The sequence below is a fragment of the Hypanus sabinus genome, chromosome 2, assembly GCF_030144855.1.
Source record: "Hypanus sabinus isolate sHypSab1 chromosome 2, sHypSab1.hap1, whole genome shotgun sequence".
NCBI classification, from domain to species: Eukaryota; Metazoa; Chordata; class Chondrichthyes; order Myliobatiformes; family Dasyatidae; genus Hypanus; species Hypanus sabinus.
This window is the reverse complement of record NC_082707.1, coordinates 56,607,749-56,896,106: the sequence shown is the minus strand read 5'-3', so window position 1 is coordinate 56,896,106 and position 288,358 is coordinate 56,607,749. Positions and strand designations below refer to the sequence as shown.

Genomic DNA, 288,358 nt, shown 5'->3' with positions numbered 1-288,358 from the left:
TGGAAGGGACAAGAGAAGGGCAAATATGAAAAGCCCATAGTAACAGTAACAGCTTTATTGCACAAGCACCCCAGAAAAGCCATCGCCAAACAAGCTCTGAATCGTAGGTAGTGTAAGTCCTCCTGTGCCTGCAGAACATCAAGTTGACTGAAGCACCTGATGAGTTTGGGACTCGTAATAAAGACTCACAAACTGCTAACCTATAATGAGGCAGCAACTGGTGCTGCAGAACTAGCACTCATTCCCCAGTCATTCGGAACATTCTAGGGAATAGCACTACAGAGTCCAGGGTGGAAGAACCTTTTACAACAACAGAGAAACAGATATTTTTCAACAAACAGCCCATACCCGACTTAATGATGACAATGTGCTTTTTTTGGCAAAAGGTTGAAAAATTAAGGGAGGCTCACCATCTGACTCTTAATGATATACACATCCTTTTAAAGACTAAAATACCCATCCAGGTCTGGTCCACATTGCCCAACCACATCCGTCCACTTCCCTTAAAGAGAACCAGATACCTGGAGGACAAACTGGGGGACTTTGCTGAGGCAGTCTAGGATGTGACTGGGGAATTGGCCCAAGATGACTTCAATTAAGTAAGAGCCAAAAGAGAAAGTAGAGGATTATGCCCAGGCACATAGTGGCCTAAATGGGACCATGGCATCTTCCTACAACTTCTGAAAGATGGCATGGGCCCACATCTGACCTAAATAATAAAATGGGGCTACCCATTGGCCAGACATTTCATCAACTGGGTAACGAGAGCAGAAGCAGAGAGGGGAAAAACAGGAGAAAGTGCTGCCATAGTGACGAGATAGACAAGGCTGTGTCAAATTCTTCAAGTACAGAGGAAGAGGACAAATAGCTCAGGACTGTAAGATGAGGGAAAAGGCCAAGTTAAGTGCCATTGCAGTGGTGGGGGTGTGGAGCAATGGAGGTAGAGGCGGATACAATAGGGTCTTTTAAGAGACTTAGACAGGTGCATAGAGCTTAGAAAAATAGGGGTGTAAGTTGCAGGGAAATTCTAAGCAGTTCCAGAGCAGATTACATGGTTGGCTCACAGATTACATTGTGGGCCGAAGGGCCTGTAATGTGCTGTAGATTTCTATGGTCTAAGACTTGCCCTTGGTGGCAGAAGGGGAATGGCAATGATTTGTATTTATCAAGAGTCCTGACTTTGACAGCTGAATGGGCAGTGGAGGGAGTGTGGAGTATTATTGCAAAAACATATCCCCGGGTGCGGGTGTGGGCCATTACACAAACAAGAGTGTGGCCTTGCTGAGCTGACACCCGTGTGGATAGTCAGGGTAAGTTAGCTTTTCCCATCCAGGTTCTGCAGTACACTTGGACAAGGCTGCCTCAAGGCCTCCATAAAAGCCCTGCTATTTTCCATCAACATATGACTAAAATAATCACCCGTGCTCCCTCGGCAGATATCAGTAGCAGTATGTTGGTGATATTCTAATTGCATCTGCAGCAAAGAAAGAGCACATCTGGGAGGTTTTGAGGATGTTACAGGTTATCAAAAATGCAGGACTGAAAGAAAATCTCTCCACGGTACAGTTTGGACAGTCTGAGCCACTGAGCAATGTGGAACACAAGACTGGACAGAGTGAGAAAAGAACGTAAGGAAGCAATTCTTAAACTCCCCTGCCCATACGCAGTGAAAGTAATCTGTCAGCGTTTAAAGCCCCTAAATTACAGTTGCAGTTTAGTGGAAAATTATGCTGAGTTCACAAAGCCTCTGCAAGCTCTCATAAGAGGAGGTAAACAGGTGGAATAAATGCTGGAGCTAGATCAGGCCTTTTCACGTCTAAAGCAAACCTTAGCTGCAGCACCGACTTTGAGCTTCCAGACAAGAACATCTTTGTTGTGACAACCAGGGGGAGTTTTATACGGCTGTTATACATCAAGAGCATGGTGGCAAGTTGCATTCTGTAGCGTGTTATTCTGCAAAAAGGGACCCTGAGTCAGCAGAAATGCATCGGTGTATGGAAGCAATAGACCGTGTGACTTGGGCTGTTGGAGAGTTGGAACCTGTTACAGATAGTCCTGCACACACCTCACAGGATAGTCGTTCTCCGAGAAGCAGGGAAACTACCAGCAGTGTCTGGCAGCACGGGAGCGAAGTATGAGGTAACGTTGTTACCTGCTGACAAACACGTACAGATAATAAGTGATGGTCTGGTTAACCCAGCCAGTTTGATAGGACAGGATTGATCCCCATCTGAAGGGTCAGTCATAGGAGAAAAGCACTCTGCAGGGGGTGATGTGTTGACCATTTTGTAGATGGGTCTAGGAAGTACCATGACACTAGTCCATGAACGGGATGGGCTGTTGTGGATAAAGGAGGGAACCTAATGACAGGAAGAAAACTCCCAGGCCACAGGTAAGCACATGGCAGAACTAGAAGTGTCAACAGAGGCCCTTAAATGAGGTAAGGGATAGAGGGAGATCATTTTCTCAGACAGTAGATGCGCATTTGGAGTACATGATTACCTGGCAGCTTGGGCAAGGAGAAGATTGTGACCTCAACAGGAGAGCATATACATCAGGAAGAAATGGAGAAGGAGTTAGTTGAAGCTGATGAACTGCCCCTGGAAGATGCTGTCTTAAAGATTAAGGTGCGCAGAAGGGTAGTAACCCCTGGGCAAAGGGGAGTGCTGTACATTTGCTGATTGGGTGGCTTTTGGGTGCAATTGTGGAGGAATCTGGTCTCGTCCCAGTAGAGGAAGGAATGATGAGGGAGGCGAAGGAGGAAGATTTAAAGGCGACACAAGAGAGAAAAGCGGATTTGGGGACAGGCAGAAGCAATGCAAAAAAGATGGGACGTGGTGAGAAGGTAACCCTGTGGCAGCCCAAGTGCATCAGACACAAGTTGTTAAAAAGGTACCATGGTTGAGCTCACATAGGGCAAGATGAGGACCCAGCGAGAAAGATGCTGCTGGCGACCGGGGATGGGGAGATGTATTGGTAAATTCAGCCGTGGCCTGAGGTTCCATGGGTGCAACTTCAGAAGGACTTCAAAGGACCCTTACCCCAGTCTAGGGGGTAAATGGTACTGTTTGGTGATTATTGACCACTTCGCCAGGAGAGTGGAAGCATCGCTCTGCCAAAGCAGTAGCCGGTGTGCTAGCTGAGGGGAGATAGCCAGATGGGAACTACTGACCAGCCTCGATTCAGATCAGGACACACCTCACTGGGAACGCAAACAAGAGGGCTTGCATGTTGCTGGGGATCAAATAGAAGTGGCACATTCCATTCCAACTTCAGGGCTCTGGAGCGGTTGAGAGAATGAATCACAATCTAAAAGGGAGCCTAATGAAGGCTCTGATGGAGTCCGGGAAGAGTTGGTCTCCGATTTTACCAGCAGTGCTCATGAAATACAAGCAAGCCCTGCTCCTGGGATAGGATTTACTCCTCTTGAATTAATGACAGGAAAGGCTGTGCAACTGCCAGAAACATGATCACAGGAAAACTCGACAGCTACAATGGTAAGGACTGGATTACATTGTTCAAAGTACACTTATTATCAAAGTATGTATACAGTATTGAACCTTGAGATTCCGTTCCTTACTGAACAAAGAAATCTCAACCGAACCCAGTAAAAAAGACTGTCAAACAGCCAATGCACAAAGGGAAAAAAAATCATCCGAACAATAGAAGTTAGTGTAACACTGGCGTAGCGCTGGTCTTATCTCGTGTGACTGCGGATCACCGAGTGCGGAGTCTGTGATTGAGGGACAGAACGATGTTCAGTATTAATGTACAGCTCCCATTCCCCATCCTCTTTCTGTGCCAACCACAACCCCCACCCTGAACTAAATATTAGGGGGAGGGGAGGGAGACCAGCTTGAAGGTGACAGAAGAAGCCAAGTGGGCGGGAAAGGCCAAGGGCCGGAGATAATCACTGAGAAACTGGACACAGAAGGGGAATGTCAACAGGGGAACAAGGGGTGTGTGAATGGGAAATGCAGGGAGACCGGGATCATCAGTGACTACATTGAGATGGGGAGTAAATACAGGGAGAGGGGAGATCACACATTCTAGGGGTAGAGACAAGGGGGAGGTACAACAGAGAGGGAATTCCCAGGATTGGGGTGTTATTCACCAGAGACGGGGTACGGACAGGTTGAGTGGAATTTCCCATGTCCCTCTGAGTAAATAAACTCCCTCAGATCAGGGACTGGCTCTCTGATTGTTGTTTCAGTTCCGGAGGATGGAAGATTCCCGAAACGGGCATTCCACAATATCATTGCCCTGGCTGATTAAACGGTAGGGTTGGGCTCAGAATCAGTGGGGCTCGGTTATTTTGGGGGAGGGTCAAAAGATGACCCGGATCTCTTCAGAGGGCTTGAACATTGACACAGAACCCCATCTCCCTGAAAGGTCTCCCCACAGTCGCTCAGACCGCTCTAGGGTCCTGTATCATCATGGAGTACGGTGGAGGAGTGCCAACTTCCTGGAGTTGGGTTACAGAATTGATCCTCCCACTGACCCCATTCTGGATACAACCTGGAAGAGTTTCAATGACCCCAGACTCATTTCAGTGGTGGGGCAATCTCCAGGGAGTTGGGGGAGTCTGTAGACATCATCATTCACCAATTAGTGGCAGAAATTAATGGTTGCCATGGTAACAGCGGTTAGCGCGTGACTATTACAGCTCGTGGCGTCGGAGTTTGGAGTTCAATTCCAGAATCATCCGTAAGGAGTCTCTGTCCGTCCTCCCCATGGAATGCCTGGGTTTTCCCTGGGTTCTCCGGTTTCCTCCCACTGTCCAAAGACGTACTGGGGGGGGTTCATTGGTCATTGTAAATTGTCCTATGATGACAATCGGCTTTCTCGGGATTGTCATGGGTTGCAGAGGCAGTGTGGCTCAGAGGGTCGGAAGGCCCTACTCCGTGTCTTATTGCCAAATAGATAGATAGATAAATAAATAAATAAAACAGATTTAAGCTTTTGTTGAATGTCGGGAAACAGGAATAACCCTGGAAACAGCAGTGTGGAACGAGCTACCTGAGCAAGCGGTGGATTTCAACGTTTAAGGGAAGTTTGGATTGGTACATGGATGGGAGAGATGGACGGCTATGGTCCGGGTGCAGGTTGATGGTACAAGGCAGTTTAAATGGTTCAGCATGGACTAGATGGGCCAAAGGGACTGTTTCTGTGCTGTAGCTTTCTGTGACTCTCTGTAACTGGTCACCACACTCTTTATGAGAAAATCAGATTACATAGTACTACACTAGGTGCTAGTAGGTCATCAGAAGCTCTAGAAATTGGAAGGAAGCAGTGAATAGAAAACACACACTTCTAGAGGCAAGTTTTGTTTATTTAAGAAAAGAAACAAGATATAAAATATTTACAAGAGTGAGAACAATACAAAATTCCAAGATTCTTTTTGGGTTCCAAATCGCAGACATCAACAGAAACTAAATTCATCTTTAGTTAGAATCAGAGATATTCATTAGAATAAGCTTTGTTACTCCAATTTCTCTAATTAAATCTAGTGTTATTCCCTATTGAAAGGTTTACAGACTAACCTTTCCTTTTTATTTATTCCTATTAGTTAGAAAACTAATTGAATTCCTGTTCTTAAGTATTATGGTTAACTTCAGTTTCAGTTCAAGTCAGTATGTCTACAAATTCAAAATTTGTATATCTATACAGCTTAATGACAATTCTTCAACTTCACAACTTTTAAACAAAGTAAATCTCATTCAGCAACTTATCAAAGTCTTTGCAAAAATAAACAGCTCTTTCAGAAAACCAAATTCAGATCCTTGAAATGAAAATAAACTTGTACATCCAACTGTGTTAAATCCTCTACACGATTAAACATTTTGTTCCTGCACTGGTTCTTTGATCTTGGATGGCTTGCTATCTTGTTTCTTGTTTCATTGGATTGAATAGTTGAGTATCCACTGAAAGTCGATTCACAAACTTATACAAATAAAAACCTGACCTGTATACACTCTGTAATTTTTTATACACATTCTATTTTCTATTTCAAAATAACTCAATTTCACATTGTCATTTCCAAACATTTCTCCGTTACTACACTACTGAACGTATTTCACACACATATTGACACACTTGGGACAGTAAAAGTTTTAACTCACCAAATCCCTTGAACAAAACTAATTCCCAGTTACTCAGTGGAAATCTTGGACACTTGTCTCAGCCAATATTGTCTCATTACAGCTGCGTCATGTTATAGCTGTAGCTTCAATAAATTTTTTATTGCTATCGTCTCTCCTCCTGGGGTTTCACCCTGAGCATTTCAAGTAGGGTAAAGATACTTGCTACTAATTCCACTCTTAACAGCTTATATCTTTAGTTTCTAATAACTTGTTGCATTTCTCTCACTATCCTGCGCTGCATCAGTCACACCTTGTTCTCTTTTCCATTAAATTTTGGTAAACCTCATTTTCAACCCTCCACAGGTGGAGCTTTCTAACGTTATATCTTTGGGTTTAATTAACCCGGGTTATATAAGCAAATAGCTTCAGATTAGAAGTTTTACAAAAGACGCAAAGCATCACTGCAGCTGGAGCAAGCCACAGCCTTAGTTCAGCGCAAAGCTGAGTAAACAGCACAGGGCAGCAAGCGGAACAGGCCCTCATCTCACTTCCGGACCCAATACCCTGAGCTTTTCGATCTGGCTCAGTGCTTAAATTGTCCAAATATGTTGTTCCTCACTCTCGGACTGCTCTGGGTCCTGAACTCCAACGCCACAATTCAGCCCGGCACTTAAATCAATCAGCCATTGGCACTTTACTTGCTCTCGGACCCAGACTCTGTCTCAATTCTGCTTCAACCCCATCTCCACCTTTACTTACTTCAACCATGCCTTTCCTGCATCTTCACATTCGCTCGCCTCTCTGTTCTTATTCACCGTTATTCATAAGGTATTTATTAGTTTTCATAGTTCTGTTTTTTTGCCGCCAATAAGTATTCACTGGACATCACCAGCGGCATCTGGAACCGGAAGTTGTACAGGAGTTGACCATTCATCTGTACAATCTAAAAGGGGAAGTCACTGACTGACAGGGTGTGGGGCTGGAAGCACAACAATGCCCGAGTAAAGGGGAACCTACCAGAAGTGGGAGAGAAGGTTATGATTAAAGTTGTACCAGCAAAACCGGGATTGCTACCCAGATAGGTGGGACCATTTATGATCATCCATCCTGGAGAACCTTGTCCCCCAAGGAAGGGCCAAAGTGGAAACACTGGTCCCACCTGTAAAGATGCTTTGGGTGGGAATGGTTTAACTGTGCAAACAGGAACAGTAAACAAGGAATCCAAAAACATACACGCAGAAGGATTTGGATAATTGACTGTTCTCGGGAGCAAGTAAAATGAGGGAATAATGAAGAACGACCAGTGTGGGGTGTACCAATGGTATGCAGTTCGACATGGGCATCGAGAGAACATGCGGAGCTGTGAAATGGATATTTGCAAACTGCACAGTGCTCTGAGGACATAGGGTGGGGGGTAGAATAGGGAAGCAAGAAGCAGAAATGGAGTTGGAAAGTACCCAGTTATTGGAGCCACTAAAGGATATAACTAACGAGGTTACTGATAGAGTGAACAATGACACTCGTTTCTGTGATAGAAATACAGTCTGTTCAACATGCTGCCTGGCTTTTGTCTGTAAAAACTGCAAACATTCTGCAGTTAGAAGGTCATAGAGTCCCGGACTGGATGTCAGACAACCGGCAGAAAGAAGGGGTGGGTGAAGGTTCCTCTGTGAGCCACAGTTCTCGAGATACTCTGACTAGCCATATCCAGAGAGGAGTCCACTGATGTTGCGGCAGTCCTCTTCGTTTCCCAGCACAGTGACTGTAGTGTAGAGATCTTTTTCTTTTAGCGCAGTGACTCCCCTTAGCACTGATTAATGACTGATAACTTACCCACGTGCTGTGGTTCGTTGCTGTCTCTGAAAAGTATATACAAGTGAACCTCGCCTCTGAATGTTTGTTTTTATTTATTTGATGTGTAGTTGTACAGACACAGCAGTGACAATCAAACGTACTCTCTTATGAGGGAGCGTAATACCATGAGGGACAGCTCTAGGTAACCCACCGGCCTATGCAGTGGAGCTAGACAAGTCTGGTGGGGGAGAGAGACTGATCTTTATGCAGTGTCACCAAAAGGGGAATTATTGTGCATATCTGGAGGAGGGTGCATGAGGAAGCTCGATGGAATGTGGTTTTGCTACATCTGATAACTGTTCCCTATTCCTATTGCCAGTTGATATTGAAACCTTTCTGAAGTATTGTTTGGTGAACAGCATCTACAACTTTGTAACAGCAGCAAGGGGTGGTTGCAATGCAGTCTGACGGGCCGTAATGTGGCAGTCAGTGACATCTCGACTGACTTAATGACTGCAGAGCAGGACTTGCCTAAGCCAGCTGTAGCAGGGACACTGCAGATGGAGCTCACCGCTTATGGTAGTGACACAGATACGTAGCCACAGAACTACTACCCATTCCACACTTCACTGCTGATTGGGAAAAGATAATCCAAGAGGGTAAGGAAGTCCTTAAAAAAAATGGGATGTACTGTCGAAAAGGATAATGGATCATGAGAATAGGGTCGAGGTGGCTCTGGAGAACTCCTCCTTCTGAAACAGGTTTTGGAATTGGGGTTTGAATGTACTAATCCACACCTGGACTGGACTTGTTTCTCATATTATCGTTGTTGTCCAGCTGATTGTTTTAATGACCATTACTAGTTTAGTGTGTGCACTAGGAGGGCAGGTAATGCGTTGGTGTTAGGGGATTGTCCTTTAGTAGGCAAAACAATGACACTGTTAGGACTTCCAGAGTTCAGGGTTCATTTCCGGCACCATTTTGTAAGGAGTCTCTGTATGTCCTCCCTGTGGAATAAGCGGGTTTCCCCGGGTGCTCCAGTTTCCTCCCACATTCTACTGGTTAGGTGTGACTATCCATGACATGTTCTCCTCCCTCAAAAGGTACAACAAAAGATCAGAAAAGAGCTGACATATAGACTCTACGTATATGATAGGGATAAGTAAGAGGGGCATTAAACAAGCTGAGGAAAGACAAGGATGGCAATACCATCCATCTACCATCATGTTTCTCCACAATTACAACTGTTAGCTACCTTTACATATTTTACCATGAGCAACCCAGAGCTTATTAAATTTGGCCATGAAATGGCTTCTTGTAAAGCAACTCTAATTTAAAATTGCAAATGAAATAGAACGACTCAGCTGCTAGGAAACCAAATAGAGTAATGTGCGAAGAGATGTTGGTCACTGGTACAAAAGCTGTCCGAGCAGAAAATCCCAGGCAGTGGGACAGGAAACTTGGGGAGGAGAATGGCAGTCATGTGAGCTCCAAAGAAACCAGGCCTCTTTCTTTTGGCATCACTCCATGTGAGGAGAAAGGGCAGGAAGAAGGAAACATAAAATATGGAAGTAGAAACCTCCAACATACACCTCAAAAAATCAAAGTCAGAATTAGGTCTATTATCAATGTCTTAACTTATGTGAAATTTGTTGTACAGTGCAAGAACATATTACTCTAAAATCACAAAAATAAATAATGCAAACATTAGGAATAACAATGGATTCATGGACCATTCAAAAATCTGATGGCAAAGGAGAAGATGCTGTTTCTCAATTGTTGAGTAAGGGTCTTCAGACTCTTGTACCTCCTCCCTGCTATTAACAAGGAAAGGGAATATCCGGGACGTTGAAGGTCTTTAGTGCTGGGTGCCACCTTCCTCAGTCAGCAGCTCTTGAAGATGATTTCAGTGGTGAGGAGGGTTATATCCATGATAGAACATAGAAGAGGACAGCACACAGGATAGAGCTGACTCGGAGCTGCAGAGCAGCTCCAGAGTGATCTAGGGGCAGGTCTGGGCTGCATTACTCACTGGAGGAGGGTCTTGTACAACCAAGAGGGGCAATCTCCAAACAGTAGGGATACCTGGCGAGACAGCAGCACCTCCTGTGATGAGAAACAAGACAGCATAAGGCACACATAGAAGGAAAGGAAAGTGAAACTGACACCGCTCCTCAAAGAGGGAAGAGTTAAAACTGGACGGGATGCTCTGGGAGTAGCAGTGTCAGCAAATCCTCAGGAAACTGCAGGCAGAGGCACTGCTGAACCCACAGACCATGCAGCAACTCCCACTCCCACGCTCCGGGAATGCAGCAACAACACTGGCTCTGGGAATCCAATGGCAACACCTCCAGGGCAACACCAGCTCCAGGAACATAGTGACAACACCAGTTCCGGGATTCCAATGGTAACACCAGCTCCGGGAATCAGTGACGATTCCAGCTCCAGGGTTCCAGGGACAAACCGCATCCCTGGGAATCCAGTGGCACCATCTGCTCCAGAAATCTAGGGGCAGCACCTTGGCCCCGAGAATCCAGCATCAACAGCCCTGCTCTGGAAATCCAGAGACAAGAGCCTAGCTCCGGGAAACCAGAGACAAGACCCCGGCTCTTGGATTCCAGTGGCGATAGCAACATTGCAAAGAAAAAGGCCAAGAGAAAACTTCAAACATCAATCAGAACAGCCTTCCCCAACAGCAGTGTTGTAGTATCAGTCTTTGTCAAGATTGGTTGATGTTCATCCCAAGCAGCATAACAGAGAATTCTTGGCTTTGTGCAAGGGACAAATACATCAAAGTGATGAAAGATACGGTGTAATTTGCCTGAAACTCGCAAGCGTGAATTTATCTACAACTGAGTCCTGCGATGAAGCTGGGGTCAGCTATTGCAAGAATTCCATGGGCAAGAGCCACTCTCAGGGTCTTTCTTTTGCACATAAATTGGTTGAAATATGAATTAGAACTACATAAACTCTGTCTTAAGATTGCAAGTAATATGCTAATAATAAATAACAGGTTACATAACCTGCTATGAACGTTCTGTATTACATATCTGATTCTGCTTCAAGTTTTCTGAATAAATAGTTTTGAAATAAAAATCGTACCTTCTCTGTAACTTCAAATATGCTTATTCTTTCAATTTTCCAGTTCTGACGAAGGGATCTTGACCTGAAACACAGGCTGCATTGCTCCCCATTGACGCTGACTGACCTGCTGAGTGCTTCCAGAGTTTTCTGTTATTTCAGTATCATAAGTTTATCACTTACATTTACAGGGCTTTTTAGGATAGATGTGGGGATGTTTTCCCCTGGCTGCTATCGTAAATGCCAGGGAATCAACATAAATATATCAAATGTATCAATACAAATTCTTGGCTGAGAGGAAATGTCACCCAGTAGGTTGCAAGTCAGTGGAATCCTCTGCCCAAAACAGCCGTGGAGCCTCAGTTGCTGAGTATATTCAACACAGATAAACTTTGAATGGAACACACACAAAATGCTGGAGCACCTGTAGAAAAGAGTACAGTCAACCTATTGGGCCAAGACTTCAGTCCTGAAGAAAGGTGTGGGCCCGAAGCGTCGATTGTTTACTATTTTCCATAGTTGCTGCCTGGCCTGCTGAGTTCCTCCAACATTTTGTGTCTGTGTTGTTTGGATTTCTGGTATCTGCAGATTTTCTCTTGTTTGTGATTAGATTTTGAATGGAATCAAGGATTATGGAACTGGTGGCGCTGGGAAATGTTACTGGGGAAAAATGTCAGTCACAATGTAATCGCCTGGCAAAAGTAGCAGAATAGACTTCTGGTAGGATTTCTTTCATTGTTTTGTTTTGTAGAAGAGCCTCAGAGGGCAGTATGCGTCAGTAGGACATGCTCTCTTCTCAGCAGGGAAGCAAAAAACCTGAAGAGCCATACTCCACCATTCAAAAACAGCTTCTTCCCCTCCACCATCAGATTTCTGAACCGTCCATAAACTCTATGCCATTCCTTTTTTTTGTATATTTATCTAGTAATTTCATGTTTTTGCATGAACCAACATATTTCACACCATGTAAGAGAACTTGACTCTATCTTACACATCTCTCTACAGATGGCAAAGGAATAGGAGCATGATTGTTTGGACCTGACTTAAGTGTTTCAACATTTCCTGCCTCCCTTAATGTGGGAAATTTGCCCAGTTAACTAAGTCACAACTATCCTCCTTACTTTCAATGTCCCTTCATTTCTACTCGGTTGAATTTTTAATCTCAAATCTTGATAATTACGACAACAAAGCGTTGTTGATGCTACACTTGCTATCTCTAGTTTTTGTTCAGTTGTTGAGGAGAATCAAGCGGAGGCCGGGAGCAAATTACTCCGAATTCTAGTAACACGGGATTGCACAACCTTGCCGGGAAACTGTATCTCTTCTTTGCTCAATCGCCATTGGCTACTTTTCATCAACGGAACTTCGTGCGTCACAAAGCAGCCGATCGTGCTGATGTCACGAGCAAAACAAGGTCCGGACATCGCTTCTTCCGCGAATGGAAGGAGTGAAGCGGTGGCAGGAATTCCCCTAAGTGATTTCGAAACGAAGGATGATACTTGAGAGCAGCGAAGTTTAGCATACTTCCAAAAATCTGGAACCACGATTCAAATACATATCAATGGTGGCTTTTGGGTTTTGATGGCAAGCTGGGCTATCTTTTCTGTCTCCGTGCGGCTCTCTATCGCGGCGCGCTGTAATACTCTGAGGTGGGGTGAGCTGGCCGGTGCGTGGTGCGCAGGCGCGCTGCGCCGGGACGCATGTTGTTCCATTTTATTTTTGCTGTGTGAGACAAAATGTCGGCCGCGGCGAGCGAGGGGATTTTGATCGGGGACAAGGTCTACTCGGCCGTCTTCCTCACCATCGACAATTCGCTCATTCCTGAGGAGAAGCTCTCGCCCACCCCGTCCATGCAGGATGGCCTGGACCTGGAGGTAGAGACTGACCTGCGGATCTTGGGCTGTGAGTTGATCCAGTCGGCCGGCATCTTGCTACGACTGCCCCAGGTCAGTGTTGGGCCCTAGGCGGGAGAGCGCCGGACTCTAAAGCGACCTCTCTCCCTTTCTCCCCTCACCTCGCTAATGCTCCTCTTCTCTGCTCGCAGGTAGCCATGGCGACGGCCCAGGTCCTCTTCCAGCGCTTCTTTTTCTCCAAGTCCTTCGTCAAGCACAGTTTCGAGGTAAGTCCCGCCGCGGGAGTGGCGGGCCCTGAGCCGGCGGGCGGGCGGTTTCATCGAAACTAGCCTCTCGCTCGGAGATTGCGGCGGAAATTCCTCAGCCGCCCGTAGCCCATTGGGGTCTGAATGAATGTTGCTGATCAACTCGGTATAGACCGTGTAAAAACCTGGAACGTTACGTGCCCCTCTCACAAAAAAAAATTGATCGGCCTATCCTACGATAATCAATTCGATCCTCTGAGTATTTTTTTATTTTTAGATGTTTCCTCTTGGTTCCATTTTTGGTTCTATTTTAGATAGCAAGTCTAGCCCGTTGTGAGTAATGCCTCGTGTTTTGTATTCTCTACTTTAAGGCTCCGTGTCTGCTTTCATCATTTAAAAGTTTCTTTACACTTTAGATAATGGTGTTGAACCGTATTTAAGGATTTTAAGTTACTGTTGCGTGACTTGTACTGTGGCAGTAATTAGTTTGAATAGTTGAGGATATATCCCCAGTCACTGATATTTTATACAAAGGAATATTGTTTAATTTATAATGTTATGGAATTTGGTTTTGGAGCATTAAGTACGTTTAGCTCTGTTTACGTAGAATAATCGGCTCCTTTGCAGGTTGTCAGTTGTAACGGCAAATGTAATATTGGCATGTTGACCATAAAAGCTGTGGTACAAGGTGGAGACTGTGCTGTTGGTCAGACCACATTTGGAGTTTTGTGAGCAGTTATGAGCCCCACATCTAAGGCAGGATGTGTTAGCATCAGAAAGCGTCCTGAGGCGTTTTACACGAATAATCCCAGTAGTGAAAGGGTTAAGGCATGATTATTTGATGGGTCTGGGCCTGTACTCGCTGGAGTTTAAAGGGATGCATTAAAACCTGACGAATTCTGAAAGCCCTGGTTACAATGGACACGGATAATGTTTTTAGTACAGGGAGAGTTGAGGACCAAAGGCTACAACCGTCAGAATATAAGGCTTATCCCTTTAGAACAGAGATGAGGAAATTCATTAACTAGAGGATGAATCTAGAATTTGTTCTGCAAGTGGCTGTGGATACATTTAAAGTGTAGGATACGTTCTTTAATACTAAAGGTGACGACACTTGTGGGTAGAAAGTGTGAGAATGGGTTGAAAAGGAATAAAATCAGCCATGGTCAAATGGTGAAGACTATTTGCAGAATGACCTAATTCTGCTTCCTGTCTCTTATGGTCTTTGTATGGCAACAGTTGGTGTAAGTAGCACCAAAGTAGATCACACAGTACTCAATGTGATTATTTTTCAGATTGTCGCAATGGCTTGTATCAATCTTGCATCAAAAATAGAAGAAGCACCCCGTCGTGTAAGAGATGTGATAAATGTTTTCCACCATTTGCGTCAGCTAAGAGGCAAAAGGTAAGCCAGTTTCTTCAACTCCATTATTCAGTAACCTGCAATGATTTCTTGACACACCCTAACTTTCAAACTGTTCTATCACTTGCACATGATCTCAGTTGGCTCCATGGGAGTTCAATGATGTAATGAGCTTAATGGGCCCATTTGGTTCAAAATTCATTCCCCAGCCTGATTTGGTACTACAGCTCTTAAACTTGGTTAAAGTAACCCAATATGTTTGGGGGGGGGGGGGGGAATTGAACAAGAGCAATCTGTCATTATCAAGCAACCCATGCTGGAATATGCTAAGGCGTTAGCTCATGAGGTTGAGACTAAATAGTTTGTAAATGGTCACCGTCTAAGTATGCATGTGAGGAACTTTGTATAGTAGAGGTAGTCTGAAGTATTCTAGGGTGAGTTACTTTTAAAACCATGTTTTTGAGTTAGAAATTAGCATTTTAGTTTGAGGGTGAATTTAGATTGAGAATAAAATATTAAACTTGCTGTAAACTAAGATTAATGTCTAGGATATCATTAATCATTGCTTTTTAAATGTAGAATTTTAAGATGGAAGTAATTTAATGACACTTTTAGTTTATTTCATAGCCACATTGCTAATTTTTTTTTACTGTTACTATCAATTTTTGTTTTGAATTGATGAGGGATAGATGTGCTTCAGGTACCATGCAGGAGAGCTATTGTTAGAGGGAGACTGGATTTCCTTCTGTTGGTGCACTCCAGTTGTATAAATAAATCTTACTCAGTCTAAAATACAGGCTTGCAAATCTTCCTTTTTAACTAAAGATTTGTCATAGTAAGCACATCAAGCAGTTTCTTGGAAGTGAAACAAAAACATTTAAAAAATTTGTGTAATTTACATTGCTATAGATAAAATTCTGCAGTTTTGTAAGAGTTAAGTAGTTACAAGCTGCTTTTTCAAAGAGAAGTGCTAATAAAATTCAGGTGCTCACTTGAGTGTGCATCAATCATGTTGCAACTTGTGATGCTGTTTCTCATCTTGGAAGAAGCCAGTCTGGAAGTATTAACATGAAGCAGTATAATTGAAATGAACACAGTAAATGATAGCTGGGTCTGCTCTAAACTCAAGAGTACAATATTGCAATACATGAATTTCTAAAGTTTCACTTGCTGCATGAGAAATTGATGTTGCATTTTTTGTCTATCTACAGCTGCTTGTTTTATGTATAATTCATTTTTCGAAGTATGAGTCACGGGACAGTTGATAACTTACATGGTGTGGGAGGGTTTTCCAGTCACTTAATCTGCATTAGAATTAACACCTGTTGTATGTGGGGTTGTGCTGAAAGATTAATTTGTTGCAATGTTGCCAATATGCAGTTAAATTGAAATAAAAGATTATGCAACTGGAGCACAAAGCCATTGATTGACACATTATGCTAGAAGTATGTCATCGTGTAAAATTGCTCTTGGGACGCTTACTGTCATCGTTTTTACTATTGTGCATTAAGTTAAAATGCAATATTGACTTGTATTCTTTTTTCCCTTGCAACCAACCTAACAGCGACCAACTACATTTACCAAAGACTGGGTGATGTGGAATGGTACGTAAAGATGAAGCTGTCGACATGGCAACAGTGAAAATAAGAAGTGCCGTATGATCCCGATGGAGAACCAGTGCTCTTTGAACGGGTCACTGGAATCGGGGGCTTTGGAAGGTTGGGCACAGAACTACTAAAACCTAGAAACTCCTGTACTTCATTCTTAGCTTTTTGTCTTTGCTGTCCAGATGGTAACCATCACATTTTTGCTTTGGTTTTAGTTAACTACTCAGAGAGGGAAGCTAGCAACATTTTAACATTCAAACTATAAAGATTGAACTTTAAAAGTTATAGTTAGGATCTAAAATGTGTTGAAGCTGGTTTAAAATGCATTTCAGCTAGTATTTTAGTTAAAAATCTTTTGTTTAATATCCTTAAGGATGCATTTCAAAATAATTTGCCTTTAAAATTTAACAGGTAGAGGTTTAAATAGATTTTAGAAATATGGAAGCAGGTTTCCAATGTCCTGACTGACAGGAATTCACTTAGATTGGTGTATATGTATATTTATTTAACATTCTAGATAAAGCCTGATTTGAAGTTTTAAGTACAAAATTAACTCAGTTATTGGACCTCATTAAGTCAAGTGGCAAATGGCATGTTGGCAGGCATCTTGCTATGACCTGGAACACCATGCTGTTCTAGTTGCTTTTCAGAAAAATAATTTGTATTATCGTTGAAATTAGTCAAAGGGTATTCATTTGTCTATTTCCTGGGATAAGATGGTCCTGTAATAGCGGCTAGATAGTTATGTTTGTGTTCTGGGGGGCGGGGTGTAACTTGAATGAAACACAAAGTCCTTAGTGGGTTAGATGGTGTAGTTATTTTTTCTAGTCTAATGACTTACGAACAAGGGACGCAGCTAGGGGAAAAAAGGCAGCTGGTTGTTCAATGTAATTGTGGAAATGCGGGTCCTGTGGAACGATAGAGAAGGGGAATTGAACCTAGCATAAAAACGTATTAAATCATGGTGCAGGTTTGAGGGGTAACTCTTACTTGCTGTTTTTGCTTCAGGAAGAAGCAAGTACTGTCTATAAAGTGACTTGTGGAGAGATATAATAGAGTCCTGTATAAGGTGCTGGCTTTTGGGTGAGAGACTTAAACTGCCAGTCTTAAACTGCCAGTTGTTCCAGATATTGTGCTGCTGGAAAAGCAGACATTTCTAATTGGATTGACATCTTTATCAGCTACCTAATGTTTCCATCCCAGTACTTGTTTTGTTAGTTCCTGTCCAAGTATATCCTACACTAATTAACACAATCAGATCATTGTTCATTTGTATGTCTGGAGTATTTTGGTTTCTTTATGGTGTAAGTGTTGATTATAGGTTGTATTGTTTATTATAGATTGTTTCTGATGTTAGGGAAGTCCAGAACAAGGGGTCACAGTTTAAGGATAAAGGGGAAGCCTTTTAGGACCGAGATGAGGAAAAACTTCTTCACACAGAGAGTGGTGAATCTGTGGAATTCTCTGCCACAGGAAACAGTTGAGGCCGGTTCATTAGCTATATTTAAGAGGAAGTTAGGTATGGCCCTTGTGGCTAAAGGGATCAGGGGGTATGGAGAGAAAGCAGGTACAGGGTTCTGAGTTGGATGATCAGCCATGATCATACTAAATGGCCGTGCAGGCTCGAAGGGCTGAATGGCCTACTCCTGCACCTATTTTCTATGTTTCTATTTGTGCTATAGCTGCAGCCTTGTAGCAAATGGTTTTTCTCTGTCAACTGTACAGTTGTCCCTCACCAACATGAGGCAGGGTGGCCATTGAATTACTATTGGAATGAAATGGTGCTCTGCTTCATATTTTTAGATCATTTTAGTTCCTGTTTGTGCTGGATGAGTCTGTTACAATCGCTTTCCCTGGCAAACACATTATTAGTTATACGTGGAATGTTTGAATTATATGTGATATATTTTGTGTCCAGCTTTAAATACCTAATTGATTTGTTTGTCATTTTTTTTAGATAAAATAATGGAATTTAGCTGACCTAATATTGGAATGCTTGTTCCTTTGGTTGAAATTTCTTAGTATGTAAACCCTAAATGTGCTCATATGCCAGTAGGGAAATTAATGTTTTTCATGCTATTATTACTAAGTTCAGCCTGATGAGTTTGTAGCATTTAACACGCAAACGGCTGTAACTTTGAGCATTTTTTGAGTGGCGGGGGAATAATTCGAGAAGCCAAAGCCAATGTGGGTAGGTATAGAGTAAGAAAACTCTTGGCAACCATTGAGATTGAAGCCAAGTTTGATCCATTTAATAGACTAGCTATCAGGCCATGGCAGAATAAGTAAAGATGTCACACAGTGGGTTTTGGGTCATTAAAATCTTTGGACTAGTGTTTTTCTTGAGTTTAATAGGGTAAAGTTTACTGCAAGTTATTTGGAAACTATCCTTTTACACCACCGGTGTGTGTATAATAGAAAGTTGAGCATTAATGGAACTTGGTCTTTTGTTGCATCAAGGGATACCCGGTGGTTAAGTACGAAGGTGAGAAATAATTGGATTTGGGCGCTGGTGGTATTTACTATTTTCAGATCATAGCTGTTACTGCGCTGTTCTAAGTGTTCGGCAAACAGTAATTGAGATTGCAGTAGTGATTGTTGCTTGCAGTTTGAGCTCCAAAGATGCAGCTGCCAGGAAAGTGACATCATAAGATAAGTCATTGCTAATATGGGGAGTGTTCTGTCAAATGAAATGCACTTGCAAACCATTTTTTGTGGTAAAATTGAAACATTTTAGTGTCATTTCTGTAACTTACAAACTGTTGAATTAATGGATGTTCATTTTTAATCTTTTTTTAAATCCATAAACTGCATGCTTGCGATGCTTATGGCACTTTATTCACTTTAATTGTCTTCTCCTTTCCTGCCATCCATGGAAACATCAACTTTCGCGGGTGGGTGATTCTCTGGTTTCTAGATTATCCAAGTGCCTTTAAACCAGGAAAATGTGTTAGTAGATTTGTTGGTCTCAGTGACATTTTATAATCCATCTGCAGTTTTTAGAGGTGCATTAATCAGGAGTTATTTACATAGGCTAGTACGTTGTGATATCTACTGATACTACATGGCATTCAGATGGAATTCTGTTAGCTGCAACAAAACTATAGGTCAACTATAATTTTGTGAAAGGTGTCAGTCTCAGTAAAATGTTGGGGTGAATAATTCATTTGATTATTTGAAATGAGGGGAGCCATTTAGAAATGGCAATCTAATCTTTCACAAGAGAATTGATAGATGAGGGTGAAAAATCTACTTGAAAAAAGTTGAGTGTCTTCTAACCTGAATTTTCAGTGTTAAATTACTGACATTTTAAAAGTTTTCTAAAGGTACAGGCATTTATGAGAATTGAGGCTGCCATTTGTACTTTAATTTGAAAAGTATTCTTTATAAATTTCAAATATTTTGCTGATAAACATTGGAAAGTAAATTAGTCCACTTCTGAAATTGGACAGAAATAGTCAAAATGAAATCAGTAAATGTGAAAACAATTCAGATTGATTTTCCTAAGTTTGTAACTTTTATAAATTAGTGTCTAATTGTTTAGAATTGAATACCGTTATAATCCATTCATCGCTCTAGTTATCAGGTGAGTGCACTTTAATATTAGATAATAAATTTGTAAACAATATGGGAAGTGATTTTTGCAGCTACCTATGCTTGAAACTTCATATCTAATGGTAGAATGAGATGTTGCTGGAAAGGATTAAAGATATTTCAGAGATGCAGGAAGTTACTTCGATGCTATATGTAAGTGTGTAGATTGGCCTATCAAAACTTTTTTTCTTACTGTTAAGTTTCCCAAGTACTCTTGTGCATGAACTCTTGATTCTCAACTCCTTGTGTATGTGGATTTTAAATATATTTATGCAATCGTAATGGCTCAAAACAATTTTAGGGAAACCCTTGTTTAAAGGGAAAGCCTAATTTTTTTCTTGTGCTGTCTGATGGTGTTGCTGTTGGTTTCTGTATAGCAATCATTAGCTGTTCAAGTCAAAATAAATTCAGTGACCTTTGTACTATTGAATTGAGAAAGCTGTTACTCTCTGTTCAGTTTATTACATAGTTAAGGCATTCCTGTGTTAACAGTGCATGTATTTCAAAGTTGGAATCCTAAAAAGTGCTCTAAATGTTGTTTTCTAATATACTGTGCATTAGTGAACATTCATCATTGAAAGCCACACCTGGTACAGGGGAACATTGAAGTTACTACGTAATGAAAGAAGGAAAAATGCTGCAAGATAACTTAAAATTCATCTACAGTGTGTTTTTTTAAAAAAACCATGGATTCTTGGAGAATGCAAGAAAGATATGGGGTAGATAGTATTGGAACAGAGACTTGATTTATAAAGGGTTGAGATGCTGAGTTCTGAACTTGTCTCAAATGTGGGAAAATCGGCAGATACTGAAAATCCAAAGCAACACCCATAAAATGCTGGAAGAACTCAGCAGGCCAGGCAGCATCTGTGAAAAAGAGTAAACAGTCGCTATTTCACCTAAGACCCTTCATCTGGACCTTCTGCCTGGCTTGCTGAGTTCCTCCAGCATTTTGTGTGTTGCTCTGAATGTCTTGTAGCTTAATCTGAGCTGTTGCTAGGTTTGTCATCGCTGGAAAAAAAATGCTGAAAGATGGCGGCTTATAATAGAAGGTTGTATCTATATGTACATTTGGGTATGGAGGACAATTGTATCTTTATTTTGTGTAAGATTTTTCTTAGAAGTCTTTTTGGCTCTGCTTGGAAATGAGAGGAATGTAATGTCTGCTTTTAAATTTAAGTAATCCAAAGCAATGATGTGGGAATGTAAACTATGTGTGTCATCACAGATTTGTTTGTACTTCATTGTGACTTGTCGTGCCGTGGAAAGGAAATGGAGGATCAGGATCTTTTTATAGGCCTTGTTAGTCTCGCATTAAAAATAAGGAAGGAGGGCAATTCTTAACCTGTTTTTTTTTGTAAGTTAGTTAAACTACATAGTTTTAAAGTAGTAATTACACAGATGGCTAACAGCTTTTATTTATGGTCTAACTTTCTTTCACCTTAGTTTGTTTTCCTTCTCATCCCTTGTAACTGTTCATTATCAGCTTTAACTTTGGTATGAATTTCAGTTTGAAATGGACAGCATAGACCAAGGCTTGGGTGCAGTTACAGGAGTTTCATCCAAAGGTTGGTTGGAAGGGGAAGCAAGTCCCTTTTAGAGAGTAGAAGCCAATTTCAAATATTTGCCTTTTTAGATTTGCAAATAGTTTTGATTTTGTTTTAAACCAGGAGTCCAACACCACTGATACTTGATCAGAACTACATTAACACCAAAAATCAAGTGATCAAAGCAGAAAGGCGTATCCTGAAGGAATTGGGATTTTGTGTTCATGTAAAGCATCCACACAAGGCAAGTTCTTTGATCATTGAGTTGTAATTGGATAATTAGTTATACAAATGTAGATTGTTTTAAAACCTGTTCTTGTCCCAACAGATAATTTTTATGTATCTTCAAGTCCTTGAGTGTGAACGGAATCAAACTCTTGTCCAGACAGCTTGGTAAGTTGCTTCATTAGTTTCAAGTAGCCATGAAAACAGTATCAAAACTAATTTCACTTTTATGGCTTAAATTTTAAGCTTAAAAATGAGATGACAATATTTAGTTATACCATTAACAGGACTAGGACTGTTGATTCAGATATTCTGCATCACAGCAAGACATTCCAAGTATCTTTTTGCTGTAATTCATTCATGGTATTGCATACTGTTTTCATGGCACGTTTGTTTACTCTGGTAAAGGAGAACTCAATTAACTTTGTTCTTTTTTTTCTACTCTTTTTAATTAAAGGGTAGTCCATGATGGTAAGTCATAGAACTCAAAGAACTCTGCCCTCTGAACTCAGCTTCTCATCTACATGGCCTTAAGGAGGGCCTTTGATTGGCTGCCCCTTCGGCCAATCCAGTGCAAGCTCTCGTCCGAGACAGCTATTCACTGCAGTGGTCACATCTGGCAACATCATCTAGTTCTGGTGGGGGTTTGAAGGATTTGTATTGACTTCTGAAAATGGATGTTCAACATGCACACATTCAGTAATATTTTGTCTCATATTTCTAGTTGACTAAGTTTTAGGATGTGTTTTTTTTAAACCATGTGGAAGGAAAGCATCAAAATTGCTTCAATAAACTAAATCCAGTGTTTCTACGCATATGGGAAGATTTTGCAACGTGCTTCATTAACGATTGTTTATTGTTTTAAGCCTAAAATTAAACATGGTTAGATCATCCTGCTCCGAATTCCTTGGATTTTCCCTTTTAGGGCATTATTTCAGATTTTTACTTGAGTTTATTTGGGGGGTGGGGGGGGAGGCCTCAGGATATGGAGAAACTATGTAGAAATTTAAAAACCATTCTAATGATTTGGGTCCAAAACTTTAATTCTAGGTGCACCTTGAGCCAATGTATACTTTATATTTGCAGATGTGAAGTGATTGGTTATTCTAAACCCATTAGCAGTAATGTAAACAGTTCTAAAAAAAGACCACCGGGTGTAGATTAAGTGCACATAGACGTTTGAACTGAATTTTCCCAATGCTAAATCAAATGAATCACTTTGTTGTCACTACCTTTCATGTTTACTAAGTGTGGGAATATTTGGTTAGGACCTGTACTATTCCATGTATGGTTGAATTCAAATGCTCAGATACTAAAATAAGGCCCAAAGTCCCTGTCTGTCTGTTGTGTAAAATACTACAGATGGTGATACTGAAAATCAAAGTTGTCAGTATTTCATTAATCTAATATTCATTATTAAAGCAGTGATAGAAGTCTGTACTTCATCAAACAGGTTATCATGAGTCAGCAGAGTTCATGTTTGTTTACCCTGGGCTGCGCAGATTGTTTGAAATGTCTTTGACTTGCTTTTTGATTAGATTTATCAATCCTTATTCATCCTAGCATAACATTTAAAAAATTTTTTGCTGTCAATACTTAATATGAAAACCCAATCATAAGTTGGGTCAATGTAATCACATTTTAGTTGATGTGTTCAGGAAAAACTTACTTTCTTGTCTTTTAAAGCATTTTAAGCCATTGTCAAAGATGTCTAAATGGAGTAACCTGTTATGTGACTATTTTTGTGAGCAAGTAGTTGTTTTTACTTTAGAATCCTTTCTGACTTCATACAGCATGGAAAAATTGCTTCCACAAGCTTTATATTTAGCTGAACGTGTTTTGGTGTTCTTCCTTTGTGACAAATTGAGACTTTTTAGTTAAAATGGTTAAAGTTGGTGTCTTTAGGAAGACATTTCAGAATGGATTGAATGTATATAATAATATTTTAGAAATATACTGGTAACTGACGACGTTGGAAGAGTTGTTATTTATAACCATAGAGGGCTGAAACAGACCTTTTGGAAGTATATTGCCTTAATCACATTCTTGAGCAGCTCATTACATTCTCTGGATAAAGACGTTGCCCCTCGCGTTCCTGCTAAATCTCTTTCCCAGCCCCCTTAAACTTAAGCCTTCTAATTCTTGATTCCCCAGCCTTGGGGTGAATGCACAGTTCTTCCCCTCATATATTCTTCATAATTTTGTACACTTAATAAGATCACCCCTCCTTCATTCTAATGTTGGTGGGATGGAAGACACAAGACTCGCTCATCGTTATTCTTGTTCTAGCAACATTTTTTTTGTAAATCCCTTCTACATTCTTACAGTTTAATGGCATATTTCCTATAGCAGAGTGACCAAAACTTGAGCCAAGATTCCAAGTATGGCCTCTGCAACATGTGAGCTATCTGCCCTGACTGAAGACCATTATTTTAACAGCCATTTCTCCATCTTGTCCGTGATGCCACTTCCTGGGAACCACTTATTCCTCCTCAACTACAGCACTCCCAGGGACCTACTTTTCACTGAAAACTCAAGAGTTTCCCAGCCTTTTATATGCCATGGGCCCCTACCATTTAACCGAGGGGGTCTGTGGACCCCAGGCTCGGAACCCTGCTCTGAATCCTGATAACTATCTTCATTGTCAATCTGTTTTAGTATCATCTGCAAACATATGACTTTACTGAGCATATACATTCACATCCAAATTGTTGAGTTGATAAATTGTAATGGGCTTCGCCCCAATTCCTAGGAACACCACTGGTCTTGGTCCACCCGTCCAACACAGTCATCCACCATCACCTTCTGTTTTCAGCCATTGGCTCAATTCTTCCAGTGTCTTGCACTCTTGGGTGAAATCTTTTAGTGGAGCTGACATGATCAATACTATCAGTTTTTTTTTCAGCCTTGGAGTTCTTCCAATCTAACAAACAGTTCTTGTGTAAAGTAACACAGATTGTTAATTCTTCTCATCATTTGTGTTCATGTGTAGTACAATTCCATGGACATTGGGTATGGTACTTTGGCCTAGCAACCACACTTTTACTTTTTATATACGAGCCCCTTGTGAATATATGGTCAGTCATATCCCATGTATGTTTATAGACATTTTATTGCTCTGCGGTTAGGTGTTGAGTGGTGGTGGTAGACATTTTCTTTAAAATGGAGAGGGTGGCTACAAGACTTTACTATACTGTCATTAGTGTACTAGAATTAAGTACTGACCATGATAATTCTGAGTTCTGTCATGTCATGCATTTCCCATTGAGGAAATTGCCCTTGGTATGGTTCTGTGATTTCATAAAAAATGAAATTCACCTTGGCTGTTAAATAGGATGCATTTTGTGCATGTGAACCATTGATGGTATGTGCAAATTTTAGCTAGATTTGTATGCAAGAGTACAGGTAGATGAATCTAAAATGGTTTGTTACAGATCTTGCATTATTTGTGATTTGAGCTCTGTACAGAAGATATCAGAGGGCATAGCATTTTATAAAAAAAGAACAAAGTTACAAATGAGACTCCTGTGTACTTAAAGTCTCTTGTAAATTTTAATAACCTTTTGTCCTATTTGATTTTTCAGGAATTACATGAATGATAGCCTCCGCACGAGTGTATTTGTTCGGTTTAAGCCAGAGACAATAGCCTGTGCTTGCATCTACCTTGCAGCTAGAGCTTTGCAAGTAAGTGAAGCAAGTGGCAATGATTCCTTTGTTAACTAAGAATTTTAATCAGATAAGGGGATATGATGGTACTACTTGAGTGCATTGCTAGTCTGATTTAATGTAAATGTACTTGTTTTTACTGCTGGGTTTCAATTTATTTTTTGCCTCTGCAGATTATTTTGCCAAATCGTCCTCATTGGTTTGTGCTGTTTGGTGCAACAGAAGAGGAAATCCAAGATATTTGCATCACTACTTTGAAACTTTACACTCGAAAGAAGGTTAGTCACATAAAGTAATTCTTAATTTTTTTTAGGGTTGATGTTGATATTTTAATGTATGATAGCCATTTTGTAGTGCTCTGTGGTATCCTCATTTGCTTTGCAACATTTGAAAGTATACTTTGTTTTAACAGCCGAACTATGAGCATGTGGAGAAGGAAGTTGAAAAGAGGAAGGTTGCACTACAAGAAGCTAAATTGAAAGCTAAAGGTTTGAACCCAGATGGAACTCCTGCCCTTTCTACACTGGGGGGCTTTTCTCCAGGTTCTAAACCATGTAAGTATGTGAAATGCAGTGATGTGTTAATTCACTTTGGGGGGTTGGAATGATGCAGACAATTTCTAGAGCGTGGACATACAATCAAGGATTGACGGTTGATGTGGAGCATCTTTTTGCAACTTAAAATAGTATATTTTGAATATCTCAAATTGAAAATCTGAATTGTAAATATACCTTTCAAACTTGCAACATAACAGCTTGATGTTAAATAAAACATTGCTCAATTTTACTGCAACAACTTTGACTTGTGATATGCCTCCTAAGTGAACTATTTCTGTCAGGAAATTGTGTATTTTACCGTGCTATTTTGACAGTATGAAGTTCTTACCAAAAACTTGAGACATTCCTTTTGTAAATGTGATAGTTTCATTTTTTTTGTGTGTGTTCTTAGCTTCGCCCAGAGAAGTTAAAGCAGAAGACAAAACACCTGGAATTCAGAACCCTAAACCTATCAAGAAGGAACTAGAAGATCGCCAGTTGAACTCTAATAAAAGTCCTTACAATGGGTTAGTAATTAAACTTCTGCTTTGCTGTTTACCTCTGTAGTTTTGTACTAAAACACTGAAATATTTGATCCCACCCCTGAAAAAAACTGAATTCATCAATGCTTTCAGAGGTTCCTCAGACTAAACAGTTGTCTGAGCTACCTCTGGAGTCACTGCTCTGGATAAACCAGTGGCTGATTGGCAAGAGGCAAAGACTGGGAATAAAGGCAGCCCTTTCTGGTTGGCTGCCGGTGACTAGCACTGTTCCACAGGGTTGGGACCACTTTCTACATTATATGTCAATGACTTGGATGACAGCATCAATTCGTTGCAGGGTGTATGGATGATATGAAGATAGGTGGATGGGCAGGTAGTTTTGAAGAAGTAGAGCTACAAATGGACAAAGAAGTGTCAAATGGAATACAGTTTTGGGAAGTGCGTGCTCATGCACTTCTTTCTTTCCTTTTTAGATCTTTTTTAGTTTTAAACAAACATAAATGAAACATGAATACAAAATGTTTGAGAGTACATAATTAATAGTTTAAATAGACATTCAGATATGTAATAATAAAAATATATAACCTCTCAAACCCAGAACAATAATGAACAAAGTAAAAAGAAAAAAAAAGGAAAAACCCCAAAAAAAGAGAGAGAAAAAAACACTAACGGACATGGGCCATTGAATATTAAGTACATATTCAGTAGTGCCAATAACTCCGAACCTCCATCCAATTAATTAAGGATAATATAAGTAAGGTTTAGGAAAAGACAATTCAACTCATGTGAAAATGTTGAATAAAAGGTCTCCCAAGTTTCTTCAAATTTAACTGAAGGTTCAAAAGCCACACTTCTAATCTTTTCTAAACTCAAATAAATAGTTTGAGAAAACCTCTGAAATACAGTTGGAGGATTAATTTCTTTCAAATTCAATAATATAGATCTTCTAGCCATTAATGTAACAAATGCAATCATTCATTGAGATGAAGCAGATAAACGATTATTATCCATCATTGGTAACGTGCACTTTTGTAGAAGGAATTTTAAGGAATTTCTCAGGAGAGAAAATTTTAAAATCTGAGGTGCATACAGGATTCCTAAAGGTTAATTTGCATGTTGAGTCTGGTGAGGAATGTAAATGCGATGTTAGCATACATTTCGAGAAGACTAGAATATAAAAGCAAGGATGTAATGTTGTGGTTTTAGAAAGCACTTTGGGGCCTCACTTATGAACAGTTTTGTGCCCCTTATTTTAGAATGAATGTGCTAAAACTGGATAGGGTTCAAAGGAAGTTCATAAGTGGTTCCAGGACTGAACAGCTTGTATGAAAAGCATTTGATGGCTCTGGGCTTCTATTCACTGGAATTCAGAAGAATGGGAGGTGACTTAATTGAAATCTGTCGAATGTTGAAGGGCTGAGGTAGAGTGCATGTGGAGAGGATGGTTTCCTCTGGTGAGAGTCCAGGACTAGAGGACACAGCCTCAGAATAGAGGGGTGTCTTTTAGAATGGAAATGAGGGATTTTTTTTTGATATAGCTAGAATAGTGAACCCATGGACCTTGTTGCCGTGGATGCCAAGTCTTTATGTATATTTAAGGCAGAGGTTGATAGATTCTTGATGATCAGGGTATAAAGGGATGTGGGGAGAAGGCAAGGGGTTGGAGCTGAGAGGGAAAATTCATCAGCCATAACAAAATGATGGAGCAGACTCTGGGCCAAGTGGCTTCATTCTATTCAAATCTTATGGTCTTGTGGAGATTCGTGTGTATGCAATAGATTTTATAAAATGTAACTAATTTGCTCCAGGCTGTCCCTAGAATATCCATAAATTTGTCCAAGCAATATCAGAAATTGTCCAAGATGATATGTTGAGTAATTTCGAAACTGAAAGCCTTTTGCATCTTCAAAGAGTTCATAAATCAATGCAGCCTTCCTTAACCAATACTCACTAAAAGATGCAGTAAAATTTGTTTTGAATGATCAGACCATTGGATATTCTATCAATTCTATATCACCTTTTAAAATGTTATACAGAATACTAACTTTAAGAATGAATCTTATATGTATTTAAGGGGGAGCATGACCAACAGAGGCAAGTGAATTTAGAGAGCTTGGGAGCAAGGGCCCTGAGAAGTGGTCAGGGTGCATAACAACCATCATGGGTGTCAGTGGTGCCTTTTGAAAGATAATTTGTTTGGGCAGCTGCATCTCTTTTCACCTCATTCCTTTTTCGTTAGAGGCAGATGGAAAACCACTAGTATTTCCAAGTAGGCAGTGGAACATCAGTTTCTGTAACCTGCTGGACATGGGTCTGCTGATTATTTGGCAGCTGAGATAATTGTTCAATTGAATTTGTGTATTTTTAAAACATTGCAGAACAGAATTTAAAGATCTTGTTCTTAAATCTAAAGGTTGAGAAAAGAAAATAAACAAATTCGAACCAGTAGGAGCATCAGTCGTTCACGGTCTCGATCAAGATCCCGATCACCTCGAAGGCAGTGAGTATTCATTTGTCTGATTTAGTGAGCTTAAGAAGTTGTAAAGCAGCTAGCTGCTTGATCAAAGTTCAGCATTTTGCAGTTTATATTATCTGATAATACTGACTCAACCTCTAAAATTAAGAAAGAGGGCCCCTGAATTGTTCGGTTCTGCTTCAGACATTAGTTAACTGAATGAAAAGAGTAACTAACTTCCTTTCCTGGAGAAAATGTCTCAGCAGTTAAGGTAATATGGGGATAGCTTTCATTTTGGGTCAAGTCCTTGGTCAGAATTTGAAATAAAACAAACACGTTTTAGTTTGAAAAGTGAAAAGGTAGAATTGATAAAGGGAAAGAATAGTGCAATGCTGCAGGACATGAGGACATTCAATTAACCAATATGAACTGTGCCAACTGGAACAGCAGCAACTTGGATTGTATTTTCTGTGCATCTCCTACTGAAAGTTTGTGTAAATGTACTCTGTCATACTGAGAATGCTTGTGTCTGAAGGAACATAATAGTCTTGCATGTATTTAAATTTTCCTCCTGTTTGTGACACTTCAAAGCTGGAGTAATTTTACTGCTGTTCTTTGGTAGCTTGATTCATTTTTTTAAAAATTTATTTTCAGCTACAAAAGAAGCAGATCTGGAACATACAGTTCTCGATCGAGGAGTAGGTCCCATAGTCGCAGTCTGTCTCCCCGCCGGCGCCACAATCATGTATCACCACACATCAAGTCTAAGCCTCATCGTGAGGAAACAAAGATTTCTGTTAGACATGGTCATAAGAGGAAGAAATCACACAGTCGATCACGCACTCGCAGTAAATCCAGGGATCGCAGTGATCCTGTGAAGAAACGACGACATGACAAAGAGCATCATCGGGATAGACATGAGCGATCGCGGTCTTATGAAAGATCCCATAAGAGCAAACATCATAGTAGTAGTCATTCGGGGCACAGCAGGCATCGTCGGTAAATCAGAGTTAAATTTAAAAAATACTGCCTAAATGTACTTATGTTAAATGTGTAGTGTATTAATTTGTAAATGCTTTTTATAAGGGGTTTGTTTAAAAGGGTGTTTGGTTTATGTGGAGGGGAGAATTTGCACATTTTCAGAATATATAAATACTTTATTTGACAGTGTACAGTTAACCATGGACAAATTTATGTATGCTGAGTTCTCTATTCTACAGAATTTGAAGAGAGATTGCTGTAGAAATGTATGTTATTTTTATACAATGAAAATGGACACTGGTATATTTAAGTACAAGTTCATTTGTTAAAACTGTGGTGATTACTTTGTTAGACTTTTAGTCTGCATGTGGTCATTTTTACAGAAATAAAAAGTGAAAATATCCATGCTTTTTGTAGTAGTATTTTCAGAACTGGGAAGTCCAAAGAGACATTGCTACAAATATAGTTCAAGCTCAAACACAAATTAACTTTTAATTTTACAATCTGTAAGCTTATATAGTTCCCTTATCCTTTGTTATAATTTCGGTATCAATGCATTTTTTTCCATTTGAAACTCTTAATGGCAGAGCTTTTGCTTTTTAAAAAAAAACACTGCGCTTCTAGCAAAGCAGTGTGTTGCTCTGCAATCCCCAAAGCCCTCAGACACCGATGGCCCATAGGGTGGGATGTAGGAAGTGGTGCCCTGAAGTCCTGTGTTGTAACCACCATGCTGCATATCAGAGGGTGCTGTTTGAAACAGCAATATGATTTGAAGGATGTGTTGGCAATGCAGATTTCAAATGACAAGTACCTTTTTAAAAGCACAATGTCTAAATTTGATTTCTCGTCACTCCACATGAAACTTCCTGCTTCCATTGTATATCTCAATTACGTATAGATATAATTATACATGAAACTAGTCATGTAAAGATTTTTACTTTGCATTTTGGTTCTTGCTTACTGCAACATGTATACAGTTTGGTCCATTTATCCTGCACATACTTTGCTGAAGATTGACTGTCCTTTTCTGGATTCTTCCACTACTTTTCCCTCGGGTTGACAAAAACCGACCTTTGCATTAGCTAAGGAGAACTGGGCCTTTAAGGTGTCTGGGTATATGAAGGAAGTGATAAAAGTGAAATAGGGATGCAATTTCAAGTGAAAAATGTAGGTAATAACTTCCACATCAAAAACTATAATTGTCAGATGAAATTAATCTGGATGAACGAATGTTAAATAACTTGAACTAGTTGGGTTTGATGTCAAAATTATATTTTCTCAAACAACACGCAAAATGCTGGTGGAACATAGCAGGCCAGGCAGCATCTATAGGGAGAAGTACTGTCAACGTTTCGGGCTGAGACCCTTCATATTCGTATCATATTGCCTGCCAGGTTTCCTTAATGGTTCCAAATAGCGAGCCTGCAATTTATTAGGTATTGGAAGTGTCGGTTTTAAAAAGTGGAGTTTTTCCAAACATGCAATTGTATGTTTTGGTCTGAATCTACAAAAAAGTAATTCTAGAAGATTATTTGAAATCTGTATTGTCAAAATTTGGTGTTTTTATTTCTTGGACAGCTTGTCATTCAAGCCTTGATTAAAAGTGTATTCCAATTAATTTATGTACATTGAAGCATAGAGTGAAATGTATCCTTGTTATTAACCAACACAGTCAAAAGATGTGCTGGAGACGGTCTGCAATTGTCACTCCACATTTCTAGGTTCAACAGAACATGTTCACAGAGCAACTGAACCGTAAAATAAGTCCCTTTCTGCATGCCTCCCACTCGAGTACATGCAAACAGTCTTCTAACCCTAGGATGGGCCATCTCTCGGCCTCCAGAGAGCTTGCAGGTCTTAGGCCTCTGAATTTCTCAGTGGACCTGTACTTAAAGGGCTTCAGCCGTTGGGTCTCTACTTCCATTTGACCTTAAGGCTTTGATATATTCGGTATCGTCCCCAGGACTCCTTAATGAGGACCTCAAACTGGCTATGCCAAACTGAGTACCTAGAAGTCAACAAGCCGCTAGCTTGCTGCCTTTACAGAACTTTGATCCCAGAACTCACCAGTCCTTGTCTTAGTCCAGGCCAGCTTGATCACACGTTTATGTCGCTTGCCTTCAAGCGTGGAGTGGGAACCCAGACCCTAGCCTGACTACTAATTCCGCAACACCCTGATCCTAAACCATCATCTGACCACTAACTTTCCCCTCTGTCCCCAGAATCAGCCCTGCGAACCTAAAAGACACCTAAATCCTAGCCATGGCCTTGACGGAGACTGCAGCTCGGCGCTGTCTGGACCTGACTGGAAGTCTAAGTGGCTAATGTCCAACAAAGGGGGTCTGTGTTATCAGAAAGGCCCTTCCTTACTACGCTTGGATTCAAAAGTAAAATGTCTCTACATGGAAGTGAGTTTTCAATGTTAAACTGAAGGGAAATAGGTTATGTTACATACGTTTCACTCTATGTACACTGCAGCATGTATATCAGCTGAGTTAAAATAAATAAAACCCCTGGCTTTGAAAACACCACATTATCTCACCAGATGGCAGTCTGCTCCTTTATTTGGTAAGTGATTAAAAATCATTCCTCGTTTATTGGGAAATAATAAACTGGACAAAATTTATGAAACTGCCAATAAGATCAAATCATAGTACTCTGAAAAAGAATATAAACTCATTGTTTAGTATCTAGTTAATGTAGTATGCTGTTGTGATTAGCTAGCGGTACAAATGGCCATCCCAATTTGTCCCCATTGAGTGACAGAGGCATCCTTACATATAACAAAGTTACTTCCTGACTCAGCTGTATAGACCTGCTGCACTGGCAGGCTGAAGTTTATTAAGAGTACTAGTGGAAACCAAAGATAATGGACAAAATTTTGACTCATCTCTGTTCTGACATCAGCACCTATTGTAACTGCGTGCTCAGATGTGAGGATCAGGGGTCCGTTTTGTCTGCTGTGATGTTACAAATTCCTCCATGCAATCTGCAAATGCAATTACAGAAATCCTTGCAAGTCTGAAACCGTAGAAGTATTTTAAAGTATTTGATTGCCGAGGTTTGTGTGCTTTGGTATTAACAGGTGGTTGTGTTGTTTCCAGCCAACTGCATCATATTATCATGCATGCAGTTACAGTTCAATATAACAAAAGAGCCCTGGTGGTCTGAAAGGAAGCATATGAGCCAATGCCGTTCTGAGTTGGAAGAGAGCATAGGAACAGGGCCCCTGGTGAGCTGAAAGAGAACACAGGAACTGGGGCCCTAGTGAGTTGGAAGGGAGCATAGCAACTGTAATCTGGCGAGCCAAAAATGCTAAATCATCGGGATTTCAATATAGGACTTTAATATAACAGACAACAGATTATTGGAATTTTGCTGAACTTATCTCATTCAGTATCAATGTTTCCTTCAGGTAGCAACCTCCAACATCTGTGGATATTTAAAGAGCAAACACGAGGAAATCTGCAGATGCTGGAAATTCAAACAACACACACAAAATGCTGGTGGAACACAGCAGGCCAGGCAGCATCTACATAGCATTCTACCACCATTTTGTGTGTCTGTGGATATTTATTTTGGTTTAATATTAAATGTGCTTCAATCTACATTTTTGTTTATGAGTCTTTTTTATAATACTGGCCACTCTGAAATTTAAGTCTTGTGTAGATTACTCCATGCATGAACTATTTCTCTTATCTTTTGGATTTCATTGTATGTTGTGCATAACTCTGGAGTTGATATAGGATGGGAGGCGTGCTTTTGGATCCCTACAACCACTACTTAAAAACTGATCAGATCAGGAACAGACCGGCTGAATCAGTCTCTTTTCTTTCTTGTTTCCCACCTGTGAAGACATGCCTGTTCTTCAATTGTCCCTTCATTTGACTTGAGCAACACCACAAACTTGTCACGTACCTACACATTCTACATTATGTAACACTTCAGTGGTAGTTATATAGTTTCTAAATTAATGTCATACAATTATTGCACATAAATTAATGTTTTCATGCCTGATATTCAAATAAAGCATGAATGCAGAATCAAAAATGCTTGTTTTAAAATAACCTTTGAAGGTTTTAATACAGGAAAGGGACTAATGCAGTAAGAATTTAAATCTGTGAATTAATTCTCAACAGTAATTCATTTGCAAATTGCAGTTCAACTGAATCAGTTGTTATAAATAGTTAATATGAGGAAGTGAAACCAGTAACCATTAATTTATTGATCAGTGTATGAACACTCCAATAAAAATGCAACAGCAAAGTCCAGAGAACAAAAAAATTGAAATGTCGTTAGGTGAATAATTATCATTTCACCTGTATATGCAGTCAAGAAACAAATCAAAAACATTGATTTGCTTAACCATTTTTGAAGAATAATAATCTACCCATGAATGCAGCATGTTGAAAGACGAATATGGTAAACATGGGAAATACCTGGCTCATTGTAAATGGAAATCACCAACGTAACAGCCCTCAGGTTGTTAGGGAGTATTCTGGAAGTATGTGAATAATAATAATTCAAACAAGAGCTGGGCTTCTGTTTTTTTTGCAAACGTAAGTAAGTTCAGGCAATTTTTTTATGTAAATTGCAGGCAGTAAATTGAAGTTAAAAGCCCAAGCTGCTCCACATCTGTTGGGGTGGCACCTACTGAGGTCAGACAATGCCAGCTTGAGAATCAGGATGACCTGAGCCAGCCCAGACCCTGATTACCACTAAACCCTTCACCCCTGGGGAGAAGTCGAGCATTTTGTCTGAGCTACCCCCACTTAGTCACTTGTGGAAATTCAGAATTTTGGCACAGGCTCGAGGAAATGATTGAAATTCACCAGTTGCATGCAAAAGTTATACTCATATTAGTAAAGCAAAATGCCTGAGGGATACTGTATGTGAGATAGTGTGATCCAGGGAGTGTGGGATGGTACATGGGCAACTACCGGGAACTTCAGTAATGAAGATAATACTTGAAGGGAGAAATGAGGCAACAGCTGGGGGGAGGTGAGAGTAACTGGGGAACAATAATGTCAGTGGTTCAGAAAGCTGATTAGTCTGCCATGGACTATGCAGAATATAAATATCATGCTTATGAGGAGTATTCAGGCTTAAACAATCCAGGGAGGGAGGATCCCGTCTTCCTGAAAATGTTGAAGAAAGGCTCGAGCTTCGCCCATCAGGAAGTTTTAGATTTGGAAATTCCAGTGGGATCAACCTACCCCGACAATATCATGGGCCAGAGGAGGGGCAAGAGAAGTCATAGAGTGGCTGTAGTGGTGTGGCTGCCATGAAGGCACTGGGGACTTGCTTTGTGTGTCAGCAGCCAGAGCACTTAGCAAGGGGTGCCAGAACATACATAGAAAAGTGAAGGAGATGATTTGTTACAGCTGTGGTCTCTCAGGTCATAATTAGAGGCAGTGTTCTCAAAATGAGGGAGGAGTGAGAGCCGATCACCGAAACAGGCAGAGTCCACAATGGCACCCAGTAACAATGAATCAGGTTTTCTGCCTGATTTGACAGATTATAGAGTCAGTGAGGTCTGCTTCCAGGTCAGGCAAATGGCTGGCACGAGCCCCAGTTGCCAATGGTGGTCACATACGGATATACACACAAGGGAGCGGTGTTACGAATGTGCCACAACTCTGAGGGGCCGAAGGGTACAAAGTAGCCCCCTCCTTTTTGAGAATCGCAAGATCACTATTAATTCGGGTCTGGGACCCAGGAAATGAGAGAGAGACACACAGAATCGTCAAGGTTTGGAATGTGTCCTGGGCCTCCGAAAGACAAAGCCACGGATAACGGCCGTTGTCTCTTGGAGATGGAATTGTGTATTGAGTCTTGTAATATTCATCGAAGCCCTCAGGAGATGATCAGAATGGGCTAGTTGAGGGATTGCATCATCCCAACCTGATTGACATCTGAGACCCCGTGAGTAAGGATAAAAGAGGGTCTGGGGAACAACCCCTTCAGACGCACCAGGAGAAACGCTAGAAATCCCGTGACAGCGTTTAATAGCGATGGCCGGTGGAGACTCATGTGTGTGTCCATCCTTGCCTGGATGACGTGTTTTCCACGGAACGGCTTAGCTAAAGGACCGACTACAAAAACGGAACTCTCGAAGGATCGACATCATAAAAAGGAAAAGCTGGCAAGTTCTAAAAGTCTCTCTCTTGACTCCAACCAAAGACTGCAGCCCAAATGAACTGAGTGACTTTTATATTTCCATCGGACAATACATTATCCCCTAGACAACGATAGAGCTATTTCTTATTGATTATTGTTATACCCGCACTTTTAGAGTTAGTATTGATGATGTATATTATCTGTATGTTTGCATTGATATTATTTTTGTGTATTTTTACCAATAAATACTGTTAAAAATAGTACCATCAGACTTCAACGGACCTCTCTATCTTTGCTGGTAAGTGACCCAGTTACGGGGTTCGTAACAGCGGCAATGTGACATGTTAATGGACGCATGGTCATCTGTGTTGATAACTGATCTATCCTTGCCAACGACTGGAGGAGTGATGTACGTACAGGGGGTGAAGCCGTAAGGGCAAAGAGAAGTCAGCCTCAGATACTTGAGCTTGAGGGTGTGCAGCATCCTGTAGATGTCTAAGCACTAAGGGCACTGTCCTGGGACTGACAGGCAGGTGCTATGATAGACTCAGGAACGGGAGAGGTAACATGGACAAGACATGGACAGCAAACATATATGATGCCCAAAGCAGACAACATGGCCACAGAGAGGCAGCAGCCCCAAGCATGAAAAGACAATGTGTGGGAGTCATGTCAGGATGTCCCATGGGTAGGGGCCCAACACAGACAAGAACTGTTAGAAGCAATGCAGCAGCCTGCTGAGGTAGCAGCAATTAAAGTAAAGACACACCAGAAAGGGAGAAGAGCGTGCAAACCAGGGGGCAAACAGAGAAAAGGAATGCGACTTGAGAGAAATTGAACGTGCACAGGAAGAAACTACTAGAGCAAATTTAGTACGATGATATGGGAGCATGAAGGATCATAAAACCAGGTTAACATGATGAGGGACAGTGCAAAATAACAACATATTCCTGATCGGAGAGAGGGAGAGAAGATAGTCCTGGTGACCAAGTTATGGTAAGGGAGCTGTCTGAAAAGGCAAGGTTCACTCCCAGGTGGATAAGACCAAAGGTTGGGCTTTGAACAATGAACAGCTGGTTTGGGTACAGACCCAGTGAGGCAGCCAATGAAATCACAATGAAAATGAAGCCAATGACTCAGGTTAAATTGTATGACTCCTTATCACCCTCAGACAGAACAGGTTATCAAGTCTACCCATTCACAGTGTCATTACAGAGAGTCTATGTGATGGAAGTAGGCCCGCGGAAGACAGGGAATGGAAACAAATGCAGAAGACAGAGAGAGAGCATGTTGGCAAACCATGAATAAAGTGTAAAGAAGAACGGTAACTATACTTTGTAGTAAAGGCTGTTCCTTGGAGGTAGATGATTAGTTGTATACATCAGAATAGAAAAATACTGGGGAAAGTAGATGAGAACGGATCTGAGTTAAGACTAAGATGTCAAGTTCCACAACCTCGATGAGAAGGCAGAAGAAATCGCACACAGAGTAGGAAGGCAGCCAACCCAGCAGAATCTGGAGTGAACTGGGCCCCTTTCAGTGGGTGGATCAGCTAACGAAAGGACATTTGGGGCAAAGTCCTTGCAGCTATTCGAATAATGATCACCTGAAACCCTCACATAGATTTATTAAGCAGATTGGTTATCGAGATCATTCTGATAACGGCCTATTATGGCATGGAATGTGGACTGTTTGTGAGCCTGCCCACAATGTAACTATCTACAGCCACTGCTGATAGATTTAGCTATCAGAAATTGAAGGGGCAAAAAGGATGTGATCAAATCTCTGGAAAATTTTATTGCCATTTCTGTATAGTCTTCTAGATAGCCAATGAGGGGTGTTAGATAATGTAGTTATGGGTGCACATAGATTGATAATTGGGGAAGGGATCCGAACTGAAAGGTATTATTGTTACCTCACGTAATCAGTTCCTCCTTAAAGTTTGGCCTTTCTGGGACTGATTTACATCCAGGGACCAAGAGGTGGGTATGTTTAAGAGTATTCTGGAGTTATGTGAATATAGCAGATATTAATTCAAACAAGAACCAGGCTTCAGTTCTTGTTGTAAATGTAAGTAAGTTCTGGAAGCTTGCAGTTTGCCTTCAGTTTTTATTGTAAATTGCAAACAGTAAATTGAAATTAAAAACACAGGCTGCTCCACAGATGAAGAGATTGCATATGTAAGAGCCAAGACTTAAAACATTGGGTTTATTTTCACTGGCTTGCATCGAACCAGGCAACATGGCTGTTATCTGCACCACTGTGACCGAATTCAAGCTGGAAAACCAAACAGGTAGTCACTTAGCAATCAAATATGGTCACAGGTATAGGCAGTCAATAGTTTTTGTGTACTTATAATACTTGTATACTCAGAGACAGCCCTGGCAACATTAATTATGCTCCCACTTGAAAACTATTTAAGTAAATTACTTTGTGATAAAGGTGTTTGAACGTTCAGAGATGTCTATCACTGTAGATTCAAAGGAAGCATTGTCAACCCAAAATATTGAAGCAAACGATGTCAGTGTAACTATTGAAATTGTTTTGTATCAGCTACTTTTAGCTTTGCTCTTAAGGGTATAAAAATATGATGAACCTTCGGGTTTGTGAGCCTCATTACCAAGAGCGACTCGAGAATGCTGCCTGCTTATTGCGATGAATAAAGACTTCTCTATCACCAGCTTCAGTGTCTCTCTGGTGATATCGTTCAGTCACAACACGGGTTATGGAAATTCAACCATTTACCCGAAAGTTTGAGATACTCAAGAAATTTATCTTAAAAATATTAATGAAATATATGATATATTTTAAACTCTTATATCTTGATGCATGTGCAGATGAGACAGCTTTGTGTTACAGAACATAGCGATACAGGCAGCTCTTCAGGAATGCAGCAGCCACCACACCCCATAGCACCTGTAATGCAAGATGTTTGGAGTTACATGTCAAATACTCCTTCCGATTAATTTAAATAACCTAGTACATTTGTGCCACATATAACCTATTATAGTTAAACTGAAAAATCTGAGAAGCTTTGCATTGGATTTGCATGTCATCAGATTTTACTATAACTCCATGACTTCACAGCAACAAGTTATATTAGCAGTAGGGGTGGGATCAATGGTTGTTGATTCTCAGGTTATTCGATTAAAATTTAAGGATATTTTTGAAACTGAGCTTTGTATTTTGCAAACTTTCATGCAAATGTTTTATGTGGGCTAGGTCCCATTGATTTTCATTATTTGTCATGCAAGCAAATTTGCATTTTGAATTCCATGGTATACAACGTGTAACACCACTTCCTTAAGTTTCACATATGGAATTGTTAAATTATGTCTTGGTCTTTATGCTGGTGTATAATAAAAAAGCTTCTTGTTTCTTTACCCACTGGTTAATAAAAATACCTCAATCTAGTTTAGAACAGTATAATCAGTTTGATGGAAAATGACCCGGATGAGGACATGGAGGGATGGGGTAGAAAATTTGCTGATGACAGAAAGGTTAGGGGTGTTGTGGATAGTGTGGAGGATTGTCAGAGGTTACAACGGGACATTGATAGGATGCAAAACTGGGCTGAGAAGTGACAGATGGAGTTCAACCCAGAAAAGTGTGAGGTGGTTCATTTTGGTAGGTCAAATATGATGGCAGAATATAGCATTAATGGTAAGACTCTTGGCAGTGTGGAGGATCAGAGCGATCTCGGGGTCTGAGTCTATAGGACATTCAAAGCTGCTATGCAGGTTGACTCTGTGGTTAAGAAGGTATACGATGCATTGAGTTTAAGAGCCGTAATGTTGCAGCTATATAGGACCCTGGTCGGACCCCATTTGGGAGTACTGTGCTCGACTCTGGTTGCCTCACTACAGGAATGATATAGAAACGATAGAAATGGTGCAGAAGAGATTTACAAGGATGTTGCCTGGAATGGGGAGCATGCCTCATGAGAATAGTTTGAGTGAATGTGGCCTTTTCTCCTTGGAGTGATGGAGGATGAGAGGTGACCTGATAGAGGTGTACAAGATAATGAGAGGCATTGATCGTGCGGATAGTCAGAGGCTTTTCCCCAGGGCTGAAATGGCTGACACGAGACGGTATAGTTTTAAGGTGCTTGGAAGTAGGTACATTGGAGATGCTAGGGGTAAGTTTTTTATGCAGAGAGTGGCGAGTGTGTGGAATGGGCTGCTGGCGACGGTAGTGGAGGCAGAAATGATAGGGTCTTTTAAGATTCTCCTGGATGGCTACATGGAGCTTGGAAGAATAGAGGGCTATGGGTAAAGCCTAGGTAGTTCTAAGGTAGGGACATGTTCAGCACAGTTTTGTGGGACAAAGGGCCTGTATTTTGCTGAATGTTTTCTATGTTTCTATGAGAAGTGCAGTTCAATGTTTTACATCAACTTCCAAACCTTTTATATTGCAATTACTGACTTCCATGGTGCTGACAGAGTTTATATTAATGTATACATTCCACAATACTTTGTTCATTGCCTATCTGCTCAAGTTTGTTACCTGTAAAGTCAAACCGAGTGCTCTGGTTTCCTCCCACAGTCCAAGGATGTTACCAGTGTTACGTATCCCGTAACTGGATCACTTACCAGCAAAGATAGAGAGGTCAGTTGAAGTCTGATGGCACTATTTTCAAATGTTTTTATTTATAAAAGGGCACAAAAGTAAGGTTAATACAAACATTCAGATAATATACATCGTCAATACTCAATCTAAAGCGCGGGTATAGTAATAATCATCATTAAGAAATAAGCTCTACTGTTGTCTAGGGGATAATATATTGTCTGTTGGAAATATATAAGTCACTCAGAAGTCTGCAGGCTTCAGCCTTTTGGGAATCGCTGGCTGTCATGTATTGGAGAGAGAGAGAGATTGGTGAGAAAAGGAAAACTTGCCCGGGTCTTTATGAAGCAAATCCGTTGAATCAGGGGAGCGGGCTCCCCCCGATGTTAGTTAAAAGCGGTTTTCCGTGATTCCAGCCACAGACTCCAGGCCTAGAATCTAACGCACGTGGCTTCCTTCAAAATGGCTTCCCGCTACGACGGGATCGCTATCGTGTCTTCTTGGTGCGTTTGAAGGGGTTGTCCCCCCCCCAGACCCTCCTTTATACTTCCTCACGGGGTCGCAGGTGTCAATCAGGTTGGGATGATGCAAACTCTCTCTCAACCAGCCCACTTTGCCCGAGGGCTTTACACGTGGTCTCCATGAGACAATGGTCAATGTCGCCTTGTTTTGCATCCCGGTGGAACACGGTATTCAGCACGTCTCTCTCCCACTTCCTGGGTCTACTGACCCCCCCCCTCAACTAGTGCTCTCGCGATTTTCACAAAGGAGGGGGCTGCGGACATAACACCTCCCCTCTTAAAGGTTTTTACCAGCGGTAAAAGAAAAACGGATTCGTACAGAGTCGTAGAGGATTTTTGAATCTAACACAATACACAAGCTTTTCTTTTCACAGAGTACTACCGTTATACATTCAAGTCAGTATCTAAACAGTTAACGATTACAGTGTCCCTTTCTTTAATATCTTAACATCGCGTACCGTACTAAAGTCTTGTAGCATCAGACTTCAATTTAATAACCACCTATTTTTTTTCTTCCGCAACAAAACTAAGGAGGTGTGATCTTAGCTTAGGTGCATCTACAAAAGTTTATGCGAATACTAATCATTTCGGTCATTTAACTTAACTGGCAGGTCTCCAAAGGGGCTGTCTTTATTATTCACAGGCTTTGGCGCAAACCCGTACAACCTGCTTTGCTGTTTAAAATGGCATCCCCATTAACCGTCGCCTCTTTTCCGGTGAGTTCCCCCCCGTGGGGAACTTGAGTAATTTGGCGTGGTGAACTCCCGCCCACCTCGTTCATCGGGGTTATTTTATCAACACCATGCCCCAAACTTAGACCATTTCCACCCAATTCTTTAATTTTACCCAGGTGGCTAGCCCTTTTGTTAGGACCCTTCAGGCTATTGTTTTTTAATTCAAACTCTTCCTTCAAGTAGCATGTCGAATTCGGCCTCTTCACACCCCATCCTGGCATAACAATAGAGTGGGCCCCCCCCCCCCCCCCGCTCTCTCCCGGCTCACTCAGTGAGCGATCTGCCAGGTTTAAAATTTCTTCATTCGACTTGGGAACTACAGACTTTCCGTTTCCTTCGATAATCCTCATCCCCCCATTCTTAAATTCTGCATTAGCTTTGAACCCACCTTCGAGTACAAACACCAGGGAAATCACACTTCCCATGGTTAACCCTTTTTCCACTGAACCAAGTCCTTCTGACCCACAAGGACGGCCGCCCCGTTCCACTGAATCAAATACCTCAGACTTCTTCTGAGCTCCGTCAACAGGTTCAGCACCACGTGCCTCCCCATCTTGGACACATTCAAACGGGACATTGGCCTCTTCCAGGCTTTCAATACCCGTACACTTTTTAAATCCTAAGTTCCCCCATTTCTCCCAGGTACTCTCTGGGCAACTCCCTTCTGGAGTAAACTCAACTCAGCGGGCTGAAACAACCTCATCTGCCAACCCAGCAGAATTCTTCGAGGTAAGGGCACCCTTTTCGTCTAGGACTGCCCTCATTTCATTATCGGGAACACCTTTAGAAGTTTCAACTTCCTCAAACAGTTCTGCCAACCTAGACAGATCATCTATGTCAACCCTGGACCTGTTAACTGCTCTATCGGTTCCGCATCTTTATTTTCTGCCTCTAGGACCTTTCTCCTCGCTAAAGGCAGATCTACCTCCACTCCCTTCTCCTGTTTCACTTTACTACTCTTTGTTTTACCACCCTCTAAACCCTCGTGGTACAGGGTCGGTAGAAATGTCTCGGCCAAATCAAAACTGGCCCGATTTAAACTGCTCTCATTCTCAGCTGCCTTTCTCGACAGGCTGCGAGTGACTGCGCATGCGGGATAGATCTGGGACTCTAGGGGCGGGGCCACCGCGGTCGCCGGGTCGGCATCATGGCTGCCCAAACCTTACCTCCTGCTAAATCGTTACCGAGAAGAATGTCTGCATCAGTTCTCGGGAACTCGGATGGCACCCCTATTTCAACGGGTCCAGACACCAGCTCACAATCCATAATGACCTCATGTAAAGCCACCATTTCTATTCTTTTGCTGATCCCCTCTACCTTTACCATGCCCGTTTTTCGACCAAATTCTAGTACCTTACTGCTGATCAATGACAGCTCAGCCCCCGTGTCTCTCCAGATTCGTACGGGAACTGGTGTGTCTCCCTCCCTCACAGACACGGTTCCGTGTGACAGACAAGTCTCAGAGCCTTCTCGTACTCTGTCTACCCTGGGCTCTCTGGTCGATTTACTGATTACCACGGCACACCCGATAGGGACTGCGGCTTTCCCTTTTCCCATCCCTTTCCTCGGAGCAAAGCATCGAGATGCAAAATGCCCTCCCTTTCCACAATTAAAACAGGTCAAGCCCGGAAACCTCTGGCTGTCTTGCCTTCCCCCCTCAACCTTACCGCTAGCTCCTGGCGGGACCTCTGCCTCACTCGTCGGACTTTCTCAATCATTCCCACGGTCTCTCTGGGAACTTTTATTCAAGGAAAACTTTGTCTTGAGGGTTAGGGCATATTCATCTGCGAACCTAGCAAATTCTGAAATGGACTTATCCGGCTTCTCATTCAAATACATCCAGATGTCCTCCGAAACACAACTTTTAAATTCCTCAGTCAACAGTAACTCCCTGAGACGCCCGTAATCCTCGTCCAATTTTTCCGCGGTGCACCAACGGTCCAACAGCACACCCTTCTCATAGGCAAACTCAGTATACGTCTGATTCCACCCTTTTCGTAAATTTCTGAACTTTTGTCTATATGCTTCAGCTACTAGCTCGTAACCCCGGAGAATGGCCGCCTTGACTTGGTCATATTTCTCTCCCCCTTCCCCCTCCGTGGACAACGCCGTATATGCCCGCTGGGCCTTCCCTCTTAACACACTTTGCAACAGCGCCACCCACTGACCTCTGGGCCACTTCTGATTCACTGCCACCTTTTCAAAAAGCAAGAAGTAACTATCAACATCCGTCTCCTCGAACAGGGGTACTAGCCTCAACGCCCGACTGACATCATACCGCTCCTCTCAGTCTGACCCCTGACTTCGTTGCTCTAGCCTCAACTTCTCCATCTCCAAGTCATGCTTCCTCTGCTTCTCCTTCTTGGCCCTCTCCTTCTCCCTCTCAGCTGCTTCCAGCACTTTTAACTTGATTTCATGTTCCCACCTTAATTTTTCCAACTCGAACTGAGCTGCCCCACTAGCTGGTACCTTTTCAGGGATATTTTCCAAATCCTCAGCTTCAAACACATTCTTCCCAATGTAAAACTGAGTTATGGCCCTTCGCACCTCCCGCTTTTTCATGGACGACCTCACTTCTGCGAGGTTCAACCCCTTCACCAAATTTAACAAGTCCGATTTGGTGGCCACCGCTAGCGCCCCCACAGTCGGGTTTTTCATAAATGCACCCACGTCCATCTTTGCTGGTTTCCCGTCTGTCTACCTGTGTAACCAGATTCAAGTTTGGACTTACAAGCCCGATTCACTGGCCTCCCAATTTGGTGTCAAATCCCGAGACGAGAAACCCCAAGTTGTTACGTATCCCATAACTGGATCACTTACCAGCAAAGATAGAGAGGTCCGTTGAAGTCTGATGGCACTATTTTCAAAAGTTTTTATTTATAAAGGGGCACAAAAGTAAGGTTAATACAAACATTCAGATAGTATACGTCGTCAATACTCAATCTAAAGCGCGGGTATAGTAATAATCATCATTAAGAAATGAGCTCTACTGTTGTCTAGGGGATAATATATTGTCCGTTGGAAATATAAAAGTCACTCAGAAGTCTGCAGGCTTCAGCCTTTTGGGAATCGCTGGGTGTCACGTATTGGAGAGAGAGAGAGATTGGTGAGAAAAGGAAAACTTGCCTGGGTCTTTATGAAGCAAATCTGTTGAATCAGGGGAGCGGGCTCCCACCAATGTTAGTTAAAAGCAGTTTTCCGTGATTCCAGCCACAAACTCCAGGCCTGGAATCTAACGCACGTGGCTTCCTTCAAAATGGCTTCCCGCTACGACGGGATCGCTATCGTGTCTTCTTGGTGTGTCTGAAGGGGTTGTCCCCCCCAGACCCTCCTTTATACTTCCTCACGGGGTCGCAGGTGTCAATCAGGTTGGGATGATGCAAACTCTCTCTCAACCAGCCCACTTTGCCCGAGGGCTTTACACGTGGTCTCCATGAGACAATGGTCAATGTCGCCTTGTTTTGCATCCCGGTGGAACGCGGTATTCGGCACGTCTCTCTCTCTCTCCCACTTCCTGGGTCTACTGACCCCCCCCCCCCCCCCCAACTAGTGCTCTTGCGATTCTCACAAAGGAGGGGGCTGCAGACATAACACCGGTTATACGGTTATAATGAATTATCTCATGACTAGGTTAGGGTTAAATCAGGGGTTGTCAGGGGTTGCTGAGCAGTATGGCTCAAAGGGCAGGCAGGGCCAATTCTGCAATGTATCTCTAAATGAAAAACATTATTAAAGCATTCTTGTTATTGTCCTTTCCACAAGCTCTCCTAATAATATTCTACAACGGCTTATTGGAGGTGCTTTCAATGACAGTCAAAAGCATCACAGGTAAATGTAAACCCTGGCATGAAAGTGTTTGACATTCTGTTTGCAATACACCACACTGGTAAGAAATCGATGTGATTGTAATTTGAGGAATTTAAATTATTTTCACATCTGCATCATTCAAATGCAATGGATTCCAGTTAATTGGGACACAGTACATTTTGGTCCAATTAAGAGGCTGTTTCATGAAAATAGTTAAAAGGTATAAAAAAGACAGTACCTTTTATCTGAGTAACAATATATGTATTTAAATGAAATACAGAACAAATTAGAACACTAACAGTCTCTCTACAATATTATAAAACTGTTTATTATTTCCTAATAGTTATCGACAGAGGAATTCATTGCCGTGTTCTTCTGATTGACTGTAACTGAACAAAATCAGTGCAGACACCTAGTGCAGATCATGAAATGTCAACATACAATGCTTTCGATAATTTCATACTCCAAATCTTCATTTTCTTTGTAACATTCAAGATAATTATCAATACATCAATTTTATGTAGTTCCTAACTTGTCGAAGTAGTGAAATTGCTTCATTTTCACATCTGCCCATTTCTGATATCTCCAAACTTGAATGCTTGAATTTGCAGTGAGCAAAATAGTTGTGAATTGTCTTACTGCTTACTACTCGCCAATCATCAGTCACAAAAAAATCACTGCTTTTTGGACAAAAACACATGCAACTGACTCTATTTTAAAAATGTTCACTCTAAACACAATGTTTAGAGCATGCAACAGGCACGCAAATGCACGTGGCTGACTCTGGTTAGAAACTTCTCAGCAACAGTCTCCTGCCTCAACTAAATGGGATGATGTCCCAAATAAACAAAGGGAATCCAGGCCATTTTCTCCATTTAGCTTTCGTTCTTTAAAAGTTGTCCCACATAAACGGCTACCCCCATTAACCGATGGGCCATTTAAATGGAATCCATTGTATTTGCCCTCAGAATGTCCTTTCAGAACATCTGACATATAATGGGTACTTTAGAATAAATGCCTACTTTTAGTAACCTTTGTGCAAATTATGCACTAATTGCAATATAAAAGTAACAATTTTTATGTCATTTGATATATTTCCAATAATTCATTGGTTGCATTTTATTACACTGGGTACTGGACAGTCTGTGATCTAAGTTTTTAAGATACTTTGGGGATGGTTATAGGCACATACTGTAGGTATTGGGTTCAAAGTGTACTTGGTTTCTTAGAAGAAATCTTGCAGATGCTGGAAATTAGGTGCAACACACACAAAATGCTGGAGGAATTCAGTAGGTCAGGCAGCATCTAAGGATGTAACTGAAGAGTCAATGTTTCAGGCTGAGGCCCTTTGCCTGGACTGAAAAGGAAGGGGGGAAATGCCACAATAAGAAGGTGGGGGAGGGAAAGGAGTACAAGCTGCAAGGTGATAGGTGAAACCAGATCAGTGGAAAAGAGGAGATGAAGTAAGAAGCTGGGAGGAGATAAGTGAAAAATGGAAAGGGCTGAAGAGGGAATCTGAAAGGAGAGGAGAGCGGATCATGGGAGAAAGGGAAGGAGGAGGAGCACCAGGGGCAGCTGAGGAGAAGATGTTGGAATATTCTAGCACCTTCCCCCTTCCCTTCCAGTCTCAATGCATCAACTATTTATTCACTTCCATAAATGTTGCCTTACCTGCCGAGTTCCTCCAGGCATTGTTATAAGTGAAGGAAGCTTTGGAGTTTTGAGCTTTTCTCCACTTTCCTTTCCTCAAAGCCATTTTGAATTAAGCTAGGGAAGTTCACGAAGGAGTCATTACAATACACACTGTGATATACCAGGCCAGGTTGCTGAACTACCTTTATTATTCCCAAAGCCAGATGTCAGGAGAATCGCAGCTTTGTAGGTGACTCCAGCTTGAACATCACCATTAGCTTGTACATATTGAAGCTATGGCCAAGAAAGCTCACCAATGTCTCTACTTCCTCTGGAGGCTAAAGAAATTTGGCATATCTCCGTCGACGATTACTAATTTTTATCGATGCACCATGGAAAGCATCCTATTTGGATGCATTATGACCTAGTATGACAACGGTTCTGCATGTGACTGCAAGAAACTGCAGAGAGTTATGGACACAGTTCAGCACATCACAGGAACCAACCTCCCTTCTATGGACTTTGACTATACTTCTACAGAGCCAACCTAATAGAAGTCAATTATTAGAAGGTACAAAAGCAGGAGGTTGAAAAATAATGAGCAGAAGATGTAACCTTTGTGAGGATCTTCAGCAAGATGATGGAAGAGTAAATACTGACGTTGAGGAGGTGTTTTGGTTGCAGGAAGAACAATGACCCTCATTCCTCATTTTGCTGTTCTCCAGAAGCAGTCTGGATAGATCCATTCAAGAATAACAGCTAATCCTCCACTGCCTGGCTGAATCCTTGTTACACCTTTTCCAGTGGGATCACAGGATAGCATGGATGTCAAAATTAAGACCACTGATTAAAAGGAAGTACACTCCTAGGTTCCAATAATGTTCTTGTACCTCATTTAATCTACATTTAAGAAGAAAATTAGGAGGGCAAAAAGGAGCCATGAGATATCTCTAGTAGATAATATAAAGAAAAATCCTAAAATATTCTCCAAGTGTGCTAAGAGTGAAAGGGCAGCTATGAAGAGTGTAGGCGCTCTTCAGGGTCACTGTGGTAGCCAATACGAGGAGCCACCAGAAACAGCCAAATTCTTAAATGAACACTTCTTGTCTGCATTTACCATGAAAGGATGTGAAAGCTAATGAATTATGGAAAGCAAACAGCATATCAACATTAAGCTAGAGGAGTTGCTGGTAGCCCTGAAAAACTAAAGGTAGATAAATCGCCAGTGCCTGATGAGATATATGCTGGGATATGTTGGAAAACAGAAGAGGTTGTTGGGGCTGTGCCTGAGAATTTCATAACATCATTAGCTTGGAGACTGGAGAATAGCTAACACTGCATGCTTATTTGACAGGGTTTATTTCTATTTAGAAAGGGATAATTGATTAGGAATAGTCAACTTAGCTTTACGCAATGGGGATCACACCTCATAAACTTGATGGAGTTTTTTTTGAAGAGTTGAGCAAGATTGTTGACAAGAGCAGGGTGGTAGATGTTGTCTACATGGACCTTAGCAAGGCATTTGACAAGGTTCTATATGGTAAACTGATGTAGAAAATTAGATCACATATGATACAGTGTGGGCTAGGCAACTGAATGCAAAATTGGCTTAGTTGTCAGGGGCAGAGGGATGTGGGGTGGAGAAAGTTGTTTTTCAGATTGCAGCTTGTGATCAGTGCCACAGAAACTTGTACTGTGTCTCCTGTTGTTTGTCAAATATATTAATGATTTGGAAGAAAATACTGTATAAGGAGTAAAGGGGAATTGATCTGTAAATTTACAGGTATAGTGGAAAGTGAAGAAGGTTATCTGGGGTTACAACAGGATCTTAACCAATTAGGAAAGTAGACAAGGGAATGGCATTTTAACACAGACAAGTGCAATGTGATGAATTTTGAGAAATTAAACTAGGGCAGGAAATACCCTGGGGAGTGTTGTTGAACAGAAAAATCTAGGGACACAAGAATAGATTTCACTCAAAGTGCAACTCAGTGGGACAGGATGGTGAAGAAGGCATATGGCATCCGTAACTCAGTTGGTTTGCCATTTAGTATAAGAGTTGGGATGTCAACTTACAGTTGTATTAAATGTTGATTAGGTTGCACTTAGAGAATTGTGTGCTGTTCTGGTCGCCACATTACAGGAAAGGTTGCTTAAGTTCGGGAAGTACATGAAGAAAAGGCACATTACAATGTTGCTTCTTCTGGAGAGCTTGAACTATAAGGAGAAGGTGAATAGGGCAAAGAAAGCCGAGAGTTCACATGATAGGGGTATATCAAATTATGAGAGGTATTGATAAGTTAGATATCCAGTCTGTTACCCATAGAAGGGGGTATCCAAAACCAGATTACAGAGGTTTCAGGTGAGATGGTAGAAGTTTAAGGGGGATCTGGAAGATAATGTTTTCAAATAAAGAGTAGCTGATATCTGGAATGAGCTGTTGGAGAAGGCAAAAATCATAGCAATATTTCAGAAGCATGTGGACAGAGGTATTAATGAGGAGGGCAGAGAGGGATATGGAATTAATGCAGGCAAGTGGGATTAGTATTCGTAAGCATGATAATCAGTGTGAACCGAAGGGCCTGTTTCAGTTTTGTACAACTCTATGTATGAGCCATAGTATTAAACAGCCAAATGGCCAACGATTCCAGACACAGGCTGGGGTGGTGAGGAGAATTAGATTCAAAGTTCAAAGTACATTTATTATCAAATAATTTATAAGTTATACACCCCGAGATTTGTCTGCTCACAGGCAGCTACTGAGTAAGAAATCCGAAGAACACAATAAAAAAAAATGAAAGACCAAAACTACCACGCAGAGAAAGAAAAAAAGCAATTAAGCAAACAATAGGAGCAAGTGAGAGCATTCCGAACCAGACTGAGTCCTTAGGCCTGTTCCCCGGAGCAGCCAGTGTAGGCCCAAGCCTCGGTTTCAGTGGCATAGCAGCCGGAGCAGGTCACCGTGGAGAGATGAATGAACAGCTCTGGAGAGTGACCGGAATCAGCCCAGCTCAAGCCTCCGGTCTATCTGGACCAGCATTTAAATTGTCCCTGTCTTTATCACAGCAAAGCATCATTAGTATCTTGTTTGGCACTCACAAACCAAGAAACTAGAAGCAGGAGTAGTGGCCATAATTTTTGAAAGTGGTGGACTTCTTGCATTTCCATCCAACAACTTAGATAGGTTCAGTTGATTTATCACAAGCAGGACATTAAATGTAAGATCCAGCTGGCTGTGAATGGTTCAAGTAGTGAACTCACCCAGTAAATTACCTGAGTAGTATACAATCCATTAATGATATTAACAGCATTGAGTATTACACCTTTAAAGATATGGTTGGTTAGCATGCAGTCACAAAAGGGTTAATAAATCTTGCTCCTGTTCAAAAACAAACCTTTTAATCCTTCAGGTTGAACTGACATTCTTTTTCTGTAAACAATCTCAACAGGCAGTAAAACAAGTCAGGACTAAGAGGAAACCATAGGGGACTGACTACTGAATTTATGCAAATAAAGAGCAGCATGTGGGTGATTGTCATATGACGATACACGTGTTGTACTCGCTGTGATATTAGTCTGTCTTTTGAACTATTTGCAAAGTTGCAGCAGTGAATTTTCTACCTGACCTTATGCAAACAGTAATCCATTATTTTAGTGTTGACCTTGGTGTTAAAGCAAACGGGTACTGAGAAATGCAGACCATTTTTCACCTAATTTGCATTAACAGAGTAAAATGCCTACCATTTGCTCCTCATTTCTGCACTCCAGATTTTGGTTTGTTTTTGTGAGCATACGTCCTCCTTCTGTTTTAAAATATTTTTAAATAAGAACTTGGAAAACATCCCTTATGTTTTGAACACACTAGCCTTGAAAATGCCTGGAAAGGATAGTGATTTAGAGGTCATTAGCACATCAACGGGTGTTTTGGTTGAGGGATTTCCACTCCCAAATTCTTCAATGCAAAAGGCCCAAGATGTTGAAAAGACCTTAAATCTGCACAGTTTGTATGCAGAATGCCGCTCCTTTTGGGTAGGGGAGGGGAGAGTCTGTGCCTTAAAGGTCAGATTGGGTAATTTATGGGGGGCATTGGTGGTTTCTAGGATTTATATAGTTCCTTTTACAAACTTTTAGTGACATTTTAAACACTAATTCCAGTAAGATGATGGCACATTTGGATACAGCAGTCTCTTGCGGGCCAACCAAAGATGTTTTTTTCTTTGTTAAATATGCTTTTTTATTATTGCAAGACTATAGGGGACCCAAAGAACTTTGGGTATAGTAGCTCACTGATCAGAGTAGCTGGCTGTGGTGTTGATGGAGCTGGCTGGCATATCAGAGGAGGAGTCAGGCAGCACATTGGTGGGGAGCACGATTGTGTTTGGAGGAGTTGCCTGCTACTCAGAGTCATCAGAGTTGATGTGTGAAGGTGGTGTGCAGTGTAACTGTGGGTGATTGTTTTGGACAGTTCTCTTGCGATTACAAAACTCTGCTGGACATTGTGTGGTGAACTATGTGCCTGTTGGGACACGCCCCTGCTGACTGCTCCTGTGGCTCCTCCCACAGGCCCCTGTATAAAGGAGACCTGCGGCCTGAAGATCGGCCTCATTCTCCAGGACCTTGTATGATAGACACTCACTCCTGGTTCCTTCTTCCAGTCAATAAAAGCCGATATCTCGCCTACGTCTCAGTGTGAGTTATTGATGGTGCATCAATTTTATTGACTGGAAGTTTTAAAACATGGAACCCGTTTTGCGTCCGGACCGGTTGGATTTGGACCCTCAAGACCCTGACGCAGCTCTCGCTTTTGAACACTGGCTTGCATGCTTCCAATCGTACTTGGCGGAGCTTCGTGCGACTGAACCCGCCGTTATGCACAGAATCCTACTCTCGAGGGTCTCCTCCAAAGTTTACTCCTTTATCCGGGACCTGCCGACCTACGAAGGGGCACTGGACGCCCTCAAACGACAGTACCTGCGGCCGGTGAACACCGTCTACGCAAGACATCGTTTAGCTACCCGGCAACAGCGGCCTGGCGAATCGTGCGCTGAGTTTCTCCGAGCACTACAGACACTCGTCCGAGCTTGTGACTGCAAGACGCTCACGGCAGAACAGCATGCGGAGCTGCTGGTGCGAGACGCTTTTGTGACGGGACTGAGGTCAGTGTACATGCGCCAGCGGCTGCTGGAGAACTCGGATCTTACCTTAAGCTCGGCGATAGAGAAGGCCAACGCTCTAGAAGCTGCGCGGCATAACGCCGACGCTGTCCAGTCGCGCGATTCCCCGCCGGTTTCGTGGACGCCTCAGACCCCGCCACCGCCGGCTCCCGGGAGCGAATTCGCCAACGCCGCCGCCAGTCGCCATTCCACGAGCTCCCCGACCCAGACCAAGAAACTCGTGCTTTGTTATTTCTGTGGCCAAAAGAAACATCCTCGACGACGCTGTCCAGCGCGAGAAGCGACCTGCTCCAGCTGCGGAAAGCGGGGCCACTTCGCCAAGGTCTGTAAGTCTCAACCTCGGGCGGAGTGCAGCGCTGCGGGTGAAACGTGGGGGCCGCCATCTTGCATGCCGGGATGTGGGCGGCCATCTTTGTCGACGTCAGCACGCCCCGCCCCCGATCCTCGGATGCTGACCGGGTACCCCGGATGTGAGCGGCCATCTTTGTCGACGTCAGCACGCCCCGCCCCCGACCCTCCGATGCTGACCGGGTACCCCGACGGCGATCCAACTCTGGCCACTGTGACTCTCGACCAAAGCGCCCCACACCAGCTTGCAAGGTCCATGATGGACATCCAGGTGCAGGGGCATTGGACTGGATGCCTGTTTGACACGGGCAGCACTGGGAGTTTTATTCACCCGGACACAGTGCAACGCTGCGGACTTGCAACGCGGCCGGTCAGTCGGAGGTTCCATTTGGCCTCTGGGTCGCAGTCCGCAGACATCCGGGCGGGTTGTGTAGCGACTTTGGTGGTGCAAGGCACAGTATATCGGGACTTTGAACTGCTGGTCATGCCTAATCTGTGTGCACCTGTGCTATTGGGGCTGGACTTCCAGAGCCATCTCGAAAGTGTGACTATGGTATACGACGGGCCCCTCCCACCACTCACTGTCAAGAATCCTCAGTTTTGTGGGACTTCTTCACATACCCCGCTACTGACCACACACACACACGGACACACACATCCCATCCAGAACCAGGCCAACAGCTGCGCTACCGACACTTGCAGCCTCTCCACTCTCAAGATCCCTCCCCCACCGCTGTTCGCCAACCTGACCCCCGACTGTAAACCTGTGGCAACCAAAAGCAGGAGGTACAGCGCGGGGGACCGGGCCTTCATTCGGTCGGAGGTGCAGCGGCTGCTCAGGGAGGGGATCATTGAGCCGAGCACAAGCCCTTGGAGGGCCCAGGTGGTTGTTGTTCGGACTGGGCAGAAAAATAGGATGGTGGTGGACTATAGTCAAACCATCAATAGGTTTACGCAGCTTGACGCATACCCCCTACCCCGCATCGCGGATATGGTCAACCAGATTGCTCAGTATAAGGTGTACTCGACAATAGATCTGAAATCCGCTTATCACCAGCTCCCCATCTGCCCAGCGGACCGCCCCTACACCGCCTTCGAGGCGGGCGGCCGGCTCTATCACTTCCTGCGCGTCCCTTTCGGTGTCACGAATGGTGTCTCTGTCTTCCAGAGGGAAATGGACCGGATGGTGGACCAGTACCAACTGCAGGCCACATTTCCCTATCTGGATAACATCACCATCTGTGGTCATGACAGGCCAGATCACGACGCCAACCTCCAACGGTTTCTCCAAGTGGCCGCAGCTCTGAACCTTACTTATAACAGGGACAAGTGTGTTTTTGGTACCACCCGCCTTGCTATACTTGGGTATGTCGTGGAAAACGGGGTTATTGGGCCTGATCCCGAACGTATGCGCCCCCTGTTAGAGCTCCCTCTTCCCACCACTCTCAAGGCCCTCAGACGGTGCCTGGGGTTTTTTTCCTATTACGCCCAATGGGTCCCCCATTACGCAGACAAGGCTCGCCCCCTGGTCAAGTCTACCTCGTTTCCCCTCTCTGCTGAGGCCTGCGCGGCCTTCAACTGCATTAAAGCGGACATTGCCAAAGCTACGATGCATGCAGTGGACGAGACCGCTCCCTTCCAAGTGGAGTGTGATGCCTCCGATTTCGCTCTGGCTGCTACCCTTAATCAGGAAGGCAGACCAGTAGCATTCTTTTCTCGCACCCTCCAAGGCTCTGAAATTCGGCACTCCGCGGTGGAGAAAGAAGCCCAGGCCATAGTGGAGGCTGTTAGGCACTGGAGGCACTATCTTGCTGGCAAAAGATTCACTGTGCTGACCGACCAGCGCTCGGTTGCGTTCCTGTTCAGCAACCAACAGCGGGGCAAGATCAAAAATGATAAGATTTTGCGGTGGAGGATAGAACTCTCCACCTACACCTATGATATCCTGTACCGGCCTGGCAGACTCAATGAGCCCCCTGATGCCCTATCCCGGGGAACATGTGCTAGCACACAGCTCGACCAGCTGTACGCCCTTCATGCTCAACTTTGCCATCCGGGGGTCACCCGATTTTACCATTTTGTGAAAGCTCGGAACCTGCCGTACTCCCTGGAGGACATCAGGACGATGACCAGGGACTGCCAAATTTGTGCCGAGTGCAAACCGCACTTCTACTGTCCTGACACGGCACAACTTGTCAAGGCCACCCGCCCTTTTGAACGCCTGAGTGTTGACTTTAAGGGCCCCCTTCCCTCCACTGACCGCAATGTCTATTTTCTCAGTGTTATTGACGAGTTCTCACGGTTCCCCTTTGCCATCCCCTGCCCCGACACCACTGCCACGTCCGTCATAAAAGCCCTGCGCCAGCTCTTCACTCTGTTCGGGTATCCCTGCTATATCCACAGTGATAGAGGGTCCTCCTTTATGAGTGAAGAGCTGCGCCAGTACTTGCTAGCTAGGGGCATTGCTACCAGTCGGACCACGAGTTATAATCCCCGGGGTAATGGCCAGGTAGAGCGGGAGAATGCCACAGTGTGGAAGGCCACACTTTTAGCCCTCAAGTCCAAAGGGTTGCCGGTCTCTCGATGGCAGGAGGTCCTCCCTGAGGCACTGCACTCTATCCGCTCTCTGTTATGTACGTCCACCAATGCCACCCCTCACGAACGCCTATTCTCTTTTCCCAGGAAGTCTGTCACTGGGACCACCCTACCAGTTTGGCTGACGTCCCCGGGGCCAGTGCTGCTCCGGAAACATGTGAGGAGCAATAAATACTCCCCGCTGGTAGAGAGGGTTCACCTTCTCCATGCGAACCCCCAGTATGCTTACGTGGTCTTACCTGATGGGCGGGAGGACACGGTCTCCATCCGCGACCTGGCACCCGCAGGTGCAGCAGACCACTACCCTGAAGGCTCTCCGGTAACTGTGAACCCTGCACCAGAGGTGACACCGTACTCACCAGGCCCTACACAGACTCCTCACGACACTTGTATACCGGGCGTTTCGTACGCATTTATACCAGGCGCCTCGCACATGCATGAGGGATCACCGGCGCCTAGTGGGCAAGAACACGCGCAACCCCCGTCCCCTGTGCAATCGCCAATGTTGCCGGCACCTATGCGGTCACAGCCGGTGCTACGTAGATCGCAGCGACAGATTCGACCGCCTGATCGGCTTGACTTGTAAGAACCTTCGCTACATGAGGACTTTTTCAAACGAAGGGGGGGTGAATGTGGTGAACTATGTGCCTGTTGGGACACGCCCCTGCTGACTGCTCCTGTGGCTCCTCCCACAGGCCCCTGTATAAAGGAGACCTGCGGCCTGAAGATCGGCCTCATTCTCCAGGACCTTGTATGATAGACACTCACTCCTGGTTCCTTCTTCCAGTCAATAAAAGCCGATATCTCGCCTACGTCTCAGTGTGAGTTATTGATGGTGCATCACATTGATAATGTACAATGCTGCAGGCCTGTTTCCCTTATTTGGTGGGGAGACAAGCAGCATGGAAGCTGCATTGTCTTGGTTGTAGCAAGGACTAGGCCTCAAGCCTTGGACTTGCCTGCTGTTGCAGTCCAGGTGAGGAGATGCCGGAAGTGGTGCGGCATGGCATCAGTGCTCGGTTGGGGGCTGGCCTCTCCCATTGGTGCTGCCCTTCAGTGTTCAGTCGGTGAAATGGCAGGCTGGGTTGCCTCTGTCTCATATTGCCAGGAGGCCGTATCATCAAATTGCAGGACATGTCACTCAAGGTCTTGGACTACACATGTTTTTTTTTGCGTGACTATGTTTTTTTTGCTCGCTATTTTGAATGTGCTGTGTATAATCTGCACCTTGGCCCCAGAGGAATACTGTTTCGTTCAGCTGTATGGTTGAATGATAATCAAACTTGATTTGAAATCTCATCTCTGAAATGTAGGAAATGTGGCAAGTAATTTGCAACAGCAACTATCCATAGAATGAAAAATAGAAGTAAAACTGTGGTTGACATGTGAAGTCAAAGACAGGACAAAAGCAAAAGAGAGGGCACATAATTTAGCATAATGTGATAAGTATTTTGCCTCAGTCTTCACTATGGAAGATACAAGCAGAATGCTAGAAATTTAGGAGTGTCGGGGGCAGAATTGAGTGTAATTGAGTGTATCGGCGGTGGTGGAGACGGAAACGAAAGTATTTTCTAAGAAACTCCTGGATAGGTACATGGAGCTTAGAAAAATAGAGGGCTATGGGTAAGCCTAGGTAGTTCTAAGGTATGGCATGTTCAGCACAGCTTTGTGGGCTGAAGGGCCTGTATTGTGCTGTAGATTTTCTAAGTTGCTATGTAATTGCTATTATTAAGGAGAACGTGCTTGGGAAGCTGAAAGGTTTGAGAGTAGATAAGTCAGCTGGACTGATGGACTACACCCCAGGGTTCTGAAAGAAGTAAATGAAGAGATTGTGGAGGCATTGGTAGTGATCTTTCAAAAATCACTAGATTCTGGAATGTTTCCAAAGGCAGGAAACTTGCAAATGTCATGCCACGCTTTAAGGAGGCAGAAAAAAAGGACACAATAGGCCAGTTATGTCCGATTTCAGTGGCTGGGGAGATGTTCTAGTCCATTATTAAAGATGAGATTTCAAAGTACTTAGGGGCATATGATAAAATAAGCCAAATACAGTATGGTTTCTTTAAAGGAAAATCTTGTTTGACAAATCGGTTGGAATTCTTTGTGGAAAGAACAGGCATGTTATTTATTTGGATTTTCAAAAGTCCTTTGACAAGGTGCCACACATGATAAGATGTATTGCAGGAAAGATAATATCATCGATAGAAGATTGGCTGACTGGCAGGAGGCAAGGAGTGGGAATATAAGGGGCCTTTACTGATTAGCTGCCTGTAAAAGAAAATGTGCTCTGGGGGAGTTGGTGTTGGGTCCACTTCCTTTCATGTTGCCTGTCAGTGATTTGGTTGATGGAATTGATGGCTTTGTGGTCAAGTTTACAAAGATACATGGAGGGGCAGGAGGTGTTGAGGAAGCAGGGAGCCTGCAGAAGGACTTTGACAGATTTGGAGAATGGGAAAAGAAATGGAAGATGAAATATAGGTAGTTCATACACTTTGGTAGAAGGAATAAAGGGATCGACTATTTTCTAAAAGGGAGAAAATTCAATAATTAGAGGTGCAAAGGGACTTAGGAGTCCTCGTGCAGGATTCCCTAAGGATAACTTGCAGGGTGAGTTGGTGATAAGGAAAGCAAATGCAATGTTAGCAGTTGTTTGAAGAGGACTAGAATATAAAAGCAAGGATGTAATATTGAGAATGTATAACATATAGTTCAGACTGCACAGAGTATTGTAAGCAGTTTTGGGCCCTTTATCTAAGAAAAGATTTGCTGGCATTGTTGAGGCTCCAGAGGAGGTTCATAAAAATTATTCTGAGAATGAAAGGGTTAACACATGAGCATTTGATGGCCTGTACTTGCTGGAGTTTAGAGAAGTGAGGGGAGAGCTCATTGGAGTCTGTTGAATATTAGAAACATAAAAAACCTACAGCTCAATACAGGCCCTTCGGCCCACAAAGTTATGCTGAACATGTCACTAATTTACAAATTACTAGGCTTGCCCTCTATTTTTCTAAGCTCCATGTATCTATCCAAAAGTCTCGTAAAGGTCCCTATCGTATCCACATCCACCACCATTGTTGGCAGCCCATTCCAAACGCTCACCACTCTCTGTGTTTTTTTAAAAAAAAACAACTTACACCTGACATCTCCTCTGTACCTACACCCCAGCACCTTAAACGTGCCCTTTTGTGGCAACCATTTCCACCCTGGGGAAAAGCCTTTGACTATCCACATGATTAATGCCTCTCATTATCTTATACACCTCTATCAGGTCACCTCTCACCTGCCGTCGCTCCAAGGAGAAAAGGCCGAGTTCACTCAACCTATTCACATAAGGCATGCTCCCCAATCCAGGCGACATCCTTGTAAATCTCCTCTGCACCCTTTCTATGGTTTTCACATACTTCCTGTAGTGAGGCGAGCAGAATCGAGCACAGTGCTCCAAGTGGGGCATGACCAGGGTCCTATATAGCCTAAATAGAGTGGTTGTGTTTCCTATAGTGGGCGAGTCTAGGATACAGCATCAGCAAAAAAGGGACATCCATTAGAACAGAGATGAGGAGGAATTTCTTTATCCAGAAAGTGGTGAATCTGTGGAATTCATTTCCACAGACAGTTGTGGAAGACAAGTCATTGGGTATATTTAAAGCAGAGGTTGATTTAAGTTTACAGGAAATCAAGAGGATGGGGTTGAGAGGGATAATAAATCAGCCATGATAGAATAGCAGGGCAGACTTGATGCCTTATTCTGATCCTATGTCTTATAGTCATATGGAAGTGACTATATAATCCATTATAGAAATGCTAATTAATGTCAACAAGGACAGGGAATAGCTCCCTTGCTCCCATTGAAATGCTGTCTCAGCACCTTTTATGTTAATTTGAGAGAGTACTTAGCATCTGTTCATGTCTGGAAATTGGCATAGATCACAAAAGTTCTACCATGCAGTTGTGCAGTGACAATTTTGACTGTGGACCCAGTATTGTGTGTCTCAACAGCAACTGTGCCTTAAGGAAGGTGTCACAGCTGAATGCCTTCCCACCTTTTCCTCTGTGGCTCTGCAGAGTGCACAAAGGAAAACCTTCCATCCAAACACAAGATTAGATCTGACTTGGTGAAGCCGAAAGAGAGCAGGAAGTAGGATCTGGAGATGTGGGCTAATGAAGCAAGCATTTGATATGGGCTGGTCAGAAACCAGGGCCTTGTGATGAGATATCCAGGATTCATCTAACCCACCCCTCAAAAAAGTGGAAGAGTGACATTTGACAATGGGGAGAAACCTGAGGTTCCTCTTGCTGAAGATGGACATTGTCTAGCAAATGTAGATTAAATTGTGTTTAATTCCTGTCTGCCCGTGTCTGGATAGCTTCTGGTACATTCAAATACATTGTCTATCAGTTTGGAAGGTGAGCTGAATATGCATCAATTATGAAATATACCCAATATAATTGAGAAGATTGCTTATGAAGTATTGGAGGAGAGCTCTTCACTTCCTTGCTTAAGTCTCATTTAGAGATGAGATTAATCGATTTCCGGGATATTGTATATAATTTATGGGCGTCAGGGAGCTGTTATCAATATGCGGGAGACTCCCGGAACTTCCGGGAGAGGTGGGATGTCTGCAGTAAGTTCGAGAGGGAGACTCCAAACGAAGAGTGATCAGCAGTGGAGCTGGCAGAAGATGATGGCTGAGAGCAGATACGATCGCACGAGGAAAAACTGCAGGGAGCATACAGAGATGGAGAAGGAAGAAAGAAAGAAAACTTTTGACAGCACAGTGATGCAGAAAGTCGAGACAACACTCAAGGAACAAAGAGGGAAATTAAGAAACCAAAGGAGGAAATACACTGACAAGGAAAATACGTAATTACCGAGTGGAAAACTGAGAGCAGAGCTTTCAGAGACAAGATGATAATGCCTGTCAACAGGCCACACACGTAGCTGGATGTAGAGAGAGTAGAGCAGTGGGTAAGCACACAGCCTTGAGGTGTGCCAGTGTTGATTGTCAGCGAGGAGGAGATGTTATTTATATTCTGCATCAATTGTGGTCTCCCATGAAAAAAGACAAGGATCCTGTTGCACAGGGAAGTAAAGAGGCCTAGGTTTTGGAGCTCGTTGATTAGAACTGTGGGTATGATTGCTTTGAACGCTGAGCTGTAGTCAATAGATGGCTGCCCGATGTAGGCATGTCCAGCCTACACTATCTAAGCTTGGCTAACCTCTCCCTGTAACTCAGTCCCCTAAGCCCTGGCAGCATCCTTGCAAATCTCCTCTGCACTCTTTCCAGCTTAAAAACAGCTTTCCTGCAGCAGGATGACCAAAGCTGAACATAATATTCCAAGTGCGACCTCGCAGTGTCTTGTTCTACTCAGTACTTGACTTAGGAAGGCCAGTGTGTCACAACCCGCCTTCACCACCTGTCTACTGGTGACTGCACTTTCAGGAAACTATGTATTCGTACATTGAGTCCCTCCATTCTGCAACACTCCCTCTGGCCCTGACATTCACTTGCAAAAGTCCTACTAGAACTTGACTTCTCCAGAACCTTACCCTTATCTAAATTAAACTCTATTTACCATTCCTCAGCTCACCTACTCAGATGATCAAGACCTCTACTTCATTGTCCAGTATTCCAACTACTTTAGGATCATCTGCAAACTTACTAACCAGGTCTTGTACTTTCCTATCCAAATTGTTGTCTAACAGTGGGTCCAGCACCAACCTTTGAGATGTATCAGTAGTCTCAGACCTCCAGTCTGAGAAATAAACTTCCAGCATTACAATCCGGTTTCCACCATCAAACTAACTATATCCAATTAGCCGGCTCTCCCTGAAATCAGCTGAATTAATTTATAGACTCAAGCATGCAAATACTTATAAACCACTTTTTTATTGAAGTAATTACATTTTAGTTTAGTGCATACGTCTAATAACTTGTAATTTAAAAGAAAAAAAGTAGAATGATTCAAGTAAATGTTTTTGCTGTGTAGAGCTTCAGTTCAATTCATATTTTTAAATATTACGGTTATAATATTTTGGTAGTGCAGAACAAAAAGTCACAACATTGTACAAAATGTTATCGTGCGAGAACATACAGTTCTCTTGGTAAATGTCAGTTTATCCCATCTCTTCAGGGTGTTATCCATTATTCTGCTTGAAAAGCAAGATGATTTTTAGAAAGAGAATCTCAAAGAAAGGAGAACAAAGTGAAGAAGCCAATTGCATGTTATAAATACAACATTCTTTAGTAATCAGCTGTAAAAGTTAAAAAGTGGTGTAGAATTACAATGAATGTCTTCATTCCCGAAGGAATCATTGCCAGAGTAAAAAATTCCTTATGGGGGATACAACGTTTTAGATAAAGAGTTCTACTTACTGTGCATTGCATGCATGGTAAACTGAATAACGCAGTTTAAAGCTAAATGTATCAACTATTTCCAGAACACTCATTGTGATGCAAGTTCTTTAGTTGTTTACTTGCTAAAATAAAAATTCAAAATTCTAAATTGAAGGCTTAAATTGGAAACAGATGTTCTCAGGGAAAAGTACGGAAGAAATGTGGCAAATATTCAGGGGATATTTGTGTAGAGTTCTGTATAGGTACGTTCCAACAAGACAGAGAAGTTATGGTAGGGTACAGGAACCATGGTGTACAAAGACTGTAATAAATTTAGTCAAGAAGAAAAGAAAAGCTTACAAAAGGTTCAGAGAGTTAGGGATTTAGAAGACAATAAGGCTAACAGGAAGGAGCTTAAAAAGGAAATTAGGAGAGCCAGAATGGGCCATGAGAAGGCCTTGGTGGGCAGGATTAAGGAAAACCCCAAGGCATTCTACAAGTATGTGAAGAGCAAGAGGATAAGATGTGAAAGAATAGGACCTATTAAGTGTGACAGAGGGAAAGTGTGTATGGAACCGGAGGAAATAGCAGAGGTGCTTAATGAATACTTTACTTCAGTATTCACTATGGAAAAGGATCTTAGTGATTGTAGTGTTGACTTGCAGCAGATTGAAAAGCTTGAGCATGTAGATATTAAGAAAGAGGATATGCTGAAGCTTTTGGAATGCATCAAGTTGAATAAGTCGCCGGAACCGAATGAGATGTACCCCAGGCTACTGTGGGAAGCGAGGCAGGAAATAGTTGAGCCTGTGGTGATGATCTTTTCATCATCAATGGGGATGGGAGAGGTACCAGAGCATTGGAGGGTTGTAGATGTTGTTCCTTTATTCAAGAAAGGGAGTAGAAATAGCCCAGGAAATTATAGACCAGTGAGTCCTACTTCAGTGGTTGGTAAGTTGATGGAGAAGATCCTGAGAGGCAGGGTTTATGAACATTTGGAGAGGCATAATATGATTAGAAGTAGTCAACATGGCTTTGTCAAGGGCAGTTTGTGCCTTATGAGCCTGATTGAATTTTTTGAGGATGTGACTAAACACATTGATGAAGTAAGAGCAATAGATGCAGTGTATATGTATTTTAGCAAGGCATTTGATAAGTTACCCCTTGCAAGGCTTATTGAGAAAGTAAGGAGGCATGGGATCCAAGGGGACTTTGCTTTGTGGATCCTGAACTGGCTTGCCCTCAGAAGGCAAAGAGTGGTTCTAGACAGGTCATATTCTGCATGGAGGTCAGTGACCAGTGGTGTGCCTCAGGGATCTGTTCTGGGACCCTTACTCTTTGTGATTTTTATAAATGACCTGGATAAGGAAGTGGAGGGATGGGTTAGTAAATATGCTGATGACTCAAAGGTTGGGTGTGTTGTGGATAGTGTGGAGGGCTGTCAGAGGTTACAGTGGGACATTGATGGATGCAAAACTGGGCTGAGAAGTGGCAGATGGAGTTCAACCCAGATAAGTGTGAGGTGGTTCATTTTGGTAGGTGAAATATGATGGCAGAATATAATATTAATGGTAAGACTCTTGGCAGTGTGGAGGATCAGAGGGATCTTGGGGTCCGAGTCCATAGGACGTTCAAAGCAGCTGTGCAGGTTGACTCTGTGGTTATGAAGGCGTATGGTGTATTGGCCTTCATCAATCGTGGAATTGAATTTAGGAGCCGAGATGTAATGTTGCAGCTATATAGGACCCTTGTCAGACCCCACTTGGAGTACTGTGCTCAGTTCTGGTCGCCTCACTACAGGAAGGATGTGGAAGCCATAGAAAGGGTGCAGAGGAGATTTAAGAGGACATTACCTGGATTGGGGAGCATTCATTGTGAGAATAGGTTGAGTAAACTTGGCCTTTTCTCCTTGGAGCGACGGAGGATGACCTGATAGAGGTGTACAAGATGATGAGAGGCATTGATCATGTGGACAGTCAGAGGCTTTTTCCCAGGGCCGAAATGGTTGCCACAAGAGGGCACAGGTTTAAGGAAGAAGATACAGAGGAGATGTCAGGGGTAAGTTTTTTACTCAGAGAGTGGTGAGTGCATAGAATGGGCTGCCTGCAATGGTGGTGGAGGCATATATGATAGGGTCTTTTAAGAGGCTTTTAGATAGGTACATGGAGTTTAGTAAAATAGAGGGCTAGTCATTTCTGAGGTAGGGACATGTTCGGCACAGCTTTGTGGGCCGAAGGGCCTCTATTGTGCTGTAGGTTTTCTATGTTTAAGTTCTTTAACATTCTTGATGGAGATGAAAAATGAAAAAAAAATGAATACATAATGTCTATTTTTACGTGTTGGCATAAGGCAGCAATAAAGTACGCTGATTACTCTAGCTGCCCCCAATTTTAATGAGCTCTGGGTTCAGCTGTTGAGCAATCTTTACTTTTATACACGTTTGCTATGCGTGCTGTTCACAGTAAAGTTTGATTATTGTATTGGATGACCGAGGGAGTAACTCCGGTAAGATTGATTTTTTTAATTTAATGCACAAGGGCATTTAAGCAATAGGAATGAGAAGGAAGATATCATTCTCACTTGGTCTGTGTGGAATAAGAACTTCTGGCAGCTGGCGTGTAAATAATTTCAAACCACTCTTCTGAAGCAATTACGTTTTGGCTCAGTGCAGATTTCTGTTGGTTGCCATTCTCTAAAATCAACTACAGTGTAAGAGGGGCTGGAAACACAGGTTGTAACCAACCTGAATAAAGGATGTGGCTGCTTTAAGGAGATGTAAAATCATGATTTGTTTGCTGCACTGGGCACGTATAGCATCCTATCTACTCTCTCTTTTATAAAACGTTACTGTATTTATACATATAAGGCAATTAATGTATGTATTTTCTACAGTGTATTGGTAATCTTTGTGATTTGTCATATCTTTGCTTAAGTTTTTATGCTTTTGAGTGTTTTTTTTTATATCAGTCATACCCCATTGGATTTGGTTGTTGTCACTAAAATATGTGGTGAAATGTGTTGTTTTGTGGCAGCAGTACAGTGCAAGACATAAATATTAGTCTAAGTTGCAAAATAAATAGTGTGTAAGTGGAATAATGAGGTTGTGTTCATGGACTATTTGGAAATCTGATGGTGGTGGGAAAAATGCTGTTCCTAAAACATCGATTGTGGGTCGCAGGCTCCCCAATGATGGTAATGAGATGATCTCGGAAGGTGAGGGTCCTTAATGATAGACACTGCTTCTTTGAGGATGTCTGTGATGGTAGGGAGGCTTATGCCCACAATGGAGCTGACTGACCTTATGCATTCTCTTTCAATTTTGTGCATTGGAGCCTTCATACCAGACGGACTATAAAGTGCTGTTCCTCCAGCCTGTGTGTGCCTCATCACAGCAGTGGAGGAGGCCATGGACTGGCAAGTCGGAATGGGAATGGGAAGTAGAATTGAAATGGGTGGCCACCGGGAGATCCTGATTCTTCTGGTGCACGGTGAAGCAGACTCCCAATCTACATCAGGTCCCACTGACACACAGGGCACACACCAGGAACAGGAGCACTGCATAGAATAGATGACCCCCAAGAGACTCAGAAGTGAAGTGTCGCCTCAGCTAGGACAGTCTGGGGCCCTGAATGGTAGTGAGGGAGGAGGTGTGGCACTTGTTCTGCTTGCAAGGATAAATACCAGCAGGGAGATCAGTGGGGAGTGCTGAGTGGACAAGGGAGTCACGTAGGGAGTCTTCCCTGTGGAAAGTAGGGGGGAAGGAAAGATGTGCTTGGTGGCGGGATCCCATTGGAGATGGCGAAAATTATGGAGAATTATGTGCTGGACGCGGAGGCTGGTGGAGTGATAGGTGAGGATGAGAGGAACCCTATCCTCGGTGTGACGGCGAGAGGATGGGGTGAGGACAGATGTGCACGAAATGGAAGAGACACAGGTGAGGGTGGCGTTCATGGTGGAAGATGGGAAGCCTCTTTCTTTGAGGGATGAGGACATCTCAGTAGTTCTGGAATGAAAAGCCTCATCCTGAGAGCAGATGAGACAGAGATGGAGGAACTGAGTGAAGGGAATTTTTACATTTTCACAAGTGACAGGGTGGGAAGAGGTATAGTCCAGGTAGCTGTGAGACTCAGTGAGTTTATAAAAGATATCAATAGATAGACTGTCTCCAAAGATAGAGACAGAGAGATCAAGAAAGGGGAGGTGTCAGAAATGGATCAGGTAATTTTGACAGCAGGGTGGAAGCTGAAGGCAAAATTGATGAAGTCAATGAGCTCAGCATGGGTGCAGGAAGCAACACCAATGCAGTCATTGATGCAGAGTAGGAAGATTTGGGGAGCATTGCCGGTGTAGGCTTGGAACGTGGACAAAAAGTGCACATGATTAAAACTTTGGTTTGAAGAAAGTGGGAGGAGCTGGAGGAGAAATTGTTGAGGGTGAGGACCAGTTCCGCCAAATGGAGGAGAGTGCTGGTGGAGGAGAACTGGTTGGGTCTGTTGTCCAGAAAGAAGCAGAGAACTTTAAGACCCTTCTGAAGGGGGATGGAAGTGTATAGGGACTTGACATGCAGAGTGAAAATGAGACGATCAGGGCCAGGGAACTTAAAGTAATTGAAAAGATCAGGAGTGTGTGAAGTGTCATGTATGTAGGTGGGAAGGGACTGAACCACAGGGAATAAAACAGTGTCAAAGTATGCAGATATAAGTTTTGTGGGCCAGATTCTACCTGGACAGGATGGTTTATGGATCTTGGGTAGGAGGTAGAAACGGGAGGTGCAGGGTAAGGGAACCATGAGGTTAGTGGCAGTGGATGGGAGATCCTCAGACAGCAGCAGTGAAAAGTTGAAGATGACCTTGAACATACCATCCAGTTGGTCAGCACATATTTTAAATGTATATCCATTAGGGCTTTGATGCCTTGCAAGGTTTCACCTTCTTGAAAGATGTGCTGGCGTTGTTCTCCTGCAGAGATCACAGGGTCACTGGATGCTGTGGGGATTGTAGTGTTATTCTCCAAATTTTATTTCACGAAGTGTGACCAATCCCACTATAAGTACAATCCAAAACAATGCGTAAAGCCACATTTAACACATGTATTTCATTATCTTATACTGTATCAACCTTTTGTAAAAATGTAGTAAATAGACCACAGCCTCCCCATATTTGTGTTGACGTTTCTTTAAAGAAACATTTTCATAAGCTAGGTAACCTGTAGGTACAGGGGGAGCTCATAAACAGAGATTCAGCACTGGTCTGCAGTGCTTCAGTTGATGACCCTTTGACCTTGTCAGAAGGTTCTGGGAATGGAGGGGTGAACATAATAATCTAAGCCGGCACTCCATGGTCGTTCAAAAGGTCTACATTTGCACTCACTAGTGAAGTGAAAAAGTTAACGTTAGGATTTGCATTCATCCAAATTAGCACCATATGTTGCCCAACAGAGCAAATAACAAATGAAAAATCAGTCTTTGTCTTCTGATTTCAAGCCCTTGCTATACCGACTACTCCCATTTTGCAGATAATCATACTGTTTCCACTTCTGTGACTCAGATTTCCTGCTGCTCTCGATGGTTGGAGGGTTATGTGCCAAGGAAATAATAATCTTAATCACGTCTCTCAAAAATATTGGCAAAATTAGTTGCAGAAAATGCAGGTACAAACGAGTCAGATGAAGCAATTAAGTGTCCAAGAATGCAGAGAAGTTGGCAAATGTACCAGGGCAGATCGTTCTCTACCCTGCAGCCATCAGGAATGCAGAGGTTCAATCACATGAAACCAGCTGAAAGAAGCAATTTTTTTCATCAACAATTGAATTCAGTCCAAATTCCATTCTGCCATTGCTCTGCCTCCTGGACAGATTCTAACCTTGTCAAATCTCATGGATTTACTGACAGATGGCCCAAATGTAGCATTCTGTGAATAAGACATGCACAGTAGTTTTATGTGCTTACTAAAAGCTGCAGCCCTTTGCTTCCATTACGAATAAACCAAATGCAGTCACTTCACACCTGACGTCACTACGTCAGGTACCATCTCTTAAACTGAACACAAGTCAGTGATGGTGTTTGAGAATTATGTAGAGCACTTTCTATTGTGAACAATATGTGTCATCTGTCACCCTTCACATCATCCTATACAGCTCCCCCCCACAGAATTCACCAAAACCAGAATTGGGAGTCTGTCTGGAGCTTGTATCAGCTGCCCTGTTCAGGTCCTATGTGCCTTGGTTGGAGTATTAGCAGGTCCCTGTGGCTCATTCAGGGGGCATGTTGATATGCACATTGTCATGTGATGCAGGGGGTATGGTGGTGGAACAATTCAGATCTTGATAGGCCAGTTTACGGCAATCAACAGAAATACATTGAGGTTTACCCTTCCTATCTACAATAAAAGTGTTTCACCCCATTCCAAGACATGGATCAACCATTGTCAGGGGGTTACGGAGGTCTTGGTGATCATCGTGGCGGACTAGCAAGGTAGAGTGTAGGTCAACCGGTACCTGGGTGCTGTACGCCGTGATGGGAGGTAGGAATAGATGTAAAATAATTGAGTTTACTGAGGAGGCTGGAATGCTGCTGTTGTGGTGTCACGAATAAAACTACCTGGCTCCTGTAGCAGCTGCCTGTACACCAGATAAGCTGCAGAGTCCTCTTTTGGAGCTGTTCTGAGCCCCAGCACGACCCATGGGAGACGATCATCTATTTGGGAGGCCCTCAGAGCTGCCTTTAAGGAACAGGGAGAACACTCACTTAGGCCATTGGACTGCGGGTGGATGCAGCATAAAGCTAAGGTTCTGGGCCATTGCAGCCCAGAAGTCTGATGTGAATCGGGGAGGGTGGTTGGAAGAAATACCAGATGGAGTGCCAAACCAAGTGACCCAGATGTTGATAAACACCTGGGCCATGTCTGCAGTCATTGTTGATGCTAGAGGTACAACCTCTGGTCATCTGATGGTACAGTCCACCGTGGTAAGGAGATGCATGGAACTGCCGGGAGGGGGTTGGGAAAGGGGGAGAGGAACAAGCAGCTTCACTGATGTTGTCAAACCATTTTTCAAAATATGCCTATTGTGACCAAATGTGATGGTTAGTTCTCATCCACTGACACATAACACAGGCTGCACTCCAGTTTCACACGTCCTTCCTAAGGCTGTACCACATAATCTTTAAAACAACCAGTTTCCACCTGGATATGAGAGGCTGTGAACAGGGTTTAAAACAGCACACCCCAGTTTGCAGACACTATTTGGTGAGGGTGACTGGTGAGATGTCGCACAGGACAGAAAAACCTGCATCCCTGAACTAAACATCAGCCAATCACGGGCCCATGACTGCTGTCCTGTAAGCCTTGACCTCTGGGTTGGTAGCTTGTTTGGCTGCCATGCTGGTATAGTCAACCCCAACATGTATGGCATTGGCGGCAGGATGCGAGAGGCAATCAGCTACAGCATTACTTTGCCCTTAGATGTGCTGTATATCAGTCATGAATTCCAAAATGCAGGCCAGGTGGCATTGCTGCCAAGGGTCTGATGCTTTGTCCGTCGCATGCACGAGGGGTTGAGGTACCAACCCCCCAGTACAAAACCAAAATGGCGGACAGCCAGATAGAGACCAAGAAGCTTGTTGTCAAATATGCTGTATTTCCTCTGGGGAAGGGGGGCAGGCATAACTCCCAGATAAAGAGGCAAGAGGCTGCCACATGCCTCCGACCAACTGTTTGTGCCCAGCACTCACAGCATGGTCTGAGAGGCCAGAAGTGATAGCTGTTGGTGCACTGGGGTCCTGTTCAAAAGAGCTTGTACAGTGTCGTCAAATGCTCTGGTCACGTCTGTTGAAATCTCAAGCGTGCAATTAAGGGCACAGTCTAGAAGGACTATACAAGGGGAGCATAAGTTCAGCAGCTTGCGGAACAAAACTGTGAAAGAAATTCTCCTTACCTAAAATCTCTTGCAATGCTTTGGTGGTGCAGGACGATGGTGATGACCTTTGACGGCAAGGATTTTGCACCTTCTGCAGAGATGTGATGGCCAAGAAAGCCAAAAGTAGACAACCTGAACTGGCATTTAGCAGGTTTAACAGTCAGCTCACGTGGCTTAACTGCTTGAAAAGTGTTCGGAAATGTGATAAGTTTTTCAGCTTTGGATGCGCTCATGACAACTGTCATCCAGATAAATGAAAAGAAAATTTAAGTCTTCTAATATGAAGTCCATTAGTCGCTGGAAAATCTGTGCTGCTTTTCTCAGCCCAAATAGCATACACAAAAACTCGAATAGGCCAAACGGGGTTATTACAGCAGTTTTGGGAACATCCTGAGTGCACAAAAGCACCTGATGGTAGTAACTTGCCAACTTCACTTTAGAAAAACTATCTTTCCAGCTAAACGTGCCCAACAGTCTTGCATATGCGAGACTGGGAGTATTGGTTTTGTTAAGACAGTGGTAATTGTTGCATGGACAGCAACCATGATCTGGTTTAGGGGCAATGTAGAAGGGGAAGTCCAGAGGCTAATGACCTGCATACAATGCCAAGCATTTCTCTATTAGCAGACTCAGCCTTCGCACTGGCCAGCTTTTCTGAATACAATCCACGCACACACAGGTATGGATCGGCGAGCCAGTTGTGGAAATGTGATGCTTGACCCCCTGCTTTGTGACTGTGGCGGAAAATGTGGGCTTGCTGAGGTTTGGGAATTCGCCCAGCAGGCAAGTAATGGTGCATGCGCTAGATAGAGTTGTCGCGGGGAACTTTCTGGGGATACAGATAACGACCCCAAGTCCTTTCCAGCGACAAGCCGACAATCCTTAAGGCACACAGTCCTTTGGCACACAGGAAATCTGCACCAAGCAGAGGTCTAGCAAACTTGGCCAAGGCAAAGACAGTGTAGTCCACTGAAGCAGAGTGTTACACATTGTGTTCCGTAAGTCTGGTTCCTGCTGCTGTTGCCAGCCTCCACTTAGGGGCTGTCACTCTCTGCCTTATAATCATGGGCGATGCTGGAAGTATCCTCACTTGAGTTGAAGGGCCTCGGCCCAAAATATCAACTGTTTATTCCTTTCCATTGATGCTGCCAGGCCTGCTGAGTTTTGTGAGTGCTGCCTCTCACCTGAGCGCCCTGACACCGGAAGCGTTACCCTGAGAGGATGTCTGGAATCACCAATAGACGACCCTGGCAGCTGGAACCCATGGTATTCACGAACCTCCAATGCCCCTGTATGCTGGCATCGTCGAAGGTGCACTTCTTGGCATTCATGCCAAAACAACATATATAGAACATATAGAATAGTACAGCGCATTACAGGCCCTTCGGCCCACAATGTTGTGCCGACCCTCAAACCCTGCCTCCCATATAACCCCTCACTATAAATTTCTCCATATACCTGTCTAGTGGTCTCTTAAACTTCACTAGTGTATCTGCCTCCACCACTGACTCGGGCAATGCATTCCACGCACCAACCACTCTGAGTGGAAAAACCTTCCTCTAATATCCCCCTTGAACTTCCCACCCCTTACCTTAAAGCCATGTCCTCTTGTACTGAGCAGTGGTGCCCTGGGGAAGAGGCGCTGGCAGTCCACTCTGTCTATTCTTCTTAATATTTTGTACACCTCTATCATGTCTCCTCTCATCCTCCTCCTCTCCAAAGAGTAAAGCCCTAGCTCCCTTAATCTCTGATCATAATGCATACTCTCTAAACCAAGCAGCATCCTGGTAAATCTCCTCTGTACCCTTTCCAATGCTTCCACATCCTTCCTACAGTGAGGCAACCAGAACTGGACACAGTACTCCAAGTCTTGCCTAACAGAATTTTATAGAGCTGCATCATTACATCAAGTCTCTTAAACTCTGTCCCTCAACTAACAAAAGCTACCACCCCATAAGCTTTCTTAACTACCCTATCTACCTGTGAGGCAACTTTCAGGTGTGAGATAAAAACACAGACCTACCCTTGTATGGGTTGGAGCCACAGATGAGAGTCTGCTAGAGACTGTGCTGACAGAGCTTATTCAGACAGGGAACGAAATGAGGAAAGATGCACCTCGGCCTGGCCGAGTGTGTACTATCAGCCATTTTAGCAAGCTCTCTATAGTTTTGCATGGGTGTATTAGTGAAGGCTATACAAACTTGATCAGATATTTGTTGCATAAAGAGTTCTTTAAAATAAAATAAAACGGGTGGTGATTGCCAAGGAGAGATAGCATATGTCCATTAACTCTGAAGGCCTTGTGCCACCCAGCACCCAGAGCAAGCAAGGAGATCAACTGTTTGGCATGTTCAGACTTAGATGGTCCAGAAGTATGTCATAGGTGAGTTTTCAGAGTGACATATTTACTATCTGCAGGTGGGTCTTCGAGTGGACTCACCACTCTGGCTGCAGTTGAACTACTTAGTGATGCGATGATGTAATTAAATTTGGTGTTGTCCGCAGTGATTTCTTGCAAACAGCCAGAGTAGTGCAAGCAATATGGCAGTGTACTGCTCCCAAAATCTGGCAGCTTCAAGGTGACTACATCGGCCGACATGTCTGGAATTGTCCAAGAACGCTGGGCTCACTGGCGTAGGATTTTGTGAATAAAATATGCAACAGTCATTTTATGCCCTTACCAAAAGCCGCAGTCCTTCACTCATTACAAATAAACCAAAAAGCAGTCACCTTGAAGTGAACACAACAACTCAATGACAGTGTTTGTGAATTATGCAGCATAGTTTCTATAATGTACAGTTTGTGTCATCTACCACCCATTACATACAACACTTCCCACACTATCTCAATCTGTACCAGACTCCACACTGCCAGAGCAGAAAGGTTTCCTTCTTCCACATATACACAGATGTATAAGAGAAAGTAATGCTTTGGAGTCGATACGATGAAACTGACAGAAAAATTACTACAGAGCATGAAAATCCGCAGACCTGATCAGGGTACTAGAGGTTAAATACGTTTGGCACTTAGTGTTTTCATAAACTTTCTATGTATTGCTGAGCAAGTATAACAAGTACCACATTCTCTGTACTGCCATGGAAATAGGGAAAAACAAACAGAAACTGTTACCCACATGTGGTTTATATTCTGATATTATTATTTCCGGGCCCATGTAATAATGCCCCACCACTATCTATGATTGTAAATAAATATTGTATCACCTTAGCAACACAGAAGCACCACAACATTGCTGAATTCTGTAACAAATACAGGTGGAAAGAGAATCTATGTTGCTTTTTTTTATTAATCATCTGATCATTCCATGGTCTAATCTGAAGTTGCTACTTTCTTTTGAGTTATTTATACATTGGCTAGTAATGAGCTGTAGAAAATTCTTATACAGAACAAAGTTTCTCTGACAAGCAAGCAATGTGGGTCTGCCTGCCTCTTGGCAATCTAAAGTGGAACTTGAATCAATAGCAAATCTGTACCATGACAACTCATAAAAATATGCCCAAGGGTGAGATCCAGAAAGGACAACAGTAGTTTATTTGGAAGGAAGAAATTTGCACATGTACAAAATACAAATTCACCTTTGCCTTTATTTCTACAACAGGACTACCCAATCACTTACTTCCGTTTGAGGAGAAGGCAGTTGGATTTCAGTAGAGCTCTGCCCTCATTGGTAGCCAGTTGGTTTAGCTCTGATACGCAATTTGTGTTGCACACGGACTCCATTAGGAATGAACTTCCACGCTTAATAACGTCACTGCACACGAATGGTACACTCACATCCCTGGTTCAAACCAGATAAATGATTGCTGCAAGGAGGTTGAGCATGCTGTCAGGCATTGTCACACACTCCGTTACACTTCCACACAGAAAGGACTGTAAAAGAAAATGGTGTGAAAAATATAGGATTCGTGTATTGCAACAAGAATAACCTAACAGTGAATTTACTGCAAGAGGATAGATATCAAATGATATTAAAATATCTTTTTGGTTTACTTTATAATTTCTAGATCAACAAAAGTGATGTTAAAGTCTATTAAATTGTAGAGAAATTCCAGACTTGAAAATGAGTAAAATGCCTGCAGATTAATGCCTTAAGTGGAAAGGCTGAATCATGTCAATGTGTTCATATTGGTGAGGAAATGGGACAACAAGGACAGTGATGGTTGATCTTTTCAGGGGTGGTTATTGCTGATCTCCTGCAGTTATTTCGTCCTCAGTGTTTGAGATTTTGAAGACGTTGGAGTGGTTTGTATTTGGTCTGGACCATGCCTTACATTCACCTCCCCCTTTGCTGACCAATGTCCAATTGAAATGGTCCCTTCTCTGCAGCAACTGACCAATGAACCCAAGCGGTGTGACTGAAGACTAACTTTAAGGAGTCTTGTGCTATCTGAAGGGCTTGACAACTACTTTGAAATGCCTCACGTTATCTGAGACGTTTCAAGTCTGTTAAATAGATTTAAACATTTTAATTGATAAATATATTTAAAGTGATGGTTGCCTGTGATATCCAACAATGACAGACCTGTGTGGGAAAATATTTAAAAGTGGAAAAACCATTGCACTGGGGCAGTTCCACTCTCTCAACCTTGAAAGTCTGGATCCAGTGTTATGAGTAGTCGTCACAAACTTGGGATCTTCCTTGGCTGCAGTGAATGACCATGACATCTTCTGTGCCCTGTCAAGGCCTTCACTCTCCACAGAGCTTTGGTCTGCCTTCCTGGCAGGGCAAGATAGGGACTGATGATCTTGTGGGTGAGATCGTCAGTCTTGGAGGCTGGGAAGTGTGGCAACTCTGAATAGGGCCAGTTGGGAATGAAACAGTGGGGTAGTGGGGAGATGGAGTCTTTTAGTGTCCCTAGGAAATGGCCACCTTGAGTGATTGGTAATCCAGAGAGGGAATGAAACTCCTGGAGCAGCTGAGGAACAATAGTTTGGGAAGTAAAAACAGAAAATGCAGGAAATAATTGTCCATTTGTCCCTCCAACTAATCACCCTCCTGGCACTTAACCCAGCAAGCAGAAGAGCTGCACCCACCCATTCACCTCCTCCCTCACCCACCTGGCTTCAACATATCACCTTCCAGCATGTGCTCCTTCCCCTCTCCACGCCCCCCACCCCCCACTTTCTAAATCTGGCTTCTTGCCCCTTCCTTTCCAATCCTGATAATAGGCCTGAAATATCAACTGATTATTAATTTCCATAGATGCTGCCTGGTCTGCTGAATTCCTCCAGTGTTTTGTATGTGTTGCTCTGGATTTCCAGCATCTGCAGGATCTCTTGTGTTTATGAAATGCAAGAAACAGTTTGTCCTGCCACATCTGTGAAGGGAGAAATATAATTAATGTTTTTGAGAGTTGGAAAAATGAGAAAACAATGTATTTTTAAGTTCCAGAGAAGGTGGATTGGGAAGCGGAGCGATCAAGTAGAATGTCTGTATTAGGGTGGAGACCAAGCAAATCCAGATAGGCAGAAGACGAGATGCTGTCCCAAGAGTTTATATTGGACTTTGTTAGGAGAGAGTAAGAAGCAGAGTCAGAGAGTTCCGAGTGGTCATGGAATGGAGAATTGAAGTGAAAGACGGGTGTAAGTTCAGGGTTATCCCTGCTAATGCAATGGAAGTGCTTGGCAAAGTGGGCCATCCAAAGTGTGTCCAGTTTCTCCAGCACTGGGAGACCATTTGTGGGTTTCATTGCATTGCAGTAAAGAAATGAAAGTAAACCATTTGCTTCCTTGGCTGTTGGCAAGGGAAGAAGAAATGGGATGGTTATCACGTCTTCTGCAGTTGCATGGGGATGTGACTGAGAGGGCCCATGGTTCATTGTAGGTATCGGAAAAGCATATCTGGGAGTCTCAGAGGGTACAGTCTCTTTGGAAGGAGAGTCCGTCGTTGAATATGACAGCAATTATCAAGTCAAGTCACTTTTTATTGTCATTTCGACCGTAACTGCTGGCACAGTACACAGTAAAAATGAGACTTTTTCAGGCTACATGAAACTACACTGAACTATGTAAAACAACACAAAAAAAGTTACACTAGACTATAGACCTATCCAGGACTACATTAAGTGCACAAAACAGTGCAGGAATTATGATAAGTAATAAACAAGACAATAGGCACAGTAGAGGGCAGTCAGTTGGTGTCAGTCCAGGCTCTGGGTATTGAGGAGTCTGATGGCTTGGGGGAAGAAACTGTTACATAGTCTGGTCATGAGAGCCCGAATGCTTCGGTGCCTTTTCTCAGATGGCAGGAGGGAGAAGAGTTTGTATGAGGGGTATGTGGGGTACTGCATAATGCTGTTTGCTTTGCAAATGCAGCGTGTAGTGTAAATTGGAGAGGACAATCCATTGAATGTGGAGGCTGGTACAGCAATACACAAGAACAAAGGAAACTGTTCTTGTTCTGGGAAGGAGGCGAAAAGCTGAAAACAACAGTGTGAAAAATGATGACGATGAGCCACTTGGGACCTGGAAATAATAAGTCCATCAGGACAGGGCTACTTACGGATCTTGGCGAGAAAGCAGAAGCTGACAGTTATGATTAGGAAGCTTTGAGGCCGAAAGATATTGAGGAAAGATCTCCTGAGGAAATGAGGTAATTGGGCAATAATGTTCAGTAGTGGGACGTGTGGGCAGTGTCGGAGGGTTGGCATTTGGTCTCTGTGCGGAAGAGGTCAGTTTACCATCCCAATATTGAGATTAGTTCTTGAGTGAGAGAGCTGCATCTTCAGAGGTAATATGTGGAGGGTGGAGAGTAAAGTGAGTTAAGGTTGGTGGAAAAATTGAGATACCAACTTTATGTTCTCACTTAGCAACGAATAGATGTAGGTTATGGGGAGAAGGCAGGTGAATGAGGTTGCGAGAGAAAATAAATCAACCTTGATCGAATGATGAAACTGACTTAATGGTCTAAGTGTGCTCCTATGTCTTACGTTGATATAGAATAGAAAGGGTAGGAGGCTAACTAGATAGTTATTTGGGATACTGATATGAAAATTACCCTTGTTCCTCCTGCCTATTGTCAATGCTGCTGCAAACAATCTCAGCAATTCTACAGTAACTGAACTAAAACTGTGACCCAGAGAATAATTGAATTTAATGTGAAAGATGGAAAAATATAGTTTCTGATTCATACTCAAATGCAAAGCTGTGTATGCAAAGAAATGCAAATATTCTTACACTCAGGTTCAGTTACTTATCTTTCTAAAGCATTGTATTCCTTCTTTAATTTGATTTTGTTCTCGCACTCTCCTTTCAGCTCCTTTCCTAGAAGTAATTTACTGTCATTTGTGCAGGGTTAGTTAAAGGTGTACTCTGTATTTCATAATCCTCCTTTCAGCATAGTTCAGTCTCCTCCCTAAACCCTACTGGGACTGCAATTTACCTTACACATTTAATCATGCACTCTCTACCTGACTTATCCAGACACTCTCACCACATCAACAGGGGAACATACACAGAATACAAGAGCTAAACTTTTCCAGGAGAAGTGGACTCATGCTTAAAATGCAGTACACAGGGTGAAGAGACAAGTAAGGCACTTTGGTTTCAGATCATTTTGCCAGAATCGTTTATTTGCATCTTCTCTCCTTTTCCAACTCTTATTCAGACATGAAGAATGCATTGTTAAATATTCCCATCTATCTCCTATCTGATCAAATATTAGTGCACACAGCATTTATGAACAGGTTCTGTTGATAAAAGAAAATATGTTCTTTTGATCAGTATTTACTTTTAGTTTGCAAGCAGTTGGCTTTATCACAAACACTCCAGGTCAAGGAATAATCAGCCTATTTTTTGCATTTGATTACAAATAGAAAGTTGTATCAATGTGTGGTTCAGCTATCAATTGCTATTGGGAGTGTAGTAGGGTTGTCAGCGTTAAAAGAAATACAGTAATGATCTTCAGCATCTGTTCTAATTTTGCTCTGCGTTCATCGTTTTCTAGGCAGTCTTTTATTTTCATAACTTTCAGGAATTCATGAGATATCTTTTGAAAATATAAGACTAATAACTTCTACAAATAAAGTTGCAGGAAACATGCTGTTAGAATTATGCCCCATGGAATTTACTTGAAAGATTTACATATGAGATATTTATTAGAATTTGTCATACAATATTATAATTGCCTTTAAAATCTAAAAGTCTTGTTGTACATAATTTCTGATGCATGTTAAGAAACCAATTGAAATATAATCACTGAGTAATGCTTACCATCTTTTGCACATTTTAATTAGGTTCACATGTCATAATATGATGATTAATATGACAAAGGCAGTTGTATAATTCCTGTCAGATATAAGTATTATGTATGAAAGCATATGGAAATATCCATTTTCTATCTTCCAGTACAGCTTCTGAAGTGATGTTACTAAAGACTGTAACAAGTGAAATTGTGAATATAGGATCTGTGCATCTAAGGTGAGAGGGGGTAATTTACAGGGGATGTGAGGCGCTGGTTGTTTACACTAAGAGTGATGGGTGCCTGGAATGCTCTGCAGTGGTAGAGGCAGAAACATTAGGGACATTAAAATAGACATTTGAAGGTAAGGAAAGTGGAAGGATATGGACGTTGTGTAGGCAGCAGAGATTAATTTAGTTGGCCGTTTGATTACTAATTTAAATAGTTTGACACAACATTGTGGCCAATGTGCCTGATCCTGTGCTGGACTGTTCTATGAAAAGTAAAAAACATGAAATGACAGTATTACAGAATGAGATGAAAATGATGTTTGGCAGTGACTGGCACATGTTTCATATTACAAAGAAAATCAACCATTCTATGAAGGATCATACCACAGTAAAAGCACTGTTCACTTCCAGTAAATCCGACAGCATCCACTGTACATGAACACACAGCTTAGAATCCACTCAGCTCCTCAGTCTGCTCCAAAATCTAATAAGACTGAATAAACTGGACCCTCAACTCTGTATCTCATCTATCCTCAGAAAACTTTCACCTTTCCCTTAAAAGTAATAAGACTCATCTTCCATCATCCCTTGAATAGAGAGTTTCAAAGATACATACATGACCTTCTAAGAGAAAATTCATGTCATCTCTGTCTTAAATGAGAGAATCAGAAAACTGGAAGGAAAAAAAAACAAAAGAACAGGAACATATAGGCCAGTTAAGCTAGCAATCAGTCATTGGGAAAATATCGACGAGGTAATAGAGAGACGTTTATAAAATCAAATATCTAATCAAGTAGAATCGGCATGGTTTATGTGAAGCAAATTATGTTTACAAGTTTACCTGAGATCTTTGAGGGTATGACAACAAATAAGGTGGATGGACAAAAGGAAATCAGTAGATGTAGTGTATTTAGACTTACAGAAAGCTTTTGTTTGTACATCCTTATAAATTACTTCCAGGTGTTCAGTATCTTGATTTATTGTAATTAATTTTCAACTAATCTGGATTGTGCTGGTGGTTTGCTCTTCCTGGTATGAAAACACTTTCCCTGTTTAATAGAAAATCACAGGAGGTTCGCATTGACGGAGAAAGTTATCGAGTTATACAGCATGGAAGAAGGCGCTTTGGCCCACCATGTCCATGCTGATCTATTTAGAAATCCAACTTGTCAAATCTGCCTGCAATTGAATCATATCCTCCCCTAAGACACTGCCTCTTCAAGTCTGTGTCTAATTTTATCTGAATCCACACCTCCTCTCGCGGTGAATTCCAGTTATCAACTACTCTCCGTGTAGGAAAAACATTCCCCAATATTCCGAGTGCAATCTAATTAGCGTTTTGTAAAGTTGGAACAGAAAGTCCCAATTTTTATATCCAAGTTCATGCTATTCATCGAAAGTCCTTATCGTTCTACTATTTACTCTGTTTATCTTGCCCCTATTTGACTTCCCAGAATGCATCACCTCACACTATCGCGAATCAATCGTATCTGTCAATGCTCAATCCAGTTTTTCATCTGACCTATGTCCCCCTGTAGTCTTAGACTGCCTCATTCTCCACATCATCACCAGGTTTTATGTCATCTGCAAACTTACCAATTGTTCCTCCTGTACTGATAAACTGGCTGGAGTGTTTACTGATATATTTAACCTCTTGCTTTGGAAGATGAACTTCAAGCAGGCTATAATTAAACCAATGCCTAAGAAGAACACTGTAACTTGCCTCAGTGACGATTATCCAGTAGCACTTGCATCCATTGTGATGAAGTGCTTTGAGAGGTTGGTGATGAAACATATCAACTCCTGCCTGAGAAGCAATTTGGATCCAGTCCAATTTGCCAGCTGGAACAATAGGTCAACATCAGATGCTGTTTCATTGGTTCTTCACTCAACCCTGGGTCATCTGGACAGTGAAGATGCATACATCAGGATGCTCTTCATTGACTCCAGATCAGCATTCATGACTATCATCCTCTGAAAATTAATCAATAAGCTTCAAGACCTAGGCCTCAATACCTCCTTGTGCAACTAGATCCTCGATTTCCTCACTCAGTTGGATTGGCAACAGCATCTCAGTTTTCAAGTTCAATGTCATCTGACTGTATGTATACACAAGCAAACGAAACAACGTTCCTCTGGACCATGGTGCACCAACATATGTCACACACATCATAGAAACCAAAACATTGCACTATAAATAAGTTAATAAAATATAATTCAAAATGCATGTACTGTAGTAAAACACAGCACAGAAAACAGCTCACTGTCCTAGTGATGAGACCTTGGCAGTAGAGGCTATTCATTATGTTACAACCTGAGGAAAGACGCTGTTACCCAGTCCTTGTCCTGATGCTCCTGTAGCAGCTTCCTGAAGGTAAAGGGTTAGAGAAATTGTGGGATGGGTGGTGGGACTCTGCAGCAATACTTTGGGCCCTTTGTTTGCAAAGCTGTCGGCACATGTCACAAATAGCGGGAGGGAGACACTGGTGATCCTCTCAGTGGTTTTTAATACCCTCTGTAGGGTACAGTATTGTGACCCGATGCCATGCAGCTTCCATACCACACACTTGATGGTGGTCCTGTAGAAAGTTGTTAAAATGGGGGCACCACTGTCCCCTCCTAAAGTGTAGATGCTACTGTGCCTTCATAACTAGTGAGGAGGTGTTGTGAGCCCAGGTTAGATTGTCCGTTATGTGCACACCAAGAAACTTTGTGCTTCTCACGCTCTGCACGATGGAGCCAGTAATGTGCAATGGAGAGAGGTCGACCTTTGCCTTCCTGAAGTGCTCCACAATCACCATCGGTGCAGGTGCACCACACGGCTGTGGGCGTAGCCCTCTACTCCACTCGCTCTACACTTACGACTGAGGCAAAACAAGGCTCTAATTCCATATGTAAGTTTTCTAAGTCATCACAGTTGTTGGCCAAATCAAAGGTGGTGATGAATCAGCTCATAGGAAGGACATCCAAAATCTGGCTGAGTGGTGTCACAACAACAAACTCTCACTCAATGTTAGCAAGACCAAGAAGGTAATTATTGACCTCAGGGGGAGGAAACAAGAGGTCCATGAGCTAGTCTCATCAGAGCTGGAGAAGGTCAGTAACTTTAAATTCCTCTGTGTTGTCATTTAAGAGGCTATGTCCAAGTTCCAGCATATAGGTGCCATTATGAAGAAAGCATGGCAGCACCTCCCCTTTCTTAGAAGTTTGTTGAAGATTTGGCATGGTATCTAAGACTTTGACAAACTTCTGTAGATGTGTGGTGGAAAATATATTGGCTGGTTGCATCACAGCCTGGTACGAAAACACCAATGCCCTTGAACGGAAAATCCTACAAAATATAGTCCATCAGGGGTAAAGCCCTCCCCACTATTGAGCATATCTACATGGAGCGCTACTGCAGGAAAGCTGCGTCCAGCTTCAAGGACACCTACCATCCAAGCCACGCTCTGTTCTCACTGCTGCCATCAGGAAAAAGGTATAGAGGCCTCAGGACCCTCACCACCATGTTCAGGAACAGTTATTATGCCTCAGCTATCAGAGGGTAACTTCACTCAGCTTCATTCAATTGTTCCCACAAACTGCGGACTCACTTTCAAGGAATCTTCATCTCACACTCTTGATATTTATTGTTTGTTTATTTATTTACTTATAATTTTTTTTCTCTTTTTGTATTTGCAGTTTGTTGTCTTTTACACATTGGTTGTCTGTTGGGTGTGGTCTTTAATTTATTCTATTGTGTTTCATGTCTTTCCTGTGAATGCCCACAAGAAAATTAATCTCAGGGTTGTATTTGGTGACGTATATGTACTTTGATAATAAATTTACTGAGAATTTTTGAACTTTGTACATTCATATCCATGTCATTACTGCACACCACAAATGGCAAGGGTCCACCGCTAAAGCCTACAGACCTCCAATCTAGAAAACCATTCTTGCATTATTACCTTCTGCCTCCTGTCACAAAAGCCTATTTTAGATCAAATTAGGCAGCTCACCTTGGATGTCATGTACCACGACCTCCTGGACTCGTCCATCATGTGTGACTTTGTCAAACGCCTTACGATGTCTACTGCCCTAACTACTCAAAACACTTGATCAAGTTAGTGAAACACAATTTAAAGTTCAGTAAACAGAAAGCAATCCAAGCTCAAACATCACAAAAGTACAATGTCCTGATCCCCAGCTGTGGACATCATAACAAAATAGTTTCTGAATTACAATAGTTATGGAAAAATTGAAGTAATTACAATGACATGTGTGCTAGCACTTATAGTAAAATGTTCTTGCAACTCAGTCCTTTACAAAGACCATGTTTGTCCTGTTCTCTTTCAGGATATCCTTTTCATTGAAATTATAAGAGGTCATACACATGGGAGATAAAATGTGCCATAGTAGAATTTCTCTGCTTATTGAGGTTCTGATCAATTTACACCAGGCATTGTGAGATTTCTCACAAATTTCTAATTTGTGGTGATTTTTGTAAGTACATTTCCTACAAAAGGGAAAAAAATCTAATTACAGGGCAATATCAACTATGGGTTTTGCACTTCTCTACATTCCCATTATATCAGGAGTATTGGATTTTCACGCATGCTCTTGCTTTGTAATGCTTGGAACAGTTCACCGTAACCAATTCTAGTAAATCTGGATTGAGTGGTATAATTGCGGAACTATATAAAATATATTGTTATTTAAGTCAGTTATATTTGAGATGACTGACACCCAAGTTTGATGATCTTCGAATGACAAAAAAACAGATGCTTTACAGCTTTCTTATAATTATTTCCTTCAATTCCTTTCTTAAATCCTGGTTCAGCATTGTAGCCAGAGGGCACTGTTCCAGCCAGTAGCTCACAGCAATTTCTGTTAACTGCATACAGGTGTCAGCTCACATTAAAATTATCCTGCTGTCATGGTGATATGTTAACCTAACAATCGGTAGGAGGTAAAGAGGTGAGTGAAAGGTAACTGATGTTTTTTATAATGACTCTATTTCAATTGGCAAGCTGAGTTACAAACCAGTTTGAGCTCACTCTGGTTTGCAGATTAAAACGTCACATCATTTTACTCAGTTGAAATGATTTTTCAGACACACAAAATAGGACCCATGTGATCCTGTTTAAAGAAGAGACCCACTTTCCTGCTGAGTTTTTAAATGCTTATCCCTCCACTAACATCACTAAAGCAAATTATCTGATCATCATCACATTGCTATATGTGGAACTTTACTGTGCAGAAGATAGCGATCGCATTTCTTACAGTTTAACTGCACTTCAAAAATACTGACGTCCTACATATTCAGTGCTATGTAAAAACAAGCTTCAAGTTGCATCAGTTAATAATGGAGATGTAAACAGTCTTTTGCTTAGTGTGTGTGAAAATTGTACAACGATTGTTTTTATACTTGAAACTCTATTGTAAACCCCAAAGGACCATTTTATTGTTGAATAATAAACCACCTTTCATTTGAAAGCTATTATCTCGTAACTTTAAACCCTGATTTCCTGATGGCTACACCTGTGGGAAGTGCAGCCAACTCCAGCTCCTGAAAGAACTCATTAAGGAGCTGGAGCTGGATGAACTCAGGATCATCTGCGAGGCAGAGCAATTGTTAGATAACACTTTAGCGCAGGCGGTTACACCAAGAGCGCAGAATTTCAGGGAGTAGATGGGTGAACACCAGAAGGAAGTCAGTGCAGGGTCTCCCTTTGGATACTGCTGAGGGGGATGACCTATCTGGGCAAGGCAGCAGCAGCCAGACCACTAGCACTGTGGTCAGCTCTGAACCTGAGAAGGAGAGGGTGAAGTCAGGCAGAGCGATAGTCATAGGGGACTCAGTAGTTATGGGGACAGATAGAAGATTCTGCGGCAGTTAAAGTGATGCCAGGATGGTGTGTCGCCTCCCAGGTGCGAGGGTCCAGGATGTCACTGAGTGGTTGCAGAATATTCTTGAAGGGGAGGGTGAGCAGCTGGAGATTGTGGTACATGTTGGTACCAATGACATGGGCAGGAGAGGGGTAGCGGTCTTGAGCAGTAAGTTTAGGGAGTTAGGAAGGAGGCTGAAGAGCAGGACCCCTAAGGTGGTAATCTCCGGATTACTCCTGGTGCCACGAGCTGGGGAAGGTCAAACGGGAAGTTAGCACAGACGAATGAGTGGCTGAGGAGATGGTGCAGAGGGCAGGATTTCAAGCTCTTGGAACAGTGGAAACGTCTGGGGAAGGGATGACCTGTACAAGTGGGATGGGGAACCAATATCCTGGTGGGAGGAAGTTTGCTAACACTACTGGGGAGGGTTTAAACTAGATTTGCAGGATGGTGGGAACTGAAGGATCAGAGGATGGGGCAGTTGGCACACAAGTAGAGACAGCTTGTAGGGGTTTGTGAGGAAGGATAAGCAGATGATAGGCAAAGATACACTCAGTCAGATGGTTTGAGATGTGCTTATTTTAATGAAAGGAGTATCATAAGGCAGATGAACTTAGAGTGTGGATCAATATGTGGAATTATGATGTTGTGGCCATTACAGAGACTTGGATGTCTTGGGGCAGAAATGGCTGCTGAGTGTGCCAGGCCTTAGGTGTTTCAAAAAGGACAGGGAGAGAGGCAAAAGAGGTGAGGGCCAGGCATAGCTAATCAGGGATAGTATCATGGCTGCAGAAAAGGAGGAGGAGGTAGCAGAAGTACTTAATAAATACTTTGCTTCAGTATTCACTGGGGAAATGAACCTTGGCAAAAGTGGGGATGACTTACAGTGGACTGAAACACTTGAGCATGTAAACATTAAGTAATAGAATGTGCAGGAGCTTTTGAAAAACATTAAGTTAGATAAATTACTGGGTCTGGGTGAGATATACCCCAGGCTACTGTGGGAAGCAAGAGAGGAGATTGTTGAGCCTCTGGCAATGATCTTTGCTTCATCAATAGGGACAGGCCAAGTAACAGAGGAATGGAGGGTTGCAAATGTTATTCCCTTGTTTGAGGAAAGGAGTAGAGATAACCCAGCAAAGTAAGTGAGTCTTACTTCAGTAGTGGGCAAGTTGTTGGAGAAGATCCTGAGATGCAGGACTTATGAGCATTTAGAAAGACAATCTGATTAGTGAGAGTCAGCATGGCTTTATCAAGGTCAGGTCATATCTTATGAGCCTGATTGAATTCTTTGAGGATGTATCAAAACACAATGATGAAGGTAAAGCAGTGGATGTAGTGTATATGGATTTCAGTAAGGCATTTGATAAGGATCCCCATGCAAGGCTCATTCAGAAAGTAAGGAGGCTTTGGATCCAAGGAGACCTTGCTTTGTGAATCAAGAACTGGCTTGCCACAGAAGACAAAAGATGGTTGTAGATGGTTCGTATTCTGCATGGAGGTTGGTGACCAGTGGTGTTCCACAGACCCCTCTAGGACCCCTCCATTTTGAGATTTTTATAGATGACCTGGATGAGGAAATAGAAGGGTGGGTTAGTAAGTTTTCCGATGACACGGATATTGGGGGTGTTGTGAATAGTCTGGAGGATTGTTACAGGTTACAGCTGGACATCAATAGGATGCAGAACTGGGCTGAGAAGTGGCAGACGGAGTTCAACCCAAATAAATGTGAAGTGGTTCATTTTGGTAGGTCAGATTTGAAGAATACAATATTAATGGTAAGACTCTTGGCAGTGTGGAGGATCTGAGAGATCTTGGAGTCTGTGTTGATAGGACACTCAAAGCTTCTGCGCAGGTTGACAGCGTTGTTAAGAATGGGTATGGTGTGTTGGCATTCATCAACTGTGGGATTGAATTCAAGAGCTGTGAGGTAATGTTACAGCTATATGAGTTTAGTTAGACCCCATTTGTACTGTGTTCAATTCTGGTCACTTCACTACAGGAAGGATGTGGATACTACAGAGAGAGTGCAGAAGAGAGATACAAGGATGTTGCCTGGATTGGAGAGTGTGCCTTATCAGAATGGGTTGAGTGAACTTGTCCTTTTCTCCTTGGAACAATGGAGAGTAAGAGGTGACCTGGTAGAGGATTATAAGATGATGAGAGGCTTTGATCATGTGGATAGCCAGAGGCTTTTTTCTCAGGGCTGTAATGGCTAACATGAGGGGGTGTAGTTTTAAGATGCTTGGAGGTAGGTACAGGGGGATGTCAGAGGTAAGTTTTTCATACAGAGAATGGTGAGTGCATGGAATACACTGCCAGCAATGGTGGTAGAGGCGGATACAATTGAGTCTTTTAAGAGACTCTTACATGAAGCTTAGAAAAATAGAGAACTATGCAACAGGGCAATTCTAGGCAGGTCCTAAAGTAAGTTACATGGTTGGCACAATATTGAGGGCCAAAAGGCCTGTAATGTATCGTATGTTCTATTTTCTATGATCAATGAACTGTATGTTGCTTTGAATTAAATGGAATTAGTTAAATATCTTTTAATACCTTGTGATCTTGAGTGTTTGCAAATTGCTAGTTAAATGTAATTTTTAAGTTTGTTATTAGTACTTTTGAAAACCTGTAAATGCCTGAAACGTTCAGAAATATTCAGAGCTTTCAGCCAGTTTGACAACCAACTACATCAGTGGTACAGTTTCCGCAGGTGACAAGCTTTGTTCAGCTATTTCATATATGGTGTTTTATGTATGGAATCTCAGCTTGACTCACAAAATGTCGTCAGTGGAGGTGGTTTGTATGACTAGGAGTAATCACATCACTCCCACCAGAGCAGGATGCTGACTTACTATTCAAAGACTACACCCCAGACCTTGTTCTCCATTGCTGCAATGGGACAGTAGTCTGTTCCCATGGGAGTGACAAACTCACTAGATATCAACCTAGTATTCCAGTTTCCAGTTTAGTCTTTGCTCACCAACACCAACACCAACTCACCAAGTGATAATGCTATAAAAACTATTGAGATAATGCCCTCGTTATCATTCAGGCAGTAAAGTTACACGTAAACAAAAGAGATCCTGTTGATGCTGTAAATCCAGAGCAACCCACACAAAATGCTAGAGGAACTCAGCAGGCAGGCAGCAGCTATGGAAATGAATGAACAATCGATGTTTTGAACCAAGATACTTCATCAGGACTGGAAAAGAAGGAGGTCAAACAGCTGTTTTTTTCTCTGGTTGTGGGTTTAGATTTTTTCTATAATAAAATTATTTCTGTTCGATTTTATGTTTAAATTTAAGTTATATGGATATGGGGTAATTAGACTTCATCTGTGATTTCAATATTTTTAATTGATACATAATATTGTATATCTTACTGTACCCTGTATGCTTTTACGTAAGAAATTAATAAAAATATTGAAAAAGAAAGAAAAGAAGTGGAAGAAACCAGAATAAGGTGGTGAGGGGAGAAGGAGGAGGACCAGCTGTAAGACGATAGGTGAAGCCGAGTAGGTGGGGGAGGAGGATGAAGCAAAAAGCTGGGAGGTGATTAAGTGTCACACTCAAATTTCTACCCTACAGATAATGTAATGAGCATCTCGGGGGAAAAGGCAAAGGGCTGGAGAAGAAGTAATCTGATAGGAGAGGAGAGTGGATCAGGAGCAAAAGGGAAGGAGGTGATTAGGCAGGTGAGGAGAAGGTGTAAGAGGCCAAATTGGGGAAATGAAGAGGGAAAGGGGAGTGGAAAAATTCTACTGAAAGTTGGAGAAATCGATGTTCATGCCGTCAGGTTGGAGGCTACCTAGACAGAATATTACAAATATTTTTTACATTTCTTTGAAGTACTCCACTGGTGGTGTGGTGAGTTCCATTCCCATCATAGCTGCAGAAGTATTTGAAGTATTAATTGATCTGGATTTTCTTTTTTTTTACAAAAAAGTACGAGGCAGAGTGTTGATACATATGAAACTATTACAGTAGATTATCATAATAAAACCCTCTGGTTTGCAAATATCCTCCCGAAGAAGACACTTCCTGCCCTTCCCTCACGTGGTCTCCAGGTGATTCTAGGTCTGCAGTAATGTGATGTGAGTCCCATCTGCCTTTCGGAGCAGATGAGCAAATTAGATTGAAAAACTACATTTAAAAAGGATAGGCCCAACAATGGGCAGACCTTCTAATGTCCACATAGGCATTAGGTTTGAACATTTCAGGGTTCTGTTGTGCCCAATTGCCTTACAAAGCCTTCCCCACAAATGGTGTCTAAACTGGGATCTCAGATTAGACAAGAGCAGCCAGGTAGTGTCACACTGATATCACTACCCTGCAGATAATGTAATAACTATCGCTAGGGATACCCAAATCCACCAACAGCACAGATACAGTTGACATAGTAGTACAGTGGTGTAACTTCAGGTAGAGTCAGTGGTGAGGAAGGCAAATACCATGTTAGCATTCATTTAAAGAGGTCTGGAATACAAGAGCAAGGATGTGATGCTGAGGCTTTATCAGGCACTGGCGAGGCCTCACCTTGAGTATTGTGAACAGTTTTGGGCCCCTCATCTTAGAAAAGATGTGCTGGCATTGGAGAGTGTCCAGAGGAGGTTCACAGGGATGATTCCAGGAATGAAAGGGTTATCATATGAAGAATGTTTGACGGCTCTGGGTCTGTACTCGTTGGAATTCAGAAGTGGGGGGGGAATCTCATTGAAATGTCTCAAATGTTGAAAGGCCTAGACAGAGTGGATGTGGAAGTGATGTACCCCATGGTGAAAGAGTCGAGGACAAGAGGATGCAGCTTCAGGATAGAGGGGTGCCCTTTCAAAATAGAGATGTGAAGAAATTTCTTTAGCCAAAGGGTGGTGAATTTGTTGCCACATGCATCTGTGGAGGCCAGGTCATTGGGTGTATTTAAGGTAGAGATTGATAAGTTCTTGATTGGACATGGCATCAAAGATTATGGGGAGAAGACCGAGAAATGAGGTAGGGGTGGAGATTTTAAAGAAAGGATCAGCCTTGATTGAATGGTGGAGCTGTGGTGAACTACATATTCCTGTCATATTCCTCCCCCCCCCCACCCCGCTGACTGCTCCTGTGGCTCCTCCCACTGACCCCGGTATAAAGGTGATTGGGGACTCCGCCCCGCTCTCAGTCTCCAGGATGCAGTGTGGTGGTCAATTGCTGCTTGTTCTTTCTTCCAGCCAATATAAGCCGATATCTCGCCTCATGTCTCAGAGAGTTATTGATGGTGCATCAGGAGCAGACATGATGGGACAGATGGCCTAATTCTGCTGCTATGTCTTATAGTAAAAACAGGGAGTTCCTCCAGCAATTCAATTTTGGATATTGAATTTCCCAGTACAGACTGTACTTTAGATGGGAGAGTTCAATATTCAAACCCAGGATTGTCTTGGCAACACTGTCACTGACCAAATAGCTCAATCCCCAAAGGATAGGGCTACCAGACTGTCCATGCAGGCAGTGAGCACACACGCACGCACACACACACACTCCTGCTTTATTTAGTCCTCATCAATCAAGATTCAAGTGCCACCTTCATACAGAACACACTGTTCATCCAATAACTGCATCAAATTTTCAAGGCCCTTCAAAACATTTCTGAAAACTGTGACTCCCACCACCAATGAAGACATAGTCAGTAGATACATGACGATACCATTATCTCTAAGAGCTCAGGATTGAAGTCCTGATAAAGGGTCTTGGCCCAAAATGTCAGCTGTAAATTCCTTTCCATTGATGCTGTCTGACCTGCTGAGTTCCTCCAGCATTTTGTGCATGTTGCCCTGGCTTAAGCTGCTCCATTGTCATGGCTGGGCTAAACCCTTAAACTTCCCTGTGAAGCAGTATTTTGAAAGTGACAATATCACCTTAAGGACAGAGGGGTTCAGGAAGATGCACGCCAAGTTTTGCACTTTCTTGAGCGTGGGCATGGATGGACAGAAAGCACAAGGCTTGTAGGTGGTGCCCAGATCCTGAGAATCCAGATGTACAACCCAGCAGTAGTAGCAAAACTGAGTTGGTCTGTTATTTTTATAAACTTGAGCAGGAATTGACCTTCATTGACAGAACATGGGAAGTATTTCTTCCCTTTACAAAAATTACAGCTTTTTAATGTGTCCTTAGTGATTTCCTTCTCTGATTTTCCCATGAATGTTTAATAGTTTATTTCCTGTTGTTAAAACTCAATATTTGAAACTTGATGCAATCCTGTATCTTCCATTCTCAGTACATTCAGAAAACAGAAAATGGTTAAACAGGAAAAGTTTAATATGAATTTTAATATCCAGATGGCAGTTTTTTAATGGTTCAATCACTTACATAAAAGGGTTAGGAAACTTAACTCAGAAATGTACTGCAGAAGTTCATAATTTGTTATCTGCATTATTCATGCCCTATCTAAATTGAAACCGCAAAAATTGTGGATTCCGTGATATTAATCCTCAGCTGGCCCAGTTCTCTGTTATATTGAGCCCCACTTATGCCTTTGTGCACACAGATGCTACATCTTTCTTTTCTGGACAAAGAGACAGACAATGGCGGCAAGGCAGTTTTCACACAGAGGGGCCGGCATGTGTGCACTCGGATCAAGGGTTAGAGATTGTCTCAGAGCAGGAAAACGGTAGCAGATTTGGGGGAATCGGAAGTGGGACTTCCTCCTTGAACACCCTGGTCTCAAACCCAGGTGTAAGAGGGGGTGAATGAGCTTTGCTTTCTGGGCCATTGGTGCTGAGTACTGGCTCACTCGTTCCTTGGTCCTTGCTAAAGAATGACGGTTTGTGTTTATGGGAGGGCAGTTGCTGATCCTCAGTAGGAGGCACAAGAGTATTATTAGCAGGAATTAAGTATTTTTAAAAAGGTATTAAAAATTGTTTAAATAGTTGAAGCTGTTTTCATCTTCCCTGAAATGAATTAAGCTTCTGAATTTTTGAAACTGCTGTAGATTAAATAAAAGTTGGTCTGGATTTTGTTTGTCCTGAATGGAGTTCTGCTGTAGTTGTTTGAAGTTTATTCTGCAGTTGACGTAAGGTCTGAAATGACCCTGATTTGCTTAACACCATCTCCTTTTAGCTGGTCATTAACACAATCCCACCTAGAGACCTTGATTTGTGTCCAGGATTGTGGACATTTCACAATCTGTTTGTTTCTGATGTCATCAAATTTCAGTACAATCTTTATTCTACACAAAGGAGGGAGGAAATATAACACAGGCATTTGGTAACTCATTTGTCGACTGCAATTAATGACATTATCAATTATTCAACACCACACAGAGTTACCACGTGAATTGAAGTTACTGGATTACTATTAATGCAAAACCTTCGGACAATTATTTTTATGTACAAAAATTTAATGTCTGGTCTTTTATTCATTTGCTGATTGCAATGCAGAATTTGTCAACCTTGCCTTCCACTTGTCAAATAACTTATTTGTTATTAAAGAACTGCACTGTAGCAATAAGCTTAGGACTTTTGTGGCATTATCTCCCAAACTTAGAACTTCTACTGTCAGGAAGAACAAGGGCAGCAGTCACATAGGAATGCCACCACCTGCAACTGCTTCCAAACTGAATATTCTCCTGACTTGGAAACATCACTGTCATCTGAACACTGGAACTCCCATTTTTAACAGCATTGTTAGATTATCTTGACAATGTGGAGTGCACTGATTTGAGAGGGCATTTTACCACCAGCAACTCTCTGCACTCATGGGTGAGCAATAAATAGTAGTCCACATTCTGCAAACAAGTTAAAGTTGCCCTGAGGATATTAAAGCCAGGGAGTAGCTTTCTTTTTGAGTGCAAGCAGCACTTATTTTTAATCAATAGCATAACGTAAGTTTTCCTTCATATTCAAACCAGTTATTAATTATTGTTTTAGATGATTATTTTAGTTTTATGCATGTTCATCCTTACCATTTTGTTTTGAAGTTATTAGGCATTCTCTCAGAATAAGTATGATAACTATATTAGTAGTATTTTGTAGAAGGGATACACTCAGAATTCCTTTGTATGTGATGTACCCATCAACTGAAGCCTGGAGCCAATCTGAATGTTAAGAAAGAGCCTAAGCTAATTCAAGCATGGAGACTTCTAATCAGAAGACAAGCTTTTGTGATCAGAGACTGGCGTAAACTAGCAAGTTTTACATAAACAAATGGCGCCAGATCATACTTCCTTTCTCTGATGATTTTTAACAAGACTGCCACCTAGTTCCTGTCAGCAGTGCCTAGAGCATCTGACATCTCGCTCTGTCACTGGCTCCCCACTAAATCCAGTAATAGTTTTTGATCAACCTGAGCCAGAAAGAAGGTGTGATCAAGGTGGTCAGGCGACATGCTCTCAGGCCTACAGTACTCATAGCTTGTTGTCCGCATTACTTTACAGGCAGCTTTGACCCAAAGTCTGTAAGATTTAAAGTACTACATAGATATAGAAGACAAATATGACCAAAATGCTAACATGGGTGGATTGCATGACACCCGCGTATCTCAGATATAACTCCGCCATTTCATGATGTCTTGTCATATGTTAGACTCCTGTTTAGCAAGGGACTGAAGGAGGTGATAAACAAGTCATCTTCTTAGGCTTGTATACTCTGTATGACATCAGCGGTAAAACAGGTCATTTAAGGAGATTCACACCATATGGACTGATTTCTTCTTACATACATGTCATTCAGAAGTGAAAAGATTTCTCTGTATATTATGAATAAATGAGATAGAGGTCAGGAATGTTCTCAGTGCTTCTCATTTCAACAGCTGCACCTCACTGGAAGTGTGACAAGCTCTGTTTACACTGCACTTGTAGCCAAGTTACAACAGCAAAACAAAAACAAGTCAGAGGAAAGTTCCACATGATGTTTTTGACACTGGAATTCAAGTTTAATCCTGAGACACTGTGTTTTGGTCCTTATGCTTTAGCTCTGTAAGTGTTTTTTTGTTGTTCTTTTAGCCAAATGTCACCCAGCAGATTTGAAAGCTTGTCTGTAAATTCTGAAAGGGCCAAGTTCCAGAGAGAGATGATTAACAGTGTTGAAAGAGTAGAGCTAGCCCAGCTTGATGCAGGTGAATAGAAATGTGTCAGTTGGATGGTCAAAATCCTTGAATGTCAAGGACACTGAGAATTATTTAAGTGACCGCAGCAGCAGTATATAGATTCATGTTTCAGATACAAAGGTGAAACTGAGGATCTAGGCTAACAGGGAAGTTTAACTTCAGGGGGTTAATTCTGAGAAATTAAAGGAGAGCTAGACTATCAATGTCACCTCACAGGTTCTTTGCATCTAATACCTAGAGTCATCAGGAACCATAAGTAAACACATATTCATTTATTTGGGACAAGTAGCTCTCTAATTTTGTTAATATGGTATCTGCTTCAGATTTAATCCTAGATATCTAATTTCTAAATCAACCAAGACTAAACTCAACTGTGAATATAAAATCTATAGCAGAGTTGCTGTGACATAACTATAAACTCACTGTCTTCATAAACTGTTGTTTAGTCTGTAAAACAAATATTCCCTTGAATTGTGCACCCCAGCTTGGAATTTTCATTCGATCAAGCTAATCTTGTCAGTGTGGTTCACCTGTGTATTCAGATAATCATAAAGGTGCAAGGTTTTTCAAGAGTAACTTATAAGTTGTGGAAATTAAGCTTCCATGACGGCTGGCACTTCTCTACATTCGAACAAATGAAATTGTGAACATAAGGGCATGAGTAGGCCTCTGAGTCTCTCAAGCCTGCTCCACCAAGTAATTAGATTACAGCTATTATGATTGTAAACTCAGCTCCATAATCCATCTACCCATTAACTTTTCACCCCGTTTGTCAAGTACAGTATCTGGTGCTCTATCTTCCTTAGTTCGCCCCCACTACCCTCTTCCCCTTCCCCACCTGGCTCCACCTGCTCATCACTGTCCACTCATCCAGTTCCACCCATCACCCACTATCTGTTTCCCCCCCCCCCTCTATTTCACATCTATATACCAGCTATCTCCCTTCTCTACACTCGACCCTGATGCAGGGTCCCAATGCAAAACATCTATTATCTATTTGAGTTCCTCCAGCAGTTTATTTTTTGCTCTAGATTCCAGCATTTGTAGTATCTAGTGTTTCCACCTATTTACCTATACCTTAAAATATTCAAAGACTCTTTTTGAGTAAAGGAGTTCCAGAGACTTGTAACCCTCCAAGAGAAAGAATTTCTTTAAGGGGTGACCCTCATTTCTAAGCAGTGACCACTACTTCCAAATACTTTAACAAGATAATGCATCCTTTCAACATCCATCTTGTCAACATCCCTCAGGTTTTAATGTTTCAATCAGTTTCCCTCTTGCGCTTCTAAATTCTGGCAGATAAAACCCGGGCTTGTCCAACCTTTCCTTACAAGATACACTGAGTTTGTCCAACCTTTCATCACAGACTAATAACACTTCTCTAAACTGCTTTCAATGCATTACCACTATTCTCTATATAAGGAGATTAAAACTGTACACTGTGCTCTAGATGTAACAAGCATAGTCTTCCTACTTCTGCATTATTTCACTTAACAATGAATAAAACAATATTTTGTAAGTTTTCCTAATATTACTTTGTCAGACACTGCTCTGTTAACAAAACTGGCCACACCCCATTTTTAGAGCCTTTCTAAAAGCCCTAAGGGCAGAATTGACACAATTGCCACTACGCATGCCAATCGTGTCAATCCTGCCAATCCTGCTTTGTTGGCATTCAAACAGGCTCCAAAAATTAAGCTGTGGTTCAAGATGCAAGAGCTCTGAAATTTCCAGGGAGAAAAAAACAGCGGTTTCCCACAAAACTGTGGACATTAACCTTTAGATCTGACAGAAAGTTTGCGATACCACTCAGCAAGTATGAAGACTTGAACTATTAAATAATTGATTGCCCCAGTCAAATCCACTGCAGTCAGCTATTGACCCTTTACATCATCTAACAGTGGAGTGTAAACCTCCTGCGGTCTGCTGATTAACCTTGGTTAGATCAACTTGACACAAGTTCAGCAAAACTACATGCTTCATTGGGTCAGATGGCTGTGAGGAAGAGGCTAGCTTCAGGTTATTTAAATTTTATTGAATTTTATTCTTCAATGTTCTATTTATTTATTAAAGTTTGAAAGAATTCAAAGCATTTTTTAACAGATTATTAATTTCTGGCAGTTTATCATTGTTCTTGAGGGCTTGTGAATCCTATATTTATGGTATGAAGGCCCTGGGTGTGACTAAGTTTGGAGTTGGCTTTTCTAGGTCCTTGCTTCTGGAGGTAATTGCACGAGTTTAGTGGACAGGTGAGCAGCAGCCACAGGATGTCGGTGCTGCTCGTGGGCACACCGAATTTGAAGTTTACGTGAAATGCAGCTCTTAAAAGATACTTTCAATTAGGACAGTACGAGTAGTTGAACACACATTTTTGTCATAAATGTTTTTTTTTAATTTACAATAAACTCATTTTCAATTTGTATTAACTAAACCACATTGGGATAGGGTCATGGGAGCACAGGAGGATGATGGTGTTCACTGTGGATGCTAATACAGGATGGAGGGATGTCAGTGGGTGGAAACTGTGACCTTGAAATTTGGGTAAAACATCAGAGGTGGGTGTGGGTTAAAATGGGCTGCAGAGAATCACACAAAGTTAGGCAGCAATTAATGTGTGTCAAATATGAAAACTGCAGACACTGGAAATCTGAAATCAAAACAAATGAATAGAATTCACTAAATACTGAGTTAGTGAAACAGCATCTATAACTGTAAAGAGAAAAGCAGTTAATCTTTCAGATTGATGATATTTATTTGTATTAGTAATAGTGACTCACAACAGACATAGCTCTGATTTGAATCCTTTATTACATTTTTAACCAATGAAATAGCAATACTTCCTAAAGTTTCAGTAAAATAAAAGAAATGCAAAGCATTTCAAACATGAATTGTTGATTCATATAATGTGCCCAAAGTTGTAACAAGCATTTACAATCAAGAGGGGAAATGAAAAACAGAAGCATAATGAGGGCCAAAATGAATTGATCTTTTGATGGTGATATGCAAGCGAACCACTGGCAAGGTCTTTTTTTAGGTCTATGTGGTCCTGAATATAGTACCTGAGCATTATTTATCTCCTTGTTGCAATGCATGAGAGCTTGTGCATTTGCCTTCCTCAGAGTCCAGGGGCAGATCATCAGAGGCACTTAAAGATATTTGAAAAAGCCTTTCACTCAAGATGTCAAAAAGTCATCAGGGTATTCTGGGTAAAATGCCTCATAAACTGCCTCCTGAAGCCAATTCACTGCTTGTGGACTAGTCCACCCTGTACAACAGCCTTGTCAGTGAGGTATTCAGCTCAATTGGGTCAATGGGTCTGCAGGAGGTTAGGTCAGTTGTTGGCTTTGCATGAGCACTGTATGTGAGCTGCTGGGTGTGACAACCACAATGTGACTCATCTTTTGCCAGTTGTACTTCCTTATGAGACGATTTATTATTCAGCTCTCTCATAATTATTATTCACATAATGAAACTGCTACAGTTAATTACCCTACAACCATTAGGCTCCTAAACCAGCATGAATAACTTCACTCACAACAAATCTGAACTGATTCCACAATCTACAGACACATTTTCAAGGACTCTGCAACTCAAGCTCCCAGTATCATTTAATTTTTTATTTGCACAATTTGTCTTCTTTTGCACATTGCTTTTCAGTCTTTGTTCATGTGTAGTTTTTAATGATTTCTATTTTTCTGTAAATGATTGCAAGAAAAGGAATCTTCAGGCAATACACTCAGTATTACCTTATTTGGCACCTAATAAAGAGGCTCATGGCTTCTGGTTCTGTAGCCCATTCACTTCAAGGTTCGATGTGTTCCACACACAGATGCTCTTCTTCACACCAATGTTGTAACAAATGCTTTTTGAGTTACCATCACCTTCCTGAACCAGTCTGGCCATTGTCCTCTGATCTCTCTCATAAAATTTAACCCTGATTTAATAATGGGACAATTGACCAATTAATTAGTGTGCCGTTAGACTGTGGGAGGAAACTGAACTGAGAGAAAAACCATACATTCCACAGAAAGGATGTACAAAAACTCCTTACTGAGGATGCCAGAATTGTTCTCTAAACTCCAACACTCTGAGCTATAATCACATTGAGCTAACTATTATACTACCATGGCACACATATGATACTTCGATAATAAAGTTACATTGATTTTGACTTAGATCGTTTGCACAAATAGTCTTAATGGTTTTTTAATCAGATATTTGTTTGGAGTGAAACAGTCTGAGTTGTTTATTAATACTTTGACAAAGATAATCCATGAAATTCAAGAGGAAAAGAGCAATGCCAAGAAAGATAATGTGGTCAGAACCCATTGCCACAGATGTTCTTTCTTTAAACAGAAACCAAAGCAAATGGGCTTCACCTTAAGGAGTAGTGGATTTTTAAGCATGGAGAACTAGACTTAGCAAAATGAAACATTTTCCTCCTGTTAAAGATATTCTCTGAAACACATGGACTTTCTGAGTACGTTGTTTCTTTATGGTCTTCTGATTATGCCAAGTTTCTAGAGTTCAGATGTCTGACATATGTTTATTGTGAAAATGTAACTGTAAAAATGCTGCATTTTAGCAGGGCAGTGAATATTATCCATTGAGTATAATTTGTCAACGGGGGCTGAAACATACTGAGCTAGAAACTAGGACTGTGATTTTCCCATATCAAGGCTCCAAATGCACACTGACTGCTCCAATGGGCTGATTATGTTCTTCACTTATTATGCCTGTCACCAGACTCCTAAAATAGTCATTCTATTCACAGCTCTGCCTCAGCATGATATTACATTGGTGGACAAAGGAAATAATTCAAGAATATTCTCAAAGCTTCTTTGAAAAAGAGCAACATCCCCAATGACATGTAATAATCTCTAACACATGTGCACTTGAAATGGAGGAGCATAATTGTTGGAAGGAATGCACAATGTCACAAAATGTCCTGGTAAACACCTCTGCAGCAGAGTTGTGCATTACCCTCAGGCCCTAAAACCACAAAGCTTCTGTGGCTCGAGCCTGAGGGCCTGCCTAAATGTGTGATCAATTATTTGCATCAGAGTTCATGAGTAGAAAATCAAGGTTACTGAAAATGTTAGTGAAGAGAATTACACATTTTTAATACTTCAGTCTATGTTTATATTTGATAAGTTGGTAACTTCAGTTGATCCTTTTCTTTAAAAAGGAAAATCTGAAATTACTTAACATTTTGATATTGTTAGCATGTACTATTGTAAAATAGTAATGGTTTCAGAATACCTAAATTTGAAATCCAATCCAACATGGGCTTAAAATAATTACAATTTGTGGTGCTTTCCCTAATAAACATGATGTGTATACTTAATGTAAGGTTACCTGATAAATACTTAGAGAACAAATTAAGTAAATGAGCAGAACTGAACTGGCGTAATCAAATTACATTTTCACTTGCATCAAGTCTGATATCTGACAGCACAGTTTGTGCTCCACCAGTTACCAAAAGGCCCTTGAATAAATGCAGCAATTAGCTTATAGATTATTCCCCAGTAAACTCTTCCATGTGTTACTTCAAACATAATAACACTGTTCATGAATTCAAATGGATTTGTTTATCAAACTGTCTGAGATTCAAACCTACTTTTTTGGAACACACCCGAATACATTCTTGAGACCCAGAAGCAGCTGAATAGCATCAGATGATTTTAACTTATTGGATGCTGAAGATTAAGAAAATAATATTTTTCTTTTGAAATCCCATAGATTTTTCAGTGTGCTTTTAACATTTCAGAACCCTGTTTGTCAATGTTATATATGGTTTCAGTGGTCTTTTTAGAATTGTCTTCAGCTGTTATATGATAGGATTTTAAAGCAAAATGGGAATTACACAGTTAACTTTACAGAATAAAATAACAAGTAAGATTTTATTTCCATTAATTTGAAGACTTTTATTTAGAAAATGTACTTTTTGTTTTTAGCTATTCAAGTATTTTAAAAATAATCATCATTACAAACAAATATTTTAAGTAATTTCATAATGCTGAACTATACGGTTTTCATGGCTACAAGTTATTATTGTGAAAGATGAATTTGTTTTGGTGTATTTACCAAGAACAAATTCAAAATTTATTGTTGCTTTTAATTTGAAGTTAAAGTAATTCTCAAATGAGAAACAAGAAAAGATGCTTGATATATCAATAAAGTTAAAGTGAATAGATATGCAAAACAAATTGAAAGGTATAAAATAGCATTGGTTGGATTACATTTTATAAATACACAAAAAATCAGTAAGGAAACAGTCTCAGGATTGATAGAAAGATAAAGCAACGTGTGTTTATAAGAGAATATGGAACAAATCTAGGATGGTTCACTGTCTATGGTAGGTCAAATAATGGAATCTTTATTCAAAGTTTAACACAAAACTTTATGGAACTCAAAATTATGAGAAAGAATATAGGCAATGCAGATTTCAAAATGAAAGGATAGATTTAACCACCTGTATAGATTTCATTGAAGCAACAATAAAGTATAATGGTACTGCAGACCTCTCGGCCTGGAAATTCTTTGATATTTGGAAAAAGGCATTCAACATGTAGTGCATGGCAAGCCAATGAAGAGTTTTATCAGTGCCTGTCACTCCAAAGTCTTATCATGCAGAAGTAAAAAAAAGGTTTCCAAGTGGACTTCATAGACAGAGTCTTGCTGTAATTTATGATGAAGAATGTTATGAAAATGTATGTCTGTGTGATTACTAAATTGGTGGGTATGGTGAAGAGCACAATAATTAAAAGTAGTCAAAGATTAAGGTTGCAGAAAAGGAATATATTTACAAATGGGGTAAATGAGCATGGCGATCTGGAACAGAAGCACCAATTATCAAAACTTAAGGTATATGTTGATAACGTTTGGAAGTGAATCCCAGTGGTTTGTTTGGATATTTTTAAAGGAGACAGAATTGGAATGTGTACAAAAATAAGGTCATAGATCTCTGTCATTTTAATTAGGGGCTCTGGTTAAATCTTTAGTTAGTTTGTAAGTACTTTGTAACCCTCACAAACAAGAGAAAATCTGCAGATACTGGAAATCTAAGCAACACACACAAAATGCTGGAGGAACTCAGCAGGCCAGGCAGCATCTGTGGAAAAGAGTAGTCAATGTTTCGGGACGAGATGTTTCAGCAGGATTGCTGAAGGGTCTCGGCCCGAAACATCGACTGTCTACTCTTTTCCACAGATCTTGCCTGGCTTGCTGAGTTCCTCCAGCATTTTGTGTGGTTTGTAACCCTCCAAGCTCAAAATGAAAGTATACAAACATTCGAGAAAGTACAAGGAAGAATTCTACATAAGTAGGTGATTGTATTTGTCAGCAAGCAGTTCTGTAATGTCAGAAACATTCTGTTCAATTGTATTAAAATTATTCATGGATTTCTATGAATATATAACAGTTTTGTATTTTTTGCAGGAAACACATAGTTTAAATTCATCTCTAGAACCTAACATGATGAGAATGAACAAAGATGGACTGTCTATTCAAGATGATTTCTTTCTCAAATACCTGCATCTTGAATTTGGAAGCAGACTATTTTCTCTTTACTGAAGCTGCAATCCTTTGTTTGATTTCACTTGCAGGTAATGTACTGCCTTTGGATGGATGGAGTATTGGAATGGCTGGTAAAGCCGAGCATCCAGCACTATGTAAGGAATTAGCTTTTGCTGGGTGCCCTTGAAGGCCATTGACTTTAGACCTACTGCTGTTGGAGGGAGATCTTTGAGTCTTACATTCCTGATTACTTGAAGAAGAGCTGATACTTCTTTGGCTGATTGAATAGTAAGAAGGTGAAGGTTCTCTACTGAGTCTTTTTAATTCCATCAACTGTTCTTTGGCTTGACTCAGAGCTTCAGTGAGCTCGTAACGCTCCTCACATTCTCTGCGCACAGTTTCTGCAAGAAAGGTATTCTGCAAATAGAAACATACAGCAGTCATGCTTTATGTACAGAAAATGCTTATAATTTTCATAGTATTGAATAAGTTGAACTAGAAATCTGTAAATTGTGAAACACAAGAAGCCAAGATTAGAGTATTATTGAACTTACCTGACAGTTAAAAGTAATTAAACAGCCAATACTATCCACATTAAATTACATTCTTAAAAACATTAGACTTGTAAAATGGAATAACTGTTACCAAAAAAAAATTATTTCATGATATCACTGATAAGATAATGCATTTTCTAAAGGAAATACGTTTTCAAAAACTGGGAGAGTGACTATTATCCCCCACTTTCTGAAATATGTTCCTATTGAGGACTATACAGTATGATGACAATATTATCTCAGAAAATGTACCTTGATTTCTATTTGGTGACTCACTTAAAGACTTAGAGAGGGAAGCTAAGCCAGCAATCAAAATATTTGGGATGTTTGTATGCTGGATCAAGTTTTTATCTCTCTTTGTACTTTACTAATCCGTAATTACTAATTCTTCCTCATCCCTTGAAGGTATTGAGCCTTCACTAGAAAACTATACTATACATCTCACTCAGAAATCATACCTCATGTAGCCATTGTTCTAGTGCAAACATTGGCACATATTTGACTGACAATGACACCGCAGCACAATACATTCAGTTCTGCCGATATGTTAACTATTAGTCAGCAAGAAAAACACTTGCATATGCTTAAAAGTTCATCACTTTGAACTATGCTACACAGCATAAGTTAAGCATCTTGCTTTGCTTCTTAAATTTGGCTCCTCTGAAATCAATAGATCCAACATTTGAAAGTAATGACATTAACTGTATCTAATGTTGCTTGAAATCATTTCCATAAACACAATATTTTAAGATACAGATTGTATGCTCACAGAACATAAAATGATATAGTACTTAGGCCCATGATGTTCTGGCAAATTAATTAAACTAGTAATTAAATGTTTAACAATACTTGTCCCTGCTGCCTGCATAATAATCATTACCCTCCATACTGGCACAATCATTCCTGTGGTAACCTTTGGTTAGATTAGAATTTTGGTAATATCACTGCCAATATCCCTCATCCTCTAGAAGATCAATCAACATTGAATATTTTGAGCAAGGCTTTGAGGAATGCTCAGTAAAAGTTGAGAGAACAGGGTATGAGAACGCAAGGCTCTGGAGCCTTCTCCTGCTGCTTATAATCAGAGATATTTCAGACATCAACAAAAATCATCATTCATCCCTGAAACTCAGAAATTCTATCCCACTTAAGATCCCAGCAATATTAGATACTAACAACTTGTAAATGGGTCTTACTTTTGCCGTTTTTAGGGATTACACTGAAATTTTGCTATTGTGCCATGCTCTTGTTTACAGTGGATAATAATATGACTACTAATATTATAAGCCTGTACTTGAAATTACAGTGATTACCAATAAAGTTTAGAAGCCTAGAATCCCAGATTCAGTTTTTGCTTGCTGTTATCAACAACTATGCAAAAAAACTACCTTCCTCTGCCCCTTTCACATTCAGACAAATTCTCAACTGGTGAGGATAGAAACTTGTGGTTTCAAACAGAAATCAATGAATATAATATCCATGTTTTTGAATAACGTCCTTTAATACATTTACAACTGACATGTAGATGCTTCCAGTAACTAGAAATCTACACACAGAGGGTTAAAAAATTTGTGTTCCTGTTCTGCGCTGCACAATTACCCTAAGAATAAGCCTGTTGAATTGTTAGGGAGCTGTCTTACAAAAATACTTTAATGTAGACTTTTGCTATGAATATATAGATCCATACCTCTTTCTCAGCCTGGTCTAGCGCCTCTTTTAGTTGCAGTATCTCTTGCTTGCTTTCTCTTATCTCTGCGGATTTCTGATGCATTTCACTCTTAAATCCCTCATTCATGAACTCTACTTTGTTCTGTTCTTGTTTTAACTGAAGCTCCAGCTGAGAGTTTATTTTAACCAGTTTACTGATTTCATCATCTTTGCAATGGTCTTTCTGTGTTATCTGGCACTGGGTTTCTTGAAGCTTTGATTTCATCCTGTTTACTTCCATCTGTAATTTACTGGTGGCAGCACTGACCAATTCAGGAACCTGATAATAAAACACTGAAAAACTTAACTCACAGAAACATAGTTAAGTTTAAGAAACATACTGTAATTTTATGAAAACAAGATTTCCCATTGTTAGGATCTTATTGCACTCAATGTTTCAATTCAATAGCTGTGTACAATTGTTTAATTATAATCTCTGAAATAGTAATAATTCAGCAGAAGTGCTTTTCAGTTAATGAGGAATAGCTACCACTTTTGGCAGGTAACACAGTCAGGATCCTTGCTAAAAAAATAAACAATGAGTAAAAATAGAAAATGGTGGAAAGGTTAGGTATTCCTTGTGTGACATGAGGAACAAAGCCAATTTTTCATGTCAAAGTCCTTTCGTTGGAACAATAAATTCTTAAGGAAAATAGGTTTAAAATAAAAGATGATTATTTTTAATGTCGGTTACAAAAACAATTAAAAAATTGGAACTCCATCAAAGAATACTGCACATGTTTTACATTAACTACACACCATTCAGAGTGAATAAGTTCAAGTCCAGTTTCCTAATACTATAACTTTTTAATGGTAGATATTGTCAAAACTTCATTTTGTTTAGCTTGGCTGACTTTTCATATGAATCATTATTTTTCAACTTTTGGAATTCAAAACACAGAGAGTGCAACATCAGAATATGGAACAAAGAGCTAAATAAAATGATGCAAACAACAAGGAATGAGGAGAATTATTTAAACAGACATACAATTAAAGATCAAACATAAGGAAATTTGCAGATGCTGGAAATTCAAACAACACACACAAAATGCTGGTGGAACACAGCAGGCCAGGCAGCATCTATAGAGAGAAGCACTGTCAACGTTTCGGGCTGAGACCCTTCGTCAGGACGTCAGACCCTTCTCCTTATAGATGCTGCCTGGCCTGCTGTGTTCCATCAGCATTTTATGTGTGTTATACAATTAAAGATGTTGTGCAGAAGTCCACTAAGGGAAATATATAAAGGAAAACCCTTAGAATGATTGAAAAGCAGACTGCATTGGCAGTCCATTGTTTTTAAATATATTTTTAAACTATTTTGACACACAATACAGATGCTGGAACGGAGCAACACACAAAAAAATGGTGGAGGAATTCAGCAAGCATATAAAGAGGGAAATGAACTGTCGATATTTTGGGCCAAGACACTTCATCAGGACTGGAAATAAAGAAGACTGAAGCCAGAACAAAAGGGTGGGGAATGAGGAGGCATGAGCTACCCAACTCCCCCTCTATACATCTTTCTCACTCACACCCCCAGCTATTCACATTCACCCTCTCACTTGGATTCACCAATCTCCTGCCAATTTGTGCTCCTCCCCTCCCTTCATCTTTTTATTTTGACTTCTGCCTTCTTTATTTCCAGTCTTGAAAAAGGATCTTGGCCTGAAGCATTGACTGTTCATTTCCCTCCACAAATACTGCCTGAACTGCTGAGTTCCTCTAGTGTTTTTGTGCGTGCTTTTAAACAATGCACAATGTTTACGATTTCAGCAATACGACCATTTCTTATTTCATTGCATTTAATATGCTTTGCTATTTATTAGCTCTTGCTATGTCATGTTTCCCTCCAGAGCAACAGTGCCTATGTAGTCCATGAGGTGTTTTAGAAATCCTGAGGATGTGACAGCTCAATATTGCCATTTTTACCCTTCCCTCTTAAATGACCAACAATATTTCATAACAAATGGTTCAGTGTTTTCACAGTTATTTTACACTGCTAAATATTTCAGACATTGTTCATTCCTTATAATTTTCTTTAATAAGTGTTGTTTTTGTTCATAGATTGATGACAAAGTTATGCTATGATGGTATAATCTGTATCAAATATGAAACAAAATATATGGACAGTGCAGGAGATACAGTACAATTCTAATGTAAAGTCTATAATGAGATTTGTGCACTTTATATTTTTGCTAAATAAAACATTGAGACAATTGCCATTTTTCACGCTATTTTCAGAATAATCCAAATGAACATGAAACTAAGGGGAAGACATTTCTTCCTTGGCCCTTTGTATCAAACAAACAAGCATGTAATAATAACTACAAAACAAAATATCAGAAGTGGGAGTACAATTCTTGGGATAACAGGATGTTAGAAGCCATTACCTTTACCTGGAGTATCTTAAATTCTTCTCTGTATTTAGTTATTAGTTCCTGATGTCTTTCTCTCTCAATATCTAATCGAAACTTTGCCTCTTCCTTCATTTGCTGTGTTAACTCTTTGAGTTCTGTGCAGTGTTTCTCATGCTGCTTGGACAGCTCTGAATCCATCTGCAGACAAAACAATACAGAATCTTTACTGTTTAGGTTTATGCCCTTACAAGTACTCTGCTGCTAACACTCTTTGTGTCAACAATTTAAAATTCAATTAACAAAAATTTCCTTATGTATTTGCTTCTGATTTACACAGAAAGATGATCGATGCATATTTTCCAATAAAAGAATTATTGTGATTAAACAACATTATCAGTTATTCTTGAATGAAACTAATAATTTATTAGTTTTGTTTGTATGAATTGGAGAAATTGTTAAATACTCAATGGAATGACTAGTGTCTAGAAACTGTTCTGTGCTGCTGAAGTTGTGTAAAAATGACACTGCGTAAGGATTCTACGTACAGTATGTTAGTTGAAGTATGCTGGATAAGGAGGATCCGAACTTTACTTTGGAGGAGTAGAATCAGCACTTCACTGAGTCAGGATAAGATGGTGAACCATCAGTAGAGGCAGGGAGGCATGTCAGATCAGTATCAGGTACTGGATAAGGAAAGGCGAAGTAGCAAACGGGCCATTGGTGATGTACTCTGAAAGACATCTTCATTGAGACTGGGAATCTGTGCTTGCACATTCAGGAGACCTGCCTCTATAAAGGAATTTGGCAGAAGTAACATCAAAATGTGCATTGGCTGGCAAAAAGACATAGCTAGTAGAAGCGCTGCCCCGTGGAACTAGAAATATGGGTTCAACTTTCATCTTGGGTGCTGTCTGTCTGGAGTTTGCAATTCTCTCTGTGACTTTGAGGGTTTCCTCTGGGTACTCTTATTTCCTCCCACATCCCAATTACATACTGTTGATAAATTAATTGGACACCGTAATTTGCCCCTAGTTTGTAGATCAGAGGTAGATAGGGAGAGTAATAGAAACGTAAAAACATAGAAAACCTACAGCATAATACAGGCCCTTCGGCCCACAAAACTGTGCCGAACATGTCCCTACCTTAGAAATAACCTAGGCTTTACCCATAGTCCTCTATTCTTCCAAGCTCGATGTAGCCATCCAGGAGTCTCTTAAAAGACCCTATCATTTCTGCTTCCACCACCACCGCCGGCAGTCTATTTCACACAGTCACCGCTCTCTGCAGAAAAAACTTACCCCTGACATCTCCTCTGTACCTACTTCCAAGCACCTTAAAACTATGCCCTCTTGTGCTAGCCATTTCAGCCCTGGAGAAAAGCCTGACTATCCAAATGATCAATGCCTCTCATTATCCTGAACACCTCTATCACGTCATCTCTCATCCTCCATTGCTCCGAGGAGAAAAGGTCGAGTTCACTCAACCTATTCTCATAAGGCATGCTCCCCAATCCAGGCAACAGCCTTGGAAATTTCCTCTGCACCCTTTCTATAGTTTCAAACATACTTCCTGTGATGAGGTGACCAGAACTGAGCACAGTACTCCACGTGAGGCCTGACCAGAGTTCTACATAGCTGTAACGTTACCTCTCGGCTCTTAAGCTCACTCCCATGGATGATGAAGGCCAATGCACCGTACGCCTTCTTAACCACAGAGTCAACCTGTGCAGTAGCTTTGAGTGTTCTATGGACTCGGACCCCAAGATCCCTCTGATCCTCCACACTGCCAAGAGTCTTACCATTAATACTATATTCTGCCATCATATTTGACCTACCAAAATGAACCACCTCACATTTATCTGGGTTGAACTCCATCTGCCACCTCAGCCCAGTTTTGCATCCTATCAATGTCCCATTGTAACCTCTGACAGCCCTCCACACTATCCACAACACCTCCAACTTTTGTGTTATCAGCAAATTTACTAACCCATCCATCCACTTCCTTATCCAGGTCATTTATAAAAATCACAAAGAGTAGGGGTCCCAGAACAGATCCCGGAGGCACACCACTGGTCACTGACCTCCATGCAGAATATGACCCGTCTACAACCACTCTTTGCCTTCTGAGGGCAAGCCAGTTCCGGATCCACAAAGCAATGTCCCCTTGGATCCCATGCCTCATTTCTTTCTCAATAAGCCTTGCATAGGGTACCGTATCAAATATCTTGCTAAAATCCTTATACACTACATCTATGGCTCTACCTTTATCAATGTGTTTAGTCACATTCTCAAAAAATTCAATCAGAATAGTAAGGCACAACCTGCCTTTGACAAAGCCATGCTGACTATTCCTAATCATATTATGCTTCTCCAAATGTTTATAAATCCTCCCTCTAAGGATCTTCTCCATCAACTTACCAACCACTGAAGCAAGACTCACTGGCCTATAATTTCCTGGGCTATCCCTACTCCCTTTCTTGAATAAGGGAACAACATCCTCAACCCTCCAATCCTCCGAAACCTCTCCTGTCCTCATTGATGATGCAAAAATCATTGCCAGAAGCTCAGCAATCTCCTCCCTCGCTTCCTACAGTAGCCTGGGGTACATCTCGTCCAGTCTCGGTGACTTATCCAACTTGATGCATTCCGAAAGCTCCAGCACATCCTCTTGCTCAAGGTTTTCAGTCCACTGCAAGTCATCCCTGCAATCACCAAGATGTTTTTCCGTAGTGAATACTGAAGCAAAGTATTCATTATGTATCTCCGCTATTTCCTTCGGTTCCATACACACTTTTCCACTGTCACACTTGATTTGGTCCTATTCTCTCATGTCTTATCCTCTTGCTCTTCACATACTTGTAGAATGCCTTGGGGGGGGGGGGATCTCCTTAATCCTGTTCGCCAAGGCCTTCTCATGGCCCCTTCTGGCTCTCCTAATTTCATTCTTAAGCTCCTTCCTGCTAGCCTTATAATCTTCTAGAATCCTATCACTACCTAGTTTTTTGAACCTTTCGTAAGCTTCTTTTCTCCTTGACCAGATTTAAACATAGAAACATAGAATAGTACAGGACAGTACAGGCCCTTTGGCCCAGAATGTTGTGCCGACCCTTAAACCCTGCCTCCCATATAACCCCCCACCTTAAGTTCCTCCATATACCTGTCTAGTAGTCTCTTAAATTTCTCTAGTGTATCTGCCTCCACCACTGACTCAGGCAGTGCATTCCATACACCAACCACTCTCTGAGTAAAACCTTCCTCTAATATCCCCTTTGAACTTCCCTCCCCTTACCTTAAAGCCATGTCCTCTTGTATTGAACAGTGGTTTTCTGGGGGAGAGGCGCTGGCTGTCCACTCTATCTATTTCTTTTAATATCTTGTACACCTCTATCATGTCTCCTCTCATCCTCCTTCCCTCCAAAGAGTAAAACCCTAGCTCCCTTAATCTCTGATCATAATGCATACTCTCTAAACCAGACAGCATCCTGGTAAATCTCCTCTGTACCCTTTCCAATGCTTTCACATCCTTCCTATAGTGAGGCGACCAGAACTGGACACAGTACTCCAAGTGTGGCCTAACCAGAGTTTTATGGAGCTGCATCATTGCCTCGTGACTCTTAAACTCTATTCCTCGACTGATGAAAGCTAACACCCCATAAGCTTTCTTAACTACCCTATTTACCTGTGATGCAACTTTCAGGGATCTGTGGACATGTAGCCCCAGATCCTTCTGCTGCTCCACACTACCAAGTATCCTGCCATTTACTTTGTACCCTGCCTTACAGTTTGTCTTTCCAAAGTGTACCACCTCACACTTCTCCAGGTTGAACTCCATCTGCCACTTCTCAGCCCACTTCTGTATCCTATCAATGTCTCTCTGCAATCTTCGACAATCCTCTACACTATCCACAACACCACCAACATTTGTGTCATCTGCAAACTTGCCAACCCACCCTTTACCCCACATCCAGGTCGTAAATAAAAATCACAAAAATTAGAGGTCCCAGAACAGATCCTTGTGGGACACCACTAGTCACAACCCTCCAATCTGATTGTACTCCCTCCACCACAACCCTCTGCTTTCTGCAGGCAAGCCAATTCTGAATCCACCTGGCCAAACTTCCCTGGATCCCATGCCTTCTGACTTTCTGAATAAGCCTACAGTGTGGAACCTTGTCAAATGCCTTACTAAAGTTATTGATGAGTTATTAACTTCACACAGAAAAACACAGAAACTTACAGATGTTACACTATTACATTTTTGACAAAGAAAAATCACCAACATTCCACAATGAATTCCACAGATTCACCATCCTCTGGCTAAAGAAAAATTCGTTCCAAATGTATGTTCTTCTATTCTGAGGTTGGACCCTCAGGTCCAAGAGTCCCCCACCATAGGAGACATTCTTTTCACATCCATTCTATCTAGGCTTTTCTAAATTTGATAGACTTTGAGATCCCTCGCTCATTTTTCTAAATTCCAGCGTGTACAGGCCCAGAGCCATTAATCCTTCCTTATAAGGTAAAGTCTTTCATTCCCAGAATCATTCACGTGAACTTCCCCTGAACCCCCTCCCATGCTAGCACATTCTTTCTTAAATAAGGGGTCCTAAACTTCTCACAATACTCTAAGTGAGATCTCACCAGTGCCTTTATGAAGTCTCAGCATTATTACATTCTTGCTTTTATATTTTAGTCTTCTTGAAAGTAATACTAACATTGTACTTGCCTTCCTCATAACCGACTCAACCTGCAAATTAACTTTTAAAGAACCCTGCATGAGGACTCTCAAGTCCTTTTACGCCTCTGATTTTAGAATTTTCTCTCTGCTTAGAAAATGCTTTTATTCCTTCTACCAAAGTGCATGACCATACACTTCGTAACACTATATTACAACTGTCACTTTGCCCACCTCCTACTCCTGCAGACTCCCTGCTTCCTCAACAATACCTGTCCCTCCACATACCTTCCCACCATCTGCAAACTTGGCCACAAAGCCATCAATTCTGCCATCCAAATCATTGATATACAACATAAAATGAAGCAGTCCCAACACTGAGCCCTGTGGAACACCACTAGTTATCCGCAGCCATCCAGAAGACTCTTTATTCCCACTCTTCTCTTCCTGCCAATGAGCCAATGCTCTATCCATTCTAGTATCTTTCTTGTAGCACATGGGATCATATCTCTTACCTTGCTGAGCAGCCTCATGAGCGGCACCTTGTCAAAGGTCTTCTGAAAATCCAACATCCACCAAATTATTTTGTCTATCCTGTTTGTTATTTCTTCAAAAAATTCCAACAGATTTGTCAAGCAAGATTTTCCCTTAAGGAAACCATGCCTACTCTCTCATGAGCCTCCAAGTACACCGAAATCACATCCTTAACAATCAACTCCAATGTCTTCCCAACCACTGAGGTCAAGCTAGCTGGTTATAATTTTCTTTCTTCTAGCCTCTCTATCTTCTTGAAGAGTGGAGTGACACTTGCAATTTTCAAGTCCTCTATTGATTCTTGAAAGATCATTACTAACACCTCCACAATCTCTTCAGCTACCTTTTTCAGAATTCTGGGGTGTAGTCCATCTGGATCAGGTGACTTAACTACCTTCAGACCTTTCAGTTTCCCAAGCACCTTCTCCCTCTTCTCCAACTGCACTCACTTCTGCCCTGACACTGTCAAACTATAGGCATGCTACTTGTGTTTTCCACAGTGACAAATGATGCAAAATTCTTATTTAGTTTGTCTGCCATTTCCTTGTCTCTCATTACTACCTCTCCAGCATCATTTTCCAGCACTCTAATATCTGATTTCACTTCTCTTTTACTCTTTATATATCTGAAAATAAAGTTTGGTATTCTATTTGATATTATTGGCTAGCTTAACTTCATATTTCATCTCTTCCCTACATAGCTTATTTAAATTGCCTTCTGTTGGTTTTAAAAAGTTTCCCAATCCTCTAATTTCCCACTAGTCTTTGCTGTATTATATATCCTCTCTTTTTCATGTTGGCTTTAATGTCCCTTGTTAGCCACTGTTTAATCATCCTCCTTTTAGAATACTACTCTTTTGGGATGCAGCTACCTTGTGCCTACTGAACTGCTCGCAGAAATTCCAGCCATTGCTGCTCTACCATCGTCCCTGCTAGTCCCCTTCCAAGAATCTTTGGCCAGGTCCTCTCTTATGCCTCTGAAAGTCCCTTTACTCCACTGTAATATTAATACATCTGACTTTAGTATTTCCCTCTCAGATTGCCCTCCCTGTAAGTTCTACCATATTACGATCACTGTCAGCTGTGGGTTCCTTTACCTTAGGCTCCCGAATCAAATCTGAAATCTGGTTCACTACACAACACCTAATCCAGAATAGCTGATCTGCTAGTGGACTCAACCACAAGCTGCTGTAAAAAGCCATCTTGTAGGCATTCTACAAATACTCTCTCTTGGAATTCAGTACTAAACTGCTTTTCTCAATTACATGTTTATCTGACTATCTTAACATTTCTTCTTTCACAGGTATTTCCTATCACCCATTGTTATTTGTAGCCCACATCATTGCCACTGTTTGGAGGCCTATATATAACCCCCATCAGGCTCTTTTTACCCTTGCAGTCTCTTAACTCTACCCACAGGCATTCTACACTTCCCGATCTTTCTAATGAGCTGATTTCATTTTTTACTAACAGAGTAACACTGCTCCCTCTGCCTTCCTGCCTGTTTTTTGATACAATGTGTATCCTTTGACGTTAAGCTCAATGCTACAGGATTAACTACTTAATTCCATATACTGTATGGAATAAAGTATATAACATCTTCAGCCCTGTATCTGCTACCCTTTCCAATTTTGTCCCCCTTTATATTGCAACTTATCCCATTGACTGCAATTTTGCCCTATCATCTGCCTGTTCTTCCTGATAATCTTACTACACTCTGCCTATGCTTGTAACCCAACAGCCCTATAACTTCAGTTCCTATCCCCCACCAAATAAATCCTCCCCAACAGCTCTAGGAAACCTGCATACAAGGATATTGGTACCCCTTGGGTTCAAGTGTCCAGGTCTTACTTCCCCACAAGAGATCCCAATGATCCAAAAATCTGAAACACTGCTCTTCGCACCAGTTTCTCACCCATGACTTCATCAGCCAAGTCATCCTATTCTTAACCTCACTGGCATGTGACACAGGCAGCAATCCAGAAATTGCTACCCTGGAAGTCCTGCTTTGCAGCTTTCTTCCTAGCTCCCTAAATTCTCTCTTCAGGACCTCCTTGCTTTTCCTACCTATGTCATTGGTGCCAATACATACCAAGACTACTGGCTGCACAACCTCCCCCCTTTATAATGTCATGGACCCGATTCAAGACGTTCCTGACCATGGCACCTGGGAGGCAACATACCATCTACATGTCTCTACTGCATCTAAAGAAACTCTTGCCTTCCGCTCTGGTTATGGAATCCCCTAATACTACAGCAGTCCTCTTCACCCCCTTCCCTTCTGAGCCACAGCGGCAGATTACGTGCCTGAGATCCGGTCACTGTGGATCCCTCCCCTCCCCCCCCAGTAGGTCCCACGCTCAACAGGATCCAAAATAGTATACCTATTAATGAGGAGAACAGCCACATCGGTACTCTGTACTTGCTTCCATTTCCCTTCCCTCTTCTGACAGTCACCAGTTATCTGTCTCCTGCAGTTTAAGAGTGACTACCTTCCTGTAGCTCCTATCTATTATCTCCTCAGTTTCTGGTATGGTATTGGAACTGCAGCTTGGTGCACCTGGTGTAGGTGTGGTTATCTGAGAGGATGAAGGTCTCCTAGGATTCCCACGTCGCACACAAAGAACACAACACCACCCCTGGAGCCATTCTCACTGCTCTAACTATGCACTTACAAATGAAAGAAGAAGAAGACGAAGAAGACGAAGACGAAGACGAAGACGAAGACGAAGACGAAGAAGAAGAAGAAGAAGAAGCAGCTCACCAGATACCTACCTCACCTAAGCCCGATGAGCCAAAGCCTATCCCCACCCTAACCCTGTTCAACTTGTACAATGGTTGCTCCAAAAAATGGCCACTCCACTTGTCCTTGCCTTATTTTTACTTGCCCTTGCTAATGAATCATGACTATGGCACCGATAAAAGTTGAAATCCCGCAAAAGCTCCGTTTTTAAATCTCTCGCTTCCAGATCTGTTTGAGGTCTCCTCTGTTGGTTTCATTGCAACTGCGCTGCCAGTTAAAATCAAAATCCCACAAAATGTCCTTTTTAATATCTCTCTCTCCTAGACCTGCATGAGCATCCTCCACTGACTCAACTGTGATTACGCCACAGATAAAAGCCGAAATCTGTGAAAGCTCTTTTTTTCAAATCTCCCTCTCCTGGACCTGTGTGAGGCCTCCTCTGTCAATGTGGCTGACTGAGCCAGCGAAAAAAATGGCCTTATGCTCTTAACCTGTAAGACATATTAAAAAAAACACTATTTTGTTTTGCTAGCTCCTCAGTTTTACCCTCAAGTAGAAACCATCGGAGATATTTCTGGATATGTTTCAAAATTTAATTAAAGGAATCACTATAAACATAATTTGATTGTTACTCTGATCTACAGTAGATACTGAAAGGCACAACAACGTATAATAAAATGACAAATAATATGTTTATTTAAATCAGTATAACCAGTTATGAAAGTAGAATCTACTTGTATAAATGGAGGGCATAATACAATACTGAGAGTGAGAAATAGAGATTTATAATTTATTAGTTTTAATATTTATAATGACATATTGTCTATGTTTTGATCTTCAACTATTTTGTTTACAATTATTGTAAATTGACAAAACACATAGGTTTATTATCTGTAAATGCAGAATATATTTATGCAAATACAACTTTCTAATCTATCCATAAGTTTGCTAAGGGAAAAGGAGCAGATCATCCTGTGACACACGATTTAACTCCTGATAATCCATAGCCCACAAGGTACTATCAGGAACAAATCAGGGCTGTGATGGAATATTCTCCATTTGCATGAGTGCAGGTCTGATGCCTGACAAGAAACTGGACTCTATCCAAAACAAAGAGACTTGCTATATCCGTATCGCATATACCTGCCTAAATATTCATTCCCTCCACCACGAGTGTTGTTCATCAACTATAAAATGCACTGTAGTTACTCACCTGGGCTAATGTGTGTCAACACCTTCCAACCAAGGATAAGGGCTTCAAACATATGGAAATATTATTACCAAATGTTAAAGCACATTTATTATCAAAGTATGTATACCATATATAACCTTGAGATCCGTCTCCTTACAGACAGCCACAAAAAAAGAAACCTAGTAGAACCCATTAAAACAGAAGACCATCAAATACAGGTAGTCCCCGAGTTACGAACGTCCAACTTACAGACAACTTGTACGTACGAACCGAGGAAGGAGAACGTCGTCGGATCGCGACGCCGTCCGCCATTTTAAGTTGCTGCCATTGACACTGTGTTGAGTGTTTAACTTTGTATTTGGCTTAAATTTTTCTTAGTAAGATTCACCCTGACCCCAGCCCTCTCTCACACCTCCCCTCCGTTCCAGTCGGCTGGTGGTGCAGTGAGATCAGCGAGTTCGATCCAGTGACAGACCACTCCCGTGCCGGGTTGATGTCGATCCAGTGACTCCTGTACCATCCGTAGCTGGCTGATGTTGAGCTCTCAACTCGACCTCATAAAAACAAAACATTGCTACTTCCGGTTTAAATACCCACGCACAATATTGTGGAGAATCAAATACCCAAACCTAGCACAGCCCTCACTTGTCCTATTTAGACTGTCTCAGTGTGGTGGTCGTTAGCACCCAGCAGACCTCGAGAGCTGGCGCAGGTCGGGACCTACCACCCACAGTGTTTCTGTTCCATTGATGGGAAGCGATCGCGATTGAAAATAAAGTGGAAATAATAAAGCGTTTGGAAAGAGGTGAAACACCATTGGTCATTGGAAAAGCGTTAAGCTACAGTCCGTCAACGACCGGAACAATTTTAAAGGATAACGGATAAAGTGAGAATAATGGAGCATGTGAAACACCCTGCTCCGATGAAAGCTACAATTATTACTAAGCAACGCAGTGGTTTAATTATTGGAATACATAGGTTTCTTAAGTGTTTTATATGCATAGAAAGGTAAAATATATACTATATACTAAGACAAACGTTTGACTAACTTACGCTAAATAATACTGGATGTACTTATTCTGACTTACGTACAAATCCGACTTAAAGACAGTCTCAGGATCGGAATTCATACGTAACCGGACTGCCTGTACCCAATGTGCAAAAAAACCACATCATGCAAACAATAAAAAGTGAGCAAATAAAAGCCAAAGCTAAAGTTCATGAAAGTGAGTTCACAGCCATGAGGCCAGTCATCACTGCAACTGGCTCAGGAACCTGTTAGTTGCAGGCCATAGCTTCAGTTAATCACAGAGACAGACAAATTGCACACCATTCCCGAATGAGAAATATATGACTGAGTACAGTTGACGTTTCAGGCTGAAATGTCCTGCCGAAGGGTTTCAGACTGAAATGACTTTTACTTTTTTCCATAGATGTGGCCTGGCCTGCTGAGTTCCTCCAACATTTTGTGTGTGTTTCTATTAGCTTATCTATTAACTGCAACCAATGGAAAATCAGGCAGGGTCACCTCTGCATACATTTTCAGTATTAAATGTACCATCCAATCCAATAGTTCAGAACAAGAAAATCTGCTCCAGTTCTTAATTGTTTACATAAATTCTTTAATCTTTGTCAGTGAAGAGTATTATATTTGTGCACCTTGTTTAGAATAGACTATAAATAATCATTAGTTTTAAACCAATTGAGATAATAAATAAAACCATCTGGGGCAGAGTGACATTTGTTATTTATTATATGAAAGAACACCTCTGTATCAGAGCTGTATTCAGACTGTATTCATTCACATCCAAAATTAAAAACAATAATCTACTGGCAAAATTATGAAGTCCACCTGATTGAATGTATTTTTTGGGCTACAGGTTCTTACAAATTTTTAACTGATGAGGTAAAAGGGAAGTATTGTTATATTTTATGTTTGACTACTTTCCTTAGTGCAGTGTAGGGTCATTATCGCCAGTGTAGCGACATGATCAGTGTGAAAAATCATCCAGGATCATCCCACTATAATTCAACTTTAGACTTATGATGCAACTCAATTGAACATGTTACACAGTCGAATATTAGCAATTTATTTTCATTTATTGTGTTATTTAATCCAATTTTCAGTAACATTGGGGTTGAGTTAGATATGGAAGTAAATGATCTCATGGTAGTGAAAGCAAGTTATTCTGGTTATTGTTATAAGACCGTAAGATATAGGAACAGAATTTGGCCATTTGGCCCATTGAGTCTGCTCCGCTATTTCATCATGGCTGATCTAATTTCCCTCTCAGCTCCAATCTCCTGCCTTCTCTGGGTATCCCTTTGTGCCCTGACTAATCAAGAGTCTATCAACCTCTGCCTTAAATATACATTTAAATATGTCCTCCATACTCCATACCGAAGCTTGTCCTTCACAGTTGCCTTTGGCAAATAATTCCACAGATTCACCACTCTCTGGCTAAAGAAATTCATCCTCAACTCCGTTCTAAAAAGGACACTCCTCTATTCTGAGGCTGTATCATCTGGTCTTAGCTTCGTCCACCATAGGAAACATTCTCTCCACATTCACTCTATCAAGGCCTTTCACCATTCGATAGGTTTCAGTGAGATCACTGCTCATTCTTCTGAATTTAAAGGTTCAAAGTTTCATTTATTATCAAAGTATGTATGCAGAATACAAGTCTGGAATTTGTCTCTTCTCCAGGCAGCCACAAAATACAGAAAACCATTTAAGTAATTGAAAGAAAGACTTCAATCCCCGCACATGAAAAGAAAAAGAAACAAAAACTCTCAAGACCCAAACACACCCAACAACCCCTCCCATAAAAACTAACAGATTACCCAAACCCCTGGCCCACCATCGGTAACAAGTAACAATGGGCAAGAACGTGACAAAAAACATAGAACTGAAAGACGCCAACATGAGTTACAGTTAGTTTCAACCATGTTCCAAGTCATAAATCTCAGAATTTCGATTACACCTCTGAGAGCATTGGGACCCAGCTATGATGGCAGCGACTCGAACCAGCGGCCCCTCCGACAGCAGCGACTCGAATCAGCGGCCCCTCCGAGGGCAGCGACTCGAACCAGCGGCCACTCCGACAGCAGCGACTCGAATCAGCGGCCCCTCTGATGGCAGCGACTCGAACCAGTGGCCCCACCGACAGCAGTGACCTAAAACAGCGGCCCCCCGATAGCAGCGATTCAAACCAGTGGCCCCTCTGATGGCAGTGACTCGAACCAGTAGCCCCTCCAATGGCAGCAACTCAAACCAGTGGTCCCTCCAATAGCAGCGACTCAAACCAGTGGTCCCTACAATAGCAGTGACTCAAACCAGTGGCCCCTCCGACAGCAGCTATTCAAACCAGTGGCCCCTCCGACAGCAGCTACTCAAACCAGTGGCCCCTCCGACAGCAGCGACTCAAACCAGTGGCCACTCCGACAACAGCAACTCAAACCAGTGGCCCCTCCGACAGCAGTGACAAACCAGTGGCCCCACCGACAGCACTGACCCAAGCCAGTGGTCCCTCCAATAGCAGCGACTCAAATCAGTGGCCCCTCTGATGGCAGCGACTCAAACCAGTGGCCCCTCCGATAGCAGCGACTCAAACCAGTGGCCCCACCGACAGCAGTGACTCAAACCAGTGGCCCCACAGACAGCTGTGACTCAAACCAGTGGCCCCACCGACAGCTGTGACTCAAACCAGTGGCCCCACCGACAGCAGTGACTTAAACCAGTGGCCCCACCGACAGCAGTGGCTCAAACCAGTGGCCCCACTGACAGCAGTGACTCAAACCAGTGGCTCCACCGACAGCTGTGAATCAAACCAGTGGCCCCACCGACAGCAGTGACTCAAACCAGTGGCCCCACCGACAGCAGTGACTCAAACCAGTGGCCCCACCGACAGCAGTGGCTCAAACCAGTGGCCCCACTGGCAGCAGTGACTCAAACCACTGGCCCCACCGACAGCTGTGACTCAAACCAGTGGCCCCTCTGATGGCAGCGACTCAAACCAGTGGCCCCTCCAATAGCAGCGACTCAAACCAGCGGCCCCTCCAATAGCAGTGACTCAAACCAGCGACCCCTCCAATAGCAGCGACTCAAACCCGTGGACCCTCCAATAGCAGCGACTCAAACCAGCGAACCCTCTGACAGCAGTGACTCAAACCAGTGGCCCCTCCAATAGCTGTGACTCAAACCAGTGGCCCCTCCAATAGCAGTGACTCAAACCAGTGGCCCCTCCAATAGCAGCGACTCAAACCAGTGGCCCCTCCAATAGCAGCGACTAAAACCAGTGGCCCCTCCGATGGCAGCGACTCAAACCAGTGGCCCCACAGACAGCTGTGACTCAACCCAGTGGCCCCTCTGACAGCAGTGACTCAAACCAGTGGCCCCTCTGACAGCAATGACTCAAACCAGTGGCCCCACCGACAGCTGTGACTCAAACCAGTGGCCCCACCGACAGCAGTGACTCAAACCAGTGGCCCTACCAACAGCAGTGACTCAAACCAGCAGCCCCTCCGACGGCAGCGAGTCGAACCAGTGGCCCCTCTGACAGCTGTGACTCAAACCAGTGGCCCCACCGACAGCAGTGGTTCAAACGTGGCCCCACTGACAGCAGTGACTCAAACCAGTGGCCCCACCAACAGCAGTGACTCAAACCAGTGGTTCCACTGATGGCAGCAACTCAAACCAGTGGCCCCTCCGATAGCAGCGACTCAAACCAGTGGCCCCACCGACAGCAGTGACTCAAACCAGTGGCCCCACCGACAGCTGTGACTCAAACCAGTGGCCCCACCGACAGCAGTGGCTCAAACCAGTGGCCCCACTGGCAGCAGTGACTCAAACCAGTGGCCCCACCGACAGCTGTGACTCAAACCAGTGGCCCTTCTGATAGCAGCGACTCAAACCAGTGGCCCCACCGACAGCAGAGACTCAAACCAGTGGCCCCACCGACAGCAGAGACTCAAACCAGTGGCCCCTCTGATGGCAGTGACTCAAACCAGTGGCCCCTCCGACAGCTGTGACTCAAACCAGTGGCCCCTCTGACAGCAGTGACTCAAACCAGCAGCCCCTCCGATGGCAGCGACTCAAACCAGTGGCCCCTCCAATAGCAGCGACTCAAACCAGCGGCCCCTCCAATAGCAGCGACTCAAACCCGTGGCCCTTCCAATAGCAGCGACTCAAACCAGCGACCCCTCCGACAGCAGTGACTCAAACCAGTGGCCCCTCCAATAGCTGTGACTCAAACCAGTGGCCCCTCCAATAGCAGTGACTCAAACCAGTGGCCCCTCCAATAGCAGCGACTCAAACCAGTGGCCCCTCCAATAGCAGCGACTCAAACCAGCGGCCCCTCAGACAGCTGTGACTCAAACCAGTGGCCCCTCCAATATCAGCGACCAAAACCAGTGGCCCCTCCAATATCAGCGACCAAAACCAGTGGCCCCTCCAATAGCTGTGACTCAAACCAGTGGCCCCTCCGATGGCAGCGACTCAAACCAGTGGCTCCTCCGATGGCAGTGACTCAAACCAGTGGCCCCTCCAATGGCAGCGACTCAAACCAGTGGCCCCACAGACAGCTGTGACTCAACCCAGTGGCCCCTCTGACAGCAGTGACTCAAACCAGTAACCCCTCTGATGGCAGTGACTCAAACCAGTGGCCCCTACGACAGCAGCGACTCAAACCAGTGGCCCCTCCAATGGCAGCGACTCAAACCAGTGGCCCCACAGACAGCTGTGACTCAACCCAGCGGCCCCTCTGACAGCAGTGACTCAAACCAGTGGCCCCTCTGACAGCAGTGACTCAAACCAGTGGCCCCTCTGACAGCAATGACTCAAACCAATGGCCCCTCCGACGGCAGCAACTCAAACCAGTGGCCCCTCCGACAGCAGTGACTCAAACCAGTGGCCCCTCCGACAGCAGCGACTCAAACCAGTGGCCCCTACGACAGCAGTGACTCAAACCAGTGGACCCTCCGATGGCAGTGACTCAAACCAGTGGCCCCTCTGACAGCAGTGACTCAAACCAGTGGCCCCTCCGACAGCAGTGACTCAAACCAGTGGCCCCACCGACAGCAGTGACTCAAACCAGTGGCCCCTCTGATGGCAGCGACTCAAACCAGTGGCCCCTCCGATGGCAGCGACTCAAACCAGTGGCTCCACCAACAGCTGTGACTCAAACCAGTGGCCCCACCGACAGCAGTGGCTCAAACCAGTGGCCCCACCGACAGCAATGACTGAAACCAGTGGCCCCTCCGACAGCAGCGACTCAAACCAGTGGCCCCTATGACAGCAGTGACTCAAACCAGTGGCCCCTCTGACAGCAGCGACTCAAACCAGTGGCCCCTACGACAGCAGTGACTCAAACCAGTGGACCCTCCGATGGCAGTGACTCAAACCAGTGGCCCCTCTGACAGCAGTGACTCAAACCAGTGGCCCCTCCGACTGCAGTGACTCAAACCAGTGGCCCCACCGACAGCAGTGACTCAAACCAGTGGCCCCTCTGATGGCAGCGACTCAAACCAGTGGCCCCTCCGATGGCAGCGACTCAAACCAGTGGCCCCACCGACAGCTGTGACTCAAACCAGTGGCCCCACCGACAGCACTGGCTCAAACCAGTGGCCCCACCGACAGCTGTGACTCAAACCAGTGGCCCCTCCGGCAGCAGCGACTCTAACCAGTGGCCTCTCCGACCGCAGCGACTCAAACCAGTGGCCCCACCGACAGCTGTGACTCAAACCAGTGGCCCCACCGACAGCTGTGACTCAAACCAGTGGCCCCACCGACAGCAGTGGCTCAAACCAGTGGCCCTACCAACAGCAGTGACTCAAACCAGTGGCCCCTCCGGCAGCAGCGACTCTAAACAGTGGCCTCTCCGACAGCAGCGACTCAAACCAGTGGCCCCTCCGACAGCAGTGACTCAAACCAGTGGCCCCACTGACAGCACTGACCCAAGCCAGTGGTCCCTCCAATAGCAGCGACTCAAATCAGTGGCCCCTCTGACGACAGCGACTCAAACCAGTGGCCCCTCCGATAGCAGCAACTGAAACCAGTGGCCCCACCGACAGCAGCGACTCAAACCAGTGGCCGCACCGACAGCTGTGACTCAAACCAGAGGCCCCACCGACAGCAGTGGTTCAAACCAGTGGCCCCACCGACAGCAGTGACTGAAACCAGTGGCCCCACCGACAGCTGTGACTCAAACCAGTGGCCCCACCGACAGCAGTGACTCAAACCAGTGGCCCTACCAACAGCAGTGACTCAAACCAGCAGCCCCTCCGACGGCAGCGAGTCGAACCAGTGGCCTCTCTGACAGCTGTGACTCAAACCAGTGGTCCCTCTGATGGCAGCAACTCAAACCAGTGGCCCCTCCGATAGCAGCGACTCAAACCAGTGGCCCCACCGACAGCAGTGACTCAAACCAGTGGCCCCACCGGCAGCAGTGACTCAAACCAGTGGCCCCACCGACAGCTGTGACTGAAACCAGTGGCCCCTCCAAGAGCAGCGACTCAAACCAGTGGCCCCTCCAATAGCAGCGACTAAAACCAGTGGCCCCTCCGATGGCAGCGACTCAAACCAGTGGCTCATCCGATGGCAGTGACTCAAACCAGTGGCCCCTCCAATGGCAGCGACTCAAACCAGTGGCCCCTCTGATAGCAGCGACTCAAACCAGTGGCCCCACCAACAGCAGAGACTCAAACCAGTGGCCCCTCTGATGGCAGTGACTCAAACCAGTGGCCCCTCCGACAGCTGTGACTCAAACCAGTGGCCCCTCTGACAGCAGTGACTCAAACCAGCAGCCCCTCCGATGGCAGCGACTCAAACCAGTGGCCCCTCCAATAGCAGCGACTCAAACCAGCGGCCCCTCCAATAGCAGTGACTCGAACCAGCGGCCCCTCCAATAGCAGTGACTCGAACCAGCGGCCCCTCTGACAGCTGTGACCAAAACCAGTGGCCCCTCCAATATCAGCGACCAAAACCAGTGGCCCCTCCAATAGCTGTGACTCAAACCAGTGGCCCCTCTGAAGGCAGCAACTCAAACCAGTGGCCCCTCTGACAGCTGTGACTCAAACCAATGGCCCCTCTGATGGCAGCGACTCAAACCAGTGGCCCCTCCGATGGTAGCGACTCAAACCAGTGGCTCCTCCGATGGCAGTGACTCAAACCAGTGGCCTCTCCAATGGCAGTGACTCAAACCAGTGGCCCCACAGACAGCTGTGACTCAACCCAGTGGCCCCACAGACAGCAGTGACTCAAACCAGTGGCCCCTCTGACAGCAATGACTCAAACCAGTGGCCCCTCTGACAGCAGTGACTCAAACCAGTGGCCCCTCTGACAGCAATGACTCAAACCAGTGGCCCCTCTGACAGTAATGACTCAAACCAACAGCCCCTCTGACGGCAGCGACTCAAACCAGTGGCCCCTCCGACAGCAGCGACTCAAACCAGTGGCCCCTCCGACAGCAGCGACTCAAACCAGTGGCCCCTACGACAGCAGTGACTCAAACCAGTGGACCTTCCGATGGCAGTGACTCAAACCAGTGGCCCCTCCGACAGCAGTGACTCAAACCAGTGGCCCCTCCGACAGCAGTAACTCAAACCAGTGGCCCCACCGACAGCAGTGACTCAAACCATTGGCCCCTCTGATGGCAGCGACTCAAACCAGCGACCCCTCTGATAGCAGTGACTCAAACCAGTGGCTCCTCCGATAGCTGTGACTCAAACCAGTGGCCCCTCCGATAGCAGTGACTCAAACCAGTGGCCCCTCCAATAGCAGCGACTCAAACCAGTGGCCCCTCCAATAGCAGTGACTCAAACCAGTGGCCCCTCCAATAGCAGCGACTCAAACCAGTGGCCCCTCCAATAGCAGTGACTCAAACCAGTGGCCCCTCCAATAGCTGTGACTCAAACCAGTGGCCCCTCTGACAGCAGTGACTCAAACCAGTGGCCACTCTGAAGGCAGTGACTCAAACCAATGGCCCCTCTGATGGCAGTGACTCAAACCAGTGGCCCCTCGAATGGCAGTGACTCAAACCAGTGGCCCCTCCAATAGCTGTGACTCAAACCAGTGGCCCCTCCAATAGCAGCAGCTCCAACCAGCAGCCCCACTGAGGGCTGCGACATTAACCAGTGGCTTCTCTAAGGAAAGCGACTCAAACAAATGGCCTCTCCAGGATAGCAATTTGAACCAGTGGCCCCTCCAAGGAAAGCAACATGAAACAGTAGCTTCTCAGAGAGCCATTCACTCTCCTCTGCATTTGTCTTCATGTTTCAATCTACCTTGATGCTTTAATTGGTGAGAAATGTAGTAGATCATGGCCTCTCATCTCATCCCTAAGCTTCTCCTCACGGTGGCACATGCTCACGTTTCTTTCCTGGAGTTTTCTTGGGGACAGCAGAGCACTAGCTCACTTGATCAAACTACAGACGGTAAATCACAGGTTCCAACAGTTTCAAAAGCAAATTAGGATAAAAAGAATAAGTAGAAGACATAGAAAAGCTAAAATGATTGACTATCTGGAAGATGGCGCCGAAGAATCGTTTGCTGGCGCCATCTTGGATTTCTAGCGAATACAAGCCCAGAGCCATCAAACGACAAATTGTTTAATCCTGGAATCATTTTCGTGAACCTCGTTTGAACCCTCTCCAGTTTCAGCACTTTCTTTCCAAAACTATTCATAATATTCCAAGTGAGAGGCCTCACCAGTACCATATAAACTTCAACATTACATCCTTGCTTTTATGATGATTGAACCACAGCTGGGTGCTAAAGCTTTGCATGATCATGTCTGCTATTTAAACAGAAAAAGGTACAGATAACTAAGTGAGTTTATAGGAAAGATTAAAGCAATGACTCAGCACAAAATACTCAGTTACAAATGCTTGGTGTAACCAACTCTTTCTTTCAGTACACACACAGTTGTGAGTGAGATTAAATAGAATATAAGAGTATTAGATTGATAGCTGGACTTTTGCAGCAACAGATTAGAGTGCTGAGGGGATTACCTTTAAGGTGAACATACAGAACAGATTATAGCTATATGTTTAATTCAATGCAGGTGTGGCTATATTTGTAAATGAGCTGGAAAGTTACCTGTTAAGTATAACCATCTCAGCTGTGATCAGTAGTTCTAAATGGAGTAACTATTGAACAAAAGATTGAGGTAAGTTTAAGAATAACTTTAGGAAATTGTGTTCTGAACCTGCCACTGTATGCTGCTGCTGGATTTCCCCAGGGGTTGTAGGGCAGAGATTCTCTAACTGCCTTGTGAACTGCCATGAGAATAAGATCAGGTGAATTCAGAGAATCAAACTTGTACAGCACAAAAACAGGTCCCTTGGCTCACCAAGTCCGTCTTAATCATGATGTCTGCCTATATTAATTCTAATTGTCCACATTCAGCCCATATCCTTCCCTTTCCTGTCCAAATGCCTTTAAAACATTGTAACTTTTATTTCCTTTGGTAGCTCACTTCATATAACCCCACACCCTTTGAGTGAAAAACCTGTCTATCAGACCATCTTTAAATCTTCTCCCTCTTATTTTAAATCTATGGCCTCTTATTTTAGATTCTTCCACCCTAGGAAAAAGCTTCGGACTAGCTACCCTATCAGAATCCCTCATAATACAATGGATCTAAATGCTCAATAATTGCAATGAGAAATACAGGCCTGCAAATTGCAAGAGACATGTTGAAGAAATTATAAAACTGTCATACTCCAATAAAAGATTTGGCAGAAGCAAAGGTCTGTCTTGGTCTTACCTTTAATCACAGCTCAGTATGTAATTTCAGGGAAGGGCTCTGTGCTATACTGCCAATAGTGTAGGCACCATCAGTATCTTGGTGGCTTATTTGAGGATTCAGAGGGCAAGAGAGATGCATCCCTCACATTTGACACAGATTAATATGATTCTGGACACAGACTCAGCCCAATAGTCCATTGTTACTTGAAATTTCATCAATTTTGTATTGAAAATCAATTTTGTATTGAAAACTTTTGATATTTCCTTACAATATTGTGTCATTGTGCCAGCTGTTAGTTATCCCAACAATCCTATTCCCACTCTCACATGCTCGTTGATATCCTTAATTCCCTCACCAGACACTTACAAAAGGAGTAATTTACCTCAACTAATTCACGTTTCAGCCACCAAATCATTGAGATGTGGGAGAAAAGCAGAGCCCCTGAAGGAAACCCATACTTACATAAGAAAATAGGGCAAACACCACACAGACAGTACCTAAGGTCAGCATCAAAATCAACACACTGAAAGTATAAGACTACCTACAGTGCCATTGTGTTGGTCCATGATACCATTGTGCCAATCCAATTTTGTTCATCTTAAACAGACTGCATAGAGAATTTATTTTTGACAGTAATCCTAAATTTTCTTCTTGAATTATAATCTGTTTAATACTGAGACTTGCTATTATTACATTTGGAAAATTGCACAAAACAAGATATCAACTAAATAGAAAATCAAATCCAACTCTTTATAACCTGGCATAATGTGGCCATTCCTCGCTGTAATGCTGGGGAATACTGACAAGTCTGAATGTTTGCAGTTAGATTCCATTAAGGAATGCAGTAATAGAATGTAGCAGTAGATTCAGGAAAAATCTGTTGGGGCATATGCATCAACAACATAAAAAGCTGCAGATGCTGGAAATATGAAATAAATCTGAAAATGCTGAAAATACTCAATTGACAGGTGGCAATTGTGGAGAGAAAAACAGCGATAATATTTCAGGTCATGACCTTTTATATACATCATAAATCAGGCACATTCTTAATATCACTCTCAAACTGATAACCACTTTCCACAATTATATGTTGGATGTTCGTGCCCAAGGAGCTGAACATCTTATGATAGAGCACTTGAAATTTCTCTTCAATATAAAATGCATAAATATTAGATAAGGTCAGAGAAAATCTTTGTTTATATATGTGAGTTAATTAAGATTTCTTGAAGAGCAGAGTTTTGCAGTTGTCACTGCAACATTTTCAGATATTTTTAATGAAATGGTTCACTGAAAATAAAGTTCAGCTTATGTAATATGTGTAAATCATCTGAGAAGGACAGCTCTAAAGACCTGAAACTGTCATTCCAGAGCACCAATGACATTAAGCCAAGGTGTAGTTAATGAAAATGTCTGCCAGCGAAAGTGAAATGTAGAGCCATAGTCATAGAACATTCCAGCACCAAAATAAGCCCTTCAGTCTCTCTAGTCTGTGTTGAACCAGTGATCTGCCTAATCCCATCGACCTGCACCCAGACCATAGCTCTCCATACCTCTCTCATCCATGTACCTATCCAAATTTCTCTTGAATGTTGAAGTCAACCCTGCATCCACCAATTGTGCTGGCAGCTTGTTCCACACTAAACATTTCACCTTTCACCCTCAACCCACGACCTCTAGTTATAGTCTCACTCAACCTCAGTGGAAAAAAACCTGCTTGCATTTACATTATCTATACTCCTCATAATTTTGTATACCTCTATCAAATCTCCCCTCACTTTTCAATGTTCCAAGGAATAAAGGCCTCACCTATTCAACCTTTCCCTATAACTCAGGCCCTCAAATCCTGACAACATTCTTGTAAATTTTCTCTGCACTCTTTCATTCTTATTGATAACTTTCCTGTAGGTAGGTGACCAAAACTTCACATAATACTCCAAATTACACCTCATGCAACTTCAATGCAACATCTTAGCTCCTGCATTCAATATTTTAATTTATGAAGGCCAATGTGCCAAAAGTTTTCTTTCCAACCTTATCTTCCTGTGATGCCATTTTCAAGGAACTATCAATCTGCACTCCCAGATCCCTCCGTTCTACCACACTCCTCAGTGCCCGACCACTCACAATGTGTGACTGACCCTTGTTGGTCCTCTCAAAGTGCAATACCTCCACTTGTTTGCATTAAATTCATCTGCCATTTTTCAGCCCATTCTTCCAGTTGGTTTAGATGCCGCTGAAACCTTTGATAGTCTTTCTCACTGTCTACTAGAATCCCAATCTTCCTACCATCTGCAAATCTGCGGATCCATTTTACCACATTATTATCTAGGTCACTGATACAGATGACAAACAACAATGGACCCAGCATCAATCCTTGTGGCACACCACTAGTCAGAGGAGCAACTATCTACAACCATTCTTTAACTTCCTCTCCAAAGCCAATGTCTAATCCATTTTACTACCTCATTGTGAATGCCAAGCACCAGAGCCTTCTTGACCAACCTTGTCAAAAGCATGGCTAAAGTCCATGTAGTCAACATCCACTGCCTTGCTTTCATCACTTTTTCTGGTAACTTTCTCAAAAAAAACTCTATAAGGTTAGTTAGAAATGACTTCCCTTGCACAAAGCTATATAAACATCCCTAATCAGTCCCTGCCTATTCAAATACCTATATACCTGGTCCCTTAGAATTCCTTCCAATAACATTTCCACTGCTGATGTCAAGCTCATCAGCCTATCATTTCTTGTCCTTTTCATAGAGCCTTTCTTAATGGAACAACTCTGACATCTCACCTGTGGCTAGGGCCCCTTCAGATTCTGCATTACCCTCCCACAGGGTCCGAGGGAACACCTTCTCAAGCCTTATAAATTTAACTTCCCTAACTAACTGAGAATCTCAACCTGAGGACCAGACCTCGCTTCCATCATTACCTTGAAATTAGTAACATTATGATCATGAGATGCAAAGTGTTCCCCTACTCAAACTTCTGTCATCTTCCCTGTCCCTAATAGGAGATCCAGTATCACAATCTCTGTATTTGGGACTCCTATGTCCTGAATAGGGAAACTTTCCTGAACACATTTGACAAACTCTTTCCCATCCAGCTGTTTACAGTATAGGAGTCTCAATCAATACGTGGAAAGTTAAAATCACCTACTATCACTACCTTCTGTTTCTTGCAACAGTTTGCAATCTCACTACAAATTTGCTCCTCTGAACACCGCAGATAGCTGGGTGGTCTATAATATAATCCTATTAATGTGGTCATTCCTTTCTCATTCCTCAGTTCTACCCATAAAGACTCATTAGACAAGCTCTCCAGTCTGTCCTGAGTATCACCAAGACATTTAAGTACATGTTCGGCACAGCATTGTGGGCCAAAGGGCCTGTATTGTGCTGTAGATTTTCTATGTTTCAATGTTTATGACATTTTCCCTCATTAGTAATACCACCAGTGCCTCTTTAATCCCTCCCGCAGTAACACATCTAAAACTACGGAACCCCAGAACACTGAGCTGCCAGTCCTACCCCTCCTGCAACCAAGTTTCACTAATGGCTACAATATCATAATTCAACATGCTGATGCATGCCCTAAGCTCATCCACCTTTACTACTGTGCTCCTTGCACTGAACATTAGTCTCATTATGCTCAGCCTTTTGATTCCTGACCTTGCATGTAGGCTTAACAATATCTTTCTCCATAACCACTCCACTTTATGTTTTGGTGTTCTGAATCCCATCCCCCCACAACTCTAGTTTAAAACTCCCACCATCCTGTACAGCACTAGAAAAAGTTCCTGCTAGGATATTAGTCCCCCTCCAGTTCAAGTGCAAACCATCCCTTCTGTACAGGTCCAACCTTCCCTGGATGAGAGTCCAATGATCCAAAAATCTGAAACCCTCCTTCCTGCACCAATCCCTTAGCCACTTGCTAAACTGTATGATCTTCCTATTTCTGGGTTCACTAGTATGTGGCACAAGTTGCAATCATGAGATCACAATCCTGGGGGTCCTGTCCTTTAACTTAGTACCCAACTCCTTGAACTCACTTTGCAGGACCCAGTCCCCCATCCTCCCATGTCACTGGTACCGTCATGGACCACAACTTCTGGCTGCTCACCCTCCCATTTAACAATGCTGTGGACTTGATCTGAGATGTCCCTGACCCCGACATCCAGGATGCAACAAGCAATCCGGGAATCTCATTCTCGTCCACAGAATCTCCTTTCTGTTCTCCTAATCAATGAATCCTCTGTCACCACAGCTTGCCTCTTCAACTTCTTCCCTTCTGGACCATAGAGCTAGACTCCAGAGACCTGACCGCTGTGGTTTTCCTCTGCTAGGTCATCCCACAAAACAGTATCCAAAGTAATATACCTGAGGGGATTGACCACTGGGGTTTTCTGCACTGGCTGCCTATCCCCTTCCCCTTCCTGATGGTCACCCTATCACCTGTGTCCAGCACCTTGGATGTCCTGTCTATCAATCCCCTCCTTCCCTCACCTCCATCTCCCAAATGATCCAGTTCCAGCTCCAACTGCTTAACAAAGTCTGTTAAGAAGCTGTAGCTGGATATAATTCTTGCAGGTATAGTTGTCAGTGACACTGGAGGTCTCCCTGCCCTCCCACATTCTGCAGGAGGAGCAATCCAGTATCCTATCTGGCATCCCTATTGCTCTAAATGTGCAGTAAGAGAGAAATAAAGAATAAATAACAGAAAGAAAATCTACCTACACCCTTTGCCTCTTTCACCAAAGCCTCAATTCTCAATTTTATTGGTCCTTGCTAAGTGCCTAATTATACGCAATCCAATGTCTCCTCAGGAACTGTGGCACCCAAAATGTGCCAAATGCCTCCACTCGCTTCCTTGAAACTCTCTCTCTCACCATGCAATTCGATGACTCCTCAGGATCGTGGCATGCAAAATGCACTGGTTGCCCCCACTCATTTCTTTTAAACTCTCACCCCTCTATCTACACAATCCAATGACTCCTCAGGATTGTGGAACGCAAAATGTGTCAAGTGCCCTTGCTCACTTCTTTTAAGCTCTGACTCCTTGGGAACGTGACACACAAAAGATGGCAGCCAGGAGGAGAATTACATCAATTCGCCAAGCTTTTTGTAAAGGTTACTATCAAAATAAGAATGGAAAAAATCTGGTGTCACGGAGCTGGTTGTTACACCCTGAATGGGACGCTTCTGATTATGCTCCCATTGCTCTCAAGTAGGGTCAGCTGGTTGTCTACACTCAGAAATAAATTAGAAATTCAGTTGAATTATAGATACAGCATCTTAGACCACATGGTATGGTAGCCTAGTGGTTACCGTAATTCACACCACTGACTCTAAGGAACTTATACAAACTCTTCATGGGTTTCCTCTGAAAACTCTAATTTCCTCCTACAGTCTTAAGATGCATTGTTTAGGATTAATAAATTATAGGCATACTGTGATGGTGCTGGAAGCACGGTGACATTTGCATGTTGTAGACACTGATAATGCATTTCATTGTTTGTTTTGATGTTTCTATGTATATACAAAGTACATTCAATAACTACATTTATTAAGTACACATGACAAATAATGCTAAATCTTTAATTTTGATTTGAGAAGGGAACCAGAAAAAACATGTCAAAATATTTATATTGTGACAATACAGATGTTGGGAAAAAATCTAGCAAAGTCCTTACTTTTTCTCTCCAGCTTTCTTCATTTCTTAATTTCTGTCTAAAGCTTTCTTGTAGTTGCTCAATCCTATTTTGATGTGAAACTATCATCTGTTCCCTGTAACAGGACAATTAGCTTGGTGTTAAAGGTCAAGACTAACTTGCTCTTAACATCAAATTCAATTTACTATTTCACAAAATAAATAATGCAACAATCATTTGTTTAGCCAAAACATACTGCTGAAAACAAATAGAAGTGTACCAAACTAAAGTTAACAAATGATTAGTGGAAAACATTGTTCAAAAGATTGTATTATTATTGTAAATTATTCTTGATGTAGATAAGAGTGAGTTGGTTATGTCTACTTGGGCCAATGGCTTATTTTAGTGCTATAAATTCTCTGTGAAAGAAATAGGTTGGAATATAGTTGATTGAGAATCTTTTCATTTGTGGGGATGGAGAACCACTTTTCACATCCTGTTTTACAGATCTTTGATGAGAAATATGATTCTCCAAAATAAGTAAATTTAATTTTTAGGAGAACTCAGATCATCTTAACATAATAAAAAAATTATTTATTCATCACTGGATATAGCTAACCAAAGGACCAGTCACGTGTAAACAAAAGTTTGGCCAAGATTTCAAACGCACATGTTTATATTGATTAGGAAAGAGTCCATATAGCAGAGTTCTTAAAACAACATTGCTATAGAAATTATGCATTATTGCCTGCTTTTCTGGGCACAAAAGCACATCAATTTCACTGTGGAAGTACAAGTACTTAAGTTGTACAGGTAAATCCCTTTGCAAAAACTGAAGTACTCCTCTAACTTCACAGGTCCTATAATACTCTTGAAGAGGGTCCATGTGGCAGAATAAATCATCCTGACAGATTACTTTTTAAGATACTTGACCAATTTCAATGTCTTAAAAACAGGACCCATTTGTGCAATTTTTCTGCAAGTAGCATAAAAAACCCATTTTACATCCTATAGATCATGCTAGTGATTTTTCTTCAAGAGACAATTAGCAATCACCAGGAAAATGACCAAGTGATTCACAACTAATAATATCAATGTTTGGCTTCGTGCGGCTTCTGGAAGAAGCCTGTGGCCTTCATTGATCATTCACAAAGAAACTAAAAACACATTACGCAGGCCTGGGAATTAGATGACAATTAAATAACCTGGAACATGGAATATTACAGCTCAAGAATCAGCCCTTCAGCCCAAAATGTGCTGAACTAATTAAGCTAACAACACCTTTTCTCTTCTGCCTGCATGTGGTCCATATTTCTACATCCATGCACATTCATGTGTCAACCTATGAATCTCTTAAATTTATTCTATCTTTATCGTACCTGCCTCCAGCAACAATGCTGACAAAACATTCCAGAAACCCACCACTTGTATAAAAATATAAACTTGCTCCACACATTTCCTTTGAACCTTTCCCATCTCAGTTTAAATGCATGCCCTCCACTATTAGATACTTCAAGCCTGGGTAGTAGGTAAGAACTGTCAATTCTACCTATCTATGCCTTTCATAATTTTATAAAATTACCTGAGGTCCTTCCTCAGCCTCTGACACTCCTGAGAAAGTAACTCCTTGTAGCATTTGCCCTCTAATCCAGGTAGCATCCTGGTAAAACTCTTTGGCACTCCATCCAAAGTCTCCACATCCTTCCCATAACACTATGACCAGAAATGAACATAATACTCCAGATATGGCCTAATCAGAGTTTTATGCAAAGCTCCAACATAATTTCCCTACTCTTGAACTCAAGACCTTGACTTATAAAAGCACACATTCCACAGGCCTTTGTTACAAACATATTGACCTGTGAAGCTACTTTCAGGGAGCTATGGACTTGAACCCAAAGATCTCTCTGTATCTCAACACTGTAAAGGGTCCTGCCAATAACAATGTATTTTGCCTTTACATTTGATCTCCTAGAGTACAACACCTCACCTTAATGTCTCAGATGTTACCATTGTATGCTGCAGTGTGCTATAGCTGAAATAGTCTTGGTAACAAACAAGAGAAAATCTGCAGACGTAGAAATCCAAGCAACACACACAAAATGCTGGAAGAACTCAGCAGGCTAGGCAGCATCTGTGTAAAAAAGTACAGTCACCTTTTCAGGCTGAGACCCTTTGGCAGAACCCTTTGGTAACTTAGCCCAAGTGGGAAGATAATGGCTTGCTGAGGTAATTTGCTGAACATAAATAGGAACTGTCCCTAAAGGTAATAAAGCAATCCAGATGTGGTGCTCCACAAGCTTAAACGAGCAAGTTATTTTTATATACCTGTGCATATTTTCAAAATGGAGAACCTAAATCTAGAAGCTTATAAAGTTATCAGTAACTGGTTGGCAAGAAATTGCAGCGTATCCTTATGAGACTGTTCTACAGTTGTGGACATTTAATGTAACTCTACAATGCAGTTATAAATGAAAACCTTGCTGGCGCTAATGAGCAACAATGTACTGTAGAACATAAATCACACTGTCTGTGTAATGGCTTGGACAATTCAAATAAATCTCCTCAATCAACTTATAACTCCCAAATGCTTAATCTTCAGTGATCTCAATTGTATTAAATACACTTGTCAATTAAAACAGATAATAAATTCATCACTGTCCTATGTCAACTTTGACTATGGTGATTATAATTTGAACTTTACTGTGTTGTATAAGTTTCTATTTGCGTTTTCTGCAACTTTTAATGTACATTGGACTGCACCGTGTAAAACAGTTCAAAAATTGGTTCAAGAACTTTGACAACCTTAAAATGAATGTAAAGTGCATATCCTGATGAAATATGTAAGAATGGAGGAGGATATGCATATACCGGTACATAGGTTTCAGTATTTGTGATGCTGCACATTGCTGATATCCTAGTTTCTTCATTTTGTTGGTCTGAAGCAGTTTTGGACTCCATTGATCCATTGGGCATTATAATTAAGAAGTCCAGCAAACTACAGACAATGCACATCTTCACTCTAAATATAGATCAATAGATTTAAGTAGCTTCTTAATATCATTGTTTGATTTACTCCAAATTAAATTTATCTTCAGATAGCTGAGAGATGCTTAATGAGGGTAATACAGTTTGGCAAAGATGGTTTAATAGATGCCCCATTAATTTAATACATTTTGGGTAGGAATGGCTCTCGGAAGCTCAAATGAAATATAGAAATCAGAGAATCTGCTTACATTCACTTGATAGTAGATCATGAAGAACTATAGCTTGCAATTAAAGGTTACATTCAAGTGGAATAATTTAAACTGAAGCAAAACCTTTCTTGTTGAAAAAGTAAAGGTACTGATCCTTTGAGAGTTGCTATATTTGAGCCTGAAGCTCATCATCCAGTAATCCAAGTTCCCCCTTGCATTAACAAGAAGCAAACACCCCCCACTGTACACAGAGCACATGCTTCTGAATATATTAATGATGTTGAAGTGGAGTTGATTGACAGCCTCAATTTCTTTGGTGTAAAGATCACCAAAAGCTTGTCCTGGTCCAATCATGTACATGCTATGGCTCAGAAAGCACTCCAGCATCTTTATTTCCTCAGGAGGCAAAGGGAATCCATCAATCCTAATCAAGTTTTATAGAAGCACCATAAAAAACATCTTATCTGGATGTATCACAACTTGGTATGACAACTGCTCTGCCAAAGACCACAAGAAATTGGAGAAAGCTGTGGAAACAGTTCAGTCCCTAAAGAAAATCAGTCTCCCCTCCACTGACTCTAGCTGCACTTCCTCTTGTTTCTAGAAAGCAGCCAACATAATCATGACTCTTCCTACCCTGGTAATTCTTACTTCACCCCCATCCTCTTCTATCAGGCAAAAGATAGAAAGACGTGAAAACACACACCATCAGATACAAGGATGTCTTCTATTCCACTGTTATACAGAATTAATCTCTTGCATGATATGAAGAACTCTTAATCTTTCAATCTAGGTACCTCATCCTGGCCCTCACACCTATTTGTCTATCTGCATTACACTTTATCGGTAACAGTAACACTTCATTTTGCATTCTGTTAGTGACTTTCTCTGTGAACTACCTCAATGTACTTACGTTTTGGAATGATCTGTATGGATAGCATACAAAACAAAGTTTTTCCATTCAGTGCATGTGACAGTAATAGACCAATTACCCAATTTTCACTCTTTGTATGAGGCATACAATTGGGGGATATAATTTTGTGTGTGATATGGAACTATCAAGCTACTATTTTGTCCTATATCTGGCTTGATACCAATAGCATGATTAGAGCCTAACCAATGTAGGACAACCCTATTTTGGCAACTAATCTCTGAATCCCAAATCATCTATTCTATGCTTCTGACCTTCATTTTTTGTTCTTTAACTTGTTATGAACAACTCACTTGTTGTTTAAACATATAGCCAAAATTCGCTCACTGATCATCCAAACTGGTCAAGTACATCAACATAAACACTTTGCAAAAGAAACATTAATAAGTTTAACTGAACATTTATAACCACAGAAGGAAATGGCTAATCAAAGGACACAAAGTTCTTTCTTTCAAGAATATTCATGTCAGAAATTAAACTATCCCTTTATTTTTTGCATGTTTATACCAAAGCATAGAACAATTAATAGAAAGATTTCTGACTAAATATCCAAACAAAGAATAAGAGTCATATGAACACTCCACACTAAAAATGTATAAAATGCTTTGCGTCACTTGATATAACAGAATGGAAGGATGTAACAAGAATTCCAAAAGATTACTCCTATGTAAATCAAGGATGTCATGACCTGGATATGTGTGTTATGGTCCTGAGAAACCACTAGAATGGAAATACATACATTTTACCAAATCAGAAACTGCTCACACTATCAAATCTTCATATTTGTAATTTTAGTTTTGGATTGAGCAGCAGGTGGAGAAACATTGCTTAATGAAAATTAGGCAGAAAGGCAATTAAAATGGAACGGTTTTGTTATAGTGGAAAAATTAGTGGGTGTTATACAAAATTGACAGAAATTTCATTCATAGCTATAAGTTAAACCGTTACTTTACTAAGGTGTTGACTAATGAGCTGACAAATATATAGGCCATATAAAGCAAGTGTTAGTCTCTGTACTATGGGATCAGAGGAAATAAGACTGCTTATCCATAGCCCCACAAGAAAAATCTCCATCTGTGCTGCCAGATGTATTTTCACCTTCTCAATTCTAAGTCCCTCAAGACCATGTCCCCACTACACTGTCTTCAAGTCTTGCAATTTTCACAAGCTGTTCACCTGCTAAATTTTTGAGTTAGATTCAGTTTTGGGTGAAATTGTTTGGGAGCTGTTTTGACATCTACATTGCCCAGATCCTACTTATATCCCTATGTTTAATGATTTTCTGGCATAATTACTAGATAAATTCTGGTATTGCACTTTGGAAGGACAAACCAAGGTAGAACATACAAGGTAAATTGTAAGACACTGAGGAGTGCAATAGAACAGAGGGATCTGGGAATACAGATACATAATTCCCTAAAAGTGGCGTCACAGTTAGATAGGGTCATAGAGAGCTTTTGGTAAATTGGCCTTTATAAATCAAAGTATTGAGTATAAGAGTTGGAATGTTATGGTGAGGTTGTATAAGACATTGGTAAGGCCAAATTTGGAGTATTGTGTACAGTTTTGGTCACCTAATTACAGGAAGGATATTAATAAGGTTGAAAGATTACAGAGAAGGTTTACAAGGATGTTGCTGGGACTTGAAAAACTGTGTTATAGAGAAAGGTTGAACAGGTTAGGACTTTATTCCCTGGAGCGCGGAAGAATGAGGGGAGATTTGATAGAGGTATATAAAATTATAATGGGTATAGATACAGCAAATGCAAGCAGGCTTTTTCCACTGAGGCGAGGGGAGAAAAAAAAAACAGAGGACATGGGTTAAGGGTGAAGGGGGAAAAGTTTAAAGGGAACATGGGGGGGGGGCTTCTTCACACAGAGAGTGATGGGAGTGTGGAATGAGCTGCCAGATTAAGTGGTAAATGCAGGGTCACTTTTAACATTTAAGAAAAACTTGGACAGGTACATGGATGAGAGGGTTATGGAGGGATATGGTCCAGGTGCAGGTCAGTGGGACAAGGCAGAAAAATGGTTCGGCACAGCCAAGAAGGGCCAAAGGGCCTTTTTCTGTGCTGTAATGTTCTATGGTTCTATACTGAAGGTACCCATCTGAATATGGGTGTGAATTTTCAAATAAGGAAGTGTAGAGGTTAGATAGTATAGAATTGAAATCAAAGAACTGACACCAATCACATTTTATATCACTACTATCTTATAAATATCAGGCGCATATTGTACTGACAATTTACTGACATGTAGCATTCCTGGAATCAGGTTGCAAAGGACAATGACAAAACTTAACCTGGTTATTTCAAAGCATAATTACTAGGTGATCACTATAGAGTCAAACAACATTAAATTCTTCTAGGAAAGGAACAGCCAACACTTCTCTTTATAAGGGTGGTTTAGGTGAGAAGCCAGGAGGATACTCAGGTAGAGAATACCTGCTTTGACAGACTAAACCAATGCCCTGTATCTGTGCTGTGCTGTGCTATCGAATCACATTTGACCAGACCCCTTCAGTTGCTGAATTAGCTATAGTTATGACAATGAAGGAATCATCTGCTTCAAACCCTTAGTTATATGGTAAGAATAAGATGACAAGGATTTCAATGAAAGTCCATCAAAGTAATTTTTACTCAGAAGGGTTGTGAAGGGTCATTAATGGAATATATCCAAAACAGAGGTCAATAATTTTTTCAATTTTTACAGTGTCTATAGAAATAAAGATAATAAAGTTAAGTACCAATGAAATAAAAGTTCAACTATGATCTTATAGATGGGCACAAGGGTTGAATGGCCAACCCCAGCTTCTCTCCAAAAGCAGGTGGTTTTAAAGTCTTTCAATAATTCTTCCCTCCTGCTACAAGTTAAATGGAATATTGTGAAGATAGGAATGAACAAAATTAAAGCAAAGGTATCAGTAGCAAAAATCAGTAGCAGTAGTCATGCCTCTTATTCCACTGCAGATTTTCACAATCCAGGAAATGGTAAACTAAGAAGTAAGCCCTTAAGAATCTTTATTTTACATTGGATAAATAAAAAAAACTATTATATCTAGATCTATGATTTTGGTATTTCAATAGTTAGAAAACTCTGAAAAATGTAGAAGTGATTTTACAGGTACTAATGTAGAAGAAATTTTGTTCTGTGGGAGTTAGAGCATGATATTTAAATATAAACTTAATGCTTTGGGAAGAGTTTAAATATATCCTTGTCTTTTCAAGTGAATCAGCTAAAGCCAAATTAAAATGGTTCCTGAACTAGAGGCTGAGAATGAACAGAATTGCAGATGTGTATGGTGCTAAATGTCATACTTTTTAGGAAGTTAATTGATCAAAGCAACTAAATATTAGTCTCACCTGGACAGCATCTTAGGGGTTGGACTGATCAATGCAGTGACCTTTGTGGTCAATGACCTTCCCAATTAAAAACACAATTATTGTTTGCTCAAAAATGGAATTTTGCCAAATTAAGTTAATCCCTATAAAGATCAGTCAGAGTTCATCAGATGCCTGGAAGGCCCTTCTCATGACTCAGCAGGCTAATTCCAACAGTGTATTCAATTCACTAATGTTGCAAAAATGTCCCCTGGTTATTGTCAACATTCTGGTCCAGATTCAATTAAATCAGTACGAGTTTGATTTCATGAACCACTCTTCAGAGGAAATAGCCATAAGGTGTTGCATTTATCAACCAGAATCCAGCTCCTGGTCATTAGTTGATTTATTTTAGATCTACAAAAGATGCCAGTTGTTAATTAAGACTAGTAGACTCTATATAGTTTTATCTGATGACTTACTAATTAGTCTAATCTAAGAAATGTTTCAATGCATAATAAATATGCTTAGATGGACAGATTTGGCTATAAATGTCTGAATAAGTTTTCTTCTTAAATTGTATGGACTTTGCTAAAGGTTTCGGAGACTTCTAATTTAGCACAAAACGACCAATCTAATATGTTTTTAATAATTTATTAATGATTATACAAGTCAACAGCATGTGGATACTGAATGCATATTAGTGTTAATTTGGTTCCTGTCATCAGCAATTAATGTTCTTAAAATAAGTTGAACTATCCCCTGCTTCTGCCTTGGAACATCTTCTGGTGAGACTTTCTTATGTGCTTTTACTGTCTCTGGATTCAAATACTTCAATGCTGTTCAAACCATCTTTCACTAGTACTTTCTGCAAAATTGACATCATGCATATAGTATTCCTACATTAACTTGTACTATGTCCCATTTGCCCTGTGCTTGAATTTATTTTATTTATTTAGAGTCACAGCATGATTACAGGCCATTCCAGCCTAATGAGCCCACACCATCCAGTTACACTCATGTGACTAATTAACCTATTAACCTGTAGGCCATGGGAATGTAGGAGGAAACCCATGTGGTCATGGAGAGAGCAAACAAACTCCTTACAGACAGTGGTGGGAATTGAACCTGGATTGCAGGCACTGTAATAGTGTTATGCTTTTGTGCCATTGCATTAGCTGGAACCTGCTTACTTTCTAAAATTCCTGTCTTTTTAAAAGTTCCTTCATAGCCTTACCAATCTCTTTTAATTTAATAGTCCTCTAACAGTCCAAATTCTTTCTACTCCTTATTTTCTAGCAACTTGTCCATCTCAAACTTTGGCAGCTCCTTCAGCTGCTCAATATCCAAACTCTGCAAATTCCTTCATAATCTTTCTATTGCCACTTTGTACTCTTTGATTTAGATTCATTTATTTATCATATATGCATTGTTTGCCTGAACAACCAACACAATTTGCAATGTCCTGAGATGTGGCAAGTGTCATCACTCATTCTGGTGCTAACATAGCGTGCCCACAACTTTCAGCAGAACAACACAGGAAATAACCAAAACACCAGAACAACAGCAAAATGAGCCCCTTTCCTCCCTGACACCCACCCACTCTCACACACAGGTAGGCTTTCAAACCCAGGACGGGCTGCCTCTGGGTCTCCAGACTCGTGGACTAGCAAACCCACATACCAACAGCTTGAGTCATCGTGTCTTGACTGCAGGACTTCCAATCGACTTTTGGGCTTCACTCTTCAGTGTTCACTGATAACAGGGCAATGAACTCTAGGCATTGAACTCAGAGTCGCTGACTTAGGGAGTCAGTGTCCCTTGTGCATTCTTCCCGCATGGATATCTGTTCCTGGGACCTCTTGCCTTAATCTGTAACTCTACCTTATCCACTTCTGCTTGCTCTCCACTTTGAAGGGGTTAATCTGAGCAGGTATGTGAAAAACTGTCCTAACACCTGAAATTCGGTAGCAATTGTTTTGTGATAATACTTCTGTGAAGTTTCTATGGAATAATAGACTAGATTGTGCTGGAATAGGTATGCATCTAGGTGAGAGTGGATACTGGGCTGCTGGAAAATGATGCTGGGGACAACGAAATGGTGGATGAACTGAATAAGTATTTTGCATGAGTCTTCACTGTGAGAAACACTAGCAATATGGTGGAAGTTCCAGGTGTTGGGGTGATGAAGTGTGTGAGGTTACCATAACTAAAGAGAAGGTTCTTGGAAAACTGAAAGGTCTGAAGGTAGGTAAATCACCTGGACCAGATGATTTACAGCTCAGGGTTCTGAAAGACGTGGCTGAAGAGATCATGGAGGCATTGGTAATGATCTTTCAAGAATCTCTAAATTCTGGAATGGTTACAGAAGAATGGAAAAATTGCAAATGGCACTCTGCTCTTCAAGAAGTGAGAGAGGACACTATAGGCCAGTTGGTCTGACCTCAGTGGTTGGGAAGATGTTGGAGTTGGATGGTGAGGTCTCAGGGTACTTGGAGGCACATGATAAAATGGTCAGCATGGTTTCCTCAAGGGAAAATGTTGCCTGACAAACCTGTTGGAATTCTTTGAAGAAATAACAAGCAGGATAGTTGAAGGAGAATTGGTTAATGGTGTGTATTTGGCTTTTCAGAAGACCTTTGACATGGTGCCACAAATGAGGCTGCTTAAGAAGCTACAAGCTTGTTACAGTAAAAATTCTAGCATGGGTGAAGCAGTGGCTAATTAGTAGGAGGCAAAGAGTTGGAATAAAGGGAGCCTTTTCTGGTTGGCTGCCGGTGCGAGTGATGTTCCATAGGGGTCTGTGTTTCAACCAATTCTTTTTACATTATGTATCAATGATTTGGATGATGGAATTGATGGCTTTGTTGCAAAATTTTTTCAGATGATATAAAAATAGGTGGAGAGGCAGGAGTTTTGAGGAAGTAGAAAGGCTACAGAAGGAATTAGACAGATTAAGAGAATGGGCAAAGAAATGGCAGATAGAATACAGTGTCAGGAAGTGTATGGTGATCCACTTTGGTAGAAGAAATGAAAGGGTTGACTATTTTCTAAATGGAGAGAAAATACAAAAAAAACTGAGGCACAAAGGGAATTGAGTCCTTATGCAGGACTCCATGAAAGTTAATTTGCAGGTTGAGTCTGTGGTGAGGAAAGCAAAAGTGATGTCAGCATTTGTTTCAAGAGCACCTGAATATAAAAGCAAGGATCTAATGTTGAGATGTTAAAAAGCACTGGTGAGGCCTCACTTGGAGTATTGTGAGCAATTTTGGGCCCCTTAGCTTAGAAACGATGTGCTGAAACTGAAGAGGATTCAAAGGAGGTTCACAAAAATGATTGCACGATTGAATAGCTTGACATATGAAGATTGTTTGATGGCTCTGGGCCTGTATTTTCTACAGTTCAGAAGAATGAGGGGTGACCTCATTGAATCCTATCAAATGATGAAAGGCCTGATAGAGTGGATGTGGAGAGGACGTTTCTTATGGTGGGAGAGTCTAAGAACAGAGGACACAGCCTCAGAATAGAGGGACGTACTTTTAGAACAGAGATGAGGAGGATTTCTTTAGCCAGAGAGCGGTGAATCTGTGGAATTCTTTGCACAGGCAGGTTTGGAGACCAAATCTTTATGCAGAGATTGATAGATTCTTAATTGGTAAGGTCGTGAAGGGTTACATAGAAACATAGAAAACCTACAGCACAATACAGGTCCTTCGGCCCACAAAGTTGTGCCAAACATGTCTCTACCTTAGAAATTACTAGGCCCTCTATTTTTCTACGGGGAGAAGGAAGGAGATGGAGGCTGAGAGAAAAATTGATCAGCCATGATGAAATGGTGGAGCAGACTTGATGAGCCAAATGGCCTCATTCTGCTCCTATATCTGATGATCTTATGGCACCTTTTGTTTGTGCTGTATGACGTCTTGTCCGTAGTTCCTAAATGACTGGTGCTCAATGACATTTAGGAAGAATTGAGAAATGTTTAAAAGTTTCTCAATTTAAAATCTTCAATGGGGATGGGAGAGGTTCTGGAGGATTGAAGGGTTGCAGATGTTGTTCGTTATTCAAGAAAGGGAGTAGAGATAGCCCAGGAAATTATAGACCAGTGAGTCTTACTTCAGTGGTTGGTAAGTTGATGGAGAAGATCATGAGAGGCAGGATTTATGAACATTTAGAGAGGCATAATATGATGAGGAATAGTCAGTATGGCTTTGTCAAAGGCAGGTCGTGCCTTACGAGCCTGAATGAATTTTTTGAGGATGTGACTAAACACATTGATGAAGGTCGAGCAGTAGATGTAGTGTATATGGATTTCAGTAAGGCATTTGATAAGGTACCCCATGCAAGGTTTATTGAGAAAGTAAGGAGGCATTGGATCCAAGGGGATCTTTGTCTTGTGGATCCAGAACTGGCTTGCTCACAGAAGGCAAAGAGTGGTTGTAGACAGGTCATATTCTACATGGAGGTCGGTGACCAGTTGTGTGCATCAGGGATCTGTTCTGGAACCACTTCTCTTCGTGATTTCTATAAATGACCTGCATGAGGAAGCGGAGGGATGGGTTAGTAAATTTGCTGATGGCACAAAGGTTGGGGATGTTGTGGATAGTGTGGAGGGCTGTCAGAGGTTACAACGGGACATTGATAGGATGCAAAACTGGGCTGAGAAGTGGCAGATGGAGTTCAACCCAGATAAGTGTGAGGTGGTTCATTTAGGTAGGTCAAATATGATGGCAGAATATAGTATTAATGGTAAGACTCTTGGCAGTGTGGAGGATCAGAGGGATCTTGGGGTCCGAATCCATAGAACACTCAAAGCTACTGCACAGGTTGACTCTGTGGTTAAGAAGGCGTACGGTGCATTGGCCTTCATCATCCATGGGAGTGAGCTTAAGAGCCGAGAGGTAACGTTACAGCTATGTAGAACTCTGGTCAGGCCTCACGTGGAGTACTGTGCTCAGTTCTGGTCACCTCATCACAGGAAGTATGTTTGAAACTATAGAAAGGGTGCAGAGGAAATTTCCAAGGATGTTGTCTGGATTGGGGAACATGCCTTATGAGAATAGGTTGAGTGAACTCGACCTTTTCTCCTCGGAGCAATGGAGGATGAGAGATGACGTGATAGAGGTGTTCAGGATAATGGGAGCATTGATCGTGTGGATAAGTCAGGCTTTTTCCCAGGGCTGAAATGGCTAGCACAAGAGGGCATAGTTTTAAGGTGCTTGGAAGTAGGTACAGAGGAGATGTCAGGGGTAAGTTTTTTCTGCAGAGAGCGGTGACTGTGTGAAATAGACTGCCGGCGGTGGTGGTGGAAGCAGAAATGATAGGGTCTTTTAAGAGACTCCTGGATGGCTACATCGAGCTTGGAAGAATAGAGGACTATGGGTAAAGCCTAGGTTATTTCTAAGGTAGGGACATGTTCGGCACTGCTTTGTGGGCCGAAGGGCCTGTATTGTGCTGTAGGTTTTCTATGTTTCTATTACTCTCCCTATCTACCTCTGATCTACAAACTAGGGGCAAACTACGGTGTCCAATTAACTTATCAACAGTGTGTAATTGGGATATGGGAGGAAATAAGAGTACCCAGAGGAAACCCTCAAAGTCACAGAGAGAATTGCAAACTCCAGACAGACAGCACCCAAGATGAAAGTTGAACCCATATTTCTGGTTCCACGGGGCAGCGCTTCTACTTAGGGAATTTCTAAGTAAGTACATGTTCGGCACAGCATTGTGGGCCAAAGGGCTTGTATTGTGCTGTAGGTTTTCTATGTTTCTATTTAAAAGTTAAAAAAGTAAAGAAATATTTAACATCACATAGAACATTACAGCAGAGTACAAGCCCTTTGGCCTATGATGTTTTGCTGATCTAAGTTTAATCTGATGTTTCTCTCCCACATTGGCCTCTATTTTTCATTCATCCATGCACCTATCTAAGAGATTCCTAAATGTCCCTCTACCAACACCCTTCAACAGTGTGTTCCATGCACTCATCACTCTCTGTAAAACACCTGCCTCTGACAATCTCCCTAACTTTCCTCCAGTCACCTTAAAATTATGCCCCCTTGTATTAGCCATTGCTGCCCTGGGGAAAATGTGCTGGCTATCCACTCTATCCATGTCTCTTATAATCTTACACTCCTTTCTCAAATTACCTCTCATCCTCCTCTCTAAAGAGAAAAGCCCTAACTCAGTTGACCTTTCCTCATAAGATATGCTCTCTAATCCAGGCAGCAGGCAGCATCCAGATAAATTTCCTCTACATCTTCTCTAAAGCTTCCACTCTTCCTACAATTAGATGAACAGAACTAAACACAATACTTCACGTGTGGGCTAAGCAAAGATTTATAGAGCTGTAATATTATCTCCTGGCTCTTGAACACAATCCCCTGAAAAATGAAGGTCAACACACCACACACTTTCTTAACCTTCCTATCAATATGCAGTAACTTTGAGGGATCTCTGGACAGAGACCGCAAGATCTGGCTGTCCCTCCACACTGCTAAGAGCCCTGCCATTAACCCTGTATTCTGCCTTCAGTTTTCCAAAGCATATCACTTCACACTTTTTTGGATTGAACTACATTTGTCACTTCTCAGCCCAGCTTTTCACCCTATTAATGTCCTGTTGTAACCTACAACAACCACTTACACTATCCACAACATTGCCAACCTTCATGTCATCTGCATACTTACTTGGCTACTCTTCCATTTTCTCATCCAAGTCATTTATAAAAATCACAAAGAGCATAGGCCCCAGAATAGATTCCTCTGGAACAGCACTGGTCACTGACCGGGCAGAATATGCTCCACCTACCACCAACCTCTGACATCTGTGGGCAAGCCACTTCATTGGAGAGCTCTGTAAGATCGATCATCTAAGCAAGGGGTGAGTATTGGATATGAACCTTTCATCTGTGGAACAGAGGGTGTCTGTCAAATAGGGCCAGACTCTGTAAAACGAGACAATCTATAGTGAGGTTGGTGTGTGAAACAGGTATTAGTCAGAATCTAAGAAATGAGTTGTCTTGTAAATAAAAGCAATTTTCTAACATCTTAATCAATGAGTGATTTATGACTATTTTAAGGTCAGCAGTCTGTACAGAATAGAGGGCCTATTTGTTCTGAGAGTGTACCATTTAGCCACTTTCTCACAGTCAGTACCTGTCTAGTAACTACAAATTTGACTCCAAACTTGCCCTATCAGAAATATCTCCTATGTCCTATCCATTACGTCCTACCTTCTGCTTCTTAAATCGAATTTAATTTAACAAATTTAATTCTGTTTCTTAAATTTGTTTGAGAGTCATTAACCTGAACTTCATTTCTGCCTCCACAGATGGCATCTGACCTGTTGGGTGCTTCCAGTATGTTCTGTTTATAGTTAATACCATGAAGCAGTCCTGACTGTAACTGCACAATGCAACAACAGTCATGCTCTATAAGGCACATGACAGGAGCTCAGCAATTCCTGTAGTAGTTCTGTGTGAAGCATAATGAGATCAGGAAATACTGCTAACACTCAGCAAGTCATGCAAATCTGTGAAGGGACAGAGTTTTAACAGGTCACATCAATGATCTAAGAACTTCAAAGCCGAAAATTGCAACTGCTACAAATCTGACATAAAAACAAAAGGCCAGACCCGCTGCCTATTTCAAATGTTATGTTTATTACAGATTCCCTGCACCTGCAGTGTTCTTGTGCTTTTGAAACGTTGGGATGTCCATGTAATTTTGAAATATTGTTCTTTTCTTTCCAGTTCAGCAATAGAAGCAGCTGCACATACCAAAAATGACTACATTAAACATTGTGCTCTATTATGTAATGCTGTAATGATGGTAGTGCAGTGCATGGTAGGACATCCATCCATATTTAGTCCATTGGTGTAATGTTCAGCCAATTGTGCTTTGTTTTTTCAGGTTTCACCAGAGTAACCACTGTTGATGTGACACCTTATCATGGGATGAAATTGATATCCACTTACTAAACAGCAGCACAAATCCAGTTTTCACAGTCAAAGCGATATCACTTCTGAGTATTATAAACCAAGAAAATGATGGTTCTAAAAACACAAAATGCTGACAGAACTCAGCAGGCCAGACAGCATCTACGGGAGGAGGCAGTGACGACGTTTCGGGCCGAAACCCTTCATCAGGAGTTTAGTAACATGGGATGGTCGAGGGGGGATAAGAAGTGGGGGGAGGGATGAAGTAGAAAGCTGGGAAGTGATAGGCTGAAGGGAAATGGGCTAGGGGAAAGGTGGAGAATTATGGGAAATAAAGGAGAAAGAAAGGTAGGGCTGGGGGGAGATTATAGTGAGGGGGGGGGGAAAGAGAGAGAAAGAGAACCAGACTAAAATTATAGATAGGGATGGGTTAAGGCAGGGGGGCAGGGGTATCAACAGAGGTCTATGAGTTGAATGTTCATGCCAGCAGGTAGGAGGCTACCTAGGCGGGAGATAAGGTATGGCTCCATCGACCTGCGTGTGGCCTCATCTTGACGGTAGAGGAGGCCATGGACAGACATATTGGAGTGGGAGTGCTCTCTGGAATTGAAGTGTGTGGCCACAGGGAGATCCCGCCACTGCTGGAGGACTGAGCACCGGTGTTCGGCGAAATGGTCTTCCAGTCTGCGGTGGGTCTTCCCAATGTATAAATGGCCACATCGAGAGCACCGGATACTGTATATCACCCCAGTTGACTCGCAGGTGAAGTGGTGCCTCACCTGAAAGGACTGTCTGGGGCCTAGGTTGGTGGTGAGGGAAGAAGTGTGGGGGCAGGTGTAGCACTTCTTCCGTTTACAGGGATAAGTGCCTGGAGGGAGGTCGGTGGGGAGGGATGGGGGGATGAATGGACAAGGGAGTTGCGAAGGGAGCGATCCCTGCGGAAATCCAAGAGTGGGGGGAGGGGAAGATGTGTCTAGTGGTGGGATTCCGTAGGAGGTGGCGGAAGTTACGGAGGATTATACGTTGGATCTGTAGGCTGGTTGGGTTCTAAGTTGGTTGATGGTTTGTTTCATGATGGTGCAAGGGAGAATCTGGTATGCCCCAAACCTCTAATTTTCAGGATACATACTTGTAGACTAAATGGCTGTTTCAAGGAGGTATCGATAGATTGCAGAGAAGAAGCTGGTATAGGTATTGCACACTAGCACTCCATCCAAGTACAGCACCCAGTTCATTGGAGTGTATTTACTTCGAAATGTGGCACCTGATGAACTTTCCCCAAATTACATGCAACAAGTCAAAGTGACACAAGTTGAAGTTGAGACTTCACCGGATGCTTCATTGGGGAATTTGCATATTGCTGCTATATTGAAATGTCCAGCATTCTTTAAGCAATCAAAACAGAAACCAAATCAACAAAGCAGATGAAGATTCAAAACAATCTTGAAAGACAGTGAGAAAGATTTGCTGTTAAGAGTGAGAAGGCACACTGCGACTGATAGCAGTGTGAAAATGGAATCATTATCAGGTGTCTCGTTAAAGACTTGGCATAGTTTATAGAAACATTTATAGTAATCATTTACAGTAAAAAAAAGTCCTGTTAATAGAAAGAAACTACCATTTAATAATAAATGCATTTAGCTGTGGTTCAGTTGTTGCACCTTTTCCTTTAGCTGAAGTGGATGGAGTTATTTGTTGTTTAAAGGTCTTTCTATCAATCGACCACATTCTAGTATAACAATGTACTAATGTGATCAGCAGTAAGTTAATACAAGAGATTCTGCAGATCACTGGTTCCCCTCCTCTTCCTTTTCACCCATGGTCCGCTCTCTTCTAACAGATTCCTTCTTCTTCAGTCCTTTACATTTCCCACCCATCTGGCTTCATCTATCACCTTTAAGCTATTGCTCTTCCCCTCCCCTTTTTATTCCGGTGTCTTCCCCCTTCTTTTCCAATCCTGAAGAAGGGTCTCAGCTCAAAACATTGACTGTTTATTCATTTTCATAGACGTTGCCTGATCTGCTGAGTTCCTCCAGCATTTTGTGTGTATTACTCAGCAGTAAGTTATGTCCTGAGCTGTAAGATATACAGTCAATATTGCAGTCCTAGGACCATTAGGTCACTCCATCAGACCCATCCTAACACAATAAGCCAATACCTATTATATTAAATGGAAATACATATTATCAATTTACCATTTACCATTTATGATTGCTTTCCTTACTGATACAGAAATGTTATATTGCTCACTCTATCCAATGGCTTTGTTACTCCTCAGAATGTTAACAGTTTTGATTATTTGTATTTTGTAAACGCTTAAATTCCATTGAATCATATTCCTAATATCTCTCTTCTTGCAGACTTGGACTAATTTATTGCCCATTTTTCACATCCTATTTGATGAACTATCATCTTGAGTTAGTCTGTGAGACATGACCATTTCGTCACAAAATTGAGCTATACAACAAGAAATTTTCAATTCTTGTCCTTTCACCTCTTTCCTTCCCACTATCCCCGGACTTGAACATTCCTTCCATGTGAAGCAGTGACTCACTTGTATTCTCCATTTTATACAGTATCCAATGCTTACAATGTGGTCTTCTTTATACTGCAGAAATCAAAAGATGAAATGACCATATTGTAGAAGACCTCCATTAAGTTTGCAGGGTGACTATCAGCTTCCAATTTCCCATCACTTTAAATTTTCCATCCCACTCTGACCGATCTTTGTCCTTGTATAGTTCTAACAATATTCAATGTAAGTTTTAAATACAGTGCCTCAGCTTCTGTCTGGCACCTTACAGACTTCTGGCCAAATGTGACAAAACATGACCCATTAACTGAAATTTTTTTCTGTTAGTCTGACCTGTTAAATATTTTCAGCATTCTTTCCTATTCTGGTTTGCAACAACCACAATATGTTGTACAACAATTTCAGCATAGTTTCCTCCTCCACTCTCCTGTTCTTATTTACCTGTTTAATTGATCTACGAGCAGATTGTTAAGTTTTATAACTCCAAAACATGAACTAATTGAAAGCAAAGACAGGAGCTCAGGAGAATAGGTCTTAGTTTTGTTTTCACTTTAAGTGAGGTGCGCATGTATGCCATTTACTTACTTTTACAGATAACCCACAATGCATTTGTTATGATCCCAGCCCCCTCCTTTGTGAGAATCGCAAGAGCACCCGTCCGGGGGGGGGAGGTCAGTAGACCCAGTAGGAGAGAGAGAGAGAGAGAGAGAGAGAAATGTGCCGAATTGCACGTCCCACCCGGGATGCAGAATAAGACGACAGCGACCATTGTCTCATGGAGACCACGTGAAAAGCCCTCGGGCAAGGTGGGCTAGTTGAGAGAGAGATTGCATCATCCCAACCTGATTGACACCTGCGACCCCGTGAGGAAGTATAAAGGAGAGTCTCAGGGGGACAGCCCCTTCAGACGCAGCAAGAAGACACGAGAGGGTGGTCCCACAGCAGAGGGAAGCCATTCTGAAGGAAGCCACGTGCGTTAGATTCCGGGATTGGAATTTGTGGCTGGAATCACAGGAAACCGCTTTTAACTAACATCGGGGAGAAGGAACCAACACTTCCCCGATTTCACAGAAGCTTCATCAAGACTCGGCAAGTTCTTTCTCTTCTCCCCAATCTCTCTCTCTCTCGGTCGCCCCACATGAAACCCAGCGATTCTCAAAAGGCTGAGGCTTGCAGACTTCTGAGTGACTTTTATATTTCCAACGGACAATCTATTAACCCCTAGACAACAGTAGAGCTCACTGCTTAATGATGATTATTACTATACCCGCACTTTAGATTGAGTATTGAAGATGTGCACTATCTGAATGTTTGTATTAACCTTACTTTTGTGTCCCTTTATAAATAAAAATGTTTGAAAATAGTGACATCAGACTTCAACGGACTTCTCTATCTTTGCTAGTAAGTTATCCAGTTACAGGATATGTAACACATTATGTAAACAAAAAATGTTTAATCAACAAATTTACAATATTACTCAAATATTAAACACACAACACTCCTTCCTGCTTAGCTATAAGCTCAATCTTGTGACTGTGAAATAATCTCAGGTTCTGGGGCCTCCTGTGTGGTTTTTAGTTGACTCTAAGATTGCAAGAGGCAGCTCTTTTTTCTTCTTTTCTCTCTGGACTTACTTAGATCCCTGCTTCTCTCCAGGTCCTGGCTTCTTTCTCACTCTTCATCCTGCTCTTGCTTCCTTGCTTGGTTGCACTCCCTTTCCCTATCCTTGGTCCTCTCATGATCTCTATTGCGGTTGTGGTCCGAATCTCACTCATGTTCATGCTCTCTTTCACGCCTTTCTCTTTCTCACTCACATTTTTCTCTATATCTTCTCCCATTTCAATGTTTTGTCTTCCTTTTTTTCTGCTTTCTTGTGACTACCTCTTGAATTTACCAATATCTCGAGAAATTAGGTCTCATTTATCCTCTTACATAGAACCATAGAACATTGCAGCACAGAAACAGGCCTTTTGACCCTTCTTGACTGTGCCAAATCATTTTTCTGCCTAGTCTCACTGACCTGCACCTGGCCCATATTCCTCCATACGCTTACGTTTCCATAGCACTTAAATCATCCTCCTCTTTTGTTTCCTTTTTCTTCTTTCTAGGATGTGCAACTTGATCCTAGGAAGGTGCATTTAGTTCACTGGAGTATAACATGTAGTGAAGAAGTACAAGACCTCGGAGAAAGACTGCTGTATCAGAGAGACATGAGAGACTACAGTGTACTCAGCTTTGTGGATATGGCACTCCATCCCAAGGGTTTCACCATCCACTACATGGACCAGGCAGTGGCATCAGGTAAAGATATAGGTGACAGTATTTACTCCTTGATTAACTTGTCATGGCCTGTGGATGTGGTGGTTCAGTCTCAATTTTACTCCCCTGACCTGGAACATCTCGAAGGCAACTGCCAACATTATTATCCACCATGAAAGTTCTCTACCATTACTGCAGTTGTATTCTATATTCTCTCCTCTCCTACCCAGCACCCCCAAACAGATGTTAGGCTGGCACTGGAGGAACTGACTGCTGTAATTAATAGGCATGAACAGCACACACTGATGCCATGCCTGATTATGGCAGAAGACTTCTCCAGGCTAGCTTAAAGAAGCATCTGCTAAACAACTACTAGCATGTCACCAGTAACAATAGAAGACCCAGTACATTTGACCACAACAGACAGGATCTTCCCATTGCCACCCACTTCAACTCTGTTTCACATTTCCATTCGGATATGTCCATACATGGCCTCCTCTACTGCCATGATGAGGCCAAACTCAGGTTGGAGGAGCAACACCTCATATACCATCTGGGTAGTCTCCAGCCCCTTGGTATGATCATCGAATTCTCCAACTTCCAGTAATTCCCTCCCTCTTCCTTCCACCATCCCACTTTCACTCTCCCTCCTCTTCCAACTGCCTATCACCTCTCTCATGATTCTGCCTTCTTCTACTACCCATAGTGCTTTCCCCTTACATTCCTTTTTCACCTCTCCTGCCTGTCCCCTCCCTGCTTCCCCTCCCCCACCCCTTGATCTTTCCTCTGATTGGTTTTCCACCCTCCCCCCACCTTCTTTATAGGGCCCCTGCCCCCTCCTCCTTCAGTCCTGACAAAGGGTCTCTGCCTGAAACGTTGACTGCTCATTTCAACAGATGCTGCCCGAACTGCTGAGTTCATCCAGCTTGTTTGTACATTTGACCACAGCTACACCATCAAGTGTGCCTTCAGCAGTCTGACCACCAGGATGTGCTTCTGCTTTCTGCATACAGATAGAGACTGAACAATTCACACTTGTGGAGAATACCACAAAGAAAAGGTGTAAGAGCGTTACATGTACTTGTGTATCTGACAATAAAATTACTTTGACTTTGAGACTGAGGGATGCAGGACTTGGAACTTCTTGAACTGGAAGCCCAGATTACTTTTTATTATTAAGTTCAATAGGAATTTAGAGACCAGTGAAGGCCTTGTTCCTCTTTTTGTCAAATTGCCAGGTGTCAATTCAGAGGAGTCTACTCCCAAACATATGTACCTTCTCTTGTTGATGTTATTTTGTCTGGCAGAGAAGATGCTTTCACTGTGGTTCCATTTGGGAAGAGTCACAATATTACCTCTGATACCAGTGAAACACGGAGTTTGACACTTGAGTCCAACTGCACCTTCAAGGTGTGGATGAGTTTAATCATGTTCAACTTCTATAAAATTAGAATAATTAATCCTAATTATAATTTTTAAAAATCACCAAGTTTCACTTACCCTTTCAGTGAATATCAGCAACCCTCTGAACTAAATATGCTATTTTATGGCTGCATAAAGTTACAGGGCCAGATGCAAAGTGTATTTCCCCCTTCAGTTCAGAAAGTCATGGAGACTGGTGGATACTAATGGTGGAGGAGGAGGTCAGATGTGTCAAATGACCTACATATCATTCTGTACCTCTACACTGCAACTTGCTGGTGTGGATGTCCACATTGCACTGACAGCAGCTGGCTGGCATTTCTCGAGTGAATTCCTGGCAAGCATTGTTGTAACCTTACCCTGTATTTTTTTAAAAATAGTATGTAAATAAATAAGGTATTTATCACACTTTGTGAAAAAGATCTAATCCCTTTCTCAAGGAGGACCAGAAATATCAAATATTTGGGATCAAGATTACAAGTGCAATCCAATTTTTTATCATTCTAAGAAGCTGCTGGCACAACTATCATAATTTTGGCAAACAAAATTGAAAAGAAAGAAAGGAACTGAAAACAACATCCTGTCCCATGTGGACTACATTAATGTTGAGTATTTCAGCTCAGTACTGAGAAACTGAGAAGAAGTTCTTTGTGTTTGAATTGAGTACTTTGTCATACTCCTGGCTACCACATCTGATCCTGATTATGTATTAGTCTGACCATTTTCTCAGGACGATGTGAGCATTGGATTTTTTTCCCTGAACATTATACAGTGAAATAAAAAAAAAGCATACAGGGGTTTTAATCAAAAGTTTCAATCACCATTAGATTCTAGATCAATAACCCTGATGCTTTATTTACTTCAAGCATTGAACTTTATGTGCACTATGCTGTTTTGATTATTTAACATTTATTTTGAGAAAGTTCTTCAAAAAATAAGATAGAAATGGGAAAATAAAAATTATTGTGATGCTGGTAGGAAAAAATGGTTCAGTTGAACTTATTTAATATAATCCAAGAAGTTACTATTGTTAGGAATTGTAGCAGTAAGTGGCTGTATAACAGATAATGAAGATGAAAACCCAGGCCTCTAGTAAGACTTGTTATTAGAATTTTCTTTTCTATGTTTGGATATGCAATGTTGACCCCCAGATTATTATAGGTTAACTATAATGATCTGGTAGTCAGCACATAGGCTAACTAATATCTTTAAAGTGGAAAGAGATTATATACTGCAAGTAAAGTAAATGAAAGATTATAAAATGTTATGAATTATAGAAAATCTATGCATTTCTCAAAGTAAATCAGAGTGTGATATTTTATCAGAAATAAGCACTCTAATCAGTATGTTCCTTTAAGGCTAGAAACTGGCATTGTTAGTATTTCTAGAGTCAGTGACAAGATCAGCTATGTCTAAATTTGCATTTTGCTTTCTCTTACTACAATTAAATAGGGTTCTGGTGAGACCCTACATAGGGTGCATAATTTTTTCCTTATATAAGAATGGATTTGTTTTCAATAGAGACAGTGCAGTGGAGGTTCACTAGTCTGATTTCTGGGTAAGCAGGACTGCAAGATGAGGAAATCTTGAACCACTTAAGTCTACTATTTGAAATAATGAGTGCAATCTAACTGAAACTTACTCAATTCTGCCAGAACAAGACAGATGGGATGCAAGGAAGATGGTCCCTCTTCCAAGGACATGATTCAGATTCTCAGAATATTGGCTAAGATTTTTAGGATCGAGATAAGGAAACATTTCTTAACATATGGGATGGTGAACCTGTGGAATTTATTGGCACAGAGATCTGTAGAGGAAATCATTGACTTTGCAGAAATATGTCCTGCTATCTCCAAGCAGAGTGTTAGGAGGACTACATGAGTTGCTAATCATACAACAATTTGGAAGTGGACAAAGAATTAAAAAGCTGTTTTTGAGAACTGAAGCAATTGCCATTGAATTTAAAGGTTTCTTGCAAAGTGGTTGCTGTTGTACTGTGATAAAACAGCTTAACGGCACTGTTGTAATTTTGTCTCAGTGTGTGAAAAATTATTGGTTTTGCATCAAGTCTCCTTCCAAGGCAGAGCAATCCTACTAGACAAGGCAGGTTTTACTGTTGTTTTCAGAATTACCAGGTTCCATAAACATTTGTATAGCTAGAAATTTACAGTTTTCACAGACAATAAGCTTCTGTAAAGTATTTTTGGCTTTAATGAGTTTGAAGAAATAGGTGTTTGCATTGCCAATGCCTACATTCCAGAGAACTAGAGCAGACCACAATCAGAATGTGGATACAATACCTTTACTACCATTTGGTGTATTGTAGGTAAGCCAGCAGCACAGAATGAGATTATGTTATTAAAGTTGGAAGTAAGTTTATTATCAAAGTACTTCTATGTCACCAGCTACAACCCTGAAATTCATTTTCTTCTAGGCATATGCAATAAAGCTACAGAAAAATAACCATAAAAGAATAAATGAATGATTGCTCTTCGGCATTCAACTGGAGTGCAGTAGAAAACTGCACAAATACAAAAAGAAAAAAATAAGAATAATAAATAAATAAGCAATAAATATAGAGAATATAAGATGAAGAGTCCTTGAAAAGGAGTCCATTGGTTATGGGAACATTTCAATGAGGCAAGTGAAGTCAAGTGAAGTTATCCCCTTTAGTTCAAGAGCCTGAAGGTTGAGGGGTAGTAAATGTTCCTGAACCTGGTAGTGTGAGTCCTGAAGCTTCTGTACCTTCTTCTGGCAGCAGCAGGAAGAGAGCATGTCCTGGGTCGTGGAGTCCCTGATGATGGATGCTGCTTTCCCACGACAATGCTTCATGTGGGTGCCCTCAATGGTGGGAGAGCTTTACCCATGATGGACTGGGCTGTATTCACTACATCTTGTAGGAGTTTCCGTTCAAAGGCATTAGTGCTTCCATACCAGGCTGTAATGCAGCCAGTGAATATACCCTCCATTACACATCTTAAAATTTTAAATGTCATGCTGATTCTCTGCAAACTCCTAAGTAAAGGAGCTGCCAAGCTTTCTTCATAATTGCATTTAGGTGCTGGGCCCACCAAACGTCCTTCAAATTAATAACACCAAGAAATTTAAAGTTGCTGACCTTCTCCTCTGATGCTCCAATGAAGACAGGTTCATGAACCTCTGGTTTCCTCCTCCTGAAGTCAATAATCAGCTCCTTGCTCTTGCTGACATTGAGTAAGAGGTTGTTGTTTTGGCACCACTGAGCCAGATTTTAAATCTCCCTCCTTTATGCTGATTCATCATCACCTTTGATTCTCCCTACAAAAGTGGTGTTATCAGCAAATTTGAATATGGCACTGGAGCTGTGCTTAAGCACACAGCTTTGTGGTGTTTCTGTGCTGATAGAGATTGTGGAGGAGATGTTGCTGCCAATCCAAACTGATTGGGGTTTGCAAGTGAGGAAATCGAGGAGCCAATTGCATAAGGAGGTATTGAGGCCAAAGTCTTGGAGCTTATTGATTAGTTTTGAGGGGATGATGGTATTGAATGCTGAGCTGCAGTTGATAAACAGCACCCTGATGTATTCATCTTTGCTATCCAGATAGAATCTATAGCTAACAGTTCAGTCACAGACCAACAATAACTTGCTACTGTGATGAGCTATAACACTAGACTAAGAGGTGTACAAATATATGTAGTGTGGATATGAAGAAGAATTTGAAGGTGATGTATTATTACCACATTATCGGAGAAAGTATGAACTAAGCTTCCAGAACAACACTGTTCTTTGGAGATCTAGAGCTGTTGTTTTATCAAAAGGAAATGAAGAGCTGCTAGAGTTTTTGTTTGTTGGCCTAGAGAAGGAAAACACTGAAAGCATATTAAAGCCTATCTATGGGGAAGATGACAATGCCTGTCATAGTGACATCAGCTTAACTGATGATTTCAAATTCAAAAAGATTGACCACCATAAATGTTCTTTTTGAGTTGCTAATGATGAACTACAGATGTATCTTCACACTTAAGGTGACAAATTCCTCATAACAAACTTATCAAGAATGTGCATATCACCTACATTCAAATAGTTTAGAGAAAGAAGATCACTTGGATTGATGGATGACAAAAGCGGGACCTGAGACAAAAGTTGCACAGTTCTTATTTCACTTTTGGAATGCACCATTGACAACTGTAGGACAGTCATCTGAAGGGTTACTGCTAGGAAGATATATCAGACTACAGCTGGATTTGGCAAAGCCAGAAATTAATGTTGCTGTGTATTTTAAAATAGACAAAGCAATAAAAAAAACACGAGATTCAGATTCAGATTTGTATGAGGAGTCTGGTCACAGAAAGAATTCTGTGATTGCACTGGACTAGTCTCATCAGTGGTTCATCTAGACAACAGTCATTTGCTTCGATCATCATGACTGATGTAGGGAGGGAGGACACACCTCCAGATGGTATCATTAACATTGTTGCCAATGAATATGGAAATTGCCAGATATACTGAATTTGTAGAGGGATGTTAGTTTTACAGATTTGTTATTAATATTATTAACGTAATATGTTATGTGTATCTCATAATCCAAATAAGGGGATTAAGACACACAAATAGCAAGGATAGCTAATTACAGAAAATCTTTTGCGTAAGATTATAAGAGATTTTTTTAAAAGATCTATATAGTTGATAGTCACTGTATTCTCTAATCAAAATATATTGTGACTTAAAATTTTTTTAAAGATCATTCTTAAATTTAACTTGCCATTAATAATCCAGAGAGGTTCTACTTTATTAGCCAATATTTCTCCAAGCACATCTTGTTTTCTTATATACTAATTATTTTTTCAAAACTACCCCTCCAACCAGGTTAAACTAGTTGAATATCAACAAGACCTTGACCATAATGTTGTGCCTACCTTTTAACTTACTCCAATCTAATACTTCCCTCCCACATAACTCTCCATTTTTCTTTCATGTTCTTGATGCATCAGCCTCTACAGCAGCTTAGCAGTTAGCATGATGCTATTACAGCCTGGGGTGTCAGAGTTCAGAGTTCAGTTCTGGCGTCATCTGTAAGGAATCTCTGAACACCCACCCTGTGGAATGTGTGGGTGTTCTCTTGGTCTTGCAGCTTCCTCCCACAGTCCAAAGACATACTATGTAGGTTATCTGGTCATTGTAAACTGTCCTGTGATTAGGTTAAGGTTAAATCAGGGTGATCAGGGGTTGCTGGCTGGTGCGGCTCTAAGGACTGGAAGGGCCTATTCCACGCTTCATCTCTAAATAAAATAAATCTACCAGTGCCCCACTCACTGCGTAACAAAACTACCTCTGACACCCTATATTTTCTTTCAATCACCATAAGATTATGCCCTCATGTATTAGCCATTGCTGCCCTGGGGAAAAGGGCACTGGCTGTCCACTGTCTATGCCTCTTAACATTTTATACCCCTCTATCATGTCACCTCTCAACCTACTTTGCTCCAAAGAGAAAAGCCCGAGTTTGCTCAACCTATCTTCATAAAACATTCTTTCTAATCTGAGCAGCATCCTGGTAAGACTTCTCTGCACCCTCTCTAAAGCTCACATCTTTCCTACAATGAGGCACCAAGAACTGAACACAATATTCCTAGTGTGGTCAAACCCAAGATCCTGTTGTTCCCTCACACTGCTAGGAGTACTGCAATTAACCTTGTACTCTGCTTTCAAGTTCAACCTTTTCTGGATCTTAGAATGCCCTATTGTAATCTATGATAATTGTCTACACTATCCACAACACCACCAGCCTTAGTGTCATCTGCAAACTTACGAATCTACCCTTGCACCTTCTCAACTAAGTGAGTTGTTTCACAGAGCAGATCCCTGTGAAACATCACTGGACACCAACCTCCAGGCAGATTATACACCATCAACTACCACCCTCTGCCTTCTGCGTGTAAGCTAATTCTGACATCTCTGCAGTCAAGTTTCCCTGGACACCATGCCTCTTGATCCTCTGAATGATCCATCCATGGGAAACCTTGTTGACCTCTTTACTAAATCCATATGCACCACGTCCACTATTTTACCTTCTTCAGTTTGTTTTGTCACTTTCTCAAAGTCAGGATCCTGAAGCATGACCTGTCTCTCACAAAGCCCAGACAACTATCCCTGATCAGACTATGTTTTTCCAAATGCTTGTAGATCCTGTCTCAAAGAGTCCTATCTGAGAGTTAGCCCAACACTGATGTAAGTCTTATTGGTCAATGATTCCTAGGATTATCCCAATTACCTTGCTTGAACAAAGGAATAACATTTACCTCACCAATATTCTGAGACTACTTCTGTGGCCACTGAGAACACAAATACATCACTAATGGTGCAGCAATCTCTTCTCTCGTTTCTCATAGTAACCTGGGGTATATCCTGCCTGGCCCTGGGGACACATCTATCCTAGTGTTTTTTTTCCAGAAATTTCAGCACATCCTCTTTCTTAACATCAACATGTTCTGTCATATTACTAATACTATGCCCAAACCTACATTTTTTAGACTGTTCTACACTAATCTCACATTCATCAAGGACCCTCTTATTGGTGAATACTGAAGCAAAGTATTCATGAAGGACCTCCCCTAGCTCCTCCAACTCCAAGCATGTTTCCTCTTTCATCGTTGATCAATCCTATCCTCACTCTAGTCATCATCTTGTTCTTTACGTACATGTAGAAAGCCTTAGAGTCTTCCTTAATCCTACTCATCAAGGTCTTCTCATGACCCTTCTAGCTCTCCTAAAGTCCCTTCTAAAGATCCTTCCTGACTACCTTATGACTCTCAAGAACCCTGTCTGATCTTTACTTCCTAAACCTTAAGTATTCTTCCTTCTGCTCTGTCAACCATGGTTCTTTCACCTTACCATCCTTTCCCTGCTTCAATAGTACCAACCTACACAGAACCCCATACAAATGCTGCCTGAACAACCTCAACACTTATGTTGTATATTTTCAAGTATATCAGTTCCCAATTTATGCTTTCAAGTTTCTTACTAAGAGCATAATTTGTCTTCTCCCAACTAAACTTTCCCATACTGTCTGCTCCTATCCCTCCGAAATGTTCAACCAATGAGAGATCTGTCACCTGACCAATTTAATTGCTTAGTACTAGGTACAGTATGGCCTCTCCTCTAGTCAGCCTGTCCACATACTGTGTCAGGAATCCTTCTTGAATACATCTAATAAATTCTGTCACATCTAAACCTTTTACACTAAAGAGGTACCAATCAACATTAGAGAAGCTTAAGTCATCCATAATAAGTCTAATTATTTTTGCATCTTTGCAAAATCTGCTTGCCAATCTGCTCCTTAGTGTCCTATTGGCAGGTCTATATAATACTCCCAATAGAGTGATTGCTACCTTCCCGTTTCTGACTTCCACCCACACACCCTCCACGAGATCGACCCCTTCTGCAGCTGTGATACTATCCCCTAATAGCAATGCCACTTTCCCACCTCTTACCTCACTCCCTGTACATTTTGAAACATCTAAACCCTGGAACATAATTCCTTCCTTTGTAACAGCCAAGTCTCTGCAATGGCCACAATGTCATAGATTCATGTATTGATACACCCTCTAAGTCCATCGTCCTTGTTCCTGATACTTAAAACATTAAACAAAACATATTCCAGTCAAACTGACTATATTTATGACCTACCCACTGCTTATCCTTCCTAGGTAATGGGTCTGATATGGTACAAGAGTGCCTTATTTGTTTTCCTCCAATCCTCTGACACCTTCCCTTTACTGAAATTTGAAACCAAACTCGAAATATTGCAAGAATTCAGCCAGTCAAACAGTATCTGTGAAATGCAAAACCACTCAACATTTTGGATCAACAATCCTTCCTCATAAGTGCTTCGACTGGCTGAGTTCATACAGCATTTCTATTTTTGTTTATAATGCCTCTGTTTTCTGAACACCTGTAACCAAGCAATACAATTGTCAAACCTGCAGTTTTTTAGCCATCTTTCATTATCACTGCTACATCATATGACCATTGGATATTCTGGTGATCAACCTGGGCTGCATACATTAACTCAACAACAACCAGATAAATGCTGAAATGGCATGTAAAATTTGCCGCGCGATACAACGGCCACACAATTACTACATCCAACAAGTTAGCATTTTATTGACTCTGTAACCCTCAAAAACACCATCATCTCCATATTGTATCATCAACATCCAAGACTGAAAACAAACTTAGTTGTGAACTTGGGTAGAGAAAACTGCCCTATGAGTATAATACTTTTGAAAGGGACGGAATAAGTAAAAAAAAAGGAACTGTTAATATTGGTAAAGGATGAATTCAAATTTACTTTTAACTCTTTTTCTAATACAGGTAGACTTGATCAAAGTCTGTAGTATACTGTTTCCAACAAAATCTTGTCCAAAACTGCAATCTGGAACCAGTTTTTTTTGCTGGACCTCAATTTCCATATTGAAAAGGCCTATTATCTGAAACTGATGAACACTTTTGCCATCTATTTTAGGAATATTTGAACAATGGTATGAAACACATTGCAAGGAAGTACAGGGGGCTGAAGATCCACACTTAACATTTTAGGAACCTGTTCTTATCTCCACTATTAGATTTCTAAATGCTCCATGAACACTACTTACACTAATTGATCAATTACTTATTGTAACTTATGGTAATTTTTTAAAGTCTTACACTGTACTGCTGCCACAAAACAACAAATATCATGACATACGTCAGTGATAATAAACCTGATTCAGATTCTGTTTGTGCTAATTACATGAAAGCCAATCCCCATGATTTTGAGGTTGCATTCCACTGTAAACATTTAGTATAAACACTTACAATTATCCCAATGTATTTGGGGAAAAAGCTTTAAAAAAAACTGTAAAGTAATACACATTCTTATTTGTCAGAAAGCTTCTAATTGGTAGTAATGCCAAGAATAAAATGCTTCTTAGTGATGTTTGTTTTATAAAAGATGAAAGCATGGTTCAAGAGTTGTTATTTGCAAGAGGACTAGAAACAGATAGGAAGGGGATGTCAATGCTTCGGTTTGTTGAGCATTTTTTCAACGAGAAAGATATCCTGTTCCCCAACATGCTTTCTTGTGCAACAGATGCAGCACCATCAATGACAGAACACAATGGTGGGGTTATTACTTCCTTGAAAAAAAACTGTACCTAACAGATTTACCATTCACTGTGTAATTCACAGCTGCATAAATCATTAAATACTGTTATCCCAGCAGCAAATAAAATCAAGTTCCATGCTTTCGATTCTCAACTATTTCAAGAGCTTTATATTGAGAATGATGAACAATTTGAATGCTTGCTGTTGCACACAAAAGTCAGATGGCTCTCAAAAGGAAAATACCTCAAACCATTTACTAGATTTATTAGAATGTTACCTGAGTTTCAGCACCCAAGTTACAGAGAAAGGTTGAGCAAGTTAGGTCTTTATTCTTTGGAGTGTAGAAGATTGAGGGGGAACTTGATAGAGGTATTTAAAATTATGAGGGGGATAGATAGAGTTGATGTGGATAGGCTTTTTCCATTGAGAGTAGGGGAGATTCAAACAAGAGGACATGAGTTGAGAGTTAAAGGGCAAAAGTTTAGGGGTAACACAAGGGGAACTTCTTTACTCAGAGAATGGTAGCTGTGTGGAACGAGCTTCCAGTAGAAGTGGCAGAGGCAGGTTCGATTTTGTCATTTAAAAAAAAATTGGATAGGTATATGGATAGGAAAGGAATGGAGGGTTATGGGCTGAGTGCAGGTAGGTGTGACTAGGTGGGAGTAAGCGTTTGGCACAGACTAGAAGGGCCGAGATGGCCTGTTTCTGTGCTGTAATTGTTATATGGTTATTCTTGTGCTCTTTGAAACTGCGATAAAATTCTTTGAAGACACGATGCTTCAGTCAGAAATCAACTCAAGAATATTAGGCATGATATTGCTTATTTGTCAGAATTATTCACAAAGTTTAATGAAATTAATCTTCAAATGAAAGAAAATTATGTAAATCTTATCAAAATCAAATCAGTCCTCTCCAAATTTCTGTCCTACTTAAGGGCAACATTGTCCGTCGTGACCTTTTCCAATTTCCAAGTTCTGAGTTGGAAGAGAAAGAAACAATACTAGATGAAGATCTTCAAGTATACTGTGCCCACCTGGCTGAGCAGCATAAACACATGTCAGAGAGTTTTTAGGATCTTGTATCAATCCAAATTTCAGATTGGATAATAAATCAATTCTTGAATTTTGTAATGAGGAATTAACAGGAAGGATGGAGGAAAAACTGATCTCACTACAAAAATAACTTGAGCTGAAGCTGAGATTCAAAAAAATCATTTCAAAGCTTCTAGGTGCACAAATAAATCTCTGAACACTATCCTGCACTGAGGAAAAGGGCCAGGATGTTCCTTATTATCTTTTCAACATCATATTTAGTGGAGCATGGTTTCAGTGCGCTCATCCAAATTCTTTCAAAGCAATGAAACAGACTGCAAATTACTGAACACAGGGTTCGGAGACACCTGAGTGTTGAGACGCTGATATCACTGCACCTAGCCCGTCCATTTGATTGAAAGGTAAAAAAGCATTGAAGTACTGAATAGTTGGTCTATTAATGTATGCTCTAAAATTGTTGATAAAACTTATTTTACTGTAACTAAAGAAATAATTTTATTTCTAGTTTTAAATACATTTGAAAATTTTTCCAATTATTCATTGCTGCTTTGAATTTGGAGTTCCTATTTTCTTTCACTGTACATCGTAAATCAAAATTCTTTATAGTTTTTATCCAATGGCTGGAAAGGGGGTGCTAGAAATATGGTCTGGAAGCAAAGGGGACAGTAACCCCCAGAAATTTGAGAATCTCTCATTTAGAGGAAATATGTACATAACACAGATTTATTAATGACAGACTGTATATTTGTAACATACAATGTAAAATATGAACAAAGTTGAAAACTTATAAAGATTTGTGTTTCAAGGAATTAAATATATAAAATATGCAAATCTAAAACATAAGATGTGCAAACATTACAATTTATCATAGACCAGACGGATGGAAAAGTGGATAGCGACTAAGATCTATAGGTATGAGGTAGGGACTTGCCAGAGTTGAAACAATTTGCTTGCATAAAAAGATGTACCTTTCCTGTGTTAATGCAGCAAGCTTCTCTTCTGCTTGACTCAGGGCAGTTTGTAGAGTCAGAAGTTCACCTAGTGATTTTGAAGTTTGGTTTTCTACTTCTATCTCCTTACGGACTTTTTCTTCCAGTTGTTCTTCCAAGCTTTTGTACTTCTGTTCAAAATGCAGCCATTTTTCCTCTTTTTCTTTAATTTCTTTGCAATACCTACAGTATGTTTTTAAAAAAATAGGCAAATCGTGTAGTAAAGCAAGTAAAATACACACATCTCTCATTAAGGGGGAGTGAGTTTGTGTTCCTAGAAGTCAAGTCATATTACAATTTTCTGTAGTGCAACGCCACATCATCTGAGCATGTGTCAAAGTTCAAAGTAAAATCTATTATCAGAGTACATACATGTCACCACATACAACCCAGAGATTCTCTTTCTGCAGGCATACTTAGCAAATATACAGAACAGTAACTAATCTGTAAATATCAGGAACTGTTAACTGTAAACAAACTGTGCAAATACAGAGATAAATAAAAAGCAAAAAAAAAAATAAGATGCATGAAATAACAAGACAAAGAGTCCTTAAAGCAAGACCATCGGTTGAGGGAACACCAGAAGTAAAATGAGTGTGATTATCTCCTTTTGTTCAAGAGCCTGATGGTGGAGGGGTAGTAACTGTTCTTGAACCTGGTAGTGCAAGTCCGGAGGTACTTGTACCTTCTACCTGATGCCAGCAGCTGCAAAAATGTTTCTACAGCAATGTATCATGTAGATGTGCTCAATGGTTGGGAGGATTTTACCCATGATGTACTGGGCTCAATCCACTACCTTTTGTAGGATTTTCAAAGGCATTGGTACTCCCATGCCAGGCTGTTATACAGCAGTCAGCACACTTTCCACCATATATCTATAGAAGTTTGCCAAGGTTTTTGATGAAATGCCAAACCTCTACAAACTCCTAAGGAAGTTCAAGTGCTGACCTGCTTTGTTTGCAATTATATTTATATGATGGGTCCAAGACAAGTCTTCTAAGATAGCGACACCCAGGAATTTAAAATTATTGACCCTTTCCACCTCTGATCCTCTGATAATTACTGCTCATGGACCTCTGGTTTCCCTTTCTTGAAGTCCACAATCAGTTCCTTCGTCCTATTGACAGTGAGTGAGAGGTAGTTGTTATTACACCACTCAGCTAAATTTTCAGTCTCCCTCCTATATGCTGATTCATCATCACCTTTGATACAGACAACAACAGTAAACTTATATATAGTGTTGGAACTGTACTCATCCACACAATTGGTGTAAAGTGAGTGGAGTAAGGGACTAAGCATACATCACTGTGGTGTTCCTGTACTGATGGAGTTTGTACAGGAGATGTATTTGCTATTCTGAACTGACTGGTGTCTGCAAGTGAGGAAATCAAGGATCCAATTGCGTAAGGAAGTATTGACATCCAGGTCTTGGAGTTTACTGACTAATTTTGAGGGAATTATGGTATTAAATGCTGAGCTGTAATTGATAAAGAGCATCCTGCTGTTTGCATTTTTGCTGTCCAGATGTCCCAGGGTTGTGGGGTTGTGTGAAGAACCAATGAGCTGACATCTGCTGCAGACCTGTTGCTTCAGTAGGCATATTGGAATGGATCCAAGTTGCCACTCAGATAAGAACTGAGTGTATATATACAGCACTTATAAAAAGCATTCACCCATGCCCCCCCACAGAAGTTTTCATGTTTTATTGTTTTACAACATTGAATCACAGTGGATTTAATTTGTCTTTTTATTTACACAAATTGACAGAATAAGACTCCTTTGTGTCAAAGTGAAAACAGATCTCTACAAAGTGAGCTTAATTAATTGTAAGTATAAAATGCAAAATAATTGATCGCATGGTATTCAATCCCTTCAAGTCAGTATATAGCTAGATGTACCTTTGGCTGCAATTACAGCCTTGAGTCACTATCAGCTTTGCAAATCTGCAATTTTTCCCCATTCTTCTTTATGTTACGAATGTGGAGCAATTCTGAGGGGCCGAAGGGTACAAAGTCGCCCCCTCCTTTTTGAGAATCGCAGGATCGCTATTATTTCAGGTCTGAGACCCAGGAAATGAGAGAGATACACAGCATGTTAGGAAATGAGAGAGAGAGAGATGCAGAATACACAACAAGGTGGAATGTCTCCTAACAAAGCAGAACGGAACTACTGATTACTGCTATTGTCTCTTGGAGAAGGAATTGTGTATTGAGTACTGTACTATTCATTGAAACCCCTCAGGGGACAACCAGAGTGGTCTGGTTGAGGGATTGCATCATCCGAACCTGATTGACATATGAGACCCCGTGAGTGAGGATAAAAGGAGGGTCTGGGGAACACCCCTTAGATGCACCAGGTGAAACGCTAGAAATCCAGTGACAGCGTTTTATAGCGAAGCCGGTGAGAGCTCGTGTGTGTCCTCCCTTGCCTGGGTGGTGGGCTCATCACGGAAGAATGGTTTAGCTAAAGGAGAGGTCACACTTGAATGGCCACAACAATGAGACACCGACAGATCAAAATCATAAAGGAAGGTTGGCAAAACACTTAGTGGTAACTGTTCCCATTCTTCTAGCTCTCTCTCTCTCTCTCCAACAATTGCAACACAGCGACAAACAAACGACGGCAGCCTGTGTGAACTGAAACGAACTTTATATTTCCATCGGACAATTCATTATCCCCTAGACAACGATAGAGCTTATTTCTTATTGATTATTATTATACCCGCACTTTTAGGTTTAGTACTGACGACATATATTATCTGTATATTTGCATTGATACTATTTTTGTGTATTTTTATTAATAAATACCGTTAAAAATACTATCACCAGACTCCAACTGACGCCTCTATCTTTGCTGGTAAGTAACCCAGTTACAGGGTTCGCAACATTTACAAAATTGTCAGATTGCATGGGGATCATGAGTGAACAGCCCTTTTCAAGTTCAGCCACAAATTCTCAATTGGATTGAGGTCTGGATTCTGATTTGGCCACTGCAGGACATTAACTTTGTTGTTTTTAAGCCATTCCTGTGTAGCTCTGGATTTATGATTGGGGTCATTGGCTTGCTGAAAAACAAATCTTCTCCCAATTTGCATTTCTCTTGCAGACTGCATCAGGTTTTCCTCCAGGATTTCCCTGTATTTTGCCACATTTGTGACTGTACCTTTCCCTTTCAAAGCGTATTAAAATGCATTCACCTCATCTGGGAGTGAAGCATCACAACCACTCATGTTAGGTTTCACTTTGTAGGAAGTAATGGCCTACAAGCCCTGCCAGAGCTGTTATGTATCTGATTCCATCTCTAACCTCAATCAGAATTATTTTCTCATTCTTAAAATAGCCGTCCATAGGTCCTACCCGGTTTTCTTGTACTGTTCTGGATCACCAGTCTTGAATGCCGCAGATATAGCTCTCAGCAGACTACTAATATCCTGCTTCATTCACAGCTTTCGCATTGGGTATGTCTGGTATGTTCATGAAGGCACACACTCATCCACCCAGGTCTTGATGAAGTCAGTGACAACGGTGGCATATTCATTCACACTCAAAGATTAATCCCCGAATGTTGTCTTGTCCACCCACTCAAAGCAGTCTCCTAAGTGCTCCTCCACCTCCCTTGACCATACCTTCTTGGTCATCAACACTGGTGCTGCAGTCTTTAATCTCTGTCTTCACACTGGGAATAGAATTATGGATCAGACTCTCCAAAGTATAGATACGGGATGATACAACAAACACTCTTTATGGTGGTCTAACAGTGGCCGTGTGTTGGCTCCCCTGGTTCCAGAGGCGATATGTTGGTGTTAGTTTTTCAGAGACTTTTTCAAGCTGGTCTGGTTGAAATCTCACACAATGAGAGGGAAGGTGTGTTGTTTCATACCTGTTGTTTATGTTGTTCAGCTCCTCTAGTGCCTGCCTGATGTTGGCCTGAGATGGAATATACAAAGTTACCAGGACAAGTTAACAGGAAAACTCCTTCAGCAGGTAAAAAAAGGATGTCCTGAGATGTTCCAGGTCAGGTGAGCCAGGGCTGGACAGAACTGCCACATTTCTGCACCACATTAAGTTAATCATAAAGCATACTCCACCTCCTCTGCCTTTAAAAGACTGAGCTGTCCTGTTTTTGAAGAGAATGGTGAAGCCATCAGGCTGCACTACTGCATCTGAAATTTCAGGTGTGAGCCATGTTTTCATTAAGTAGAGTACACAGCAGTCCTTGATGTCTCTCTGATACAGCAATCTTGCTCTCAGCTCTTCAGTTTTATTTCCTGGAGTGTATACATTCACAAGCAGGATAGGCAGGAGTGAAAATCTAAGAGCTCTATGTTTCAATTGTAGTTGTAGACCAGTGCAGTGTCCCCGCTTCCTTTTTCTTAAAGGGGAGCTGTGCTCGCAACTTGAGTCTGCCATCATTGGTTCATTGATTTTGAAAATAGATAGATTTTTCTAATGTCTTAAAGTGATACTGCTTACTGAAGTACTGATGGCTGTGGCTGTGGATTTCAGCTGTACTAGTCCGAAAAGGGATTTTATGATGATTCTCATTGGAGCTGCATGCAAAGAGCCAGTACTTAATGGTGCCAGCTCAGCATTGAACAACGCCATCCCTTCAGTACTAATCAATTTTCAAAATCTGGGCCTCTGTATGTCCTTCTACAACTGAATCCTTGATATACTCATTAGGAAACCAAAGACAGTGTGGATTGAAAATAACATCTCATCCTCAGAATCCTGATTCTAATTACTTACATTTTACTTTTTATTAATTCACATAAATTCAGCAAGAACATATTTTATTCTGCATCTCATATACCTGAGAAGTGATTTGCGAATTTTGTAAAGGCAAGTTTCTGTTATCGAATCGGCCATAATATGGGGGTCACTGTAATAAATATTACTTTCCAGGTACTTAATAAATAATACATAATTCCAGATGAAGGCCTAACATGTACCTTGATTGTTGTTCTTGACGTGCACATTCTAGTTCATTTATTTTTGACAGAAGATCTTCCACTTCAGATTTATTCCTGTGATGAGTATAAAAGAAATAACGATTAAGTTTATCTACATCAACGTTCTAAAAATTTATCTTAGAGATCGACTTCCCTTATGAAACCCTTTTTAACTAGGGGTCTCTGGAAATACAGATTGTTAGCCCCCCATTGGACTCTGTGGTGAGAAACTTACCTTTCTCAGGCTTTGTGCATCTAGGGTGTATATGACTATGCTCCCACCAAATCCATGAGGTTAGGATATTTCGCCCACTCAAACCCTGGTTTGTGTGAATGCTGTGTGATCTGCTGGCCCTGGCAAACACCCGTCGTCAAGAAATGACAGACTGTATACTGAATACTGTTATAAAGAAGTATATTTAAGAATGTTAACTTAAGCAAACAGTTAGTAAAGGAAAGAGAGAAAAAAAACCAAAAAGCACCCATTATGCTTAGACAATGACGTGTGCACGGTGGAGCACTAATCTTCCAGAAGTCATTCTTTCGAATGTACAGACTGCACCAATTCCTATGCACTGCTTTCCGGTAAATGTTCCCTGCTTGGGCTCCAGTTGATTGCATGTTTTCGCCAAATTGAATTCTATGGCCAATTCTCTTGAGCTCCTTCTCTCTCTGTCTCCAGCCGAAAAAGACCTCAACCAACCCAGTGCCAATCACAAAACCGCTCCCCCAACCTCGTCAAGAACTTTTTTCCAGTTCCATTCTCCTGACTGGATGACACACATTCCTAAGCATCCCTTAACCTTAATGGTAACCCAAACACTGCCAGCAGATCACATGACTTCTATAGAAAGACCATTACATGAAATACCCTACAGCATTAGCAGCAAAACCTTTACCAGCACATTACACTCAATTCTGGACTTCTGTGCAACCTCAACTTTTATACTTGTGTCATATTAGAGCCACATAGTAAAGAGATCCCTCCAAATCCTCCCTTTTCCCACCTATTCTTTTAAAATGCTGTTTTAAGCGTACCTCTGACCTTATATTTGGTCACTTGTCTAATATTTCATTATATGTGTTGTACAGTTTCTCGGATTATGTTCCTGTGAGGTTCTTTGGGATATTTTACAATGCTAAGACCATAAGATAAGCCGTTCAGCCCATCGAGTCAGCTCCACCATTCATCATGGCTCATCCTGGATCCCGTTCAACCCCATACACCTGTCCTCTCACCGTATCCTTTGATGTCCTGACTAATCAGGAAACTATCAACTTCAATTTTAAATATACCCATGGACTTGGCTTCCACCACAGTCTGTGGCAAAGCATTCCACAGATTCACCACACTTCGGCCAAAAAAAATACCTCCTTACTTCTGTTCTAAAAGGTTGCCCTCATTTTTGAGGCTGTGCCCTCTAGTTCTAGATACCCCACCAGAGGGAACACCCTCTCCACGTCCACCTTATCTAGTCCTTTCAACATTTGGTGGGTTTCAAAGAGATCCCCACGCACTCTTCTAAATTCCAGTGAGTACAGGCCCAAAGCTGCTTAACGCTCCTCATATGTTAACCCCTTCCTTCCCAGAATCGTCATACATCAGTGATGCTATGTAAATGCACATTGTTTTCATGTTCTACCTGCAGAAGAGCTCAGAATTAAAGTTCTTTTTGTTTAAAGTTTTAGTGTGGATAACATTAGGCAAATACAGAATACTAGCTTATTGATATTAATCATGCTTTGTTTAATAATGGGAACAGGAAGGTACTTGAATTGCTTTAAAATGGCACAAGAAAGCTAATCATAGCACAACAATTAATGCAAAAGATTAGATTAGAGTTTAGATTAGTTTTATTTGCCATATGTACATCAAAACACACAGAAATATGCATTGTTTGCATCAACGACCGACACAGACCAATGTGCTACGGGCAGCTCACAAGCGTCAACATGCTTCTGACGCTAATGTAGTATGCCCACAACGTATTAACCCTAACGTGTACCTCTTTAGCATGTGGCAGAGAGCAATCATCTAGAGGATACACACACAGTCACCAGGAGAACATAAAAATTTCTTATAGACAGCACTGGAATTGTATCTACACTAACTACTAGGCTACTGTGCTGAGCATAAAGCTGTTTTCAGAACAGAATATGTTAATAAAATGTTATGGATGTCCAACACAATCTATTTATATATGGCATCAATAAGGGTACACACAGTGAGCTGGAGTTTCTGTTCCTATTAGTTAAACTTGCAAATGCTTTAGATTTTATTTATTCAGGTTTGTTTGTTTGTTTGTTTGTTTGTTTGTTTGTTTGTTTGTTTATTTATTTATTTATTTATTTATTTATTTATCTATCTATTTATTTATTTATTTATTTATTTATTTATTTATTTATTTATTTAGGTTTATTTATTTATTTATTTTATTTAGTCATTCAGGTAATGTAAAAGTGAACAGAGCAGGATGTTTGAGGTCAGATAATTTCAAAGTAAGTAGATAAAACAAAAGAATTATTTGAATTAGAATGGGCGAATTTGATTTTAAGTTAGCCACAGAAAAAGATGTAAAAATGATCAAGAAAGATTGTATCAAGAAAGAAAATAGATAATGGCAAAGGAAAATTTAAAAAATAACACATTTCATATTTATAACTGATTGCTTTTTGAGCTAGTGAAGCTAGGTGACAATTATAAACAATTATCACATTTTCAGAAGAGTGCTTACACTAACAATTAAGAGAGAGCTTGCTTTTGTGAATTTAGTGCATAATTCATAGTATGCAGCAACTTCATAAAAATCACAGCAATTTTTCAGAGTAAATTGGTGTTTCTGCAAACCAAGGTATCACAGGGCAAGTTTATCATCACAGAAGACCAAATGTCCTGCCTGATTCACAACACACACAAAATGCTGGTAGAACACAGCAGGCTAGGCAGCATCTATAGGGAGAAGCACTGTTGACCCTTCGTCAGGACTAACCGAAAGGAAAGATAGCAAGAGATTTGAAAGTAGTGGGGGGAGGGGGAAATGCAAAATGATAGGAGAAGACCGGAGGGGGTGGGATGAAGCTAAGAGCTGGAAAGGTGATTGGCGAAAGTGATACAGAGCTGGAGAAGGGAAAGGATCATGGGATGGGAGGCCTCAGGAGAAAGAAGGGGGGGGGAGCACCAGAGGGAGATGGAGAACAGGTCCATCTCCAGGTAGTCCAGAATAATCCAGGTAGCTGTGAGAGTCTGTAGGCTTATAGTAGAAATCAGTAGATAGGCCATCTCCAGAGATGGAGACAGAAAGATCAAGAAAGGGGAGGGAAAATTTTACCTCTTACTAAGGGAGATTATAGTCAATGTCGATTAATAACTCAATTTAGATGGCCGGCAAATGGTATAAAATATTTAGGTATAAGAGTCAATAATGATATAAAGAACATATATAAATTAAATTACTTACCATTACTGAAAAAAATTCAAGAAGACCTTGATAAATGGATGGTATTACCAATAACATTAGTAGGTAGAGTAAATACCATAAAAATGAATATATTCCCTAGACTACAATACTTATTTCAATCACTACCAATACAACTACCCCAGAAGTTTTTTCAAGAGTTAAACAAATATGTGAGGAAGTTTCTTTAGAAAGGTAAGATGTCAAGAATATCGTTGGAAAAATTGACGTGGAAATTTGATCTAGGAGGGTTACAACTTCCAAATTTTAAGAATTATTATAAAGCAAATCAACTTAGATTTATTGCATCTTTTTTTGAGAAAGACCGGCATGGATTAGAATAGAACTAGATAAAATAGGAGAAAATACACCAGAAGATTTTATATATAAATGGGAATCTAAATGGATATGGGAAAAGAAAGAATCTCCTATATTTAAACATTTGATTGACTTATGGAATAAGATAAATGTTGATGATGAGACAAAGAAATCTTTATTAGCAAAGAGATCTTTAATTCAAAATAGACTTATTCCTTTTACAATGGATAATCAACTTTTATATAATTGGTTTCAAAAAGGGATTAGATATATAGGAGATTGTTTTGAAGGAGGTATATTAATGTCATTTGATCAATTAAAGAATAAATATGAAGTATCAAACAACACTCCTTTTTGTTACTTCCAACTAAGGGCTTACTTAAGAGAAAAATTAAGTCAATGTTATTGCCGAAATCTAATGAAATAGAAACTTTAATTCAAAAAGGAAAGATTAAAAAATTTATCTCTTGTATGTATAACTTGATTCAAAAACAGACAATTAAACAAAGAGTCCATAAGTCAAGACAAAAATGGGAAAGTGACTTGAATATTAAAATTGAAGAAACAAATTGGTCAAGACTATGTCTTGATAGTATGACAAATACAATAAATGTCTGGTTAAGATTAATGCAATATAATTTTTTACATCAGTTATATATTACACCACAAAAAATAAATAAATTAAACCCAAATTTATCCGATCAGTGTTTCCGATGTAACCAAGAAATCAGTACTTTTTTACATTCTACTTGGTCTTGTTCTAAAATTCAACCTTTTTGGACAAATTTAAGAGTTTTATTGGAACAAATTATTGGAACACAACTTCCACATAATCCAATATTATTTTTACTAGGCGATATTGAAGGGTTAAAACCGAAACCCAAATTGAATAAATATCAGAAAGAATTTATAAAAATTGCACTGGCAGTAGCCAAAAAGGCTATTGCAGTTACTTGGAAATCAGATACATACTTAAGTATAGATCATTGAAAGAAGGAAATTTATGGCTGTATTCCACTTGAAAAAATTACTTATAATTTAAGAGATAAATATGAAACATTTTTGAAAGTTTGGCGCCCTTATTTACAAAAGTCAGGATTAAATATATAGGTGCTCCGAAGATGAAATAATTGGTTATTTGGGGAAAGAAATAAATATATTTACTAAAGTTATTACAAACACCATGGAGCGTGTGGAGATCTTCCGATATCCAGGCACTCTCTTTTTTTTCCTTTCTTTCTTTCTTTTTTTTCCTATAGGGATGTTGGGGCGAGGGGGGAAGGGTATATATATTTTTTTCATATATTTTCTTTTATTTCTGTAATTATTTGAAAACAATAAAAAAAAGTTTAAAAAAAGAAAGGGGAGGGAGGTGTCGGAAATGGACCAGGTAAATTTGAGGGCAGGGTGAAAGTTGGAGGCAAAGTTAATGAAGTCAACGAGCTCAGCACACGTGCAAGAGGAAGCGCCAATGCAGTCGTCGATGTAGCAAAGGAAAAGAGGGGGATGGATACCGGTATAGCCTTGGAACATGGACTGTTCCACAAAGCCAACAAAAAGGCAGGCATAACTGGGACCCATATGGGACTCTCATAGCTACCTGGACTATTCCTCTTCCCACCCTGTCTCTTACAAAAAGGCTATCCCCTTCTCACAATTCCTCTGTCTCCGCCGCATCTGCTCTCAGGATGAGGCTTTTCTTTCCAGGACGAAGGAGATGTCTTCCTTTTTTAAACAAAGGGGCTTCCCTTCATCCACCATCAACTCTGCTCTCAAATGCATCTCTCCCATTTCCCGCACATCTGCCCTCACCCCATCCACCCGCCACCCCATTCGGGATAGGGTTCTCCTTGTCCTTACCTACCACCCCACCAGCCTCCAGGTCCAACATATAATTCTCCGTAACTTCCGCCACCTCCAACGGGATCCCACTACCAAACACATTTTTCCCTCCCCCCCTCTTTCTGCTTTTCGCAGGGATCGCTCCCTACGCGACTCCCTTGTCCACTCGTCCCCCCCATCCCTTCCCACCGATCTCCCTCCTGGCACTTATCCTTGTAAACAGAACAAGTGCTTCACCTGCCCTTACACTTCCTCCCTCACCGCCATTCAGGGCCCCAGACAGTCCTTCCACGTAAGGTGGCACTTCACCTGTAAGTCGGCTGGTGTGGTATACTGCGTCTGGTGCTCCCAGTGTGGCCTTTTATACATTGGTGAGACCCGACGCAGACTGGGAGACCGTTTCGCGGAACACCTACGCTCGGTCCGCCAGAAAAAGCAGGATCTCCCAGTGGCCACACATTTTAATTCCATGTCCCATTCCCATTCTGATATGTCTATCCATGGCCTCCTCTATTGTCAAAATGAATCCAAACTCAGGTTGGAGGAACAACACCTTATATACCGGCTGGGTAGCCTCCAACCTAATGGCATGAACATTGACTTCTCTAACTTCCGTTAATGCCCCTCTTCCCCTTCTTACCCCATCCCTGACATATTTAGTTGTTTGCTTGTTCTCCATCTCCCTCTGGTGCTCCCCCTCCCTCCTTTCTTTCTCCTGAGGCCTCCTGTCCCATGATCCTTTCCCTTCTCCAGCTCTGTATCACTTTCGCCAATCACCTTTCCAGCTCTTAGCTTCATCCCACCCCCTCCGGTCTTCTCCTATCATTTCGCATTTCCACCTCCCGCCACTACTTTCAAATCTCTTACTATCTTTCCTTTCGGTTAGTCCTGACGAAGGGTCTCAGCCCAAAATATCGACAGCGCTTCTCCCTATAGATGCTGCCTAGCCTGCTGTGTTCTACCAGCATTTTGTGTGTGTTGTTGTTTGAATTTCTAGCATCTACAGATTTCCTCATGTTTGCCTGATTCACAACTTTGTTTTTAGAACACAGTGGATTCAGGTTAAGTAGGTCATTGTTAAATCAAGGCAGCTGCTTATTTGGGACAACTCTTAAAGGATAAAAACTAATTGACAGAATAGCCTGGCTTTCCATTCATTTAATTGGGGCACCATGACACTTAATTGGGACATGAGACTGTTGCCAAACAGTTTCTAATTAGCGTCAGTCGTGTGTACTTGTGTGGCTGTTAGACACTACATCGTACTTAGAATGAACAGCATAAATAGCATTGGTTAGAAACATAGAAAACCTACAGCACAATACAGGCCTTTTGGGCCGCAAAATTGAGCTGAACATGTCCCTACCGTAGAAATTACTAGGCTTACCTATAGCCCTCTATTTTACTAAGCTCCATTTACCTATCTAAAAGCCTCTTAAAAGACCCTATTGTATACGCCTCCATCACCGTTGCCAGCAGCCCATTCCACTCACTCACCACTCTCCGAGTAAAAAACATACCCCTGACATCTCCTCTGTACCTACTCCCCAGCACCTAAAGCCTGTGTCCTCTTGTGGCAACCATTTCAGACCTGGGAAAAAGCTTCTGACTATCCACATGATCAATGCCTCTCATCATCTTGTACAGGTCACCTCTCATCCTCCGTTGCTCCAAGGAGAAAAGACTGAGTTCACTCAACCTGTTTTCACAAGGCATGTTCCCCAATCCAGGCAACATCCTTGCAAATCTCATCTGCACCCTTTCTATGGTTTCCACATCCTTCCTGTAGTGTGGCGACCAGAACTGAGCATAGTACTCCAAGTGGGGTCTGACCAGGGTCCTATATAGCTGCAACATTACCTCTCAGCTCCTAAATTCAATTCTATGATTGATGAAGGCCAATACACCATACGCCTTCTTAACCACAGAGTCAACCTGCGCAGCTGCTTTGAGCGTCCTACGGACTGGGACCCCAAGATCCCTCTGATCCTCCACACTGCCAAGAGTCTTACCATTGATACTATATTCTGCCATCATATTTGACCTACCAAACTGAACCACTTCACACTTAGCTTGTATGTGTATTATGTATATTATATTATACTTAGTTGTGTATGCTTGTGTTATGTTATCTGTTTGGACCAATGTATACCGATTTAAAAGGAATGAATTTTGATTATTTTGTTTTTTAGTTTGACTTTAAAAATTTTCAGCCCTTAGCAAGATGCCATGAAGAAACTTGACACTAGCCATAAAAATTATCCTACTGGACCAAATATAAGCCATCTGCCTAACACCATTAATCATCAACTGACAGAGATAATGTAAATGGAATGCTGAAATAAGGCCATAAGACCATAATTCAGCCATTTGGCCATTCAAATCTGCTTTGCCATTTCATCATGAGGACTGACACAAACACGAGGAAATCTGCAGATGCTGGAAATTCAAACAACACACACAAAATGCTGGTGGAACGCAGCAGGCCAGGCAGCATTTTGTGTGTCATCATGACTGATCCATTTTCCCTTTCAGCCCCAGTCTTCCACCAAAATCTACAACTGCATGCTTGGTACATCTGCAAGACAAATTGCAAGAAGAATATGCACTTCATGGAGGACAAGGAACTTCCCAAAACTGGAAACATAAAGGTAATGATCCAGATATTTAAGAGGACCTCAATCATTTTAACTGGACGAGATGTGCACATCAAGTGGACCAATGTTTTAAAAAAACAAGTCAGACGAGCTAGCTAAGAAGCTGGGACATGGCAGATTTTAAACAAACAGATGGTGAAAACAGTGAAAATATTGGCATCATTAAAGTCAAGAAAGCACATGGAGAGGAAGACAGTTCTGATGCCGTAAGTGCAGAAACATGGAAATCTATAAAACTCCCCAACTTGTCTCAAAAATTTTGTGTAGATGGTATCTATAATTCCAATGAAACAGGCCATTTTAAAAAATCGTGTCTTGCCGAACTGTTCCCTTGGCTACAATCGTGCAATGCTCACAAGATTCTGGAGGGACTCAGCAGGCCAGGCAGTATCTAAGGAAAAGAGTAAACAGTCAATGTTTCAGTCCCGATGAAGGGTCTTGGCCCAAAACATCAACTGTGTACTCTTTTCCATAGATGTTGCCTGGTCTGCTGAGACCTTTCAGCATTCTGCTTGGATTTCCAACATCTGCAGATTTTCTCTCTCTTGTTTGAAACAGACAACAGTATTAGGTTCAAAGAAAGCAATGGATCAATGATCTGCACTAGGTGCTCATGCTGATTTTGTTCAATTACAGTCAATCAAAAGAACACAGCAGAACATACTGGATGAATTCCTCCAGCGATAAACTTTAAGAATACAGTTTTATAGTACCATAGTAGGATTGCTAGTGCTCTAATTTTTTTGTATTTAATCTAAATACATAATTTATTACTTAGTTAAACGGTAGTTTGTCTCTTTTACACCCTTTTAACTACTTTCATGAGACTACAGCTAATTGGGGCAGCCACTTAAATGGGCCAAAATGTACTGGTCCCAATTAACTGGGATCTACAGCATTTGAAGAATTTGGCTGGAACGTATGACTAGCATCTTTAGAAACACGCACCTTAGAAACAGGCATACTAATTATACTTCTAAGGACAAGGGAAGGAAAACGATTTCCTCCTGTACCCATTTTAGTTCATAGCGTCCTGTTGAAACCCTCTTACATTGAAATGAATCACCCCAGGTTACGTATTACAGGCTATACTCATGGAGCAAGTTGCACAACTGAGGCAGCCAAAGCATAGTCGTCAAAACAAAAATCACATTCTTCCACAAAGCATTTTAAGTAACTTAACTTTAGTTTGGCTTTATACTTTTTAAATACTAAACATTCTATGCATATGCAATTTTTAAAATGGTATTTTTGTACTTTTTCTTTCTACCTACCCATATCTCTATGTGATACAATGTCAAAAAATAAACTTTAAGTTGGCATTTATCTCTGAAACTATGCAGAAGTTCCAAACCTAATTATCCTTTAGAATTGATCTCAAGTGGAGACATGTGAACTTCTGCATATGTCCCAATTACAAATTATGACTGTTCTTTTTTTGAAGTTTGGAAAGTTTAGACTTAAACTCAAACCTAGTAGTCGTATGCATTTCAGGTGAAGGCGTCTATTGGATATTTATGTTCTTTTGCTATGTTATGGGGAGGCAACATGAATTTATTTTAAAAATGTTTCTTAATTCATTTATGTTAATATCACACACTTTTTCCTGCACATTGCACATACACTATCATTTCTTTTCCTTGCTCTTCATTAAAATTATGTGCAGCTATAAGCTGAACATGGGAACATCTGATTTTTAGTCTTTAGCAGTTGAATCTTTGAATGTGCTGGCAGCAAGCATGATTTGTTTCTGCGAGCTATACACCTGGTATGAAAAAAACTCAGCAGCTGTACAATCTTTAAGGGAAGCATGCTGACACAATGTGCTGGATCTGAGTGGGCTGCAGCCAGTAATTCAAAAGAGAATCACCAGTGTTCAGCTGTTGTCATAGAGCTAGATCTTGGACTGATTCAGACCAACTTTAGGGCAGAGACTTGAGTGATAGGTTATGCCGTCTGTCACACCACTTCAGAGAGTCCAGCAACAACATCTACTCATGATGGAGTCATTCACTATTATACTAGGAAGTATTGCATTCCAATTATTCACCAATCAGATCTGGCTTTGAATCACATTTATTTCAATAGGGCTTCTCTGCCTGTTAAAGAGGAAGATACATATCTTCTTTCATTCGGAGCAAGAAGGCTGTGAGTGAACGGCTGATTTTTCAGAGCGAAGGGAGTTTTTTACTACTCGGGGTAAAAGAGAGGCGAGACTGCACAGGTGCATGACATCAGCCAGTAGAGCGCGAAAGGTTTAAAAAGACCGCCGTATCCAGCGAGCAGCATTCGGAGTGGGCAGCGGAGTGAGAGGCAGCAGAGCGGTAGGGTCTTGGCTCAACGGGCTTAGGCGATAATGGGATGAAGCGGGGTAGGAAGTATGTGTGTGAGGCCAGTTGTCTGTGCTCAGTGTTCAATGTGGGGGGGCCCTGGAGTCTCCCAGCCTCCCGGATGGCTATACCTGCACCTGGTGTGTAGAGCTGCAGCTCCTGAGGGACCAAATTAGGGAACTGAAGATGCAGCTCGATGACCTTCGTCTAGTCAGGGAGAGTGAGGAGGTGATAGAGAGGAGTTATAGGCAGGTGGTCACACTGGGGCCACGGGAGACAGACAAGTGGGTCAAAGTCAACGGGGAAAGGGGAAGAGTCAGGTTCTAGAGTGTACCCCTTGACAATAAGTACTCCTATTTGAGTACTGTTGGGGGGGGGGGACAGCCTACCTGGGGGAAGCGGCAGTGGCTGTGCCTCTGGCACAGAGTCTGGCCCTGTGGCTCAGAAGGGTAGGGAAGGGAAGAGGAAGGGAGTAGTGATAGGGGGTCAGACAGGCGATTCTGTGGACATAGTAAAGAAACTCGGATGGTAGTTTGCCTCCCAGGTGCCAGGGTCTGGGATATTACAGATGGCGTCCAAGATATCCTTCAGTGGGAGGGAGAACAGCCAGAGGTCGTGGTACATAGTGGTACCAATGACATAGGTAGGAAAAGGGAAGAGGTCCTGAAAAAAGACTACAGGGAGTTAGGAAGGAAGTTGAGAAGCAGGGCCACAAAGGTAGTAATCTCAGGATTACTGCCTGCGCCATGCGACAGTGAGTATAAGAATAGCATGAGGTGGAGGATAAATGCATGGTTGAGGGATTGGAGCAGGGGGCAGGGATTCTGAATTCTGAATCATTGCGACTTCTTTTGAGGCAGGTGTGACCTGTACAAAAAGGACGGGTTGCACTTGAATCCCAGGGGGACCAATATCCTGGCGGGGAGGTTTGCTAAGGCTACTGGGGAGAGTTTAAACTCGAATTGGGGAGTGGGAACCGAACTGAAGAGACTGGGGAAGAGGAGGTTAGCTCACAAATAGAAAACTGGTAGACAGTGTGAGAAGGAGGATAGACAGGTGATAGAGAAGGGATGTGATCAAACCAAAAGCTCGAAATGTGTCTATTTTAACGCAAGGAGTGTTGTGAACAAAGCGGATGAGCTTAGAGCGTGGATCAGTACTTGGAGATATGATGTGGTGGCCATTACAGAGACTTGGATGGCTCAGGGACAGGACTGGTTTCCTCAAGTGCCGGGTTTTAGGTGTTTCAGAAAGGACAGGGAGGGAGGCAAAAGAGGTGGGGGCATGGCACTGTTGATCAAAAATAGTGTCACGGCTACAGAAAAGGTGGATGCCATGCAGGGCTTGTCTATGGAGTCTCTGTGGGTGGAGATTAGGAACAGGAAGGGGTCAATACTTTACTGGGTGTTTTTATATGCCACCCAATAGTAACAGAGATATCGTGGAGCAGATAGGGAAACAGATCCTGGAAAGGTTAATAATAACAGAGTTGTTGTTATGGGAGATATTATTTTCCCAAATTTCGATTGGCATCTCCCTAGAGCAAGGGGTTTAGATGGGGTGGAGTTTTTTTTTAGGGGTGTTCAGGAAGGTTTCTTGACAGAATATGTAGATAAGCGTACAAGAGGAGAGGCTGTACTTGATTTGGTATTGGGAAATGAACCTGGTCAGGTGTCAGATCTCTCAGTGGGAGAGCATTTTGGAGATAATGATCATAATTCTACCTTCTTTACCATAGCATTGGAGAGAGATAGGAGCAGACAAATTAGAAACACCTTTAATTGGAGTAAGAGGAATTAAGAGGCTATCAGGCAGGAAATTGGAAGTATAAATTGGGAACAGGTGTTCTCAGGGAAAAGTATGGAAGAAATGTAGTGACGGAGGATGAGAGGTGACCTGATAGAGGTGTACAAGATGATGAGAGACATTGATTGTGTGGATAGTCAGAGGCTTTTTCCAGGGCTGAAATGGTTGCCACAAGAGGACTCAGGTTTAAGGTGCTGGGGAGTAGATACAGAGGAAATGTCAGGGGTAAGTTTTTTACTCAGAGAGTGGTGAGTGTGTGGAATGGGCTGGCGGCAACGGTGGTGGAGGCGGATATGATAGGGTCTTTTAAGAGGCTTTTAGATAGGTAGATGGAGCTTAGTAAAATAGAGGGCTATAGGTAAGCCCAGTAATTTCCAAGGTAGGGTCATGTTCAGCACAACTCTGTGGGCTGAAGGGCCTGTATTGTGCTGTAGGTTTTCTATGCTTCTATTATTTGTCCTTACTTAAGCGTTTTTACTGATTGGTAAGTGTTTTAACAGATTATGTGACCTGTATCTACCAGTCCTGCACCTTTGCATTCTACTGGTTGTAATGCCAATGGAGCTTGGCTATCTACTGCCCTTGTCTGTAAATGGTAACTGCACCCACCATTGGCACAATTTCTTCAGTTCAGAGATAAATGATGTGCAGTTACCATTTACAGACAAGGGCAGTAGATGGCCAAGCTCCATCTCAGAAACATATCTCAGCTGTATGTTTCTTTGGGATGGGGGCTGGATATCAAGCCACTTAACTGAACTCAACTCTGCACAGTAATGTACTTCTGTAGGCTAAATCAACAAGGCACATCAATGAGGTTACTCTGAATGTTTTGAAAGGAGAAGAAAGTTTAAAAAAATATATTTAGGCCCTAAATCTGTCTTGTTTTAATCACTTCCTCAAATGCAGGTCCTCCTCAGGTAAGGACAGAGTTCTGTTTCTGAGAACTGTTTGTAATCCAAACAGTTGGCAAGTTGGAAATGCAGCTGCAAGTGGAGATGGCTTACCCCATAAGAATAGAGTCTGGAAAAACATTTTAAATATCATTTTGTTGTTCTTAATAAATCTGATATTAACAAATTTAGCCTGAGCTTGCCTCAGCCAAATAGTGCTATTCTTTTGAAAGATTTTACTGAAGAGGAGGTACTATAAATGCTTTTGCTGATTTATAAAGAATACTCCTGCTGGTCCAGACGACGTGTAACAAAATAGGCATCACCATCTTAACACAATGTTTACTTCGTGGAATCAATATGGTAGAATTCTAGCTACTGTCAAGAACAGTCACTGCAGCAACCAATAAATCCAACCCAGCAGTCTTCCAAATGCTCATTCATATGAATCAATACAAGCCAAGTGTTCGTGAAATAGGAAAGACCTGTACTTCTGACTGGTTAGTTGATTATTAACTAGTTTCTTCATAGAGTAGGTTTTCGATAATGGCAAGTAGAGACAAATATTGCTGGAAATAAATAATGCAAGAGGCATTAAACTGATCAGAAAATTCCTTTCCCTACAACACACACTCTCCTCCCCATAATTCAGGCTGTGCTAAAGATTCTATTCATTCCTGAAACTCACCCAGCCAATCACCTCAGCTATTCAACAGTCAAGTGAAACAAAGAATCTTGGCACTGACTGGAAGCTATCTAATGACACAAAGGCCAAGTGGTTCCAAGTTTGATGTGAGCTCAGCAATGCAATCAGGTACGGGATTGAATGACATGAGGCAGGTGAAAGGTGGGAGGAGAAGCAATTAGCACATACCCCCACTGAGGATACCATCTTCCACCATTAGAGCAAGTTCCTTCAGCTACTTCCATAACTGTTGACCAATGGATCAGATGATCCAATCAACATATATGTAATGAATTTTGTTTTTTTTTATTATTTTAAGGTCTTTTTGAGAGTCATTGGTGATGAAAATTTAAAATTAGTTAAAACAAAGGCTTCAATAGCTTTGATGGAAACTAAAACATGATCTCCAGCGTTTTCCATGTCGAAATACGTCAGGGCATTGTGGGAATACAGTCAGAACACTTGAGGCATGCTCTTCATTGAACATCACTTTGCCTCAACGCTACAAAGCCATGCTGACTACTCCTAATCCAAGTGCTAAAATGCCTGTTTCTGTGCTGTATAATTTAATGAATCTCTATGAATAAGATCAGCATTCTGCATCCAAACTAGATCAGTGCAGGAGGTTGGGGTCCTTGGTTGGTAATTTTGCATGGCATTCCAGCTTCAGTATAATCTGGTCTATTGTTCATTTTCACTTCCTATTACAAACGATATTTTCTGCTGTTATCAGATGGGCATACTATTGCTCTAGATGACACTAACACATGCTGAAGTAGTGGACAATACTGTCTGTATACATTTTACATAGACAGTGTATTCCCTAATTTTTTTACTTTGTTATACAAAATAATGAATAAAGATCAGCTTCAGTTACCTTTTGCTAATGAATTCTTATATATCTGTGATGTAGTGCCACATTCTTAAATGAAAGCAGAATGACAGTAAGGCACTCTCTTATACTTCTAAATGGAATATGTTGGCCTCATTTCAGTGCCAGCACTGATCTCAAATGTGAGACACTCAAATTCCATTCCAAGATTGAGCATCTAAATTTAAGTTCCTAATCTGATACTTCAGCGCGGACAGATGAGTGTTGCAAGGGGGCAACTGAGGAGAACTGGGGCGACTGAGGAGAACCTAAGTACAGGACACCGGCCCGTCGACTCAGTCGGGGAAGCTGGTGTAGACCTGAACGTAGAACAGGAAACTGGAGGAATCTTGACAGGGAGACAGGATTTACCGAGACTATCTAGAAACTAGAGTGGAACTCAGAACTAACGGTTCTAATCAGACAAGGGAATGAAGTATCACATGAGAATTGACCAACAAACTGGCAACCTGGGATAGAGTCACCATCATATTTATTTCCCAGTCTCTGATGAAAACCAGGTGTAAGGTAATTGGGTAAACTAGCAGCAAATGACTGAAATTGGGGCATAATCAGGGAGAAAGAAGTGTTAAAGGGGAACGGCCAACCGAAACCATGATAGTACCCCTCCCACAATGGGAATCTCCAGGTGACCACCCCCCCCCCAGGCTTGTCTGGATGGTCCTGATGGAAATCCCGGATGAGAGAGGGGTCCAGGATGAAGAAGTGAGGGATCCAGGAACATTCTTCCAGACCATACCCCTCCCAGTCAACCAGGTACTGGATACCCCTGCCCTGACGGCAGGCATCCAATAACCACCGGACGGTGTACGCCAGATGGTCATTGATGGAGAGGTGGGTGGGTGGAGGGAGTTCAGTCAGAGGGCACAAGGGGCTGACCGAAACCGGTTTAAACTGGGAGACGTGAAATGTAGGATGGATCTGCATTGACGTAGGTAGTTTGAGCCCCACTGCCGTGGGATTGATAATGCTCTCAACCTCGAAGGGTCCCAGGAAGCGGGGGGGGGGGGTGGGGGGGTGGGGCAAGCTTCTTGGGCTCGTTCTTGAGAGGAATGTCTCTGGACGAGAGCCACACCATCTGCCCAAGTCGATACTCAGGAGCAGGGGTACGATAGCAGTCGGCAATTTTTCGGTTACAGTTGGCTGAGTGAAGCAGGGCCATGTGTGTCTTCCCAGACCTTCCAGCACCCGTGTATATGGTCCTGGACTGATGGCACCACAATCTCCTCTTCCTGGGTGGGAAACAGCAGGAGTTTGATACCCAAGAGAGCATTCAAACGGAGATTTTCTGTGCTGACCAGAGAGCTGTGGGCGTATTCTACCCATGCGAGATGGGTGTTCCAGGTAGATGGGTTGTTGGCTGTTATACAATGTAAGGCCACCTCCAACTCCCGGTTGACCCGCTCCGTCTGCCCGTTCATTTGTGGGTGAAACCCAGAAGACAGGCTAACTGAGGCACCAAGGGTTCGACAAAAGGATCTCCAAACTTGCGAAATGAATTGAGGTCCCTGGTCGGAGACAATATCCAAAGGGATTCTGTGAAGTCAGAAAATGTGGGTGTCGAGAAGGTCTGCGGTCTCCTGCATGGAAGGTAGTTTAAGGGGAGCTACAAAATGTACCGACTTGGAGAAACGATCCACCACAGAGAGTATAGCAGTGTTTCCATGTGAAGAGGGTAGACCGGTGACAAAATCTAAAGCGATGTGGGACCAGGGACGGCCAAGGAAAAGTAGGGGATGGAGTAAACCTGCAGGTGACCGATGGGAGGCTTTTCCACAGGTGCAGACGGAACATGCCAAAACATAGGAAAGGGTATCAGCGTCCATGGAGGGCCACCAGAAATGCCTCTTCAGGAGGGTCAGGGTCTGATTGATTCCGGGATGGCAGGCAAAACGAGAAGTATGTCCCCACTGTGGAACCTGTGATCGAACAGCATCAGATACAAAGAGGCAATTGGGAGGTCCCGGAGTGCCTGGGTTGGGGTTGAGTCCTTTGGGCCTCTTTGACTCTGAACTCAATCTCCCAGGTGAGGGTTGCCACTATACAGGATGGTGGAAGAATGGTCTTGGGGTTGGAAAGGTCCTCCTCGGAAATGTATTGGTGGGAGAGGGCATCGGGCTTCCTGTTCTTGGACTCCGGACGATAGGTGAGGGAAAACCTGAACCGGCCAAAAAAATGTCCATCGGAATTCACGTGTTTGGCAGTCTGGATATATTCAAGGTTCTTGTGGTCTATCCAGATGATGAACTGGTGTTCCGCCCTCTCAAACCAGTGCCTCCACTCCTTCAACGCCAGCTTGACTTCTAGTAGCTCCCGGTTCCCCACGTCGTAGTTTCGTTCAGCGGGAGAAGGCGGCACAGGGATGTACTTTCTGATTCGAGCCCGAACGTTGGGACAGTACCACTCCCACCCCGGAGTCAGAGGCGTCAACCTCCACAATGAACTGACAGGAGGGGTCCGGTTGAATCAGAATGGGGGCAGACGTGAAACACCTCTTTAGTTTGGCGAATGCTGAGTCTGCCTCGGGGTTCCTAAGGAAAGGTGTGGCAGGTGAGGTACGTCGGGTAAGGGGAGCCGCCACCTGACTGTAGTTTCTGATGAACCAGCAATAGAAGTTCACAAACCCCAGGAACTGTTGGAGTTGCTTGTGGTCTGTGGGTTTGGGCCACTCTGCCACAGCCCGGATCTTCTCGGGATCAGCTCTCACCTGTCTGCTCTCGACGATATAACCTAGGAAGCTGACCGAGGGGACGTGGAATTCGCATTTCTCTGCCTTTATGAATAATTTATTCTCCCCCAGCCTCTGCAGCACTTGACGGACATGGTGCACCTGTTGCTGGGGACTGCTGGAAAAGATCAGGATGTCGTCCAGGAAGACAAACACAAAGTGCTTAATGAAGTCTCTTAGTACATCGTTAATCAAGGCTTGAAAAACTGCGGGGGCATTGGTGAGGCCGAAAGGCATGACTAAGTAATTGAAGTGGCCTAAAGGGGCATTGAAAGCCGTCTTCCACTCGTCTCCCTCCCTTATCCGGACTAAATGGTACATGTTTTGGAGGCCCAACTTCGAGAAGGTGGTGGCTCCATGAAGTGGCTTGAACGCAGAACCTATAAGTAGCAGTGGGTACTTGTTCCTAATGGTTATATGATGGTTGATGCAGGGATGAAGAGAGCCATCCTTCTTTCCAACAAAGAAGAAACCTGCGCCCACCAGGGAGGATGAGGGTCGAATAATGCCCACCGCGTGAGATTCACTGATGCTTCCCTCTCTGGCCAGGACAAGTTATACAGCCGACTGGTGGGCAGAGGAGCCCCAGGAAGAAGGCAGATGGCACAATTGTATGGTCGGTGTGGAGGCAGTGAAAGGGCACGTTGTTTACTAAACACTTGTCCTAGGTTGTGGAACTCTGCTGGAACCCTGGACAAATCGAGAGGTTCAACGGCAGACGAGGTCATGGTTGTTCTTACAGGGGAAAGGGCCGACTGTAGACAGGTGGCATGACAAAATGGACTCTAGCTGATGATCTTCCCGGTGGACCAATCAATGCAAGGATTATGGCAGCTTAACCGGGGTACCCAAGTACTATTAGAGCTTGAGGAGAGGAAATTAGGTTCAATTGTACCTGATCCCAATGATTCCCAGAGAGGATCAAAGACAGTGGTGTTTACGGTGAGTGACACGAGCCAGAAGTCTTCCGTCCAATGCCTGGGCTTCCAGAGGGATAGACAACGGCTCTCGAGGAATTCTGGCCTGGGCAGCTATGTCTTCATCCAACAGATTCCCCTCAGCACCAGAGTCTATCAAGGCAGACAAGGACAGGGACTGTTGGTTGTAGGTTACAGTAGCTTGGATCTGCATCCAGGATTGAGGGACAGAAGGGAATGTAGTCTGACTCACCAGGGTCCCCCTCCCTACTGGTGAGCCCTCCCTTTTGGCCGAAGGGTACAGGTAGCACGAAAATGGCTCGACTGACCGCAATAGAAACAATCCCCGGCTCTGAATCTCCAGAGTTGTTCTGTAGGAGAAAGATGGCTCCATCCCAGCTGCATTGGTTCCTCTCCCAGGGTGGTTGAAACGGCCGGGCCGGGTGCTATTCTAGGAATGGGAGGAGGAGAGTGGTTAGGGCTGGGAGTAGATGATAAAGCATGCCATGGGGTGGCCAAAGGAGCAGGGCGATCGGTTCTCTACCTCTGCCATTCTCGGATTTGGTTGTCCAGTCTGGTGGCTAGGGAGATCACTGAATCCAGACTGTTAGTGTCATCCCTAGCCGCTAACTCATCCTTTGCTTTGTCGCAGAGGCCTTGACGGAATACCTCCTGGAGTGCCTCATCATTCCAACCTGAGTCGGCCGCTAGCGTCCGGAATTCCCACAGAGTATTCGGCAACACCGTGTGAGCCTTAACGGAGGGTGAGCAGACGCTTGGCGGCATCCCTACTGCGGACAGGATAGTCAAAAATCTTCCTTATCTCTGAAATGAAGGTGGGGAAGGAAGAGCAGGTCTCTGGCTGATTGTCCTAAATCACGGTGGCCCAAGCTAAGGCATTTCCTTGCAACGACCCCATAATGTAAGCTATTTTCGCTCGGTCAGTGGTGTATGTGGATGGCTGCTGCTCGAACACCAAGGAGCATTGCAGAAGAAAATCCCGGCACTTTCCCAGATCTCCGGCGTAGGGTTCTGGTTTGGGTACGTGCAGTTCTCTTGACGGACGTGTAGTCAACGCATTGGGCGTTGCCACTATAGGCTGTCTGGGTTGTTCAGACAGAGCTCCCGCGGTTGTCAGGGTAAGATGGACGAATACTCAGTCGACCTGTTCACTGACCTTCTTTATGTCTGCTTACAGGGAGCCGAGGTTCTTCATGATATCCCGAAGCAGCTGATCATGTAGGCCCAGTAGGGAGCCCTGGCTGGCAAGGGCTTGTTGCAGGGGATTTCATGCTAGGTTCATGCTGGCGAGTTTGTTCTGTTGCAAGGGGGAGACTGAGGAGAACCCAAGTGCAGGACACTGGCCCGTCGACTGATTCGGGGAGGCTGGTGTAGACCTGAACGTAGAACAGGAAACCGAAGGAGTCTTGATAAGGAGACAGGATTTACATGGACTATCTGGAAACTAGAGCGGAACTCAGAACTAACGGTTCTAATCAGACAAGGGAATGAAGTATCACATGAGAATTGACCAACAAACTGGCAACCTGGGATAGAGTCGCCATCATATTTATTTCCCAGTCTCTGATGAAAACCAGGTGTATGATAATTAGGTAAACTAGCAGCAAATAACTGAAATTGGGGCAAAATCAGGGAGAAAGAAGTGTTAAAGGGGAGCAGCCAACTGGAACTATGACAATGAGTGACTTAACCGTGCCACCATCTAGCCATTAAATTAGATATACAAAATCATTAATTCAAGAAAAGTGGAGAGGGCACTTGTTAAATATTTAATCTTCCAATAGCAAGTAGATTATCAGATCACCTCATTATCATTTATGGGGATTAAGGTGAAAATAGTTACCATTCTTTGTGAAGGCATTGCACCCATTGTAAAGCCTTTAAACAACTTTTTTCCACCCATATTCTTTCCATCATCACTTGAATGTTGAGGAAAATGACATGCAAATAAACATTGGAAAATAGTAGAATGCCTTGAGAACTCTTAATTATCCTTAAAACTCTGATTAATAGCTAAACATTGGTTTAAATTCAGTCTATTTATCCACCATCTAGTATTGATTAAATTTTCACAAATAAGCAGTAAACCGATTGAGTTTTAAGGAAGTGACTTAGAACCTGTGCTCTGGTCACAAGCCCAGCTGCATTTCCTTTCCCCTGGTGTTCCAGACCCCAACCTGGTTCTAACTTAAATCCATTCTACAGTATAGACTCTGCCTCCTTATCTGGCCAGAATCACTTCTTCTAACCTGGACCCCAACTTCATATTCGGGACTAGTAAGTGTGCCAGATACTGAAGCATGAGGATTTCTGAACAAATGGATACCAAATTATCAGAATTTATTAATAAATGGATATATAATGATACATCAATACCTTTGAATTCAGTTCATTCTTTGAAAAAGTTAATGGATAGAAGAAATCAATTATAATTATTCCTGGTCATGCCCTAAGAATTTCTTCCAGGCATCCTGTGCTGAAGCTTGAGGTTATTATAGTTGTGCCATCTCTTCTGCCATAAGTGGAATTATGGAGCTGTGCTGTAACTTCCTCAAAGTACAAATCTAATGAAGCCTTTTCCCAATTTATGAGGAAACCGCAATTTCATTTTCTGGAGAAAAATAACTTCATATTTTTCATGCTGCATTGTTGATAAAATTTTCAAAAGCATACCTTAGATTGCTACGGTTGCAGTATTGTGATATTTAGGAGATACATGGGGGTTTATAATTCCATAATCAGGAATACATGAACTTGCTGATAACAAATACTTAAATTCTAAAAGCAAACACCATAACCACAATTTTTGATAAAGCCCTCTGTTTCTGCTTCAGTTATTTGTGAAAAAGAATTAAAATGATCTGTTTGTAACAAACTTATACATCAAAAAATTAAAAGAAATTGATTTGTTTATGCTCAGGTGACAATAAGAAATTAATTCACAAAGTTCTTATTTTTGTATAATTAAAATTGTGAGATTAATATATTTTACTCACAATAACAACTCCTTGTAGTGTTCCATTTCTTCAGTAACTTTTTGGAAATTAAGCTGCTGAATAATGAATTGCTTTTCTAGAACTGTTGGAAGCAATATGTGGCAAAATTAACATTATAAGCAGCAGAATTAGGCACATTCAAGAACATGTTCATGGGTCTAACCTTTGCATTTCTATTCTGCACTATGACAGTCTATGATAACTCAATATGAATTAGATTGCAGCAGAAGATATTAATATTAAACATTGGCATAGTGAACTCTCATTGATATCAATTATGAAATATGTTTCCATTTCAATCATCAATGAAGGAAAATCACAGGCTGTTTTCTGATTCTTAATACTGCATGTATGGTAATCAATCAGTAAATTTACATCATCAAAGAATTGTTATGAAATAAACCAATGCAAAAGTAAGTTATGTGACCTAATATACTTCTGTTAACTTTTTCAAAAGAGCTTTCCAAATAGAGTGGATTTCTGTTAATTGGGACACAAGTTCCTTAATCAGGACTATTGGCCAGAAAGAATGGCAGTTAACAATTCATTGAATTTGAATGAATCAAGTGCAGTGGAAGTAGATAGACCAATTGTCTTTATTCTTGCCATGAGGTTGAAGTAATGGAAGCTGCCATTTTGTGAAGCTACTCTGTATCCTCCATTTTGTGAACTGGATTTGATCAGCTGAATCAGTGTTTTAAAGTAGGCATAAAAATGCTCCAGGTAGTCTTCTGGACTAGAGATAATTGCCAAATAAGAAGCTATTTGTGAGGCATTTTTTGGTATGAGATAGAAGAGCTAATCAACAACAAAAGGAAAGCTTGGCAAAAGGACATTAACTGCAAGGCAAAAAGGGAAGCTCATTCCAAAACTAAGGCAATAGTCCAGCATAAAGTAAGGGAAGTAAAGAATCAGTGGTGGACTGAGAGAGCCCTAGAAATACAGCAGCTTGTTGACTCCGGTGATATCAGGAATTTCTTTATTGCCACCAAGGTAGTGTATGGCCCAAACTATTGTAGCCTAAACCCCTTTCAATCCAAAATTGGACACAGGCTGCTGAAGCATAATGATCCCATCAAATCTCAATGGATGGAACATTTTCAGGCACTATTTAATTGTAACACCACTGTTGACAATGAAGTCATCAACCAGCTCCCACAACGACCCATGAAGAAGGACATGAGTAAGCCTCCTAGTATCAAAGAGGTGCAGACAGCTTGCAAGAAATTGAGTAACTACAATGTAACTGGCCTGACAGGATTCTAGCAGAAATCCTCAAGGAAGGTGGCACAGAACTTTTAAATCATATTCATGACCTGCTTGTCAAGATCTGGGACCAGGAGAAGATTCCAGCTGAACTCAGGGACACTCTGATTTCACACTCATCAAAAAGGGTGACAGAACTGACTGCAGAAACTATAGAAACATCTCCCTCCTCTGTAAAACAAAAAAAAGGTACTCACCCAAATTTTATGTGACCAGCTTTCACAAAACGTTTTTTTCCCAGTCCTGATGAAGAGTCTCTGCCTGACACATCAAAGATACTCTTTTCCATAGATGCTGCCTGGCCTGCTGAGCTCCTCTGGTGTTTTGTGTGTGTTGGAAGGAGGGGGTAAGATGGATAACAGAAAGAAAACATTTCTGATAGGGTGAGGCAAAGGTCACAGTTTATGGAGCTGTTTCACCACAAGTCAGAACAGTTGCTGAACCTGAAACCAATAGTAAATGCTGGAAATGCCCAGCACATTAAACAGTCTTTTGTGGAGAAAAATGGTATTTCAAAGCTTTACAAGTCTCTTTGCTATCTTTCTCTTTCCCTCTCTCTTTTGCTCACCATCCTCATTATTCTATAAATCAGACAGCTCCATAAACATTGAAATCAGCTTGGTAAACCTGGCTTTATCCTATCAGAAATACCCCGTTTGTGTTATCCATTCCTCATTCACCATTTCTGCAACATATCACTTTCCCAGTTCTAATAAGGATCTTTGACACACAATGTTAAGTCTATTTCTCTTTCCACTGATGATGCCTAATTTGCGGAGTGGTTTTGGACGTTTCGTTTATTCTGCTTTGAACTGCCTTTTGAAATACACTACTTGAAGTATCTTCTTAGAATCCAATAGCTGCAGCCTGTATGGTTAACTCATAAGTCATGGAAACTTGTTACTAAGACCACGTTGACCTTGACCCTAAAACCATCGCTCGGATCAAATTCTTATTTGCAAACTCAGTGTCCTCGATCCTAGTAGCAGGTCAAGTTGCCCTGGTCTGGCTTGGGCTTTCAAAAATATCTTGCATAAAACATTACTTGCTCTAAATGCCAAACAGCTGTGAATACAGAGTATCTGGGTTAGTTCCAAAACCAGAAGCAACAGTGTTGTGTTATGAGAATCCTATTATTACGAAGACCATCTTAGAAATAAATCAATTTCACAATAAAGACCAGCCAAACCGATAACCTTGGAAAATTATCTCCCTTTTTAAACAACTGCTAACACAACTATTTTTCATCAACATGGGACTTAAACTAAATTATTTTTGAAGTTTGAACCATAACAACAGCAGTTTGAGATCTATACATGGCAGAGACCAAATTTTTTTCCATCTTATTGCTATCTGAATAAATTTTGGAAATGAACTAAAAGATTATGAAAGGTAATCCTATAAATAAAATATTCATTGGCATTCCAGTGGTTACTTTATTAGGTACACTGTATACCTGCTTTTAATGCAAATATCTAATGCCAATCATGTAGCAGCAATTCAATGCAGAAAAGCACACAGACGTAATCAAGAGCTTCAGTTGTTGTTCAGACCAAAGATCTTAAAAATGTCATCTAAATGACTTTGTCCAAGGAAAGATTGTTGGCGCTAGATGAGGTTGTTTGAGTATCTGAGAAACTACTGATATCCTAGACTTCTTATGCACAACAGTCTAGAGTTTACAGGGAATGGCATGAGAAACAAAAAGCTTCCAATGATTGGCAGTTCTGTGAACAAAAATGCCTTGTTAATGAGAGAGGTTAGAGGAGAATGGCCAGACTGGTTCAAGCTGATAGGAGAGCAACAGTAATTCAAATTTCCACGCGTTACAACAGTGGTGTGCAAAGCCCCCCTGAATGCACAAAGTGGATGAGTTATATAGCAGCAGTAGACCATGAACATACACTCAATGGCCACTTTATTACGTATCTCCTGCATCTAAGAAGTGGTCACTGAGTGTAAGTGAAATGAAATGATGCTAATTTCATTTTTTTTACCAGATAATAAAAGGTATGAAACGATGATAGTTTAATTAGTTACACAGATATTTAGTAGAAATCATTGAAGTGGAACCTCCAGATATAGAAAAGTATTAGGGCTAGAAATGGGCAGTAGTAATAGTAAGAGCTCACTTGCATATGATAAAGTGATAAAAACATGGTAGGAGTAAACTATTTTTCTATCTCAAAGTCAAACCAGATTTATATGACTAAGCTTTCAAAAAACACAAATAAGGAAGAAGATGCCCACAGGAAAGTTCTTTTGAGTTTGGTGGAGTTACAGGATTATGACGTTCATTGTAGTAATTTCTAAAGTTAATTAGGGGCCTGGGTCAGTAGAAAGATGTCTTAAAGTAAGACAACACAGATGTATGTATGTAGGTATAAAGATGGGATTAACACAGTGTGCTATGTTTCCTGCAAAAATATAATGAATGGATTTTTTTCCCCAGAATAGAAGGCACCTAAAAGAATGTGGGAAAAAAAGATAAATGGCCTATAGGGAAAGATTAAAAAATCATCCCATGACAATTAGTCCCTGCAGGATTGCAAGATGAAGTAATAACTCTGTTGAACATAGGTGGGTACCAGATGGAACACGGTTAGTAATAACAGGTCTACTAACCTCTGGGAGGACATTATTACTAGTCAATACATTAACTAACAGAATAAAAAAAAGATGTGTGTTAAGGAACCACGCAATGCTGATGCTTATTAGATAATAAACACAATTTTATTATGGAGGGAGACCGTTGTCAAAGTAGTTCTGATTATGCACCTTTTTGTTTCAGATCAGTTATGAGGTAATAAATAGACCTCTGTTATACAGATGGAATCAATACATTGCATTTTCAAAATGTGCATAAATATACCACCAAGGAGAGACTGTGCCTTTGAAAAAAAATGGGCCTCCCTTCTTCAAAGTTCAGAGTTCAACGCAAATTTATTAATATGTATGTCACCATTTATAACCCTGATGCATTTTCTTGTGAGTATACTCAATATAACCATAATAGAATAATAACCATAAAATAATCAATTGAAGACTGCACCAACTTGGGCATTCAAATAGCGTGCAAAAGACAAGCTATTCAAATAAAAAAAAAGAAAGAAGAATAATTATAAATAAATAAGCAATGACTATCGAGAACATGAGATGAAGAAAGTGAGTCTATAGGTTTTGGGAACATTTCAATGATGGGGTAAGTGAAGTAGAGTGGTTATTCCCCTTCATTCAAAAGTTTGATGGTTGAGAGTTAATAACTATTCCTGAACCTGGTGGCATGAATCTTGAGGCACCTGTACCCTCTTTCTAATGGCAACAGTGAAAAAGAACCATACACTGGGTGGTTGGGCGTTCCTGATGATGGAAGCTGCTTTTTTGCGACAACGCTTTGTGTAGAAGTGGCTCAGTGGTGGAGAGGGCTTTATTTGTAATGGACTAGGCCTGGTGTATCCACTACTTCTTGCAGTATTTTCCATTCAAGGGTATTGCTGTTTCCATGCCAGGCTGTGATGCAGCCAGTCAACATAATCTCTATGACACATCTAAAGAAGCTTGTCAAAGTTTTAGATGTCATGCCAAATGTTTGCAAACTCCTAACAGAGTAGATGCGCTACCATACTTTCTCCATAATTGCACTTATGTGCTGGGCACAGGACAGAGTCTCCGAAATAATAACACTGAGAAATTTAAAGTTGCTGACCTTTTCCACCTCTGGTCCTCAGATGGGGACTGGCTCATGGACCTCTGGCTTCCTCTTCCTGAAGCTAATAATCAGCTCCTTTGTCTTGCTGACATTGAGTAAAATGTTGTTGTTATGGCACCACTCAGCCAGGTTTTCAAGCTCTCTCCTAAATGCTGATTTGTCACCACCTTTGATTTGGCCTACGACAGTGGTGTCATCAGCAAACTTGAATATGGCATTGGAGTTGTGCTTAGTCACACAGTCAAAAGTGGAAAGCGAGTAGAGCAGGGGGCTAAGTACACAGCTTTGTGGTGCCCCTGTGCTGATGGAGATTGTGAAGGAAATGCTTTTGCCAATCCAAACTGACTGACTTCTGCAAGTGAAGAAATCCAGGATCCAATTACACAAGAAGGTATTGAGGCCAAAATCTTGAAGTGTATTTATTAGTTTTGAGGGGTTGATACTATTAAATGCTGAGCTGTAGTTGATAAAGAGCATCCTGATGTGCAGCCCAGATGTTCCAGGGTTGTGTGAAGAGCCAATGAGATGGCATCTGCTTTGGAGCTGTTGCTCCGGTAGGCAAATTGGAGCAGATCCAATTTGCTTCTCAGGCGGGAGCTGATATATTTCATCACCAACTTCTTAAAACACTTCATCACTGTGGATGTAAGTGCTATTGGACAATAGCCTTTGAGGCCGATTACCACATTCTTCTTTGGCACCAGTATAATTGAAGCCCACTGGAAGCAGCTGGGTACCTCAGACTGCCAAAGCGAGAACGTCTCAGTGAACATTCCAGGCAGTTGATCAGTGCAGATCTTTAATACTTGGCCAGGTACCCCCTCCCCCCCACCGGGCTGGATGCTTTTCCTGGGTTTACCCTCCTGAATGCTGCACGTATGTTGGCCTCCGAGACTGGAATCACAAGATCATCCAAGGTTGTTGGAGTTTCTGATGGTTCTTCCATGTTTTGACAGTCAAAGTGAGCATAGAAGGCATTGAGCTCATCTGGAAGCAAAGCCCTATTGTCATCTATATCACTTGATTTTACTTCATAAGAGGTGATAGTATTCAAGCCCTGCCACAACTGTCTAGCATTTTTCATTTATTTAAGTTTAGTACAGAATTGCCACTTCTTTCGTGAGATGGCTTTCCAAAGATCATACCTGGACCTCTGGTAACTTTCTTGGTCACGAGACCTGAACGCTTCTGATCTGGCCCTCAGCAGATTGTGGATCTCATAGTTCATCCAAAGTTTCGGGTTGTGGAAGACAGAATGAATTTGTGGTGACACACTCATCTACAACTGTTTTAATAAAGTCTGTAACAACTATTGTGTATTCATTCAGATCCATAGATGAATCCTTGAACACGGCCCAGTCCACTGACTCAAAGCAAACCTGTAGCCGTTCCTCTGCCTCCTGTGACTACCTTGTTTTATCCTAATCTCTGGAGTTTTGCTCTTTAGCCTCTGCCCATATGCAGGTAGGAGAAGAGCAGCTGAGTGATTAGATTTACTGAAGTGTGGTTTGGGAATGGAACTGTAGGCATTCCTTATCATAGTATAACAGAGTGGTCTGGTGTGCTGGGACCTCTACTGCCACAGGTTATATGCTGATGGCAACTGGGCCGGGTTTTCTTCAAACAAGCCCAATTGAAGTCCCCGACTACGATTAGAAATGCGTTAGGATGGACTGTTTTTTGCATCATGCAGTATCTCAAGTCCTTTATTATAGTCGACTGCTGGTCAGATGTAAACTCCTGTATAGGTATGTATATGGGTGAGATGTGTGGGTTTGAAAATTGGTATAGCAAGGATATGGTTAAACAAGTAGGAATTTGTGGGTCTGTCCTGTTTTGAAGGTCTACCCACGTGTTGGGCAAATTGACCTTTGATACTAGATAAGGGAAGGACAATATATGTCTCTGGTCTACCAGATAATATGCTGGAGAGCAAGCTAAAAGTGCTGATTTGTGTAAAAGTAATTAATCACCTTGTCTCTAAAGAATGTTTTTTATGTTGTTTGGTTGTAGACTTGATAGGATGTGTACAATGTACTGTGTATGTTAATCAAAATGGCTTCTTTATTTTGTTAAGAGTAGGAATGCTTCTTTGTTATGATAAGTGCTTTCTCTCACAGTTGTTTAGTTTTAGACTTACTGATATCGGGATTGCATTAATTTGTTAACCAATGGGGGAACGTTATTTTGTCCTGTGGGGCTGGGAGCTGGGGGGGTTTTTGCGGTCTTTTGAGGGAGTCGGGAAGAGGACGCCCAGGAAGGTGGATGTGTGCGGCAATGCTCGGTTGACCACCAGGGTGGTCCCAGGTGCAAGGACGTGGAGGTCGGTGGAAAGTGACAAGGGTTCGAGTGGTTCGATGGATGAGCTCCAACGATGTGCACTACACTGACTGAACTCTGATAAGTTTTGGCGCCTTTTTATTTTCTTTTCTTTTCCATCATATATACTGTATTGGAAGTAATCTTTTAGTTCTAGTAAAATCTTTAAAGTATATTCTATAACGGTATCTGGTGTGGGTTTGATATTGTGTGTGCGACGCTGCATTAACTTGTTTTCTGCAGCACCTGCATACACGGGAGGTGGGGTTGGAGAGTGGCTGGAGTTCTTCCCCTAGACATATACCAAGTCTGTTGGGCAGGTGTTACAGATGTATTGTCCCTGGGGAAGCAAAGGCCAATTGTTGAAGGTCACCCGATCGAGAGGTTACGGTTGTGTAAACGTTGGATTGGATCCTTCGCCCCTTCCAGCTGGACTGGGAGGTGGCGATAGAGCTATAAAGGTGGGAAAGTTCTTTCTTGGGCAGACCACTCACCTGGGTCCCACCTTCGGGCCGAGCAGCTGAACCAGCACCAAGGACCTCCACCTTAGCCAGTCCACGGTCGATCACCTGCTTCAGGGACCATGCAGATGTTGCCAAGTATACTCAGCAGTGTAGACTACTATGGGTTGCTTAAGTTAGCCCTACCTATGAGTGGTGTAGGTAGTGTACAATATAAAGCATTTCTTGCAACTATTTTCTTCTCTGTATTAACAATAAAGTGAGTCTTGGAGGAACTACAGAGTCTGGGTCCATTTGTTCAAGTGAAACCAAATAGCGGCAGCATCTACTTGTTACGGTCATACTTATTGGGTATCAGTTTTGTGGAATAACTCTGGTCAGAGTTACAGAGGAGATCTCCCTAGGTAAATAGAATAAACAGACTTTGACCATTAGGTGTTCAAGGTTGGGGGAGCACTAGTTCAACAAAACCACCACATCACAGCACTACCAAGAGTTTATTGCAAGACACACACCTCCACCTTTTGCCTTTTCTGAATCAGCAGTCAAGTCTATCCTGTGAATCAAGAAGCATTTGGGTTTGATCACCATATCTAGTGTGCTGGGATTGAGCCATGTCTCATTTGTTACGAAATTCCCGTAACTGGATCACTTACCAGCAAAGATACAGAGGTCTGTTGAAGTCTGATGGTACTATTTTTAAATGTCTTTATTTATAAAGGGGCACAAAAATAAGATTAATACAGACATTCAGATAACACACGTCGTCAAAACTCAATCTGAAAACGCGGGTATAATAATAATCATCAATTAAGCAATAGCTCTATCATTTGTCTAGGGGATATTGTATTGTCCGATGGGAAGATAAAAGTCACTGTCCTTTCAAGCTGTAGCTCTTTGGGTTTAAGAGAGAGACGGTTTGAAACTTGCCCGGGTCTTTTATGAGGCCAATCCGTTGAGTCGGGGGAGTTGGTTCCCCGTTGTTAGTTCCAAGTCGTTTTCCGTGGTACCAGCCACCAGCCCCCAGGCAAGGGAACCAAACGCATGTGGCTTCCTTCAAATGGCTTCCCGCTATTAAGGGATCTCTAGCGTTTCTTCTGGTGCGTCTGAGGGGCTGTGCCTACAGCCCCTCTTTTATCTTAACTCGCAGGGTAGTATATGTCAATCAGGTTGGGGTGATGCAATCTCTCTCTCAACCAGCCCACTTTGCCCGAGGGCTTGCACGTAGCATAGTCCCCAATCCACAAACGTTGTCTCCAGGAGACAATGGCCATGTCTCTCTCTCATTTCCTGGGTCCTCTGACCCAACCCAATAATGCTCTTGCGATTCTCAAAAGGAGGGGGCTACCCTGCACCCTTTGGCCCCTCAGAGCTGTTGTACATTCATAACACATTCAAATATAGAACACAAAAATCTCTCATTTCCCTCTGATACAGCAATCTTGCCCTCCGGTGACTACACATTTGCTGCTAACAAAATGCTGGATAGAAGGGTTCTCATTCATCTGTGTTTCAGCCTGGCTTGGAGACCCCACCACCCCCCAACTTTTCTTCCAGCCATGGTGATGAACCTTCACCCACTTAAAGGTGCCATACCTGCTTGCTTAAGAGTTAAGTTCGCCAAGTCCTTCATAAGATTGTGAAATCTGTAGATCATGAAGTTGAGTAAAAGTACATTGCTTACAAGGAAATTACTTGCAGCAGATTGCAGTGAGAGTAATTCAAAAATGGTATATTTAGAAGTATTGCACTTAGTTTGCAGAATGTCATCATGATTCATCAGCGTCATCCTCAAAGAAGCAACAGGTATCAGAATATTTCTCCATTTGACCAGTATATGGATTTTTATGGGCGATTTATTTGTTGCATAACACCACTGTGGCAAAATCATTCCATTATTTCTCACCCAGTTGCAGGCACCATAAATCCAAATTGGATTCTTCGTATACTTAATTTCACCAAATATTTAACAGTCACTAGAACCTTGACCATATCTGCATGCTTGTATGCATGGAATTACTGCGACATGATTGGCTGATCAGATATTTGCATTAACGAGCACAAGTGCAAGTGTATCTAATAAAGTGGCCACTGAGTGTATAACTAAGTTCATATACATCAGCTGAATTTTTACTTACCAAGTGCTTGTTCCTGTAAATCATGACATCTGATTTCAAGTTCAGTCTTCTTCTGTGCTAAATCATCAATTTGCTGGCTTTGTAATGCAACTGTATTTGTTGAAACATGTAGCTCTTTTACTTGATTCTGAAGGATATCCACCTCTTCATTAGATCTCTTAAGGCTTTCTTGCAATTGAAAAATTTCTGAAAATAAAGGAAAGAACTGTAATTTCATTATCATAGTCCTTTGCAGTTTGTTCATCTTCAATCCTGCTCAAATGCAAATTCTGTTTTTATCACTTTCTTATTCAAATTCAAAGAATGATTCATGAAAAGTACTCTGATTCATGCAGGAGTGATCACCTGGAAAATTGTGCAGTGCACCAGCCTTTCCAGTTGAGAAAGAAGTCACTAGAATATCTGCCTTCTATGGTAGGAAACACAAGTCATTATTTGTCATGGTTTCATAATGCTTTTAAATAAGCAGTATATTTAATATGCCGCATTGTCTAACTCCCTACATGAATCATGTACATTAACAAGCATTAACCTACATTAACAAGTATTCTCTGATGTGGCAGTCATCTTGTAAAATGGGATATGAACACAGAATAAACATGAAACAGCAATGGCAATAATTTAAATTGATGTTATTTTTCTCACTGCTAATGTCACAATAGTAAGCTATGACTACTAAAATCAGTTAAGGGAAACAGCACAACCTCTTTAAAATGTGTAGACGTCTTCTGCATTATTACAGCACAACTCCTCTCTTCACATTCTACAAATCCCAATCTCTTGCTTCCTTTCTCCTACGTGGTCTCTCAGTTCAGCTTCCTACCACTGGTTTTCCTGCCCTGCAAATATTCTGCTAATTTGTCTAAATACCAAAGAGGAAATAGAAAGAATAAAACCATAATTAGGTCCTGATGTTAAATTTGGAAGAGAATCCATGCTTCTTCACAAAATTCCTATAATTCTAGAATATTGAGACCATTGTAGAAACATAGAAAGCCTACAGCACATTACAGGCCCTGCGGCCCACAAAGCTGTGCCAAACGTGTCCTTACTTAGAATTATCTAGGGTTATGTATAGCCCTCTATTTTTCTAAGCTCTATGTACCTATCCAGGAATCTCTTAAAAGACCCTATTCTATCTGCCTCCGCCACCATTGCCGGCAGCCCATTCCATGCACTCACGACTCTCTGTGTAAAAAATTTACCCCCGACAGCTCCTCTGTACCTACTTCCAAGCACACTAAAACTGTGTCCTCTCATGTTAGCCATTTCTGCCCTGGGAAAAAGCCTCTGACTATCCACACGATCAATGCCTCTCATCATCATATATACCTCTATCAGGTTGTACTCGTTCTTGTGTTGTTTTAGTGGACAGCACCTGTATACATCAAGTTATTAGCCTGAAAGTTAACTTTGTTTCTCCCTCTACAAATGTTGTTTGATCTGCTTATTGTTTTCTGTTTTTATTTAATTTTTGAGATACGGCACAGCTTTGTGGGCCAAAGGCCCTGTATTGTGCTGTAGGTTTCCTATGTTTCTATACCAAGTGTTTTAGTTTCAGTGTGTGGGTTATCACCTGAATCAAAATCATGTTATTAAGTGCGATGTATTGAGCAGTTTTATTGTTGCAACAAATTAAAAATTCCTTTTCTCAGTTTATCCCATTCAGATTGCTCTCGTGAAGCCAAGCAACTACTTACTGGTGGAAAACAAAACAAGGAATACAACTAAGTACTTTATTAATACCATTTTTATGGTAAAATTAATGGTAAACGATCATTGCAATTACAGAGAGGTGGACAGAGGCAAGGCTGAGTTGAGGGTCAAAGTCAAGGCATATTTGAGTCAAGTGGAGGCAAGGCAAAATTAGATTGAGTAAAGACCAGGAAAAGTTGAGGCCCATCCACCTAAACCGAGAACCAGGAAAGATCTGTGGTTTGATTGATTTAAATACCAGCCCAATTTGGAAAGGTTGGGCATAGGCCAAAACATGACAGTGGGATCCAGGCCCACAGCAAATCAAAGTGATAGGGCCTGGGTCCTAAAGCAAGGTACAACCCAACATTCGTTTGATCTACATGCCGGTCCAGATTGAAAAGGCAAGGTGTCGGGACCAGAGGCGAGGATTGGGCCAGTTCTGCTTGCTGCTCTGTGGCATTTACTCAGCTCTGCCCTGAACTGAAGCTGTGGCCTGCTTCGGGCTTCATGCCTGTGAACTCAATTTGTTTTTAATGCTATTTGTTTACTCTTATTGTTTACACAATGTTTCTTTTCTCTGGACCTTGGGTGTTTACAATGTCTAGACAAACTTTTGCATGATGAACATTCCATTTGAACTAATGAACACAGCAAGACGAGCTGCTGTCCTGCCTATTCCATCTCCCATGTGTTGTATCTCTGTAAGCATCATACTTCAGTGCAGCACCTACACATACTTCTTTCTGGCATACAGTACTTTGGGTGTGCTCACATGCTGGCACACATGCATCAGTGGAAGTGGGCAAAAAATCTCAGTATGAACACAGTGTGTCGACAGCCTGATTCTGTGCTGCATGAATCTACAATGTTTTTAAGTAAAGAACCAAGTAACCAACAAATACATTCGTAATTCAAAGCTTGTAGCGATGTACTACATACAGAGCTAGAGACGACACGCAGTCGGTAAGCCATTTGGAGACTAGTTTATTCAAAGTTGGCGGCGCTGGCATTTAATCCCTAGCGCCCGCCCTCTCCGGGCGGAAATGGCGTCAGAGGTGCATTACCAAAGTCTCTCCCCGCATGCTGGCTATTTGTGAGCCGGTTCACCTGCACAGAAAGTGGGTTGCCATATAACCCTTCCCCAGAACCGGCAATACACCCCAAAATGTCCACAGTCTGGATCAGCCTCTGTTTGGGAGGTCTGCCTCTGCGCCGCAGTGCCTGAACCTCGACCGGCTGCACCAAGTCCACATGGGCTGGTTTGAGTTGGTCCACCATGAAAATCTCCTCTTTCCCCCCAATGTCCAGAACGTACATGGATCCATTGTTGTTGATCACCTTGAACGGCCCCTCGTATGGCCACTGTAGCGGTGCGGTGCCCGGTGTCCGCCCCTTCGTACAAACACGAACTTACAGTTCTGTAGGTCTTTGGGTGCAGGGGTCGGGGTCCGTCCGTGCTGTGAAGTCAGTACGGGGGCCAGGTTGCCGAGTCTTTCGCATAGACTGTCCAGAACAGCTGCGGGTTCTTCCTCTTGCCCTCTTGGGGCTGGTATGAATTCACCTGGGATGGCCAGGGGTGCGTCGTACACCAACTCAGCCGATGAGACGTGCAGATCCTCTTTGGGCGCTGTGCGAATTCCAAGCAGGACCCAGGGAAGCTCGTCCACCCAGTTAGGTCCTCTCAGGCGGGCCATGAGAGCCGACTTCAAGTGACGGCAGAAACGCTCCACTAGTCCGTTCGACTGTGGGTGGTAGGCAGTAGTGTGGTGTAGCTACGTTCCCAACAGGCTGGCCACAGCTGACCAAAGGCTGGAGGTGAACTTGGTGCCTCTGTCGGAGGTAATGTGGGCCGGTACCCCGAAATGTGCCACCTAGGTTGCAATCAGTGCTCAGGTGCAGGAATCGGCAGATTCGGCAGGACCGCCTCTGGCCAACTCGTGAACCGGTCTACCATAGTTAGGAGGTACCGCGCTCCTTGGGACACTGGTAGGGGGGCCACAATATCCACATGAATGTGGTCAAACCGCCAGTGGGTGGATTCAAACTACTGCAGTGGGGCTTTAGTGTGCCGCTGCACCGTGGCTGTTTGGCACTTTCTGGCCCATTCACTGACCTGCTTGCGAAGTCCGTGCCACACAAACTTGCTGGAGACCAGCCGGACGGTTGTCCTGATAGATGGGAGCGCCAAACCATGTATGGAGTCGAAAACTCGCTGCCTCCAGACTGCCGGGACGATGGGGCAAGGTTGGCCAGTAGCCATGTCACACAAGAGGGTCCTATCACCTGGGTCTACAAGGAAGTCCTGCAGCTGCAAACTCGAGGCTGCAGTCCTGTAGCTGAGCATCTCATCGTCTGCCTGCTGTGCCTCCGCCAGTGCTGCATAGCCCACCCCCAGAGACAGGGCCTGGACAGCTGGTCTGGAGAGTGCATCCGCCACGATGTTTTTTCCCGAGACATGCTGGATGTCCGTCGTGTACTCGGAGATGTAGGACAGATGTCGCTGCTGGCGAGCCAACCAGGGATCGGACACCTTTGTGGTTCGTGAACGTGGTGAACGGCCTGCCTTCTAAGAAGTACCTGAAATGCCGGATTGCCAGATACAGTGCCAACAACTCCCGGTTGAAAGCACTGTACTTGAGTTCGGGTGGTCGTAGGTGCTTGCTGAAGAACGCCAGGGGTTGCCAGCGCCCCTCCATGAGCTGCTCCAGCACCCCACCGACTGCTGTGTCGGATGCGTCCACTGTGAGGGCGGTCAGAACGTTTGTTCTGGGGTGACTGTATGAAATCCTCAACGTGGGCGGCCGTCTCCTGGTCAAGGGCGCTCACCACGTGGTAGTAACGTGTGGAATCTGAGAATACCTGCCGAATCTGGAACTGGGCTTCTGCTTGGCTAAACTACACGCGTGGTTGCAGCGTCCAGAAAGTCGGCAGTTTTAGCAAAACTGCGTGAACAGATGAAGAGTCGGTCATCTTTGGTCCAAATCCCGTTTGGACCGTCGGGGTCACCAACGTGGTGATGTACTACATACAGAGCTAGAGAAGACACGCAGTCGGTAAGTCGTTTCAAGACTAGTTTATTCAAACTTTGCAGCGCTGGCATTTAATCCCTAGCGTCCGCCCTCTCCGGGCGGAAATGACGTCAGAGGTGCATTACCAAAGTCTCTCCCTGCGCGCTGGCTATTTGTGAGCTGGTTCGCCTGCACAGAAGTGGATCGTACAACCATCACGTAGATATTTCAAACAAATGAAATGCAGGTGAAATGGAAAATGAGCAATTTGAATATAGTATTCAAACTACATGCAGTTCTTATTTAAAAGGGTATAATGCAAAAGGCTCAAAATCTGAAAGAAGGTCAACTTTAAAGATATCTCCTATTAAATCTGTCATTAATCCATTTCATCTACCTATTCATTTTCCAATTTCCATAAGAGTAGAATTAGGCTCTTCGGCCTATCAAGTCTGCTCCACCATTTAAACATACTGATTTTATTTTCCCTCTCAACCTCATTCTACTTTCTCCCTGCAACTTTCAATACCCTTGCTAATCAGGACTTATCAACTCCACTTTAAATATCTCCAGTGATTTAACATCCATAGCCATCTGTTGCAATGAATTCCAGATTCACAGTCGTCTGGCTAAAGAAATTCCTCCTCACCTCTGTTCAAAAAGGAAGCTCCTCTGTTCTGAGGCTATCCTCTCTGGTTCAAGAGTCTCCCACTACTCAAAGTATTCTCTCCAAGCCCACTGTACCCAGGCCTTTCAATATTCAGTTGGTTTCAATGAGATTCCCCACTCCCCTTTCTTTTAAACTCCAGTTAAGTAGAGGCCCAGAGCCACTAAACACTCCTCATATGTTAACTTTTTCATTCCTGGGATCATTCTCTCAAACCTCCTCAGGGCCCTCTTCAATGCCAGCACATCCTTTCTTAGATATTTTCAGTGCCTTTATCCAATAAAAGTTATAAAAAGTTAATGTAGTAGTACTGATTGCTGTGGCACATCACGCATTAGAACTTACCAGTCAGAGAAAGATCCACTTACATAGGCTATTACCTGTTAATCAGCCAATCTATTATTTATATCACTTACTATGTTAGACCAATTGGGTATTATATATCAACTTCCGCAAACATCTTATAAGGAGCAAAAAGAGCTAAGCAATGGAGAAGTTTCATGGGGAAATTCCAGAGCTCTGATCCTTTACTACCAATTGTGGAGTGAACACTTTTAGGCAAGAAGACAAAACTAGACAAATACAAGTATTTACATGGATTTTAGGGACAGAGATGATCACAGGGAAGGAAAGTCATAGAGAAACTGAAAATATGAAATGAAAATCAAGGTGTTACTTATCTGGGCATTAACATTGGTCAGAAAGTACAGAAACAAAGATTAAACGTAAAACTGCAAGTTTTCACACAGCTAGCAAATCTTTTCACTAGAGTTACAGAGTATGGAAATTGGACCACTACAATTGATCAAGTCTGAAGGTATCAATGGAATGGATGAGTATTCCACGGGGAAATGTAATGAAACAGGGAAGAAGTAAGGGTATTTTTGAAGTTTGAAACTATTGTTTTCAACAATATCGCAGAAATTTGGTTGGAAGCCCAACTCAGCAGCCAATGTGACTCCAAGTTAATTCTGTTAAAAATTATTAAGGGACATAATTCAGTAGTGTAGTAACAGAATCTTTTAATGGAGATGAAAAAGAATGGCTTTGATCTTTCCTATAATTTGTTAAAAAGACTCCTCCAACACTAGCCTTCTAGCAATTCAAAGGCAATGGAGACTTTAAGAAAAGGAGCAGTGAGATGGAATTGGACGTCATTATGGTACAAATGTTAAGTAATTAGTTTTTGATGGAGCAGTAATTAAATGAAAAATAGGAGGGAGGCAAGAACAGGTCACCAGGACAACACTGTAGCAAAGGGGAAGAGTCTGGAAAGAAGAAACTTAGCTTAGATTACATTTGGGACTAAGCTGAGGAAAATTTATTCACTCAGTGAAAGTTTAATTCTGTACCATTTCAAATTACAGAGGCCAACTTGCTGAATATACTAAAAGAGCTAGATTTCTCAACTCAAAATACATCGGTGGTATGGAAAAAGTCCAGGAATATGGTATTCAATGAGAGCACACACAAATGAGTGAGAGGCCAGCATAATACTGTTCCTATTTTTCAGTAAGTTGCAATGGTAGGCCACTTTTGTCATATCATTGTCAAAGAACCCAAACCACAAATTAGTTTATTGATATCAAATTATTAATGGGCAGATAATTTAACAAAGCAGTAGTAGATGTTACATAGACAATTTAGTGTACCGTAAATTAGCATTACAAAAGCTATACAGTATGTTAAATATAATAGCTATAAATGGAGGCACTTCATCATAGTTTTTTAAGTGTATGGGTCTCCCCCAGTTAACAATGTGGTTAGGTGCTAAAGAACTGTTCATTCTCCAAAAATTCAAATAGTGAGTGATCAGAATCAGGTTTATTATTACCATCATGTGACGTGAAATTTGTTAACTTAGCAGCAGCAGTTCAATGCAATATATAATATAGAAGAAAAAAATAAAATAATAATAAATAAATAAATCTTATTCAGTATACTTTTATACAGTATACATATATTGAACAGATTAAAATCATGCAAAAAGCAGAAATACTATATATTTTTTAAAAATGAGGTAGTGTCCAAGGGTTCAATGTCCATTTAGGAATCAAATGGCAGAGGGGAAGAAGCTAATCCTGAATCGCTGAGTGTGTGCCTTCAGGCTTCTGCATCTCCTACCGGATGGTAACAATGAGAAAAGGGCATGCCCTGGGTGCTGTAAATCATTAATAATGGATGCTGCCTTTCTGAGACACCCCTCCCTGAAGATCTCCTGGGTACTTTGTAGGCTGGTACCCAAGATGGAGCTGACTAGATTTACAATCCTCTGCAGCTTCTTTTGGTCTTGTGCAGTAGCCCCACTCATTTAGAGACTTCGTTTTGACTTAAGTCAGCCACAGCCTTTCAAGGCAACCTCATACTTTGCTTGATTTCAGTTGCTGACACTCTTCACTCAACCAATAGTTGGTTAATTTTGGCTTGTAACTTCCTAACACTCTTGTACTGATGGGGATGCCTCTTTTGCTTGGTTAAGTCTTGCAGAACCCAAATGCATCTCTCTTGGATCAGAAGATTCTAACTATAAATTTGAAAAAGCTGTAGTCCTTGATAGGAAACCTGTATTCATGTGAACACATTGATACATGTATTGTAAAGAGTATTTCTATTTTACAATTCAAGTAGTTCCTTTTAACAAAGCTTTGTTTAACTTGAATTAACTGAAAGAAGTTTTCAGCAAGAAATTATAGTCTTGCCAGTTATTTTTTGGAAAACATTTTCAAAACCAAATTTGTATGGTTAATCAAGCCTATTTGTCTTGATGTTAGATTACCTACAGCCAATCCACATAACCAACAATGAGTCGTTTCCATTTGAAGAGAGCACCTGCATGTGAAAAGGGTTTATGAATTTCTCATCTACCCATATATGTATATATCAAATTAATAACTGCCTTCTCAGGAGAAAGAAAATAGTTTTTTTTTTAACTGTTGTACTGCTGGAAAATAATAAATTCACAAGTTTTTTACATTAAATATCTTTTAGTATTAATGAACAAGAATTGAACCTACAAAATTCTTATTAGAGATCCCTACCCTCCCAAGTGCTTCTGACATATAGACCACATATCTCAAGAATATGAAAGCCTTGAATAGATAGAACTACCCCATCTCCACAAAGTCTTTCAGATCCCTTGGAAGGATAAGCAAGCCAATCTAATATGCTTCCTTCAGGCCACCATTGCCCCCATTGAACATCTAATTGTATTATTTGGCTTCAATGCACATGTCATGTTATTTTCATACCAGACTTGAGTCTCCTGAAATGAACACACTACTCTGAGTACATCACAGAGGAAAAGATCCAGAAATGTTCCCAAAGCCTCTTTGAGAAAGTGTAATATCCCTACTGACCTCTCCTGGCCCATAACTGTTTAAAATAGAGAAGAAATATTCTTAATGCAGACAAAAGAATCACATCACCCTATAAACTATCTATCTACAAGAATGTAAGTAAATAAAAACAGGATGAAACCATCTAGACTTTTAAACCAACCCTGCCATGCAATATGATCATGCTGATCTACTTCAAACCATCAACTCCCCTTCTTTGCTAAATTTCAGTAACTCTCAGTCACCTGATCTTTTAAAAACTTATCTATTTCCATTTTAAATATTTTTAATGAGTTAGACTCCACCATTATCTGGGGGAGAGAATTCCAGAGATTCCCTGTCCTCTGTGAGAATAAACTTATTTTTACCGCAGTTTGAAATAACTGCCATTGTTTACTTTGAAATGATGCTCCCTTGTTCAAGGCCCACTGACTAGTGGAAACTCCTTGGCATCACGTGACATCACATTTCAAAAGATCGTTTTTCTTTCATTCCCCAGAACACAGAACTAACCCATTTAGTTTCTTGTGATAGGACAATCCTCTCTCATTCAAGGAATTAGCCTGGTGAATCACCTTTGGACTGATTCCAATGCTAAGTAACCTTTCTTAGGTAAAGAGATCAAAATATTGCATAATGCTCCAGGTGCGCTCTCACAAAAGCCCGGTACAATTGTTACAAAACTTCAATATTTTTAAATGCTAAACCCTTTGCAATAAAGGTCAATATACCATTTCTTAATTATTTGTGATTCAGGCACAAGAACACTTAGATCCTTCTGTACTTCACTTAAACATAAGAACATAAGAAATAGGAGCAGGAGTAGGCCATCCGGCCCATCAAGCCTGCCCTGCCATTCAATAAGATCATGGCTGATCTGTCCGTAAACTCAGATCAACCAATCTGCCTTTTCCCCATAACCCTTAATTCCCTTACTATGTAAAAACCTATCTAACTGTTTCTTAAATATATTTAGTGAGGAAGCCTCAACTGCTTCCTTGGGCAGAGAATTCCACAGATTCACCCCCTCTGGGAATAACAGTTTCTCCTCATCTCCGTCCTAAATCTTCTCCCCTGAATTTTGAGGCAATGTCCCCTAGTTGTCATCTCACCTACCAATGAAAACAACTTTCCTACTTCTATCTTATCTATCCCTTTCAAAATTTTGTGTGTTTCTGTAAGATCCTCTCTCGTTCTTCTAAACTCCAGAGTCTAGTCCCAGGTGACTCAATCTCTCCTCATAGGTTAACTCCTTCATCCCTGGAATCAACCTGGTGAACCTCCTCTCCACTGCCTCCAAAGCCAGTACAGTATACCCTTCCTCAAGTATGGAGACCAGAACTGCACAGAGTACTCCAGGAGCGGCCTCACCAGTGCCCTGTATAGTTGCATCATGACCTCCCTGCTCTTGAATTCAATCCCTCTAGCAATGAAGGCCAACATTCCATTTGCCTTCTTAATAACCTATTGTACCTGCAAGCCAACTTTTTGCGATTCATGAACAAGCACTCCCATGTCTCCCTGCACAACACCATGCTGCAATCTTTCACCATTTAAATAATAATCTGCTCTTCTATTATTCTTTCCAAAGTGGATGATCTCACATTTACCAATGTTGTATTCCATCTGCCAGACTTTGGCCCACTCACTTAACCTATCTATATCCCTTTGCAGACTCTCCACATCCTCTGCACAATTTGCTTTTCCACTCAGTTTAGTGTCATCGCAAATTTTGCTACGCTACAGTCAGTCCCCTCTTCCAAATCATCAATGTAAATGGTAAACAGCTGCAGGCCCATCACCAACCACAACAGCACCCCACTCACCACTGACTGCCAACTGGAAAAACACCCATTTACACCAACTCTCTGCCTTCTGTTGGTTAGTCAATCCACTATCCATGCCAATACACTTCCTCCAACTCCATGCATCTGCATCTTATTTATAAGTCTCTTATGCAACACCTTATCGAACACCTTCTGGAAATCCAAGTAGACAACATTCATCTGTTTCCCTCTATCCACTGCACTCATTATGTCCTCAAAGAACTCCAGTAAGTTCGTCAAACAGGACCTACCCTTTCTGAATCCATGCTGCGTCTGTCTAAGGGAACCACTCCTTTCTAGATGTTTCGTTATTTCTTCCTTAATGACAGCTTCAAGCATTTTCCCGACTACAGACGTTAAGCTAACTGGCCTATAGTTGCCTGTCTTTTGCCTACATCCTTTTTTAAAAAGTGGCATGACATTTGCTATCTTCCAATCTGCCAGGACCTGCCCAGAGTCTAGAGAGTTTTGATAAATGATTACCAACACATCTACTATAACCTCTGCCAATTCGTTCAGCACCCTGGGATGCATCTATTAGGACCAGGGGACTTATCTACCTTCAGGCCCTCTAGTTTGCTCATCACTTTCTCTTTAGTGACAGTAATTTTATCAAGGTCCTCACCTCCCATTTCGTCCATAACATCCTTCTTTGGTATATTAGATGCATCCTCCACCGTGAAGATGGACACAAAATAGTTGTTCAGTTCCTCAGCCATTTCCTTATCACCCAATATCAATTTCACCTTCTAGTCTTCCAGTCTTCTATGTTGACTTTAGCCACCCTCTTCCACTTTATATATTTATAAAAACTTTTGCTTTCTGTTTTTGTTTTGTGCTAATTTACTTTCATACTCTATCTTCCCTTTCCTTATTTCTTGTTTAGTCATTCTCTGTTGTTTTTTAAAGTTTTCCCAATCCTTCAGTCATCCACTACTCTTTGTGACTTTGTACACATGAGCTTTTAATTTGATACTATCTTTTATTTCCTTAGTTATCCAAGGCTGGCTCATCCCACACTTACTGTCCTTACTTTTGACTGCAATATACTTTTGTTGAGCACTGTGAAAAATCTCTTTGAAAGTATTCTACTGTTCCTGAACTGTCCTACCAAATAACCTGTGCTCCCAATCTACATTAGCCAACTCCTCCCTCATCCCGTTGTAGTCTCCCTTGTTCAAGCATAATACTCTAATTTTAGATCTATTTCATCCTCCATCTGAATGCGAAATTCAATCTTACTATGATCACTCTTTCCAAGATGATCCCTGACTACAAAATCGCTAATCTTACCTGTCTCATTGAACAGGACTAGATCTAAGATAATATTTTACCTTCTAGGTTCGCTAACATGCTGCTCAAGAAAGCCATCACGGATGCATTCTATGAAGTCCTCCTCAAGACTTCCTTGACCAACCTGATTCACCCAATCTATGTGGAAGTTAAAATCCCCATGACAACCGTCATTCTGTTCTTACAAGCCTCAGTTATTTCTTGGTTAATCGCCTCTGCCACTGCAAATTTTTTATTAGATGGCCTATAGACAACACCCACCAGTGATTTTTTTCCCTTTACTATTCTTAATCTCTACGCAGATGGACTCAACATTCTTCTCTGTAGATCTCATATCATCTCTCTCAATCGCCCTGATCTCATCCCTAATCAAGAGCGCCACCCCACCTCCTCTGCCTTGCTGCCTATCTTTCCGTATTACCTGATACCCTTGGATATTTAATTCCCAGTAATCTCCACCTTGCAACCAAGTTTCTGTAATGGCCACTAAATCATATGCCTTGGTACTGATCTGTGCCACAAGTTCACTAACCTTGTTTCTAATACTATGGGCATTTAGATAAAGTGGCCCTTATACTCATTGTCCTTTTAGAATCTAGTGACCTATGCGATTTTTGATTTTTACTATTATGCACTCCACTCTTAACTTTCTTCTTCACTAGTTATGTCTGCTCAAGCCACATATTCATTCCAACTATCCTGCTATACCAACTCTGGCAAGCATGTGGCACTTAGTTGCACTTTCTATCCATTTAGATAGTAGTCTGTCTTTTGAGTTCTCTACGAAATATATGACTTCATATTTTTCTACATTAAACTCCTTTACCGAGTTTTCACTCACTTACTCAACCGATTTATATTATATTGTATACCTGCATTTTGTTAAGAAATGGACATTGTGCTGTAACCAGCAATGTTAATTTCAGCAACACATTACAAAAGGAATGTTTAACTTACAGGGGAAGTTTGAATAGGTTAGGACTTTAATCCCTGGAGCTTGGAAGAGAGAGGGGAGATTTGATAGAGGTATATAAAATTATGATGGGTATAGATAGAGTGAATACAAGCAGGCTTTTTCCACTGAGGCTAATGTTCTATGGTTCTATGGAAGCTTTTCAATGCAACTCGCAAATGTATTTTTTTTAAATTTAGAGATATAGTGCAGAATAGGTCTTTCCATTCTTAGCCTAGCCTTTAACCCTAGCTTAATCACAGGAAAATTTAACAACGACCAATTAACCTACTAACTGGCATGTCTTCAGACTGTGGGAGGAAACCGAAGCATGTGGAGAAAATCCATGCATTCCACAGGAAGGATGTACAGACTCCCTACAGATGACATCAGAATTGAAATCTGAACTCTGACACTCTGAGCTGTAATGCCATTGCACTAACCGCTATGCTACTGTGGTTGAAGAGAGTGCAGAGTGAATTGACCAGGATGCTACTTGGCTTGGAGAACTCCAGTTAGGGGGAGAGATTATTTTGAATAGTTGGTTTGTTTTCACTGGACTGAAGGAGGCTGAGAAGTGAACAGATAGAGGTAAATAAAATTGTAAAACAGGATAGACAATCAGTATCGTTAATGATAAGAGGGATAAGGAAGGCATAGAGATAAGGTTTTTAAAGGGGACTTGAGGAAATTTTTTTTTGCAATATATATTGGTTGATATCTGAAACTTGTTGGTAAGGTCAGACACAAGCACTATATTTAAGAGAAAATTAGGCAAATATTGAAATAGATAGGACATATAAGGATCAGATCCAAAGGGAGCTTGACGAGTAGATTATGAGAGGCTTTCACTGGCTGGAGCAGTCACCCGATATGTATTGGTTTCTCCAATAAATATGAGGTTTCATTATAAACATCAAATATGGTACACAAAACTAGATGTGAAAATGAATTGCTACTTCAGTTGGAAAGAATTATTTGTATAATTTCATGGTGAAATGGAAGACGTTGCATTTCAAGTGATTACTTTGAAAACTAACTGCTACCAGGAAAAGAAGAGAACAAGAAACAAGCGAAGATAGAAAAGTACAGCAATATTTGTGAAGAGAGAATTAGTAAATTCATTATTAAGTCTTGAAGTAAATAAAGTACCCAGAGAAATGAGCCAAGCTTACATTGAGCATGGCTGGAGCAATGAAAGAGGCTAAAGATAGAGAGATCATTGTGGAAGTGGCATACAAACAAATAGCTGTAAGTCACTTCTGCACACTGAACACAGGTGTTCTGCAGAAGGATTACCCTGTCTATGTTTGGTCATACAGGGGAGATATATGATGATCAATGAATGCAATACACTAAAGAGAAAGGAATGCAGGTAAATTACTTTTTCACCTGCAAGGACTGATTGTTTTGCTGGATGATGGGAAGAGAAAAGGTAAAAGGGACAACTGCCACAGTAATTACTGTGGGCGCCACAGTAGTGTAGAAGTTACTGTGATGCTGTTACAGCTTGGAGCTTTCTGGAGTTTGGAATTCAACTCCAGTGCTGTTCTGTGAAGTGTCTCTACGTTCTCCCCTGATGCACTGGTTTCCACCCACAGTCCAAAGATGTAATTGGTCATTGTAAATTGTTCTATAATTAGGTAAGGATTAATCAGGGTTTTTGAGGTCTGCTGGGGTGGCGTAGCTCAAAGGTGGAGAAGAGAGGGGAGAGTGAGAGAGGGGGAGGGGGTGAGAGGGGGGAGAGAGGGAAGGGGGAGAGGGAAGGGTGATAGCCAGGAGGAGTGGATAGTGGAGGTGAAAGGGAAAAGTACGTAAAGTGATGGAATCTTGTTGGGGATGGTATGCATTGAATCCATTGAATGTGGAGTCTTAACAGTCTTATTATGTTGGTGGAAGGAAAAGAGGTAAGAGCAGAATTGCTAAAAGTAAAGAAGACACATTTAAGAGCTCTGTCAACTGGAGTGAAGGGAAACTCACTGTCAGGAAAGCTAAAGACTCCCTAAATGTACAGATGTTTGGAAATACATCATCAAAGCAGATACAATAGAAGTAGGGGATAGAATAGAATGGAATTCTTAGAGAATGCAGGTTGGGCAGAGTTGTAGTTGACACATGTGATTGTGATTGTGTGTGGGGTTATAATAGATATGGTAGCTAAACTACCATGAAATGCAGTTGTCAAGAAAGTGAACAATCAGAAACGGATCACATTTCATGCCAGAAGTCTCGAAACTAGTGGTAAAGGTAGTGAAATGTTCCATATGATTGCAGGAAGAAGAACCACACAGCCATCAATGCAATAAAAAAAAGTTAAGAAAGATGGGCTAAAAAGAATTGAAACAAGATTGGTGGTGGAAGCAGGCTTGTTTGGCCTCTGGCTGTGTAAAAAATGAAGAGATATTGCATCGCCTTGGCATGTGAAGGAAGTACAAAGGGATTGGAATCTATGGTGAAAGTGGGTTTGTTGGAACTCAAAAACAGGAAAATGATTGGAACTCACAAGTCTGGAGACTATGGAGGGAAGATCTTGGAAAAAAAATGACATCTGTAACTGTCTAATCTGATGTTCAGTGGTGGACTGTTCATTGGGGATTATTACTGTAAGGTAATATAACTGGTGGAAATGTACATAATTCACAGCCACCAACATTGAGTTGGAGCTCACTTTAAGAGGCTGCTCTGACATGATGATATAATTTCGTGAAGTTCTTTTACTGCACTTTGTATTCAGTGTATGGAGTACAATAAATGAGTTGTTATGGTTTTTCTTAAACATAAAACACTTCACACCATTTTATTTATGAAAACCTATGTTACTACAATAACACACACAAAATGCTGCCTGGCCTGCTGAGTTCCTCCAGCATTTTGTGTGTGTTGCTCAGACTTCCAGAACCTGCAGAATTTCTCTTGCTTGTGATTACTACAATAACTATATTCAATATCCTACTATTAACATCAACCATAGTAGGAAACTAAAAACTAAACTAAAATCAGAAAATACTTCATAACATTCATAATACATATGTAAAAGTACATGGATTTTCAAATATTAAGGATTATTTGCTATTATTAGACTACCAGGCACCACAATAATGTTGCAGTTAGCATGACACCTTTACAACTTGGGGCATTCCAGAACACTGTCTGAAAACCGTATGTCCTCCCCTGGAATGCAAGGATATTTTCAAGTTTCCTCCCACAGTCCAAAGACGTACCAGCTAAATTAAATGATCATTGTAAATTGTCCTGTGATTAGGCTAGGGTTAATCAGATTTAGCAGGGATTGCTGGGGCGGCATATCTCAAAGGGCCAGAAGGGCCTACTTCACACCGTATAACTAAATAAATTAATTACTTAATATTTCATCATCTACAGTACTCACAGCAGCAGTCTCCTCCAAACTATCCAAACTTTATTATTCTGCACAGTGATCCATGTCTACAGATCAAGTAGCACTTATCTGAATCTCTAAGCAGATCTGGTTGGTTCAGCCTGTATCAAGATCATCATAACCTTAAACTGCTTCCTAGCAATGGAAGGGGCCAAATTTTGCAATGAATGTTTCTGAGAGCATTTCACATTTTCTGTTTTTCTGGATAAAATTAATAACTAGCAATACAGAGATCCAGACAGTAAATGAAGATTGATAAACTTTATGCAGAAAGGAATTTTGTTAGTCAACCCTGAATCAATGAAATGGAATTATATAAATTTTTGGCACAGCATTGGGCTCATAATATCTTTGTTGGCCAAACAGGACAGTTTAAACATCCAAGCTCCAGAGGATACTTTTCATCAAATACCCATCATCATTTTTAAATATGAAAGGATTTTTATACTGAAGTCCTTCAAACCAAATTCCAGACAACTGAGCACTCTTTGGAGCAAAAATAGTTCCTGAACATTCTAGCACACTAGTAGTCACAGGCCACCAGTCCGATAACCAATCTTACATCATTACTCTCTGCATCCTACCAATCTTCTTGGATCCCATGTGATTAATTTTTTTAGGCGACCCTATCCTCATCTATCCTCTTGGATACTACTTCAAAAAAATTCTTAACAGATTTGTGAGACACTATTTCACATGCATAAAACCATGCTGACTTTTGTTATCATTCCTTCTCTATCAAATATTGGTAGATCCTGTCCCTTAGAATTACCTCCAGTAAGTCTAGGCCGCCACTGCTCTTAGACTTATTGGCTTATTGTTTCCCGACTTGTGTCTGCTGCCCTTAATTAACAATATAACATTAGCCACATTCCAGTCTTCTGGAACTTTTCCCATTGCACCCATGATGCAAATACCTCTGCAAAGGCCACCACAAATTCTTTCCTATCTTACTGCAAGGTCTGAAGATGTACTTAAACAGGCCCTGAGAATTGACTTTAATAATAATAATAATAATAAGTACTTTGATGATTCCAAGTGGGGAATTATTTCATTACAGCAACATTTTAAAACATACTGAGCAATAATAATAAATATAATGATATTAACTAATAATAAAGTATAGAATAATATACACAGTAATAATTTAGCAATGTGCAATACTGTGCAATAATAATGTATGAAATAATAAACAGACTATCATACTATGATGTATGTTCTCCTGTCATATAGAGATGAACTGTTGTATATGCTTATTGCAGTTGCTAGGAAAGATTTTCTGTAACAATCCTTGTGACAGCAGAACTGAATGAATCTGTTCAAAAGGGTGCTCCCCTGATTATTCAGTAGATCAGGGAGAGGATTACCTGATTGTCTATAATGAATAACAGTTTGTTTATTGACCTCCTCTCCACCACTAACTCAAAAGAGTCCGGGTTGTAGCCAAAGATGGATCCAGCCTTTTTGAAGAGCTTATTTAGTCTTTTTGCATTAGCAGCACTGACACTGTGTTAAGGCCATCAATACTTCTTTATGGTCATTCATATATAGTCCAAGATATAATAACTCATTTGTCTAAATTCTTTAGCTTCCCCAAAGGAGAAACCGATGAGAAATACTGACCAAAACCCTCACGCTTTTCATGTGAGTTGACCGTTATAGCTTGTACCTCTAAAACTAATTGAAGGAAAAACACAGGTGCCAGGATGTGTGTCCTTCATTTCTTTTTCTTTACTGAGGTGCTCACATATGACATGGTGGTGAAATCACATATGCCATTCACTTACTTCCTATATATAAACCAACTTTCATCAAATATATTTACAATATTATTCAAATTTTACTGAAATACTAAACACATTACCCACCTCCCGGCTTAGCTATAAACTCCAACTCAATATAGAATGCATCTCAACTCTGCCCTCCTCAACTGATCAATATGTTGTCTCCAGATGACATCAGACACAATCGCCACTGTGTAGGAGAGTGGTCCAGTTCTCTCCTTAAATCTTTCCAAGTACGCACTTTTAATCACCTCTCAAGTCCCTCGATAGGACTGCTTATCCAGGACTAAAATACTGAACCTCCTATGTTGAGGAGCTGCTTGTCTCAGCTGTTTCTTCTGCATACTCCTGAGATTGGGTTTGAGGACATCCAAGTGTGAGCACAAGGAACAGCACAGCTGGTGAGTTGCTGTGTTGCAATATATATGGAGGAAATTGGCAAGCCTCGGACTTAGTGTGTTTTGCTGACATTGCTCACAGTGTATTCTTTAGACTCTAGACAAACCTTTCTGCCAAGCCATTTGTAGTTGATTGGTACAATACAGATGTAAAAATCTTTTTCCATTCATCTTCAGGAATGACTGAAATTGTTTCACAACAAACTGTGATCTATTGTCACTGGCTAAGTGTTCTGGGACACCAGTCCTTGAGAAGAGGCTTCTCAACATATCAACCATGTGCAAGGCTTGTCGCGGAGGTTATTGAGAATACTTCTGGTCACTATACAGCTGCATCCACTACTACCAAGAAATCTGTGCCCATGAATGGTCCAGCAAAAATCCACATGAATCCTCTTCAAGAGCAATACAAGCCATTCCCAGGGATGGAGAGGCACTGCACTTGGCATTGTCTGTATGTGTTGGCATCCCGACAGTGCATGGCAAGCTGCTCGATCTGCTGATCCATCCCAGGCAACCCCATCAAGAGCAAGTTCCTCCCAGCACTGGTAAAAATGGGAGAACTGGAATTTTCACTGCACATTCCAGCCAATTTGTGTTACCATGTAGACCTTAGACAGTGCGGGGTCTTTACTGGTTTTCCTTTGGATTTGTCTGCCATAATAAGGAAATTTTTGGTTTGCACACGAGAGAATACATTCAAGAGGACTGTCGTATTTTGTAACCTTTTCAGTTATTTCCTTTCCAAGGGTAAATGGGGCAATTCATCATCATTTCCATCATTAGTCATCCTCTTGTAATTGTAATTTGATCTTGTAATTGTGTCCTCCAAGAAAAAAAGTCCATCTTTACATTTGTGCTGCTGCTGTTAGTGGAATACCCTTCTGTGGATTGAAAATGGACACCAATGGTTGATGATCAGTAATGAGGGTAAACAGGTACTGGGTGAAATGTTTTACACCCTAAACTAGACTCAAGGCCTCTCTATCAATCTGTGCATAACTTTTGTCTTCAGTGGTAAGGGAACATGTTGTAAAGGCTATAGGGTGTTCAGTTCCATCACTCATATCATGTGACATGACTACATCTATACCATCAGGTGAGGTGCCACAGTCAAGCTTCACTGGATGATATGGATCATAACATGAGTACAGCATCTAATGTCATCATTTCCTTTGTCTTTTGGAAAGCAACCTCACGCTGCTTTGTCCACTGGAATTTCTTCCCAATCCGTAGTAATGAGTTCAAGGGTGGAGCACAGTAGCCAAGTTTGGCAAAAACCTGGAATAGCAATTGACAAAACCTAAAAAGGACTGCATTTGTGACATATCCTATGGCCTTGGGTTATTCACCACTGCTTGAATTTTCTCAGCACATTTGTGCAATCTTTGTGCATCAATGGTGTTACAATAACTAATGCATGGTTTAAAGAGTTCACAATTGTCACGTCGTGCTCTGAGCCCATAATATTCTAATCTTTTTAACACTGCTTTGAGAATTTGGAGATGTTCTTTGTCATTCGCTATGGCAATAATGATGTCATCCAGGTAACACAGAGTGCCAATGCAGCCTTACAGTGCCTGCTACATAGCTTTCTGCCATAGTACAAGTGTAGATGCTATTCTAAAATCAAGCCTGGTTGTTGTGAACTTTATAATACAATAAAATTTCAGTATTGTTGTTATATATGTTGTTTGATTTAGCATTCATGTTCCTTTAAATAATTCATGGGTTTTATGTAAAAACACATTAATCACATTACCACATAATATGTGCAAGCCTCCCTTAAAGTAAATTTGAACTACATCCTTATTCCCCGACTCCCCGCATCTTCGTTTGAATTGATTTAATGTTTTTAAGTTACAAAACATAACACTTGTCTCCTGCTAATTTTTCACAAGACACAGAAACAGAATTAGTGCATTTGGCCCATTGAGTCTTTACTTTATTGTCACCAAACAATTAATACTAGAGTGTACAAACATCACAGCGACATTTGATTCTGCACTTTGCGCTCCCTGAAGTACTAATACAAGTAAATATAATAAAAATTTAAATTATAAATCATAATTAGAAAATAGAAAAGGGAAAGTAGGATACTGCAAGTCAGGTCCGGATATTTGGAAGGTACGGCTCAGATCCGGGTCAGGATCCGTTCAGCAGTCTTATCACAGTTGCAAAGAAGCTGTTCCCAAATCTAGCCGTACAAATCTTCAAGCTCCTGAACCTTCTCCCAGAGGGAAAAGGGACAAAAAGTGAGTCTGCTCTGCCATTTCAACATTGCTGATCTATTTCCCTCTTAATGTTATTCTCCTACCTTGTCCCATGACCATTGATGCCCTGACTAATCAAAAACCTATCAACCTCCACTTTAAATGCACCCAGTGACCTAGCCTCTACAGCCAACTGTGGCAACGTGTTCCCACATTTACCACTCTCTGGCTTCAGAAATTCCTCCTCCTCTCTGTTCTAAATGGACATCTCTCTATTTTGAGGCTGTACCCTCTAGTCCTAGACTCCCCCACCAAAAGAAACATCCTCTTCACATCCACTCTAACTAGGCCTTTCAACATTCAATAGGTTTCAATGACATCCCGCCTCATTCTTCTAAATTCCATCATACAGCCCAGAGCCTAGAGATGCTGCTCATATGATAACACTTTAATTCCCAGAATCATTCATGTGAACCTCCTCTGAACTTTCTCTAATGTCAGCACATCCTTTCTTAAATAGAAGGTCCAAAACTGCTCACAATTCTCCAAATAAGACTTCACCAGTGACTTATAAGAACTCAACATTAGAATCAGAATCAGGTTTATTATCATTGGCATGTGATGTGAAATTTGTTAACTTCGTAGCAGCAGGCCAATGCAATATATAATATAGAAGAAAAAAATAAAATAATAATAATAAATAAATCTTATTCAGTATACTTTATACAGTATATGTATATTGAACAGATTAAAAATCATACAAAAAACAGTAATACTATATATTAAAAAAAAGTGAGATAGTGTACAAGGGTTCAATGTCCATTTAGGAATCGGATGACAGAGGGGAAGAAACTGTTCCTGAATCGCTGAGTGTGTGCCTTCAGGCTTCTGTACCTCCTATCTGATAGTAACTGTGAGAAAAGGGCATGCCCTGGGTGCTGGAGGTTATTAATAATGGACGCTGCCTTTCTGGGACACCACTCCCTGAGAACTTTGTAGGCAAGTACCCAAGATGGAACTGACTAAAATTGCAACCCTCTGCAGCTTCTTTCAGTCCTGTGCAGTAGCCCCCCACCCCCATACCAGACAGTGATGCAGCCTGTCAGAATACTCTCCATGGTACATAAATACAAGTTTTTGAGTGTATTTGTTGACATACCAAATCTCTTCAAACTCCTAATAAAGTATAGCCGCTGCCTTGCCTTCTTTATAACTGCATCAATATGTTGGGACCAGGTTAAATCCTCAGAGATCTTGACACCCAGGAACTTGAAACTGCTCACGCTCTCCACTTCTGATCCCTCTATGTGGATTGGAATGTGTTCCTTCGTCCGACCCTTCCAGAAGTCCACAATCAGCTCTTTTGTCTTACTGACATTGAGTGCCAGGTTGTTGCTGCAACACTGCTCCACTAGTTGACATATCTCCTTTCTGTACACCCTCTCGTCACCACCTGAGATTCTACCAACAATGGTTGTATCATCAGCAAAGTTACAGATGATATTTGAGCTATGCCTAGCCACACAGTCATGAGTATATAGAGAATAGAGCAGTAGATTAAGCACACACCCCTGAGGTGCACCAGTGTTGTTTGTCAGCGAGGAGGAGATGTTATCACCAATCCACACAGATTGTGGTCTTGCTTTTATCATTTACATCCTTGTTTTTATATTCTAGTCCTCTTGAAATGAAATGAATGCTAACATTGCATTCACCTTCCTCACCACCGATTCAACCTGCAAATTAACCTTTAGGGAATCCTGCACGAGGATTCCAGAATCCCTTTGCACCTTGGATTTTTGAATTTTGTCCATTCAAAAATAGTCTATACCTTTATACCTTCTACCAAACTGTATGACCATATACTTCCAGACACCGTATTGCTTCTGCCATCTCCTTGCTCATTCTCCTAATCTGTCTAAGTTCTTCTGCAACCTCTCTACTTCCTCAAAACTACCTGCCCTTCAAACTATCTTCATATCTTCCACAGATGTGACCAAAAAGCCATCAATTTCATCATCCAAATCATTGACATACAACATAAAAAGAAACAATCCCAACACAGAGCCCTGTGGACACCAGTCTTTGCCTCCTGCCAATCAGCAAGTATACATGCTAGTATCTTTCCTGTAATATTCTGGGCTCTTAACTTGTTTAGCAGCCGTATGAGTTGCACCTCATCAAAGGTCTTCTAAAAATCCAAGTACACAACACCCATTGATTCTCCTTTGTCCATCCTGCTTGTTATTTCTTTGAAGAATTCCAACAGATTTGTCAGGCAAGATTTCTCTTAAGGAAAGCATGATGACTTTCCCTATTTTGTTATATGCCTCCAAGTACCCCAAAACCACATCCTTAATGATTGACTCCAACATCTTCCCAACCACTGTGTCAAGCTAGCTGGCCTATAATTTCCTTTCTGCTGCCTCTCTCTCTTCTTGAAGAATGGAGTTACATTTGCAATTTTCCTGTCCTCCAGAACCATGCCAGAATCTACTGATTCTTGAAAGATCGTTTTGAATGCTTCCACAATCTCTTCAGCTACTTCTTCTAGAACTCTGGGGTGTAGTAAGTTAGGTCCAGGTGACTTACCTACCTTCAGACCATTCAGTTTCCTAAGCACCATCTCCCTTCAGCCCCTTGACAACTCTCGAACTTCTGGCATATTGCTGGTGTCTTCAACAGTGAAAATTAATGCAAAATACTTATTCACCTCGTCTACCATTTCCTTGTCCCATGTTACTATCTGTCCACCGTCATTTTCCAGTGGTTCAATATCTACTCTCACCTCTCTTATTCTTTATATATCTGAAAAATCATTTGGTATCTTTTTTGATGTTATTGGCTAGCTTACCTTCATATTTCATCTTTTTCTTTATGTTTTTTTTTAGTTGATTCCTGTTGGTTGTTAAAAATTCCCCAATTGTCTAACTTCTCTCTAATTATTTATATATTATACGCCCTGTCTCTTGCTTTTATATTACTTTGACTTCACTTGTCATCCTGCCTTTAGAATGCTTCTTCTTCTTTGGGATGTATCTACCCTATGCCTTCCAAATTGCTTCCAGAAACTCCAGCCTTTGCTGCTCTACCATCATCCCTGTGTCACCTTCCAATCAACTTTGGCCAGCCCCTCTCTCATGCTTCTGTAATTCTCTTTACTCCACTGTAAAACCAATATATCTGACTTTAGTTTCTCCCTCTCAAATTGCAGGGTGAATTCCATAATATTATGATCACTGTTTCCTAAAGGTTCCTTTACCTTAAGCTCCTTAATTATATCCGCTTCATTACACAACACCTAATCCAGAATTGCTGATCCCCTAGTAGGCTCAACCACAAGGTGCTCCAATAAGCAATCTCAGAGGCAACCCACATATCCTCTTTTTTGGGATCCAGTGTCAACTTGATTTTTCCAATCAATCTGCATATTGAAATCCCCCATGGCTAATGTAACATTGCCTTTTTAACAGGCTTTTTCTATCTCCCACTGTAACTTGAAGACCACATCCTAGCTATTGTTCAGAGGCCTGTAAATAATTCCTATCAGATTCTTCTTACCCTTGCAGTTTCTTAACTCTTCCCACAAGGATTCTACATCTTCCAAACCTATTTCACCTCTTTTTAAAGAGTTGATTTCAGTTTTTATCAGGAGAGCCACTCCTCCTCCTCTGACTACCTACCTGTCCTTTCGAAAGATTGCATAACATTGGATATTAAACTCCCAACTACAATTGTCTTTCAGCCATAACTCAGCCACAACATCATACCTGCCAATCTTTAACTGTGCTACAAGATCATCTACCTTGTTGTGTATACTGCATGCATTCAAATATAAAACCTTCAATCCTGTGTCAATCACCCTTTTCAAATTTGTTCTCCCTTTACACTGCAATCTATCCCACTGACTGCAGTCTCACTAAACACTATGTCTGCTTGTAAACCAACATGCCTATCCTCAACTCTATCACTCTCGCTTGCATCCCCCTGCCAAATTAGTTTAAACCCTCTTCAATAGCTCTAGCAAACCTGCCTGCAAGGATATTGGTCCCCCTCAGGTTCAGGTGTAGCCTGTCTTTGTTATACCTTCCCCAGAAGAGATCCCAATGATCCAGAAATCTGAAATCCTGCCCCATACACCAGCTCCTCAGCCACACATTCATCTGCTAAATTATCCTATTCTTTCCCTCACTGGCGCACAGCACAAGCAGCAATTCAGAGGTGGTTACTATGGATGGCCTGCTTTTCAGATTTCTATCTAGCTCTCTAAATTCTCTCTTTAGGACCTTCTCTCTTTTCTTTCCTCTGTTATTGGTACAAGACATCTGGCTCTTCATCCTCTCCCTTTAGACATCCCTAACCCTACTATCTGGGTCTCTGTATTATGTCCACAGATCCTCCTATCTGCTCCTCTATTTATGGAATCTCCTACTACCACTGCATCCTTTTTGAAGCTACAACTTGATGTTTTTTTCTTTTTCTCTTCCCTGTGCAGTCCATTTATTTTTGGCTGCCCAACATACTCTTTGCAGTTTCAATAACAAAAACATTATCACATTGCCCAATTGAAGAAAAGTGATTAAATCCAGCATATGCACAAACAACTCCCAAGGGTATATTTTCCAATCCAAAATGATCATTTTGTGTCCAAGTTTTGTTTAATTAATTTCACTAATGAAATATGGTGTGTATAAAATGCTTTCTATTTACTGAAAGTTGTTAGTAGTCCATGAACCTTTTTTTTAAATCATTTTGAATCAACAACAGCATTACACTCACCCATCTGTATGGAACTGTTGGCAACCTTCAGACATTGTGCCAATGATTTGCTGAAAGGGTCCCATAACATCAAATTGTCCCTTACATCTTCCTTCAGCATGGCCAGCTCAGTCCTTATTCCTTGAAGGAAAGTGTCTGCTTTCTCCACAACGTGCCCTTGCTGCTTTGCTCTTTCTCTGTGAAGTGTGATATTGATTTACATCAAAGACAATTCCTTTCTGTTAATTTACTCATGCCAGATTTTAATGTGGTGCTAATTTAAACTCAATGACATAAATGCAATGGGTTCAAATAGTCAGTCTAAAGGAATTCATCACTTCCAATTTAAACAAACCTCAATCTGGATATCTTCAAAGTAAAAATACAGCCTGTGTCAATACAACAAAAATACAGCATGTCCATGAACTCACACAATGATTTTGCCTTTGTGAAGGAAACTGCTATCTTTAATTATTTGTGCTGACGCTATAAACAGGCAATGTGTCACCTGTTGATTGATCCTCTCTATACACTGTAAACCAAAAGAATTTGCATGCTTGCTGGGACATTATAATTGTTTGAAAGATTCAAAACAGTCAAACAGTTGTTAACCATCTGCTGCCTTTATTTCTATCATGCTACCCTGATGAATTATTCACATGCCAAAGATTTTCCAAGCAACATAATTATACTGCGGATTTCAATGATGTTTTAATTTCCAATATTTCAATAACTACATGCAGTTTTACTGATTTCCTTACCTGTACAGTTTTAGTTGGCTCTGTGCTTCTATTAGCTGGTCTGAAACACCATCCATTTTCAGAAATGCGTCTTCCAGTTCTTTCTGCTTAGCTGCAAGTTGCCCATTCAAAAAGTTCAAACTGAAAAATATGAGAACTGTAAATGAAATAGAGGATGAAAAGACATTTTGAACAAAAAGAATGGCTGCAATTTTTTAAATAAACTTAAATATTTATTTTTATTTATTTAGAGATACTGCCCTTTGAGCTGCACCATACAGCAAACCTGACAAACTTGGTTTACCCCTCATCTAATCACAGGAAAATTTACAATGACCAATTAACCTACCTGGTACATCTTTGAGAGACAAATACCAAGCGATAGGTGAAACTTGGAGGGGGAGGGATGAAGCAAAGAGCTAGGAAGTTGATTGTTGAAAGAGACAAAAGGCCATGGAAGAAAGAACAAAGGGGGCCCCAGAACAAGTGGGACCACCCATTTTAATTCCACTTCCCATTTCCATTCTGATATGTCCATCTATGGCCTCCTCCGCTGCCGGGATAAAGCTATACTTAGTTTGGAGGGACACTATCTTATATTCTGTTTGGGTAGCTTCCAACCCGATGGCATGAACATTGATTTCTCAAACTTCCAGTAATGCCTCCACCTCCCCCACCCACTTCACCATTCCCATCTTCTTGTTCCTCTCTCATATTATTTCCTTGGAAATTTCATCACCTCCCTCTGGTGCTCCTTCCCCCCCCCCCCCCCCCAACTTTCTTCTTTCTTCCATGATCTTCTGTCTCTTTCACCAATCAACTTCCTAGCTCATTGCTTCATTCCTCCCCTTCCAGTTTCACCTATCGCCTAGCGCTTCTCTCTCCCCTCCCCCCACCTTTAAAATCTACTCCTCAGCTTTTTTTTCTTCAACCCTGGTGAAGGGTTTCAGCCTGAAATGTCGACTCTACTTTTTTCCATAGATGCTGCCTGGCCTGATAAGTTTCTCCAGCATTTTGGGTGTTGCTCAGATTTCCAGCATCTTCAGACTTTCGCTTGTTTATGAATGAACACTCAATAGTTTTCTGCAGCGACTTTGAGTTATTTAAGCAATCAGAGAGAAAATTCAGTGAATTTTTCCTGAGTCTGGTTGAAGTTTCCTTTCTTCTTAGGATATCAACTGGCGAGGATTGTGTCCAAAGCTGAACATCTAATGATACAATGAGCATTGATACTTTATAAGTTTTATATGTACAGTTTCATGAATAGTTATTGTATCAAAAATTTGCAAAATTTATAATTTGAATGTCTACTGATCTCTGGAGTCCATAAAACAACTTCTGTCTCGAGATTGATAAATAATCCTGTAAGAAATGAGCTTTCAGTCCCATCAGATTACTATGTTGGATGTATTATATTGTTGATTGTTTCAAAGTGAAAAAGACTCTAGTATCAAAACTAATATACAACTAAATTATAAGATTTGTCTTTCTTCTTAAAACATGTTCATTTAATTATTTAAAACACACACTTATACTCTGAGATATCTACACTTCTGAGTGTACACCTCACACTGAGTATCAGCAAGACCAAGGACCTGATTATGGACTTGAGGAAGGGGAAGTCAGGAGGATAAACTTCAGTCATCATTGAGCATTCAGCACTGGAAAGGGGGAGCAAAGTTCCTGGGTGTTAATACGCTATGAAGATATATTCTGGACCCATCACATTGATATAGTCATGAAGAAGGCACACCAGCGGCTCTACTTAATTATAAATTTGAGGTGGCTTAGTATGTCATCAAAGATTCTTACAAACCTCTATAGATGTACAGTAGAGAGGAGCACAGCCTGGCATGAAGGCTCCAATACACAGGAATGCAAATGGCTGCAAAGGGTTGTAGACTCAGCTAGCTTCCTCATAGACACAACCCTTCCTACCATTGAAGTCATCCTCAAGAGGGCATATCTTAAGGTAGCATCCATCGCTAAGGACTCTCAACTTCTGGAACATGCCTTCTTCTCATTACTAGCACTAGAGAAGAGGTACAGGAACTCGAAGACTAACACTCAACAGTACAGCTTCTTCCTCTCTACCATTAGAGTTCTGAATGGTCCACAAATTCATGAAAACTAGTTTGTTATTCCTTTTTTGCTCTATTTATTTACTTTATAACTTACAGTATTTTCTGGCTGGCTCTTACTGCTGCCGCATATCAACAAATTTCATGTCTAGTAAGTCAGTAATAATGAATCTTGGTTGTGCCTCAATGAAATTAAGTATTTTCTCATTTACATGTAGCCCAAAACATCCATTCATATGTAAAAAACATAGTGCAGTACAACAAGTTTCTGAAGTAAATACAATTAGTGAGAGGATTATCAAATTTCATATTTTAACAGCTTTAAAATTATCAACACAAAGCTTATTTAAAACTGTTGATATTCTTTCAGTTCTGTGTGCCCTTTTTCATGAATAACTGGGAATTAACATGCATGTACAACAAGCAATTAAGAAGAAAACATATTTGTCTATATTCCAAAGGGGTTTGGATTCAAGGGCAGAAAGATCCTGCTCCAATTACTGATCAGCAAGAGGGTGGAAATTTATCTAGAGTAACTAAGGAATCAATAAGATCACTCATGACCTTAATGAAAAGGCTTGAACAAGTTGGAGGGCTGAATACAAATCCAGTCTGCCTAAACAAAGGAGAATATACTTGCAATAGTGGCAGTGCCTCAAAGGTTCAGTAGGTTAATTCTTGGCTTGCTGGATTTGTTGTACAAAGAGAAATTAAGTACACTGGGTCTCAGCTTTTTAGAGATTAGAAGAATAAAAGGTGATATCATTAAAATAGACAACAATCTCCAGGTCTAGATGTAGAAGATGAAGATCAATGTTTCTCTCAGTGGAGTGTCTAAAATGGGGCTCGCTATTTCAAATTAAGGGGCCAGATGATAAGAATTTTTTCACATAGAGAACCTGTGGAATTCTCTACTTGAGACGATCACTGTTTACTGCAAGAGTTTGACAAATCATTCCATTGAACTACATGACACCACTGAATGTTCAAAGACCTTTTCTGGAAGAAAGTAATCACATGTATATCCTAAAAATTTGAGGTCAGAGGACGCAGACATTCAAAATTACTGCTGCAAACAGAGCAAATATATTTATGAATAAATTTGATGAGCTAATTAACAAAATAAGTCTAGTTTGTAATGTAAATCAGTCACGATAATGTAACATAATTTAACTAAATGTTTATTTCCATAACTGTCCTTTTAATTGCAAAATTTGTTTGTACTTTACATTTCAACAGTTTTTTTCTGATTACTGGCTCGTGTTTATATTAATACCTGCTATGCACATAATTCCATAACTCTTGATAGACCCTAGCAGGAGGATAAAATAGTGAGTGCTTTGAAAAGATAACCATGTGGATTGAATAGGGACATGTAGTAGAAATTATTTACATAGCTTTTAGCAAGGCCTTTGACAAGGTCGTGCAGGACAGGGTGTACTATCTGATTGGATACAAAATTGGCTTGGAGGTAGGAACACAGAGTGATAGTGTAGAACACTTTTTTCCAGATTGGAGGCCTGTCACCAATAGTGCATCACAGAGGTTAGTGCTGGATCCACAAATGTTTGCTATCTATATTAGTCGGTATTTAAGATTACAAAAAGATCTAGATCAACTGGGACAGTAGGCAAATGAATGACATTTGGAATTTAACTCAGACAATTGCAAAGTGTTGTATTATGGGAATTAAGTCAGAGCATAAATTACACAATAAACGGCAGAGCCGTGGATTGTGTTGTTGAACACAGATCTGGAGGTCACGACACAGTTTTACTGTGGATGGTGACACAGTTAACACAGTGTGGTGAAGTAGATGTTTAACTTGATTGCCCTCAACAATTAGGGAACTGAATAGAAGAGCTGAGACATTATATTGCAGTTGTATAAGGCTGTATACGATCCCATTTGGAATACTGTGTGCAGATCTGCTAACCTAGCTATATGAAGGATATCAACACTCTGGAAGATGTTGCCAGGATTGGAGGACTTGAGTTATAAAGGAGAGACTGGATAAGCTGGTGTCATTTTACTGGAGCATAGGAGGCTGAAAGGTGACCTTTTAAGAATATATAAAATTATAAGGGTTATATATTAGGTGAACAGTCACAGTCATTTTCCCAGGTAGGAGAATCTAAAATTAGAAGGTATAGGTTTGAGAGGGGAAAGATTTAAAGGGCACTTGAAAACAACTTCATACAGAGAGTGATGGGTATATGGAGTGAGATACCAAAAGAAGTGGTAGAGGCGGTTAAAATTACTATTCTTAAAATACTTTCAGACACATATTGAGGGCTATGGGCCGAACACAAGCAAACGGGACTAGCACCCTAGTTAACATGGATGAGATGAGCTGAAGGGCCTGTTTTCATGCTGAATAATTCGAGGGCTTTTAAAAGGTTCTGATAACCTACTCTTTGAATGCCTCTAATAATTTTATATACCTGTTAGATCACTCATCAGACTGCTTCCTTCCCTGGAAAACAAGTCCATATTTACTGAATTCTCAAGTTCAGAAAGTAGATTTTAGCAAAGGCATAATTTCATGATCAACAGAAAACACCTAAGGCTTATGTGGTTTTCTAGTCAGAGTAATTTTTTTAAAATATTATTTATATCATTTAGAATAGTTTTGACCTTTGTGACTTTGTAAAGGCAATACCCCTTCCCCTAACAGAATGCCTATTTAAATGCAGTGCAAACAAATGGTCAAATTTTGCAAACCTGGATGAGGAATGTCAGTTACCAAATATTTCATACAAGTATAAAATGAATTAAGCAGAGGCAGTCAAAGTCATCCAATAAAAATTACCATTTGTCATTCCCAAATAAACTGCAACACCGATGGCAATTGTGAGGAGTACAGATTTATCTGCTGGATCAAGGAACTTTATATAAAAAGGGAAAAATTAAAACAATACAATTCTAAGGCATGGATTGTTAGGCCACAACTATCTTATTTGCAAATTAGAAGATACTCAAAATAAACTATGCACCAACCTTTCTTTCTTCTCTTGATTATCATTTTTCAGTTGCTCCATGCACTGATTTATTGAACAAAGCTCTCTTTGCAGAGTTTTTTCCCGGGCTACACTGCCACGGTAAAACTCCAATTCTGCTTCCATTGCTTTTAGTTTTTCTTCCATTAACTTGAATTCATGATGTATCAGATAACTAACCCCGCAATATTTACAAACTGTCTCATTCTGAGGCATCTAAAGTAAACAAAGGACAGGGCATCACAGATTACTATATAAAAAACATAAGTGGTAATGCTTATAAACATGTAGCTCATCAAAATAAGTAAAATCAGTAGAATAAGGTCTACATATAACTTTTCCACAGAAAATATTGGTGTACCTGCTAATAAGCAAGCTGTTATAGTTGTTATTCTATAGGCTTGTTGAGTGCTCACAAGAAAATGAATCTCAAGAGTTATATATGGTGTTATATATCTACTTTGAACTTTGAGCCTTTGTAACATTTGTACTATATGGGTATAGTAGTGCAGTAATTAAATTACTAGCCAGCAGTGGATACTGAAAGTCAGAGTGACAAGCACTACCACCACACCACCACACAGGATGCATCACCACCACCGTTTTGACAGTCATGTGAAAAGGAGAGCTTAATACTGTATGTCTCTTGCTGCCAGTACACAGCCTCTCCAAAAGCAAGCTTCATGTAGTGCCTCCTCACTGGCGACACATGGAAGCTGAACTTGTTTTGGACTCAGGCTGAACTACAGAGAACAGGGAGGAGGTCTGGCCCCTGCACACATAGCATGCAGGCCCACCAGTGTGTGGACACATCCTAGTACTTGTGAACTTGATCCCCAGCTATGGGTAAATAGCTCCACTGCTTTGTCAGCAGCCTCAGGAGAGATGAAGACTACAGGACTAAACCCAGACAGCAAATCCGGAATGGAGCCCCTATGACGGCTGGACATCATTGAACATCCTTCTGGCAGCTCCTGCAGCCAAACTGGTGCCAAATGTATTGCTTCATAAGCTTTCCTTTGAACTACACTGGTGAGGCCAAGAGGAGGATCTTGATGACAGGTCATCCCAGGATCTCCACACCTTCCACCCAGGCTTATGATGATGATCATAATCACCAATTGTCATTCGAGACAACCAGATGCCAACCACCAATTAATTTACCAGACTAGCAGCCACATTTCTGGACCTTTTATCCACACCCCACAATGGCAGCTGGAGAATTTAGATACAAATAATTTTAAAATTCTGTAATTTAAAATAAAAGCTAGCTTCAATAATGGTAGACATGAAATTGTTATAAAATCTCTTCTGATTTGTTAATGTCCTTCAAGAAAGAAATCTGCCATATTTATCCAGTCTGTTACTTCTCAGCTGTCAATAACTCCTAATTGGAGAAATTTGGAAAGGAAAAATATTGTCAGTGATGTGCTGGAAAAACTCCCAGTGACTTTTTGCACAGTAGAAGTCAGGGTCACCTTGATCTCAGAATCTTTTCAGACCGTATCTGCTAAAATACGCCACATATGATGATGCAGCTCATGCCAGATTACAGAAGTTAAGAAAATCTCAAGTGAAGCAAGGAATATTTTAGTTTTTGATAAATGCACCTTTATAGTCACATTTGGAAGGAGCATTTGTCTGTACACAAGGCATCTATAGTTGCTGGAATTCATCATAGCCACTCATGCTCTCCCTGATATCACAATGGTAACTTCCTGGATATTTTTTGGATAATATTTCCTTAAGTTGTTATTTATGATCAAATAAGCATAGCACCATTTTGCTTTATGCAGGATTTCTTCCAGCACTGGTCCAACCATGTGGAAACCACAGCAAAGAAAACTAAAGAAAACTAGCCTATAATTCCTCAAGAGGCTAAATACATTTGGCATGTTCTCGTCAGCCCTCATCAATTTTAAATTAATGCGTCATAAAAAGCATCCTATATGGATGCATGGCAGCTTTTCATGGCAACTACTTTGCATGTAATCACAAGAAACTGCAGAGAGTTGCGGACACTACTCAGCACATCACAGACACCACTCTCCCCACTAAAAACTCCGACTATACTTCTTGCTGCTTCAGTAAAGCAGCCAGCATAATCAGGGACCGCACACACCCCCTGGGCATTCTCTCTTCTCCCCTCTTTATTTTATTTATTTATTTATTGAGATACAGCACAGAATAGAACTTTCGAAATGCGCCGCCCACAATCTCTGATTTAAACCTAGCTTAATCATGAGTCAACTTACAATGGCCAATTAACCCACAAACCAGTACGTTGTGGGAGGAAACCTACCTGGTCATGGGAAGAACATACAAACTCCTTATAGACAGCAGAGGGTAAAGAACCTGGGTCACTGGTACCGTAAAGAGTTGAGCTAACCAGTTGGCTACCATGTATCCCCTTTCATTAGGCAGAAGATATAAAAGCTTGAAAGTATGTACCACTAGGCTCAAAGACAATTTCTATCCCACTGGCATAAGTTCTGTAATATAAGATAGATTCTTGACCTCACAATCTACCTCATTATGATCTTGCACTTAATTATTTATCTGCACAGCACTTTTTCTATAGCCATTACTCTTTATTCTGCATTGTTATTGTTTTACTTTGTTCTGTCTCAATGCACTGTGTAATCATTTGAACTGAATGAATGATATGCACAACAAGTTTTTCCACAACAATAAATAATAAATTAATTCATATTCCAAAACTGGGGCTCACTGTGTTAATGTAATTTTCATCTTTACCAAGCCTACATTTTGGATGTTATGCTAACAAATTTCTAGTTCTAAGTGTTTCAGTAACACAGTTCCTCAGCAAACCAAACTAATAATAATTTAATATAATTTTCCCACCTTTCTCTCACCCTTATTAAAATAGAGAAAGAAGAAAGAAACTGGGGGATTAGAGGATCCTGAGCCACAGCTAGCAGGAGATAAGAGGTTAGCTAAGTAGAGTGGATGAATCAAGGGGTTCTTGATTCATCTACCTCCCCCCCCCCACAGTTAATCTCTCATCTCCAATCTGCCCTTATTCTTTGAGATCCTCAAGTGTGCTACGACTTGCCAGCTCTCAACCATCTATTCTTCAGTACCCTTTTTTTTTAATAAATCTTGTCCATTTTTCATTTATAGCAGAACATTGAAATTACTCCAGCAAAAATTATCATGTCTCTGTGATCATGACATTCCATTTCTTCTTCTGCTCCCAAACTCTGTATTGGATTTGTCTGGCATGATTTGTCATGTTGTGTTCCATTGACTTTCTTCCTTTAGATAATTCTGTGGAGCTTCCAGATCCATTTTTAGATATGTGACAGTCAGTATATCTCTACCAATACCTTTGCCTTCACTTCATGGACAGTCAGTCACTCTGAATCAAAAGGATACAATGGTGGGTGACTCCTATTACTTATCGCCTCTTGATGAGATCTTCCTGGTGAATAACCCAATAGCTTAACATCCAAAATAAAAGCAACAGAACCAGCAACATTTATGATCAATTCATCTTAAAAGCTTTGGTGCCCTCTTCTTCAAAACTATTCATATTATCATGCTAATATTACCCTGGAACAAGAACTGGTATGCTCCTTTAAACCACGACATTTTAAAAAAACACATTGCTCTTACCAGAAGCTGCATGTAGAACTGAGACCCTTCATCAAGACTGGAGAGCCTTCAACCAGTCCTGTTGAAAGGTCTCGGTCCAAAACATCGACAGTTTATTCATTTCCATAGATGCTGCCTGACCTGTTGTGTTCCTTCAGCATTTTGTGTCTGTTGCTCTGAATTCTGCTCAACCCAGAGGCCAGCCAAACACACATTATTTTCTTTCAGTAACTCCCTTATAGGCAAGAGACATGAGAAGTCAATTTCTTCCTCACACACTGGGGACATGATAAACACCCTAACACCATTTAAAATATAGTTTTTCAAACTGTTTAAATGTTAAGATTCTCAAGCAGTACATTTGTTCAAAATAGTTCAGTACTTTAGTAAACTCAAAATTAAAAATAAGGAAAAGAGTATTTAGAATATCTAACTCATGATTACATTTCAATTTGCTTTCTTAATAAATATGATTTTTCCATTCAGCCAGAATCATATAATCTGTGACTTGCTGCACCACTCCCTGTTAAATCAGGAATCTTTAGACAAGTCCTAAAACACAACAACCTATGCTGATGAATACATAGCAGTATTCAAGGAAAGAATACTGTTATGACATAATGATACAGCCAAAGTTTCTCTCTTAACCAATGCCACTAAGTCAAGCTATTCAGTCAACTATTTCAATCTGGTTTGTGGACCTTGATTTGTACACACTGACTCTTATACTTATCTCTATTATTACAGTGATTACAATTCAAAAGCATTTCTTTGCCTGAGAAACACCTGGGAAAATGTTGAAAACAGTCAGTAGGGCAGGCAGTATCGTGGAAAAAGAAACAGAAAAACAGAGTTAACTTGTTAGGTTGAAGAATCTTTGTCAGAGTTAGAAAAGAGGGAAAACAAATTGATTCTACATTACACTTAAAGTAGGGGAAGCATAGATAGATAAAGAGAATATCTTTGATAATGTAAGGCCAGGGTTGCTCTGGAGATAGGCTGAAAAAGAGTATGAAGTTATCAGGTTGATATTTTAATTTTGAGTGTTAAGAATGAGAAAATAGGCAAAGGAACATTAAAGCTGCAAAATGGAGAGTGGTAGAAAAAGTCCCAACAAGTTGACTGGAAAAAAAAGCTAATATCACAGAATTTCATCAACTGTTTATACCCAAGACACTCTACTGGAAATATTCCTGCCTCATACTCTGTACAATTTAAAACTAACCTGATTTCTCTCTTTCCTAGTTCATCAACCTGAATTCTGCTTCTTTTTTCACAGATATTGTCATATCTGCTAAATACTTCCAGAATATGCTATTTTAATAAACATTTGAGGCATTGAAATGCACCATATAAATAATTGCCAACTTATAACTATAATTTTTAATGATACAATCTGAAAACAACTTCCTTCATTTTAATCACAGATCTCTTTAAAAGTCAAATATTCACTTAAATATAAATGTCAGCTACAGTATGTATTAATTAGATTAGGTATTAGAAGAATTCCACTGAACAGGCATAAGACCCCCTTCCTTACTGCTTTGACTACCTTTGTTTGTGCAAATGAAGATTGATGGCTACATTCAGAATTCTTTTCACTAAACTTGCCACACCTCTGTTCTCACTTGCCAAGTTCTCCAAAAGGCTTATAAAAACAAAAATATAGATTCTAGAAATATGAAATAAAAACAGAAAAAATTGAAACAATCAGCATTTCAGAAACAAAGGTCAAAGTCCAAAGTAAATTTTATTATACAAGTACATATATGCCACCAGATAAGCTCAAAGATTCATTTTCTTATGGGCAGAACTCAGCAAATCTATAGAATAGTAATTATAACAGGATCAATGAAAGATCAACCAGAGTGCAGACGACAACTGTGCAAATGAAAATATACATAAATAGCAATAAATAATGAGAAAATGAGATAATGAGAAAAAGAGTCCGTGAAAGTGAGATCATTGGTTGTGGGAACTTTTCAATGACAGGGCAAGTGAAGTTGAGTGAAGCTATCTCCTTTGGTTCAGGAGCCTGATGGTTGATGAGTAGTAACTGTTCCTGAACCTGGTGGTGTGAGTCTTGAAGTTTCTGAGCCTTCTCCCTGATGGCAGCAGTGAGAAGAATGCAGGTCTTAGCTGGTGAAGATCCTGGATGATGCATGCTGCTTTCCTGTGAAAGCATTTCATGTAGATGTGCTCAATGGTGGGGAGGGCTTTACCTGACTGGGCCGAAACCACTACCTTTTGTAGGATTTTCCATTCAAAGGCATTGGTCCTCAGATGAGAACTGGCTCATAGACCTCTGGACCTGAAGTCTACAATCAATTTCTTGGTCTTGCTGACACTGAGTGAGAGGTTGTTGCAATGACATCACTCAGCCAGATTTTCAATCTCCTTCCTATATGCCATTTCATCACCACATCTGATTGAGTCCCTAACAGTGGTGTCATCAGCAAGCACTGGGTATGGCATTGGAGCTGTGCTTAGCCACTGTCATATGTGCAAAGCGAGTAGAGAAGGGGGCTACACACATAGCTCTGAAGTGCACCTGTGCTAATGGAGATTGTGGAGGAGATATTGTTGCTAATCTGCAGTGACAGGGGTAGACAAGTGAGGAAATCGAGGATACAATTGCACAAGGAGGTATTGAGGCCAAGATTTTGGAGCTTATTGATTAGTTTTGAGGGGATGATGGTATTGTATGCAGATATGTAGTCAATAAGGAGCATTTTTTGTATGCATCTTTGCTGTCCAGAAGATCCAAGATTAAGTGAAGAGCCAATGAGATGATATCTGCTGTGGACCTGTTGCTCTAGCAGGTAAAAGGGAGTGGATCCAAGTTGCCTGTCAGGCAAGAACTGATATATTTCATCACCAACCTCTCAAAGTACATCATCACTGTGGATGCAAGTGCAACGGGGAGATAGTCATTGAGCGAGGTCACTACGCTCTTCTTGGGCACCAGTATAATTTAAGCAAGAGTTTAAAAATCTCAGTAAACACACAGATCTTTAGTACATGGCCAGATTTATTATCACTGACATTTGTTGTGAAATTTGTCTTGCAGCAGCAGTACAGTGCAATACATAAACAATACTGAGTTTTAACAAGAAACATTTTTAAAAATGTAAAAATTTTAAAAGAAAATTCATGTTTCATGGACCATTTATGAATGGACCATTCATAAATCTGATGGTGGAGGGGAAGAAGCTGTTCTTAAAATGTTGAATATGCATCTTCAGACTCCTGTGCCACCTCCCTAATGTAGAAATGAGAAGAGAGCATGTCGTGGATGGTGAGGGTATTTAATGATGAATGCCACCTTCTTGAGCAACTGCCATTTGAAGCTGTCCTTGATGGTGGGATGTTGGTGCTTGAGATGGAGCTGGCTAAGCTGAAATCATCTGCAGCTTTTATGATCCTGTGCATGGGAGTCTCCATAACAGACAGTGATACAACCAGCCAGAATGCTCTCCGTGATACATCTGTGGAAATTTGTTAGCATTTTTGGTGACATACTGAATCTCCTCAAACTCCTAACGAAGTAGAGCTGCTGGTGTCCCACCTTCATAAAAGCATCAATATTTTGGGCCCAGGAAAGATCCTCTGAGATATTGATGCCCAGGAATTTGAAGCCACTCACCATTGCTGACCCCTTGATGAATACTGGTGTCTGTTTTCCTGATTTCCCCTTCCTGAAGTCCACAAACAATTACTTGGTCTTACTGACATTGAATGTATGGATGTTGTGCTGTTACGAATGTGCCACAACTCTGAGGGGCCGAAGGGTACAAAGTCGCCCCCTTCTTTGTGAGAATCGCAAGATCGCTATTAATTCGGATCTGGGAGCCAGGAAATGAGAGAGAAACACATCATGGCAATAATGAAACAGAGCGAGATGCCAGATCACAGCCCCGGCAGTTGCCATAGACAACGCAGAATACACAAGGTAGGGGGAATGCCTCTAACAAAAGCGGGATGGAACCACTGATTACTGCCATTATCTCTTGGAGACGGAATTGTGTATTGAGTACTGTACTATTCATTGAAGCCCTTATGGGACAACCAGAGTGGGTTGGTTGAGGGATTGCATCATCCCAACCTGATTGACATCTGAGACCCCGTGAGTAAGGATAAAAGAGGATCTGGGGAACAACCCCTTTAGAGACACCAGGAGAAAAGTATGAGACCAGTGGGGGCTTGTGTGTGTGTCCATCCTTGCCTGGATGACAAGTCCTCCACTGAACGGCCTCGCTAAAGGACGAATCCGGATCAAGATCGGATAAAGGTAAGCCGGCGAGTTTCTTTTCTCAAAATCTCTCTCTCTCCAACAATTGCAAACCCAGTGGTCCCCAAAGGCTAAAGCCTGTATGAACTGAGCAAACTTTATATTTCCATCAGACAATACATTATCCCCTAGACAACGATAGAGCTTATTTCTTATTATTATTATATCCGCACTTTTAGATTTAGTATTGATGACTTATATTATCTATATATTTGCATTGATATTATTTTTGTGTCTTTTTACTAATAAATATGATTAAAAATAGTATCACCAGACTTTAACGGACCTCTCTATCTTTGTTTGACCCAGTTGCGGGGTTTGTAACAACGTGGGGCCTCGTCTCGAGATTTGATACCAAATTGGAGGGCCAGTAAATCGGGCTTTTAAGTCCAAACGTGGGTCTGGTTGCGCGGGTAACCAGACGGGAAACCAGCAAAGATGGACGTTGACGAATTTATAGAAAACCTGACTCTGGAGGTGCTAGAGCCTGCCACAAACTCGGACTTGATAAATATTGCGAAAGGACTAAACCTCGCAGAGGTGAGGTTGTCAATGAAAAAGCGGGAGGTGCGGAGGACCATAACTCAGTATTATATTGTGAAGAATGTGTTTTCGGCTGAGGTATTGGAAAATATCCCTGGAAAGGTACCAGCTAGTGGGATGGCTCAGTTAGAGTTGGAGAAATTAAGGTTGGAACATGAAATTAAGTTAAAACAGCTGGAAGCAGCTGAAAAGGAAAAAGAAAGAGCCGAGAAGCAGAGGGAGCATGCGCTCCAGCTAAAGGAGTTAGAGGTGAAGATGGAGCATGAAATTCAGTTAAAACCGCTGGAAGCAGCCGAAAAAGAGAAGGAAAGGGCCGAGAAGGAGAGGGAGGCAGAGAAACAGAGGCAACATGACTTGGACATGGAGAAGTTAAGGCAAGAGCGAAGAGCTCAAGGGTCAGACCAAGAGGAGTGGTTTAATGTTAGTCGGGAGTTGAGGTTAGTACCTCTGTTCGAGGAGGCGGATGTTGATAGTTATTTCTTGCATTTTGAAAATGTGACAGTGAGTCAGGAGTGGCCCAAAGAGCAATGTGTGGCGTTGTTACAAAGTTTGTTAAAAGAGAAGGCACAACGGGCATATGCGGCATTGTCCACGGAGAAGGAAGAGTCAGAGAATTTTGAGAAAGTAAAGGAGGCCATTCTTCGGACCTACGAGCCTATAGACAAAAGTTCAGAAATTTAAAGAAAGGGTGGAATCAGACGTATACCGAGTTTGCCTACGAGAAAGGTGTGCTCTTGGATCACTGGTGTGCAGCACAAATAGTGGAAGAAGATTTTTGGCATCTCAGGGAGTTAATTCTGAGGAATTTAAAGGTTGTGTTTCGGATGATATCCGGATGTATTTGAATGAGAAGCCAAATAAGTCCATCTTTGCTAGGTTCACAGATGAATATGCCCTAACCCACAAGTTTTCCTCGAATAAAAGTTACCAGAGAGACCGTGGGAATGGTAGAGAAAACCCGTCGGCTGAGGCAGAGGTCCTGCCGGCAGCTAGTGGTAAAATTGAGGAGGAAAGGCAAGACAGCAGGAGAGGTCCTGGCTTGACCTGTTTTAATTGTGGAAAGGTAGGTCATATTGCATCTTGTAGGGACTGCTGCTTTCCATTTTCCTGTCTCCTTCCTCGGAGACAGGAAAATGGAAAGCAGCAGTCCCTACAAGATGTGCTGTGGTGATCAGTATATTGACAAGAGAGCCCCAGGTAGACAGAGTACGAGAAGGGTCTGAGAAATGTATTTCAAAAGGAACCGTGTCTGTGAGAGAGGGAGACACACCAGTTCCAGTGCGGATCTGGAGAGACATGGGAGCGGAGCTGTCACTGATTAGCAGTAAGGTAACTGGGTTTTGGTTGCAAGACTGGAGAGGTGGCTTTGAGAGGCATAAGAAAAGGGACAGAAGCTGTGCCTTTGCATAGGATCATTATAAGTTGTGAGCTGGTATCTGGACCAGTTGAAATAGGGGTGCGATCAGAATTCCCGAGAACTGATGTAGACATCCTTCTGGGTAATGATTTAGCTGGTGGTGACGTTTGGTCGGCTATGGAGCTGCCGAGCCAGCCTGTAAGTGTTGAGGACCCCTCCCTAGATTCCAAGATCTATCCCGCATGCGCGACCACTCGCAGCATGTCGAGAAAGGCAGCTGAGAACGAGATCAGTTTAAATCCAGCCTGTAACGATTTGGCTGAGATGTTTTTACCGACCCTGTACCAAGAGGGTTTAGAGGGTGGTAAAACGGAGAATAGGAAAGTGAAAGAGAGTAAGGGAGAAGAGGTAGACCTGCCCTTTGCCAGGAGGAAATTTATAGAGGCACGAAGTAAAGATGAGAAATAGATAAGGCTGTTAAAAGGTCCAGGGTTGGACATGGATGTCCAACCCTGTTCTGGTTTGGCAGAACTGTTTGAAGAAGTTGAAAATTCTAAAAGTGTTCGCGATAATGAAATGAGGGCAGTCCTAGATGAAAAGAATGCCATTACCTTGAAGAAGTCTGCTGGGTTGGCAGATGAGGTTGTTTCAGCCTGCGGGGTTGAGTTGACTCCAGAAGGGAGTTGCCCAGAGAGTAGCTGGGAGGATCAGGGAAATTTAGAATTTGAAAAGGGTACGGGTATTGAAAGCCTGGAAGAGGCAAATGTCCCATTTGAGTGTGTTCAAGATGTGAATGCACGTGGTACTGAACCTAGTAATGAAGCTCAGAAAAAGTCTGGGGTATTTGATTCAGTTGAAAAGGAATGTAGTCCTTGTGGGTCAGATGGGCTTGGTTCAGTGAGGAAAGGGTTAACCTTGGTAATAGTGGGAAGTGAGAATTCCCAGTTGTTTGTGTTCGAAGGTCTGTTAAAAGTTAGTGAGGAGATAAAAGGTGGTGAGGTGAATATTATTATTGAAGGAAAAGGGAAAAGTGTAGTTCCTAAATTGAACGAAGAAAATTTAAAGTCTGGATTAATGTCAGAAGCAGCAACCAGGCTGCAGAGACAATGGCTTGTTACCAAGGTGCCTGTGAATCAATTACAGGTTGATTTGGAATGTAAAGGTGCTCCACACGCTATTGTTATTCAAGAGTGTGCTGTGGAAAGGCAGAATTTGAAATGCGGTTTGAACAAAGGGAGATCGCTTGCAGAGTTTAAACTGAAAACTCATGCTAACAACTTGCTTAAAATTAAAGAATTGTGTGGAAATTCGGAAAATGGTCTAAGTTTGGAACACATTGTTGATAAAATAACTCCTATGAAAGGAGCATGTGAAAACCTATTCCACACTAGTATACAAGTTAACCACGTGGGAGTTAACTGGACAAGGGACGAGGGTTGACGGGATGCCATTTTAAATAACAGGATCTGGTTTTAAGGGATTTCGACAAAGCATGTGAATAATAAAGACAACCCCATGGAAGATTGACTGTTAAGTTTGAAAGTAACATAAAGATTAGTATTTGCATGAACTTTTGTAATATACACGTAAGCTAAGATCACAACTCTTCAGTTTTTGTTTGCTGAAGGAAAGGAATAAAAAAATAGGTGGTTATTAAATTGGAGTCTGATGCTACAAGAATTAATTAAGGTACAAGATTTTAAGATATTCAAGGAAGTAACAATGTAATCGCTAACTGTTTAGATGCTGAATTGAATGTATAACTGTATTACTCTGTAGTGAAAAACAAACTCTTTTGTATTGTGTTAGATTCTGAAATCCTGTAAGACTCTGTATCAATTCGGTGGTAAAAATCCTAGAAGGAAGGGGGTGTTACGAATGTGCCACAACTCTGAGGGGCTGAAGGGTACAAATTTGCCCCCTCCTTTGTGAGAATCCCAAGATTGCTATTAATTAGGGTCTGGGACCCAGGAAATGAGAGAGATACACATCATGGCAATAATGAGAGAGAGCGAGACGCCGGATCACAGCCCTGGCAGTTGCCATAGACAACGCAGAATACACAAGGTAGGGGGAATGCCTCCTAACAAAAGCGGGACGGAACCACTGATTACTGCCATTATCTCTTGGAGACTGAATTGTGTATTGAGTACTGTACTATTCATTGAAGCCCTCAGGGGACGACCAGAGTGGGCTGGTTGAGGGATTGCATCATCCCAACCTGATTGACATCTGAGACCCCGTGAGTAAGGATAAAAGAGGGTCTGGGGAACAACCCCTTTAGACACACCAGGAGAAACGTATGAGACCGGTGGGGGCTTGAGTGTGTGTCCATCCTTGCCTGGATGACAAGTCCTCCACTGAACGGCCTCGCTAAAGGACGAATACAGATCAAGATTGGATAAAGGAAAGCCGGCAAATTTCTCTTCTCAAAACCTCTCTCTCTCCAACAATTGCAAACCCAGTGGTTCCAAAAGGCTGAAGCCTGTATGAACTGAACGAACTTCATATTTCCATCGAACAATACATTATCCCCTAGACAACGATAGAGCTTATTTCTTATTGATTATTATTATACCCGCACTTTTAGATTTAGTATTGACGATGTATATTATCTGTATATTTGCATTGATATTATTTTTGTGTCTTTTTACTAATAAATACGATTAAAAATAGTATCATCAGACTTCAACGGACGTCCCTACCTTTGTTGGTAAGTCACCCAGTTATGGGGTTCATAACATTGCAACACCACTCAACCAGCCTATCCACCTCACCATTAAGATTCTATGGAAATGAATCTCCAGGGCCACTTCCTTCATAATGCTGGAATGCATTTCATCAGGACCTGGAGATACTTAACAATTCAACCCTATTAATTTCTCCAATGCCAGTCTTTTTTTGTGTGTAAGCCTTCACTATAACCAGGAGGTTTTATAAGAAGTCACATAGACATATTTCTTTAATTTCAACACAATTTCTCATGTGTGTATGTGTGAGTGGCCCACATTAACTTTGGTTTTCCTTTCAATTTCAAGATCTTGCAAACCATTTTCATGCTTGTTACGAGCCAGCTCTCAAATTCTTCTTTTGCCTTCCTTATCAACACTTTTGTTATCTCTAGTTGAATTTAGAAATATTTAGAGTCTACCATTTCTGGAAGAATTATAAGCTCGTTCAAGGTAACACTGAGTGGTAACTTCAGTTTTAGCTGTTTTTCAGTGTTTGTTTTGGGTTCATGGAATGGTTTTGGGGACAGAGAGGGAATAAGAGAAGAGGCTGAAGTCTTAAGTCTCCATTCCATGTTCAAAGGACAGCAACATGGACATTGACCAAGCTGTAAAGTCTGGCTGGATGTTAGGCCGGCATATCAGCATGGATGGAGGCTGGTGGCCTCCCCAGGGTCAGCAAGTTGTCAATGGGTTCCAGAGTCAGAATTCCATGTGGGCAGGAGGAATAAGCTCCAATTACTCCCTGGGTTCACAAATCAATGGCCAGTTTGAGGCCTAGTGTTCACGATCCTGTCATTGGCAAATCCAGATTTCGGGGCCTAGTGTTTGATGACTGCCATGTCCTGGGATTAATGCAAACAATCAAGGCCTGAGGGTTAAATTAGAAGTCTAGAAGTCAAGGCCCATTGGCTGGGGCTTTGGGTCTGCGAATCACAGGGGTAGTTGAAAGCCCAATGTCTGCATGCCCAAGTCCAAATCTGAATCTGTTGGATGTCAAAGAAGATGGCCTGTTTTGCGGTTAAAGGACTGTGTATATGCATGGGTGGGATGGAGGGATGGGCTTGTTTTGCTGTTGTTGTTTTATTGCTCATTGTGCTCTGTGTTGGTCTGCTGAGCATTGGGGCATGCTATGTTGGTGCCAGAATGAATGGTGACACACCCCTCAGGTGTATTGGTTGTTATCGTAAACAACACATTTCACTGATGTCCTGGTGAAGAGTCTCAGTTCAAAATGTTAACTGTTTACTCTTTTCCATAGATGCTGTCTGACCTGCTGAGTTGTTCCAGCATTTTGTGGATGTTGCCTGGATTTCCACCATCTACAGATTTTCTCGTCTCCACACATTTCACGGATAGTTTCGATATATATGTGATAGACTTGAATCCAGTATCTTGAGTTTTTTCCTTCCATTTAACACTATTTTTAACTTGTCTTGACAGCCATGACTGAATCCCCTTTCCAGTTTCATAATGTCTTGCTTTAAAAGGGATATACAGTACAGTATATTCCATATAAACTTCAATTCCTTGTAAGTTAGCCATTATCAGTTTACTGTTACATCTTTAAAATTTGTTTCTGTAATCTACCATAGCCAACTCTCTTCTTATATCATCATAGTTTGCTTTATTCAGATTGAAGACTTGTTTCCAAATAACGATAACAGGTGTGTCCTCAGCTCCGGGTGTACAAAGAGCGCTCACAAGAGCAGAAACAAAGAACAAAAATGGGAAGTGGCTGGTGAAACACACACTCACACACACTCACACACACTCACTCACTCCTCTTTTTCTCCAGTTGCTTGCTTACATTATTCAAATTCTTCAGTGCCTTAGGTCCCAATAATCCATACAACTCAAGCTCAGCTCAAACACACAGATAGACAAACATACAGAGAGGCTGGAAAATTGCAAAACAATTTAATAATGAGATGAATCAGGTCATTAAAGTGCATTGTTTTGCAGGATAAGATCTTTCACCACTAGTTCCTACCCAACAAATCAGAGAGGATTCCTTGCAGTAGCAAAGTCCTGCCAAAATAAACTAATATGCCAGCCTACTAATATTTGTAATGTTACAAGGAGATGGGACAAATAGAGTCTTAGAGTCATACAGCATGGAAAACCAGTTGGATATCATTTCAAACATGTATAAGGGGTTGTCAAATCTTAAAACATTCAATTTCATACATTAAAACAAAATGGGAGAAGGAAGGAGGGATAATTACATCTGAGGAAAGAATGGACAATAATATGGAGGTATCAATGGAAGTGTACCAGTTCACAGAAATGAAGGGAGTTTGGATGGAAAAACTTGATAAGATATTTTATTACACCCTCTCAGAAATCCCATTATGATAGCAACCTCCCTGTTTGCTGGAGAAATTGTGGAAATCAAAATGCAAATTATTATCATATTTTTTGGGACTGCCCTGTTATCAAAGACTATTGGAGGGGGATACACAATGCCCTACAAGTCATCTTTAAATGTGAAATACCCTTGGAGAGTAAGACCAGATATTTTGGATATATACCTCAAGAATGGTTGAAAAGAGATAAATATTTAATGAATATACTGTTGGTGGCTGGTAAAAAGACTCTTACTAGGAAATGATTATCACAGGAGAGCCCAACTTTAAATGCATGGATGGAAATTACAATGGACATTTACAAAATGGAGAAGATAACAGCATCTGTTAATCATAAGCTGGAACAATTTGATTCATACTGGGAAAAATGGTTTAACTACATAATGCCTCATAGGCCTAATTTTATTCTCACAAATCAATGAATATGTTGTAAAAAAAAGATCACTCCCTACTTGTACATAGTTCTTTCTTTTGCTTGTTTTTTCTTTCCAGTCTTTTCTATAAGCATATATCTCAGATAAATACTATGTGGAGATTTGTGACATATATGATTATATGATATATATGTACAATGTCTGAAATACATCTTATGGAAATATTTGTTTGATGATGAACTTCAACTAAAAAAAATTTAAAAAAGAAAACCAGTTGGATAAGCAAAAATTTGATCACAAAATTAGGTTTTAAGGAGCATCTAAAGATAAAAAGAGATCTGGAGCATTAGGGAAGGGATTCCACAGCCTAATTCCTTGGTAGCTGAGGCTTGAGATAGAAAGTTCAAAGTACATTTATTATCAAAGTATGTATACAACCTTGCATTTCATATCCTTACAAGCAGCTACAAAATAAAGAAACCCCATAGAATCCACTAAAAAAAACAAACACCCATTGTGCAGAGAAAACACGACAAATCGCACAGATTTGTTAGGAAGTCGAGGATCCAATTGCAGAGGGAGGTACAAGAGGCCCAGGTTCTGTAGCTTATCAATCAGAACTGTGGGAATGATGGTGTTAAATGCTGAGCTATAGTCAAGAAGCAGCACCCTGACATAGGTGATTTAATTTAATGTGTCATCAAAGACTCTAACAAGTTTCTACGACAGTATCACGGAGAGCATTCTAACTGATTGCATTACCGTCTGGTATGGAGGGGGCCACTGCACAGGTTCATAATAAGATGCAGAACGTTATTAACTCAGCCAGCTCATCATGGGCATTAGCCTCCCCAGCATCAAGGACATCTTCAAAAACTGATGCCTCAGAAATGCAGCACCCATCATTATGGACCTCCAAAACCCAAGACATGGTCTCTTCTTACTACTGTCATTGAGAGGAGGTACAGGAGCCTGAAAACACACACTCAACATCTTAGGAACACTTTGCCTTTGCCATCAGATTTCTGAATGAACCAACCCTTGAACACTACTTTTGTTCTTTTTTGCACTACTTATTTACTTTTTATATATACTGTACTTATTGTAATTTAAAGCTTTTTAATGCATTGCATTGGACTGTTGCCGCAAAGCAAACAATTTCACGACATGTGTCAGTGGTATTGAACCCGATTCTGACTTTCACAGGTAGACAATTGTTCATGTAATATTAAAAAATTCTCATCCTGTCGTATATATGTGAATTGGAAAAACTGTTAAAGGAAATGATGTGATTAAAAATTGTGCTTTGAAAATACAAATGAATTATTGGTAACAATATTTTTGAAAAAAGCAGATAAATTCAATTCAAAGTTCAAAATATCTAAACTCTTAGTCCAGTTTTACGTTCTATATATAACCAAGTTCTTAAACTTTCAGGCCATTAGTACAATGACATATTTGTTTTGTATGAAATAGATGGGCTGAGAGAGAAGGACTCTCCAAAACATTATCTGGCATGGAACCTGTTGCTATCTATTTGCATGGTGTTTGAGCAGGTAATGAGGCTTGTGCTCACTTCAACTCTCCGGGCACAGATTGATAACAATCTGGCTTCTTACTATTTTTTAAACTTAAAACGAGATTGTGAACATTATCAATCCCCAGTCCTCATTCTCATACAATGGACCTCAAATGTGAATTCAGAGTCTGTCAAAATTGCTTCAATAAGAGACAACAGACAAAAAGACAACACCCCACCCCATCTTTCATACTCCCCATTATGTTGCTCTGATTAACACATTGAGATTTAAACGTTTAAACTATTCTAACAATGGCCTTAGTAGAAGGACAAGATGAGACAGAGTTTGTCAAATGTGTTCAGGGAAGTTTCCTTAATCAGTACAGTCGGCCCTCCTTATCCGCGGGGGATTGGTTCCGGGACCCCTCACAGATACCAAAATTCGTGGATGCTTAAGTCCCTTATTCAACCTGTCTCAATGTGGTGGATCTTAGGACCCAGTAGAACCCCAAACCTTATTTAACCTGTCTCAGTACGGTGGACATTAGGACCCGGCACCAGAGCTCTGAATGCGCAGTGTTTCTGTTCACAAATATAATCATGATCATGATTGAAAATAAAGTAGAAATAATAAAGCGATCAGAAAGAGGTGAAATGCCATCGGTCATTGGAAAAGCATTAGGCTATGTCGGTCAACGATCGGAACAATTTTAAAGGATAAAGTGAGAAAGGCTCCACCCCGATGGAAGCTACAATTATTACTAAACAACCCAATGGTTTAATTATTGGGTTTTGGGCTTTTGAGTTTTTGATCCTCCACATCAACCCAGCACGGTGAAGAGCGCACTAGGGAGCGATCTGTCCCAAGTTCTGAGAATTTCCGTTCCTGAGCCCAGCGCTGAAACATATGTTCTTAAGTGTTTTATATGCATAAAAAGGTAAAATATATACTATATACTAAGACAAACGTTTGACTAACTGATGCTAAATAATACCCGATGTACCTGTTCCGACTTACTCAGTAAGAGAACTTCTGATTTTTTTCTATCCCGATGCATGATAACCCACGCACATCCTCCCGTATACTTTAAATCATCTCTAGATTACGTATAATACCTAATACAATGTAAATGCTATGTAAAATGGTTGTTATACAACATTGCTTAGGGAATAATGACAAGAAAAAAAAGTCTGTACATGCTCGAACAACAAGTGCTGGAAGAGCACTTCCGGGTTTTCATGATACGCGGTTGGTTGAATTTGCACATGCGGAATCCGCAGATAAGGAGGGCCAACTGTACACAGAAGTCCTAATGAGAGAGTATACAATACTTGATCTATTAGGGAATGACACAAGGCAGTTGAAAGAAATTTATGTAGGAGAACACTTTGCACCTAGTGATCACAATGCCATTAGTTTCAAAGTAAATGTGCAAAAAGATAGGTCTGGTTTGTGGGTTGAGATTCTAAACTGGAGAAAGACCAGTTTTGATGGTATCAGAATGACCTGGCAAGTATGGATTGGGGCAGGCTGGTTTTTGGCAAAAGTCAACTTGGTAAGTAGAAGGGCTTCTAAAGTTAAATTTTGAGAGTACAGAGCTAGTATGTGCCTGTCAGAACAAAGGGTAAAGCTAACAGTTGTAGGGAACCTTGGTTTTCAAGAGATATTGAGGCCCTAGTTAAAAAAAAAGAGATGCATTGCTGTATAGACAGGTAGGAAAAAATGAGGTGCTTAAGGAGTATAAGAATGCAAGAAGACACTTAAGAAGGAAATCAGGGAAGCTAAAAGGAGGCATGAGGTTGCCTTAGTAGACAAGGTGAGGGAGAATCCTAAAGGATTCTACAGATATGTGAAGAGCGAAAGGGTTGCAAGGGACAAAACTGGAAAATCAAAATAGTAATCCATAGTAAGCCAAAAGATATGAGGGAATCTTAAATGATTTTTTTAGCATTTGGATTACCTAGGAGACAGATACAGAATCTATAGAAGTGAGGCAAAATGGTATCAACTTCATGGACCCTATACAGATTACAGATTTGCTGTCCTGAGGCAAATTATGGTGAATAAATTCCTAGGGCCCCACAAATTGTTTCCCCAGATGGTGCGGGAGGCAAATGCAGAAAGTGACAGGGTCCTAGCAGAGGTATTTAAATCATCCTTAGCAACAGGTGAGGTACCAGAGGAATTTAGGATAGCCAATATTGTTCCACTATTTAAGAAAGGCTCTAAAATAAACCAAGAAATTGTAGGCTGCTTTGTCTAACATCAGTTGTGGGAAAGTTATTGGAAGGTATTCCATGGGACCAGATATACAAGTATTTGGATAGACATGGACTGATTAAAGATTATCAGCATGGCTTTGTATATGGTAAATCATGTCTAACCAATTTTACAGAGTTTTTCGAAGAAGCTACCAGGAAAGTAGATGAAGACAAGGAAGTGGATGTTCTCTACATGGATTTTAGCACAGCACTTGCCAAGATGTAGCATGAGAGGTTGCTCAAGGAGGTTCAATCAATTGGCATTCAGGATGAGGTAGGTAAATTGGATCAGACATTGGATTTGTGGGAGAAGCCAGAGAGTGGTTGCCTCTCTGACTGAAGACCTGACTTAGTGGGGTGCTGCAGGGATGTCAGCTGGGTCTGTTGTTGTTTATCAGCTGAATCAATGATCTGGATGATAATGTGGTTAACTGAATTAGCAAATTTGCAAGTGACTCCTTGGAGGTGTAGTGAACACTGACTTAAGCCATCACGGCTTACAGCAGGATCTTGACCAGCTGGAAAAATGGGCTGAAAAATGGCAGATGGAATTTAATGCAGACAAGTGCAAGGTTGTCACACTTCTCTTGGACCAACAAAGGTAGGTCTTACACAGTGAACGGTAAGGCACTGAGGAGTGCAGTAGAACAAAGAGATCTGGGAATACCTGTTCATAAGTGGAGTCACAGGTAGATTGTGTCATAAAGAAAACTTCTGGTAAATTGGCCTTCATAAATCAAAGTACTGAGTACAGGAAATGCGATGTTACGTTGAAGATGTAAAAGATATTGGTGAAGCCTAATTTGGAATATTGTGTGCAGTTTTGGTCACCTACCTACAGAAAAAAATGTAAATAAGGTTGAAATAGTACAGAGAAATTTTACAAGGATGTTGCTAGGTCTGGAGGGCCTGAGTTAAAAGGAAAGACTGAATAGGTTGGGACTTTATTCCTCGAAACATAGAAGATAGAGAGAGATTTGATAATACACAAATATGAGGTGTATAGATAGGGTAAATGCAACAGGCTATTTCCATTGAGGTTGGGTGGCTCTACAACCAGAGATCTTGGGTTAAGGGTGAAAGGTGAAAAGTTTAAGGGAAACATGAAGAGAAACCTCTTCACTCAGAGGGCCATAACAGTATGGACAAGCTGCCAACCTAAGTGGTGCATGCAAGCTTGATTTCAATGTTAAAGAGAAATTTGGATAGGTACATGAATGGCAGGAGTATGAAGGGCTATGGTCCCGGTGCAGGTTGATGGGAGTAGGCAGTTTAAATGGCTCAGCACTGACCAGATGGGCCAAATAGCCTGTTTCTGTGCTGTACTTTTCTATAACTCTCTTCTAAGACTCTATGAGATTAATGATATTGGACATTAGTTTAGCCCCCTGAATAGATAACGTTAAAGCACAAAAATTACAAAAGTCCAACCCCAATCTACTTCAAACCAATTAATTGATAGATCTTTGTCACAGATTAAGTTCAGTAAGTCATCAAAGCTGACAGTGCTTACATCAGACTTTACTTCTCCTCCAGCTGGGTGAAAAAAGCTGAAGCGTCTGCCAATACAAATAGAATTACACTCCCTGTGATGGTATTGGAATCCCTGTCCATAAAGCCTTAATCTTAAAATAGGATGTTAAGCCCTATCCAATATACAAACGTTTGTAGATACTTACAGATACCTTCACTTTAGGGAGGTTATACTATGTCTTCAAGGGCTTCCCTGTCTAGCCTCTGCAGCAAGGTTTAGCTGCCAATACCCACTGTTTGAGTAGTGGGTCACCCCTCCTTACCAAGGAAGAGATATTTCTAGCTAATGAAGTAGTTTAAACGTAGTTATCTTACTTTAATGATATACATCTAAATTTAAACAAATAGTTTGTAACAGTCATTTAACGCTCACAAGGGATTTCTAATGTATATAAGATACCTGAATTACAAAGATTTACAAACTACAAAACATTTCTAAACACTGGCAAAACTCTTATGGACTAGAACATACCAACAAGTTACAGACGATTGAGTCATCTATCATAGAAACCAAAGCTTGAATGATAAATTCTAGCTTTTCTTTCTGTAACCCTATCTTTCTGTTATTCCTAAATAACAGAATTTATTCCTAAATAAATTTCTGTTATTTCTTGTCATTCCTAAAAATTGCCCCAATTTTTTGATATTTATACTACTTTCTACTAGATGACATCATCAGTATGCGATGTTTTCCAGATATCTTTGCTGGGACAAAGTAACTAACTCACACAGATGGTCTTAAAAGCTTCTGGTGACAGAGATCCCAAGGAGCCATGATTAATGCTGGTCCTCTGAGAACACAAACATCCCAACTGGTAACCATGTTTGATATGCTAAGTGACATAACTCCATTGTCTTCTATTTAGCTAATGCAGACAAGATGACTCTTGGCCACTTCACTTTGCAAAATAGACTTCTGCTCTGGGATAGAAGCCTGTATTCTCTAATACTGTTTGCAAAGCTGCGTATCCAACTTCAAACTGATTGCTACTTGCAATTTACATTAAAAACTGGAGACTAGTTCTTGATTGCAACAAAAAGCTAAGCAAAACATATTTGTTAACAGTTTAACTATCACCAACAACTCTGACCATTTGGAAAGGTCAGGCTGCTGTACTAGAAAAATGAGTTTATTAAGTAAACAAACAGGACTAGGGTAGATATGATTCGGGTAAACACAAAAACATAAAAGTTTGAATGTTCATTTTATGGAAAATAAGACTAATTTTCTTCTGAATACTGGCACACCCATGCAAATTTACCATTCGCCAGGAAGCAATAATTTAGTTCACACCAGTAAAAAATTAGACTAAAATTGTTTTGACCATTTGAGCATGTAATCAATCCAATTTGCTTCACTTCATTTACTCATGGTACCAATGCAATTCTGCACTGAAAAGCCTGTCCAAGCAAAACATAAATAAGTATCCATGCAACATCCAAGAAAAATCGAATTGAACTTTCTCCAGTGTTGTGCGCTAGCTAAGTAACGGAAAGTTATTTGCACATTCTCCATGAAACCTTAATCTGCATGAGGAATTTCTAGCATCGGTATCTGTCCTTCCAAATGGGTTCTGGAAGTATTTCACTATGTTTTTCTGCTATATTCATTGTCCATCTCTATTTATCTTCTTTCTCCTTTCTGGCAACTCTTTCCTTCCTGCACTCTCTCTGTAGAAAAAAATGTTAACAAGACAAATCCTATTGTCTAATCAAAACACGTCTAACTTAATCAACTAATTTTTATTTTAAACAACTAAATAAAATACTCAATTGTATAACGTAACTAAAGGAACACTTACTGCATTTGAGAAAATCTGCAGAAAATAAAATGCCAACAGCATAGCTGTATTAACAAAATAAAGCATGGTCTTAAACCAGTGTATTATATATCTTTAAAATAAGTACATTCTGCATTAGTATAAATACTCCTATCGTCAACCAATACATCAGGGATAGTGTATCTCAATGTGTTGCGCCATATACTATGAAGCAGCACAGTGGTTGCCTCTAGCAAATCTTACAAAGATTATTGTAGTTATCAACATACACTTTTACATTGTTATTTGCTTTGTCGATTTATATTAAAATATTTACTACAAATAGTTTAAGTCTGGAATCTTACTTTTTAAATCACAAATTGCTTGATGGATTTTTTTTTCATCAAAAAATGAACTGCTAACTTATAATAGTTCATACAGGAACCGAATGCTGATGTTCACAATCAAAATTTACTGACATACTAACATTATAAAATTGAACAAGAGAAAATCTGCAGATGCTGGAATTCCAAGCAGCACACACAAAATGCAGAAGGAACTCAGCAGGCTAGACAGCATCTATGGAGAAGAGTACAGTCAACATTTTGGGTCAAGACCTTTCAGCAGGACTGGCCTGCTGAAGGGTCTCGTCCTGAAACATTGACTGTACTCTTTTCTATAGATGCTGCCTGGCCTGCTGAGTGTGTGTGGTGCTTATAAAATTGAACACTTTTGTGTGTGTGTTGCTTATAAAATTGAACACTTGTTTTATATAAAGAAATTCAAACTACACACGAGATTTGCCCTTAATGTAGCTGAAAATTAATAAATGCTAATACTGGAAAAGAAAACAGTAATACACAATCTATTCTCATTAGGAAACGGAACATTGAGAACCAAACATTATTGATGTTATAACAATATGTGCATCACAGAAAATGTCGTCTGATACAATATAAAATGTACAAGCTGGGACAACATGAAACATTAATTTGTAAATTCGCCAAATAACATTAGTTTTTAGTTATTTGCCTCTTTTACCCATTCATGCTTAACATAGCTCCATCTAAAGTAACTTAAGGAATGCAAAAAATATCTGAAAAACTGAGCAACACACACAAAATGGAACTCAGTAGGGCAGGCAGCATCTATGGAAAAGAGTACAGTCGACATTTTGGACCAAGACCCTTCAGCAGGACTGGATAAAAAAATAAGAAGTAGATTTAAAAGGTGGGAGGGGGGGAGTGGGAGAGATAAACACAAGGTGATAGGTGAAACCAGGAGGGGGAACGATGAAGTACAGAGCTGGGAAGTTGATTGGTGAAAGATATACGGGGCTGGAGAAGGAGGAATCGAATTGAAGATAGAAGGCCATGGAAGAAAGAAAAGGAGGGGGGAATGGGCAGAGCACAAGAGGTTGGCGATGGGCAGGCAAGGAGATAAGGTGAAGGAGGGAAAAGGGAATGGGGAATGCTGAAGGGGCAGGATGGGCATTTCAGGAGAAATCAATGTTCATGCCATGAGGTTGAAGGCTACCCAGATCAAATATAAGGTGTTGTTCCTCCAATCTGAGTGCGGCTTCATCATGACAATAGAGGCAGCTGTGGATTGACATATTGGTTGGGAGTGGGAAACGGAATTAAATGGGTGGCCACTGGAGATCCCACTTCTTCCAGCAGACGGAATGTAGATGCTCGATGATAAACAGGAAGCCACACTGGGAGCACCAGACATAGTGTATGACCCCAATAGACTCAGAGGTGAAGTGTCGCCTCACCTGGAAGGACTGGCTGGGGCCCTGACTGATATTGGGGGGGGGGGGAGGTGTAGGGACAGGTGTAGCACTTGTTCCACTTACAAGGATAAGTGCCAGAATGGAGATTGGTAGGGAGGGATGAATGGCCAAGGGAGTCGAGCAGAGAGCGATCTCTGCAGAAAGCAGAAAGTGGGAGTGGGGTGGGAAATATTTGCTTGGAGGTAGGATCCCATTGGAGATGGTGGAAGTTCCAGAAAATTATGTGAAAAATTGACTTCGCTTCCAGCCCTCAAAGGATACACTGTTCAGTATTAGGGACTCTTAAATATAAAATAGCATGATCAAAACTGCCTCAGAATTGTTGGGCATCCATGACAAAGGGGTAATAAGCCTCTTACATCACAAGGCAGGTTCCTGAGTGTTCTACAGTAACATGCATGTGTAAGTGTCAAATGCAGCAAATGGAAATACCATTTGTGAAAATACCATTCCATGCCAATGTATTTTTGAAGCAGGAAAACATGACACATTTTCAGATGGCAACACGCAGAGCACAACGGATCAACTAATGTCAATCAGTGCATGCCATATGTGTAAAATATCTCCTGCAGAGTATTTCACTTTTTACTCATAAAAAGTAAAATTAAATTGCAAAAGGATTAAAATTTTATGCATTGAGGCTTTCCCCAAACCATATCTGGATTTATTATGACAAAAAATTGTCACATAGTCATAGAACTGTTTAGCTCAGAAACGACTCTTTAGACCAACATGTTCATGCCATCAGTGATATGCATATTTCTAAGTGTCAGTCAGGAAATTCATCTTCCCATTCTTCGCCAGATTATTGTTCTTAGCATTATCTTTCTTTGTCTTTAAATGCCCCCAAATAACATCAACCGTAGTGCAACAAAACAAAAAATTTTCTCTTCAGTGGAATTATCATCCATGCCAGTTTCAAAAATGACAAACAGATTTACCAGCTTTATTTCCCTTGCAACCAGTTTTCTGGTCTCAGATTCATCCCCAGGCACTTCTGATGATGTCTGCCATACTTTACTCTTCATCACTGCATTAAAAAGGTTATCTAAATTCCATAACCAAGATCAACCACCTATTTTTCCTTTAACTCACAAGAATAAGAACAGGCAAACTGATTCTAATCTGAGAACCAGTTTAGAATATATCTGGATTGCAAGGCTCTCCCAAATGTACAATCTGGGAATATTAGAACATAAGAAATAGAAGCCGGAATAGGGCATTATACCACCCATGCATTTTCTGACACTTGAATGCTCATAGATGATTTTCTACCTCAGCCTTATTTCCCAATGACACCGTATCATTTGATTCCCAAAATAACATAGCCCTGCCTTGAACATACTCAGTAACTGAATCTCCACAGTCCTCCTGGATAAAATTACTAAGATTTATTCACCTCTGAATAACGACATTTCTTCTCATCTCAGTTCTAACAGCCCATCCTTGCTTTGAGTCTGTGAAGCTTAAGTTTTGAACAGCCAGTGGAAACATCATCCTTAAATCTATCTTATCGAGCCCTGTAAGAATGTTGTATGCCTCGATGAGATTATCACTCATTTTTCTGAGCCCAGAGGATTTAATCACAATTTACCCAATCTTTTTTCCACAGCAGAATCATCTCTCACTCTCCCCATAATCAATATGGTACAGCTTTGTCACAATTCCACTATCAGGCATCTATCATTCCTTAGAAAGAGAGGTCAGGCCTGTACACAATATTCCAGAAATGTTGCAGATAGAAAATGATGTAGAAAAGTGTGAGTCATCCAATTTGGTGGTAAGGTATAAATGAAGAATACTTTGTAAAAATCGAGAGATTAATAGTTATAGGTGTTTGGAGGAGCCTCAACATCATTCCATATTTTCTAGCAACATGCAAGGAAACTAATCAACTGTTAATCACTTTAGAACTCAGCCCTCTTGCACTAAAAAATAATACTTCATTTTCCTTCCTAATTGCTTGATATACCTGCATATTAACACCAGTCATTCATGTACAAAAACACCCAAAGATGGGGATGCCACCTCATACCTCCAGTGACTCACTCTGATCCTGTCGGTGTGGAGCTTGCATGTTCTTTCTGCGATTACATCAGTTTCTCCAAGTGCTTTAGTTTATTCTCACATTCCATAGACATGCAGGTAGTTTAACTGACTACTGCAAAACTACTTACAGACTAAGTGGATGGAAAGATAATCAGAGGCAAAAAAAAAGGACAAAAGAGATTCAAACACAGGGGACTGCATGAAGAATGGGATTGCTCAGAGGTTCAGCATAGGCTTGATGGATTGAATGCCATAAGAAAATTCAGTACATCACATATAATGGTTTGCCCCCATCTTTTCTAAGAGTTACAATCACAAAAAGCTCCTATAAATTTGTTAAACATGATTTCCTAATGTTCACTCTGCTCAATCTTATTATTAATTTGTAAGGGTTCTATTACTAGGGGTACCTCCTAGGGTGCCTTCCTAGAAAATGACCCAAATTGAAAAAAAATTGCATTTATTTACTTCCTTTCACATAAATTTCATTAAACCAATTTTTTATTCCATAGGCTAGATTTTTGGTAGTGATTTGTGAATAGTACAAGGGTGAATTTCACTTACCCAACCTTTCAGATTGCAGAGCTAGCCTGTACTTACTTAATGACTGATACTACAATTTTCCCTACTCTTGGTATTAGGATAACTTATCTGTAATTCTCCCTTTTCTCTTCCCTCCATTTTAAATAAAGGGTTTATATACTGTCTTTACTACCTTCCAATCTGTGAGTACAGTTCATCCATTATTTCCATAAACATCTCTTTTACACCTTGGGATACAAGTCAGCAGATCATAGTAATTTATTACCTTAATTTCTCCAATAACTTTTTACTAATCCTAATTTCATTGAGCATTGATACACTGTACAACTCGACAGCAATGCCTACATGATAACTTGGCTCTGGACTAGGTGGTCTTAATATCCTTCATTCACAAAGAATGTGCCTCCTGCAAGCAATGTTCATGTAGTTAGTGCCCTGGTTCCACTGGGAGGACCCTCTACTCTGCCTGAGGCTGTTAGTGTTCCTGGTATCACAGGATAGGTCTCTTTAAGAGCTGAATACTTACGGCTATGGGACTTGCAGCACATCAATATGAATGCTCACTAAGAAATGTTAGTTTCAGCAAAGGGAAGCTTGACACGATCATTCTATGAACTTCATAACAACCAAAGGTTTCAAACTGCATCCGACTTTCGCAATTGGCATTAGGATGACTCATAAAATTGCTTCAGAAGTATTAAAAGAAAGTAATGCAATTTTTTCCCTATTCTACCTAATATGCCTGACATTCCAGGGAAATTAACCATGGAGTAAAATTTACCAAGACAAGCCAAGAAAAGAAGTGATCTTTGGAAAAACACAGAGACACAAAACCAGATGTGGAGGCGGCGTTAAGATGGCACGAATTGGTGACTTCTTTGCTTGCGTTTTTGGGGACAGCTCTATTTCCATCTTTAATATCTTTATTTTTCACTTTCCAGGTTCTTTTGAAGACCCTGACCTGGAGTTACACGCAGACTTCAGTTCTTTGCTGGAATGGGACCAGTTGTCAGGGTTTCAGGACTGGCCGTTGTTCGGCATGCCAAATGTTCAGCCTGAGAGTCCAGCTCATATTTGGAAGCCCAAGATCTTGGGACTCCGGAGCCGGGCAGATCGAGGGTTGCTGTCACAGCAGGAAACTTGTGTGTCATCGGGGAGGACAAAAAATCTTTTGCTGTGGGCCCAAAGATCCAAGATCTTTGCGACCTTCAGGCACAGAGCTCATAAATAGCAATGAAACGGACTATTAACGTCGTAAACCAGCAGGTTGTTGTTCTGTCTCCTGCTCGCTGTGAAAATGGGGGATACCTCCCTCTCCTTTTCTAGAGAGAGAAAGAATCTGTGGTTTTTTGAATGCCGGATGAAATGCGAAGTCTTTGGGGTAACTGCAAGTTTGTCTTTACTATGGCCTAGCTCACATTTGTGCTGGGTGGAAGTGCTGATGCTCGCTTTTCTTTTGCCAGTGGGCGGAGGGGAGATTGTTGCTTGCTGCCACTCACACGCAGGAGAGGGGAGCTGGATGGGACTTTAGGGTTCTCACTTTTAACTATCATTCATTCTTTGGGGCACTTCTCTGTTTTCGTGGATGTTTGCGAAGTGAAAGCATTTCAGGATGTATACTGTATACTTTTCGTCTGACATTAAATTAGACCTTTGAACCTTTCAACTAAATAGAAGCAGCTAAATAATTTAATAAATGAGACTTTCTTTCTCTCTTTCCTAACTAGAGATACAAAGAAATCTGAAATTAAGCTAAGTAATTCATATAAGGCGTACATCAACTATGAACACATTTAAAGGTGGAAGGTGCTCAAGAGGCTAAATGACTACTTACTCTTAAGCAATCTTTGGGAACATAAATTCCTGTTACTTTTCTTCCTAGATCTGACAAGTCAAGAAGTTACACTATCAACTCGTTTACAAACCTACATTATGACCAACTAGCAAATATGTACTCAGGGACACTGGTACAATTGGCTAAATTTCAACATTTGACTTCTTCAAGGTACCTCCCAATAAAAATGAAAATAGGAAAATCAATATATAGAAAAATGAGGCAAAAAACTGCTTAACATTGATGTAGTCCACTTTCATCTTATTCAAATACTGATATTTTGAAATGTAAAACACATCAATCTTCCAGGTACAATTTACAAAAGTAAGCCTTCCAAGAAACTGAACACGATCACATCTTAATATATATGGTTGCAATGATTACAGATTGCAACATTTCAGGAACAGCTTCTTCCTCTACATCATCAAATTTCTGAATTGTCCATGAACCTACAAATACTACCTCATTATTGTTTTGCACTATTTATTTATTTTGTAATTTATAGTAATTCTGTGTCATTGTACTGTACTGCTGCAGCAAAACAACACATTTCATGTCATACAAAACTGCAGTAATAAATCTAATTCTGATTCTGGATTTTTTCCAGTAAAGGTTTTTTCCTCTGAAATCACACTAGTGCTACAAAAAAGTAAGATCAAGTGATCTTATTCAAAATCCGTGAATAAAAATCAAGTACAAGGGACAAGTGAAACCGAGTTGATGATGAAAAGAACACTTTGTTCTTACATGCTGTCACTTCTTTCTGAACAAACAACCTTAGATTTGTACATACTGGCTCCAAAAACTGCTGTCTAGAAGCAAGCAACCAAATTTTCACAACTAAAATACTTCAGCCAAAATTCTTTTCACTTCTATTCTAAATATACAAATCTGACAGTTATCACATCAGCAACCTTTCTGACTTCTCAATTGTTATTGTTAAATTCTTAAAGAAACATTTTGCAGATAACAAAGCAACAGAAAAAATACAGATTAATCTTTCTTGGCAAGATTAGACTATGATTGATAAGTTCATGGCCTAAAGTAGAAGGAGATGAGTTATACAGCTCTCATTACGTGTACATGCAGGTCAACTCTTTGAATGATTATTTAGAAAGTTTTAAGTTAATAATTCATCTCCTTCTACCTAAGGCCATGAACTTATCAATGACCCCAATGAGTTATTAACTTCAAACTTTCTGCATAATCACTCAAAGAGTTGACCTGCATGTGAACGTAATGAGAGCCATATAACTCATCTCCAGCTACCTTAGGCCACGAACTTATCAATCACCCAAGCTGTGGACACTTTCTGGAGGTCCAAGATCCGTATGCTCCATGACCGCTGAACCAAGTGTGTAGGAGGGGGCTATGTTGAAAAATAAATGTGCTAGGTTTTCTAAAATAGACTCCTTCTATCTTGGGACACGAACTTATCAATCACTCCTCATAAAGCCGGGACATATTCCACCACAAAAATATATTGTACAAAAGAAATTAGTATTAGTATTGTACAAAACACCCAAGTTAGTCTGTCCAGTACCACTTGCGACCACTTCTTTGTGCATACACATTGTACAGAAAGTCAAATTATTATGAGGCACTACTGATAATATTTTCTGCATTTGCACAGAAGAGTCTTACATTCCAGCTGAAATTACTCCACTCTATCAGACATGTCTGGGAATTCTAATTGAGAGATGATAACTGATTTGCCATCATCATCACTTGCCATGTCGTATGACATGGATGATCATGGCCTTGCAACTGTCTTTAATTTGCCTGTGGGGAAGATCCCCTTCACACTCTTATTCTTATTCTTTTCTCTATCTATGACCATGCTTGTCCTTGGCAAATTTTTCTGTAAAAGTGGTTTGCCATTTCTCCTTCTGGGCATTGTCTTTACAAGAAAGGTGAGCCCAACCATTATCAATACTCTTCAGGGATTGTCTGCCTGGCATCAGTGATCACATAACCAAGACTTGTGAGATGCACCAGCTGCTCATACAGCCATCCACCACCTGCTCCCGTGGCTTCAAGTTACCCTATTCAGGGGGCTAAGCAGATGCTACACCTTGCCCAAGGGTGACCTGCCGGCTAGCAGAGGGACGGAACACTTTACTCCTCCTTTGGTGGAGACATACCTCCACCCCACTACTCAAGGTAACTGATTACAGTTACTAACAGAAATCTTGGGGTGCAGCCTACAAAACAGCAAAAAGGAAGGTAGGACAGATGCTGATCTCAATACCCTGGCAAAGAGGTGGGCATTCTAAAACAGGTCCAGCATGATTTGTACAACCAGAAGAAATGGACAAATAGGTCGATGCTCAGAGTGATGCCAGAAGATTTAGTTCCGATGCCAGAGGAAGTTTAATAATTTTACTCCTCATCAGAATCAGTGGATATAACAAAAAAAACCTCTCTCAACCACACATATACACCATTCCATGCACCACATCACATGATTTACAACAATTACTGGTAATCAACATGTATACCTAATGATCACATGATCCACCATGCACTTACATACGTAACAGAACTGAAATATTCACAAATTCATCTCAGACCTTACATATATTTCAAATGCATGATAATAGAGAAAATATCACAATATATGGTTGCTAAGCTCTTGATTCTTCCCATTTTTTATCTCATCATTTAATTATACATGGTGAGAATCAGTAGGACAGCAGCATTTATTGCTCATCTCTGACTGCCCTTAAAAGGTGATGAGGCATCACCTTCCTAACCTACATTGATATTTGTGGTGAGGGAATTTGAACAACATTATTGGGACATCAGATTCAACACAGTATATGTCTATGCATGGAATAAAGGGAAATGTATTTCCAAATGGGTGGTTGCATGTCTTGGAGTCACTCAATTATCTGACAAAATACCCAGCAGTGTAACCCTCCATGGTATAGATTGAGTTTTGTCCTCTTTTAGGAAGAAAAGCTACTTCCATCTTGGTTGCTATATGCCACATACTCCAGGTACTGATTAAAGGTGGAATGCAATCAAAGTTCAGTGGTGAATAAGAGGGGCACTGCAGTGTCAGCTGTTTTGTGCTAAATTAAGTAAAATTCCTTTAGTATCTTTGTAATCATAGAAAGCTTTCCTTTATAACTTGATGTACTACATAAAAGGTGAAACAGCATCCAGAAGTTAAGAGTTGTCCCTCATTTCAAAACATTTAGCTTTCAGCATGCTCTTGCAGTCGCTGCAATTAAGTGCATGGCAGGTTAAGGGACAACTGGTATACTGTTTGTTATTAAAGGGAGATGGTGAGATTTCCACAATGAAGATAGTCAGCATTAGACCAGAGTCAATATTAATTTAACCCTTTATGCTCCAGACCCATATCACAGCAAGAGTTTGCTTGATTCAAGTACACCCTGGTTCTCTGTGCACTGAATGATTTACAACCTGTCAGTCAAGTGGATGCTTTGGACCTTATCACAGTGCTGGAGCAAAATGTAAGAAGGATAACAGAAGGAAGATGAAAGCAGAATGTGACAATTAAGAAAGCATTATTGGGGTGAGTTCAACATTTTGCCCCAGCACAGTAATAAGGTCCAAAGCATCCCCTTGACTGACAGATTGTAAATCAACCAGTCAGTCAGTATGTTCTAGGCAATGGAAACAAACATTCAGGAAGCTGGGTACCTGGGCAGATCTATCTGCTTGTGTACTGGCTAATACAGTACTTCAGTGAAGAGTGTTTTTTAATTAATCAGTCATTTTTGGGGATCCAAGTATTATTGACCATTCGTAACTGCCCTTCAGAAAGTTTAATCTGCTGCAGTCTTTCCAGTGAGTCTTTCACTCTCACATGTTGCTCTGGTGCATGTCCAAGATTTAGACTGAGCAACAACAAAGAAATGGTGTTACATTTCTGGATCAGCATGGTGTGCAACTTGGAGGAAAATCTGCAAGTGGTGGTGTTTCTTTACACCTGCTGCCCTTGTTTTTCTTGATGGCAAAGGTTGTGGATTTGGGTGTTGCTAGAGAAGCCCAGGTGATTAACTGCAGAGTATTTTATAGATGCTACATGACTCAACTATTGTGTACAACTCATGTGGGAAAATATGAACTGGGTGGTAGATGGGATGCCATACTAATGGCTTTCTTTTGTCCTGAATAGTGGCAAGCTTGCTGAGAGTTTTCGAACTCTGTTGATCCTGGGAACTGGAAAGTATTGCATCACAATCCGAAATTGTGTTTTGTAGATTATTTGAAGTGTCAGGAATTGAGACGCTTACTTCAGGACATCCAGTTTCTGACTTACATTTGTAGTCATATTATTTTGTTGATGGTCTATTTGACTTTCTGGTCAATGATGAGTTCCAGGAAGCTGACATCAGGTAGGTCTATTAATGTAAAGAGTATTAGGCTAATCTCTTCGATCAGAGACAGTCACTGCCTAATACTTTTACAACACAAATGTTAGCAGTTAGTAGCATAAGTCTGAGTATTGCTATGTGAAGGCATTCATTTGTTTGTTTGCTTTTTTTGCTGAGGAATTATGAATATCTATGCAATCATCAGCAAACATTCCCTCTTCTGATGGAAGGTTATTTATAAGCTCAAGCTAGTGGGGTCTAGATCCCCTGAATTGACATAATAGGGCTGGGTGACTGGACTCAAAAACTGAACATCAACATCTTTTCGACAACACCCAATTCCAACAAACAGAGTGTTTTCCCCTCATTGCCATTGAGCTCCAGATTGGATAAGTAAAACACACCTTGGCAATTCTCAACAGTATATGGGAGATGCCCATATTGTAACTGCTGAATCTGTTTGGTTGGAGGTGCAGCTAGCTCCGGAGAACAAATCTTTAATACTATAACTGGGATAACAAATAAACTTTTCTCAGGCTTCCAGCCGGGTACAAGTATCAATTATAACTGACATTTTGATGACAGACTCTGCATCTTTATCAAGGATGAATTCTGAGCATGTCTAGTTCAGTGGTACCCATACCCCCCTTGTTTGTCCCTCTTGATTGGTTAGGCCTCATCCAATCAGGTTTCCACTCTCCCACCTTGTTTACAATTGAATTCCAGTTCTTACTTGGAGCAAGATCTTTGTCTTTGTTAAAATTGTTTTCCTCTAGTTTTATTTCAATGGCTTCCTTCACCAGGCGGTCCCAAAAGCCATTGGTGCAGCACAGTAGTTTTGTGACATCAAATTAAATTTTATGACCATTGCAAATGCAGTGTTCTACTACCACTGATTTCTTTAGGTAACCCAAACAGATATACCCCCTGTGCTTCATGATGTGGGTTTCCACCGTGCATCCCATCTAGCCGAAACACATTGCTCCACATTCACAGGGAATCCCGTAAACGCCTGCTGACCTGAATCCCAAATCATCTTTGATCCACATAAGCTGTGATTTGAGCTTCCTTACGGGTTTGTGGATGGTTTTAGACCAGTATTTCTTCAGGATCCTGGCATTCTTTCCAGAAACTGTGGAAATATAGGGAAGACAGATGGTAGCTATTGGTTCCTCCTCGTTAGATTTTCTGGTCTTTCTGTCAGCCCTTTTAAGGGCTTGAATGACTTCCTTCACCTTGTAGCCATTCTAGAAAAACATCATGCATAATCGTCCTATTTCCTTGGGAAGACACTCCGGGTCTGAAATAGTTTTTGCATAGCTAATCAAAGTAGAAAGAACCGCTCTATGTTGGGAGGCATGATGGTGGCATTTATTGTTGAGGTAAAAGTCCATGTGAGTGGGTTTCTGATAGATGCCATGTGCGAGGCTACCATCCAGTTTCCGTCGTATTAGAATGTCCAGGAATGGGAGGCAACCATTCTTCTCCATCTCCATTGTAACTTGAATGTTTGGGTATATATTGTTCAGTTGTTGTGGAACTATTGGAGTGCCTGGAGTCCATGAGGCCAGGCTACAGAGGTGTTGTCAACGTTTTCTGAAGAAGCATTTGGGGCGTAAGGGCAATGAACTCAGAGGCTTCTCCACAAAGTCCTCCATGTAGAAATTAGTAATAGCTGGTGACAAGGGCAATCCCATGGCCACTCTGTCCGTTTGTTCACAGTAGTTCCCCTTATAGAGGAAGTACATTGATGTAAGACTATCAAAAAGGTCAACGGTAACTTTATCAAATCCTGACCACAGGAGAACCAAGCTGTTCTACTTAGGAATTCTCATGAACAGAGACACCACGTCGAAACTGACCATTATGTCCCCCAGGTTCAGCTAGACATTGATTATCGTTTTAACTAAGTCAGTCGAAACCATGATATGTTGCTCACAGCCTCCAACAAAAGGAGACAGCACAGTCCTTAAATGCTTTGCAATGTAGTAAGTCGGAGAATCTATCCCACTGATAATAGGCCTCAGGGGAGAACCCTCCTTGTGTATCTTAGGGAGCCCATGAAGTCTTGGTGGTACTGGCACTGGAGTCAAAAGTGTCTAGCATATGTCTGCTGGCAGTCCAGATCTCTTCAGAGGTCATTCTCATGATTGAATCCATGGGATCCCACTATAGAACTCTATTGGTGGGATCATCCAGAATCCGTTGGACTTCCCTGTGGTGTTCCTCCAAGGACATCATGACTTTTGCATTTCCTTTGTCCGCTGGTAAGATCATGCTGGCTGGGTTTCGCTGGAGTACCTGAAGGGCCAGTTACTCTCCTCCTTTAACATTCGATTTCAGCAAAATGGCTCTTTTGAGGCCCATGTAGACATCTATTCTTTCCTCCTCCACAGTATCTGGGAGTAGTTTTCAGATTGCTTGCTCTACTCCTCCAAAGTAGTCTTGATGAAGTATAGCTATAGGGACCGGAGCAAAGTTTAGGACTGATCTACTCACCTTGTCGATGCTTGATGACTTGGGACTCAGGTCTGCTGGCATTTACAGGATTCCCTGTGAATGCAGAGCAGTGTATATTGGCAAAACAGGACGCACGGTGGAAACCCATGTCAAGGAGCAGAGAAGGTGTAGCCATTTGGGGTTATCAAGAGACATCAGCAGTAGCAGCACACTGTAATTGCAATGGCCATATGATTGATTTCTATGGCAGAAAGCTACTGTGCCATGCCAATGGCTTTTGGGACTGCCTAGTAAAGATAGTAACTGAAGTAAAACATAAAAAGGCGCATAGCACTGAAGAAAGAATCTGATAGGAGAGGACAATAGACTACGGAATAAAGAAGGTGGGGAACCAGAAAGAGAAAGATGAAGGTGATGGTCTAGTGTTGAGGGCTAAAGATGGGAAAGACAAGGGACAAAAGGGTCACAGGACAAAACAAAGGAGTGAGAGCAATTAAAGAATAAAGAGGATGTTTTATAGAAAGTTACAAAAATCAATGTTGATGCCATCGTGTTGAACCAAAAGTTAGAGGGTAGGTTTATCCAACCTGTTGGTTCACTCATTTCTTGTCATAAATAAGTCTTGCAGCTGTATCCTTCAGGTCTTAGCTATGTCTGTTGTCACTGATGTTACCAAGGCACTCTCAGTGATGGATAGTGAAGTCACCATCCAGAGTACACTTCAGTCCTTGCTACTTTCAGAGGTTTTTCCTAGTGCTGTTCAAAATGGAAGAATACTGATATATCAATAGAGACATGTCAAAAGATGGTATTCAGGCAAAAGTTTATTTTCTCACACTTGACCTGATGTTTTGAGACATGATAAGGTGTGAAGGATACTGCTCGATTCTATCTGTGTTAACATCTCTATTTGAACAGTTTTGCTTGTGGAAAAGAGATTATGATAGTGGAATCTAGCACAATAAAACATGATTTTGTGAGTATGACTATTAAAGGCTGTGGCTTGATAACACTTAAGAGCACAAAAATACAAGCAGAAGGAATACCGTTAGGTCCTTTGAGCCAACTCTACTATTCTGCTAGATTTTGGCTGATCTTTTCTCTCAATATATTTTTTTCTTGCCCTTTCCACATATCCCTTGAATCCTCTAATGTTTAGAAACATATCTTCATTTTGAATGCAATTAATGATTGGGCTCCACAGCTCACTGAGGTAGAAAACTCCAAAAGTTCTCCTTCTTTTGAAACAAAATATCCAATACTTTATTTTGAGACCATGACTCCACATTCTAGGTTCGTAAAGCAGGGAAAACAGCTTCTCAAGATCTATGCAAAGTAACCATCCAAGAATTCTTGGACTTTCCTTATTTAAAGTTCAAAGTTCAAAGTAAAATTTATTATCCAAGTACATACATGCCACCACATTAAACCCTCAGGTTCTTTTACCTGTGGGCATGCTCAGCAAATCTATAGATCAGTAACTGTAAACAGCATCAATGAAAGAGCAAAAGCATAGATGACAACAAACTCTGCGAATGCAAATATAAATACATAGTAATAATTAACGAGAGCATGAATTAACAAAATAAAGAGTCCTTAAAGAGAGATTATTGGTTGTAAGAACATCTCAAGAGAGGAGTGTTTTGTTTAAGAGCCTGATGGTAGAGGGGTAGTAACTATTCTTCAACCTAGTGGTGCAAGTCCTGAGGCACCTGTACTTTCTACCTGATAACAGCAGTGAGAAAAGAGAATGGCCTGGGTGGTGAGAATCCTTGATAATGGATGCAGCTTTTCTGTGACAGTGTTTCATTTATATGTACTCAATGGTTGGGAGGGCTTTAACCATGATGTACTAGGCTGTTATCTACTTATTTGTAGGATTTGTCACTCATAAGCATTGGTGTTCACATACTAGGCTGTACTGCAGCCAGTCAATACACTCTCCACTACACATCTATAGAACCAAGGTTTTTAATGACTTGCTGAATCTCCACTGACACCTAAGGAAGTACAAGTGCTGTCGTACTTCCTTTGCAATTACATCTATATGATGGCTCTAAGACAGGTCCTCTGAGATAGTGACACCCAGGAATTTAAAGTTATTGACCCTCTCCACCTTTGATCATCCAATGATTACTGGCTCATGGACATCTGGATTCCCTCTGCTGAAGTTCATGATCAGTTCCTTGGTCTTGCTGACTCAGAATGAGAGGTTGTTTTTATGCCAAATTTTCAATCTCCCAACTGTATGCTAATTCATCACCACCTTTGATACAGCCCACAACAGGGAACTTGAATATGGTGTTAGAGCTGTACTTAGCCACATAGTTACAGGTGTAAAGCAAGTGTAAAGCATGGGGCTAGCACAGGTGTACCACAGGGCTGTGTGCTTAATGGAGAATGTGAAGAAGATGTGCTGTTGCTAATCCGAATTGACTGAGTAGATTCTGCAATGTTGGATAGGCTGAGCGTTTGCAATGTCCAAATTCCATACCTGGGTTAACACCAGGATAGTAATGACATCTACACATACAGCACAGAAAGTCAGGCCCAAATTTATTGTCACAGTTTTGGGCACAGATCTCCAGAAAAATTTTAGTACTAGGAGCATTGCAGGTTGGGCAGGTAGCAGTGAGAGCACATCCACCATAATACTCTTTGGGTTAGGTCCTCCTAACCAGAGGTTTTCAGTCCCTTTGTCATTGAGGCCTTTCTTTCAGTTTGCTACAAGTCATACAGGAATACAGTATTTTTAATTACCCCTAATGTGGTCTGAAATCTCCAAAGTTGTTGTAGTTGACCCTGACAAGTTTTGCGTCAGATAGTTTTCCTACAATGCAGCAAGCTTTTAATAATTCCTTAAAGTAAGGCAGATACAGGATTTGTTGTTCTCTTTTGAATTGATTGCTTGTCCTTCGCCTACACGGATGTTCTTTGCAATTTCACAATGTGCTATCAAATAGGCATAACGTCATGACATTTGTTTCTTCTGCATACTTAAGATGAATGCACATAACATACACATAAAAGAAAGATAAAACCTTTCAATATATATGAGACTGCAAAAATCTACCTATTATGACTCACATTCAATTTTTTACCACAGCTCAATCTTGTAGTTTTAAAAACAATGGGCTATAAAATCCCGATCCTGATCCTGTTGATATACACCCAGTGGCCACTTGATTAGTTACACCTGTACACCTGCTTATTAATGCAAATATCTATCAGCCAATTACATGGCAGCAACTCAAATCATAAAAACATACAGACATGGTCAAGAGGTTCAGTTGTTGTCAGACCAAATATCAGAATGGAGAGGAAATATGACCTGACTTTGACCGTGGAATGATTGTCGGTGCCAGACAGTTTGACTATCACAGAAACTGCTGATCTCCTGAGATTTTCAAGCACAACATTCTCTAGAGTTTACAGGGAATGGTGCGAAAAACTTTAAAAAAAACATCTAGTGAGAGGCCGTTCTATGGACAAAAATGCCTCATTAATGACAGATCAGATGAAACTGGACACCTGTTTCAAGCTGACAGGAAGGCAACAGTAACTCAGATAACCATATGTTACAACAGTGGTGTGGCAAAGAGCATCTCTGAATGCACAACACATCTAACTTGCAGTGGGTGGGCTACAGCAGCAGAAGTCCACACCAGGATCCACTCCCGTACCCAATAAAGTGGCCACTGAGTATATTTTGCCAAATAACATTGCTGATATACCATAATTTCTGAGATTTATGTTACCTCATATAAATGTTGTAAAACAAATCTTTAGCTATAAGATACTTCTTCAAAAGATCCCCCAAGGCCTGGAGAGCTTAAAATAAAAGTTAATAAATTATATATACATATGACATCATCCCAAATAAAAACAAATCCTGAAAACTACTTGAACTTTACTTTTGCTATTAAGAAATAAAAGTACAAAAAACTTCGTACAAAAATATTTACGAAGTGTAAGATCTAGACTAGGTACAGATTCCGTGGTCCTGAAGCTTACTGAAAATGGTCATGAGTCACAACACTTTTAACACCAAAAATATTAAAGGAATTTACATGTTGCATAAATAATTGATGATATCTTTGTTTTATATTTTGACCTTTTTCAGACTTGATACTTGACCTCTTTCTTCCTGCAACCACCCACAAACATAACCAATAAAATTATGCACGTTTAAACCGGATGTCGAGAAGAACCTGATACCTATCCTGAGACAGAAGATTGTTAAAACTTTATGTAAAGCCATCGAGTTTTAGATTTCCAATCCTGGGAAAAGGCGCCCCTCACAATTTGGAAGACCTAGGCTACCCAATCTCTCCTTATAACTCATGCCCTCCAGTTCAACAACGTTACTGTGAACCTTTTCTACGTCATCTTTAGCTTAACGCATCCTATAGTGCAGCAACCAGAAATACACACAATCCAACAATTTATACTACTATAACATGATGTCCCAACTTTTATACTCAATGCTCAGCCAATGAAGCCAAGCATAACATATGTCTTTTTCAGCACAGTGCCTACCTGTGTTGACATTTTCTGAAACGTATGTATTTCCTCTCCAAGGCCTTGCTGTTCAATAACATTACCCAGGGCTCTGCCATTCACAATGCATGCTCTGGCCTGATTTAACTACACAAAATACCTGGAGTTCCCTGTCTTGTCCTTGCAGTCCTTCCTAAATTAAGGCATGGCATTAACCATCCTCCATCCTTGTCACCTATGGCTAACAAAAATACAAACATCTCTGCCAGGACATCAGCAATCCCCTCCCTTGCTTTCAGATTCAGACTCATTTATTTATCACACATACATGGAAACATACAATGAAATGTGTTGTTTCTGTTAATAATCAACATAACCTAAGGATGTGTGGGGACAGACTACAAGTTTCGCCACAATATAGTTCAAGAAGCAACACAGCATGCCCACAATGCTCAGAGGAACAGCAGAGAACACAAGAAACACAAAACAACAACAGCAAAACAAGCCCTTTTCCTCCATCCCACCCACACATACACAGAGGACCAGCCATTGGGCTTCTAGTCTTCAGCCACTGGGCTTCAAAATCCATACTTCTGATCGGCCTTGAAGCTTCAATCTTCAACATCAATCCTTGGACTAACCAACAACAGGATCCTGAACTCCAGGTTCGCCCTCAAGCCGCCTGCTCACCCAGACATCTGATCCTGGGACCCATTGACCTGGAACAGTCTGACATCAACAGAGGGACTTCATCACATGTCCACATCACTGGCTAAGTCTAGAACAGATGTCTAGACTCCAGACGTCCTTCGTCAAATTTCCACATCGCTGGCCTTTGAACACAGAGCAGAGACCTAGACTCTGTCCTGATCTCTAACTCCTCCACATCCCCATCCTTAAACCTTAATATGACCCCTCTTTCTGCCCCCACTGACCCCAGAGTCATCCCTATAAACTTGAAAACCATGACTGGAACTGCAGCTTGGTGACCTACAGATTATTAGGGAATATGAGCAGGAGATAGAGAGGAGCTACAGGGAGTTAGTCACCCCAAGGCTGTGGGAGTTAGACAAGTGGGTGACTGTCAGGGAAGGGAAGGGAAGAGCTCAGATAGTCGAGAGCACCCGTGGCCATCCGCCTCAGTAACCATTATCTCATTTTGGATGCTGTTGAGGGGGGTGACCTGATAGAGGACAACCATGGTGATCAGGACTCTGGCACTGAGCCTGGTTCCGTGGTGCAGAAGGAAGAGAAGATGATGAAGAATGCAGTAATCATAGCAGATTCCATAGTGAGGGGAACAGACAGGAGGTTCTGTCAGCCTGATAGAGATAAGTACATGGTGAGTTGCCTCCCAGGTGCTAGGGTACAGGATGTCTCAGATCGGGTGCAGAGTATTCTGAAGGGAGAGGGTGAACAGCCAGAAGTCTTGGTACACATTGGTACCAATGACATAGGTAGAAAAAGGGAGGAGGTCCTGAAGAAAGAATTCAGGGAATTGGGTAGGAAGCTGAAAAGCAGGACCTCTAGGGTAGTGGTCTCAGGATTGCTATCTGTGCCAAGTGCTAATGAGCGCAAGAATAGCATAATCAGGCACATTAGTGCATGGCTGAGAGACTGGTGTTGGGGGGAGGGCTTCAGGTTCCTGCATCATTGGGGCCTCTTCTGGGGGAGGTACAACCTGTACAAAAAGGTCAGGTTACACCTGAACCCAAAGGGGTCCAATATCCTAGCATGCAGGTCTAATAGAGCTGTTCGGGAGAATTTAAACTAATTTGGCAGGGGAATGGAAACCAGAGAGATAGGGCTGAGGAAGAGGAAAACAGAAATACAGTAAATCAAGGATTGCGAGCAAGAGAGATGATAAGAAGTACAGGGAAGAGATGAGGCATAATCACAGCCAGTGGGATGATTTACAACAGAAAGCAACAAATACTGTTCGGAAAGTGTTATATTTGAACGCACGCAGCATAATAAATAAAATGGACAATCTTGAAATTCAGCTACAGATTGGCAAGTATGACATTGTGGCCATCTCTGAAACTTGGCTAAAGGATGGCTGCCATTGGGAACTGAATGTCCAAAGATATAAGGTGTATCAGAAAGATAGGTTAGTAGGCAGAGGGGTTGGGGTCACCTTGTGTATAAGAAATAATATTAAATCATTAGAAAGGGATGACATAGGATTGGAAGGTGTAGAGTCTCTATGGGTTGAGTTAAGAAATGGCAAGGGCAGTTATATACAGGCCTCAAACAGCAGCCGGAATGTAGATTACAAATTACAGCAGGAGGTAGAAAATGCTTGTCAGAAGGGCAATGTCATGATGATCACTGGGGATTTTAACATAAAAGTGGATTGAGAAAACCAGGCCAGTACTGGACCTCAAGAGAGAGAATTTGTAGAATGTCTAAGGGATGGCTTTTTAGAACAGCTTGTTGTTGAGCCCACAAGGGGATCGGCTGTGCTGGATTGGATGTTGTGCAATAATCCAGAGGTAATAAGAGAGCTTAAGGTTAAGGAACCTTTAGGGAACAGTGATCGCAATATGAACGAGTTCACTTCGAAATTTGAAAAGGAGAAACTACATTCCAATGTGTCGATATTTCAGTGGAATAAAGGAAATTACATTGGCATGGGAGGGAAACTGGTCAATGTTGACTGGAAAGGGACACTAGCAGGAAGGACAGCAGAACAGCAATGGCTGGAGTTTCTGCGAAAAATGAGGGAAGTGCAAGACAGATATATTTCAAATAAGAAGAAATTTTCGAAATGAAGAAGGACACTACCATGGTTAACAAATAAAGTCAGAGCCAAAGTAAAAGCAAAAGGGAGGGCATACAAGGAAGCCAAAGCTAGTGGGAAGATAGAGGACTGGGAAACTTTTAAAAAATTGCAGAAGGAAACTAAGAAGATAATGAGGAAGGAAAAGATGAATTATGAAAGGAAGCTGGTGATTAATATTAAAGAAGATACAAAAAGCATTTTGAAGTATATAAAGGGTAAAAGAGAGTTGAGGGTAGATATAGGACCAATAGAAAATGATGCTGGAGATATTGTAATGAGAGATGCAGAGATGGCAGAGGAACTGAATGCATATTTTGCATCAGTCTTCACAGTAGAAGACATCTGCAGTACACCAGATATTTAAAATTGTCAAGGAAGTGAAGTAGATGGAGTGAGAATTACGACTGAGAAGGTACTCAGGAAGCTTAATAGTCTAAGGGTGGATAAATCTCCTGGAACTGATGGAATGCACCCTCAGGTTCTGAAGGAAGTAGCTGAAGCGATTGCGGAGGCATTAACAATGATCTTTCAAGAATTGATAGATTCTGGCATTGTATCAGATGACTGGAAAATTGCATATGTTACTCTGCTATTTAAGAGGTGGGTGGGAGGCAGCAGAAAGGAAACTATAGACTTGCTAGCCTGACATCAGTGGTTGGAAAGTTATTGGAATCAATTGTTATGGCTGAGATTACAGAGTGTCTGGAGGCACATGACAAGTCAGGCCAAAGCCAGCATGGCTTCCTGAAAGAAAAATCCCGCCTGACGAACCTACTGCAACTTTTTGAGGAAATTATAAGCAGGGTAGACAAAGGAGATACAGTGGATGTGGTGTACATGGATTTTCAGAAGGCCTTTGACAAGGTGCCACACATGAGGCTGCTTAGCAAGATAAGAGCCCATGGAATTACAGGGAAGTTACTAGCATGGGTGGAGCATTTGCTGATCGGCAGAAAACAGAGAGTGGGAATAAAGGGATCCTACGCTGGCTGGTTGCCGGTTACCAATGAAGTTCCACATGAATCGGTGCTGGGACCGCTGCTTTTCACGATGTATGTCAATGATTTGGACTATGGGATTAGTGGATTTGTAGCTAAATTTGCTGATGATACAAAGATAAGTGGTGGAGTGGGCAGTGTTGAGAAAACAGAGAGCCTGCAGAGAGACTTAGATAGTTTAGCAGAATGGGCAAAGAAGTGGCAAATGAAATACAATGTTGAAAAGTGTACTTTGGTGGAAAAAATAAATGGACAAGCTATTATTTAGATGGGGAGAGAATTCAAAATGCAGAGATGCAAAGGGACTTGGGAGTCCTTGTGCAGGATACCCTAAGGGTTAACCTCCAGGTTGAATCGGTGATGAAGAAGGTGAACACAATGTTGGCATTCATTTCTAGAGGTATAGAATATAAGAGCAGGGATGTGATGTTGAGGCTCCATAAGGCACTCGTCAGACCACACCTAGAGTATTGCGTGCAGTTTTGGGCTCCTTATTTTAGAAAGTATATACTGACATTGGAGAGGGTTCAGAGAAGATTCATGAGAACGATTCCAGGAATTAAAGAGTTACCATATGAGGAATGTCTGGTAGCTCTCGGGCTGTATTTCCTGGAGTTCAGGAGAATGAGGGGGGGATCTCAAAGAAACATTTCAAATGTTAAAAGGCCTCAACAGATTAGATATGGCAAGTTATTTCCCATGGTAGAGAAGTCTAGGAAAAGAGGGCACGACTTCAGGATTGAAGGATGTCCATTTAGAACAGAGATGCGGAGAAATTACTTTAGTCAGGGAGTGGTAAGTCTGTGGGATTTGTTGCCACAGGTGGCTGTGTAGGTCAAGTCATTGGGTGCATTTAATGCAGAGATAGATAGGTTCTTGATTAGCCAGGGCATTAAAGGGAGAAGGCAGGGGAGTGGGGAAGATTGGAAGAATTGGATCAGTCCATGATTGAATGGCAGAGCAGACTCGATGGGCTGAATGGCCTACTTCTGCTCCTATATCTTATGGACTGAGCTACGAACTTGACAGAGACCACAGGTCAATGCCATCTTGACCAGAAGTCTCACAACACCCTAGGATATATATACCTAATCAGGCTTCATCAATCACCTTTAGCACTTTAAGTCCACCAGCATTTCTCCTTTGTAATATTGATATGTTTCACTGCATCACTGTTCTCCTCCCTGAACACATGAGTGTGTGAAAGGAGTAATCCAGAGATTATAACCCTGGAGGTCCAGCTTTTTAACCTTCTGACTAATACACTATATTCACTTTGCAAGACTTAATCCCTTTTCATAACTATGCAGAAAGCACCAATGTGCACAACAGTCTCTGGCGGCTCATCCTCCTCCATGAGTGCTGCAATCACTAAAGACATCTTTTACCGTGTCACCCGGACAACATTCCATTTTAGAGTCTCGCTTGTGGCTACATAATGTTCCATCTGTCTTCCCCTGCATTACAGAATTAACTGGAATTCAGTTAACATCATACTATGTTATACAGTTATACTATGAAAAACTGTAAGAGCTGGAAAGATGCAAAATTAAAGTAGGTTGTTATGCACAACTGTTCTACACTAGAAACATAAGAGACTGCAGATGCTGGAACCTGAAACGAGAAACTAATAGAAAAACTGAGTATCAAGCAGCATCTGTGAAGGTAAAGGGATGGAGTTGTTTTGGGTTGAGACCATGCATCAGGACTCCACAATCACAAGCAAGTTATGATCTATATCAACAGGTCTAATACAGACTGTGTTCAAGAAAAGCTTGGTCATCACATCAACCCTCTTCTCAATCTCCTTTACGACAGTACTTCACCTCACCTTCAACGATCTCTCTTTTAGGAAAGAGTTCATCTTAAGGCCAAACAGAAACCTTTATCACTTCAACTCTGGTAAAAGGATCATTCCAACTATGGACGTCAAGTTATAGCATGCATACCAGGGGTGTCAAACTACCAGCCCCCAGGCTGCATCTGGCCCACGGGATGATTTGGAGAAAAAAAAAAGTACATTCACGACCATTTATTATTTATCAGTATGGCAGCCGTACAATAGGCGGCAGTTAATTACCAGCCGTGCATAAGCACCTACAACCCTACACTGAAGACCACTAGGGCCCAACTTACATCATCAGACACAGTATAAACACACAGAGTACTCAGGTAAGTAACACCTGTAGCAAGGCTGAAACTGTTTGCTGCTGTGGTTCAAAATGCTTTCCAAGAAAAGTTGACATCGAAGGTCGGATATTCAACGATAATTGGAAAGATAATTTTTTCTTCTGTGAGGTCAATGGCAAACCTATGTGTCTGATATGCTCACAACAAGTGGCTGTGGCAAAAGAGTACCATATCAAACGACACTATGAGACGTCACACAGAGAAACATATGACAAGTATGCAGGATGACCCAAAACACAAAAGGTAAACAAGCTTGAAGCAGCTCTGACAAAACAGCATTCAGCGTTCACCAAAAGTCGAGAGACTCATGATGGAGCTGTCAAGGCCAGCTATATTATTGCCAACAAAATAGCTGCTGCGTCAAAGCCATACTCTGAGGGTGAATTCATCAAAGCAGGCATGCTGACGGTGGCTGAGCTGGTGTGCCCTGAGAAGATACAGGCTTTTGGTAATATCAGCTTGTCAAGAAATACTGTGGCAGAGAGAAATGAGGACCTTGCAGGAGATTTGAACAGTCAACTAAAAGACAAAGTGAAGTTATTTAATGCCTTCTCTATTGCAATTGATGAGAGCACCAAATTGACTGATGTAGCTCAATTGGGAATATTTATTCGTGGTGTGCATGTAGTAATCAAAACTGTTAATTTTATTAGAGCCAAGGGACTCAACCATCGGCAATTTGCCACTCTTTTGTCCGCAAGTAATATTGGACACAGCCTACCTTACCACACTGAAGTCCACTGGTTGAGCAGAGGGGTTGTACTCAAATGCTTTTTTTCAATTTTGTGTGGAAATTGTACCATTCATGAACAACAAAGGGAAGCAAATGGCAGAGTTGGATGACCCAGACTGGCTTCATGATCTTGCATTTTTGATGGATATAACAGAACACTTAAATGTGCTTAATGTTAACATGCAAGGCTACAACCAACTTGTTATGTAATACCACGACAGCATTCATGCCTTTCAAATTAAATTAGGCCTTGGGAGATGCAACTATCCCGGAGCAACCAAGCTTATTTTCTCTGTTTGCAGTCTGTGCATGTCGCTCGTGGGAATAATGACAACATGAACAGGTACAAAGACAAAATATCACAGCTGGAAAGTGAGTTTCAAAATCATTTCCAAGTCTTCACTCAGCTCGAGAAGGAATTCTCACGATTTTGCTCGCCGTTTGCCATCAACGCAGCGTCAGATGTGCCGGTGGAACTCCAAATGGAACTAATTGAAATTCAGTGTAACTCGGATTTGAAATATAAATATGATTCTGTGGGTCTGGAATCATTCTATCAATACCTGGGACCAATGTACCCCAAGATGACAGACTTTGCCTTAAAGATCCTTTGCATGTTTGGGACAACCTCTGTGAGCAGGTGTTCTCCATAATGAATATTAACAAATTCAAACTGCGCTCGCAGCTGACACACAGACATCTAAGTGACATTATGAAAATCACAACTGCCCAGAAACTGGTCCCTGATATTGACAGTCTGGTTAAAGCCAAGAGATGTCAGGTGTCTGGAAGCTGCAAGTCAAAATGAGTGACACTGTTTAATGCACTGTGACATGTAAGCAAAATGCATTATGAAATATTGAATGTCATAATATTGTGATTCATTCATTTTTTGACTATTCTATTATTGTAAATGTGATCACTTCAATAAAAATTAGAGGCTAACTGTGTTCATTGTCTGAGTTTGATTGCTGGAAGCAGGCTAATATAAATTAGGTGCAGTTGTGTATCCTACATTTACAATTTGTTTTGTTAGGTCTACGTTTGTGTCTGCTAATGTTCAATTTCAAATGGTTTATTAATGAAAAGGGTGTGGCTCCCGAAACAATCTTTGCCAAAATAGCATTGTTTTTTCTTTCTTTCATCACAACTTTCTTGTAGCTTACGACTGTAAGTTAATACCAATCATAAAAATAATGCTTGCTAGGCAATCTTCTTCATAAGAAATGAAATTCAAAAAGTGGAACAATTTGTAGTTTTAACAGAGACTAAGACACATGAGAGCAGGTTGAAAAAATGAAGGCAACGAAAGCTGTGGGAGAACGCATGTGTGTGGTCGCATGTGCAAAACTGATCCGGCTCGCATAAAGTCACGTTTTGCCCAATCTGGCCCGTGACCTAAAATGAGTTTGACACCCCTGATTCCACACATTCTGAGTTTGAGCTCTAAACCATTGTTGATTCCTTCAAAGAAGTGAACTAGAAGACAGATTTTATATTAAACAGATGGAAGAGAAGGGACTTTTACCAAGCTGCTCCTGCAATCAGAATCAATCTTAGGCTCTGAACAACTTTCCACAATGCAGAATGCATAAATCAAGGCAGGCAAATGTCAACAATAAAATCCAACCCAAACTCCAATGCACCAAAACAGCCCTTGCTTACTTAAGGAAAAAGGTTTCTGAAAGTCAAAACCTCAAACTTGGCAGTAAACTTATGACCTATTTAACAGCTCACGCTACCCTTTGGAGGCATAAGCAATATACAGTAGGCACTGGAGAGGCACCACCAGTGTTGCCTTTGCAAAAATCATCCAAACCTACTGACAAGAAATGTGGACCACTATCAATGTCCTCTTCCAGGTCAGAATCCCCAGCTTTTGACATCTGCTTGTGATTAACCTGCTCCAGTGTGTGAATCACATTAGCCACATGTCTGACACTGGACTCCTGAAACAAGTGTATAATACTGAGATTTATACCTGCAAGCAATTTCCTGAAGGATAAACATTTCAAGGAAAGTAAATATTAAAGTTACAGAATTACTCGATCCAAAACCTTTCAAGTTGGTGGAGCATCAAAGACGACTTCGAGTAACTCCAAGTTTCTCTAATTCCTGCATGTAGAGTGCATGAGCAAATAACCAAACAATAGTGCAAACAACCTGCCCCCATCTATGCCATTAATCAACACCTGTTCCACTTCTGTCAGACCTGAGCTAAAAAAAATTGAATCTTCCTTAACCCAAGGATCTGCCTAAGAAGAAAAGAAACATATTTACTGCATTACACATTAAATAGAATTGCTAAAACATTATATTGGTTTTGACAAGCTCAAAGCCAATCTGAGATCTTAAAGCAGAAATCAGTTCTAAATGCTTTAAATACTACATAATCTTTTAAATGTGAAACAGATTCCACAATGATATTTACAAGCTAAATTGTCCTGAGGAAAACTAATAAGACCCATTGCAGAGGAACTATTATTATTTCCCAGCTTTTAGTTACTCTACGCATTATCTCTACAAGATAAGTAGATGACATACTAGATTCATTTACCTTCATATGAGTCACCACCATTCAAAATAATTGGAAATTCAAACTACCCTCTCTCTGCTGCAATAAATAATCTAAGTTGATCCACAGTTTTTTTTCATTCAATTGATAATTTATACCTTTGTGATTTGCCTTATTGTGAGTTAAAAAGATTAATTTATAAGATAATATCTTTCTGAAAATTATTCAAATTTCCTTTCTTCATAGGCATCTTTGAATTATTCTCTAAATGAGGGGTTCCCACCTTTGTTATGCCATGAACCAATATTATTAAGCAAGGCACCTGTGGACCTTAGGTTGGGAACCCGTGCTAAATGGTTGAATACCATCCAGTAAATTTCATTGGTATAATTGTAAAAAATGTAATATGAATGTTTTGCATTATAATCTTCAGGTATTTTGTGTGAAGTTTCAGCTTATTTATTGAAAAGGTTAATATTCATAATAATTCCAAGGTATAATTAATCGTATTGACTTTTACTTATCAAAATTCCTTTCACAATAAATTGTCTTAAGCTATCTAGAAACAAGATGTGTATTATGAGGCCTTATCTGGATGTGAAATCAATGATGTATTGCAGTTAAAAGCAGGATGTTTGCAACACAGATTTTCAGTGCATTTATAGCACCGAAATTAGAGTACTGCCTGGGACACTCAGAAAGCTGGATGTGTTTTTTTCACTTTTAATTCAGATTTTAACAAGCAAGTTATTTTCAGTTATACAGTCGCTCAGACAACTAATGCTAATTGGCAAGTCCAATGTTGGTTGTTGAAACAGCCAGAACCAATGTACTTTTTTTTTTACACAAGCAATTTAGTGAATCAAAAAACCTAAAAAAAACTGAGTCAAATTTAATACTAGAAACATAGAAAATAGGTGCAGTAGTAGGCCATTTGGCCCTTCAAGCCTGCACCGCCATTCAGTATGATCATGGCTGATCATCCAACTCAGAACCCTGTACCTGCTTTCTCTCCATACCCCCGATTCCTTTAGCCACAAGGACCATATCTAACTTCCTCTTAAATATAGCCAATAAGCTAGCCTCAACTGTTTCCTATGGCAGAGAATTCCACAGATTCACCACTCTCTGTGTGAAGAAGTTTTTCCTCATCTCGGTCCTAAAAGGCTTCCCCTTTATCCTTAAACTGTGACCCCTCGTTCAGGACTTCCCCAACATTGGAAACAATCTTCCTGCATCTAGCCTGTCCAATCCCTTTAGAATTTTATACATTTCAATAAGATCCCCCCTCAATCTTCTAAATTCCAATGAGTATAAGCCTAGATGATCCAGTCTTTCTTCATATGAAAGTCCTGCCATCCCAGGAATCAATCTGGTGAACCTTCTCTGTACTCCCTCTATGGCAAGAATGTCTTTCCTCAGATTAGGGGACCAAAACTGCACACAATATTCTAGGTGTGGTCTCACCAAGTCCTTGTACAACTGCAGTACAACCTCCCTGCTCCTGCACTCAAATCCTTTTGCTATGAATGCCAACATACCATTTGCCTTTTTCACCGCCTGCTGTACCTGCATGCCCACCTTCAATGACTGGTGTACAATGACACCCAGGTCTCGTTGCATTTCCCCTTTTCCTAATTGGCCACTGTTCAGATAATAATCTGTTTCCCTGTTCTTGCCACCAAAGTGGATAACCTCACATTTATCCACATTAAATTGCATCTGCCATGAATTTGCCCACTCACCTAAACTATCCAAGTCACCCTGCATCCTCTTAGCATCCTCCTCACAGCTAACACCACCGCCCAACTTTGTGTCATCTGCAAACTTGGAGATGCTGCATTTAATTCCCTCGCCTAAATCATTAATATATATTGTAAACAATTGGGGTCCCAGCACTGAGCTTTGCGGCACCCCACTAGTCACTGCCTGCCATTCTGAAAAGATCCCATTTACTCCCACTCTTTGCTTCCTGTCTGCCAACCAATTCTCTATCCACATTAATACCATACCCCCAATACCATGTGCTTTAAGTTTGCACACTAATCTCCAGTGTGGGACCTTGTCAAAAGCCTTTTGAAAATCTAAATATACCACATCCACTGGCTCTCCCCTATCCACTCTACTAGTTACATCTTCAAAAAATTCTATAGGATTCGTCAGACATGATTTTCCTTTCACAAATCCATGCCGACTTTGTCCGATGATTTCACCTCTTTCCAAATGTGCTGTTATCACATCTTTGATAACCGACTCTAGCATTTTCCCCGCCACCTACGTCAGACTAACCGGTCTATAATTCCTCGATTTCTCTCTTCCTCCTTTTTTAAAAAGTGGGGTTACATTAGCCACCCTCCAAACCTCAGGAACTAATCCAGAACCTAAGGAGTTTTGAAAAATTATCACTAATGCATCCACTATTTCTTGGGCTACTTCCTTAAGTACTCTGGGATGCAGACCATGTGGCCCTGGGGATTTATCTGCCTTTAATCCCTTCAATTTACCTAACACCACTTCCCTACTAACATGTATTTCCCTCAGTTCCTCCATCTCACTAGACCCTCAGTCCCTTACTATTTCCAGAAGATTATTTATGTCCTCCTTAGTGAAGACAGAACCAAAGTAGTTATTCAATTGGTCTGCCATGTCCTTGTTTCTGACTGTAAGGGACCTACATTTGTCATGACCAATCTTTTTCTTTTCACGTATCTATAAAAGCTTTTACAGTCAGTTTTTATGTTCCCTGCCAACTTTCTCTCATAATCTTTTTCCCCTTTCCTAATTAAGCCCTTTGTCCTCCTCTGCTGGTCTCTGAATTTCTCCCAGTCCTCAGGTATGCCGCTTTTTTTTGCTAATGTACATGTTTCTTCCTTGGACTTGATACTATCCCTAATTTCCCTTGTCAGCCACGGGTGCACTACCTTCCCTGGTTTATTCTTTTGCCAAACTGGGATGAACAATTGTTGTAGTTCATCCATGTGATCTTTGAATGCTTGCCATTGCATATCCACCGTCAACCCTTTAAGTGTCATTTGCCAGTCTATCTTAGCTAATTCACAGCTCAAACCTTCAAAGGTACCCTTCTTTAAGTTCAGAACCTTTGTTTCTGAATTAACTATGTCACTCTCCATCTTAATGAAGAATTCCACCATATTATGGTCACTCTTACCCAAGGGGCCTCGCACGACAAGATTGCTAACTAACCCTTCCTCATTGCTCAATACCCAATCTAGAATGGTCTGCTCTCTAGTTGGTTCCTCAACACGTTGGTTCAGAAAACCATCCCACATACATTCCAAGAAATCCTCTTCCTCAGCACCCTTACCAATTTGGTTCACCCAATCTATGTGTAGATTGAAGTCACTCATTATAACTACTGTTCCTTTACTGCACGCATTTCTAATTTCCTGTTTAATGCCATCCCCAACCTCACTACTACTGTTATGTGGCCTGTACACAACTGCCACCAGCGTTTTCTGCCCCTTAGTGTTATGCAGCTCTACCCAAATCGATTCCACATCCTTCATGCTAATATCCTTCCTTTCTATTGCAGTAATTTCCTCTCTAACCAGTAATGCTACCCCACCTCCTTTTCTTTCCTGTCTATCCCTCCTGAATATTGAATATCCCTGGATGTTGAGCACCCATCCTTGGTCACCCTGGAGCCATGTCTCTGTGATCCCAACTATATCATATTCATTAATAACTATCTGCACATTCAATTCATCCACCTTGTTACGAATGCTCCTCGTATTGACACACAAAGCCTTCAGGCTTGTTTTTACAACACTCTTAGCCCTTATACAATTATGTTGAAAAGTGGCTCTTTTTGCTTTTTGCCCTGGATTTACCTGCCTGCCACTTTTACTTTTCACCTTACTACTTTTTGCTTCTACCCTCATTTTACACCCCTCTGTCTCTCTGCACTTGTTCCCATCCCCCTGCCACATTAGTTTAAAGCCTCCTGAACAGCAGTAGCAAAGATTAGTTCCAGTTTGCTGTTCCAGTTTCTAGGACATTAGTTCCAGTCCAGTCCAGGTGCAGACCGGACTGTTTATACCGGTCCCACCTCCCCCAGAACTGGTTCCAATGCCCCAGAAATTTGAATCCCTCCCCCTTGCACCATTTTTCAAGCCACGTATTCATCTGAAATATCCTCCTATTTCTACTCTGACTAGCATGTGGCACTGATCAATATTTAGTTTGCAGTTAAATTAACTCATGAAATACATAAATCTAAGAATGATCTAGCAACTGTTATTCAGTGTCATGACAATTCAAATCATCATATTGATTTTTTTGCTGTAGTAATACTATAAAATAAATTCAGCAATCTTATTTCTTCACAGAAATTGGAAAAATTGTTGTATCATTTAAAACTTCATTGGTTGAAATATGCCAAGTTGGCCTGAATTGGGTACATCTGGTATAGACCATAATCGTTGACTTTGTTCTGTACTTTCAGTTCTTGCAAAATCTGTCTAAGCTGGATGTGCTTACAATACGTGAATCTATTAATTTCACAAGCAGAATAGCCAGTTCTTTCATTACATGATACTATGGTGCATGACTTTCACTTAAAAAAGGCATGTCTACTGAAAGTTAAACATTGTGGTTAAACATCTGTTATTAGTAATCAGCTACCTACACAGTGGATTCCAGTTAATTGGGCCATCAGTTAATCGGGGCAGCTGCTTATTTGGAACAACTCTTAAAGAATAAAAACTAATTGAGAAAATAGCCGGGATTCCCTTTGTTTATTTGGGACCCATGCCGCTTAACTGAGGCAGGAACTGCTTCTGAACAGTTTCTAACTAGAGTCAATCATGCACACTTGCATGGCTGTTCGACACTACATCGTGCTTTGACAGTTTTTAAATAGCGTCAGTTGCCTGTGTTTGTGTTCAAAAAGCAGCACTTTTTGTCGCTGATAGTTGGTAAGAAATAAACAGTAAGACAATTCAGAACTATTTTGCTCACTGTGGTTTCAAGCATTCAGGCTTGGAGATGCCAGAAACATCTGAGAGTGAAAATAAAGCAATTTTGCTACTTCTTCAAGTTAGAAAATAGGAAGAATTATGGTATTAACAATCATCTTGAATGCTGCAATGAAAATGAAGATTTAGGCAACGTATTCATTGACAGCATCATATGAGGGCAGTCCATTATCTGTACTAGGTGGTTTTGTTCATTTACAGTCAAAAGAATGCAACGTGGATGAAATTACTCCATCGATAAGTATTAGGAACTAATACGTAGTTTTATACTGATGTGGTAAAGTCAGTGTTTTAATTTGTTCTGTATTTCATTTAAATACATAATTTTTTACTCAGCTTATCTTTTTATACCTTTTATAACTACTTTCATGAAATTTCAGCTATTTAGGGCAGCTGCTCAGTTGGGCCAAAATGAACTGGTTGCAATATGTTCCCATTAACTGGAATCCAGTGTATATATTGTCCTGAATTCTGCAAGACCCAGTTAAATATTTGATATAGGTCATAAATGTCTTGATAACACATAGGCATGATTGAAGGGTAACTGTTTTCATATAGCTTGCAAACTTTTCAATATGTACAATGTAATTTAATTTTAAAAACATTACAGTTTTTTTTACCTGCTGGATATCTTCAGGTAAAGGGTGAACAGGGATATGGCGTTCCATATTGATCTGTTCAGATAGAAGGTCAGAACTGCTCCAGATTACCATACATCTGCTACTGCACCAATGACAATAAAGAAAGGCTTGAATTATAATACTTAATTTCCTTGACCACAGAATACTCCAAAATGCTTTACAGCTAAATATTTTAAATATGCTAACAACAAGAGGTACAGTTTTATTGGGAGGTAGTCTTACTAAGGAATAAATATTGACCAGGGCACGAGCAATATTTTACAGAATAAACTGTTGAAGAAACTCAGCAGCATTGTGGAGGGAAATGGACAGACCATGCTTTGGGCTGGGTCTCTTGATATAAACTAAACTCATTTTAAAGAGGCAAGGAGGAGGAGGGGTGGAGCAAAAGCTGGAAAAAGGTAGTTTGGTCCAGATGAGGAGGGTGATTGGTAGATAGAGCAGGAAAGAGTGGAAATAGTGATAGAGACTGGGAGGTGATAGATAGGGGTAATAAAGGGCTATAGATGATGAAATCTAATAGGAAAGGAAGATTCAGCTTCGACCCAAGTAAGGAAGGTAGTTGATAATAGTGGGGATAGGGGACATAGTGGGAGGAGTCTATGCTTGATGGGCAGATGGAGTAGGTGAAGGAGGAGAAAGAAATTCTGTGATAGAAATTTGGGATGAAGAGATGGATTATATGTAGCAGGAACTAGTTAGATCAGGAGAATCACTCACCTAAGGAATCACACAGAATACTGCCTCAAAAGTCTGCAGCTCCAGTGGTGAAGTACTGCTTCAGTACAGCTTAAGATTTTCAGCCGAAGTGTTTGTGTTGGAATCAATGGAGCAGGACTGAAACCCATATTTGAGTGAAAGCTAAATCAAATATATGGTAACAAAAATGTGTCAAATGCAGAATAGGTGTCAATTTTAAAGACTGTTATCTATCTCTTTAAGATAGATAATTATTGCTTGAGAACAAAAGCAAATTAAATGTGCAGCTGTGAAATAAAAATTCTTTGGCTAGACAATGACAAATCACAATGAGTAACGGCAATGTTTTGGCCATGCCACAACTCTGTGAAATATTCCAGACTTCTGTAAAATTCCTGTATGACAGCAATCACAGAAGTCGAAAATTACTGAGTATCTTACATTTTAACAGTTTACAGGCAAGTTGCTACATTATGTACAATATCCACACTTTTGACAAATCTTGGAAGGTAGCAGGATCATTCACATTGTGGCATATAATCTGACAGCATAAAAATAAACAGGTTTTCATGTTTGTAAACAAAATTCTTTACCTCATTGTTGAACTCTTCTTTGGATATTAGCAAAAGTGACTTATTTCACACATCACTGACAAATTGTTAAAATGCAACGGAAAATTTTATTCATCATAGAAAATTATCACAACATTTTCTGGCATTTTTCTCACTTTAGATAACAGGGTGTCTTTAGATTGTTATCACAATATTGCAACAAAGATCATCAATAAACTACTAACAATACGTGAACCAGCATAATATCCCCTTATATTGGTCTAGAATCGTGAATGATTCAAATTGTAAACAAGACCAATAAATCAGTGTAAAGAATAATGAATGATTATTAAGCTGATGTGAGATTTGGAGTAAGAAGTGGAGTGCTGAAATATTTCAAGAACTGAGCTGTATTCAGCCTCAGACTTTTCAAAATTCTTTGAAAAATACAGACTGCAATCAAGTTATTAAAGATCAATCAAATGAAATTCTATTCAAGAGAGAGGAGATTAACACATGGCCATTACTTGGTATTAGTTTATGGCAGAGTACTGAATAATTTAAGGATCAACCTAACTTGGGCCACATTCCCCCCCCCCCCCAATAGTAAACAAAGTAAATGGTTGAACTTCAGATCACGGTGCTTGGAGTGGCTCTCTGTATTTCCTCCGAGTGAGACATTAATGTCTGATGGTTTAACTGACGCGCAGATCCACGAAGTCCAGGCTAATGTTAAAGATATCTACCTACCTCTCTCTCCTCCCTTTATCTACCCTCCCCTTCCTTCCTCCTTCCATCTCTCCCCTCCCTCCCTCTCTTCTCTCTCTCGCACATGGGCACATCTCTAGGACAAATCCCAGAGGAGTTTTTAAATCTATAATTAACTACTTTGGTATGAATTGCTAGAGGCCGGATACACAAACTCACTTACCACCAATGCTGAAAGAAAGCCAAGCAGTTTCCACACAAGGACGACTCACATGGACTCAGCAAGCCGCTTGTGCAGTAACCATAGAAACCACGCAGCAGCAGGGGCGGGACATCATGGGAAATACGTAGGACGGAGCAAACTGTCAATCATGCCTCAGAGCGCTCTGCGTCCTTCCCTGTTCTGCGGGGGGAGGGGGGGGGGCGTTGCAGTGCTGTGACAGTGCGAGAAACTTACTTCTCCAGTAGTTTAAAGTGTTATTTAATTAAAACAATTTATCTTTAAATAACCACAAGTAAATAGTAACTGAGAAATTCCGATAATAGTAACTCAAAAACAAAAAAACGTCCTGAATACAGTTCCATGTTCAAGGCCACTTGATCTGAAGTAATTTCAAGCCTTCCTCCACAGCTGCTGCCTGACTTGCTGAACGTTTCCAGCATTTTCCATTTAAATTTCTGATCTGGAGTATTTTGGTTTATATAAAAACAGGCTACTATTTATGCCTCATTCAAGTAACCTTATTTCTCAATGGTTATTTTTCACTCCAAAATCCACTTTCCTGTGGTCTTTCATACTATATAATGTTTATCAGTTTTCCCACATACTTCATATTAACTGTTCCTCCTAATTTTCCTTTTACTTCTCTTATAGCTTAGATTGTCTTGCTAACCTATTATAATTTAGCTTCCTTTGTCAGCTCTTTCAAGGTTAAAAAATGATACAATTCCTAAATAGCCTAAAGATGTACATTTCAAGATTCCTTGGAAACTTGGGCCCTCTCCATATTTAACAGAAATA

At 41.2% G+C, this 288,358-nt stretch overlaps 3 protein-coding genes across 5 annotated transcripts; 2 read left to right on the top strand and 1 right to left on the bottom strand.

The window, feature by feature from the left end:
• Window positions 1-12,639: 12,639 nt before the first annotated feature.
• On the top strand, window positions 12,640-29,947 carry ccnl1a (cyclin L1a). Its single transcript, XM_059946541.1, has 11 exons — window positions 12,640-12,904; window positions 13,003-13,077; window positions 14,352-14,461; window positions 21,291-21,411; window positions 21,496-21,560; window positions 24,977-25,076; window positions 25,232-25,336; window positions 25,471-25,612; window positions 26,007-26,121; window positions 28,511-28,597; window positions 29,207-29,947. Exons 1-11 carry the CDS (start codon window positions 12,695-12,697, stop codon window positions 29,553-29,555), a joined length of 1,479 nt encoding a protein of 492 aa, XP_059802524.1. The 5' UTR covers window positions 12,640-12,694; the 3' UTR covers window positions 29,556-29,947.
• A 21,499-nt stretch (window positions 29,948-51,446) lies between these two features.
• LOC132404746 (uncharacterized) lies at window positions 51,447-55,821 on the top strand. Its single transcript, XM_059989190.1, has 2 exons — window positions 51,447-53,800; window positions 55,118-55,821. Exons 1-2 carry the CDS (start codon window positions 51,651-51,653, stop codon window positions 55,614-55,616), a joined length of 2,649 nt encoding a protein of 882 aa, XP_059845173.1. The 5' UTR covers window positions 51,447-51,650; the 3' UTR covers window positions 55,617-55,821.
• Window positions 55,822-95,446: 39,625 nt separating this feature from the next.
• Window positions 95,447-287,635, bottom strand: lekr1 (leucine, glutamate and lysine rich 1). Of its 3 annotated transcripts, none has more exons than XM_059946508.1 (14): window positions 287,561-287,635; window positions 286,100-286,240; window positions 285,359-285,461; window positions 230,634-230,848; window positions 225,574-225,693; window positions 224,834-225,009; window positions 199,484-199,669; window positions 189,591-189,672; window positions 168,051-168,125; window positions 163,079-163,282; window positions 130,376-130,469; window positions 104,827-104,991; window positions 102,417-102,716; window positions 95,447-100,592 (listed from the first exon to the last, which is right to left on the bottom strand). In XM_059946508.1, the coding sequence occupies exons 3-14, from the start codon at window positions 285,449-285,451 to the stop codon at window positions 100,215-100,217; spliced, it is 2,088 nt and encodes a 695-aa protein (XP_059802491.1). In that variant the 5' UTR covers window positions 285,452-285,461; window positions 286,100-286,240; window positions 287,561-287,635; the 3' UTR covers window positions 95,447-100,214. The 3 variants fall into 3 exon arrangements, with proteins under 3 accessions (XP_059802491.1, XP_059802510.1, XP_059802501.1); XM_059946527.1 differs by having other exon boundaries at window positions 104,833-104,991; XM_059946518.1 differs by having other exon boundaries at window positions 285,359-285,458.
• Window positions 287,636-288,358: the final 723 nt, after the last annotated feature.

Coding starts and splice junctions, on each gene's coding strand:
- ccnl1a (XM_059946541.1), top strand. CDS start 12,695: ATGTCGGCCGCGGCGAGCGAGGGGATTTTGATCGGGGACAAGGTCTAC. Junction 21,561..24,976: donor ACTCTTGTCCAGACAGCTTG/GTAAGTTGCTTC, acceptor TTGATTTTTCAG/GAATTACATGAATGATAGCC. Junction 25,613..26,006: donor TTCTCCAGGTTCTAAACCAT/GTAAGTATGTGA, acceptor GTGTGTTCTTAG/CTTCGCCCAGAGAAGTTAAA.
- LOC132404746 (XM_059989190.1), top strand. CDS start 51,651: ATGGAACCCGTTTTGCGTCCGGACCGGTTGGATTTGGACCCTCAAGAC. Junction 53,801..55,117: donor ACCCGCCTTGCTATACTTGG/GTATGTCGTGGA, acceptor CTCTTTTCCCAG/GAAGTCTGTCACTGGGACCA.
- lekr1 (XM_059946508.1), bottom strand. CDS start 285,451: ATGGTAATCTGGAGCAGTTCTGACCTTCTATCTGAACAGATCAATATG. Junction 225,694..230,633: donor AATCAAGAGAAGAAAGAAAG/GTTGGTGCATAG, acceptor CATATTTTTCAG/TTTGAACTTTTTGAATGGGC. Junction 104,992..130,375: donor AAGAAAGCTGGAGAGAAAAA/GTAAGGACTTTG, acceptor TTTTGTCTGCAG/ATGGATTCAGAGCTGTCCAA.